Source organism: Ochotona curzoniae, unplaced genomic scaffold, assembly GCF_017591425.1.
Source record: "Ochotona curzoniae isolate NIBS_2020 unplaced genomic scaffold, NIBS_Ocur_1.0 contig_3190, whole genome shotgun sequence".
Taxonomy (NCBI): Eukaryota; Metazoa; Chordata; class Mammalia; order Lagomorpha; family Ochotonidae; genus Ochotona; species Ochotona curzoniae.
Window position 1 is genome coordinate 9,739,963 of NW_024465751.1, and position 260,038 is coordinate 10,000,000.

Genomic DNA, 260,038 nt, shown 5'->3' on the forward strand with positions numbered 1-260,038 from the left:
TATTTTTGAATGGCAGTGAGAGGGAGAGACATTTGTTGGTTCACTACCCAAATACTGATGGCAGCTGTACCTGGCCCAGGCCAAACCTGGGAGCCTGGAACTCATTCTGAATTTCCCATATGGGTGGCAGGGACCCAAGTACCTGAGAGGCCACTGGCTGCCTCCCAAGGCGCACAAGCAGGAAGTTAGATGGGAAACGGAGCTGAGACTCTCTCCCAGGTCCTCTGACACGGGATCCAGCTCTCCCAAGCCATAGCTGAAAGTCACGCCAAATGCCTGCCTGGCAGCTGGGCTTTGTGAAGCAGTTAGCATCTCATTGTGCTAGTGCAGACAGTAGCATGAGCTAGCTGGTCGTGATTTCATATGGCCAAGCTTCCAAACTGAACACAGCAGGCCACAGCCCAGTGTGGAGCCGTCTGTGGGCCGAGGGCTGTGCAGCCCGAGGTTGCTGGGAGTGTATCCCATGGAACTGCATGGTTTCCCTGACTCACGGCTCCTAAGCACACCTGTGGGATCAGAGGATAAACCATCAATCCAACTTGCAGGATGCTTGCAAACTGAGGGGGAAATGCCTCTGAATGTCGGAAGGGAGGATTAACTGATTGACTGCATGTGCACTGTCCAGCTAAGTGTTCCAGGCTGCTGTGGCACCCTTCTCCAGTGAGAGGGGCACGTTCCTGCAGACAGCTGACCTGCAAGATTTGGTGCCTGACAGTCACTTCCTTAGACCCATGTCATCACACCTCCACTGATTCTGTGGCCCTCCCGTGGCCTAACGTGGTCTCTAAGGCGCCCTCGTTCTGCCGTACAAACTGTCTTTTGCAAGTGTTTTAGTTGTGTTGATTACATCGATAGCTTTGAAAACTACTGTGAAAAACCTTCCACTTGAGACAGGAGACAGAGCAGATAGGGCATGTGTGAAATGGTTTAATCTCAGAGTCCTTTTTGCCAGCGAAGCCAAACTCCAACGCAGGGACCATCTGCTTAGCTAATCCTGCAGAGAATTCTGTAGATGCAGGTAGATGCCGACACACCGGGTGGGGTAGGGTGCCAGCACCTGTACTTGGTAACTGTTTTTCACTTTACTGCCATCTGTTCTTTGGTCTTGCTTGCTTCTTCTTCTTTTTTTTTTTTTTTGCTTGCTTCTTGATTTCAAATGATATTGAAGCTCCTGTTCAAATTTGACATTAAATCAAAACCTCTAATTCTTGAGTAGTGTGAATAGAATTTTAATTTTTTTTAAATAAAAAAGGCAGATCAGATCCATAATCAGGGAGAAGAAGAAATAGAAAGACCTTCCATCTGCTAGTTCACTCCCCAAATGGCCGCAACAGGCAGAGCTGAGTGAATCAGAAGCCAGAAGCCAGAAGCCGAGAGCCTCCTCCAGGCCTCCTGCAGGATGCCAAGGCTCTGGGCAGTCCTCCACTGCTTCTCCATGTCACAAGCAGGGAGCTGGATGGAAAGTGGAGCATCTGAAACACAAATCAATGGTCACATGGGCTCCTGGTGCCTGCAAGATGAGGAGGACTCACTGGGCCAAGGCACCAAGTCTCTGTTCTCCCTGTAAATACCCATGCACTTGTTAGGGCTTGTGCTCTGAGTAACGCTTCGAAAAATACAGGTGCAACACTTAAATGCGAGGGACCCAGATGATCTCATTTGGCAATTCCTGGGGTGTGCATACTCCTGCCATGGCCGATTTCAAGCTGCCAAAGCGATGTCACTGCACGTAGCAGGGTGAAGAGGTGAGCATTGGCACACTCTGCTGCTACACAGTCTGAACGCTGCAAATCCGTGAACAATGTCAAGTTTAGACAAGAGTGAAGTGTAGCACAGTAGTAGGTGAAGGCGTTTAAAACACAATTTATCTTAATGTAGATTCATATTATCTAATTTTAATAACATCTGCCATTTGATCATTGACTCTGGAAATGTAGCTTTTGGTTCCTGTGAGCTGGCGTGAACTGGCTCTAACGCCGCATGACTCACTCTCATCCTTACACATTTGACATTGGAGTTATTTATTGGGGCAAAATAGACCACCTAAGATTGATCTGGTAAGGATAACGATGATTTCCTACACTTGATCTTAGCCAAAAGGCCAAGAAGTGATACGATGATTTCCTATTTCTCAGGATTTCGTGTGTTAACCGAGCTCAAATGGATAGTTCTGATACACCTGATATGACCCAGAACAATGGAGATGACCTTGACCTGAAGCCTGTCAGGGGATTAAGGTGCCTTCCCTTGCAAACGAGTGCCTTTCTCCATTCTGTGGCCCCGTAGAGCTTCTTCACATGGCCCTGGCTTCTGAGAAACGTGTGTCACAACAGGGCACACCCAAGTGTCCATCAGGGTCCTCCTGTATCACCTGCTAAGGCTGGCTGCACTGCTGAAAAAGACCAGAATCAGTGTTTCCGGGAATGACACAGTGCACGCACCCTGACAGAGAGGCTTTGTTAGAGGCTCTTCCTGTAATAGTTGACTCAGGAGCATATTTGGAAGGAATATAAACAGAATAAACCACTCTTCTTGGGCTGGGGCTGTCCAAGGGGCCGTGTCGGTGTGTGAGTGACCAGGCATCATGTAGAACTCCGTGGCTCTCAGCAAGGCTGATTTTTGCCTGCTGAGGCTGTTTGCCCATGTCTGTGCACAGTTCTGGTGATCAGAGCTGGGAAGCGGGTTGCTACTGCCACATGACAGCCAAGGATGCTTGCAATCACCCAACGACATCCGAGATGGCCCCTTTGGAGCCAGGCAGAACTAGTGCAAAGTGCAACCAACTTCCAGGTTGAGGGACATTGTACACAACTTAATAGATGCCCTACCGTGGCTGTTTACAATGTACGCTTTCTCTTCCCAACATGCTTTCCCCTTTTGCTTGGATACCATGGGCTAGATATAAAATCCTGTCAGCATTTCCTAATGCGTGTTCTTGGAGAGGCTTCAAACCGACACGACAGAAGTAGCAGCTGAAGCTCAAACGCTGTGCCAGTCAAACATGTGCATATTTGCACATCACATCTGTAGTGACAGCAATAATATCCCGTGATGCGAAGGGGCTACACAGGTGAGCCGCCCTAACACATCTCCAATTATTTTTACCTGGTTTTCTGGCTTTGAATTTTTTTGTGCCTCTCTTGGCACTCTTTTCCAGGTAAACAGCATTTTTCTATTCCTTATGATACAAAAGTTAAGAAGAGGAGCTTAATTCGTTCAATATATTCTTACTGAGCTCCTACTGTGTGCAAGAGCTGTTTTGGGTGCTGGACTGCATTTGCATGGAGTTTGCTTCCCAGTTAGAGATACAGACAATAAAGTAATAATAAGCAAATCATATCGGGTTAAGGAATAAAAAAGTGAGGGAAAATTTAAGTGCAGTAACAGGAAGAGAATGAGAGCATGGAAGGTTCCTTCAGCAAGGTGTGCAAGGAAGACTCCCTTGGAGGGCTTTGTCTGAGTAGCGAAAATCACAGGTTTTCCAGGTCGCTGCTGGCTACTCTGTGTGCCGGGTTTGTATCCATTTCGGAGTATAAGGTGACAAAGTAGCACAATCATTGGTTCTCTCACATTTCTAGAGCCAAACGTTCAACCTCAAGGTGCTTGGTAATAGATGGGGCACATTAAGGGGAAGAGTTCCATTTCCTTGCTGTAGTTCCTGATGGTTGTTGGCTATCCGTAGCACTCCTTGGCTGTAAACCCATTCCTCTGATCTCTGCCTCCATGTTCCCTCAGCTGTGTCCCCAGTGGGTGTACAGAGGCCTTTTCTTTTTATTAAGGCACATATCATTGAATTAAACCCACATGATCAGCTTGGCTTGAAACATGTGCAAAGACTAGATAAGGTCACATTCACAGGTACCAAGGGTCAGGATTTCAACATATGTATTTTGCAAAGCAATCCAACCGCCTGGTTATCACAACAACTAAGGGGCACAATGGACATTTAGGGAAGGGACCCAGGTGTCCCGGTACGTAGGTAGTTTGCACTGAATGAAGTGGTCACACACCCGTGTGCAAGGTCCCGAGATATTCCTGCAAGTGAGAAGCCTGTTTGCAAGATTGGAACCTAGAATGAACTCCGTCACACACAAATAGATTATTTCTGGGAGTTTAGCATACACTCAACTTTCCTGGAATGTCCCCACGGTTTTCATTGAGAAAAGGCAATAATCACCCGTCCCTTTTAAAAGCTGTTTGTGTTTTTGCTTCCTCTTCCTTCTCGGGAAGAAGGGCACGTTTCTGCACTGTGTGTTGTGTGAGTTTTCCTGGAAATGACTCTGCATGTGTGAAAGTTCTCTTATCTTTTATTTGCAGCTGCAAATAAAAATTCCCATGCATGAACGCACCAGTTTATAAAACCAATCTGCTTTGTAGGAGCTCGTGGGTTCTTTCCAACAAGCTGCAATTTCAAATGATACAACATTAAACACCCTTGTGCCTGATTTGCGTAAGTTCTTTTACAGGATAAATGACTCAAGCAGGCATTACTGAGCCAAAGCGTAAATGTATGTGTTATTTCTGTTGTTCTAAATTTCCTCTTGTGCTGTTTTTGCCAGTTTGATAGTGAAAGTATCTAAATACAATTTTAATTTGATTTTATCCTATTATAAGCAGAGCTAAGCACTTTTTAAAAAAAAGATTCCTTTATTTTTTTTTAATGGAAAGGTGGATATACAGAGAGGAAAGACAGAGAGGAAAATCTTCCGTCCGATGATTCACTCCCCAAGTGACCACAACAGCTGATGCCATGCCGATCCGAAGCCAGGAGCCTCTTCCGGGTCTCCCACGTGGGTGCAGGGTCCCAAAGCTTTGGGCTGTCCTCGTCTGCTTTCCCGGGCCACAAGCAGGGAGCTGGATGGGAAGCAGGGCTGCTGGGATTAGAACCAGCACCCATATGGGATCCCGGGCGTGCAAGGCGAGGACCTTAAACACTGTGCCACTGCGCCACTGCACCACCGTGCTGGGCCCAAGCTAGGCACCTTTTAATATACTTTACAATAATGTAATATTTTTGTGACTTTGGGGATTTTATTCATTTCTCTTTTTAGTTTTTGATCTATTTTTTAATTTTTTTCTTACAAATTTTTTATACCATAGGGATATCTGTGATATGCCTTGAAAACATTTTCTCCCGCTTTGTCATAAATCTTCTACTTATATGATTTGGTGATTATACAAGCAATTTTTTTACATACTTGAATCTGTCTTTTACTTTGTTACGGTTGAATTTTGGTGCATTCCATTATATTCAGAACTTTTCTGCAAGTTGTGTATCATCTTAAGTAATCATGTAAGCCATGGCAGGCCCAGTGACTGGTGGTGGTTGGAGCATGAACACAGCAAACACGGGTCTGTCTGCATTTGTATCTCCTCATTCTGTGTGACTATTTATAATTGCAAGTGACAGATGACTTCAATATATCCACGGATATGGTTATGTCTGGTTATTAACATTAAAAAACATAGTATGACATAATTTAGTTTCCTTTTATTGCTCACTCATGTGACAATGAAGGCATTTCACGTATTTTCTTGCACTGGTAATCTGTCGTCTTTGCCCTTCATTTGGGAACAGCAAATATTTGTTTTAAAAAGAGGGCATTTGGTCAGAGTAGAGTTCTGCTCCTCTCGGGGGATGGGGTGATGCTTCGGGCAAGCCTGGGAGTTGCCTTGGCAGTCCTGGGCAGGTTGACGCACAGCCACAGGGAACAGGGGAGGGATGAGGTGCAGGGGTAGCCGCCGTTCCTGTCATATCAGGTCTTGGAGGTCAACGTTTCTAGCATGTTTTCCATTACACCTGGACTAAAATGAACCAACTAGGGAATGACACAATCTGGTTTAGGTTCTGGTGTGTGGTTACAGACGGAAGACAGGCACAGTGTTGGCAGAGAGCACAGGGGCAGCAAGGATAAAGTGCTCGGATAAATAAACACCAATTCAACCACACAGCAAGTGTTCCAAACACAATTTTAGGCATCGAGAATATTCCGGTGAACAGAGACAGGTCTCCTTCCTGTGGCACTCACATTCTAGAACACAGTCTGAGATCTTTTCCTGTTTTGGTGCAATCAGTGCTTGTTGCAGTATATGTGGCAAAGCTCACTAATGCTGCCAGGCTGTAGCCAGAGGGCAGTGCGTTGCTATCTCCTCAGGGAACCTGGATGGTCTTTTGTTTTCATTGGTTGGTTGGTTAGTTGGTTGATTTTTTCCAAGAGGAACAACAGGTAAAAAGAGAAGAGAACTTTGACTTGGATAGGAAAAAGGGCTGGCTTGAGACTTGAAGAGGCAGATTTAAAATCCAAAAAGGTTCTTATCCTTATTTGTAATTAGAAATCAGAAATAACCCTAAAGCTCAAAGTGCCCATGGAAGAAATTCTATAGGTTTCTATTGGGGAATTCTGAACATATTCAGAGTGGCTTTGCTGGTTTCCTAAGCCTGTTCATGGTCTGCCTGTGGATAGCGAGTCCCTTAACGGACACGTCAGCTTGTTTGGGTGCTGAAAAGGCTGGGATATGGGACCAGCATGGCAGTTCAACTGGCTAATCTCCACTTCCAAGTGCCAGCATCCCATATGGGCACTGGTTTGTGTCTCAGCTGCTCCACTTCAAATCATATATATACGTATATATATATATATATATATAAAATTTTTTTTTATTTGAGAGGGAGAGAGAATAAGAGAAAAGTTCCACTTGTTGGTTCACTCCCCCAAATGGCTGACACAGCGAGGTCTGTACCAGGCTAAAGCCAGGTGCCCAGGACTTCTCCTGGAGCTCCCACATGGACACAGGGCCTAAGCAGTTGAGCCGTCCTTTGCTGCCTTCCCAGGTACACTTCCAGGAAGCTGGATCAAAAGAGAAGCAATTGTGTCTCATATGGAATACGAGCATGGAAGATGGCAGTCCAACTGGCTATGCCACAACACTGCCTGCTCATCCATGCTCTTCGAGTGTATGGCACGCGTGCCACGCACACTCTACCTCGAGACCTTGGACATGTCCTCCTCCTGTGGCAGGTGTGTACTCTTTGCCACCTGAGGTAGTTACTCAAGGGTTTCAGGAGGCTGGCGAGGGTGTTGAGGTTTGCACATAGCTTGTCCCTCTGTGACAGTGTGGGAGCCAAGCTTCTATAAAGCTCCACACAAAGGTTAGCTGTCAGTAAAAACACAAAATTGCTAATGTACAAAATCAAATATGCATAAGGATGGTCCTTGTAGAGCTATATCTAGCTCTCAACAACAAACACCAGAAATAGGAAAACAAGGGCGGTCATTGTGGCACGCCAAGTTAAGTCCCTGCTTGGATGCCCCATCCATTTCAGAGTGCCTGGGACTGAGTCCCACTTCCCATCCAGTTTCCTGCTAAGGTGTACCTTGAATGTCAGCGGATGATGACTCCCATTGGAGTTTCCAGGATCAGACAGTCTCTGGTTTCTGGTTTCAGCTTGGCTCCGTCTCAGCGCTGCAGGTACTGATGGTGTCTGGGCTGTGAACAAGTGAGTAGATCACTGCTTTTCTCTCACTCTTTCAATTAATACCACTAATACTAAGAAGAAAACCCAAACTTTAGAAACAGCAAAATGGTTAAAAATTATGCCACGTTACTGGTAGGATATTAGTAATTAAAATGATTAAGTTTCCATAAAAGTAGAGATAACCTTTTATAAAAACATAAATGGCAGATAACAAGAAGTGTGTGGACCAACACTGGGAGGTGGTAGAATTTTTATACCTGCCTCCCTCTGTGATAAGCACCCTCCCTCCCATCACTCCTTGGTACTTTGTTCTGTCTGAAGATATGGCCCAGCCCTGGCGTTTCTAAACACAAGCTCAGGCCCATTTGCATTTTGGTTGACAGCTGTTTCCTGTCACCACAGACAGGCTTGCTATGTTTGCAAAGGCTTGGGGTTGAACACGCCTTTCTTTAGACGTGTCACCAGTGAAGTCATTTGGAGAGTTTGCCTGACCTTGATTCTGTGCAACGCCCACACTAAGGATGATGACTTGGGCCCAAGGTCAGCTGCTAGACTTGGGCATTTTATACCTTCTGCTTAAACACTGGGCTCCGACAATTTTCACTGGATTCCCAGGAAGGCCATTTCAGATACTTAAAGGCCTTTCTTAGGGCAGATCTTGAATGCGTATCATTAACTATTCTGTTTATGAGAATAAGCTGATTTGATTAATATCAATCATTGTTGCTAAAACTTGCAGAATTCTTAGCTAAGAGGAGTTGGATATTATGGGAATCATTTTCATCCAGGAACTTCCTATAGAAACTGTTTTGACTAGCCAGCCTGACTTGCTCATTTATAAAATGTTGACTGCATCCCATGCACGGGTCTGCTGTACAATTAGAACTGAAACCAGAATCTATGGGATGCTTGGGAGTCTAGGAACCTTCATATTTGCCACGGAAGTCTAGTAACTAAAGATGAGTGATAAAGTTATACAAACCAGAATTTGGGTCATAACTTTCCAGTTCTGTGATCATGGCTAAATGAGTTCATCTGTTTTGCAGTTCACCCATAAGAATGTGGATGAGGCAGACGTGAGATGACAGGAGTAGAGAGCAAACAGCGGGCTCTCAAGCAAAGCAAATGAGCAACCACCTTAAAGCAGGCGACTTCAGGTGAGTCAGTTGAGAAGCTAGTGACTTGCTCAGGGTGACACAATTAGCAGTGGATGGCAGAGGACAGAAGCCCAGACTGAAACCTGTACACTGTGTAGAAGGCTGACCTTATTCAGTGTACACGCACATGTACATATGGCATGTACTCATGCATGCACAGAAATGTGCCAGGCATCTGAGTAACAAGTGAGAATGCTTTGTATGCTGTTTGGTCATTTGCATGTCTCCTAGTACAGAATGTCAAAATTGGAAAAGTTTCCCAGACCTATGTCTAAAAACACAGGACTGCTTTGCTGGGCATGACATTGGTAAGTTATTGTTCTTGCCACAGTGTTTTCACTTGCAAGGTGGGACGAATGAACCTGCCTTCTAATTAACATGAAGATTAATTACATATCTGCCATGTTCTTTGAATTTCTTAAGTAGGCGGGAGCCTCCCCCAGGGTGGCGTTTGCGTGTGACAGTTGGGATGGCATATTTGGGTCATCAGCCCTCTTTCAACTATGCAGTGCCACGCTTCAGTGTTAAGCAATACTGTGCTCTTAAAGAGAGAGAGGGAGAGAGAGAGAAAGAGAGACAGAGAGAGAGAGAGATTGTTCTTCTTCTGGTTCACTTCCTAGATGGCTGTAACTGCCAGAGCTGAGCCGAGCTAAAGCCAGGAGACAGGAGTTCCCTGTGTGTCTCCCACATGGGTGCAGGGGCCCAAGGATTCCAGCGATCCTAAACTGCTTTCCCATGCCTTAAGCAGGAAGCTGGGTTAGAAGTGGAGCCGATGGGACTGGAACCAGTGCCCATAGGGGATGCTGATGCCACAGTCAGAGGATTAGCTTGTTGAGCCACCACGCAAGTCCCAATACTGTCCTCTTGACAGTTTCCATTTTTCCCCCTTAACTTCTGTTTTTTGGAGAAGTAACAGAAAATACATTTCCATTATGGCAAGAAAGACATATTTAAATACCAGTTTCTCACTTCTTCATTTTTCTGAAGTTTCTGATAAACCTGTTCCTTTCTAAATAAATTTTGTTTTAAAAGCTCATTTCTTGACTACATAGTGCATATACATGTACAGGGCCAACACTTAGAAGGTACAAAAGGGTATGTGTGGCAGCGTCTTCCCAACCTTACCGCCCACCCTCAGCTTCTCTTCCCGGGGGGGAACCGTTTCGAGGAAACACATGCCTCCACTTCCCGATGTGCTTGTGTCCGCTAGCGCTGAAGCAGGCTATGAGGCAGAACCTACGGGATGTTTGGGAGTCTAAAACCTTCATATTTGCTTCATATCTCTTGTTTCTCCTTGGTACTGTTTCTTGCTTTTTTTTTAAAAAAAGATTTATTTTTATTATTTTTTCATTGGAAAGGCGGATATACAGAGAAGAGAGACAGAGAGGAAGATCTTCCGTCTGATGATTCACTCCCCAAGTAAGCGCAACGGCCGATGCTATGCCGATCCGAAGCCAGGAGCCTCTTCTGGGTTTCCCATGCGGGTGCAGGGTCCCAAAGCTTTGGGCCGTCCTCTACTGCTTTCCCAGGCCACAGGCAGGGAGCTGGAAGGGAAGCAGGGCTGCCGGGATTAGAACTGGCGCCCATATGGGATCCTGGGCGTGCAAGGTGAGGACCTTAACCACTGCGCCACCGCGCCGGGCCTGGTACTGTTTCTTAAAGAGCATCCCACTTTGGGCTTATCTTTCCCTCTGAGTTGTTGCATAGTATTGGATGAACAGAGTCTCAGCGATAGTTCACACGCAGGCCCATTTGTTCCATATTGCCATACTTTGTTTCTAGGATCCAGCCTGGGACGTGCATATTTTTAAAAATGATGGTTTGCTTTGATGACCCAAACACTGGGGCTTCTTTAAAGTGCAGTGATTAAACTCTGCAGCAAGTCATCCTCTATTCAAGATAGCTAAGAAAAAGCAACCTAGATGGTTTATGTCCTGAGTTGCTTATTACCACATATGGTGATTTTACAAAGAGAAATACAAAAGTGAGAGCAAGAACCACGACAGGGAGCAGCCCAGACCTTGCCAGGGAATTGTACCCACTGGAATACCTTTTGGCACAGGTCAGGGGCAGAGCGGGAAGGGCCAGTACACATCACCTGCTTGTGAATCCGAGCACCAGAATAGAGTGAGTTGGGCCAGGCTTGGTTGCAACACGTACCAGTACACATTAGGGCCAGGACTGGGTGCTTGCCGGAGTCCAGCTCCAGCTGAGTTCGGAGCTTGGGAAGGGTGTGTGGAGTCGGTGATAAAGAAAGACACAGCCACAGACACTTGGTGCGTTCTTGCTGCCTCTCCGCTCAAGAAGAAGCTGTCCTTTTTATTTTCTTAGACACATCACAAGTCTCTGCACAAACATTTGATGGCTTGCTGTGCTTGGTACCGAATTCATCAGCCCTGTGGATGTTGTGTCCTCTCCATCAGGGGTGGAATACTTGGTGCCTTTGCATTTGGTAAAGCCTGCTTTCGTCTAGGAAGTCCAAGGGCCTGGTGCCAACAGGTGTTCTCTGGAGCAATGGGCCCTTGGGAACTTGGCTGTTTGTGCTGGTGTCAGCTGACACTAGCCTGAGGAATCCGAGCCATGCAGGCTCCCTTCAAGCAGGCTGTTCCATCCAGGTAGAAAACTGCAACAATGAATTTTCAGAACCAACACTGCACATCGACCTTAGCTTTCAAGTTTCTAAGGAGAAAGAACCTTGTGAATTGGCTTCTTGGCTCAGTCCCAACCTCATGTTAACCTGATGTTACACCTAGCTCTGCCTTGCTTTCAGTTTATCAAAGCACCATTTAATTTTCAATCCTGAACTTTCCACATCCACAATCCAACAAAGACCCATTTGCTCGGTGAGATGGCTCTAGGCTCAAGGGTGAAGTGTCCGAATAAATCTTTGTTGAATACAGGAGACCCTAAATGTGAAAACAGGAAAGTGCTAATAAAAATAACAGCAACAAAAGATTTATTTATCTCCATTGGAAAAGCAGAGCTACAGAGAGAAGGAGATATAGACAGAAAGATTTTCCATTCACTGGTTCACTCCCCAAGGGGCCGCACCAGCCGGAGCTGAGCTGATCCAAAGCCAGAAGCCAGGAGCCTCTCCTGTGTCTCCCTTTTGGGTACAGGTTCCCAAGACCTTGGGCCGTCCTCCACTGCTGTCCCAGGCCACAAGCAGGGAACTGGAAGGGAAGTGGAGCAGCTGGGACATGAACCGGCGCCCATGCGTGATTTAGGTGCATGCAAGGCGAGGATTTAGCTGCGCCGGACCCTAATAAAAAGATGTCTTCGGCCGGAATCTCCATGTAAGATGATGAACCAGATTTGCAGATCATTTTGCTCCCAGTTTGTTCAACATTGTTTTCTTGGCATAGGAAAGCTCTCCTGCTAGCACTTGGCCTGGCTGACTCAGCCTAAACATCCCCTCCTTCCAGAAGCAATTCCAGAAGCAATTCCTGGCCGGCCTTATCTAAAAGTAGCCTACTCTCTTCATCCTGTCACTCCACCCCGCTGACGTATTTTATTTTCCTCATCAGTCTCTGAAATTATCTTGGTGCTTCATCTGCTGTCTGCCCATCACCATGAAGATGTAAACTCCAGGGGCCACAACACCGAGACAGCCCTGCCTGAACACGCTTGTAGAGAACGGGCGCACAAACACAAGAAACACTTGCCACTTGCCGGTCCTCCTTCCCCTCCCTGCAAGTAGATCCACCTGCACTACAACTTTGGCCAAAGGCAGGTGCAGGGAATTCGGCCTCACCATTGGCTGGACCACTTGCTGTTGCTCTGGCAACCATCGCATCCCACCAGACGTGCGACCGCCCCATTCAGGTCCCGTCCCCTCTGGCCCCGCCCACCTGGTCCCGCCCCCAGGCCCCGCCCCAGGAAGCCGAGTCTCGCTTGCTGTGGTTGGGAGGCGGGGTGGAACCAAAAAGCGGCGCTCGCCCTGTAAGCGGCGGGACTTCTGGTCACGCTGCCCACCGCCGCCGGAAGGGGAAGTTTCGCTTGGGAACGCTGTCTCGCTCGTCCGAATTCGGTGGCGCCACGTCCGCCGGTCTCCGCCAGTCTCCGCCGGTCTCCGCCTTGAACCCCGCCGCTTGGGCGGCTTCCGCCCAGACACCCAGACACCTTCCATTCGCGAGCCGGCCGCGGCGTGAGGGGCACCCTGTACGACGGCCGAGCGCACCCCGGCGACCTGCGAGGCGAAGATGTCGGACATCGGGGACTGGTTCAGGAGTATCCCGGCCATCACGCGCTACTGGTTCGCCGCCACCGTCGCCGTGCCCTTGGTCGGCAAACTGGGCCTCATCAGCCCGGCCTACTTCTTGCTCTGGCCCGAAGCCTTCCTTTATCGCTTCCAGGTACTGGCCGGCGGCGGGCCAGTGGAGACTACAGGTCCCAGACGGCCCCGCGGCCGCACAGCGGGAGGCGGCCTGGCGCGGGCGTGTGGTGCCTTGTGGGATTTGTAGTGCGGCTGCCCCCAGCGGTTTAGGGCGGGGTCCTGGGGCTCGGGGGTCTGCTGCGAGGGCCTGGGTTCGTAGCCGCGCGTGATTCTGGCCTGGTGAAATGTGCTGAGCCACCCCGTAGTAAGATTCTGCTTCCCGCCCCGTTGCGCTCAGTGATGGAGGCGGTGGGAAGGTAAGTCCATCATTGGTCTCTGAGTCACTAGGGTTGAGCACCCTGGGTCCAGCAGGAGCAGCGCCTTGGGACCTTCCTCTGTCACCCACGTGGGTGGCTTGTGGATGTCAACCTGACCACCTGTGCCTGAGGTGTGTTCATGTTAACAGAAGGTTTCTCTCCCCCACCCCCCTTCATCCCGCCCTGACAGGAGTGATTTAGAGTCAGGTATTCAGAGGAGGGGTTTAGCTGTGTTTGCTTCCTGCATGCAGTAGTAGGGTTTATGAAGGAATGAGTAAGGAGTAAATTGCCCCAAAAGCGGAAGGCCTTGCTGTTTCGTTATTGTGAACGAAGCAGTGCAGGTTAGTGTACTGGCCACAGAATATCAAGTCTTGGAGGTTATGTTCATTCAGTAGATATTATGATTTGAAAATGTTGACTCGTGGCGGGCTGGATTCTGAAATCTGCCATGGATTCCGGGACGTGACCTGGCGTGACAACATTCTTGTGTCTTCTGTTGCTCACGGGTGTCATTTTGTAGTCCTCCTTGTTGGCTGTCGCGCTGTTAACTGCTGCGTGTGGCTGTGCCCCAGCGAACAAGTGTGGAGCCCCTTCAGTAGGTTTCCTCTAGCTCCTTCGTGATCTCTCTCAGTCTCACGCCTGGAAGTCCCTGCTACAACCTCAAGGCTGTCACGTTGACAGACAGCGGAGATGTTCTCAGTCCAGCTGTGTCCTGCTTCTGGTCCTGTGCGTCCCACAGCCCCCTGCCACGGCCATTGGCGTGGCTTCCAGGTGTCCGTCACACGGGGTGCGAATTCATGCGGCGGTGGCTCCGTTGCTAGAGGTCTCCTAGCTAACACTTGTGCAGTCATCCCTCAGCGTGCTTTTCTCTCCCCGCCACAATCTTTCAGCAAATCTCGTGGGCTCTACCTTAGGCCTGCATGCAGGATACAGGCCCTTGTCATTGCTGCTTGCAGACTGCATTCTTTCCATCGTCCTCTCCGTCTTCTCTAGAAAACTTGAGTTATCTTTTTTTTTTTTTAAATAGCTCTTTATTTTTATAAAGGCAGATTTACAGAGAGAAGGAGAAACAGAAAAAAATCTTCCATCCTCTGTTTCACTCCCCAGATGGCTGCAACGGCTGGAGCTGAGCTGATCCAAAGTCAGGAGTTTCTTCTGGGTTTCCTACACGGGTACGGGTTCCCAAGGCCTTGGGCCGTCTTCTACTGCTTTCCCTGGCTGCAAGCAGGGAGCTGGAAGGGAAGTGGAGTAGCTGGGACACAAACTGGTGCCCATTTAGGATCCTGGTGGTGCATGGAGAGGACTTTGGATACTACACTGTCACACCGGGCTCTTGAATTATCTTTTAAAAATGTAGATCATGGGGGCCTGGCACTGTGGCTTAGCAGTTGAAGTCCTTGCCTTGAACATGCCAGGATCCCATATGGGCACCGGTTCTGGTCCTGGTAGCTCCACTTCCCATCCAGCTCCCTGCTTGTGGCCTGGGAGAGCAGTCGAGGACGACCTAAGGCCTTAGGATCCTGGGAGACCTGGAGGAGCTTCCTGGCTCCTGGCTTTGGATTGGCGCAGCGCTGGCTGTTGTGGTCACTTGGGGAGTGAATCATTGGACGGAGGATGTTTTTCTCTGTCTCTCCTCCTCCCTGTGTGTCTGCCTTTCCAATAAAAATGAATTAAGTCTTTAAAAAAAAATGTAGATCATGGCCTGTTAGTATTGCTCCCGTGACCCTCGGCTGTCTTCTCAACTCCACGAATAAAATGCATGTTCCTTGAGTGTTTGTCAAGGTCCCCACCATTGCCGCTAGGGTCTTGTTTCCTCCTGTCCTCAGCTGGATTCATTGGTCTGTGCAACGGGGTCTTTGTTGCCTCAGGTCCCCAACGCCGGCCTTCCTCAGGCCCTCTTACGTGGGGAGCGAACTGAGGCGCATTGCTTAACCCATCCTTCAGGTGTGTCCAACGGCTGTGTCACGGGCCGGTGCCTGGCTGACTGCCCTGTGTGAAGTAGCATTCCTGCTTCACTCCATCATCATCCTGTACTGTTAGCCTTCTTCCCCTTAGAGAAGATTCTGTTAGAGCCGGGGCTTTGCCTAGCACATAGTGGTGCCTGTTGGTTGAATTCATGAAAGTAATTGGGCACTTTCTGGGCACTGGGTGTACAGTAAGGAAGAAGATGTGCAAGCTTGCAGAAAATAGAGGCAGTGATGGAAGCGATGTGGAATGTGGTAGTTGACAGGGTCTTTTACAAGAACATCACCCAGTATTTACAGAATGTCCTTGGGAGGATCTGATTGGAGACAAGCAGTCTTTCAGCAAATAGCAGGGGGAAGGCTTAGAGACGGGAATGGGGACCAGAGAGCCAGGAAAGCCAGTGGAGAGTCAGTCACAGAGTGGGGAGAGTTGGGAGATGAGGATGGGGAGGTTCACCAGGGGCGAGTGTAGCAAAGTAAAGATGGAAAGTTAGGTTAGGGCTCCGATACTTCGGGAAGAAGTTTGAACTTTAGGGGCAGCACTTTGGCTTAGCTGGCAAAGCCTTCTCCTGCAGCGCTGGCATTGTTATGGGCATGGGTTTGAGTCCCCAGTGTTTGACTTCTGATCCAGTTCAGTTCCCTGCTAACGTGCAGAGGATGGTCAAAGTGCTTGGGCTCCTGCACCTGCATAGGAGACCCAGAGGAAGCTCCTGGCTTCTGGCTTCAGACCAGTTCAACTCCATCCATTGTGTCCATTTGGGGAGTGAACCAGTAGTTGGAGCATCTCCTTTCCTGTCTGTGCCTCTCCTCTCTCTGTGTAACCTCGGAGTGGACAGGATTACAGGTGAGTGGATGTGAGGGTGAGTAGGCGATGGGGTCGATGCCACAACTTGCTGAGTGGCTGAGTGGCTGGTGGAGGGGCCCTTTGCTGAGGTCAGGAAGTGTCTGCTGGCGGGATTGGGGCAGGTGGATGAAGAATGATGTTTTCTCCTAGTGGATGCTGTGCTCAGCTTTGATACTTTTTAGGCAGGATGCACACAGGAATGCCATTCTAGATGCCAGCTGGGCTTGCTGGTGTTCTTGTGATTGACTTTAGGAACAGTTAGCTGACAGTGAATGCTGTGCGCTTGTGCCTGCTGGCATGTTGGGGCATGGGCGTTTTGGATGAGCAGTGTGTGTAAGTCATTTTATGAGCAGGACATGGTCAGAACTGGCTGTTGGATCCATCTTGCAGAATCTTACAGGCTGCTTGCTTGAGTCGGAGTAGAATCCACGCTGACACTGCCACCCTGCCTGCCGGTGGCTGGAGCTGCACAGAGTTCAAGGCACTCAGTGACCAGAGACTGGCCTTTCACATCTCCCAGGTGTGCCCATCTTCCTGGTGAGAGGCTGTGGGCAGGAGGCAGGTGGGTTCATTGGTACAGAGAGTTCTACATCCTTTTGATGCTTTGGAAAAGTTTTCCAAAAAACGTTTTCCATTTTGGAAAAGTTAAACTTTCAGGACCCTGGAGGAACTCACTTGCAGATGAAGCTCCTGAGAGGCTGTGTGCGGGGCAGTAGCCCGGGCTCTGCCGGAGGCTGGGCCTTTGCGGTAAGGCGTTGGGTACTGCAGTTCAGTTGTTGCATGGAATTCTTGCATCTGGTCTCAGACTGCCTGGTTCTGGCGGGCTCCTTCACTTCCAGTTCGGCTTTCTGGGAGGCAGTATGTGGTGTCTGCAGGAATGGGTCTGCCACCCATAGAGGAGAGCCAGCCTGAGTTCTGGGCCCGTGGCCTTGGCCTCCACTAGTTCCGGCTGGCATGGACGTTCTAGGAGTGAACCAGTTAGATGGCTGACCTTTCTCCGTCTGTTCCTTTGTCTCTGCCTTTTGTATACATAAAATAAAGTAACTGAAAATAAAGAAGCTAAGTTTTTAATAGCTTTAAAACCCTTGAGTGGGCCTGACACTGTAGCCTAGTGACTAAAGTCTTCAGCTTGCACGCTCTGGGATCCCATATGGTCTCTGTTTTGTGTCCCAGCAGCCCTGCTTCCCATCCAGGTCCCTGCTTGTGGTCTGGGAAAGCAGTGAAAGACAGCCCAGAACCTTGGGTCCCTGCACCTGCCTGGGAGACCAGAAGAAGCTCCAGGCTCCTGCCTTCTGATCACCTCAGTTCTGGCCATTGTGGCCACTTGGGGAGTGAATCAATGGAATGAAGATCTTTCTCTCTCTTCATCTCTGTGTGTCTGACTTTCCAATAATCAATCAATCAATCAATCTTTGTTAAAAAAATCCTTGAGGAATGACTGTTTTGGAGTTGTGCATTCATGTTGGAAATGCTGAGGTTTTTTTTTTTTTTCTGCTTACCTGTAGGGTTCGTCTGTTGACGTTGTTGGTTTGGAATTCTAAAGATTAAAATATTATTTTTGGTTTGGATAGCTTGAAGCCAATATGTTCTAAGACTGTACTGCTGTCCACGGTCTCCCTGTTCCAAACCCGTTGTGTTTAAACCCGTCAGACAACGATCGCAGGGATCGGGTCTTTTCAGCTGGAGTTTGTTGGTAAGAGAGCTAGTTCACACATAATTGGGGTTTGGATGTTGAATTGTGCTGGCTGGTGTTTCGGTGCATAGAGGTTAAAATCTTTCTTAGGGGTCCTGCTTTGCTATAGGCCTGTAGGTAAGGTTACCTTATTAGATCTTTGCTTATTTTTTTTAAAAAAAGATTTATTTATTTTTATTAGAAAGGCAGATTTACAAAGAGAAGGAGAGACAGAGAGAAAGATCTTCTGTCCGCTGGTTCACTCCCCAAGTGGTTGCAATGTCCGGAACTGAGCTTATCCAGAGCCAGGAGCCAGGTCCTTCTTTCTGATCTCCCACGCAGGTGCAGGGTCTCATGATTTGGGCCGTCCTCGGCTGCTTTCCCAGGGTACAAGCAGAGAGCTGGATGGGAAGTGGAGCAGCCAGGACACACAGTGGTACCCAGATGGGGTCTTGGCACATGAGCAGTGAGGATTTAGCCACAGAGCCACCGTGGCAGACCCCATTGCTTTGTGTTTTAGTTCGGTGTTGAGTTTTGGTATGCAAGCAGGGAAGTGTGTGTTCTAGAAAATTTATGGCTTGCTTTTAAAAACTCAGTACACCAAAATAGTCAGCATCTGAATCCAGAAAAAGCATTGGTATCCCCTAAACCTTCCTCGGCCCTCTTGGCCCTCTCCAGTGGTAACTAGTACCTTGTAATCCCACCAGTTGTTAGCTGCAGTGTTTGGCTCTTCTCTCAATGGGATGTACAGACTGTGCTTGTGGTTCTAGATGCTTCTTTAGCCGTGTGTTTGGGAGTCACTTGTGTTGTTGTATCTAGTTATAGAATTCCCATTCTGTTTGTTACCTCTTTATTCAGTCTAGTGTTACAGACCCTTTGCATAATTTCCCATCTTTGGCTATTCTGAATTGTGCTACTGTGAATAATGTTGAAATGCATAGTGTGCATTTCTGCTGCATATGTACCTGAGTAGAATCAGTAGCTTCTAATAGCTTTTTCAAAGTCCTCTGCTGAGATGAGCACAGTTTATTTGATTTTTTTCAAAAAAGATTAGTTAATCTTTGAAAGGCAGAAAGAGGGAGTTGAATGGAGGTTTATATGTGCCACCTGCTGGTTCACTTCCCAGATGGTTTGTTCCCTGGGGCTGGACGAGGCTGAAGTCAGGAACCAGGAATTCCATCAGGTCTTCGCCATGGGTGTTGGCACATCTTTGGGCTGTCACCCCCAGGTGCAATAGCAGGGAGCTGGCTCCAAATCAAAATTGGAACCTGCACTCCAATGTGGGATGCAGGTTTCTAAGCAGTAGCTTAACGTGCTGCTCCACTACGCTGGGCCGTCCGTTTGTGTGAGTGGCGGGGTGGCACTTTTCCTGCCTACCTGTTGTGTCTGATATCTGGTAGCGCAGAGGCTCGTCATCTTGTTGTACAGTGATCAGTGTAAAAGGACTTAGCCAGTCCTTGGAAAACTCCCTCTAGGTGCTGACAGTCATTTCTGATAGTTTCAGTAGCAGATTGGGAGGTAATAGGTAAGGGGTGGTTGTCATCCACACTCCCACCAAGTAGTTGGCCTGGCACCTGCAGAGCAGTGTGTTTTCTGTTTGAAGATGCTCAGTGCCATTGAATGCAAGGCCTGCTTGTCCTGGTATCATGAGGAACTCTTAAGTGGCTTACCTACACTGTTAGTAGGACTCCGATTTCCTCATGAAAACACTGAATCTCTTAGGGGTCTGGGCTCATGTTTGCAGTGGAGTAAAATGAGGTGCCCCTCCTCCCCAACAAGTTCTTTTGGCAAGTGTGTGGCATGCAGTGCTGTGTGGGCAAGACCCAGGCTCCTGGCACTGCACCCACTGCTGCTGAGGCCCTGTGGGGCAGAAGGCGGGCCTTTTTCCTCTTGATCCTGAAACTAAAGCCCGTGTCCTTATCCTAGCTCTGTAGGGGTCAGTGGGAGAAACAGCGGGGTTTAGTTGGATGCTGTCAATAGTAATTTCTGAAATTTATTGTGTTGTATCCTACTAAATAGATGGGCTATTCCCTGGTGTGTTCAAATTATTTTGAAGTCTAAATTTCTTTCTTAGGTCAATGAAAGCAAGTCTAACTAATGAACAGGGAATAGGAATGTGAGATATTTTGACAGACACTGATTTCTAAAGAACAGGTGCATGCAGTGCTAAAAATAGTGTTGTGTCATCAGTGTTAGAGAAAATGTAGGCAGAAAAAAACAGGATCTCTTTTTCAAAATCAGGCCTTGAGTAACTTAGAATAACATGAGAGTAGTTCATATGTGTGCTGGTGAAAAGCAGGTCAGTGGGTGTCTCCTTAACACTGTAGTAAAAACATACGCATACGCCTGCATCAGTTTTTACAAAGCACCTTTTACAGCTGCCTGCTTCTTCGCAACCTTTGCCAGTGTCTGTGAAATAAGGAAGGCAGGGCCATAGGGCTGGTGCCATGGGGTAGGGAGGCGAGGTGGCTCAGATATCCCACCTGTTCCAAGAGCACGCGGCAGCTGGGCAGCCAAGCCCACACCTTGCCTGTGGCCTTTGCTCCCTTTGCTTTTGATAAGCAGCATTTGTAGGTTTACCCTTAGTTCATGTCAGGATTATGTAAGTATAGTAGTACTGAAAAGATTTAAATTTAATTCTGTCTCAGGGTATGAATGTCACGTTGAGAGGCACAGAGAAAACAGAACTTGGGTATCACAAACTGGAGTCAGACTGTCTGCGACAAAATTCGAGTTCCACCAGTTACCAGCTATTATTACTTAACCTTCTCTCATCCTGTTTTCCCAGCTATAAAAATCCTTGTCTGGGCTCAGTGCTTGTAAATAAGCCAAATGGCACTATAATTATTGATTTTTTTAAAAAATAAATCTCACTAACCAAAATAGGACCACCATTAGTATATCATTCTCCTTTGAATGGTAAGGAGAAACTTTAGGTTTTCTCAGGTCATCATTGTCTATCCATTAGAATCTTCATCCTGATACTATGATAAAATTGTGAGTAAATCAAGACTAATTTTAAGCTTCTGTGTTTTACTGGATCAAGCAGCATGCTTGGGGCAGACATGGTGGTGTGGCTGCTGAGCTGTCTCCTGTGATGTGGTTTGCAGTGCTCTCTTGGGATGCTCCCATTCCCTTTGGGCTCGGTTCATGTGTCAGCACACTGCCTCTGATCCAGCTCCCTGCTGATGGCCTAGGAGAAGCATGCTGGGATGGCATGGGTGTTTGGGCCCCTGGCACCAGCATGTGAGACCAGGAAGAAGCTCATGTTACTGACTGGCTCAGCCTAGTCCTGGCCATTGTGGCCATCTGGATAGTCAGTCTCTAACTGTGACTTTCAAACAAGCAAGCAAGCAAGCAAGCAAGCAACTAACTGTGTGTGGGGTGTGTGTATTATCTATTTTAAAAGGATAGCATTCTTAGGAAGTCACTTTTTGTGACTATGTCCTGTGTGTGGAGATTAGAACTTGCCAGCTCTGGGTCTGCCCAGGCTGGGTTCCTGGGGCCCTCCATGCCAGTTGCATCTGCACTGCTGGCAGTGCTACTGTTTTGTTGTGCTGTTACTGTTCCTTGGGACTTTGTACCGAGACCATACCACCCCCCTGCGTGGTGCCAGCCCTTGCTTCTTTGGCAGCCTTCCCCAGGGTCAGGAACTCCAGAGGCATGGGGTGTGTTTTTCCTGCTCAGCATGTGGTGGTGTGCCCTAAGACTTGCAGCTCTCAGGCCAAAGTGCAGCGCCACGCTGCTGTGCCTGAAGTTGACAAAGCTGTCTGCTCCTGCCATTGTTTGTTGGCACTGATCTGGGGCACTAGCCAACGTGGTAGATAACAGTGCAAAAAGATAAAGCCTTGCTCGTGCATAGGATGTCTGCTCGGTTATTGTGAGCACCAAGACACTCAGCTCCTGTGGTTGTCTGTAGAAAGATGGAACTCTGTCAGACTATAAAAGCTATGGGAGAGTTTTTGGCTGGGAATTATTATCAATATCATGTTGATAGAATAAATTATGTTGGTTCTAATTCACTTAGAAAAACAAAATATTGAAACTAGCCAAAAAATTGTCACAATTCAGAAGAGAAAGGTGCAGGAGATTTCACTATTTAACTATCAGATCTTAAAAATTTATTATAAAACTAAAAATTAAAATTTGGTATTGATATAGACCTCAATTTCAGGCAGAATAGGGAGTAAACATCCGATGAAAGCAGCTTCTCCAGTAATTGGAGGAAACGTGGGCCGCTCTGACGATGGCAGGCTGTGACCATCGCGGCACAAAGTGGCCTTCTCCCTCTTCCTTGGGAGAACTGTGAAAAGTGTTGGAAGAAAACTGGGCATTTGATATTCTTGGAGTGAGACAATTTCATAAACATGACAAATGGCGGATAAATGTTCTTACATTTAGTTTTTATTTTATTTCAGAGGCAGAAAGGGGAATAGGCAGGCAGAGAGCTCCCATTCTCTTGGCTGGTTCAATCCACAGGTGTTCAGGATGTCCCCATGGGTGGGATCAAAGCTGGGTGCTTGGAACTGAGTCAGGGCTCCCATGTGGGTGGCAGGAGACCAGCCGTCTTCCTTGAGCCGTCACTGCTGCCTCTCAAATCTGGAGTCAGAAGTAGAACCAGGACTCAAGCTCAGACTTTCAGTATGGCATGGAGGCATCTTTTTTCTTTTGCTTTTTAAAGATTTATTTTATTTTTATTGGAAGGTCAGATATGCAGAGAGGAGGACAGACAGAGACACATATCTTTCCTCTGATGGTTTACTCCCCAAGTGACCGCAACAGCCAGAGCTGAGCTAATCTGAAGCCAGGAATTTCATTGGGTCTCCTATGTGGATGCAAAGTCCCAAGGCCTTGGGCTGTCCTCAGCTGCTTTCCCAGGCCACAAGCAGGGAGCTGGATGGGAAGCGGGGCTGCTGGGACATGAATTGGCACCCGTATGGGATCCTGGTGTATGCAAGGCAAGGACTTCAACCTCTAGTACCATGCTGTGCCTGGAATCGAGGCATCTTAACTGGTATCCTTAGCACTGGGCTCAATGCCTGTCTGCATTGCTGCACTTAAACTTTTACTTGTTATTGAAACATCAATCTAGGGCCTGCATGTAGCACAGCAGGGAAAGGCTGTGGTGCCAGCGTCCAGTATAAATGGCAGTTTGTGTCTTGGCTGCTCCATTTGAAATCCAGCTCCCTCCTGATACTCTGGGAAAAGCAGTGGAAGACGCCCAAGTACTTGGGATTCTGTCACCCAAGTGGGAGACCCAGAGGAAACTCCTGGCTCTTGGACTGAGCACCTTCTGGAAGTGAACCAGAGGATGAAAGATCTGCCTCTTTCTCGCTAAAATACCCTTTTAAATAAATAGGTGGGTAAATATAAACACAAAACAAACATGTAAGTCTAAAGCCAGACAACAAAGTATTTGTACCAACGAGAAAGAGAAATTTCCTCAAGTTATAACTAAAAGCAAATCTAGCAGAAAAGTAAATAAAGGAAATGCTGAAGTTTTCTTTCTTTTTTTAGTACAAAGAGGTGCTCAGGCTTTTTCATAAAGCAAATAAAAGTGATCAGGGTGATAAAGATAAACGCTGGGGGCTGGCATGGTAGCATGAGGCAAATTCTCTGTCTGCAGGCCCAGTTTGATTCCTGGCTGCTCCACTTCCAGACCCGTCTTCCTGCTGATGGCCTGGAAAGGCAGTGGAGGAAGGCCAGGACCTTGAGGAAGGCCAAGAAGCTCCTGGCAGTCACCTACATCTTAGGAGAAGTATAAATTGATTAAATATTTTCATAGGCTTTTGGTAGTATCTGCAGAAATAAATGCTTATGTCTGTGGATCTGGCAGATTGATTAACAGGAATTTGTCTTGTAGGTATGTGAATAAAGAACATATTTAAAAGTATAACTTGTGTCACTGTGGCAGTTTAAGTGAAGTTTGAGGGCCTGGCATTGTGGCACTTGGGTTACAGTGCTGCTTGGGCCGCTGGCATCCTGTATCAGAGTGTAAGCTTCAGTCCCAGCTGCTCTGCTTCCCGTCAGCTCTGCTGACGCAGCTGGGAAAGCGGTGGATGATGGTGCAAAGGCCTGGGCCCTGCTCCTCTCGGGGGAGGTCAGGATGGAGCTGCTGGCTCCTGGCTTCAGCCTAGCCCAGCCTCGGCTTTACAGTCATGTGGGGGGTGAACCAGCAGATGAAAAATATCTTTCTCTTTGTCTTCCCCTGTCACTCTACTTTCCAAATAAATAATAACTAAGTAACTAGATAAAATTTTAAAAACAAATGAAGTATGGATTTCGTATAAAAGGAATACTTCATAAAGAAAAGGAAGCAAAGCATAAAACACTACAGGACAAGGTAGAATGGAAAAGTGTAACTCCTGCTGTTACTTCTTTGAAGAAATACTGCTGCGAAAACCTCAACAGTTGTTAGAAGGCTTAAATTTTTTAAAAGATTTATTTATTTATTTTATTGGATAGTCAGAATTATAGAGAGAAGGAGAGACACAGAGAAAGAACTCTGCTAGTTCACTCCCCAAGTGGCTGCAATGGCTGGAGTTGAGCTGATCTGAAGCCAGGAGCCAGAAGCTTCTTCTGGGTCTCCTACATGGGTGCAGGGTCCCAAGGCTTTGGGCCGCCCTGGACTGCTTTGCCAGGCCACAAGCAGGGAGCTGGATGGAAAGAGGAGCAGCCAGGACATGAACCAGCACCAATATGGGATCCTGGCACATGCAGGGAGAGGACTTTAGCCACTAGGCTACTGAACCGGGCCCAAGGCTTAATATTTTAAAAAGTGTTATTTGTTTTTATTGGAAAGGCATATTTACAGAGAGGAGAGATAGAGGAAAGATCTTCTGTTTACTAGTTCACTCCCAAAGTGGTCACAATGGCCGGAGCTGAGTCAGTCCAAAGCCAGGAGCCAGGAGCTTCTTCAGGTGTCCCACATGAGTACAGGGTCCAAAGGCTTTGGGCTGTCCTCTTTGGCTTTCCTAGGCCACAAGCAGGGAACTGGAGCAGCTGGGACACAAAGCAGTGCCCATATGGGAGGATTAGCCAGTTGAGCCATTGTACTGTCTCCAGCAAGGCTTAATTCTTACTGTAGAACCTTCGTTATTGTTTGTTCAGGTAGTGGTTTTTAAGTTGTGTGCTCATATTGTCTTTTTAGCACACGATTTTTTAGTAAAAATTCCTATTCTAATTCTTAGAGTGTGACTTTTAAATATTTATTTATTTATTTTTATTTTGCTTGCCCCTCCCCAAATTCTCTCCTCCCCCCACTGAATTCTCCTGTATTATTATGGCATAGCTCTGCATAAACAGTCACATGCCCATCATTGTGGGCATGGACAGTGGCAGAGTCCAGCTTCCCATTGTCAAGATACAGCTGATAGTTTCATTGGGAGTCCATCTTTGTCTGGAAGTAGAGATGCACACTGCACTGCATCCTCACATCTGGACGTGATAGTCTCCATTACACATTCACCACACATCCCCCTTAAATGAAAAGCCACAATACAAAATCAACAATAGGAAGAAAAATAGAAATTTACAACACCACAAATTTCTCAAGAGGTTTTGATAATTCAACAGTGCTGAATTGCTGGCGATCCCGCCACTTCAATCACGAGAAATCTCTCCCAAATCCACTGGCTGCTATAGTCCACCTTAGTGTCTCTGCCCAGATCTTCACTGCCAATGACTGGCTGGGGTGGTTGATCAATTTGTTCTGTCCTCTATCCTTTGTTATGGTACCAGGTGTCCTCTGGAGGCTCCGATATACTGCCCTATCCACCATGTACGTTTGGATATGCTGTCCTCTGCTCCGTCTGAGCCATTGAGGAGGCCCAGCTCTGACACATCCACTCCCACAGTCAGCCCATGGAACCTGCAATTCTCTCCATGGTTAGGGTTCTGAGTGCAGCAGTTCAGTTGGTAGGGAATTGCCCACGAAACTTCTGAGGCCATTCCAGACTTGATTCTTGTGTGTGTTTGCCAATACAGGGTCTGGCGCAGACTGGCACCAAATCAGCCTACAAACACAATGATAGTTGCAATTGCTAAGTCAGTTCTGCCTCCAGCCTCGTGTTTTATGAAACCTGATGGGTGTTGGAGCCCAGTCCAATCCTGCCCACCCCATACGTGGCCTTCACGTAAACCAGTGGGAGCTGCAGTGTAGTCAGAGCGACCCACAAAAACCTACCAGGCCTGCCCCTGCCTTGATTCCTGTGTTTGCCAGTATGTACAGCGGACTGGTCTGGTCTTTCCCACATCCCATTCAGCTCTCGTACATGTCAATGGGCATTGAAGCCCAGTTCGTCCCAACCAGCCCCACTATCCAATCCACACTGGTGCCAGAGGGTGCCACCGTCTGTCTAGGCCATGCCTGCACCTAATAGAATTTGGCCCCTGTGCCAGCAACTGCCAGCTGATGCTGCAACAAAGCCCAACCCACCCACGCCAACACTGTACCAGAAGGTACAGTCAACCCAGCCTGGCTTTTCCCTGATCCAACTCACATATAGGCCATTGGATGTGGCCCTGCCTGGCCTGATCTGCCCCCATCCCAGTTCTCATGCTCACCAGTGGGAGTAGTGGTCAAGTAGGGGGGCCTTTGCATCCCCCTCACTGGGGCCATCCCCACCCCCACCCCTGTGTTTCACATGTGCTGGTTGGGTGCTGTGGCCCAGACTGGCACAGCCCCCTTACCTTGGCATTTGCCAGTGGGTACTGTAGCCTGGCCAGGCCAGGCCCTCCCCCAGTTCCAACTCACTCTGGTAGGGGCTATAGTCTGGCCCAGCACTGCCAGCCCTCAGTCCTGGCCCTCATGCGGACTGGCTGGTATTATACCCTGACCCGGCCTGACCCACACTCTATTCTGGCACTCGGATTCACCAGCTGGTGATGTGGACTGACCCAGTCTGGCCTGCTCCTGACCTGCACCAAATATATGCTGGTGGGTATCGTATTTTGGCCTGGTCTGGTCTGCTCCCCCTTTTGCTTCTTGCGTTCAACTGCAGGGAATGTGTCCCGACAGAGGAGTTCCCCAGGCTCCTCCATCCCGATTTCTCCCTGTGCACACTGGTGGGTCCATGGGCCAGCCCTACTTAGTCCACCTACTGTCCTAGCAGGAAGGTGTCCTAGCCTTCCCCACCAGCCCTCACCCATTCCAGTTCTTCTTGTTGGGTGCTACAGCCCAGCTAAGCCTGCTCCACACCCAGACACAGCTCACACATGGCTCAGCGGGGGCAAAGACCTGGCCTAGCCTGTCCTATACCTACCCTTGTTCTCACGATCTCCAGTGGGTGCTAGAGTCTAGCCCAGTCTGGCGCATTCCATATCCAGCCCACTCACTTGCTGAGGGATTCTGCAGCTATATCCAGACCAAACTGCAGCCCCCACTGTGGCCCTTGCGCTCTCCAATGGGGATCACAACCTGGCCAGTGTGTCCCCTTAGTTCCCCAGCCAGGCCTGCTCCCCTCCACAGATTTCAAGCGTGCCAGTGGTTGCTCCGACCTGGCCTGGCATAGTCCCCATTTGTCTCAGCCTTTGCCTTTGGATGCTGTAACCTGGCCTGACCTAGCCAGCCCCGAGTCCCAACTCTTGCTGTCAAGTGTTGCCACCTGGCCCTGCTCAGTCTACTCTCACCTCCGTGTCATGTGAGCCAGTAGGTGTCATACCCTAGTCCGGTATGACCTGCACTCCAGCCTGGTTTCTACACTTCGCCAGTGGGCTAAGGTTTGCTTGGCCCTTCCTGGTCCTCCCCCTTCCAAAACCAACCCACACACTTGCCAATGGGTGGGGCTTCATCGCCCAGCCTGCCTGACCCTGAGACCTGGAACACATGCTCCCCAATGGGAGCTAGGGCCCAGTAGGGGAGTCCCCCAGTTTCCCCACTCAGTCCCCTCCCAGACCCAGCTCTCATAGCCTGCCCTTGCATCTTGGCTTCTACTTGCATGGAGGGACCCAAGCATTTGGCTTGTCTTTGGCTGCCTCCTGGGGCTGGAAGTGGGAGAATTGGGACTTCTGGTAAAAAATGTGAAAATCCTATATAGGAACTTAACCTCATGTTCCACACACCTGTACCAACTGTGGAATTCTATAGCATTAAGCTTTAAGAAAGACTTCCTTGTTTTTATTGGAAAGGCAGATACACAGAGAGAAGGAGAAATGGAGAGGAAGATGGTCCATCCACTGATTCATTCCCCAAGTGGCCACAACAGCTGGAGCTGAGCCGATTTGAAGCCAGGAGCCAGGAGCTTCTTCCAGGTCTCCCATGTGGGTGCAGGGTCCCAAGGCTTTGGGCCGTCCTCGAATGCTTTCCCAGGCCACAAGTAGGAAACTGGATGGGAAGTGGGGCCACCAGGATTAGACCCAGTGTCCATATGGGATCCTGGCATGTGCAAGGCGAGGGCTTTAGCCACTAGGCTACCCAACTAGGCCTTATAGCATTAATTTTTAAAAATTTGTTAAGAAATACTTGATGCTTGTCCATTGGTTTGCAGATTAATGTGACTGTAATTTGTATGAATTTTTCTCTGTCTGTTTTCTTGAATTTTATTGGTGGTTCATTGTGGTGACTGGTTGAGGAGAATGCCACACAAAAGTTAAATTTTGTGTAATTGAAAGAAAAAAAGTTATTCAGGTTTAGAGAAACTAACAGCTATCTTTGTTTTGGTCTTGACAGATTTGGAGGCCAATCACTGCCACCTTTTATTTCCCTGTGGGTCCAGGAACTGGATTTCTTTATTTGGTCAATTTATATTTCTTGTATCAGTATTCTACACGCTTGGAAACAGGTATGTCATCTACAGATGTTGTAAGTATTTTTTTTTTTCTTTTAATTTGCTAATCCATATGTTTGCTTTCCTGGGGGAATTTTGAGGGCAGGTAGCATTTGATAAGAACTAGCATAATGATTGTGTTTGCTTAGTGACTGAACTGGAACTGTGCTAGGCTCTTACGTTACTCGGCTTTTCTCTAAAACATCAGAGACGTAAGTACTGATGTCATCGTTTTATAGGTGGAAAAAGGTATCTTGCCTGTCCTAGTGGCTCAGTTGTATTTCTCACTTAAATCATGATCTCATCTCTATTGTAGAAAAGTCCTTGTTTAATGCCAAATTGGATTGGAGTATATATATGTTGTTTGAGTGGGCTTGGAAATACTGTGTAATTAGAAGTCTAGACTTACTTTCTGTAATTAAAACATTGAATTTTAAAATAATATAGCTAAGATTTAATAATACGGCAGTATCCAATGTTTTGAATAAGCTGTAGACTTAAAAAAAGTTATTATTTTTATTTGAGAGAGGCAGACTTTACAGGGAATGAGAGAGAAGAGTGAAGGTCTTTGTGTGCTGGTTTGCTCTCCAGGTGGCCGCTGGCCAGAGCGGAGCTGATCTGGAGCTTTTTCTGGCTTTCCCATGTGGGTGCAGGGTTCCAAGCACTTGTGCCATCCTCTGCTCCTTTTTATTTGCTTTCCTTTTTAAAGATTTACTTATTTTTATTTGGTGGAGCAGGTTTACAGAGAGAAGGAGAGACAGAAAGAACTAGATCTTTCATCCACTGGTTCATTCCTTAACTGGCTGCAATGGCTGTACCTGAGCCTGTCTGGAGTCAGGAGCCAGGAGCTTCCTCTGGTCGTCCTTTGCTGCTTTTCCAGTCTGTAAACAAGGAGCTGGGTTAGAAGTGGAGCGGCTGGGACCTGAACCAGTACCCTAATGGGATGCCAGTGCTGCAGGCCGAGGATTAACCTGTTGAGCCACCATGCCAACCCCTTAAGTTAAAATTACATATTTTTAAAGATTTATTTCATTTTTATTTGAAAGGCAGAGATATGGAGAGAAGGAGAGGCAAATGTTCCATCTACTGGTTCATTCTCCAAATGACTGCAGCAGCTAGAATTGAGTTGATCTGAAGCCAGGGGCCAGAAGCTTCTCCCCAGGTCTCTCACATGGGTTCAGGGGCCCAAGCACTTGAGCCACCCTTTGCTACTTTCACAGGCTGTAAGTAGGGAGCTGGTTTGGGACTTCAACAGCTTGAACTAGCACTCAAATGGGATGTTGGTGCCACAGGTAGAATCTTGTTAGCCCACTGGGTCGTGGTGCTGGCCCCTCAAATTAATATTTTGACAAAATATTTACCATTGCAGTCTCTTGCCTAGCTAGATTGTTAAGTGTATAACAGAGCTGGCTCATTTATGAAGTTTCTAATTTGAATTGGAAGACTGTTATTTGAGAGTTAATTTATAAATTCCTAGTTGTAAGCACGTCAAAATTTAGAATGCTGAAGTTTATGTGATTACAGTATTTTGAAGTATTCCACTCAAAGAATTCTTGGAAATCACAAAGAGAACCACGTCAACAGAAGCACTTGTTAAAACCCAGCAGCTTTGTCAGCCTTCTGGGTCTGAGTGAGGCTGGTGATCTCCAGGCTCAGCATCCTTAACCTGGGCTGAAGTGAGACTTGGAGGTGAGGAGGGAGAATAAAGGAAGGACGCAGATTGACCTGGAAACCTGTTTTCTTTGACATACTTGTGTTTATTTCTGGCTGTCTGATACATGGTAAAATTAAAATGTTTTTAAATTTTCCTTTTACTTGACATACACATATGTTTCTATGTGTGTCTGTTATATGGAGAGAGAGAGGGAAGGAGACAGGTATCTTCCCTCCGCTGCTTTATGCCCTAAGAGCCTGTGGTACCTGGGGCTAGACCAGGCCCTCCTGTGAGCCCCAAACGCGCTCTAGGAACCCCGCTGCTTGCACCGTCACTTCTTGCTGCCCAGGGCCCACGTCAACAGAAGGCTAGACTGAAAATGGAGCTGGATTCGCCCAGGTCCTCCACTGGGGGAGGCATGTGTCCCAGGCAGTGTCTCAATCTCTGTGCCAAACGCCCACCCCAAAGAGTCTATATTTTATTTTTAAAGATTTATTTATTTTTATTGAAAGATTTACAGAGAAGGAGATACAGAGGCAAAGATCTTCATCCACTGGTTCACTCCTGAAGTGGCTGCAATGGCTGGAGCTGAGCTGATCCAAAGCCAGGAGCTAGGAGCCTTTTCCCCATGCTGGTGCAGGGTCCCAAGGCGTTGGGCCGTCTTCTACTGCTTTCCCAGGCCACAAGCAGGGAGCTGGATGGGAAGTGGAGCAGCTGGGACAGGAACTGGTGGCCATGTGGGATGTAGGTGCATGCAAGGTGAGGATTTAGCCACTAGGCTGCCGTGCAGGGCCTTTTTAATTTTAAAATTGACTATATCCCATAGATGCTGGGATGAGGAAAGGGAGGATGGTAATTTTCTTTTTGAGCTTTTATTTATTTATTTTTGGTATAAAATAACTTATTTACATATATAACAACTGTTTTCTTTGGATCCAGAAAATTCACAAATGACAATTACGGCTTTTTTTTGTCAAAGACTTCTTCAAGAGAGTGTGCATGGTCACTTCAGTTTCACAAAACACGGTCGTGTTTCCTCTGTGTCTCCATCATTCATCGACAGCTAGGCTTTGCAAGATTGATTTATTTTCATTGGAAAGGCAGACATACAGAGAGGAGGAGAGACAGACAGGAAGATCTTCCATCCGATGGTTCACTCTGCAAGCAGCCACAACAGTTGGAGCTGAGGCAATCCAAAGCCAGGAGCCAGGAGCTTCCTCCTGGTCTCTCCCGCGGGTGCAGGGTCCCAAAGCTTTGGGCTGCCCTCGACTACATTCCCAGGCCACAGGCAGCCAGGGGACTGGATGGGAAGCGAGGCCATTGGGCTATGAACCGGCGCCCATAAGGGATCATGGTGCGTTCAGGGCTAGGACTTTACCTGCTATGCTATCGCGCCAGGCCCGACAGCTAGGCTCTGAAACCATGGTGTCGATCGCATGCTAAGATGTAAGTCCTCAGAGGAACAAGGAGACATAGATATACTTGTCATCGCATCTCCCTCAAGATTTATGAAATAAGTTCTTTGCCACATTTTCTTCACATGAATTAGACTTAGCATAGATCTTTCCATTTTGTAAGGTAAATGCACTGATTTTTCTTTTTTTCCCTAAGATTCATTTTTAAGGGTAAGTAGGACAGTTTTGTTGGTCAACTCAGTTGTCAAATGCAAGCAATGCCCTGTGTGTTCCTTATACAATAAGAAATTCTGTCTTCCAAAAAATTAGTTTACTGTAAATGGAGAAGAGATAGAGGTGAACAAAATGTAAAAATACGTAGTACACAGGGTTAGTTCTCACTGCTAATGCACCACTTAATACTGACTAAGAGAAGAAGGGCTCAGCAGAGTTTGAGATTGTTTTTTTAGAATTGACACAAACCCAGAAATGTGTTATAAACTCCATGATTTTTGTGACATATTAATTGCACAAAGTAAATGAATGCATAGCCATAGAATTTCCACTCAGTTATACATCCTCCTCTGTGAGGAAAAAGTTAATTTTTGAGCTAGTGTCCTTACACTTTCTGTTGGCTTCTTTTTCTCTCTCTTTGTTTTTGAATTTATTTTTCTGAAGCACTATAAGCTTTACTCAGCCTTGTTACCGTAACTGAGTGTTTTTTGTCAGTCGGGAAGATGCTTCCGTAATCAGTGTTCTCCAGCTCCTTGTCACATAGTGAGATGAATTCGGAGATGCGTCTGTCCAACAAGCTACGCTGATAACGCACATGGACAGTCCTTTCTGCCTCGTGCCTGTTGCTGAGCTTGTCAATGCATCTAGTGGCCCTCCCAGGGATGTTCAGGCACACAGCTGTGGCGGCGACTCCGGGCACAGTCTTGAACCACATCTCAGCAAGGCTACCTAAGCCAGGATGTGACCCGTAGCTCCCTAAAGGTGTCCGGGCTGCGTCCTGCTGAATTCCGTTTTGGCCCAGGAATGAGCTCTGTGTCTCTTAGTCTCCCAGCTGAAGGCACCTGAGTTGCATTTGGAAGAGAGCTGGGGCTGGTGCAGAGTCCAGGGCACTAAGTGGCAGTTAGACTTGATTCTCTTGTAACAAGACATGCAACTTTGGCCGTGTAACTTTAGTTGCTCATCTGGGAGGAGGGGTCATAGGTCTTTGCATTCCCTTCCCAGAGGCGGCGTGAGGAGTAAGAGGCTGTGGGGAGGCACGGCTGCCTGTGCCCCCTTTCTCCCATCTTGCTTACGGCCTGCTAGAACGTCAGCTCCTGCAGGCAGGCGTCGAGTCTCTCCAGTGTCTGGACAGGCTCTGTGTGTGTGTGTCCAGTCTAGTAAGCAGACCCTCGCTCAGGCAGAGTGGTGCTTGAGAAGGCCAGTGGTTGGCGGAGTGGACAGGGCTTCTCCCTGGCAAGCTGGTGGAGGGGCCTGGCATCAGCCAGGGCTGGAATCTGAAGTGACGTGTGGAGCATGGGGAGGCCACTGACGTGTGCAGTATGGATGTAGTGGGGGCGAGTTTGACCACCCTCCCTGTGGGTTTGCTTTAGTCTGAAGCCCTCAGGATTTGTCACTTTCTGGGGTTAGCCATGACTGTTTCATTGCACTGTAAAGGACATGGTTTAGGTATTTGAAAGAATTAGTTGTTTTTTGAGAGGAGTGATTCTAAAAGTACTGGCATTTTGGCTCTTTAATTCTTTGAAGTGTTTCTCTACATGGATGTTACTTTGTTCTAAAATTCTGAAACATGACATTTGGCTTATTTTCGTTTCCAGCAGCTTTTGATGGAAGGCCAGCAGACTATTTGTTCATGCTGCTCTTTAACTGGATTTGCATCGTGGTATCCTTCAGTGTGATATTTTGGGTCAGAAAGAAGCCATTCCCGCCCCAGGCTAGGGAAGGTAGATAAAAATCTATAAAAATTGCAAATCACAGTGTTTATGTTTTTGTTTACTGCACTGAATAATTAAGACTAACTGAAAAGCTTTCGAAGAGCTGTAGTAAATCATGCAGTGCCTGAGTGGTACATTTCCTTGCATGGCCTTTGTGGGATTTTTCCGCAGTCGGGTGCGTTTTATTGCCATTCTCTGTTCCCGTTCCCAGTTCTCTGTGTTCTCATGTGTGGCAGCTGCCAACTGAAGCACAAAGAGACTCTGCCATGCGGCGGCTTTGGAAATCTCTGGTCCTTATCAGAAAATGAATTGATAACCAGCATCCTTTTCTGGCTTCATTGCTGGTCTTTAGGGTCCTAACTAGCCACTCAGTTTCTCTGTAAGAGCCCAGCTGTGGGAGGGGACACAGCATGTCCCTGGCTTCCTGTCCCCCATCGTTGTCAGCAGCCTTCCAGCTGCTGAGAGCGAGCGGTCCAGGGGCTCAAGTCTCAGACAGCGTCGAGAAGCTCACTGTGGGCTTTTGGGCCACCTGCCCTTGACAGTTGACCAAGGGCCAGAGAGTGTGGCACTTTGCCCCCCGCCCTTGTACGAGCGGCCAGTGGTGGTTTGGCCGCCACCTTCCATGTGAGTCACATTGCTGCTTGTTGCAGGAGGGTGCAGGCATGCCTGGCTTGGGGATGCTGACGCATAAACATGGACACAATGAGAAGAGGTGGGTGCTGGGTGGCCAAGCTGAGTCATATACCATCCCTTGTCATAGCAGAGCCCTGAGGAATATTCACATTGGTAGTGAAGGTGCTGAAGTACCTTTTGTGTTCTGGGTACTTCCCGTAATTTGAGCTGGAGAACAGCGTTTTCCCTTCAGAATGTGACCAAAATTGTTTTCAGTTGGGGACGAGGTTGAAGAGTCAGGTCGGTCTTGGTGAGGTACAAGAATGCTTCCTGTCTGATCTTTAACTTGATAAACAAAGATTACTGGCATAGCAATGGATATGCAGGTAAGTGCCCACCATCTGTTTGCCTCTTTGTTCCCATTTACTGTTACTCGCTGGTAGTACTAGTTGAAAGTGTGGTTAATTATATGACATTTTGAAATTACAGAATTGTGGCCATTTTAGACATTTAAGTCAGCTAAAGCGTTGATGATCTTCTTACATGAGTTATCTAAGTCATTGCTTTTCTTGCTAATTTATGACATCTTTTGTATGTTTAACATTGAATAATGATTATCCAGTAATTTCTAAACATATGTGTTTGTATTTTTTTTTTTTTGAGATTATATAGTAAGTAAAGGTTTGTGACCTACTTTTTCAAGTAACACAATTTGACTGGTGTTTCTTAGTCTGTTGAAAATAATGTAGTTGTGTTATACCCTGTGATAGGATGTTATAGTACGTATAGTATTGTATGATAAATAATAGAATCAACTCAGTTTTAAAAAAAAACTCTTTTATTTATTTGAGAGGCACAGAGAGAGGCAGGCAAAAGAGAAAGAGAGGCCCCATTGGTTGGTTCATTCCCCAGATGCCCGCAAGGGCTGAGGCCGGGGATAGGCTGTGAGGAGCCAGGAGGAGCTGGGCACCCACAATGCCATCCAGGTCGTCTAGGGAGGTGGCAGAAACTCAGTAACTTGAGGCATGACTTGCAGGGTCTGCGTTGGTGGGAAAGTGAATCCAGAGCTGGTGCCAGGAATCAAACTGACTCACTCCACTGTGTTGAATGCCAGCGTCCTTTAACTGCTAGGCCCAGCAGCCACTCCCCAATTTGTGATTCTGATCCCTGGAGTTACCTTTTGCTTTTGAACGCCCATGTGAGGATTTTTTTTGTCGGGGGAGGGGTTAAGAAGCCGAGCAGACTGTTTTTCTAGCGCCTTGGGCCTAACTTTACTATATTGACTTCTCTTGCAGTTGCTGATGATTCCTCTGATCATGTCAGTACTTTATGTCTGGGCCCAGCTGAATAGAGACATGATTGTGTCATTTTGGTTTGGAACACGATTTAAGGTATTTTACCTGAGTTGGAAAGCCTTTTCATTTGTCATCACAGAAACCCCTCTTCAGCCCAGAGGTGTTCTTTCTGAATAGTCCAGAAGAGGTCACTGCAGAGCAGTATACTGTGGGCAAGCCCCTGTTTGCACCTCAGTCCCAAAGAGCTTTGTTAACTGTCAGGACTTCCCTACTGCGCGTGTGCGTGCGTGTGCGTGTGCGTGTGTGTGTGTGTGTGTGTGTGTGTGTGTGTGTGTGTGTGTGTGTGTGTAAGAATCTTGCCTTTGAAAATCTGTAATACTTTCTCATTCCTTGTTACTTTTTTTTTAAGCTTTGTAGTGCTTCTCGCCATTTTCCACCTGCAACATCTTTTCAGTTGTTTTTCCTCATGTGATGCCTGCCCATTCTAACATTTGAGTTGATGCTGAGTATGTTTTGTGAGGCTCCTGCATGGAATTACTCTTGGTCTTTGGCTTTTTTTGGTACTTGAGATTCTTTTGTGATGCTTACCACATTCAGCCTTGTTATGTGTTAATCTTTTTACTCATTTGTGAAGTGCCTCACAGCCCCCTTAATTCTTAGTGTAGTGTGTTGAATTTGGTGAGGGGCTCAAATGTTGAATTTTCCTGAAAGCTTATTTGGAAGAGTGTTAGTTTGAGATATCAGAGTGAATGAAATAGTGAAATAAAAATTAAAGATACAAAAGATGCAGCAGAAGGACCTAGGAAGCTGGGGTGTTTTAGTTTATGGTGGCTTCTGTTTGGAGTCTTCAGTGTGCTTGGCATATGGGCCGTGTTTTCGGTAGCATCCTAGGTGTTTGTTACTGTTCGTGCAGCAGGGTGCGAAGTGTGTCTAAACTCTGGGTCCAGGATCCTGTACAAAAACACTGAGAGTGGGTCTAGGGAGAGGGTATTAGACCCAGTGAGGGCATTGCCTGCTTGATGAGAAAAGGTTTGCAGGGCTTTCCAGGGGATCCCAGCCAGCCCATCAGCATAGCCTTTCTCCCTGCAGTCCCCCTCCTGGCTGTGTGCATTCTCATTCACCTATTATCTTTTTTTTTTTTTTTTTTAATTAGGCCTGTTACTTACCCTGGGTTATCCTTGGATTCAACTATATCATCGGAGGCTCGTAAGTGATGATAGCTTTATTTAATTGGGATCTAATCCTTGGAAAACCTATGTGAATCTTCTTTCCTTAATCTATAAAACCTTAAGTCAAAGCATTGATATGTTAGAAGCATATATGTGAGGAATAATTTTCATTGCAGTGTAATTGATTAAAATGCAGGTTTCTAAGGGTATTTAACATTGATTGGTTGTTTAGTTCCTTGTTAGATATGGCATCCTCTCCCATTGGAGCAAGGATAAACCATTTGTGTCTGAGTTGACTCTCCTAAGACCTGGGTATACAATTACTACCTCTTCTATTAAAGCATTTCCAGTCACACAATAGGGAGGCTTGCAGATGGAAAGCAGTTTTCTAAGGGATTTCACAACGCTAAAGTTTTGGCCGTGTAGAGTCTGATTGCTAGCTGTTGGTTTGGAATTAGAACAGAGCCTTAGGAAAGTCTCTATGTGTGCAGTCAGAATTTTGAAGGGAGGATATCGAGGCGCAGCTGTTCCACAAACTCGCATTTCTTCTGCTGCAGAATCTTGTCAGCATTTTAATAGTTCTGGTTGCTCGCATGTCTGACACATTTGCTCTGTGCGATCGTAGCTGCTTCTGTATGTTGATAGGGAGGCGTGAATGAAGGAGGAGACAGGCTGTGTGAAAGCATAGTGCGTTCAGAGCAGGGGTAACGTTGGGAACTCTGTAGCTGTTGGCTTGTTCTCGATGGGAGTCATGTTGCAGGTGGAGACGGGAAGGATGTGTCACAGTCACAGTGGGTCTGTGACATTTTAAGGTGACCTCCTTGTCAGCCATGGGGAAGCTGAAGGAACTCTGTGCACACCTTAGGAGGTGGATGTGAAGGTCTGTGTTCCCTCACCATCTCTGGCTTTATGCCCTCCAAGGTGCAGGAGCTGAGGGACGGGTGTAAGCAGCTCTAGGGCTAGGAGTTGAGCTGTGTCTGGTCTCTCTCCTTAACTCCCATGTTCTGCCTTTGGTAACCATTGTGGGTTCTTTTTTTGTTCTTTTTTTTTTTTTTAAGATTTATTCATTTTTATTGGAAAGGCAGATTTACAGAGAGAAGGAGACAGAGTAAGATCTTCCATCTGTTGGCTCACTCTGCAAGTGGCTGCAAAGGCTGGAGCTGAGCCGATCTGAAGCTAGGAGCCAAGAGCTTCTGGGTCTCCTACATGGGTGAAGGGACCCAAGGCTTTGGGCCGTCCTTGACTGCTTTCCCAGGCCACATGCAGGGAGCTGGATGGGAACTAGAGCATCCGGGACATGAACCGGTGCCCCACCTGGGATCCCAGCACATGTGAGGTAAGGATTTAGCCACTGGGCCATCATGCTGGGCCCGGGTAACCGTTGTGTTTTCCCACTTGGCTATAAACAGCATTGGTGACCACTAGCAGTCAGCAGTGAGCTTTGTGTTTCCCCATTGCTAGAAGAAGGAAGTAGCACAGCAGCGTTGGGAGGATAGACTAGACCTTAAGGGAGATGTCAGGGGGACGGCTGGGCATGAAGATTGGTGGCCTTCTTGGTTCCTTTCTGCTGCAGAATGCCCGTGCCATCATGCCAACAACCAAGGGGCTCATCGGAGAGCTGTCACCTCCTCCCGGGGGCTGGGAGCCTCTCACTTTGCCGTGAGTCACACCTCAACACGTCTCGTTGTGTGATGTTTTTAACTGAACCCAACTCTCTGTTTACAGGGTGATCAATGAACTAATTGGAAATCTTGTTGGACACCTTTATTTCTTCCTAATGTTCAGATACCCGATGGACTTGGGAGGAAGGAATTTTCTCTCCACACCTCAGTTTTTGTAAGTGTTCTTTCCCCCTCCTTTAGTATGCATTCTGCTGCCTGTGTTCTGTGTTCTGCTGGGAGCTCCCTGAGAAGTGGGGTTTACTTCCTTTCTGATGGAAGAGTGTGAGCCGACAAGTGCTACATCCTCTAGTTACACAGTCCTGGGAAGCCAGAGATTGAAGCTGTCACTCAGTCTCCTTCAGGGTACAACTTTAGCTGGTCAACCCTCCCCTTTCCCGACCCGATGACGGGTCGCAGGAAGCATTTCAGCCCCGCTGGGCAGGGTGGACCACCTGAGGCCCGCCTTGTGCGCAGTGGAGGGCTAGGGCATGGTCGCTGGGCTGTGGTTGGATCTCAGTGCTTCTTGTCTTAGAGGGTTGGTTCTCCCCATGTTTTCAAATTTATTTATTTTAATTGCAAAGTCAGATATATAGAGAGTAGGAGAGACAGAGAGAAATATCTTCCGTTTGATAATTCACTCCTCAAGTGACCATCACTGCTGGTGCTGTGCCGATCTAAAGTCAGGAGCCAGGAGCTCTTCCAGGTCTCCCATGTGGATTCAGGGTCCCAAGGCTTTGGGCCATCCTTGGCTGCTTTCACAGGCCACATGCAGGGAGCTGGGTGGGAAGTGGAGCTGCTGGGATTAGAACTGGCATCCATATGGGATCCTGGCGCGATGCATACAAGATGAGAACTTTAGCTGCTAGGCCACGGTGCCAGGCCCATCTCCCTCATCTCCCCGGGATTTCATCTGAGGAAGGAGGAGCTTAGCAACTTGGTTGGTAATTGGAAACATTTTTGTGTTAAATGCTACATGGTAGAGGTGTTGTAGGCCTGCTCAGAGTTCAGGAGAAAGGGGTGTGTAGTGGATTGCTGGTTGGTTGTCAGGGATCACTGACACGAGGAGACCAGGGCCATTTGGCTCTTGGAATTTTTTTGAGGCAGATGTGAGTTTGGAACCCATTTCCCTCATGTGGCAGTTTTGATGATGGGAGAGTGGCTAAGGAAAGCCTCCAGGCTTCAGTTCGCACATCTGTGAGCTGCAGGGGCAGCCCGTGTTTGCTAGGGTGTGGAAGGTCAGGTGTGCTGCGGGGCGCAGCGGTGGGCACTCAGCCTAGTCCCCAGCGGTGGGCATGGGGCGGGAGTTCGACGGGCTCAGAAGCCACACACCGAGGTCGGGAGTAGTAGGATCGTTCTGTCAGTATGGCAAAAGGCTAATGAAGAAAGGCCGGGCACAGTCGTCGTCTGCATGTCACAGCTCTGACAGTCACGCCTAATCCTGTGTCGGAAATGTGCGGTAATAGCTTGCATTTAAAAGCTTAAAAAAAAAGGAGAGAGAAAGATAAAAGCAGACCAGACCCTTTCACCTCCAGCTCGTTCTTCTGCTTTGCAGTCCTGTCATTCTTGCAGGGACTCAGGGCGGGAGGACTTGCGGGGCCCTGCTGCGCACCACTCTGTGCGTTTCTAGCTGGGGTTGTGGTTCTGAAAGGCGTTTCTATTGTGACCTCTCCGGAAAAGCACGGTGCCGGTGGACGTGTGGTATTTTTCCCTCCTGTTTCTTCAAGAGAAGAAAAGAAACTTGTTTCTCTTCTGAGCCATGGTTGCCTTCAAGCGAAAGAAACAAATGACCAGTCTGCTTTCTAATTATCAAAGGACATAGTGACAGCGAATTTGGATTTCTGGTGTAGGTTTATCAAGTAGGGTGGCAGATGCATCAATTAAAAAAAAAAAGTGGTGCTTTGGGGAGCAGCCAACAGTTATTTTCTTTAAATGGCCATATTCTGACTTAACGGCTTGCAGCTACTTCTCAATTGCAGGCAACAAAGTGAGTGAGATTCTAGTGGCAAAATCAGCAGCTCACTGGAACCCGCCTTCCACTTGAGCTTTCTCTGTCACTAGAAAGCCCTTCTGTTAAATTTTGCATAAAGATCAGATGACAAAGTGTAGCTGCTTGCAAAAGTAATAACTGCCTTGAAATTACCATAAATTTTTGTTGATTATGTGTAATTGGGCATCTTTTTATCCTAATTACTTGCATTTAATTTCACTGTCTGCTTAAGCAGTGAAGATGGTTTTCATATTGTCTTGAGAGTGAGTACCAAGGCGAGGCTGCTCCAGTGTGGCCTCGGAAAGTGGTCTGTTTGGTGACGCACTTTGGAGGAATATTATTGTGCCAGGAGTCTTGAGCGTGGAGAACCCAGTGCTTAGAAATGCAGTTGGTTTAATGATGAGGCTCTGAGTGTGGAGAGTTGAGTTGTGGAGTTCTGATGTATTGGTGTCTGCATTCCATTTGGGGAAGTAGTTAACTCCCTCTTTTTATACATAGTAAACTTTCTGCTTCAAAGGGTTTTTTTTTTTTTTTTTTTGCAGGAAGGGTAAGAAGGTATGGAGGAGAATATCTTCTGCCCCATCCCAGTTGGAAGGCATAGGTGTAGTCAGTAGAACAGGCACGGTGTGAGGCTCCTGAGTCAGGCTGCCTGAGTTTGAATCCTGTCACTTGAAAAGATCTTTACCCAACCTCATCTCCCTTTTCCTGTAGCAGTAGTGTGTACTTCCTAGGGCTGGGAGGTTCTGATGAGTTTATTGATGTGCTGTGCCTGTTACAAGGTAAATCCTTAATGAATGACAGGTCCACATGTCTTCTGTGTAACATTGTGTGCCAAGGGCAGGTATCTGTTATGGCTTGGCACCTGTGCTGCTAAGAGAGGTTTATCCATGGTATCAGATCATGCTGTTTCTAGACAAATTTTAAACATGAAGATCTGATAAATGAAATAGGTTAAAACACATTTTCAGTTTTTACAAAAATCTTACTCTTTTTTTAATCATAGTGAGTGAATTACAGAGAATGTTTGCACACGAATTCCCATCTACTGGTTCATTTCTGCAAATGCCCACAGGGGCTGGGACAGGGTCGGGCTAAACTCAGTCCAACTCTCTTATATGGATGTCAGGGACTCATGTCCTTGTAATGTCACCCAGCAGGAAGTTGGAATCTGGGATAGACCTGGGACTCGAGCCCAAACATTCCAATCCGCGATGTGTGTGTTCCATGCAGTGCCTTAACAGCGGCTCTTCCCCTGTCAGTTTTATAATGTAGGCGGTCAAGAATGGGAGCACAGACTTGGTTTTCTGAGCTGTTGTGTGACTCGTTATTTTATAAGGTGGGAAGTCCTTGCACCTTTTTGGGCCATGGCTTTCCTATTGCCTATGAAGTGGGAAGAAGGCATTTAGAGGACAGATTATGTGTTAAAACATGCCTAATCCTGCAAGTCATAAGCCTTTTTCCCAGTCCTTCCGATGGACTCAGGAGAAAGCATTGCACACAGCCAGCCTGTGGACTTGGCTTTGGAAAAGAAATTTATTGTACATCCTTTGATCCAGTTTGATCCATATTTAGATATACCAAGATGCTGTCACTCCCTCTTTCTGGTGGTTGGGCTTGTGGGTGTAATATTTTTGTTCTGCATGAATTACTTTTATAATCAGAAAAGAAAATGTTGGAGTGTGATTTTAACTGAAAGCTTGATAGACTTAAGAAATGGGCAAAGCAAGTGCCATCTGTGGTCAGGGCTTTGAGCTAGGTGCTGAAGTAAAACATGGTCCTGGCCTGGTTCAGGAGAGGGAGACGCACTTGGGCCTCACCTAACCACGCGAATTGTTCTCCTGAATTGTTCTCCTCGTCCTGTTTTCCTCTCTGCTGCAGGTACCGCTGGCTGCCCAGCAGGAGAGGAGGGGTGTCCGGCTTTGGTGTGCCGCCTGCTAGCATGAGGCGAGCTGCTGATCAGAACGCCGGAGGTGGAAGACACAACTGGGGCCAGGGGTTCCGACTTGGAGACCAGTGAAGGCACGGTCCTGACCTGCCCAGCAGCTGCTCCACTCAGACGGCGTTCCTCCCGGGGCGGGGTGTCCCTAACCACCGCATTCTAGCTAATGCTGTTGGACCTGACCCACACTGAATGTAGTCTTTGAGTATGAGACAAGATTTTTTTAAATCCTGGAGAAAAATACAAGTGTTCTCAAGTTTCATAATTCTCATTCAAGTTCTTACTGCTATGAAGAGCAAATATCAACTGCGCAAATTTCAAAACTTGATTTTTTTTGGTGTCTTTCCTTTTCCCTTTTCGTCTGAATGATGGGCTTTTAGCATCAAGCTGGGTGTGTGGGGTTGGGTAACCAAGCCCTAATCAGAAGGACTCTCCTTGCACACTTGCCTCCCTCCTGCTTTTCCCAAGCCCTTAAGATGGTTCTGCCTTTGACAGCTCTTTATTTATTGATTTTTGCCAAGGCGTGGTCACAAGGAAGCAGTTCACGCGTTCTCCCCCTTTGCGCTTTGGCGGCAGAACTGTGACAATAGGGGAGAAGATGAAGCAGTGGATGAAGCGCTTCTTCAGTCCTGGGAATTGCTTTGAACTGGCAGCAGTGGCGACCGTTTGCCACGTCTTCAGATGTTTTTATAAAACACCTCTGGGCCAGCAAGGGCCACAGATTCGTACTGAGGAGAGCTGAGGGGGGTGTTGCGAAGCATCTGCCCCCCAAGTTACGTACTTACAGCTGTGGTGGAGTTGTAACACAGGGGCTAGATTCAAGCGGTGGTGGACACAGGCCCTTCGCGTTTCCCGTGCAGGGCAGCCTGGCCTTGTGTTGCCAGCATAGTTGAGTGGTGCTGTGTTGGAAGGCTCCACATCACACTGGCTGCAGGGAGTGCTCTCCGGGGAGGCTGCTGGCTGTGGGTTCCATTTAACTCTCCTTCGGCGTGGGTGTGTTCCCTGAAAGCTGCAGGAGAGCCCCTCAGACCCTGTTTAAATTGTATTTCTTTGGTGTGTGTGTCCCCCCAACCCCTTTTTAGTCAAGCATTGCAGTTCATTGTGAGGAGGAGGTACAGCTCTTTTTGTGTGTAGATAATGTTTTAAAGCCCATATCCGCTCATCCAATTGAATCATTGCATAACCTGGCCTGGTGATGGCTCTGGATGGTTTGAGTTTGAGGTGCTTTGTTATTTGAGTCCTGGATGTACAAGCTCTGTGAGCCTGACCGGCTCAAGTACCTGCAGCTCCTTCTCCTACATGGGCTGTTTCCATCAGAGCTTGGAGCCTGGCCCCTCACTGCTTGGCTCCTCACCAAATAAAGTTACGAAGTTTTTTTTTTAGGCCACAGTGTTTCACACAGTTATTGTATGTTGTGTTTCTCTTATGAGAGCAAACTGCTGGGAGCAGTGTTGAGTGGCTGCCATACTTTGAGCCCACAGAAAGGCTTTGAACAAACGCTGTGTTCCAGCGGTATGACTGGTCGTTCCCCACTGAAGCCAGGATGTGTGTCGTAGCAGGAAGTGGGCATTTGAAGGGAGCTTCTCATTTTTAATAGAGCTTGTTGGTGTGGACCTCTGAGGCTCCATTTATGTAATAGGATTCTGTGTGTGTGTGTGCTAGGAGTGTGTATGAGCTTTCACTGTCATGGGTTTTGCTGTGGTCGTGCAACCACAATGGAACTTCCTCGTGAAGTTTAGAAGCCATCATGGCTCTTGGCTGCATGTGCACTCAGTGTTGAGAGGAATCCCTGGTGGGGAGTGAGCTGGGGTGTCCTGGCTGCACTCCGAGAACTGTGCCTGCCTGAGAATGCTCAAGTTTTCCTACAGGTTTGCAAGTATTCAGAATGCTTCAGCTCAAGGCGCAGTGTTCAGCCAAGTCTCCCGTTCAACACACTTGGGAAGGTGGTGTTTGTATTGCCGTTGTCCGCATTACTTGCCTGCTTCTCTGGTGTAATTTTACCACAACAAACTTTTTTTTTTCCTGATTTGCAAGCAAGACAAGATATGACTGTGGATTCTTGTTATGAATTGAAAAATCCTTACTTTGTATAGAGGACTTCTCTGTTAACTCATGCTTTTGTTAGTAAAAAACAAATTGTTGATTAAAATATACAGCTTGAAATTTTGTTAAGTTTCTATGTAACATGCTGCTGTCACTTAGTTCACTAATTGTCCCTTGATGAACATTTGGGGTCTCTGGGGTTGTTTATCTATGTGAGGGACACTGCAGAACGTGTAGTATAAGGTTTTGTTCACACCTTGGAGAAAATCTGGATGAATTCCTGGGAGTGGAAGTCCTGAAGTTTCATCTTAATGAAGGAGGATGCATCTGAGCTTTGAGTTGAAGTCCTGTTTGTCTGTAGCGTGCTCGAGGCATTTCTTCCTAAAACAAGTTTCACGTAACAGATTCCAGCAGACGTAACAATGTGCGGATTTACAGGGTGCCATGTGATGTTTAGTTGTGTATCCACACTGTCTACTCTTGGGCATTTCTGTGACACTTACCCAGGATCAGCAGGAAGCTGGATCTAAAGTGAAGTGTTTGAACCCAGCACTCCCAGTATGGGGTGTGGCTGTCCCACCTGACTATTTTGGAATCTTAAAGGGATTGAAGCACTTGGTTAAGATCAAGAAGCTGGCAGGTGCCAACCCAGAATTACAGCTTTGCTCCCTTACAGTTCAGGAGCCAAAGCAGATGTACTTGGGACATACTTTTTATTCATTTATTTTTATTGGAAAGTCAGTCATACAGAGAGGAAGATCTTCTGTCCAATGATTCACTCCCCAAGTGGCTGCAATGGCCGGTGCTGTACTGATCTGAAGCCAGGAGCCAGGAGCGTCTTCTATGTCTCCCATGTGGGTGCAGGGTCCCAAGGCTTTGGGCCGTCCTCAACGCTTTCCCAGACTACAAGCAGGGAGCTGGGTGGGAAGCGGAGCTGCTGGGATTAGAACTGGCGCCCAAATGGGATCCTTGCAAGTGCAAGGCGAGGACTTAAGCTACTAGGCTACTGTGCTGGACTCTGGACATACTCTTCATGAGAACTTTCTGCTGGGGCAGTTTGTTGTAGGGACATATCTGAGTTGTTGAAGATGGGAAGTTAATTTAGTTTGATAAGCTGCCAAAATTTAAGTGAAAAATAGTCTTGGATGGGATTTACCTGGAAAGATTGGCAGGCGGTCCCAGGTTGAGATGGGGAAAGATTCTTCATTCTAAGTAGGGCAAATGCTGCAAGAAACAGCAGGGGCAAGGGGGTTTGAGAAGAGAAATGTATGGCTGTGTGTGCAGAACACAGTGAGGGAGTGGCAGGGAAAGGCTGCCAAGTGGAAGGGGGCTTAGTCTGGAAGAAGCTTGTGATATGATTTAAACTGCCATCTGAGCAATCAGGAACCATGGAAAGGTTGTCACATTTGTTCTCTAGGAAGTGGCTGGCAGCAGTATGGGGGTAGGGAGTCAGGATTAGGGAGAGCAGAAGCTGAGGGCAAGATGTTTAGTGTCGGTTTTGGGGTGCAGGTGGAAGATTAAGATTGATCTACACCATGGAATTGGGGCTGGGTTGGTGTGGTTTACCCGAGAAAGAATCCCTGGGACTTAATGAGGAAGAGGAGGGCTTGGGTGAAGGGCTTTCCTTTGGTTATCTGTTTACAGAGCACTGCTTAAACAAGGTGTCATCTCCAGCTGAGCTTCATCTCCATCTGCTGGTGAAGGTCAGTGTCTTCCCATTTGGTCCTTGGGCTCCAGATCTCTGTGACACATCTCACACCTGTGGTCCTTAATGCCTCTCCCTTGGTCTGTGAGCATCAGACCACTGCATCCCAGGCATGGCTGTACCCCACAGCAGAACATGGGCCTGCCATGTCACAAGGCTTCTGTTATTTGCTCTATATCAAGTTTGATGGTAATGATGCTGGTGGGAACTTGTCTTCCGAGAGCATTAAAAGATTTTTATTTTTCCTACCCTGAAATAAGGTAATAAAAGAGGTTAGAGATAATGCGAAGAATGGATTCAAATTTAAAATACTTTTTAAAAAGGTAGTAAGCTAAGACACTGCTTGGGATCCTGCGTCTGCTGTGGAAATGCTGTTTTTGAGTCTGGATTTTGCCCCTGAGCTTCCAGCTTCCTGTGGCATGGTTCAAATATGGAGTAGCTGCCACCTCAAATGGGTGGAATTCCTAGTTCCTGGGCTTGGCTTCACCCAGCCGTGACTGTTGCAGATACCTGGGCAGTGAACCAGCAGGTGGGGGAGCTCTGTCTGTCTTCCAAATACATTTTAAAAGAAAGGCAGCGAAGCAGCTTCCATCTACTCCTGTAATTATCTCCTGATGGGTGCTGGTGTAATTTGGACAAAGGAAACAAGATACAGACGAAAGGCGAGCAAGACTGGGAAGATTCATTGAAGAGCTCAGTTGAACTACATGTGCATTGAGAGGGAAGGAGAGGCTCCTGCCGTGTCAGTGGGGCCCAGGGATCCCCCAGGAGGTGTTTGTTAAGCTCGCTCTGTCATTGGAAGCCTGAACCTGACTCAGATGGAGCTGCTGTCTCCTCTGTTGGTGCTCGTTGGGATTGATTCACTGAGTGGCCTTGTTGGTTGAGGGCGAGCCCTGCCAGCTGAAGGGAGCCTTTGGAATTTGATTGTAGTTGTCCTGTGATAGAAGTGGCAAACCTGACTGTAAAGGATGTAAGGCCCATCTGTCCCACACTAGGCCCTTCTAGACCAGAGGCTCTTCCTTGGAGGTGTCTGGGCCCCATATCGGAAAGGAAGGATTGGGACTTTACACCATCACATGCACTGGGTAAGGAACTTTATAGGGAGCAAGGAGGGCTCTGGTAAGTTTAGCAAAAAGGAAATGGATTGGAAAACTCCAGCCTAGCTCACAGGTTCCAGGGACCTGCTGAGAACCCTTACTGGAAAGGGAGCCTGGGAGCAGGCACGGACCTCATCCCATCTCTTCCTAGGCTAAACCAGAAAGGTCTAATTGAGGATCTTGAGGTGACGTGGTCATGCTGCGTTACCCGGGTGTGTCTTGAATCTGATGACAAGCATCCAATGAAAGGGGAGATTGAGAACTGCAAGGGGAGGAAGCAGAGGCACAGTGGAGGCGGTCATGTGATGACAGAGGCTGGGACTGGAGGAGGAATGTCTGGAGCCACTAGCAACAGGAGAGGCGAGAGGCAGAATCTTCCTCGGAGCTTCCTGCCAAGTGGCCTGCCAACACCTTGCCCTCACACATTTGGCCTCTGACTGTGCAAGCATGAGTGTCTTCTTTCTTTATTTAGTTTGACAGGCAGAGAAGATCTCTCATTCACTCCTATTAATTCTCCAAATGCCTACAGTAGCTGGGGCTGGGCCAGGCCAGAACCTGGGAGCTCAGTCTGGTCTCCTACTGGGTACCTGGGACCAGTTACTTGAATTGTCACCTGTTGCCTCCCAGGGTGCGCATTAACAGGAAGCTGGACTTAAGACTCCAAGCTGGACACTGATAAAGGATAAAGTTGTGTCAATGATTACACCAAATGCTTTCCCCTTTGGCTTCAATTTCCTGAGGGTGGGGTGGGGAGAAGAGAAAGCATGAGAGTTCTGCAGTGGCTGGGGCTGGGGCTAAAGCTAGGAACCAAGACCAAAAGTCTCCCACGTGAGAGGGAGGAACCCAGTGACTTGGGCCGTCCCTACTGCTCGCCAGAGTCCACCTGAGCAGCACGCTGGAGTCAGGAGCCAGAGCCGGGAATGGAACTCTGATGTTGAATGCCAGGCTAAACCTATACCCCATGGAGACGAAATTTCCATAATCACCAAAGTGGCAGTAATTCGTAGCAGCAGCCTTGGGTCCCTGAGGTACTGCGACAGCTTCCTGTGTGTCTTTAGTTCCTTAGCACAGAAACTGGCTATCATGTGCCATCCTCTGAGATGAGCCTTGCAATCTGTATCCAGCTCTGAGAGGTTGAGCGCTCCAGTCCCTCCTGGGAGAGGTGGCCTGCAGGCACCTCTGCGTCCCTGAGAAGGCCCTGGTGGAGAAGTTGGCCAGCAGGCTTCTGTCTGCATCACAGGGCAGCATCATGAGCAAAGCAGCACAAACATGGGATATCTAAGATAAACTCAACATGAGCTTTAGGCCAGAGGGGGGACCTAAAAGATGACCCAAATTACATACTTTCAGACTGGTTTTGGATGTAGAACTTGATTTGGATGAAACCTCAAATCTTAAAGACAAGTGAAGCTGACCTGACTTAGGAAGGAAGGAAGAGAGAGGGGTCAGTATTCCTGCTTCAACAACAATCTCCCCTGTTTCACTCCCTGTTGGCATGCTCTACTGAATCCTGTGGACTTCCCTTCTATTATTGAAAAGGATTCCCTTGGAATTAACTTTGCTTTTTGCCCTGCACTGATGGTTTTTTAGGGGCTCATGGATAGCTCTCCCCTTTCCCGCCTCTCCTGGGAAGTGTTGGAGAAATAGTTACTAGCTGGAGATCAAAGATGTTCACACCATTAGTGAGAAAAGCTGGCGGGAAGATGGAATTTGAGGTGTAGCCATGTGGACTTACTGAAACTAGCTTGAAGGTCACCCCTGGCTCCGCTGGGGAAGGGTGGTGTCTCCAGGATGAGCAGGGAAGATGCTGTGGCAGGCCCTTGCCAGCTTGGCAAGGGCTCAGCTCAGTTCCTTCTGCTCCCCTTTGGGGAGGAAAAAATGAAGGGTTCAGGAGTAAGTATTTCCTGCTCAAAATGTTCCCTGCTGTTCCCCTTTACGAGACAAAGACTCCACTGGGAGTCCCTGGACCCAAGTTTGACAAATTGTGTATTAGATGGTTAGACTGACATCCTCAACAACAGTTCCCAAGTCTCCATCATGAATCACCACCCAGCTCTGTTTCCTGTTCAAAGCACAAGCCTGAGTAGGTAGCCAGGTGCAGTGGTGGGACAGCAACTGCCAGAACACGAGTGTCCTCTACTGTGTCCTTTGCAGGTGCCTTAGACTGGACGAGGACGAGTGGGGATTGTGCAGGGGCTGTTGGGGGCGGGGCTGACAGCATCCTGCATCATTTCAGCTCACGTTATATCGGCCAGCACTTACTGCCTAATGCCAACCGAACGCGTAGCAAGCTCAGAAATGCTGACTCTTTCTGTGTGCACAGAAGGCCAACAAAATGGAGTCTGGAGAACAGAAGGCAGTACAAGGTCACGGTCACAGAAATACAGCCCAGCCAACAAAAGCAATTACAGAGCAAATCAGCGCTTCAAGTCTAAAGAGCACATCATTAAAATGCTGCTGCATTGGGCCCGGTGCAGTAGCCTAGCAGCTAAATCCTCATCTTGCACGTGCTGGGATCCCATATGGGCGCCAGTTCTAATACCAGCAGCCCTGCTTCCCTTCCAGCTCCTTGCTTGTGACCTGGGAAAGCAGATGAGGACAGCCCAAAGCCTTGGGATCCTGCACCCTTGTGGGAGACCTGGAAGAAGCTCTGGCTCCTGACTTCGGATCACTCAGCTCTGGCTGTTGTGGCCACTTTGGGGAGTGGATCAGTGCACGGCAGATCTTCCTTTCTGTATGACTTTGCAATAAAAATAAATAAATATTTTAAAAAATGCTGCTGCCTTGAATGTTATTGTACTTTACATCGCACAAATCCTGAGTGTTCACAGCAGGGAGCAGAGTGTGTGTGGGACCTGCACCCTGATGAGAACCCAAGACGTGAGTGCTGCCACCCCCGCCTCTCAGGAGCCCCACTGGGGTTCCTGGTCACCAGCTGTGCCAAGTGGTTGTGATGCTCGTATTGACTTGTACACACCCAGATTAGTTGTCACTGGAATCCTATTGCATACATTCTAATATCGTGTTATATATCACGGTAGTGCTTTTATTCTTGTTGTTTAAATAAGCCATTGCTTTTAATCCTTCTGCAGTTGCGCGAAATCCGTGATAGTGCTGCTGTGGACGCTGCGGTGTCCGTCTTGCAGTGTGCGTGGGTGAGTAGCGTTTCGCTGTTTGCCTCCTGTACTCAGCTGCTGGAAGTAGGACTTGGCCAAGCCTTGGAGTCTCAACATGTTTAGGTTTGCAAAATGCCCGTGGCAATCAGTGTCCTGCGGGTCCACGGTGCACGCAGCATCCACACTCCCAGTCTGCTGATCCTTGGGCCTGCTCCTGTCCTTGCTGCTCCGCTATGTCCTGAACACTCCGCTCCACCTTCACCATCCACACCTTGCCCTCCCTTGTCTTTCGTTCAGTCCGGTCAGCCCCGTCCCTTTCTTCCTCTGACAGCCCCCCAGCTAGGGGATAGGCCTGGCCAGAAGAGAACTTATGCTCAGGAGGGGACTGATTCTGAAGATTGGATTTCCTTCAGAAATTGGGGGCAGCAGGTGGGGGAGGTGCACTCACTCACTAGTGATTTTATCCCTGACACGCGGAGAAAGAGAATTACAGAAAACCCCTTACATGTCATTAAGATGAAGGGACTGGAGGGGTGCACACTCTTATCAGTATTCAGAACCTCGGGGTTAAGGGGTCAGTCAGGGTGGGGGGCAGTCAGGGGCTGCCAGGTAGGGAGGCAAACTCCCAGGACTACATACCTAACAGAGGCAGGGGCCTGAGGACCAGAAATGGGGAAGGCGGAGCAGCCCCAAGGTAGGGGTGTGGCACAGGCAGCTTGGATCCCTGTGGTCCCTAGAGCTCTGGCCACAAGGTTCTCAGACCCCCCAATGTTACCAGGGCTAGTCCTTTGATTAAGGTGCACCCTGGGAGGTGCTGAGAAATACATAATCATTAATCAGCATCCCTGGGCCCCCCTCAGCCTAAGTGGCCTCTTGTGATCGGGAAGGAGCCCTTGAAAAATGAAAATGCAGTCTTTTAGTGTTTCAAGGATTTCAAGTGCACGCATCTGACAATGGCTTTTTTGATAGCAGCGGGGGGGGGGGTGTGGTTGGAGAGAGGGCTCACTCTGCATGCGTGTGTATGTGTGTGTGTAGGTACAGGCCTGGCTGTGGTCCTGAGAAACAAAGATGGTGGGTGGGACTATGGGCCCAGCCCTGAAGGCCGCAAACCCCAGGCCCTTGGGTCCTATGCAGGGTGTGGGCCCCAGTTGGTCCTATGTGTGCCCACCTCTGGGGGCTGGCAGCCAAGTGGGCACTGCCCCTGACCAGCTCTGTGCCTGTACAGCAAGCTGTTCACACTTGGTAAGCCTCAGCTTTAAAGGGAGAAGGATGAGCTACTCCTCTTAAGATGATTCCGACAAATCAATGAATCAATGTTCTGGAACATTTGGAACAGAGACTTCCCTACCTCCACTCTGACCCAGGTCAATTGTTGGTTTATGCATGGCTTACTTCCATTCCCATGGCTCCTGCTGATACCATGTGCTGCCTGCTCCTAGCTGCAAGGGAGGCTGACAGGAGGCCATCAGAGCTTCTGCTTGAGGTGTGTGTGTGTGTGGGGGGTGCTCACCCAATGCAAGAAAATTGCTGAACTGTGCAGGAGTCTAGCAAGAGGACAAGGGTTCACTGTGCTGATGCTTGGTCTAATAAGGGCCTTTTGGGGCCTTAAATTTCTTCTTTGATGGCCTTCATGGTGTGTATCAGATACTGTGCTAGCATCCAGCTCTATGCTGGCTACCTTCTACACTTTCCTGTAACACTAACAATGGGAAGCTATGTTCTCCAGATGGCCTTGTCAGTTGGATTCTGGTAAAGTTTTGCAAGCCAGTGACACCAAGTGAGAGGGACTCAGAGATGGGGGGAAGGTGGACATGGGCTTGTACCAGGCCTGTAGCTACACACACACAGTGTTGGGCTTTGCTCCAACACTTGTCATGAATGCTTTGCAGTCACCACGTCCCTGTTGCCTGATGGGTCTGTACTGACACCCACAGGCACTCTCAGAAGGGGGAGGGCTCAGCTGCTCACCCTGGCAGTGCCAGAGGCCTGGGGCCTAGGATCAAAGGCGAAGGAGCTGGCAGGACAGTACAGACCTGCAAGTTGGACAGACTGGGGTCTGTCTCTCTCTGTGTTGTCTCCAGGGTGTGCTGTTTGGCATCTCACCTGGCCTTGGTCCTCTGTATCCCCACCTGAAAAGTGGGCAGATTAACACCCACCTTGAGGGTGGGGGGAGGTTAAACAGAAAGGTACGTGTGGAAGCCCTGTTTCAGTAAGACTTCCCAAAGCTCGTGGATACGTGCAATGCAAAGATCCGACACAGTTCCTGTAAAAGTTTTTGAACCACTCCCTGCTACCCAGCCCTGGCACCAGATAAGGGAGAGAGATTTTGAAGGAGCACTCTGGGTCATCAGAGGAGCCTCCTGAGCTGAGGCCCCATCAGAGGCTACAGGATGGGGAGACCATTTGTCTGTTCCTTTGGCTTGGTGGATTTTGGCCTCCTGGTCCTCACTCCTCATCAGAGCCTGGGATTCTTTCCCTGGTTTTACCCAGAATCCCCACTGTGACTTCTTTTCCTTTCCTTTCCCTTCCTTCCTTCCTTCCTTCCTTCCTTCCTTCCTTCCTTCCTTCCTTCCTTCCTTCCTTCCTTCCTTCCTTCCTTCCTTCCTTCCTTCCTCTTATCCTTAAGATTTATTTGTTTTTATTGAAAAGGCAGATCAGATTTGTGGAGAGGAGGAGAGGTAGAGAGAAAGATCCCCCATCCATTGGTTCACTTCCCAAATGGCTGCATGGCCAGAGCTGATCTGAAGCGAGGAGCCAGGAGCTTCATCTGGGTCTCTCATATAGGTGCAGAGTCTCAAGGCTTTGGGTCATTATCTACTGCCTTCCAAGGCTACAAGCAGAGATCTGGATGGGAAGTGGAGCAGTCGGGACACGAAAACCAGCACTCTAATGAAATCCTGCTGTCTACAAGATGAGGATTTAGCTACTAGGCCATCATTCTGGGCCCCCACTGTGACTTTCTACATGCCCTCCCCAGACTTTCTTTTAGAAGATTTACTTATTTATTTGAAAGGCAGAGTTAAAGAGAGAGAAGGAGATGGAGGGGGGTGAGAGAGATCTTCCATCTGCTGACTCCTTAAATAACTGCAAAGAACAGGGCTGGATCATTTAGAAGCTAAGAGCCATGAGCTTCATCTGGATCTCCGTTACACATGCAGTAACTCAAGGATTTAGGTCATCTTCCAGTGCTTTCCCAGGCCATTAACAGGCAGTTGGGTTGAAAGTGGAGCAGCTGGGACTAGAACTGGTACGCCCTCATGGGAAAGGAAAAACCAATGCCCCAGACAGGTGATTTTCACAAGGAGACACAAATAGCCTGTTTTCCTAGTGGTGACAAAGCTAGCCCAGAAGTAAGCCAATACTGAATGCAGGGTGTTGGCTTGCATTGCTCAGACTCCTAAGAAATCCAAGTGAGTCCAGAACGGGCTGACTCAGTGAAGGCTTTGTCAGCTGTCCTGTGCTCAGGTGCTTTCTCCTGTGGTCTCACTGCTTTCCTACTTAGTGGCCTCAGATGCTGCCGAAGGTGACGTGGCCAGTGTGGGCAGCAGACACAGGATGGCAGCGTCTCTGGTGGAGGGTACAGAAAGCGCTGAGACCAGAGCGTAGTGGTCTAGGACACAGAGGCTTAAGGGAGAGGCATAACATGAAAAGACTTCAGGAGTTTGTGAAAACAAAATGAAATGTGAAGTTCAGTGTATTTTGGTACAAAATCCGTTGAAGTGCATGGCTGCTGCTTTTGCATAATGCACACCTTCCATGAGTTTTTGGAAAAACTCCACGTGCCTGCCTCGTGGATGCTGGCTAAAGGACAGCTGCCAAGGCTACCCCTCATTGTCACTATGGGCATAAATATCCTGGCCTGCTGTGACAAAGCACTCTCAGCTGCACTTGTCCATTAATTCATTGAGGTTCACAATGACATGCCAGTTTTTTTTTTTTTAAGATTTGTTTATTTTATTAGAAAGGTAGATTTACAGAGAGAAGGAAAGACAGATAGATATTCTATCTGCTGGTCCATTTTCCAAATGGCTGCAATAGCCGGAGCTGAGTTGATCTGAAGCCAGGAACCAGCAGCTTCTTCCAGGTCTTTCATGTTAGTACAGGGTCCCAAGGGCTTGAGCCATCCTCCATTGTTTTCCCAGGCCATAGACAGGGAGCTGGATGGGAAGAGGAGCAGTCGGGACACAAGCTGGCACCTATATGGGATGCTGGTGCTTGGAGGTAGAGGATTAGCTTGTTGAGCCAATGTGCTGGTCCCGAAAAGATTTTTATATGTATTTTGTTTATTTAAGAGACAGAGAGAAGGGGTGGCTGTGAGAAAGAGAAATTAAGAGATATAATCTGCTGGTTCGTTCCCTAAACACTCACAATGGTAGGGCTGGGTCAGGAATTTCACCCAGGTCTCCCACGTGGCGGCAGGCATCTAAGCGCTAGAACTGTTACCCACTGCCTCCCAGGAGGTGTGTTAACAGGAAGCTGAAATCAGGGGCAGAACTGGGACTTGAACACATCTGTAAAGTGGTTTCATAGACTCAGGGATTCCCCCTTCTCGCTGCCTACTCCCTCTGCCACTGTTTTCCCCTATATTATTACAATAGTATAGTCCTTCAGCAACAATCACAAGGTCATCATTCTGCTATTTAAGTGCATCATGGCACTGTAGCTATCAACAAAGGCAGAAAGTCCAGCATCCTGTTACTAAGATATACTTAGCAGTTTCATTAAGAGTCCTCCTTTTATTCACAAATAGGAATGCATATTACGAAGTACCTTCACTGGTATGCTAGTCTCCATTCTGCATTTCATCTGTGAGAATATATGTATATAAGGTTATTTTGTTTTGATGATGTTTACATAGTTGAGAAGGGTGTATATCCATGTGGACCACTGAATACAGTGGGGAGGGTTGAGGTATGGAGCAAAGTGGATGAGACAATTAATTGCTTTTGATATTTTTTTCTTCCTGTATTTAGGGGAAGAGGTGGGGGAGAAGAGGAGAGGGCCGCTCCCAGCAGCCTAACCATGTTAGTACCTGGGAATGAGGGACGGCCACTTGATGTCATCCCAGGGTCCCCAGTGTGGAGTATGTTCCAAGAGTATTGCTTAAGTGGTTTCGATGGTTCTGGGATGTTGTTGATTTCAATGTTCCAAGATTGAGGAAATCCTTACAAGGTCCATTGACTGACATAGTCCACCATAGAATCTCCAGTTGCCCAGATATTTGCTGTCAAAGCTTGGCTGGGAGCGTTGTCAATTTTTTCTGCCCCATTTGGTACTAGATGTTCTCTGTAGCTCTCAATGAACTGGTTATCATGTCCCCATGAGCATCTACATGTGCTGTCTGCTGCATAGGTCAGGTCTCAGCAACAGAGGAGGCCCCGTTCTGACACATACACTCCATGAGCAGACCACAGATCCTGCAATTTTCTTTATGGTTGGAGGTTTTTTGAGTCCGGTGGTTCAGTAGGAGAGGTCCCCAAAGAAATCTTTCCAGAGGTTACCCTAGACCTGATTCCTGAGTGTGCCCAGCTCAATCCATCACCAATACCAGTCTGTACAGTGGTGATTTGCAGTCACCCAGTCAGTTCTGTCCCCAGCCTCATCTCTCATGCAAACCAACAGATGCTGTGGCCCTGTCCAACCCTGCCCATCACATGCCTGACCCTTATGCACACCACTGAGAACTGCAGCCCAGTTGGAGCTACCTCCAATCCTCGCCGGGGTCTGCCATCAACCCCTACTCCTGTGCATGTTGGTATGTGCGGCAGACTGGGCCAGTCTGTCCTGTATCCCATTTGACTCTTATACTATAAATGGGTGCTGCAGCCTAGCTCAGCCTGACAGACTCCACTATCCAGCCCATACTTATTCCAGTGGGTGCTACTGTCTGTCCGGCTAGGCCTATCCCCAGCCCTAGTTCTCATGCTCACTGGTGGGAGCTGCATCCCATTAGAAGGGTACCCACAGTTTCCCTACTGGGCCCACAACCAACCCTGGATCTTGTACTTTCTGGGTGGTTCTGCAGTCTAGCCTGGCAGAGCTTGTCCCTTGTTGCAGCACTTGCCAGCTGATGCTGTGGCAGGGCCCAAGCAACTCACACTTACTTTGGCTAATGCATGCACCAGTGGATGTGGTCCTCTAGTCCAGCCTGGCTCTCCCTTTAACCCAGCTCACCTGCAGGTTGGCAGATTTTGCAGCCCTGTCCAGCCTGGTCTGTCCCCAGTCCCAGCTTTCATGCTCACGAATGGGAGCAATGACCCAGCAGGAGAGCCCTTTACGGCCTTCCTCCAGGGTTCTCTCCCTGGTGGGTGCTGTGGCCCAGTCTGGTATGGCTCACCTTATTTCAACCAGTGTATGCTGCAGCCTCTCCTGAACCTGCCTCCAGTTCTAGCTCATGCTGGAGGGGTGCTGCAGCCTAGCTCAACCTAGCCAGCTCCCAGTGCTGGCCCTAATGTGAACTGGCTAGTGTTGTCGCTCAAGTTGGCCTGTCCCAGACCTCATCCTGGTTCTCACATCTGCTAGTGGGTGCTATGAATTGGCCTAACCAGACCCACCCCCCCAGACTTGATCGACACATATGCTAGTGTGTACTGTAGCCTGGCATTTTCTGGGCTGCTTCCAGTCTTGGTTCTTGTGCTAGCCAGCAGGGACTATATCTTGATAGAGGAGATGACTTCTGAATATTTTTTTGAAGACAGAGAGAGGCAGAGAGAGAGAGAGAGACCTTCTATGTGTTGACTCACTCCCTGAATGGTCATGATGGCTGGAACTGAAGTGGTCCAAAGCCAGGAGCCAGGCGCTGCTTCTGGGTCTCCCACGTGGAGGCAGGGGCCCAAGGATGTGCACCATCTTTCGTTGCTTTCTTATGCCATAACAGGAAGTTGGGGACTGGAATTGGAGCACCTGGGACTCAAACTAGTGCCCAAATGGGATGTCTTCACCACAGAGGATTAGCTTGAATACCACCACCTCAGTTCCAGCAGATTAATCTTAAATCTCCAATGGAGATAAATATGTTAAAATTGTTTACCCATCCATTTATTCAGTAAATACTCACTCATCCATCTATCCATCCATTATCCACTCCACCTCCACCCAAACATCTATCCATATGTACAAAGACCCACTCAAACAACTATTTGCTCATTTACCACTTTATTGATCCATCCATTATGTTTATCATCCATTTACTCACCCAGTTAATTGGCACCTACTCTGTGTTGGACAATAGTCAATAGTAATGGGGCTGTAACATGACTGGGCATGACTCCTGCTTTCACAGAGCTGTGTGGTGGTAGAGATGGGGTGGGGTTGGGGGTGGAGTAGCAGAGGTTGGTATAGAGAGCCATGAGCAGTCTGAGAAAGGAGCCATTGCATCCTGGTCATCACAGAGTGAACCTGCAGGATGCTCACCTCTGCAGATGAAAACTGTACAGATACCTGGTGAGATGTCAACCCACAGCAGCAATCACTCCCTGGACTTCTGGCTGCCTTTGTTGTCCGTGGTAGGCTGTGTGTGTGTATGTGTGTGTGTGTGTTCACATGTTGGCAGGCAGAGAGTAAAGAAATTATTAGGAGCTGCTTAATGCACAAGAATCTTGTCTGAAATATTTTGGTACTTATGGCACATGGCACTGCACTAACCACACAGTAGGGCAATGTGTAGAAGGCAGAGCCAACTTTATGTGGCCCAACAACTTTAGGAATCGATGATGGCCCAATCAAAGACAACTTGGAAATCTTGCTGCAATATCAGAGTGTGTTGCAAAGAAAATCTGGTTCTAGAGTCAGAGTGTCTGACTCAGAAGATGACTTCAGTCAAATTAGTTACCTATAGGGTTGCTCTTTTGTCTAAGGCAGGGTGGGGAGGCTTTCCTGGAATTTGGGTTTCCTGGAATCAATGTGTGTTTCCTAGATTCCTGGCTGGAACCCACTTGTATTCATTCTAGTTTCTGCCTTGCTCAGGCTGGCTTCTTCTGGTGACCCAGGTGGACCATGATCATCATCCAGGATTACCCTTTCTGCTGTGTATGCTGGGCTGGGTGGTTGATCAAGGTCCCTGATGCCACACCACCTGGATTGGCACCACTCAGAGTCCCCTGGCAGCCGGCTCAGCCTGGACTCAATCATGGGAGGGGCTGGCAGGAGACTACTGGGCAGCAAGAGTGAATGAGCACTGCGGGGTGTTTCTCCTTCGTTCTGGTTGCCTTGCTGCTGGTCACTGACAATGTCTGCAGCCCAGGTCTCCACCATGGCTTCGGTTCTCACTGGTTTGGTCTGCCCTCCTCTTGTTCTCCTGGCTCTCTGGATGTGGCAATGTCTTCCTATTCCTGTTGTTGCTCGTGTGTCTTGTTGCCTCTAGGTTCTTTCTTTGGTTCTATGCACAGCTGTCCATTCAGTCCCTGCCATGTCTCTATTGAATCACCACGGTGAGTGGCCATCTCCTACTGGGATGAGCCACTGCCTCACACTTCCCTTTTGTCACCCAGATCTGAACTCTGATGTTGGCGTTGTCTTCCCATTTACATCCAAGGAAAGCAGCGGCTCCCAGAAGTTAGCTGGACGTCCTCCAGGATTTGAATCACTCGGCTTCCGCCCAGTCGTGCTGATTATTAGAGGCATCTCTGGCTCTCCTGTGTCTCTCCGGGCAGCATGGCTTCTAAGCTGTTCTGTGCTTCATATTTTTTCCTTTCAGCGTCTTGGGGGATGGGGTGTCGGTCTCCACAGGCCTTGGCTTTTATGTCTAGAAAATGTCAGTGTACCTACCTGGAGTCTCGCCTCACCTGTTTTGGCGTTAATTGGCGGGTCGTTAGAGCCGGCTCTGCACTTTGTGTGGCTCAGTAAGGCAGGGAAGCGGCTGCTCACAAGCCTTACTTCTGCTGTGGGGATAAAGCCTTGTCGGGGCCGAACAGCAGGCAGCTCAACACTGCTGTCTGACCTGACAGGACTCCAATCCTTCTGATTTGGCTTTGATTTTGGAAGCCAAATGCCTTGCCCTCGTGTATCCTAAGGAAACAGAGAGATGAAAGAATGAGCAGATTACACCTATGGCAGATCTATATCTATATCTATATCTATATCTATATCTATATCTATATCTATATCTATATCTATATCTATATCTATATCTATATCTATATCTATATCTATATCTATATCTATATCTATATCTATCGTATATATATTACACATATACATATGGTAGATACATATATATATCTGCCATATATATTATATATAATTGGAAACAAAGTGCATGGCCACCAGCAAGGAGCTGGTTAAATAAATTGTGGACTGCTCAGACAAAGAGAGTGACTCATGTGCAATCCCTGAAACCGATCTGCGTCTGTTGGCATGAAAAGGAACTGTTCGCAATCAGCTGTTAAATGAAAAGAGCAGGTTATGAAACAGAGTCCGTGGCAGAATGCCATTTTTATAAAACCATCTTCATCTGCTTTGCTCCCTGTCTCCACAACCAACCTGGCAGTCCTACAGTCTTCAGACTGCAGGCCTGTTGGCTGTGGAAGGCCCATGTCCCACCCTGGTGGGTATTCATCATGCAGTTAATCCACCTAGAAGGTTCCAAACGCATCTGCTATGTGAAGCCCCTGTCACCTCCCTGGGCCACCCTCTTCCCTTTCCTTCTTGCCCTAGGGCACTTTGCTCTCAGCTCTGTGACAGCTCCTACTCAGAGAAGTTACCTGCCTAACTTCATCCTTGCTAGGGAAAGAAGGAAGGAGCGTGAGAGAGAGAATGATCAGAAAAAGATCTGGGTGAGACAATGTTAGCCCGCCAAGGCAAGACGTAACTTTAAGGTCTTTCTTCTGTAATAACCAAGAGCTGTGTGTGCCCTTGGCTGGATCCTGGTCTGAGTAGACCAGCTCTAGGGCGCAATGCGAACGGAGTGATGAATGTGGGTACATTTGAGATCATATTATGGATTATTATGAATTATTAGATGTGCTAAGGTATTGGAGTTACATAAGAAAATGTGCTTTTTTTTTTTAAAAAAAAGAATGTTTAAAAATTTATTTATTTTTATTAGAAAGGCAGATTATATACAGAGAAGGAGAGATATAAAGATCTTCTGTCCACTGGTTCACTCTCGAAGTGGCCACAATGGCTGTAGCTGAGCCAATCTGAAGCCAGGAGCCAGGAGCTTCTTTTGGGTTTCCCATGTCAGTGCAGGGTCCTAAGGCTTTGAGCTGACCTCTACTGCTTCCTCAGGCCACAAGCAGGCAGCTGGAAAGGAAGTGGAGAAGCCGGCACCCATATGGGATTCCAGCGCATGCAAGGTGAGGACTTCAGCCACTAGGCTACCATGCCAGGCCCACATCTGAATTGTTTTAGTAATGAAAGGCTGAAAGGTCATGAAATATATGTGACTTACTTTTAAATATTTAAAATATTTCTGAAAAAAATGGTGGTAAGCAAACAATTCTTAAATTTAGATAATGGGCATACAAGTGTAATGTTATACTTTTCTCTCTACTTTTCTGTGAATTTGGAAGTTTTCAAAACAGAAGATTCCCATAAAGTAGTTTTTATTTCCTGACATAGGCACAGTACAATTGACAGTTTTTGGCAGTTGTCCTCCCTGCAGCATTATTGTCTTGGGTTATCTTGCCACGAGTCCAATGCTGCCCTTTATACTGCTGCTTATTTCAAGAACCCAGCTCAGCATGGCATCCTGCATTTACTTGCCATGTCTGTTGACTCTCTTTCAGCCTCCCCTCGTCTTTCACAAAGATGAAGGTTCCTATTCAGTCGACTGTCCCCGTTGTTGGCACTGATCTGAACCTTGGTTCCTGGATGCAGTAACATTCGGCAGGACACGGGCAAGTTGTTGAGACCTTCCCAGGGCTGCACATCAGGTATCCCAGATGTCATCTGTCCCATCATTGCTGGTGCTGATTTTGGTCATTTGGTGGAGACAGTTTCTGCCAACCTTCTCCTCTGGAAGACACCTCTCCCTCCCAGCATGGTAGTCTGTGGGGGACACTGAGATTTTGAATAATGTGTTTCCAACATTCACCCAACGCCTTGGGATCCCCCAGCACTTCCTGCAGAATCAGTGGATGATGTGAGGGCTGCAGAAGTGTTGTTTTCTAGGCCAATCTTTCCTTTTATGTTTATTCGTTGATAGTGCACTTAAGCGAAGAGTTTCTCTTCCCCTCACTGCCGCTTTCTTGCCTACTTGTTAGTGTAAATATGAATTCAAAACGTATTTCTTTTTCTAAAAGGTTTATTTATTTTTATTTTAAAGGCAGAGTTGTACAGAGGAGGCAGGCAGGCACACATACACACACAGATATAAATCTTCCAACCATTGTTTTACTCCCCAAATGACCACAATGGCCAGAGTTAGGCTGGTTAGAAAGCCAGAAGCTTCTTCTGGATTTCCTACATGGGCGCAAGGACCCAAGGCCTTGGACATCTTTTGCTGCCTTCCCAGGTCATAAGCAGGGAGTTGGACTGGAAGTGGAGCAGCTGGGACTCGTACTGGTGCCCTTATGGGGTGACAGTGCCAAAGCTACAGGCTTAGCCTACCATGGCACCGTCCCCTCCCTCTCCAAAATAAGTTTCTTCAATACAAGCATTTCCAATGAGGTATGCAAAAGCGTGTTCTATCCTTTGGTATTTTTTAGATCTGGATCCGAAATGCTTCTACCTCCAATATTAAGGGCAGCATCAGCAGGATAATGGTCAAAGTATAATTGTGAAAAGAAACAAGTCAGTTGTACCTCTTCTCACAGTTCACCTAGGCTCATTCACTTATTCATTCAACAAACATGCCGAGCACGTACCTGGGGCCACACTCTTTCCTCCTTCCCTTCCTGCTCTTCTCCTCCCTCCCTCCCTCCTCCCTCCCTTCCTCCTCCCTCCCTCCCTCCATCTCTTCCTTCCTCAGTGTTTATCAAGAACCTTATGTTGCATTAGGCATTGGAGCTGTAAAGATGAATAGCTATGATCCTTGCTTCAAGGATAGCCCAGCCTAATGAACCCACCTACAACTTCCTTCGAGTGATATGAAGAAACAGAAAGGACATTTGTTTTAGGAAGGCAAGGTACAATAAACATTTACTGGAGAGGGTCTTACAGTCCTGATGTGGGTTGCAGACTGCCTTAGCATCCTGCCCTGGTCCTTTGTTCTCAGGAATAAGGAGGAAATGATTTTTGAAACCATCTGATAGCCGATAGCCTGGTTCTTTACTCTGTTTTGATTCCTCTCTGCGGATCTGTGAAGGACTCCCCTCCCCCACCATGCCTCCCATTCCCAGCCATCCATGACCACAAACCCCAGAGCCAGACTCCTGAAAAGGAGACTGGCCACTCCTGGGCGTGGGAGTGTCTGCAGGAATCTGTGTACTTGTGTGGGGAGGGGTGCAGGGAGGCATAGACCGTGTGGCAGCCCATTTCAAGTGTGTGTGTGTCCATGTGGTTTTGCTGTGTCCTCGCGAGTCCTGAGCCATGACAGCTGCTTGATGAGAAGTTGGCGTGTTGTGGTTGGTCTCAGAGGGACCTGGGTTTTGAATCCTGGCTCTGACTCTCAGCCACTGAGGGGCACTGGGCAGACTCCTAACTGTAGCCTTGAAGAAATCCTTCTCAAGTCCAAACTTCACTCCTCTGATGTGGAGAGTTATGCAATTTCTTCATGCCGAGGAATTGTAATGCTGCTGCGTGGAAGTCCTTTACTGCCCGGAGCCCCCGTCATCCTTACAACACACTGCTGAGCTGCACGCCAAAGGATTGGGCGCTGCATTCCATGCAGAATTTTCTCTGGAGCACACATGGGATTTAGCAATCCCTTAGAGAGGAATCCACCCTGCCCAGGCTGGCCCAGCCTTGAGTCTGGCTCTCACGCTGGTGCCTGCAAGGTTTGTCCGCCTCTGTAGGGTGGAGAGCATGCCTGCAGCCTACAGGACTGCATTCAGGCATAGTGCAAGGGCAGCTGTTTTTGCTGAGCAGCTGATGCCGAGACCCCAAACAATGGATCTCTGTTTCTTAAACAAATGCTCCTGTGAAGGTGACAGGGCTAGGGAGGGATGTGGGGTGATATGATCCGGGTTTGGGGGAAGAGTTGTCCACAGCCTCCTCATCAGTCTTTCATCCCCTTGTCTTACTGGAGAATTACACACAGTTCATGGACACTCCTGCGTCTCCCAGTTTTCTCAGGGGAGCCTGCTCACAGCAGTCTCCTTGCTGACAAGTTTTGGAGCCACTTTCCAGATACTTGAAGAGCTGTCCTGAACACCTCTCCCTGCCCACCAGGGTTCTTGTTGAGGGTCAAGGAAGGAAGCTGGGCTCTGAGTCTTTTCAGAGGCCGTCTGCCAGGGTCTCAGAGGAGAGATGAGAGTTCATGGCCATTGGATCTAAACTCTCAGTTTTCAAGTGAAGAAACTGGGATGCAAAGAGCGGGAAGGAATGGCCTTTCCCAGGGTGGTGCAGCCCAGTCATGGTAAAGCAAGAGCTGGAAGAAATCAGGGTCCCTGAATCTTGGGGGGTCTTGCTGAGTGCAGTCCAGGGGATGCTGGCAAGTCACGTGTCCCTGGCCTTTTAACTGCATTTCTGCCTATACCAAGGCTCAGAGCAATCCATGCCAGCTGGAGGCAGTGTGAGGTCATGTGGTGACATGGGCACTGAAGCTTGTCCTATTAATAGCAGGTTATGGCGTAGTTGGTTTTCTAGCTCTTTTTCATGCTGGCTGCCGCACTTGGCTCATGTGGCCCCAGGAAGCTGGGACCCACATGTTTCCAGTCCTAGAGCTGTTTTAAAAGCATAGTCCCAGGAAGTCAAAATGTGATAAAAAGGGAATTTGATTTTCTCTGTAGTTTTCTGAAGGAATAAGCAAGCTTCTATATACAATCCATGGCCAAGTGTCTTGTGTACTGTGGCCCAGTTTTTTCACACCCCTCATTTCAAAGCCACTTACTTGCAATTTCAGTAATGATGGCCAGAGTTGAGCTGATCTGAAGCCAGGAGCTTCTTCTGGATCTCCCACGTGGTTGCAGGGTCCCAAGACTTTGGGTCATCCTCAACTGTTTTCCCAGCCACAGGCAGGGAGCGGGGTCAAAAGTGGAGTAGCTGGGACACAAACTGGTGCACATATAGGATCTCAGCATGTGCGAGGCAAGGACTTCAGCCACTAGGCCCTGTCTCTGTCTTTCAAATAAGCAGAAATCGCTAAAAGTTTTAGCTGCTTCACTTCAGAATCAGCTCCCTGATGATGCAGCTGATGGCGAGATGCCACCCACGGTAGAGCCAGAAGATGCTCCAGGCTTTGGTCTAATCTAGCTGGTTGCTGTGGCCATCTGGAGAGTGAACCAGGGGAAGACCTGTCTGTTTCTCCCTCTCTTTCTGCAACTTTGTCTTTAAAATAAGTAAGTCTTTTAAAAAGAGAGGAAAAAAATGATGCTTATGAAGCTGTAATGACAAGAAGCCAGCCTTTGGAATAGCAGGGACTAGGGCCTAAATGGTGTCATCATTATCAAAATCACCATCACCATCATGGCCACCATCATTATCGCTATTATTATTTTTTCCTTCTTTTGTTGATCCTGTTAAAAATTTATTATTTTTATTTCATCTTGCTGTCTACCCACTGGCTGGCAAGGACTCTGGCACTGGTGGGTTCTGGTTAATATTATTATGCCCACAGGCTAAATGGTCCAAGGTGGCTTCTTGTTGCTGCAACAACTGCTCTGGATGTGTCTTAGGCCTGGTGCTGCACCCTCTGGGTACAGAGTGCTGGGGTTTCCATGGCTCTCCTTGTGGGAGGGAAGTGGATCAGCACAGTGTAAAGTCCCCACAATTGGGTGAGGCGAAGGAAAGAGGAGCTGTCTGCAAGGAGGTGACAGGAATGCAAAGAGGTATGGCAGAAGACGCGACCAGTAGACGGCAGCTCTATCCTGTTCACGACAGCCCTGCTTCCTAAGAACTTTTCTCAGTTCCTGTCGCCCTCTCTTTCTCTCTTTTTATAATTTATTTACTTGAAAAGCTGATTTATGGAGAGAAGGAGGGACACAGGGAAAGATCTGCCATCCACTGGTTCACTCCCCAAGTGGCCAGCCACCACCACTGGAGCTGAGCTGATCCAAAGCCAGGGGCTTCTTCCAGGTTTCCCACATGTGTGGCAGAAACTCAGTTCCTTAGCTGTCACCGTTGCCTCCCAGGGTTCCCATTGCCAAAAACAGAAGTCAGGAGGCAGAGCTGGACCCTGAACCCAGCTATCCTGATGTGGGTGCAGGGATCTGAACTGGGAGGCCAGATGCCCTCTCCTGCTGCCACCCTTTCCTCCCTGTTGGGGAGGAAACTTGGCATTGCTGCTGACAGCTAAGAGAGCCGCAGCCATCTTGCCACAGTATAATTTCATCCTTCTACTTACCAGAACTTTCCCTTTGGTTTCTTCAGGGATTTGAGTGTGTCTCACACTGCCTTGAAGAAATAACTTAAATTGCTGCAAAGCGGCAAGCTTGGCTGCTGAGTGGTGACCAGCAGGACGGGAAGGCAATGCCTGCTGGGTGGTGGGGGGAAGTGCTGGAAATGTGCCCTAATGGACTGGAAGGGCAGGACAGCATGGGGGTGATGAGGGGCGCAAAGGTCCAGGTGCTGGTGGTGCCAGCAGGGAAGCCAGCGTGGGCAAAAACCATGAGACGTTGGCTGTGACTGCTTGCAAAAATGCTTTTAAATAACCCAAGTGCAGGCTCCTGGCTTCAGCGTGGCCTCATCCTCGCTGTGGAGGGGCATCTTGGAGAGTGAACCAGCAATGGAAGATCTCTGTCCATCTCTCTCTCACTGTTTTTCAAATAAGATGAAATAACATGGAAGAAGTACAACCTTGGAGAAATGGCAGTATCCCAGTTAGGGTTAGCAGCAGCCCAGGGCGGCGTGACTTACCTGTGGTCAGTGAGGGTGAGCAGGGCCTCCGTGGTTCGTCTGGTGCCTGTTCCCGGATGCTCTGCAGTATTTAAGGAGCAGCTTCCCAAGAACCCAGAGAAGGGGGCTAGTAACTTCCTTCCAGTGTTCAAGAGAGAAGGACTCAGATATCTACGGCAACAGCTTGTTGTTGAAGCTTAGCTTGTACTGCACCCTACCCTTCACCCCCATGTCACCAGGATGGGAAACAAGGACTTCAGTTGGCAGCAGGAGATGGCTAAGTCCCTCATGCCCAGCTCCCCTGAGAGCCAGCCAGCCATTGAAGAATCAGGAGCCGAGAAGCAGGTTAGAAAAACGTTTAGTCTTTGCTTTATTGAGTTACAACAAATGCGCAACAAGTTAGAAAAAATCGGTTTTATTCAAACTCCCTAATATTTTATTTGTGCAGTGTACTCAAATGGGGGGAGCGGCAGGGGAAAGGGCTGGAAAGGGATTGCAAACATAATTCATGTTGCAACATTTACATCTTCTTCAAAAGTTAGGGTTAAGTTGGAAAAAAAAGTGCACTCAGGTATCTAAAATTGGCCCAAAAGCAAACACACAAAGAAATCAATTCATGGTGGGGCTTCCTGTTGAAATCTTCTCCAATACCACACCGAGAAAGGCAGTTAAGGAGAGAAATGAAAACTAAATTTATTCATCTTTGTACCATCTAGATAGGAAGATGGTTTGCTTTCATCTCATAACTGTTACGGTAATGCTAACAGGTGTCAGAGCCCGTTCTGCTGGTATTTAAACAGAAGCTCTGGGGTGGGCGGGGGGAAGGCGCCCCTGACTGTGGCTGGCAATAGAAGGTCATGCAGTCGGGGAGTGAGACCCAGCTGTTGGCAGTGAGGAGAGCCTGGCATGTGTTGAAGGCAGGGTGTGCCCCCGCAGGTGTGGCCAGTGGGAAGAACTGTGGATGGCTGTGGTCCGGAGATCTGCCATTTGTAAACCCTCTCCCCACTGAGCCAGAGGCCTGCACCTCAGCCCTTCCCGCCCAGAAATCGCAGGCCCACGTTTCAAGCTACCTTTAAAAAGAAACTCTCCCTACCCACAATCCAGGAGAGACAATGGCACTAATACTAATGTTCCCTCCCCTGTATTAGTCAAATAAAAAAGCAAAAGAGAAAAAGCATGGTGGTTAGTCCTCTCTCCAGAAAAACAAAAAACAAAAAAATCCCAAACAAAAAACAAGACATACAATAGAGAACTGGAAAAAGAAGTTGCCCTTGATTAAAAAGGTAATAAAATTCCCACATTGTATAAATCGTTTCCAGTAGAGCAAGAGGGGCCGGGCTAGGCAGCTACTATGTACAGGGACCCATTGAAAACGCAGTAGTAGGGCTTTGGCACTGTGGGCAGTTCCCACCCGGCAGCTGCAAGGGGCCAGTGGGTGAGCCGAGCTCCCGCACCTCCAGGGCACCCATAATTGGCCATGTGCGCTGGGAGTCCTCTGGCGAGCCTGGCCCCTGGTCAGGGAGGTGAGCTCTCTTCTTTCTTCAGAGTCACCAGCGCAGCAGTTCTGACGCCTCCTGGAAGGATGACACACAAGCAGAGGTCAGGAAGAGGACCCAGATGGCTTAGGGTTAGTGTTACCTGACTTTCCTGGTACAGGTGGGGTCACCCCCAGAGGTGGACCACACTTGGGGTGGAGACAGACAGCCTCCTGTGTTGGGTGGGCTTAGAATGGTGTTTACTCTGTGTGGTCTGATGTTGGGGGACAGGGCTCCTGATTGGGGACAGCAGGGCTGGCTGTCTCCTTCCTTACCACCAGACCCCTTTTCTGATTGCTGGAGAGGTACCTGGGTGCAGCATCTTCTGCCAGGCCCTGGAGATGAGCAAATCTGGGTCTCACTTCGCACTTCATGATCCATGGGACTTGATTTCTCCAGGGCTTGGCTTTTGCCCCATGAAATGTGGACAACGCCAACGCACATATGGGAGCTGCAGCACCCAGTCTTAGTCCTGGGAGGCTGCATCATCCTGGGGAAGTGGGGAGAGGATGGAGCGGGGAGGAGAGCAAGGGTGTATTCACCGCCCAGCCAGCCACTAGGAACCACTGACACTGATGGATGATACTAGACTGAGAGGTCCACTCTCACTGTGCTTGGTCTCATGTACACAAAATGCCACTTGCTGGTGCTTTCTCTGCTGCTGAGATGGGGATGGAGACAGATGTTGGGATTTGCTCCAGGGGTCTGTTTTTACCCCGTGAGCTATGCAGTCATCAGCACTAACAGCAACAGGGTACCCTTAGAGGTGATCCTGCCCCACATCGCTGCCTAGGGAAGAAAACATGATGTGTTCGCCACTGCACAGTCCCCAGACACCCGGCAGATCCTGACTGTGACAACAGTGGTAGCAGCTCCTGCTTCTCACACACCTGACACACCTGGCAGTAACCCAACCTCAACTCTTCAAACTTCTCCTCGCCTCCAGGAGTGGACAGTCTCTCCTGAACGTGTTTCCAGCCCAGGCTGCCCAACATAGGTCCTAGAACCTCTCGAGCCAAGGCTTGCCTCCCACGCACAGTGTGATCTGGCACTAGCATGCTCCTCCACTAAAACCTTTTAGGTCTGTAGCTTGAGGCCCTGTGGGGTCAACTCCGGCCTGAGTTTGCTGTTTACTCCCCAAGCGCCCTCTAGCCCCTGGTGCCACTCTGCGTGCAACATCTCCCCCAGGGATGCAGCTGGAGCTGGGTCCCCTTCCAGCAGGTGCAGACTGCAGCTGCCTGCTACTTCCTCAGCAAGGCTGTTGCTCCCACTGCTCCTGGGGAGGTGTTTTCTCACGCTGGAGCTGTTGGCTTAGTTGTCATGGGGCTGACTTCAGAGGGCTCAGGAGGAGGTGGACAGTACTTGCCATGCTCACTGTTAAGCCCTGAGGGCCCTCCCTGCAGGCTCTGCTCACAGGCATTGGATAATGAATGGACATCACAACGGAGCATGGGGCATGATGCTGTGAGAATGGCGGCTGCTACAGGAGGCTGGTGACAGGGGGCACGTCTCTGTGGGTCACGGTCTTTTAGGGATCCTCACTGTGCCTGCACTGCAGTTTTTGTTAATCCCCCTGGACTGCTCTCTGGGCCTCCTGCCACGTCACAGCCATTCACCCTTTTGTGTCACCCCAGCTCAGCTCTGGAGAGCTCAAGGTTGCTTGCATGTGTTGGCTCTAACATGTCCAAAGGCAGTGAACTCAGCCTGCCCCCCAGCTCTCCCTTTCAGTACTGGGGATGACTTAATATGCTAAAAAGTACTCAGAAGTCTTTATCCTTTGGGGAAACATGGGGAAAAAAAACCAGAATTCTTTCCCCATGTGATAGGTTGCTGTTTCTTTAACATTTTCCCTGTAGGCTTTCCCCCAGGGCTCTGGGGACTTGGAAGAAAAAAGTTGTACTCCACGAGAGACAAAACCACTCTGGAGAGCCCTAATCTCCATCCTGAGAGGTCTTCAAGGAGCTCATGGAAAAAGCACTGGATGAAAAAAATGGATGTGTGGATTTCAAAATAGTTTCACACACTAAAATAAACTGGCTTTTTAATTGCATTTTTTCCTCAAGCTTTTCAAGGTATCTCTTATTTCTTTTCTTTCCTGGAGAGGTGTGGGACAGTAGCCACTGTCCACTTATTGAGTGTCTGCTGTGCATATTGTATCATGGTCATCTAGAAGTCAATTAGTTTCTGCTTTGTTGTTCTATGAAGAAATCTGCTTTTTCAGTTTAACTGTAGCTCCCCTGCAGGTAATGTTTTTCCTCTCTGTTCATTTTCCCCTGCCTCTGTCCAAGTTTCACTGAGCCGTAAGTATATGAAAAACTTCAGGCAACTAATGTATGCACTTTGGTGCATTTAGATGGATGCAAACAGTTGGCACCGCACTCCACCACCAAACACCTCCAGCACCTTCTGAGAATTCCTTACTTCTATTTTTCTCTTTCTGGGAGAAACAACACTTCATATAAGATCATCCTCTTGACAACGTTCTTTGGAGGCCTCAGTCTGATTTCAGTCAGGACTGAGACAGGGAAAATGTTGGCATTGATGGGAACTGGGCAATTTCCCAGTGAATGAAGAACACTTGACACGCCCTGGATCACCCTGATGCTAGGCTTCGGGCAGCTCTGGTTCATCCAGCCAAAGCTCTTCCCTGAGACAGTTTTGGGGGATCTGCTGCAAGTCAGAAGCCAGCAAGACTGCCCTAAACTGCTTGGGGGGAGGCCCACAGGGCAGCCCATGTGAGAATAGCCTTGGCACTCCTGCCCTTTCCCTGTCAGTGGATATCACCCCTTGTTGGGGGGCCAGGCTCCCCATCCCCACCCCTCTGAGATGCAGTCAACACCCAAGACAATGAGCTCATACAAATGGAGCCCAATAGAGACTTGAACTTGGACAGCCAGGAAGTAGCTCAAGTTCTTCCGGGAAAGCAGTGAGCAAGTTCAGCTCTGCATCATGTGAGAAGATGCTGATGTTAATCCTGGCAGTTAGCAAGTTCAAATGTTTATCACGTGAACAGGTGCTGATGCTAACCTCAGAACCTCATTCCAGGGCCTTCAATGATGTCATCCCCTTGCAATCTGGACAACACTGGGCACTCTAATAAAGTGTTTTAGAATTCACTGAATTCACACTGTAAGCCTAACCCCATTCGGAGATCGGGGTCTCTAGGGAAGTAATTTAGGGTGGGTGATTGAATCCTAATCTAATAGATCAATATCTTTACAAAAAGAAGAAATGTCAAAGGGTGAATGCAAAGAGAAAAGACGAAGGGAATAGGTGGCAGAAGGTGGCTGTTCACAAACCAAGGAGAAATGCCTCAGCAGGAACCAAGTGTGACGGCACCTTAATCTGGAATTCCCACCCTTCCAGGACCTGGAAAAGTAGATATGTACTCTGTAGGCTGTCCAGGCTATTCTGTGATGGCAGCCTGGCTGACTGACGCAGAACACTGTGAGGTTACGGAAACTTAATAATAATAAAAGAGTAAAGTAAAACGCAGAGCACCCTAGAATTTTCCAGCATCCATCCTCCATTAAAACGTAGGTAGAAAGCTCAGAATGCTCAGGCACCCACAGGTTGATGTTATTGTTGCTCCTTCCTTGAGTAGTGCAGAGGGTCTTGAGCTTTCTCTACAGGGTCATACACAGAGCCATACACAGCTTGCTCTATCGCGGAGATGAAGGCATCTTAAAGGCAAATTTGATTATGTGTGAATTCACCTAACATCTGGCTTTGAACTCCTGCACTTCTGTGGAGCATGAATTCACACGCTGGTATCAGTGTCTTCTGTCTGCCCTGAGTCTTGCAGTATTTTGTTTATTTGTCCCGGAATGCTGCTTTCTCCTTTGTGCTCAGCCAATTCCTATCTGCTGGCTCAGCCCTTCGGATTTCAGTTCATCCAAACCTTCCACCAGACTTAGCTTCCCTATATTACACTTGATGAGTAGTGTGAACCTTTGCTTCACTTCTCAGCATGGCGAGTTTTCATTTTGTTTGATGAAAATTTCATTTCTGAGGGCTGATGTGATGGCTTAACTGGCTAATCCTTTTCCAGCAAACATCCCACTTGGATGCTTGTTTGTGTCCTGGCTGCTCTACTTCCCATCCAGCTCCCTACTTATGTCCCGAGAAAGCGACAAAGGATGGCCTAAGTCTTTGGGACCCTGTACCCATATGGGAGACCCAGAAGAAATTCTGGGCTTCCGGTTTTGAATTGGCTCAGCTTGGCCATTGTAGTCATTTGGGAAATGAATCAGTGGATGGAAAATCTTTCTTTGTGTATTCTTCTGCCTTTCCAATAAAATAAATAAATCTTAAAAAAGTATGCTTCATTTCTGATTAGGTATTGAGCCACATATGCTGGGCACTGGAGCCTTTCGGAGCCTGGCACACAGCTGGCAATCCACAAATCCTTGGTGGATGAGTGGACCAAGTACTCACTCATTAGGAATGTCTCTGGGCTGGATGCTTCCCCTCCTTGGGGATTTTTATTCTGAAAATGAAGGGGCTTGGATTTCACAGTTATTAGTTTGCTGCATGCTGCCCAAGGCCATGGTGAGAATTCCTAGGGCAAAACAGTCTGGAACGAGGCACTTGGAAGTGTAACAGTGAGCTCTCCACTAGGGAAGAGGGAGGAGAGGCTAAACATTCCCTGAGAAGTACCATTCAGTATATACCCGGGAGAGATTCTCCAATACACCTTCTTCTCAAGCTGCTCACATACATGGGGGACAACGGTCCCCAGCAACTCTCCTCTGATTGTTCTCAGTCATTAGGGGTGAAAGGGCAATGGGAAGCCAGCCAACCAGCCAACCAACCAACCAACCAACCAACCAACCAGGAGAAGCAAAAGGGCTGAAATACCACATCCTAGATAACCAACAATGGTCTTGGTTAATGTCCAGGTCATTTCAACAAACCAGTATTGACCGAACATCTTCTGGGGATCCACTCTGGGGATTCAGAAATGACTGACATACGCTCCCTGCCTTGGTGGGAGAGAGACAGGGAAACAGATAATGACAACATCCTCATTCATTCCTTCATTCCTTTGCTCAACCAGTCAAACACTGGTATCTAGGTAACTAATCACAACAGAATGTGGGACGCATACATTTAACTGTAGGCAGGATGGAATATAAAAAAGCCCAAAATATTCTGAGCAAGCTGAACCATGGAAACATTTCTTTTTTGACATTTCACAAAGTTTGTGTCTTTACTGAAGACATACAGGTACGTTCCTGCTCAGGCCTCATTTTCCTTGGATTGAGCTTAGGGTAGGGACTTTGTCAAACACATTGCAACACAGTACCTGCCCAAAGAGAGAGCTCTAAAGTTATTGCTTTATAATTGGATAACATGTGTTTTAATTTCCATTCCAAAACAGAAGTGAGAGACTACCCTGTCCTGTTTGTTGGTCCCCAGGCTCTGGTGGGAGCCCTCATGGGAGAGGTTGTGGGCTGTCTGGTGGACTTGACAAAGGGAAGTGGCTACACCTCCAGTGACTGCTAGCTGAAGAACTTGGGACACATTTGGCATTGCCTCTGAGCCTCAGTTTTGCACTTTGCAAAGTAGAGAAAAATCTGTACCTCAGAGGGTTTTTGTCAAGGCCACGTCACATCATCGACATGCTTAGAAGAATGCTGATGGGGCAGGCAGCACACACCAATAAAAGCAGCTCTTGTTAGCAGCGGTAATGGGTGTCTCATTTGGCCCAGTACCAAGACATGTGCTCGACAATGTGTTGCTCAATTAGGTTGTCTCAGTTTTAGGAGAGAAGGCATTTATTTTTCAGCCTCTGGTTTGCACAGGTCTCTCTTGACGGGATGCTTGGACAAAGAGACTGAATTGAGACAAAGGCTGGTAACCATTCCCCATCTTTGTGGTTCACCTTGAGGCTGAAGTGGGCCGGGAGTGAGCACTGTCTAAAGCCTTGCACAGCAAGGAGCCCTAATCCCTGAAGCCACATATCCTCTGTTTTCTTCTTCAAGTTTTCTTCTCCTAGCTCTCTGGGTCATGATCCTCATGTACGTAACAGTGGAACTCAATGACTGCAGGTTTCTGAGTGAATCTACACTGATCTTGGCGTATTAGCAACTGCCTATGAATTTCAAGACACTATATGCTTGCTTTGCAAAACTGAAGCAATTTGGATGTCACTCCCCAACTCCACCCTCAAACCAAAAATCTCCTTTAAGAGATGTCTCCAGGGCCTGGCACAGTAGCCTGGTGGCTAAAGTCCTTGCCTTGTACCACCAAGATCCCTTATGGGTGCCAGTTTGTGTCCCAGTGGCTCTGCTTCCTATCCAGCTTCCTGCTCGTGGACTGGGAAAGCAGTCGAGGATGGCCCAAAGCCTTGGGAACCTAGACCCATGTGGGAGACACGGGAGACGTTCTTGCCTCCTGGCTTTAGATTGGCTTAGCTCCGGTTGTTGTGACCACTTGGGGAGTGAATCAGCAGATGGAAGATCTTCTTCTCTGTCTCTCCTCCTCTCTGTATATCTTCCTTTCCAATAAAAAAAATCTTAAAAAAAAAAAGATGTCTCTGTCCAGATGTTGGGAGAAAAAGTTTGGTCCAACTGCAACTCTATCCTGCATGCCATGGGCTCCCGAGATGCCAGAAGCTGTGAGGATGCCTGGGATGGCTGGGTGGTGTACGTCTCTGAACACCAATTCCAGCTTGTTCTTGGGTCATTTACACAAATACACAACAGGGTCTCTGGTCTCTGTTTTTTTGGGGGATACTGGTGGGTCCTCCATCTCTGAATTGTCTGACCTTAGTTCAAAAGGCAGCTTAAAAATCCCTGGGTGTCCCTCCTCCTGCCCCTCCTGCCCCTCCTCTGTTTCCAATCAGAAACAGAGACTTTGTGTAAAGAGGAAGAGGTAGAGTGAGTGGTAGTAGGAGTGAGGGCTCCTGGCTGGGTCCCTGAGTGCCAGTTTCTGGAGTTTTAAAAGCAGAATCTCATGGTGTTGTGGTTGTGGTGTGCTGGCTTAAGCTGCCACCTGCTATGCTGGCTTTCCATAGGGGCACTGGTTCATATCCTAGCTGTTCTACTTCCCATATAGCTCTCTGCTAACATCCAGAGCAAAGTAACAGAAGATGGCCCAAGTACTTCAGTGCCTATGCCTACGTAGCAGACCTGGATGAAACTCCTGGCTCTTGGCTTTGACTCGCCCAGTCTTGGTTGTGGAGGTCATCAGGGGAAGTGAACCAGCAGATACATGATCTTTCTCCGTTTTTCATTCTCTCTGTAACTCTGCCTTTCAAATAAATGAATACATCTTAAGAATGAAAACAAGCTCTTGGTCGTGTGCTTCCATCGCTCTGGCACTCCAACTCTTTCCCAGGACAGAAAGCTCATGGCTAACTTTGAGCAGCGTCCTAGGATGACCATAACCACATCCTATGATCATGTCTCTTTGAACACATTCACTAAATGTGATAGACATAGGAAAGCAGCAGACACAACCGTGTGGTGTTGCAGTGACTGATACCCCAGCGGCATTCAGCGAGCCACGATCTAAACTACTGGCAGCCGGAACTCCACCAGCAACAAGGTGGGAAGAGACGTTTACTGGGAGCTCAGGAGCTAAACTCAGACAAAGAACTGCCCATCCTGCTGGTCTGTTTGATTTGACCAGGAGCAGAGATAGAGCTGCAAGTCCCAGGCAGGCAGCGTGGGAACACGGTGAATTCCACAACCCAGTCCGCACCCTAGAGCTGAATTGGGTGTCATTTTGTACAGTGTGAAAAACTTTAAGACTGCAGGGACAACAGTGCTGAGCTGGGAGCGAACTCACTGGGTTCAGTGCATTGCAGTGGTTCTACAGGAAAGTAATACTGATTTTCGCATTGTACAGGTCAAAATAGGTCTGTGTGGCCCTTAGACCTAACAGCCAGTAAGTTCTGGAAAGATCAGCACCAACAACAACATAGCTGTATAGGACACCTGGTGTCTCCCTAACCCTGGGACCTGCTCCAACTGGAAGTAGGAGAAAGGTTGTCCAGACAATGGTGCAGCCTCAGCACGGTATCACAGGAGGTGGAGAGTGGCGAGTCAGGAGTTGGGGCTGTGGAGATTATGGTGGAAATCTAACATAAGAACCCACACCTGGAACTCGCTGGAGGGAGTGGCACAAGTGACTGCAAAGAAAGTACTGGGTACCAACTGCAATAAGTAAAATCGAACTGTAGACCTGTGGGTGACAGGGCTTAGAAACCTTGCACACTTCTCCTTGCCCCAAGGAGAAGAATCTGGTAACCTGAAGTACAATGACCAAGAGCAAAAGAGATAGTGGCACAATGAATATTACTGAAGACTCCCCTGCAAAGGAGAAAAACCCTTTGCCAACCTCAGAGCTAACTGAGGAAGACATCGAGAAAATGGGGGATACAGAATTTAAAATACTTGTTATAAAGCTTCTTATCAACAATGAGAAGTACATAAAGCAGGCATTCAATGAATTTAAGGAATCTGTTACACAGCAAATAACAGCAGTGAATCCAATGAAAGCTGATATATCAGAAATGAAGAATACAGTGGAGCAAACCAAAAGTGCAGTGGGGAGTCTCCAAAATAGAACGAAGCAAGCAGAAGAAAGAATCTCAGAATTAGAAGATATTTCCTGTCATCAGGGGTAAACAAACAAAAAGCTGGAAGCAGAGCTGGATCAGGCCCAAAAAAGTATTCAAGAATTGAAAGACACTATTAAAAAGCCAAATATAAGAGTTATGGGAGTCCCAGAAGGTGCAGAAAGAGAAACTGGGATTAAAGGTTTAGTCAATGAAATAATCAAGGAAAACTTCCCTAATCTGGAGAAAGATTTGGGAAACAAGATCCAGGAGGAGCACAGAACTCTCAATAGGCCTGACCAAAAGTGATCTTCAGCATGACACATGATCATCAAGCTCTCTTCAATCGAACATAAGGAAAAGATCTTTAAATGTGCTCATGAAAAAAAAAATCAATTGACATATAAAGGAATGCCAATTAAACTCACAGGAGATCTCTCACAGGAAACTCTACAGGTAAGAAGAGAATGGAGTGACATATTCCAGATTCTAAAAGCAAAAAATTGTCGGATAAAAATTCAGGATAACATATCCAGCAAAATTTTCCTTTGTCTTTGAAAATAAAATAAAATTCTTCCACAGTAAAGAAAAGTTAAAAGAATATGTCTCTTTCAAATCTGCCCTACAAATGATACTTAAAGATGTTCTCCACAGAGAAAAAGCAGATGTGAAGAACATCCCAGTAAAATAACAACAGAAGACTAAATCAACGAACAACCCATTGCTAAAATGACAGGACCAAATTACTACCCGTTCATATTAACCCTGAATGTAAATAGCTTAAACTCATCAATCAAATGTCATAGATTAGTGAACTGGATTTAAAAAAACCCAAAACCCATCTATTTGTTGCCTACAGGAACATATTTCACCAACAAAGATCAGCGGAAACTGTATCTCATGGATTTTGATTTTTTTAAAGTTTCATCTCTTCAAATAGATTATATAGTAGCATCATTTTCTTCAAGAAGGTTCTTGATTTTCTTTTTCATTTCTGCAGCGACACATCAGTGATTCAGCAGCATGTTATTTAACTTCATGGTGTTGTTAATTTCTTTTTTCTTCCTGTTGTTGATTTTGTTTTGTGGCTTTTCATTTAAGGGGATGTATAGTACCTGTGTAATGGAGACTGTCATTTCTAGTCGCATGTTATTTAACTTCATGGCATTGTAAATTTCCATTTTTCTTCCTGTTGCTGATTTTGTATTGTGATTTTTTCATTTAAAGGAATGTATAGTAACTGTGAAATGGAGACTGTCATGTCCAGATGTGAGGATACAATGTAGTATGCATCTCTACTTCCAGACCAAAGATGGACTCCAATGAAACTGTTTATTATATCTTGACAATAGGAAGCTGGACTCTGCCATTGTCCATGCCCACAATGATGGACTGTCTATGAAGAACTATAGTATAGTAATAGTATAGGGGAATTCAATGAGGGGGGAGGGAATTTGGGGAGGGGTGTGGGAAATGCCAGGAGCCTATGGAACTGTATCATAAAATGATGATGGTAATAATAATGAAGGGTATGAAGTAAAATAAAAAAGAATGAAAACAAAACAAGAACAAAAGCAGAAAGCAAAATCCCACCCCTCTGGGAGAATGAAGGCAGACGAGGCATGGCCAAGTGCATGGCTGGAGCTACCTGAAGGGTCCTCCCCCTTCTTTTCTGGCTGCTCCTGTTCCCCAGGACTTCTGTTCATGAGTTTGGTTTTCTTTCTCCCAACTGTCCTTCCTTGGGGCCTCAGAGGGGCCAGTAAAGCCACAGCACACCTGGATGGTCATTTCCAAATGGAGGGGTGATATGACCTGGGGGAGTGGGGCCCCAACAGGCTGCTGCTTTGGCGGGAGCTCCCTGGGCTCACTGGTGGTGAAGAGGTGCTTAGTATCTTTGGAGTCAGATTCAGCACACATGGCTCATCTGAGCGCCCATCAGAGTGCCCCAGCCAGGCTTTTTGGCCATGGTAAACATGGTGCCTCAATGGCACCACCTTTGCCTCTCTTGTGGACCTTGCCTCATGTTTCTCTATCTTGTTTGGACCCCCTGGCTAACTCTTCTCCAGGACTTCACTTCTGAATTGCATGTCCCTTCCTCCAGGAAGCCCACCATCTGTAGGGCCTCCCACACAGTCACCATGTATGCACCTTACAGGCATCCAAGCGCAGGGACCTCCCTTCATGGTGTAACTGAGTTCCATGCGAACGTCACTGACTTCATGTGATTGTCACTTTCCCTTCATCATCCCTACCGCCCAGCATGGTATCTGGCACACACAGTAGGGGTTGAAAAGTGTTGACTAAGGAATGGGATCTTGCTGGCTACACTGGGGTAGGAGGGAAAAAGCAAGCATGTAGATGGTGTTGTGGATCAGGGCAGATTCAGGGTCGGGGAACACGGCAAGTGAGTAGCACACAGGTGTACGAACGACTTGCTCCATCATTTCTATGAGGGATACATGGGCTAGATGGGTAGCAGCTTCTAAGAAGGCAGGAAAATGGCTAGAGAGGGAGGAAGCCAAGGTAGCTCTGCAGCCACCTGCTTGGGTCCGGGGAGCACCCTGCTGTGAGGTAGGGGGAGAATCTCTGATTGGCATTATGGGCCTGCTTGCTCATCACACAGCTTCTGGAACCTGCTGGAACCTGCTGGAATGGCTAACACAAGGCTGGCAGAGGATTGCACTAGTTGACCAGGTGCAGGGGTGGGTGAGGTGTCAGCCACAGTCGTCTCAGCTCATTAATGCACAGGCATGGATCTTGCAGGACTCCCTTTGGGGACTTAGAGCTATTCTGAACGCTCTGGCCTTTATTTCAATATTTTTCAGGATGACTTTTTAAGTGATCTCTAGTGAAGCAAGGCCATCCTGTCAATTTTTTTCTATCTCCTCCTCCCTTGCGCAGGATGCCCTGGAAGCCTCCTGCTGCAGGAAGACCTTCACTTCCTGTACCCTCCTCCTGGCCCCACTCCCTTTTCTCACCCCACCACTGGGCAGGCTGCTGTCCTCGGGCCTTGGTTTGCAGTGACCTCTGGGGAAAGCACTGGCACCGCTTCCCATGATGTGGATGACACAGCCATTAGTAACCATGGTAACCGCCCTTCCCTGGCCCTCCTGACACCATCCTCTTTCAGATTTAAACGGGTTGTTGAGGGGGACTCAACTCTTCCTTTAGCCTCAACAAGGCAAACAGCAGGCATTTTCAAAGGCTGGCAGGTGACCACCGGACTTGGAAAACACGAGAACTTGGTTTTAATAAAAGCTGGCAAGGAAAGAGGCAACAGAATGATGATAGCATGCACATAGCCTTCTGACAGTTGTGTCTTATTGCAAGGAATGCAAGGCCAGCAGAAGATGAGTTGCTCTAAGAGATGCAGGGATAGAGGGGCTTGAAGGCCGGAGTCTAAACAACGGGTAACAGGGTCATCACTCTTATCATGGGCTTGCAAACAAGGGTATGAGCTTGTCAGCCTCCATTTTTCTTTCTGATATTTAAAAGGGACTTATCCATAAAGAGAAATGGCAGCAATGCCTAGACCCCTGAACTCCCTTAAACCACTGCACTGGGTAGAGATATTTCACAGCACCACCTTGCAATGACAAACAGATGCTGAACCTCCCCTGTTGGAAAACCTTAATCCAAAATGCTGTAAAATCCAACCTATTTGGAGTGTCAAGAAGCCACATGTGGAAAACCCACAACATGATGTCATACACGAAATTGTTAAATGTGCCGTATGAATTTGCCTTCAGACTACGGAATTGATGTCTGCAAAACACAAATGGATTTCAGGCTGTATCTTATGTCCTGGCCCCAAGCTATCCCATTCCAAAGTCTGACACATGTCTACTTCTAAGAAGTTTTGCATATGAGATACGTAGTGACATACTTAATATGTCAGTGACATATTGGATACATGTTCATGACCACTGTTAATCTATCTGGATAGTTTTCAGTTAAAAATGGATTAATTATAAAATATTTTATAAATTTATAATCTTATATATAAATCAATCCACCAATTAAAAAGTTAAAAAAAATTCATCTGTGCCAACACCACTGTGTCCCCAACACATATTTTAACCCCACAATAAGAATCAAGGAAAGCAACCTTTCCCCTGGGTCTTAGGGGGCACATGTGGGATTACCTGTCTAGGCCTGGCCAGGCTCTGCTGGCGCACCATCAGAGTCCGAGTCGGCCAGCTCTGCTGCTCCTTCAGCTGCGGTGTGACTCCAGCCATCCAACCTGTCTGAGATGGCATCCTCTTCCCCCACTGTCACCTCCACATAGTCCATCACGCCTGACTCTTCGTTCTCCCTGCTGCCATGGCTATCCCGGCGGTTGCCCTCAGACCTTGCCAGGGCGGCCTCAGAGGGCTTGGCTGGTAAACAGTCTTTCGCTGGTTCACTGCCCACTTTTACCCTCGGTAGCAACTTCTCCAGGTCCTCTTCACAGAGCTTTTTGGGGTCCTTGTAATACTGCTGCCCCGTCTCGCTCCCGTTCTTTGGGCTCTCGGCTCTGGGTTTTGCTGCTTTCCTTGCCACAGTATCATAGCCATGATCGTCCACCACGTGCTGTGGCTGGTACTGCTCCAACCACTCCAAGGTTCCAGTTTTTAACAAGCATCTGTTCTCCTTGAACCAACGCACAATCTCAGTTCGGACCAGGCCAGTCTTGGCTGCTAGCTGGTCATACTCCTGGGGAGTAGGCCACTGGGTTCTTGCAAAGGTACTCCTCAGGAGATGAACCTGCTCTTGACTTTGTGTCATGGCTGGTGAAGTGCTGGGCAAAGAGCTGGCTAACTGGGCTCCGGTGAGTTGCTCCAGCCTAGACAGGGCACCATTGGGAGCTGCCACATCCGGACCTTTGGCGCCAGATCCCATGGAATCCAAGACAGCTTGTTCCATGCTGTCCCGCAGCTTCCGCCTCTCAGAGAACCAGGAGTCAATCTCTCTCCTGCTCAGCTTGGTCTCCACCCTGAGCCGATCCAGTTCTGCTTGTGGAGGAAATGAGCTTTTCAAAAAGCTGTCTTCCAGGATCTTAACCTGACCCTGCGTTTTCTCTTTGAACTTCTGGGGGGCAAAGTCTGGGTAGGCATGGTACGTGCGACCATGGCGGGAGGCTGTGAGGGCCAGCTGGTCTTTGGCAAGGGATTCGCTGGTGATGTGGACGATGCCTCTCTGGCACCGATAGCGGTGGTCACTGAACCACTTCTTGATCTCGCTTCTGGCCAGGCCGGTGACCTCGATGAGCCGGTAGACTTCAGCATCATCGGGAAACTGGCTCTGGAGAAAGCTGGCCTTCAGATGTGCGATCTGCTCCTTTGTCTTCTTGCGGTCACTGGCTGGGGTGAGCGGGCAGGTGGCAACCTTGGGTGGGGGCTCTGGCACCTGGGTGATGTGTGGACGCTTGGGCTCAGGGGCAGCCTGGGGAGTCACCAAAGGTCTCTTCTGGCCATGGTTGGTCACTCCGGCCACGGCCAATGTGATGGGCGCGCAAGATACAGTTGTGGAGCCACTGGTCACCTGAGTGAGCACCAGGCTGGTCTGGCCAAGGATCTGACACGGGAGAGCAGTCTGTAGGATGGGCTGTGACATTTTGGTTGGGGCCAGCTGGGCAGGTAGCACAGTGATTGTTGGGGGAACTGATTGGATGGTGCCATTAAACATCTTCTTCCGGGCCTCCTCCACCTCCTCTGGGGACCAGCTGATGCCATGTTTTAAGCGTTGGGTGGCAAACCAGATTCTGATATGTTCTTCTGGGTGCTTGGAGGCAGCTGTGAGCCAGGACAACTCCGCCTGGGTTGGGTAGGGGAACTTGTTGAAGGAGTTGATCATGGTTGCGTTTGTGTCCAGGGCCGAGTTGTATTTGGTAGTATTCAGTGGGACAGGGACCTTGGGAACAAGGTTAATATTTGGTGGCAGCTGTACAGAAGGCATGACGTGTCCTAACGTGTCTTGGAGGAGCTCCACGCCTCCAAGTCGCGAGAGAATCTCGGCGGTGTCTGTTACCAGGCGGGCAGTCCCTTCCACCTGGCACTCGGGGGTAGCTTCCTCGGGTTTCTTGGGCACCTTCTTGGTGTCTGTTTTTGGCTTCCCTGGCTTCATGATTGGGGTTTTACTCACTGGGATGCCAGGGTCGATGTCACCGCCTCTGGGGCCGCTGGTGGTGATGGCCACCACATGGTTGGTGGTTTCAATGGACTGCTCTAACACAGTTTGGTTATTGCGCTTGATCAACTTGAGCTTGAAGTTGGTCTCCCCAGGGTGGAACTTGGCGTTGTGGTCTGACAAGGAGTCGTACTTTTTGGTGGTGAAGTTACATTCGGCACACACGTAGAGGGGGTTGAGAATCACATTGGGATGCTGCATGTCCACATGCTCTGTGAATTCGTTCAGGTTCTGCGTGGAGTAGGGGCAGTATTTGCACTCATAACCACCTTGGAGCTTTTTGGACTGGTTTTCCCCTGCAGGTTTCACCTCGATCACTTCATTTTCTTTGGAAGAGTTGTCAGGTTCGGCTCCCCAGCTGTCCTTGACTGCGTTAGGCTGTGGCGTGCCGATGCCTTTTTCTTTGGCCCTGTCTGCTTCTTCGGGCACCTCCTGTTGCACCACTTGTGATGTCCTAACCATGCACGGAGTTGTTGATTTTCGTTTGCTCGCCATGCTGCCCACTGGTGTGCAATGGCTTTGCTTTAGAGAGGGCACTGAGACTCTTGGAACAACCTGGATAAAAGACTTTGGGCTTTATCCCCCCCCGCCAATGGCTTTGGCTTCCCTTGACTGCTGAAGCCTCCTCTGAGTTTTCAGAATGATTTCAGCACAGAAACTTTTCACTGCACCAATCACTAGACACATCAGGGAGCATCGTGATCTGTGGGACAAGAACAAAGATGGGGGTCAGTGCCTCTGCACAATGTAGAAGACCACACAGGTCTTTCTCAGTTGCCCCTATGACCCTTCTCACTGGCACCCAAATCAAACACTTGCGTACCTAAGCACAGAGGCTGTGAGAGTGGAGTGTTTACACAGGTCACATTCTTCTCTTCCTGTCTCTGAGAACCAAAGTAGAAACAGGCCTACAGCAAAACGAACACAGATGGGATCGCCACTCTACCTTTAGAGACAGAGGGACACAGAAGAATAAACGGGCACCAAGATCTTCTGCAAATGGGAAGGGTGGCTGATGAAATGCTTCTGAATGTGCAGGAGGTTTTTCTTTATGGTACCTATGAGGAAAGCTGCTCATCTAGGGTGCAGGTAGGACTTATAAGGACCTTAGAAAAAGGATATGAGGGTCTGGCATAATGGCTCAATGCCTAAATCCTCACCTTGCCAGCACTGGGATCCCTATGGCACTGTCTTTGTTCCTAGATGCTGCACTTCCCAACCAGCTCCCTGCTTGTGGCCTGGGAAAGCAGTAGAGGATGGTCCAAAGCCTTGGGACCCTGCACTTGTGTGGAGACCTGGAGGAGGCTCCTGGCTCCTGGCTTCAGGTCGGCTCATCTCTAGCCATTATGGCCATTGCAGCCATTGTGACCATTTGGGGAGTGAACCAGAGAATAGAAGATTTTTCTCTCTGTAAATCTGATCTGCTGTTCTAATACAAATATATAAAAAAGGATATGAACAAGTTGTTTCCTGCCATAAAGGCAAAATAATCCTTTTAAACAATGCAGAAAAACACTAAAAGGGGGGAGGAACTCATCACTACAAATATTTCACTTCCCTTGAATTTTTATAGATATGGAGCAGATTGGTGATTTGAAACATGGCTGTGGGGCAGGCATTGTGGCAGAATACATTACCCTGCCACGTTGAATCTTCCATCTACTGGTTCATTCTCCAAATGGCTGCAACAGTCAGGGCTGGCCAAAGCCTGGGCCGTCAAACACCACTTCCAGGATTTATTAGTAGCATGTTGGATTGGAATAAAGAAGCTGGGACTCCAATTGGTGCTCCAATATGAGAGTGGGGGGGTCCCAAGTGGAGCCTGACCTGCTGTGCCACAACCCCTACCCCTTTTGCTCTTCCCCCCCACCCAAAGGACTAATTTATATTGATCGATGGAGAATTAAACTGTAAGACACATTCCTAACCATTTTTGTTGAGGGCTGCAAATGATCTCAATAACACAAAACGGTGTCCTTTTCTCACTATTTTATGAGAAACTTCCTTTATTCTATACCAAATTAAAAACATTTAATAAGTTTAATTTGAAAGCCAAGATGAGAGAGACAGAATGAAAAAGAGGGAGGGAGGGAGAAGGAAGAGAGGTGGAGAGAGTAGAGTGGGGGACAGTGTTGAGGGAGGGAGAGAACTGCCAACTGGTTCACTTTCCATTGCCTGAACTGGAGGTTGGATTGGACCAAAACCAGGAACTCAGTCGTCTTCCAGTGGGGTGAAAGAGGTTTAATCACTTGAGCATCTCCACCTGCACCCAACTTCTGCATTAGCAGGAAGCTGGGATCTAGAGCAGGAGCTGGGGTTTGAACGCAGGCACTCTGGTAGAGGAACCAGGCATCTCAACTGCTAGGTTAAATACCTCCTCCCACACACTGAATTTCTGTTTCTACTGGGGTCATTTCTGGGCTAATGAATCTGTGAATCTGATTTTGCTATTGCACTTACATCTTGCTTTTAAAAATATTTCGTATTCTTGAGTACATTTTACTATGAGATAGAGTTGCCCCCATTATTTTTTTTTAAACTGTTCTTGGTGATTTTGATCATCTGTTCTCAGAAATCAGAATCCACAGCAGGCTAAATCCTATCAGAATTTTGATTGAGTTATCATAAACAATAGTGCTTTGGGAGTGCAGAACATTTGCTGATTAGGAGGTGGGGGTGAGTGAACAGGACTCAGTCTAGGGGGCGAGTGGGCTAGTCCATGTGGGTGTCTCAGTGGGCAGCAGGTGTGCAGGAGAGGGCAGCTAGAGGCTAGAAGAGGAGTTCAGCAAGCACCTGACACCTGGAAGGATGGCCTACCAGCTGAGGCAGCTCCTTGCGGAGGGGCCAATCTGGGTAAGGTTCAGCAGACCCTGAACCCAGCCGTGTTATGAGCCACACGGGTGTTTATCAGCTCCATCAGCTGATAAAGTGGGATAGGCTCCTCAGGGCCAGCTTTGGGGACACAGGCTACTGTGTCCTTTGTGGACATGGCCAGCTGCCATTTCCCATGGATGTTAGGCTCCTGATGGCATCTTTCACACATGGTCTGTCCTGCTTTAGGGTTCCTCCATGTCACCGGCTCCACAGGGGTATGGCCTGGTTCAGCCCATGCCGGCTGGTCCGTGGGCTCAGTCGTCAGAACACATCTTGGGCTGGGCACCCCGTCATCACTACCCTGGTCATCTCCAGCCCGGATTTTTCCTGGGGGAGGTTTTACAATACAAAGCAGCTGCTGTCATCCAGGCAGTGTGTGGAGCAGTTCTCTTACTGCCCATATCATCTGAGTGCGCTCCATCCCTTTAGGACTGCCTGCAGGCCCTGGCAGATTCTGGTCTGGGCTTCCCTCTGTCCTCACTCGCCACACGCCAGCTGCTCAGAGAAGGATCGCTCCCTTCCCAGAGCCCTGCCAGAACATTCCATCCCAGAGCTCCCTGGTAGCCGCCCACGGGGAGGCCCCTCCCCAGTTCCTCACCCTGCTTTGCTTTCTTCAGCACATTTTTCAACAGTCAACAGTGTGTTTCTATAGCCTGTGGGTAGAGGAGAACAAGGGGCCACCTTGCTGTCTCTCTCTCTTAGATTTGTGTGGCCTGATTCCATGGCCACCAGTCACACATGGTTCTTTGGGTTTAAATGAATGACAGTGAAAGAAACAAATACAGTTCCATAGTGGCCTTTCTACAGCTCTGGAGGGGTGTCTTAGGCGAGGTGTGTGAATCTAGCATGGGCACTCCCAGGTACAGTCTTCCTAACAGAGTCTAGGGCAGTACCCCACCCACAGCATGTGCAGTCTGCTTCCCACAATTATTGTTTCAACATTAGATTAACTGCAGGGAGGTGAGGGGAGCTGCAGCTCAGACAAACAAGGAGGTCTGGCGAGATCTCTTGTAAACAAATGCTTGGGAGTGCGTGTGCATCTGCATGAGCGTGTGCACTGGGGGTTTGGGAGAGGACTCAAAATATTCATGAGTGGTATGGGAGCTGTGCCATAGTGGGTTAAGCTGCCATCCTAAGGTGGCATCCCATCTGGGTGCTGGTTCAAAGCCTGGATACTCCACTTTTGATCTAGCTCTCTACTAATGCACCTGGGAAAGCAGCAGCAGATGGCCCAAGTGCTTGGAACTCTGCACCCATTTGGGAGACCTGGAAGTGGCTCCTGGTTCCTGGCATTAGTTTGGTGCAGCACTGGCCATTGCGGCCATTTCAGGATTGAACAGTGGATGGAAGATCTCTCTCTCTCTCCCTGGGTGGAGTTCTGTACGTCTGGGTTTGGCATGGTGCAGCTGTGGTTGTTGCAGGCATGTTGGGACTAAATCCATGGATAGGTGATCTCTATATGTCTGCAACATTTTTAAAAGTTGTTTTTTGGCATATAGATTAAAAACATTTTTTTTGTGTGTATACATGGGTACTTAGAAAGTCAGTGGGATACATACATTATAAATAAAAATCCCTGTATCTATTTCAATAATTAAAAAAACACCTCATCCTTTTATTTTGTTTTCCAGGAGTGTTTAGAAGTAGCCTTGTGTGAGTGAGTAGGGAACTTCTCCATAAGAGGAAGACACCACGGCTACTACTCAGCGGGGCCAAGGAGCTCAGAGGATTTGAGTCACAATTTTCAAGCAGAGCCAAGTGAGATTTTCCTCCTGCAGAACAAAGGCACCAGGCGGGAGTGGGTGTGGGAGAGGAGAAAGATCTTTCTTGAAAAAACTGCCTGTAGCCAGAGTGATTCCAATCTGTTGACAAGTGAGCCCAAGAAATGAGGCAAATGAAATCGCCTGGACGCTTCTGAGTTCCCAAGCCTGTGCTTCAAAATAAACAGTGTCTTCTCAAACTCCTCCAGTAACCAGGAATCCACAGCAGAGTGCTGTGTGTCAGAGAGGAAGGAAAATGTGGCAAGGAAGAAAATGCTGGAGTGTTCAGGATAGACAGGGGCTTTGAAAAGCTCAGGGTGCCTTTGGTGAAGGGACACTGCCTTAGGAAGGCTCACACTGGGCCGGGGGTCTCCGTGTGTCTGCAGAGCTGTGGCAGGCTGGCCCCTGGATTTTGGAGGGTGTATGAGCCTTCATCAAGGTCAGGACTAGCACCATCAGGCCTGGCTCTCCCTGGCATGGAGGTTAATATTTTGTGCACAGTCTCTGTTAAAGCTGGCAAAAAAGAATAGACCTTGAATGAATGAATGAATGAATAAAAGGCATGTGAAGAATTGCTTTGGACACGGTCCCTTCCACTGAGAGTGGCAAGTATGCTAGTAGGACCAGGGGTCTCCTGGGCCAGCTTCCACAGTGAATCTGAACTAGGCACAGAAACATTGATGCCAACCTGGAAATAATCCATTTAAAGGGGGTAGTGCCTTGTCCCTGCCTTTAGTGGGTAGGAGTGTCCACGCAAGTCAGAGCTAAAGATTGTGGTACTCAGAAGGAGAGGAGAGACAAGAAGCATGCCTCATTGGTGTCTCCTCTCCTCATAGCCCCTTGCCATCTGTGAGGCCTGCCCCTCGCAGGAAACCCAGAGCACCACACACAGAGTCCTTGGCGAAGGAGCCACACCATCAGGACCATTCTTGCTTCCTCTGTGTGTTTCATATTAGATCAATTTTCCTTTCATGTACTACAGCATTTGTCATGCACCTCAAAGCACCCCTAAGCATGCAATAAGAAATGACAGAACCTCGGAGTAAACAATATGTAAGGGCCCACCCCGAAGACCTCATCCAATCTGAGTGATCTCATTGGAGATCTTGGGAGCAGCGTGTGTGAGAGTGTGTGTGTGAGTGACTGTGTGTATGTGTGTGTGTGTGAGTGAAGGCTTTAACAGATGAATTTTTAGGGTCACAATTCAGTCTATAACAGCTGGGAAGGGCACCCCGCACCATCCGCATGCTCTTTTGTGACATGAGAAATCACTTCTTCACATAGCCAACACAGGCGAGATGTGGTTCTAGGTATTGAGGACATAGCAGGCAGACAGAAATGGCTGCTTTTGGGCATGTCACCATGGAGAAGAATCAGGCAGCAAGAGGAGAGGGGTGACCTGTGGGCGTGAGTGGGGTGCTTAGGGACTCCCTTCATGAGCAGGTGACGGGGGACATGCAAATGTTGCAAAAACAAGGAGGCAGAATTTGCGGAACTGAATTCTGTGGGACAGGCTGGGAGAAGATCAAGACTAAGCGGCAGAGGTCGCTTTTCCCTTCTTGGGGATAAAACAGTAACAGCCACTGTTCATGGAAACTGTATGTTTCTGAGGAGTCTTCACGTCACAAAGCGTTGTGTCATCGGCCTCCAACGGCAGCTGAAATGGTCTAGGCCAGGAGGTGACAAGTGCCTGGCCTGAGGTCATGTGCCTAGTTCATGGTCCAGCCAGGACCTGAGCAGTCTTTCCAGACCCTGTGTCCTTGGCCCGGCCACACACAGCCCACCCTGGCTGAGTAGGACTTCAAAGGTAGAGAGGGTCCTGCCTGGAGAGAAACGGGCAGCGCCAGTCAGGGCAGACCAACAGCAAGAACAAGCGGGGCAGGGAGAAAATGCCCAAGAAAGGACAAGGACCAAGGGGTGAGGGCAGGACTGGAGGAGGAGGAGGTGGAAGAAGCCAGGCCAGGACTAGGTTGGCAAGAGTGTTGAATGCCCTGCTAAGGAGCCGGGATTTCCTTTCTGGGCACTGGAGAGACATGGTTTTCTAGATGGAGTTGCTGAAGCAGATGGGCTGTCTGTGGCTGGAAGGGAAGAACCCTCCGCCCAAGCAGCTGAGCAGTCATCTTCAACAAATTCCCAGTTAAGCAGCCAAGGCCCAATCATCCTTCCCTGTAGCTATGAGCTTCTCCTTTCAGCTGTCGGGAGCCCATCATGCTCCATCTGGAACTTTCTACCGCTCAGTCTGGCCTCCCTTCCCCGTGGATGAGTGGCCTGGATGGATGATGGATAGGGAGTTGAAATGCAGCAACTGATTCTTCCACAAACATTTCTGCAGGGATGATGGCAGCTGACATCGTAGGCTTCCGGGGGCGTGCCAAGTGCCACATTTCATGTCTCTGAAACCTTCCCTGCGGACCTGGGTCTCAGACTCTCAGAGCCTCAGAGGTGGGACACAAACTGCAGGTGCAGATGAACCACCTGGTAAAATACAGTCTCCAGTTTTGTCATCTGAGTAGGGTCTGAGTGCAAGCTCCAGCAAGCTCCTGGTTGGAGACCTGCTACAAGGTGGGCTGTGCACACAGCAGTGGGAGGCAGTACACTCCACTGTTACCCGAGTCAGGGTGATGGTCTTCCCTGACCTTTCCTGGCAAGCAGCTTGCAGCCCCTTCTCTCCCCTGCTCCCTCGGGGAGGAGGGAAACTGGGTCAAATGGCCACATCGAACCCTAGTGATCCTTTCCAGGGGGCTGTGGGCCCCAGCACAGAGCCCATGCTCCTCCGAGCCCAGGGAGTGCCCCTGTGCTGCCCGCTTGCCCACCTGCTTGCCTGCCAGAAATCACACCTTAGATTTTGAGGTGGACCGCTCTTTCTGAGCCTTTTGCTGGGGCTGTCAGGGCAATGACAGGGCCGTCTGGGAGTTTTCAAAGGCAGCATCCTGTCAAGACATCAAAGCCCAAACGCAGGCCTTTAGCTTGGCAAGGTCTTCCATAGAGCTGTTAACACACTCCACGGCAGCTCATCAAGGGGGGGATTTTCTTTGGGAGTGCGGGGTGGGGATGGCAAGGCTTGTTCTTTTGTGTTTTAAAGTTGCAACAAGACACTGCAGCAGACTCCTCACCTCAGCGGAATTGTGTTGGGGGTATGTTGTGGGGGTATGGAGAGGGACTGAAGGCTGGGAAGGCGGGGGTCTGTGTTTGTACCCAGTTTGCTTCTCACTTTCCTCGGCCATTGCTTCCCCTTTCCTTGCTAGCTAAATGGGGACTGCTCCTAAAAACTTGCTGATAACCTCAAGTTTTCTCTCCATCTCACCTTCAGTCTAAACTGGATTTTAGGGGGTGGCTTCCAAGCCATTGCAATTCACTGGGGTGTTTTGTGGAAATACCAGTTCTTGGACCCCAGCTCAGATTTATTAAAACCCAAACATCCAGGCCTAGGGCCCAGGAATCTGGGCTTCTTTTTGATAAATGATTTGTGTTTTTGCAAAGGAGTGAAAGTGAGAGAGCTAGTGCCTTCTGGTCTGCACCCCAAATGCTTGCAATGTGACTGGGGCTGAGGCTGGGAGCTGGGAATGTTCTCGTTGCCCACCCAAGTGCTTGGGCCCTACTGCTGCCTCCCAGCACCCACATTAGCATGAAGCAGGAGTCAGGAGCGGAGCTCACCCCAGGGACTCTGATAGGGCACATGAATATGGCAACCTGCGGAGCTCTATGTCTGCCTGGCCATCTGTATGCGCTGCAGGACTCTGAGAAGCTGCAGGTTCTGGTGGCCTCAGTGACAGTATGTCAGCCACCTCAGCCTCTTCTAGTTCAGAAGTGGCTGGGCTGAGGCTAACTCTGTCCCACGAAGATGGGGGAGTTTCCTGGTTGCATTGTGGGCTGCAGTGGAAACCAGACATGGTTCAGGCTCCCCACACTGTTGTTGGAGTGGAGTATTGTACTCCCTAGAGCACAGACAAACTCTGTGGAGGCTGAGGTGGAGACAGGATGAATCACACAAGCAATGACCCTGGGAGAGAGTAGACCCAGCTTGCAGGGGTGGGGGGGTGTGCTCCACCACAGGGTCTGCAATGACTTCATTACAGCAGCAGCTGGGTTCACAATTCAGTGAAGTGAGCTTTCAGAAGCTATGTCTTGCTGTTTGTGTCTGGTTTCTGCATTGCTTAGTTGTCCACAGAACACTTTAAGAATGGCTTATTTGGTCTATTTCTCCCACAGCAATCCTGAGGCCCATCCTGTCCATCCAGTTGGGATGTTGTGAGCTGGCATACCCACTGCTCCCTTGGCCTTTGAGGCCTTAGCCTTTTCACGTCTGATGGTGAGGGTGGGCCCACATGAGGGGGCTCCTGGGAATGTCCAGTCTTTGGCTCTGGGCCTGTTTTGGGATGAGTTCTTGGGCTCCTGTTAACATGATTTTACCACTGAACTTTGCAGAGGACATTAGCATGGGCCACTGTTCACTGCACAGGTCATGTCGTACCTCTGCAGATTCTGTCCTGGTGGCTCCATTGACTCTTTTCCACAGTATTGACTCCATGGAACAAACAACCGTCTCCTATGCCCTTCCTTGGTTTCCCTGTGCTGGGTTTGCAGTTCTCCTGGCCACTCCTTCTTGGCTTCCATTTCTAGTTTCATACACCATGGGTGCATCTTCTGGCCTGCTATGGGAGGATTACTCTTTCAACTCTCACCATCATTGTCATGGTATCAGGAGGTGGGAATTTTAAGAGCAGGATAGAGCACAAGGACTTCACGTCTCTGAACGGATGAACACCATTCTCTCGTGAGGTCTTCTTTTTCCCAGGTGTTCTTGTTCCCACACTGTCTTGTGCAGGTGGCTTCCTCCCCATGCGATGCTCTTCATCCCATTAAGATTCAGCAAGGCCCTTGACAGAGGTCCCTGCCACACTCTCACACTTCCCATCCCCTAGACCTGTTAGAAATCTCTCATCTGTTTAATGACTCAGTCTTGACTGCTCTGTCACAGCTGCAGACACTGGACCAAGACAATAACCTTGGCCTTATCTCATCTCTCTTCTCCATCCTCCCTATTCCATTCCAAAGTGTCCAGTTCCTCCTTGAAGATAACACTTCCAAACCAACCTTCCCAGCCCTGCCTTCTCTCCCCAGCTGAGGACTGTAAGTAAGGAGACAGGATGGACCGCAGACATTTGTCGCTGGGACCAAGATGATTCATAAAATCCGAGAAACACATGAAAAAAAAAAAACCATGAGCACTCTCTTCCCACTCCTTTGCACAACAACTCCTCACTTGTTTCCACTTAGGAGGTGTTTCTGACGGGATGACTTGGCAGGGGCTAGCCTGGGTGGCCTTCAGAGCCTGGCAGGGGCTAGCCTGGGTGGCCTTCAGAGCCTCCTTTAACATGCCTGTCCAGCAACTCATGACCAGCAGTGTGTGTGTGTGTGTGTGTGTGTGTGTGTGTAGTCAGGAGCAGTCTCTTGTGTACCTCCAGTTGAACTCATCTAAAACCAAGCTTGCCACCTGTCTGTCAAATCGTATCTCTCTTAAGTGGTCCTGATTCCCATCTTTCCACTCTAATGGTTCTTCCCCCGCCCCCAAAGATATTATTTATTTTTATCGGAAAGTTAGATATGCAGAGAGGGGGAGAGACAGAGAGGAAGATCTTCCATCTGATGTGTCACTCCCCAAGTGACCGCAATGGTTGGAGCTGAGCTGATCCAAAGCCAGGAGCCAGGAGCTTCTTCCTGGTCTTCTATGCAAGCGCAGGGTCCCAAGGCCTTGAGCCATCCTCAACTGCCCTCCCAGGCCAAAAGCAGGGAGCTGGATGGGAAGTGGGGCTGCCAGGATTGGAACTGGTGCTCATATGGGATTCTGGCATGTACAAGGCGAGGACTTTAGCTGCCAGGCTACTGCACTGGGTTGAATGGTTCTTATTCCAAAGAAATCATCACAATCTACTGAGTCCCTCAGGTTGGAGATTGCAGATTCCTTCTCCTGTCTCTCCTCCTTCACCTCACAGTTGGTTAGGCAACAGGTGCCCCGACTTTGCTTCCGCAGATCTGATTCGGCACTGCTTTGCTCTAGGCTTCTTCAGTACCTCTTGCCCTCTTCCCTCAACTAGCACTGCTCATCTAGCATCCCTGCCTGATCCTCTGGCAACAAAACTTCCACTTTTTCTAAAGAAAGCCTTTTTTTTTTTGTCTCTGTTGGCCCTTGTGGAACCCTGAGCAGTGGGTGTGGGACTCCCTCCTGACCTGTCGGAATCTTGTGTCCTACAGAGGTGGAGTGACTGAGGAACGACCTCCGGCAGTGTAAGAACACAAAGACTAACGAGAATGCACACTGTGATTTGTGTCGGAGCCACTGGAGCTGCCAACAGGATGAGCTGTCAGCCCAGAAGGGCTGGTGGCTGCCTTGCTCCTGCAAGGGGCCATTCTTGGGAGTTGGCTGAAGACATGCAGAGGCCATTCTGGGAACATCCCGACGGAGCTGTGGGGTCCAGTCCACCTGCCTTAGGGACTTTTCCGTACTGTTGTGGGTTTATCTGTTTTATGTTACTTGTCATGGAAAGCATTCTTTGTAAAACACCAAATTTCTGCTTTTGCTGTTACAACAGGTGCTGGGTGGCATGCCATCTGCAACACCCTCTCCGGCTCACTTGCCAGCTTGTCATGTTGCCTGTAGTTCTACACCACTCCTTTACCTTCAGGAAGGCATCAGTGACATTTCTACAGGGATAACCCCGTGTCTCACCCATCAGGAACAGCGTAAGCCACTCGCAAACTCTGAGGCTTTATTTTTAGCAAGAGGTTTCTTGCTGCCATGTACCTCATGGCAGATGCCAGTGCTGAATGTCATGTTTCCAAACCTGAGTCTGGTCACAATGCCTTTGGAGCAGTGGGAACGAGTGGTGAGGGGTGCTCAACTCTGCTAACCTTGACCTTACTAACAACCTAATACCTTTTCTTCTTTTCATTTTAAGGTTTATTTATTTGTGTGAAAGTCAGAGTTAGCAAGCGAGAGAGAGGGAGAGAGAGAGAGAAATCTTCCATCTGCTGTTCACTCCCTAGATAGCCACAATAGCCAGTGCAATGTCAGGCAGAAGGTAGACTGAAACTGGGAGCCAGGGGCTTCATCCAGGTCTCCCACAGGGCTTGATTTATCTTCTGCTACTTTTCTCAGGATAATAGCAAGGGAACTGGATCGGAAGTGGAGCAGCCTGGACATGAACTAGTGCCCATATGGAATGCTGGTGTTGCAGGAGGCTTGGCCCTGTAAACCACAATGCCAGGTATCTTAAAGGCGATGGAAGTCAGGGCAGTTCGGGTCTTAGAACCAGAAAGATAACTGGAGAAAAGAGCACTGTTCATTCACCTTTCATTTTAGAGTGCCTGCCACTGTTCTGCATATCCAGGAAGGAACATGTAAGATTCCTGGTCTGCAGACAGTCCAGGGGAGGTGGCCGTGAAGTGAGAACAAAGCACTCACAGGTGGTGGGAAGTGCTGTGTGAAGGTTGTTAAACTCTGATCCAGGGGTGGGTGCAGAGGAGATGCTGCTTGGAAGGCCTCAGCCTCCATTGGTGTTCCTGGGTTCAAGACTCCGCTTGGATTCTGACAAGACTTTATGTGAAACGGCACCCTGGGAAGCAGCAGGTGGTAGTCTGAAAAGTTGGGTCTCTGCCACCTTCATGGGAGACTCCGATGGAGCTCCAGGTTCCTGGATTTATTTAATCCCAGACCTGCTGGTTACTGACATGTCAGGAAGTGAACCAACAGATGGAAGATCTTTGTCTCTCATATGAATGAAAAAAAAAAAATTCAACTGGCATGACAGTGAAGAGTTCGCTCCATGAGAGAACTGGGGTAAGCCCCTGGAGGAGGGGATGGCTAAGGTGAGAGCCACGTCAGCTTTGGTGTGCTCATGGGTCACAGTGAGAGGAGAGGAGGAGCTGCATTGGCTACGTGCCACCTGCCACATCCATGGTTAAATCATTTTTAAATTCTTCAGTCTGCTCCCCAAAGGACTTATTGAAAGGTCTTAAAAAAAAAAGCTTCACTGAGAAGTACTATTTTTCAGTTACCAATATTAACGAAAAAAAAAAAAAACAAGCCCTCTTTGATGGATTTATAGTGGAAACAAGTTTCTTTTCCCTAGTATAATAATCTAGGAAGTGATGAACTTGGGAGGAGTTTAAAGCTCCAAACAGTATCCCCCTTCTAAAAAAAGGCGGGGGCTGGGAGAGTCATTTGTGAGTCCAGATCAAAGACTAGAAGAAAGATTTTAAAATAATTTTTATGAATGGGGTTAAAAACCCTTCAGCATGCCACATGTCAAAGTGACCAAAGGGAAGCTGGTCTTGATAGGATGTGCAGTAGGCTTGGCACCCTAGTGCTGAGCTCTTGTGTGGAGGAGGCCCCCCTGGAGGGGGCTCTCAGAGGTGGCCCACACTGTCTGTTGGTCAAGGTCACCACCACAAAATATGGGAAAGGACAGATGTGTCAGTATAATGAGTGGACCCAGATTCTGCAAGGCAGGAAAAGTGCCCCCAGAGGCAGCTCTCCTGGTGTCAAGGGACCTGCCGGGCTGTACAAGTCTCCAGATCAGGGTGGCTCAGGGAGATTTGTACTGGCCTGATCCTGGAGAAGCCAGTTAAGTAGAGTGGGTTAGTCCATGGGATCTGGATTCAGAGCAGATCTGGGCTGGATTTCTAGGGTTTGAGATCTGGGTGAACTACTTTCCTTCTCCTTGGTCAGGCTTCTTTATCTATAAACCCAGGGCCAATGACTCCCTGGGGATTTTGCAGGATCACACTTGTAAAGACTCCGTCACTACACCAGAAAGCTCCACATGTTAGCAGTGTTGACAATGAAATGAGGGCCCCTCCACTAGGATGGATGGCAGTAGAAACAAAAACAAGCTGAATTTGAGCTTGAAGTTGCTTATGATTCTATATGCAAATTCAAGAAAATCAGGTAATTGTGTATGCCTGAGTGTTAGATCACAAATCTATCATGCTGTGATATTATTGCTCCCCCCTTTTTACTGAGGAATAGTCTCATAAAAAGCAATAAAATTAAAGATGAAGAGGCATTTTGAAGCCAAGTGGCTTCATTATTTTTGCAGTTAATTCCCAATGCTACTTCTTCTCCAACACAAAATATTCTTTCTTTGTGCAGAACAAATCCTAACAGCCATCACTACATTTTCTCTTCCCCACCTCTCTCTCTCTCTCTCTCTCTCTCTCTCTCTCTCTCACACACACACACACACACACACACACACACAGAACTAGGGCGGGAAGAAGAGTGATATGTTTCTGAAAGTAGGAGAAAATCAGATGTAGTTGAGACGGAGAAAGAGATTCTGGTTGTATGTGTCACATACGTAAATAAATAAGGCACTATCAAGTGTTTAAGATGGGTCTAGTCTGATTTACAACCCATCACACTCTGCTATCAAAACATTTAGAGGCTGTGGGACCACAGGGATTTATTATATTGACAATTTCTAGTGTAACCTTTTCATTTTCCTCCGACTGGGTGATTCGTTCACGCTGTTTTTCTGAGGCCGAGTGAGCAGTGAGATTTCTCTGCTCCCCAGGCACAGATCTGGGTGAGACGGTTTTTTTTTTTTCAGTAGTTGCTCAAATTCTTTCTGTCGGATCTCTTTCTCCCTTCCCCCCCGCCCCGACCCCTCCTCCAGCCTGTCAGCCCATCCTCTGCATTGCCAAACTCAGAGCTTTCTCTTGAACCCCTTTCATCTCCGCCTCGAAGAGACTTCCCTTCATCTCAAAGCCTTGGATAAAGGCTGAAGGCTTACTCTAATTCTCTGGCAGAATGTCCTCTACAAAGACATTCATCTAAGCCAGTCAAATCCCGGACAAAACACACACAGATCTAAACCGCATCCCCAGGCCAGGTTTCTACATCTCTTTGCGTGGGGACTCAGGGACGGTAGGCTGAAAAGTGGCTCCCAAAGAGAGCCTGAGACCAGGAAAGTCTCCTGTGCTCACACAGATCCAGCCTGGTCTGAGAGCTCGGCAATTCTAGTTGGACTTGCTGGCACCATGAGGCCTCGGCAGATGGACCAAGCCCTGGGACTTGCAGGTGTCCCAGCCATCCCTGTCTCCTTCCCAGTATCAGAAAGTGGAAGAGAAGGTCTCTTTAAGGACTACTTTCAAAATTTTCACCGTGTGTTTCCAGTGTGGAAGGCTCTAGAAAGATTTGATCATTTATTTGGTGAAATGCAACAAGGAGTCTATAGGAACTTGAATTCTTCCACAGTTCCTTTCATGGAATCTAGTTATTTGTTTGGTAGAGCGACAGAGAGAGATAGGGAGAAAGAACTTCCTTCTTGTTCACTCCCTAAATGGTCACAACTGCTAGGGCTGAGCCAGGCTGAAGCCAGGAGCTAGGGACTCCATCTGGGTCTGCCACCTGGGTGGCAGGGAATCAACTCTTTCGGCCATCCTCTGCTGCTTTCCCACCTACCTTAGCATGAAGCTGGATTGAAACTGGAGTAACTGGGACTCAATTCACCAGTTACATATGGGATGTGGGTGTCCTAAACTGTGGATCAATGCTGTGCCCCAATGCTAGCCACCCTCTGCTCTTGTGCTTTTCAAAGCAAGTTCATAAGCTGGCAGGTTGTGGCAGAAAACCAGTGGCTATGTGTTCCTTTTGGCTTCCCCAAGGCTTCCGCATGCCACAGTGCTGAGAGTAGCAAGTGACTACAGGTGCTGACTGTGCACCTGTAGTGTGCACAGTGTGTAGTGTGCCCTCCTGCAGCTGCCTCGAGGGTGTGGGGGAAATACTAGCGCTTGATTCCCCTGTTTGTCTCAGCGCCAATATGATGCATACACCCTGATGTCATCCTCTGGTTTGTATAGGTTGCAGGGAAGACTGCTGCCTCCCTGGGGATAACTGCAGCCCTGAGGCCGGGACTGGGACCAGAGCTTTCTGGGCCCTGGCGTTTTCCCTCCGAGTGGCACAGGATATGAGTGTTAGTCCATTGCAAACAACAGTGTAGCTTCCTGCACTGCTAGGTTTATATTGATCTTTCTTTACTCTAGAGAAAGCTGGTGAGTCGGGGGCATGTAAGGATAAGAAACTAAATAATACTGAGTGTACTTTCCTAGACACAAGAGAGACCCAAAGGAAAGAGCTGGCATCTGGGGTTGACCTCTTGCTGGCCTCACGCTAAGGTAGTGGAGGGCGTCATGTCTCAAGAGCCAGGAAGTATGTAGGAGTGATTATGTAGGCTCTCTTACACAGCCACCAGGAATCACTGCCCCCAAGCCCCATCTCTACACACCTTAGCCTGATTCAGTTTATGTCCTTAGTGTTAATGCACAAAAGAAAGTAAAACCATATTTAAGCCACAGCATATTAATAAATATGGTCATATAGATAAAAATATTAACAACAATCAGGTAAACAGAACAGAATGTCTCATCTTTGTCCTAAGTCAAAATGGTCACCGGCTTTCCTCATTTGTAATCCCTCACCTAGGGGACACCAAGCTCTCTGCCACTCTGGGTGGCAAGCACACCTGTCATGGCCGCCCCTTCCTGTTCTGCCTTGCATGTTTGCCTGCGGGTGCCACCTGCACTCATGCGCTTGTCCTGCTCTCTCAGTCTGAATCCGAGCACTTCCATCTGCTTCTACATGAGACCTGATGGGTCTCATACAATTAGGCACTGTCATCGCACCTTGCCTGGGTTGCTGGAATGGAACCACTTACCCATTCTTCACGTTTCTCCCCAATCTGTGCCTCCTGCCAGGTAGATCTCCCTTAGTCTTGGGGTTTCTTCTCTTTCTTTGTTCAGTGATGATCTGGGATACCTCTTCATTCTCCACTAAATTGCATTCCAGTTCTTCTAATGAGCTCTCAGGGTCTCCTAGATACATCCTCAAGGCTCTTAATCAAACCCCACTCACTCTATCCTCTGAACCCTCATCATTAGACAGCTCTTTGCTTCCCCCAATCCTCACCAGCAGGACTTTGGTCAAGGCAGTGAGCACACAGCAGTGAACAAGACCCACCAGGTTTCCTCTGATAAGCCAATATCCTCAGCAAAAAGACTGCATGGCTTTTAGCCACCTATTATCGATCTGAATCAGTTCTCTATTCAACTAGCTGATACTTGAGCCCCCACTAAGCGCTAGCTTCTATCCTGGGAGACACACTAAGGATGGGGAGATACAGCCAGGTTTAGACCTATCCTGGACTTTAAATCTAGTGAAAGAAAAAGAGCATCATAGGAGCACAGACCATGCAAGAATGCAGAGCGCAAATTTAGGGGCAGAACAAGATATGATAAGAGGTCATGAGAGGAGAGCTAGGAAGGGCAGGAATTTTGATGGGTCTTTATGCTGACAGAAATGGAAAGCCCAGGAGTGGAGAGAGACCTAGGCACAGGTTTGTGGTGGCATGAACTGATATGTATTCTAGAAGCTACACAGCAGAGTCCCTCTGTACCTAGCTCTCCATGTCCTGCCTACAGCTCTCTTTCTGGATCCCTACAAGTCTGGTTCCTAAGACAATAAGATTTAGATTCTCAATGCTTCCATTTTACACTCCCTATTCATTCATTCCTGATGTCACTGGTTCACGAGCTTCTAAGGGTGACAATGTGCAGAGAGAAAATCAGGACTTTTGGGGCAACTGAATAACGGTCCTTGAGACATTGTCCAGGGTCCAAGCCCCCAAAATTGTGGGTGTTATCCCAGAATGTAAAAAGGCCTTGGCAGATGTGATCAAGCTTAGGATTTGGAGACAGAGCAGTCATCCTGACCCATCTTGGCCCATCCTTTCATACCAAATGCAACCCAAGCACCTGCTTGGAGGGTAATTCGAGATAAGGGGGAAGGCGGTCATGCCATAGAGGCAGAGGCGAGTCAGAGATGAGGGGCTACACTCCTGGTCTTGACGATGGAGCAAAGGGCCCTGAGCCAAACATTCCAAAGCTGTAGATGTTTTGGTTGCAGATGCTGGAAGGGACAAAGGAAACAAATTCCCCACTAGGTCCTCCACAGGGAGGTAGCTTTGCTGACTTCCACGCCTCATGTGCGCTCCCTACCTCACTGGGACTGGCTGAACGGTGGAGGAGAGAACGTGGTGGGGGTTCTGGGTCAAGGTAGTTCTGAACAGCATGCATGCAGCACCCTGCACTTGGCCACCATCCTGGGGATTTAGCAGCTTCTCTGAGTTCTGTGGGAGCAATGGTTTTGAGCTTGTTTTCCTGCAGCCTGGAGAGATTGACTCTATGCAAATCCCAGTGTTCGTTAATTTCCTAAGTTGATACATTTAGTGGTGAAATAACTTTTTCTTCCCGTTTTGTATAACGCTTAAAAAAAATCCTGCCTGTCTTATTTTCTTGCTTTTTTCCTTTTTTTTTTTTTTTCGTGAACTCAGAAATGATGCTGCCATTCTTTCCATAGCAACACACTAGGATACTAATTGTGCTTTGCTGGGGGAAATCAAAGAAGGGCTGGCACCACGGCTCAACAAGTTAATCCCTTATCCTGTGGTGCCTGCGTCCTATGTGGGACACAGCAGTTTATTCCTATCTTTTCTACTTCATCCAGCTCCCTGCTCATGGCCTGGGAAGGCAGAGGAGAACGGCCAGAGTCCTTGGGACTGTGCACCTACGTGGGAGATACAGAAGAGGATCCTGGCTCCTGGCTTCATGTTAGTTCATCTCTGGCCATTTGGGGAGTGAACCAGTAGATGAAAGATCTTCCTCTCTGTCTCTCCTTCTCTCTGTAAATCCGCCTCTCAGATAAAAATAAATAAATCTTCTTAAAGAAACAAGAAAATCGAAGAAGGACCCTGGAGGGGAGGCAAGAGCATGCTGGGTAGGAGCTGGTAAAAAAATTCCTCAAATAATAGCATCCAAAAGTGCAGAAGAGGCCTGAGAAGGAGGCCTGCCTTGTCAGTGGGGGAAAGTTCTAGAAGCCCTGTGTATGTTTCCAACTGTTATAATGCCAGCAGTTGTACTCAGTTTTTTTTTTCTTAAAGTGCTTTTTTTCTTCAATTCTATTTTGATCCTTCTAAGGAAAAAGGGAGGCAGGCAACTCAGTGACAATCTGTCCCCAACACCTTTCAGCAATATCAACTCACGTGTCTGTTGTCGGGTCTTATTTAGGCAAACACAAACTGTGTAGACAGTTGTTCCTTGGTATCCGAGGGGGCCTGATTTCAGAACGCCTGGGGATGCTCAAGTCTCCCACATAAATAGTGTGGTATTTGCACACACCCTACTCCTGCCCATATCTTCTGAATATCTCTAGATTACTTAGAATATATACCAGAGTGAAAATGCCATGGAAATAATTGTTACACGGCTTGGGGAACAATGAGAAGGAAAAGAAAGTCTATATATGTTCAGTACAGATATTTTCTGTAAATATTTCCTATGTGTGGTTGGCTAAATCCATGGAAGCAGAACACCCAGGCACGGAAGGGGAGTTAAGGTGTGTAGCCCGATGCCTTGATAGACGTGTATACTATGAACCCATCAGCACACTCATACCGTCCATGTACTCCTCACTTCCCACAGCGAGCATTTGTTTTTTTCTTCTTTGTTTTGGTAATTGAGCAAGGGAGGCAGGAGATGGGAAAGAAAGAAAGCCAGCTCAAGTGGTCAGCACTTGGGCACAAGCATTCTTTTATCCTTATAGTAGATTTATGGTTTCCTGAAGTGCCCTCTTTTGGGGACCTCTTTCTGAATCTCTACTTCCTAGAGAAATTTTCTGAATCTGAACCCAAGAACTCAGAAGCTATCCCATGTCCGCACATGCCTAATGGAAACCTGACTGTCACACTTGGTGTATCTTCGAGCTTGCTCCAAGGAGCTGTCATCTTAGCCTGAATACATCAAGCCCGCCCCTTCCCTCCAGGGCATCAGGGTTCATCAGACCCACATGCTGAGAAGAGCATGCCCTTCAATCTCTCGCTTCTATCCTCTGAAATGCTGCTTACATGGAACTGGAGAGTATGAGGCACTAGCAGAGGTAGGCAGTCACGAAAAGATACAATACTTTTGAGGAATACATAATGACACAGGGACATTCTCATGTTCTATCAAGGCAAAGATAAAGCCATCACATGCTGCATGATTCAATATCCTTGACTTCTGGGTGAAGTAGTATCATATAGACAAAAACGAGTGACTCTCGGGTGGGGTGGCTAGTGGCTGAGTACAGGGACACAGGAATTTTGGGGGTGATAATGATTTGGCTTGATTTTGGTAGTCATTATTCAGCTACATGAGTTTGTCAAAACCCACAAATTGTATACACATACACACACACATACACACAGGGTAAATTTTACTCTATGTTTTAACCTAATTGTAAAGAGCCAAAACAATGCAACTACACATTAGGATGTACCATGTAATTTCAACTTGATGAAACTCAAACATTTGTAAAAAAAAAAAAAACACACAGATGATGTTGACATCAGCTATCCGCAGGCAGGGGCAGAGGATTCAGGATTGCTTTTCTGACTGTTATATTTTGAGAAATGTCTGTAACAACCTGGATTCCTCCCTTTAGAAGCAGAAAAGTGGATTCACTCTGGCACAATTTTGGGGTCAAACTCCATTTCCTGGAAGTAGGCCACATACTTATGAGCCCAGTCTCTTCATCTGCAAACTGGGACAGAACATCTGACCCATGAGGGTGTTCCTACAATGAATCGAGATCACAGAAGCACTTCATGCATTTACACGGGCTGCTTGACTTCAGTAATTATGACCAAGCTCTCATCTCTGGGAATCTTTAACATTTCCAGGCTTGGGTCCTTCTCACATTTTCACCAGCACAAGTTTTATTTATTTTAGAAGGTAAAAAGAAAACGAATACCTAGTAGGTAGAGAGTACTATGTGGAAAGAATAATTGTCCTGTTTCCACCCCTACGCTTGCAGCCACAGAATCAGAGTGACAACCCCTACCTTCCTCAGACACCACCACCAGGTGAACCTTCAAAATTGTTGGTCATGCTTGGTGTACTGATCCTGAGCTCAGGGCACTGTTTGTAGCTAACGGTACTGCAGAAGACATCTGAGATATGCGCTGTATGAAGCTCACCATCACCAGAGAGCTATGCTGCAGGTGCAAAGTGGCAGGTGCAGGAGAACAGGAGGAAGGGAGAGATCCCAGGAGGCATTGGTGAAGGGAGGGAGCACAGGGGAGCAACAGGAACCAGGAAATAGCATACCTGAGAAAATGAAGCTGAGGATGCTCATGGCGGGAGAACACTTTGGGCCAGGGGTTGGCCAACTGTGGTTTGACTCCTGTTTTTATAGATGAAGTTTGGAATGGTTACCACCACAAATGCTTTCTGACTTCTCCGGGAGAGTTGAGTTGTCATGATGGAGCCTTGAAATATTTACTGTCTGGCTTGTAGCAGAGAAGCTGGCCCCCTTGCCTGGAGGAACACACAGATGCCCAAACAAACCATGGTTTCTGCCTAGGGACCGGGTCAGAGCAGTCTGGAGGTGTGAGGAGAAGTGGAAAAGAGAAGAATGGTAGGTGGGGGGAAAGGGTGGGGGGATGGGGAGGAGGCGGATGCTCTCGTGCTTTGGACTGCACTTCTTGCTTGCAGGGCAGTTAAAGAACATTATTGCAATTCACTGCAAGGCAGAAAATTCTGGGTGTTTGGTTCAGGCCACCGTCAATTCTGATGCAGCCTGGTGGTGACGGCCCTCCTGCAGTGGCTGCCAGGCAAAGCTGTGTAATGCAGCCTCTGTGGGACTAGTGAGGCACAAAGTGGAGAAAAAAGCAAGGGCCCTTCCTTTAAACAGAACATAAGTCCCTGTGCCTCAGGCAGACCTGGCTCTGTGAACAAGTTTTGAGGCCACCAGCTGAGTGTGGCAAGGTTAGGGGTGGATGGGGAGGAGCGAGGGCCCAGTAGAGTGGCCAAGGCTGCCAGGGAATGAAAGATGTGAGTCAGCCTCCAGCTCTCTTGTTTCCCTCTTCCGTTCATCCTACATTCCTCAGTGAGCTGACTCCTCAGTCTCCAATTCACCTCTCATTCTGGAAGTGAACTGTCATCTTCCCAACTCTCCATGACAACCATCATCAAAACTGATGATTTCTTGGAGCCATATCCAAGCACCAGGTCGGGACTCCAAGATGTGTCTCCTGTGCCCTGCCCGCTCCCCACAGTGCCTGGTGCGCTTGGGGGTGGAGCCGCAGAAGTGACACTGCGGGGAGGACCCAGGCTCTGGCTTGGGGATTGCCTGTGTCTCAGTGTCCTCATCTGTCAAATAGGAGATGGCACCAGCTGACTTCACATGATTGTGGGGATCAAGAGGGTATGTGAAGAGGCACCGAGTACAGTGCCGGAACCCCAGTCAGAGCTCAGTATATGTGAGCCATTAGTCTTATTTCACAGTGTGGATGAGGCCACAAAGTGGTAGCCATGTGCCAGGTGCTGTGCGAGGTCAGAGAATGGTGAGGGTGTGTCCAGTGAGGGGCTCCAGGGATCCTTCTGAGTAGAGGTGAGGTCTACTGAGTGATGAGAAGGATCTTAAAAGCTTCCCTATGCAGGACCTGCGCTGTGATTGATTGCTGATGTCTGTTCTAGGTATGAAAAGGGCAATGGTGCTATGTGAATCTCTTGGGTCTGTGAGATGCTTGTCTTAGCATTCAGACATGACGGGACACTTTTGGAATTCTGGCAAGGCAGGTTGGATAGCAGTGTGTGTGTGTGTGTATTTTAGTGCCTCAGGGGTTGTTGGGGGGTGGATAGTATATCCTTAGGGAAATGACATAGCCTGACTCCAGAGCACTGCATTAGTCACCAGGCAGCAATGTCGGATTCCAAGATGAGAGAAGTGTAACCTGACACAGCCACCTTGCCAGGAGCCCATCTGGGTGGTAGCTGCGGCACATGCTATATGGGGTTGGCACTGAGGGTGGAGGGGCCTCCTCTCTGTAGCAGAATTGGCTGTGGATTTGGGGATGGGGCTGCACAGCTCTGATACGATACGTGGACTCTACTACAGTAAGGCTGTTACAGTGGTGTCCATTTCTGCTTGGTTGCTGCCACATGGCAATATTGGCCAGAATTTGGCCCACCCTTCTTTGCTGAAGCCAGAGGGGCTGAGGGGTGGAGGAGAAACGTGGGCATGCATTTGGTTTTGTCTACTGTCACATCCCCGGTTTCTGGTGCAGCACCTTTCCTCCAAGGAATGTTCCAGGAACAGTGGTTGGATGACAGGACGGACAGATGGAGGGGATAACTAGGACCCGGGAAAAGACAGGAGCTCCCCCTTTCTCTCATGGAGAGCCACGTGGGAAGGAAACTCTGCTCGGGCTTTTAAAGGAAAGAAAACTTGAAAAGCAGGATTGTGAGCAAACACAGCAGAGAACTAAGGCCATGCGTGTACACACACATCAAGCAAGAGCACAGGCAGGCGCCGTGTTCTTGGTCTTGAAACTCAAACAAGTACCTCCAGGTTAAAAAAAATCATAATCAAGAAAAATAAAGCAGAAAAGAAAGGAGAAAGAAAGGCCCCTAGTCCGTCTCCCCTGGTTTGAAGCAGGAGACACAAAGCAGAGGGGATGATCAGAGCATTCCCAGGATGCAATGCAACTTCCTGCCGGCGCCCAGGGGAAGGACCCCTCTTAACCCGGCCTCGAGGCTCAAAGGCGCTTGCTTGAAGATGTGCAGGCCAGGTCGCCCTGCCCAGCGGGGACGCAGGCGCGAATGGGCCTCCTCTCCTTGTTCTTGCCTCAGCGCATGTCTTTGGAGCCTTGCTGGGAAGGAGGGAAACGGGGCCAAAGCGGAGATGAAAGCGCTTGTAATCTCATAGAAGAGCCAGGCAGATGCTCTGAAAAGCGGCACCTGCCGTTTGCACTTCAAGGCAGGCAGCTTGAAACACACAGGCGAGCCTCCCCTCTTCCCTTCCCCCAGGTGCCTGGACTTGGGTGAGTCACGGCAGGAGTCACGGCTGTGAGTCCCACGGGCTGCAGGGGACAAAGGAAACCAACCACTGAGGCCCTGGGACTGCCCTCAGTAACAGCTGGAGTCTTACAGTCCATGTCCCATGCCTGCCTGCCTACCATGCAGTCTATTGCAGATCACTGTCTTTGGCGTCAAGACCACTGGGCACAGGTACTGTGTGGCAGAGGTGCTGTGTGGCAGGAGCAGCCCTGAGCCATTGCTGTCACCAGCCCCGAGTCAAGAGTGAAGTTTGCTTTGGATAAGACACTAACAGCTTTTCCTGCCTTCACCTGCTCTCCATGGGGATTCTGTATCACCACCTGCACCCACAGCTGGGACAGGGTCCCACAGAACACCCCAGATGGAGAAGGACGGGGTTTTCTTGCATTATGAAGCTGTCAAATGCAGCCAGAGATGGATGGACTTCTCCATGAAATCCCACAGATTGGAACTGAGCCTCTGGTCAATTTTCTGTGATGTATTTACTATTCCCCACTGTTTGGGGAAATCTCCAGAACTGAAGAGAACAGGCTGCCCTTGTGGTTGGGAGATGCCAAGCTGGTAGCAGAGTCCCTGGGGAAAGGGGAAAGAAGCGGGAGGCAGCAGAAGGCTTAGTTAAAGAGCTTGCACTCTCACAGTCTGACTCAGCCCATCATTGTAGGAACTCTGACTCCCAGAAAGGGAGAAAGAGAATGGGAACTCCTCAGATGCGAGTCAGTGCCATTCACCTGCCACTCCCAGGCCTGTTCGCTGGCTCTGACTCTTGCTCTGTGGAGCAAGGTGAGAGTCAGCAGGCAGTATGGAGGATGCCTGTGATGGCTGTGGGGACGTGCAGGTGGTATTTTCAGCCTAGACTGAGTTGGGGTTGGGGAAGGCAAAGAAGGCAGGCAGGCAGGCATGCAGGAAAGAGGCTCCTCTCTGGGGATGCCATTAAAATATTTAATGCAGTGGGAACTTGCTGAGAAAGAAAGGGAGAGAGAGAGAGGTGGAACCCCAAAGCAGCTTCTCTAGGGAGAAATAAATTATCGACTCTGACCATCAGAAGAATCTCAGAGTGAGATGAAATAGCTCAGCTAACAAAGCAACAGAGCGGCAGCCACTGCCCAGGGAGTTGACGGAGGCGTCTGAATTAACCTGCACGATTTGCCCGTGAGTAGCTGTCGACTGCTTCAAGAAAGACAGTCAGGTGGAGGTTTTAATTAGTTGGGCTTTGGATAAGTGGTGAATCTTGCAAGTGCCCAAGTGCCAAGTGTTGGGCCTCACAGGGTGGGTCTTGGGAAGCAGGAATGGGGAAGCATTCGCTTCAGCAGCAGCAGCAGCATCAGCAGCAGCAGCAAGTAATGAGGTTGAAACTCAGCCAGGGCCAGACCAGGGCCTGCAGGTGCAGCTGAGAACCAAGTGACCGGGCCCTGTGCATCCTCAGTCAAAGGCAAATGCCATCTGCTCTGGCTGCTGCCCATGCTGTCCTCTTCTATCATCATGTCACCATCTGTAGCACAGTGACCTTTGCTAATGGGGCTCGGGTGCTTTGAGAGCTTTTCTGGCTTCCCTGGCTTAGTACATACTTGGCTTGGGCAGCCTGGCAGAGAACTGCTTAGTTGGAGGACAGTAACAGTCCCCCAGCTCTGCCTTCTTGCCCAGCCTTCTCTGAGCATCTCCATGGAGTCAAGGTACTTGCCATCTGGACAATAAGTGACCATCTTTTCTCCTGAGTGCAGGAAGGAGGCAGATAAGTGTACAGGCAGAGATGTGACAATGACTTGAGTTCTAAAAAGGAATCTAAGAAGGAAAGGAACAGAAAGTACTACAGGTGACCAGAGGGTAGAGTGTAGTGGGTATGGGCATCGGGCAAGGTTTGCTCCAGGAGCTAACTAAGCTGAGGAGACCATAGGCATAGGACAGACTCACCCCTGCCCTTGCTAGTTCACTGGGTTCTGTCCAAGCCTCCTCGCCTCTATCAACAACAAAGGGCACCATCACCCAACATTTGTCATAAGAGAGAAACCAGCTAAGGAGGTGATAGGCTCAGCAGAGAGCAAAGAGGGAATTGACGCATGTGCCGTGTGGTCACCAAGCAGATCCAAGCCAGACACGCACTGCCCTGAGTGTTAGCCGATGCTGCCCAAACTGCTCCATTGGCCTTCAAGTCCCCAGTCCGTAGGGTTGTCTCTGTCCTCTCTGCCTGTTGTTGTCCATAAGGATCTGCCCAGATGCTGGAGAATGGCATGGCTGCCTCACACCAAATGACCAGTGCCCCAGTTTGGCTGAGGCTCTGATGGCATGACGGTTCCAAGGCAGGTAGGCCCCTGAGGACTGGAGCTTTTGGGAAATGGAAGTTGCTGAGGAGTAGAGGAGTACAGAGGTCAGCCTTAAGATAAAATTGGGTTCAACTCTGAGTCACTTACAGTACAAAACTGTCAGGAATGCACCTGGCAGCTCTGTTCATCAGAGTCCCAAGATGGAGACATGAAGGCATGGGTGTGCGAATGGGCTAAGCATAGTCTGGCCACACCGTGAAACCTTACCTGGTGAAAGAGAGAACAAAGCCCCTAGCCACGCTGTACCATGGAGGAACCTTGAAAGCATCATGCCAGGTGACAAAAGCACCATGAAAGACTTGTATACTTCCACTCCTGAAAACATCCAGAAAAAGCAGGTTGACAGGTTAACAGGGATCAGATCAGTGGCTGTCCCCAGTTGGCTGGAGGTAAGGAAACTGTACAGTGACTCCTAATGGACTCTGGATTCTTTTTGGGGATGATGGAAATGGTCTAAAAGGGAGGGGGGCGTGGTGGTGGTGGGTGGCTGTTGCCACATGGTGAGGTTTGCCATAGTTTTGCCCACCCTTGTCTGTTAAGGACCTGGCATATAGTCAGTACTCATGTATGTGCTAAGACATGGGAACGTCATGCCCAACAAACCCTAAGGCTCTTCAAGTCTCGGTTTCCACATCTGGAAATTGGAGATGGTAATGCAAGTTGAGGAGGCAAGGAAAGGCACCATCTCAGCTCACAGCAGTGCCTGTTGAGGGCAGTTCCCCAAATGCGCAGTTTGAGGCCAATGCCAAGGCTCCTGGCAGTGGGTCTGTGCCATGGGAGCTGCTTCTAAGTCATCCCCACCACCTCCCATCACATGCTCATCTTGGAGTGAATGGCCAGTCACAACACACCAGGACTTGCATGATGCTGTTGGCTGTGTTGTCAGGAGCTCCTCTGAAAGACCACTCTCTTCTGTGCTCTGAGCCCAGATCAGCTGGGAACTAGTGAATGTGACATTGTATTTTCTTTCTCTGCCTGAAGATGCCTCTCAAAACCTCTCCCAGGCCCTATCTGTTAGTGCTGGTTAGAGTTGATGCCAGATCTGGAGCCATGTTGTGTGAGTGGCACTCATTGCAAGAGCAGGTTATTTTCAAGATTTCCAGCTGTGTGGGTCAAGGTTATGACCACCAGAAGTGCTGCCACTATCCTTAAGGATTTGTTTTAGAAAAAAGAGGAGGAAAGGACTTTTAGGCCATGAGAAAATCACAACTCTTGAGCTGTGTCCTTCTTCCATTCTTACCTGGGTCTCTGGAACCCTGGTCAGGGGTCCTAGTGGGCATGTGGTCTTTCCCATGGCAAGCACTTCAGCGGTGCCATTCCTCCCTAGGAAGACAACTCATGTCCATCCTCCAGCCCACCTCATAGCTTCACCTGTATGTAGCTGCTCCCACTTTTCAACAATCAGCTGACCACACACCTTCTTTGTGGACACCCACCCTGGTCCGTTGCAGATCAGGTTAAGTCACCGCCAGGTAGACTCACAACTTAGTGCTTGATTCAGTTTCCAATGGAGTCTGTCTTCCCCTCCCTAACCTGTGAGATCCCCGAGGATACAAACTGGGTCCTTCCAGCTGACAGCTATATCCCAAGGCCTAGCACACAGCCAGCACATGGGAGGACCAATAGTAAACATTAATTTGTCACGTAGCTCCACTTAGATTCCTCCTTTTCTTCCTGTCTCCCCTGTGTCTTGGCCTGTCTGGGTGGGACCTGTTTCCTTTCTTGTCCCTGCATCCCAAGAAATGAAGGGATGTCGGCCAGAACTCATGGATCTCCTCATGGAGCTTCCTCATATGGAGGAAAGTGGATGGAAAGGGCAGGGACACCTTAGAGAGCAGGAGGTGGTGATGGTGCTGCTGGTGGTAGTGATGGTGTTAGCAGTGATGATGATGGTGGTGGTTGTGGTGATGGTGGTAGTGGTAGTAATGGTGGTGATGGTGTTGGTGGTGGTAATGATAATGGCAGTGGTGGTGGTGATGGTGGTAATGGTAGTGATTGTGTTGGTGATGGTGGTGCTAGTGCTGGTGGTGGTGGTTTGCAGGTGGTGGTGCTGGTGATGGTGCTGGTGATGGCGGTGGTGGTGATGGTGTTGGGGTGTGTGTGTGAAGGACTGTATGGCAGAGGGAGAGGCTTGCCTGCTGGTCATAGCCAACTCTATGCACCAGGATCTCCATGGTCTATCTCAATGCTATCCTGATGAAGCCCTTACCTCCTCTGGGAGCCCCAGGGATGGAGGGTATGTTTTAAAACAGAAAACATCTATGAAGGCTTTGGATGGCCAACTGCAAAGCTGACCCCACTAGGTTAGAGATGTTTTTGAACGAGAACCCACAGGAACAAGTACATCTCACATAGCACTCCTGTGTGCTATCTGTGCAGGCAGTGTCCTCTCCATGTATAAATGCAAACATGGACAAGACCATGCCCACTCCTGTGACCATTACCATATGTAGTAGCCTATGCCTCCACCTGCAGCACCGATATCCCATATGGGCACCAGTTTGTGTCCCAGCCGCTCCAGTTCTGATCCAGGTCCCTGCTTATCGTTTGTAAAAGCAGTGAGGGATGGCTCAAGTCCTTGGGTCCCTGTACCCACATGGGAGACCTGGAAGAAGCTCTCAGCTCCTGATTGGCTTAGCTTTAGCTGTTGTGGCCATTTGGGTGAGTGAATCAGTGGATGGAAAATCTCTCTTTTTCCTCCTCTCTGCCAAATCTGCCTTACAAAAAAATTGATGAATCACTGAAAAAGAGAATATTAACTCTTATTGTGTAGGGTATATTAATAGTGGAATAGTGTTTTTCATTTCATTTTTTAAAAGTCTACATCCTTTCTAATAGGAGTACACAAGCAATGCACAAAGGCTTATGCCTCTGAAATGGGTCTTGAGCTGGGATGACTGTTCTGTGGTTGCTGCTTTCAAGTACTCAAGCTACTTGGTAGATGATGGGGGGGAAGTTGGCATAGGGCAAAATGGAGGTATCTCAAAGAGGCCAGGTATGAGGTGTGTGGCCCTGCATGACACAGTGACAGTGGGGGTGGAACCAGAGTGGGAGATCATACAGGTACATCAAGGACCACACCCCGTACCTCTCAGATTCCTGCCTTGAGTGACAGAGAATCAGGAGGAGAAGGTTGGTGTGGGATAGGAGCTGGAGGTGGCGTCTTGGCTGCATCCCAGGGCAGTGAGCAGGAATGATGAGTGTCGAGTCTATTCTTAGACTCCTGCAGCCATGCCAAGTCCATACATCAGCTTAAAGGGTGATGATGATGGTCCACAAGGTTGCCCTCTTCCCTTGTCAACCTTTACCACATCTAGCTCTTTTTGGCTACAAAACCCGCCTAAATTTATTCAGACTTTGTCTAGGCTACCATGCAGTTGCATCTTAGACCCCTTTGCTGGACAATGTGGGTTTTTGGAAGCAAGGGAGGAGAGAGAAGTTTCAAATTACAGAACAAGTTAGAACTTAGTGGCGCCTTATAGAAGGGAGGAAACCACCAAGCAACAAGAAAAGGCGATGAATCGACCACTCCCTGGGACAGGGCAAGTTTCCAGCTGCCCACGAGTTCAGGGAGACCTGGGAGTGGGAGTTGCACATACGCTTTTGTAAACAGTATGAAGAGAGCTGCCACCTTCTTTGGAACATGCATGTTAAGACTGCTCTTCTGCTGTCTCCCTTTAGTCATCACCTTAGCTGCTGTTGGCTTCCTGGCAAGCAGGTTGAAGGAGACGTGAATGGATAAGGAAGGTTTCTGAGTGCTGGGTGGGTGAGAGAAATGTACCACTTAACAGTCCCAGGTCAAACTGGAGGGAAGATAGTGACAGCCAGCCATCCATGAGGCCATGATAATCCCTAAAATGTCAGTTGGTGACATGCTTGGGAAACGCAGTACCCACCCTGCATTTGGCTCCGATGGGTCCATATGTAAACCCTGTCTCTGTGGGGCTTGTCACAGGGCTGGGGTGGCATGCAGAGGCTAATACCACAATGGCTGTGATCATAGCTCTGTGGACATGACCCAGCACCTCAGACATCTTCATAACTCATCCTTCCCATACTCTCCCAAGGGGGTGTCCTGAGCCGTTCTGCAGATGGGCAAACATCCTCTGATCTGAGTCCACGCCACAAGGTGGGGCTGCATTGGCTTCATGTTGGCCGCGTGACTTTGATGCAGCTTTGGCTGTTGAGCTGGCCCAGATCCCCTGAGAGGGTTCCTATTTGGGCCTTATGCTCTTTGACCCTTTCCAATGGAAACTTCGCAAAAGTTGCACAAGCAATGTATGATTTTTATGAAGATATAAATTAGGCAGGGGTGCATAAAAGTATGTCCTCACATCTACCTTTCTTTTTCTATTCTCAGAAGTAATGGCTTTGGACAGTTTGGTGGCTATGCCTTCCCCATGCACACACCTGCACACGGAGTGTATTTTACCCACCATGGGTGGGATTGGATGCATTATTCAGCGACTTGCTTTCTTCATTCACCCATGGATCACAGCTCTCATCCCCCGACAATAGGTACCGAGTCCTTATCCTCTCGAATACGTTCTGTTGTCCAAGCAGTGCTTCAGCCTCTCCCCCATGGATGGATGGACTCTAAGGTTATCCACCTGCTCACTGATTCTGTACCATGTAACATTGTAAATCAAAGCAGTCATAGAAATATAAGCTTCCAATAAAGACCAGCTATCTTCCAAGCCTTCCTATGTAGCTTTATGTAACATATGGCGCCAGTTCAATGCTGATAACAAGTGTTCATTTCAAAAAGCAGTGGTTGGCGTTAATTGCATTTCTGTTTTGAGTGTGATGAAAATGGGTTATTTTCATGACATCAGGTATTAATCTCTAGCCTAATCCAACACTGAACCTGGGATTAGATATTGAAGTCTTGCAGCAATAGTATTTTCCCAAATTTTCCAACTCATTTCCTAGCCAAGTCTCAGCTAGTGCAGGAAATCACATTTTCTGAGGTAGCTGAAGATAGGTCTTAGGCTTCTAAGAGAAGTCATGGGATTCTAGCCTAACATTGAGAGCAATCCTGCTCAGGCCCAAATCATTTGATTCTACTAACTCAAATGACACAGAGTTAAGGACATCAACTGCAGGCGTGTCCCTGCATCGGGTCCCCAGGCCTCCAGCCTGGCCAGAGCCAAGTCACTCCTCTCTTGCTTCTAGTGGATCCCTTGAGATTCAAATGGTTTTCCTTTCTCAAAATCTTCATCCTCTGTTTTTTATTTTCTGGGTCTTTTCTTTTCAGCTGGGCAACAGAAGAGGAAAAACGTTTCTTGTCTTTTCTGCCCCATGTTCCCAAATTTCTGCTTTCTTTATTTCCTATCTGTTTAGGGAAGATATTTTAGTCATTATTTTACAGTGGGTCTGTTGACCAAGGATTATCTTAGCTTTCCTACATCTGAAATGTCGTAATTTCTCTTCCAGTCTGAAAGATTTTTTTTTTTGTTGTTAAATCTATTTTTTTTAATTTGAAAGGCAGAGTTACAGAGACAGGGAAGGAAAGGCAGGGGGATCTTTCATCCACTGGTTCACTCTCCATATGATCCCAGTGGTCAGCCCTGGGCTGGGCTGAAACCAGGAATCTGGAAGTCCATTGCTGTTTCCCATGTGGGTGGCAGGGGACCAATCCCCTGAGCCATCTTCCACTGTTTTCTCAGGTGCATTAACAGGAACTGGACCTGAAGTGCAGCAGCCAGGACTGGAACCGGTGTTCAGATGGGATGCCGGAGTCACAGTGCCAACAACCTGCTGCACCACAGTGCAGGCTGCTGAAGGAGATTTTCTGACATAGATAGGGTTTGTGTTTGACATTCTTTTGAAAATGTCCTGCTATTGCTTTCTGGTTTTCATGGCTCCCGATGAAACACCTGCTGCCCCCTGGGATACATTCCAAGACCACGCCCTCCCATCCTGCTGTCCCAGTGGATGCCCAACAGCCCACAGGCTACAGTAGACTCTGATAATGATTGGAGGGCAGCTGGACATTAAACAAAAGGGCCAGGTCAGGTTTGGTACTTCTTTCCCTTGCAGCACACATTGAGCAACTGTACACATTTCCTGCAGGAGTCCTAAGGGCCCCTGCCTGTTAGTGAGGCTCTGTCAGCAGGCCGCTGAGACTTCCAGAGAAACATAATGCTGAGTAGGAAAGGTCAGCTCTGGAAGCCCTCCGTTTAGCAGTCGAGGAGTCTCATGAGTGAGACAGAGGCATGAACCGATGTGCAGGAGGAATAGCAGCAACTGCTCTAACATACTCAGTGCTTAGCGCGTGCCAGATCATGTTGGGCCTTGTCTGGACAATTATTGCATCTTTACATCACTCCCAGTGGGAAGGACATGTTTAAACCCACCCCATGGATGAAGGACTTGGGGCCCAAAGATATTGCACTGATTGCCCAGGTCAGAAGAATCAGAGCTGGGACTTGAACCCAGGTCTCCTGACTCTAAGCCTGCTGCTCAGCACTGTGTTCTAAGTGCTGGGTTCAAGTTCTAAGCACCTGGTCTTTCCAAGGTGGCCATTTTTTTTCTTGTTGACAGCCCCTGCTCTAAGCTTCATAAGGGGAACTCAGATGGCCTTCCAAAGAATCCCATGCTGTGGGCACTGCTTCTATTCCAAGTTACAGCTGAAGAAACAGGGGCAGAGAGAGGCCGAATAGTTTGCCCAGAGTCACACAGCTGGTATCTGTGGAGAAGAACTTTTAATCTGGGTTCATGCAGCTAGTGCCTAGTATGCCTCTTGTAGCGTACTTTCTCCTTCTTAGAGACCCAACTCCTCTGAAGGGGTGACTCTTCCTTGGTTCAGCACACACTTTTGGTTGGTGGAATTCCCTTGGGAGGGGCAGCCAGTAGTTGCTGTCCCAGTCACTCTGCGATTCCATGAAGACACTTGAATTTGCAGCTAATAGTACACTAGGCATGTGCCAGGCTGCAAGCTTCTCATTTGGCCTTGCTTATTCTGTAAAACACATTCTTTTTTTCTACATAGCATGGGGCTCTGGGAAAGAAAAAAAAAGGCAGAATGCAAATCCCAGACCCTGTGTAGCTATGCATAATGTCTCCCAAGGCACACTTTTCTCATCAGGGACCCGAGTTTTCAAATAATTCAGTGCCAGCAGTGGGAGACTGACAAGTCCCTGATCTGCATTTGCTGGGTCCCATGGTTGCCTGGGAAGTTTGTCAGAGTGGGATAAAGTCCCCAGCTCATCTCTGTGTGTCCGTGTAAGGGATATGTGGAGAGGTCCAGATGTGTCACTGTCGCAAGAGTGTGTGTGGCTGGTACCTAGTGGCAGAAGGCTGTGGTGTCATGTCCTGCCATGCAAGGGTAACACATCATGACACAGCTCAGCCTACTCCAAGTGCCCCAGTGCTGGGGCTGAGTAGTCCCCTGTGAGCCAAGCTGTGCCCAGATGTGCTCACACTCACATTGTGGTCAGGAGACTGGATTCTGAGAGCCTGGGCAGAGATCATGAAGGGTCAAAGGAGAGTGGGCATTCTGTGCCCCAGGGAGCCTCAGTGGACTGGGAACACTTCCTGAGAAATCCTCCCCTGGGCACAGTGGGAAGCTTAATGCATATTCCCAGGCCATACTCCAAACCCAGTGGGTCAGACTCTTTTGGGGCAAGGAGTGGGAGCTGGGTTTTCAGGGTATTCCCCAGAGAGCTGGGTACACACGGACATTTTCTCATTCTTCCAGGAGCAGAGGAGGAGAGGTAGGGTTTTAAAAAGTGAATGAGAGGGGTTGGCACTATAGTATAGCAGGCTAATTCTCTGCCTGCAGCATCGGCATCCCATGTGAGTGCCAGTTATGTCTCAGCTGCTCCACTTCTGACCCTGCTCCCTGCCTGTGGCCTGGGAAAGCAGCAGAGAATGGCTTAAGTTCTCGGTCTCCTAGACCCATGTGGGTGACCCAGAAGAAGCTCCTGGCTCCTTTAGATTGGCTCAGCTCTGGCTGTTGTAGCCATTTGGGGAGTGAACTAGCTGACTGGGGATCTTGCTCTATCTCTCCTTTGCTCTGTAAATTCTGCCTTTCCAAGATAAATAAATCTTAAAAAAAAAAGGGAGCTAGAAATTCTTGCATCCTAGTGTGACTTCTTCAACTCCCATCACTGCTGTCACTTCATCATGAGCTGGGTCCTAGATAAATGCCACCTGTAGAACTCTCTGCTTAATAATTTTGGAAAATCAAATCACATTGTAAATTCTAGCATGTTTCTAAGACAACAATACCCAGGAAATCACAGGTGTGATCAGCTACTGTGTGTTTTCCTTCTACTTCTGAGAACATATAATAAGGAAAATAAATAGTATTTGCCCACGCCACTTGAAATTGACAGGCCATGCGTGTGGGGAGCAACGCATTGCCGCTTCTCACAGTAACTGCGTGTCCTGGGAGGCAGACCTGCCTGATTCTTCATGTGGAGTTCAGAGCCCTTTGCCAGGGCTGCTGGCTGGAAGGCAGGCAATCCTGCTGCTTCTTGGAGGAGGAGCCCTCGGGGTTCTGTTCATGCTGAGCAGTGCCTTGTGGCACACCGATGGACATCAACTCCCACTTATAAATCTTTTGCACACTCAGCTTGTCCTCAGCTCCAGGACTGACACATTTGGCTGTCACTAAGCCTAAGTAAGTGGGCTCTGCATGTCAGGGGCAGAAGCTGCTCCAATCAGAAACAGGCTTGTGTGGTCATTCCGCCTCTGGGACTGGAAGAGGTCTACTGGGGGCTAGCTGACCAGAGGGTATGAGACACTGAGGGCCACAGAAAACTCAAGGTCACTGCCAAATGTGTTCATTCTGCCATGGGCATCCTTTCCCCAAGCGTGTTAATCCCAAACCCTGCTAGTTGTAAGTGGGCCCTGCATACGGCCCACCTTGCTGCAAACCCAGTGAACAAAGCAGCCAGCCACTCCTTCTAGCAGCCCCCACGTTATTTTTGTCTTTCCCCTCCTGTGCGCACGAAGCAGCTTGCATAATTTCCACCTCAGGTGCAACCTCTTGGTGTTAGTTGTCCCTGCTGCAGATACATTGATTCCCCGCGTAAGTCAGGAAGTCAGGAGGGGTAGGAGGTGTGACTGTGGAATTGGGTTAAGACGAGGCTACAGTGACAGTCATCCCAGGTTCTGAGCTGCGACAAAATCCCGTGCCAACATTTCTCTTGGCAGGAAGATTCGGGGCAGGGAAGGAAGGAACTGAGGGGGTTGTTGCTAAGGTTGTATACATGCAGCACACCTTGCTCTACAGGCTCGAGGGAATTCCAGTCTTGAAGTCAGTCTGTGCAATTATTAGACACCCCAGTTTGACTCTCTCTGTAAAGGTAATGAGAGTCTGAGTTTTAACCATTAATATACATTTTATTGACCTCCTGCCCTGTGCTTGGAGGGTAGAGTCATGGCTTTCCCTATCAGAGAGAGCTAACATACCAGCCTGGCAGAGGAAATGCTGTCAGTAGTGGGGGAAGAATGCAGTGGAGGGGGAGGGGAGCTGGAGAAGGCAGTTTGAGGGACTGTGTGGGAGTCCCAGGGGGCTGAGGCTCTGGGGGTGAAGATCGGAAAAGCTAGAAGATACCTGGGGCTAGCCTTCAGCAAATTTGGCACTCCCTGAGTACATGAACGGGACCTGGGTTCACAGTGCCCGGCCTGGGGCTTTGGGTCAGGAGGGACCCAAAAACCTTGAATAGGGGTTCTGTAGCTGCCGCCTGAAGTCCTAGCCCTGCACAGTGTGACTCTTGTGTAAAATTGCGAGATGTTCCCATAGGCAAGTGTTGGACAACTGTGTGTGCACAACCACCCCTGCAGCTGGAAGCATGGGGCTGCTGTTGGATGGGGCTCACATGTGGCCCAGCAGGTTGTTGGTGGGAAGAACAGCTGACCTGGGGGTTATCTGTGCAGCTGCTGCTCCTCAGCAGGGGACTCAGCCCTGGGTTTCCTTGCCTGTAGAATGAGGACAACAGTGGTGTTATCTCCCTCATGGGATCACCAGCTTTGGGGAGCTGACACAGGGCAGAGCTCAGAGTAAAGAAGGGTACATGGGATTCGGTAATTATTAGCAGTGTTATCTTCTATGCACAGTACATGGAAGATGGCGTAACTGCTATTTGAACTTGAACCCCAAAGAATGTGAGCTTGTGATGGATGAGGATGGTGGGTGGGGGTGGAGAGATATCTAATATGAATACAAACATCACTTGTCTATTCATTGAAACAGAGTTGGGGATGCATCTGAGTGGGGGCTGGGCCCTGACAGGTGTCACTCGCTAGGAGGTGGTGGAATGGCTGACTACCACAGCTCTCTCCTCATAGCTTTGGGTCTCCTGGCTGAGCAATATTGTCTGATAGCTCCGAGCCACACATATGACCTTCTGGTGACCAGGCCACCACATCCAGAAGAACAAAGTTGACTGAACACCCTGGATCTTGGGCCTTGTTCCCCTTCTCCCCCACACCCAGGAGTGGGTTACACAGAGAGTTCATGGCTCTGCTGGAAGGCACAGGCCAGCTCAGGACACACCCTGCTGGGGGCTAGCTGACCCACACACAGTTCTCGGACAGGACAATCAAATCAACACCATCACAGGCGAGGCAGCTTCCTGGGCTGTGGACCCTGTTTTTATAGTTCCTGTTTTACGACCAACTTTTTAAGTCAACAGAAATAGTCACTCTAAAACTTCTAGATGTCACATTCAAGAAACAAAGCAAACAGATGGAACAAAACACTCCCTCTCCAAAGGAAATAAACCTCAAACCAAAACAGTGGGATGGAATGTTTTCTAGAAACCATTAGACTGGGGTTTTCAGACCCAGAAATACCATCATTAGGGAGGTCTTAATGTCAGAGGCTCGTGGGCTGTTGAAGGAAAGAATGAATTTCTGGTCCTTGAAAGCTGGCTGTTATTTGCTCCAGAATAAGACCATTTAATTGCCTAACAATTCTGTAAGGTAGGTTCGACTATTCCTCCCATTTAGTGGATGACAACATTGAGGTGCCATGTGGCTAGTAACATCATTAGGGAGTGAGGAGTGGAATTTCAACCACCACTCATGATCATGGGGCTGTCCTCTCTCTCCTGAGCTAGAAGTGACTTCAGTCTTCAGGGTCAGGAGAAAACCCAGGTTCCTAAGACACCCAGGGTGTCAAGGAACATGTCCTCCTGGCTTGGGACCCTAAAGCTCCTAAGGCATGCTCTGGGGATCTGAAAAGCCACCAGAACCTTCAGTGTTATATCCAGAGTTCTCACAAAGGCCACAGAATATGCATCGTAGGAAAAAGAAACTCTGCACAGATTTAAAATTCCTGTGTACCAAAGTAAGCAATTTCATTTCCCACAAACTCTTTAGAAATATTTAGATGCTTTTCCTCCCACCCCAACCCCATCTCACAGCCTTCAAAACAGAAGCTCCAAGGGGTTAAACACCCAGGATCACACATAGCCTGGGAGGTGACACAGATTGACCCTCTTGTGAATACTTTCCTAATTCCCAGGCACCATGTTCTCCCTGATGATGCTGTAAGCACAGCTAAGCATAAGGGAGTGAAGGCTGGGCAGCTCCTGATGTCCACAAAGCTGTCTGCTGCACCCCAAAACTGTGCTCAGGCCTAGGGAGGAATGGAGAGCAGCCAGAACAGGGTCTGACCTCTCAGCAGCCTGACACCTGTCTGGGTCATCCTGGCCAAGTGGCTTCGTGCACTGAGCCTCTGAGTCTCAGGCTATGACACCAGCGGCTACAGCAGCTCCTTTCACCCAGGATCTATTTTGCTCATGGCTGAAGCTACCTCTTGTATGATGCTTGGCACGTGGTAGGCCCTCAAATCACATCGCTTTTTGGATAACATACAAGTGAAATAGCATTCCTGTTGTCATGCACACTGTTGAAGTGGCGCTCTGAAACTGCTCATTCCAGCTGCCTTTCTATATTCACTGGCTCTACATTCTCAGACTCAGGCAATGGAAACTGACAATATTCAAAAGAATATTGTGTCAGTACTGACTATGCCTGAGACTTGCTTCCTTGCCATAATTCCCTAGATAAGTAAACAAGTATTTACATAGCAGTTACATGATATTTAGGTATTACACGTGCCATAAGCTTACGCAAAGTCTATGGGAGGATGTAGGGTGTATGTAAATACTTCATCATTTTACACAAGAGAACCAAGCATCTGTGGCTCTGGGTGCCTGCTGGATCCTAGAATTAATGCAGGGGGCCATGAGTCCACCATGGCCCCACAGACCTTTCCATTGTCACTGTGTTGCCATCGTCATCATCGGACCAGGACCTGCTGTGCCAGTTTTCTGCAGGAGGAAAATTTCTGCAGGGAGTGAAATAATTATTGGAGGAGAGTTCATATGTTTCTAATAATTAAAAAATAATCAAGAAACAGCCACAGCAGACATGGTAAGGAATTATAGGAAGGTTCTGGGACCTGTCCACTGGGAAGAGAAGGGCTGTGGAATGTGGGCCTTAGGATCTAGACAGGAGGATGTTTCTGTCTCCTCCAAGAGCCATCGCAGGGCCAGCAGGGTGGGTGCCCCGCCTCTGCACTTGCTCCTGCCTGAGACAGAGTGTCCCAGCTACATCATTAATCACAACAACGGTTACCCTAATGAATCACAGGCTGACAGATTACTGATTGCAGGGGAGAAAAAATTGCGCTGATTGAAACTCTTAATGAAGTATATTCTTAATCTTAGAGACTGGCATGTCAATGGTCTTGGTGGCTTTGCAGGAAAAGACACCTCCTCCATGCTGGTCTCTGCCACAGCATTCCCCATATGATCTCGACCACCTGCTTCTTAGTGTGCGGGCACCAAGAGGGTGAGGATGACAAACACCTCACCCGGTTGCCCTGAATCCAGCCCTAGGAATACAGCAAGTGTGAACACATCTCGTCTACATCATGGCCTCAAGAGTCTAGATACCAGCGACAGGAACACAGAGACAATAAAAAGCATAGAAAACAGCACCAAGGGGATGAGGGCGTATAGGCTGGCTTGTAGATTCCACTCGCCAAAGGATTTAGAGAGAGACAGATGGCCAGAATAGGAATCCTATGAAGCTCACCAGCCTACCCAAAGTTCTTGTGGCCATTCTCTGTCCCAGAGGCCCACAGCAACATCTCTGAGAGCAACTCCGAAAGGAAGCTAGCTGCCCATGCTCCCCCCTCCGAGCTCTCCTCACCCACCTCACTCCCGGCCCAGGGCAACCATCACCTCCTTAGTGGCCCTTCCTCAAAAAACAGCCGCAGTATCACCTAATTAAATCACAAATGCCCTTGCCATCGCTATTGCCTCTCCAATTTGCTGCCACCAATACGCCCTCTTTAAAGAAAAGGGAGGAAAGCAAATGTCGACATTAATTGCAATTTAATACAGTTGGGTGGAGATGACCCTGGGGGCCGGGGTAAGGGAAATCGATGTTGGTGATTGAAAAACAGTGCAGAGACTCAAGGAAGTTCCAGCCCCCAACCTGTGCCACAGTCAAGGCCAATCTACTGAAATAGCCCTTGTCCATGTGTCATTGTCAGGCGCTGTAGCAGACATGGAGGGACAGGGGTGACTGAGACGTGTCCTCGCAGGTTTCTGCATGGCTGGATGGACAGTGGGGTCTGGACACTAAAATGGATGAGAGAAGATGAGGCACAACCAGTAAAGTGGCTAAGGAAGAAGGGAGTGGCCACCTTCCCTTCCATGCCTGTCAGCACCTTGCAAAAGACAGAGGCCCAGAGGCAACTTTGACATACTGGGTAGTTTCTTTCTACATGGGGATGGAAGAACATGGCTCAATCCTTAGGGTCCCTTGTTAAAAGAGAGCATTTCTGGAGATGGGGAGGGGCATGGGGCGGGGTGTGTGGTTGTGTGGTCTAGAGCCACAGCCTAGGCTGGGGAGAGAAGTTACTCAGGACCACCCAGGCAGGGAGGCTGGCTTCAAACACAGCAAGGGGGGCTGGCAGGGGTCCAAGGGAAACACTGGTCAATGGGGGTCACCAACAGGCAGCACTAGGGCCCAGCAGGAGTCCCAGCAGGCAGGGAAGGCAGAGCATGAGGACGCCCACAGGAAGTGCCCCAGACGCTGGGTGGGTGTGACGCACAGACAGACAAAGCCTGAGAAAACCTCAGCTGCTCCAGGCCCCGGGCCTGCAGTTCCTCATGTCCTCCTAGCCTCCCTTGCCACCCCTTGCTTCCTGCATCCTTCCCTTTCTAGGAACAGCTATGCAGCAGGTATAGTTCAGCACATAGTTTTATGTGCATTTATGTATCATTCTCCCCCCCACTTTTTCATTTTTTGACATGTTCCTTCTCTTCTTTCACCAATTCACACTCACCAATCATTGTCCCATTCCTCCTTTCTCTGCCACACTCACAAATACACTCACTCACACAGGTGCACACACGTGCAGTGGCAGGAGGAAGGGGGCCCAGTAGCAGCCAATGGATCTGGTTCAAGCCCCACCTCTGCCATGGAACACTGGCTGCGGGAAGGAGCCTCTCAGAGTCTCCACTTCCTTGTCTTAAAGAACAAAGCCCATGGCAGAGCCTTGCTCCCGGCTCGGGGCTGGGTGATCCAGGCAGTTTTACTGATTCTGTGACACCATGCTAAAAGCATGGCCTCAATTTTAACTTTCCCAGAAGCTTTAGGGTTACAGAAAGAACTGACTTGCAGCACACAGAGGTCGGGGAACCCCTCAGCTTCCTTCTCCCAGTGGCTGCTATGTGACACCTTGCATGGGTGCAGTGGGGAGTGTATTTATGGAGAATCGAGAACGAGCATGTATTACGGTTAGCGCTGGTCCTGTTTCTGTGGCAACTATCCATCCTTAGAGTATCATGCGGGGAAGCTTCATTGTTCTAAGACTTTATTTTTCTTTTTATTTATGTTCAATTGAAAGGCAGAGTTACAGAGAGAAGGAGAGAGACACACACAGAGATATCTTCCATCTCCCATTTCACTCCTCAAATGGCCACAACAGTTGGAGCTGGGCTGGTCCAAAGGCAGTAAGTAGCAGCTTCCTCAGGATCTCCCACATAGATGCAGGAGCCCAAGCACTTGGGTCATCTGCTGCTGCTTTCCCAGGTGCAGGGAGCTGGATGAGAGGTGGAGCTGCTGGGGCTCATACTGGTTGCCATTAGGGATGCTCAGCATTGCAAGTGGAAACTTGTCCTAATGAGTCACAGTGTCAGCTCCAAATCTGTTTACCTATTCACCTCTCCTCTTCCCTCCTGCAAACCCTGATCCTGTGAGTATCCTCACAGATGGTTGTGGAATTAGACTACTTTCTTACTCTTAGGAAGATGCATATACGTTTTCTTCATGCTCTTCGTTGGAGTAGAAGCTCCCATTTATTTTTATGGATAAACAACTCCTGGTTGTATAGCTGTGCCAGTTTACCCACTCATCATGGAAGGGCATGTGCACAGCTCCCTCCTGTCTTGTACAGAAAGCCAACAACAACAACAAAAAGCTGGTTTCTGGCTGCATGGTAGCCTGGTTGCTAAAGTCCTCGCCTTACGTTTGTTGGGTTTCTACATGGGCACCGGTTTGTGTCCCAGAAGCCTCACTTCCCATTCAATTCCTTGCTTGTAGCCTGGGAAAGCAGTTAAGGATGGCCCAAAGCCTTGGGACCCTGCACCCATGTAGGAGACCCAGAAGAAGTTCCTGACTCCTGGCTTTGGATTGGCTCAGCTCTGGCCGTTGTGGCTGCTTGGGGAGTGAGTGAATTAGTGGATGGAAAATCTTCCTCTCTGTGTCTCCTCCTCTCTGTATATCAGACTTTCTAATGAAAATTTAAAAAAATCTTTTAAAAAAAAATGTTGGTTGCTCTCAATTTTTGGCATGCATTGCTTGCTTTTATAGCATAGTTGTGCACTTTTTCTCTTATTCTCTTGAGTTGGCAGCCTTTCTGAAACCATGATCCAACTACATCATGTGTGTTCAACCCTTCATCAATATCTCCCCAAAACAAGAAGTGAGGAACTCCGAGGTCAGGTGTAGATGCCAGCGCAGCCCAGCAGGCCCCATAGCCAGGGCTCCAGAGCACTGGTTTTGCAATGGGTCCTGAGAGGGTTAATAAGTAGCATTCGAGGTCTATGATGTAGCAAATCAAGCTTTCTTAACTTTTGGCAGAAACATTTTGGGCCAAATAGCTCTTGTGTTGAGGTGAGCTGATGCATGCAGTCTATGATGTTTTAGCAGCATTCTAATATCCTTTAGCCAGGTGGGCATTTAGTGTAACGGTTAAGACACCTGAGTCTCACGCCGGAGTGCCTTGGATGGAGCTGCAGCTCTGGCTCTTGGTTCCCACCTCCTGCTAATGCAGACATGGGAGCTGGGATTCTGCTATCCATAGACCCTAATACTACCCATGAGCAGAGGCCATGGTGGACATCTGGGGAAGTAAATCAGCAGACAGGTGCCCTTTCTCTCTCATCTCTCTCGAAGAAACAAGTAGAAATTTAAATAAAAAATTCCTTCACCCTACTAGATGCCAGCAGCAATACCACCTGATACTAGACAATCCAATGTCTGGAAACATCTCTTGGAAGGCAAAACCACTCCTCACTCTGACCCCACCCATTGCTAAGAACACCCCTATAAAGGCCTTGTTGTAGTCAGTGCTGAAATTCCAATGCCTTAGCCACAAACCTTCCAACCACACCTCTAGCCCCTAAGTGAGAGCTTTCTCTACATGAGGCAGGAAGGAGGTGCCCACAGATGTCCAGAGTCCCCTGCATTTCTATGTTGCTGGATGAATTTGCTTTGATCACAGCCAAATGCTGCCAGCAGGCAGCTCCATTGCTGGCAATTTTTCTGGAAGATGACAAATTCAACATTGCAATGAGTCTTAGCTTTCACTGACTCACCCAGATCCTTCTGAAGTGGGGTCAAGCAACTTTCCTATGAGCCAGAAGTGTGTCAGAGGGGGATTCATGGGCCATGTCTGCTCTTGCACTCACATCAGTCTCCTACTGCCAGCCCAGCCAACCTTGCCTCCAACATGTATCGCAGATCTGACCACTTCTCATCTGCCCTGCACCTCTCATCCTGGTGTCAGCTGCTACCACCTCACATCTGGCTTCCTGCTTAGATGTCAGTTTTGCAGCCATATGTTTTGTTACATTGCATCAAGGAGATGTTTGGTTCATGTAAATCCCATCAGGTCTCTCACTGGAAGCATTAGGTCCCATGTTTCCCATCTTGGTTTGAAATTCCAGTACTTATGAGTGAGTTTTGCCTGGCATCAGTTACTTTACCTGGGGCCGCTGCCTCTTCCTTTAAGTGGAGACAGAAGTGGGGGCAGGCTCAGGACAGGGCATGTTGGGATCCCACCTCACTCATTCACCTGGCACATCTGTACCCTGGGCGCCACCACTGGCTTCTGATCCCGTAGGTTTTCTCAGTTTCCTTCCCTTCCTGGAGGGCCAAGCTTCCATGGTCAGAGTGACACCTGCCATACCTCTTACCTGAGCAGCCAGTGCTACCGAGAGGGGCTGACACACCCTGAGCACAAAGTGGGGATGCTGGTGGAGAAGCTGGGACCAACACAAGGCATTGATAAATAGAGTCCTCCTTCTCTGTACCTCCAACGGACCATCCTGAGTCCAGTGTTCTAGGCTCTCCTGTAACACTTGAGAATGTAAATGTCTCCTAATGCCATGCTGGATGCACTGGGGACACATTGACTCTATAAATGACACATAGCAGGTGAACATCAAACACCATCCAACTGAATGGGGTCACATAGGAACGCACACGCGCACACACACCATCCACCTCTGCCAGCTACCTCAGGTCCCCCCTTGTGTCATCAGCCATGCTCATCCATATTAGCTGTTAATGACTTTCATCTGATTTCACTCTTTCTACCATTTCACTGTAACTCAAAACTTCCAGCCCTCCTGACACCCAGTCCCTCAAGCAATCAGGTTTTAACACGAGGCAAAGTGCTACATTTATCACAGTCTTTGTGTATTTCTTAACCATGTGTAATGTGGGTATCTATGCTCTACTTCTATTCAGTCATCTTTCCTTTTGAGCCTTGTGTCCCTAACCACATTTTGACCATAATCTCTATGATTGTATGAAATTTCTTTTTGTGTATTTTATTCAAAAAGGAGAGAAAGAGAGAGAGGAAGAGAGGGAGAGAGGAAGAGAAGGAGAGAGAGAGAGAGATCTTTCATCCACTGATTCACATCCCCAATGCCCATGGCATCCAGAGCTGGGCCAGGATGATCTGGGGGGTCAGGATGATCCGGAAGCCAGGAATTCAATCCAGGTTTCCCACAGGGTGGCAGGGACCCAACCATCACCTGCTGCCTCCTAGGATGACATCAGCAGGAAGCCAGGACTTAGGCATTCTACAATGGATTGCTGGCGAGCCAAGCAGCATCTTCACTGCGGCACCTGATGCTGGCCGCAGCACTGTGATGTTTATCACACATATCTACACGGTCTGGTGGTTCTGAGGAATGCATACGGTGCATTAAAGCCTAAAGGACTGCAGCCCAGACTGCTGCGGTGTGTTTCCTGGGTGGGAACAGAGGGCTGGAGTGTCTCGTGAATTGAGCAGTTGGAGAAGTATGCACCTGCAGCATTTGCCGTCTCTCTCATCCCCTTTCTGCCATTCTTGTTCCTGCCTGCAGTTGCACATTACCATCCTTCTCTGGCCTCCATCCCTACCCCAGCCCCTCATACACTGTCCCATGCTTCACCTCAGCCTGTTCTATGCGAAGCCAAGCTAAGCTCATCCATGCCATGGAAACATCAAAAGCAAAACCTGGAGATGGAGGAAGGCTTGGGGCACCTGGAACAAAAAGGGCCCAGTGCAGCTGGAGTCTAGAGGTGGAGGTAGCACAGAGACAAAGCAGGCTGCAGAGGAGGGACAGGGTGAGGTCTTTGGGGGTTTGAGGCCAGTGGAAGGAGGTTCGAACCTAGTTCAAGGGCAGTGACAAGCTGCTAGAAGGCTGTTGGGAGAAGTGTGGTCTGGCTTATCTTTTGCCCTTTTCGTGGTGTGAAGGAAGGACTGAGAGCATAAAGCTGTGGGTAGTGGTGCTCTGGCTTGGGGGAGACTTGGTGGCAGTTGTCCCAGGGAGGCAGGCACAGGCTTCGGCTAGGGACAGGCACCCCTCTCAGCCCCAGGCTGGGGGAAGGAAGGGGCATTCTGGGGGCCCTAGGTCCAGTTTCCTGCAGGTCATTCTGGTCTGTTTTTCAGCAGATCATTCTTCTTTAGATAAAAGAAGAACATATGTTCAAAATGTTGATGTAGTCTCAAAGGGGCAGACAAGGGAACCAGGTGCCAGCGACCACCAAGGAGCAAAGCTCAGACACTGGCTGTGGAAATAGTACCAAGAGGAGCATATGTTTGTTTAGGTGCAGGTAGGTGCCTGTGTGTGCTTTGCAGGTACAGGCTATTGTTTCTGCCCGCTCCTTTCAGGAACAATAACCACAATGTGATAAAAAAGTGCGCTGCTCATCTCTGCGTGAAATGTGGCCACAGAGAGGAGAGATTCATCGCACAAGGAAGGCTGGTGTCCCAGGGGGCAGATTAAGACAACAAGCTAGCAATGTGGAGCCTGATTTGAAACTGCTAAAATCAGAACTTCTGGTTAGGGGCTCCGTTTAAAATGGCCCTCTTTTGCCAAGAGGGCAGGGGAGCAGGGAGGGAGCCTGATGAAAAGTAATTAAACCTACTGCTTAATTAAGTGTGCTTAGATACACACCGCATCCTGTTTGCTTGGTTAATGCAACCAGCATCCCGAACTTCACGACATTGCCAGTAGTTTTGTGGTGTCTGCTGTGGAGGCGGGGCTCTGGTTTCTGCTGGACAGGGGGATGTGGGTCCTTGTTTAGGGGTGAGCACCCCTGGAGTGCAGAGTGGGTACCTTAGGGATGGCCCAGAAACCTTTCCCAGGAGGGTCCAATAGCTTTGAGAAGGCAGGAGAGTCCTCGATCCTGGGAGTCAGGATCCCATCCCTCAGGTAACCTCCCCACCACAGTGACCTTGGATGAGTCACCCATCCTGATGGGTTCCTGAGTGTATCTGTCACATTGCTGTGGTTCTGCAACCCCATGCCGCTCATCCAAGAGACCAAGCCCTATGTCATTGCCATGTAGGAGCCATTAAAAGACACACAGTAATAAAACATGGGCAATATCTACCAAGTGCTTCCTCCCTGTTTATTCCATACACTGTTCTATGCACATGACACAGATGTGTGAGAGAGCTTATATATATCTCCTAACAGCTCTAAGAAGCTGACGCTATCTTTGTCCCCACCAGACTGAGGGGAGAACAGACTCAGAGATGTCAATGACCCGCCCAAGGTCACACAGCCAGAGGATGGCAAAGCACAAACAGACCCGAGATTCTGACCACAGGCAAACAGAGTTTCAGTGCTGGCCTTCTCCTCCTGGGTGTCCTCTAGAGTAGGGTGGGGAGGGTGGGCAGCAGCTGGAACTGACCTGCCATATAACAGACAGAAGCACATCCTGCTCTGAGCTCCTTCTGGGATTTATGAAGGCGCTGATGTCAGGGGCCTGGCAGGCTGTGCTTGTGCACAGGCTGGGGGTGGAGGGCCCAGGTGGACCCCACAAGTGATCTGTCACTGACGGCACATCAATCTCAGAGGAATCCAGCCGCGTGGGTCCGTGGGTATAGTGTCAGGGCTCAGGGATGCCACTGGTGCTTTCCGACTCACTTGACTCCCTCTGGGAGCCTTTTGGTCCTCCTTTTGGCTGCCTCTTGGGGCCTGAGCTCAGGGGTTCCCTGACTTGATCCCCTGTATGTGAGGGATCAGATGTGATCCTGTCAGATTCACTTCAGGGTGGTGGCAGGGCTTCTGCTACCCGAGGCCCAAAGGGATCACCGTACTTGGCTGGATGCAGGAGCTAAGGGGAAGGTGCTGAACTAGACAGCCTGCACATCACTTAGTGCACTGGCCTCAAGTTCCTGCTGTGAATATAGCATAGCATCAGTGCCTGTGCTTTGCTCAGAGTTAAGGATTATACCTCTGTCTGTTGAGATCAGACAGTGGCACGGCCACCCCTAAGCATGGGGCAACACCCAAGAATGTGTGTAGCCTGAAACTCATTGACTTCTCCCAACAACCCGATCAGGGTAGTGTGACTGCTTCCTTTTAGAGGCTCAGGGAGGGCCACCATTGTGCAAGAGGCAGATTCAAGAGCTGAGCAGTGTCATTGGAGTGTGTGGGAGCGCAGTCCAAGAGCAGAGCTGGAGATGGGTGGTGGACACGGAGGAAGGGCTGGGGTCCTCTCCTGGTTGGCCAGTTATAGAAGTGAGGAAGGTGGTTAAGTTTCCTGGGCCTTGGTCTTATCATCTGTGAACTGGGCATCATGCTCGTCCTGACTTACAGAAAAATCAAATATGAAACAGACCCTAGATCTTGGCTACTACGAAACAAAAAAGATATAGAATTTAAAATAACATTCTTTGGAAGGGCTTATCTCTTAGTTGACTGCCATTGCTAGGTAGATAACCTTTGGGGCAAATCTTGGGTCTCAGGAGCTGCGGGGAGAGATTTGACCGTCTTTAAGCTATGCTCTTCTGCTCTACATGGGAGTCTGGCAGGACAAGCAACGCATTTAAACCTCTGCCACGGAGATCACACTGCTACGGACCCATTTCTCTAGCTGTGGCATCTACCTGCCAATGCAGACACCTGGGGCCAGGGGTCAGAGGTGAGGTGGGAAGATGCAGATGCCGACTAAATGCCCCAGGCTGGAGTCTCATTTGGAGGTCAAGTTCACCTTTGTGGCTCTTAAAGCAGGAGAAATCACGTGAATGCTCCAAGTTCATTTCTGAGGACTCCTGCTGCCTGGCTCTGTGGTTCCATCGTGTGGGCCTGGCAAACACACTTTTGGTTGCAGTCGGAGTCTCCAGTTTCCCCCTCTGCTTCCATACTCTTTGACGTCTATTCCGTTGGAGAGCCCACCCATGGCGACTGCAGCCACACCATGTGCTCCAGCCTACTGGACGTCAGCCATGTGATACAAGCCATGGATTTTCTGACTGTATCCTGGTGTCCTTGTTACTCCCAGGTGACACTGCTGCGGGTGGAGTGTGTGGTGCCTGATCTCCTGTCTCCTGGCTGAGGTCTCCTCCATCCGTGGCTTCCAGTCCTGCCTGGACTTCTCAGGTGTGCCAGCCATGGCAACCCAGGGTAGCGGAGCACTGGGCCTCTGTGGGTGAGAGGAAGGCCTTCTGACAGCCACTGTGAGGTTGGTGGGTGCTGTCACAAGGCATGGCTGGCATGATAACAGCTGCCGTGGGCCTAAAGGGTCTTTAGACACATTGTGCACCATAATGGTGAATACATATTGTTAAATGACCCAGACCTCCCTGTGTTTGCTTTTATAGGTACTGCCAAGGCATATTTTGGCTACACACACACACGAGAGAGAGAGAGAGAGAGAGAGAGAGAGAGAGAGAGAGAGAGAGAGAGACATTCTCATCTTTCTGAATACAACTAAATCCTGATTCCAGGAAAATTCTATGAGCTTTGCTCTTCCCCTTATGTCTCACTCCTCCTCTCCTGCCTATTTATGTTAAATACAATTCCAATGTTGCATTTGCAAATAAACAAGTCATGTTTGTTGAAGAGCAGTTTCCACCCAGTGCCAAGAAGCCTCTCGGGAATCCCCAGACCAGATCATGCCTCCTAATCAGAACGTAGTCAGGTCTCCCCTGCCCCAAGACTTCATGCCCCTGGATGCCCCACTGAGAAGTGCCTTGCCACCTGCAAGTCCCCTCCCTGTCTGTGGGGACACATAGGTTCAATGCCCCTGGACAGCCCTCCTCAGAGCCCACCAGAATGGTCCTGCATGCTCCCACAGCACCATCTCTGTAAGCAAAAAACCCATGATACTATCCACCACCCAGGGATGCCAGCCAATTTTAAATGAGATAGTGTATTTCCATCACTTAGCTCAGCATTAGGGACACAGCTAGCATTTATTATATGTGAGCTGTTGGATGGCTCAGATGCATGGCACCATGGGAACAGCCAGTCCCAGCTTGTGTCTACTTAATGCTGAGCACGTACCCTTTGCTTTTAGGATTTTAAGCACTGTTCTAGTGCTAAAAATGTTTAATTAATTAATTTCATTTATTTGAAAGGCAGAGAGCAAGAGAGAATGTGAGCTTGCTCGCATCCACTAATTCAAAATCCAAGGTCAGGAGCTGGGAACTCCATTGAGGTCTTCCCCATGGGTGGCAAGGACCCAGCTACCTGAGCCTTTACCCCTGCCTCCCAGTGTGTGCATCAGCAGGAAGCTAGAGTCGGGGCAAAGAGAAGACTCCAATGCAAACATTTTTATATGGGATATGGTTGTTCCAAGTAGTGACTTTAGCACACTATTCAAAACACCCGCCTGTCTTCCGGATAGAGCTTGTGTTTTTGTTTCATTTTAAACCTGATAGCAACTCCTGATGCAGAGATTGCTTATGACTCCGCATTTGTGAATGAGACTAGCATGGAGAGGTTCAGGAACTTACCCAAGGGCACACAGCAAGATCACCATTAGTGTCCTCTGTCTTGTTAGTTACTCGTATTTTTTACAGGGGCCCTGGGATAATTTTGACCTTACAGAGCTCTTCATAGTGCCTGGCACATGGACCCACCTAGTAATGGAGGCTATGATTTGTGGTCTCTGCGCTCCTAAGTTGTACCCCACGGAGGACAGAGAATGCACCTGCTTGCTCAGGGTATGACTGGGTGGGGCAGATGGTGCCTGATGAAGAAACCTGGCTCTGTCTCCCACTCTAGGGGCAGGCAGGCTTAGTGCTCTCAGCTCAAGACCCTGTAAGCAAACAGGCTCCTCCATAGGCTCAGATGAGCAGGGGTGAGAGGAGCGGCTCGCTGTGCAAAGGGCCAGTTAGTGCTGGCCTGCTACCCGTTCTTGCAGAGTCGTTGAGACATTCCATGTTCAAAAGGTGACACTCCTTCACTGTCACGTTTGCCCCAGGTCTGGCATCACATGGGCACCCACCCTCCAGGACATTTCTATGTTTTCTGGTGACAAGTTACATATAGGGATCCAGGTCTGGCGTAAGGATTGATGGCTTTGTGCAAAAACATCTTTGTGGACTCCTCTGAGCCCTTGGCAGGGCGGTGCTCTCTGCTTGCCTGTCAGGAGTATCATTTCCATTAAATATTAAGGAGCTGTTTGTTAAAATAATGTCGTCATGGCAACGAGGAGCAGGGAGGGAGGTTGACATAGGCTGGGGCTGCCTGGCTTGCAGCATATTAATCAAGTGCTTGGGACTGTTTAATGAGCTTCCCTTGGAACCCCGTAGAAATAATGACTTTAGAGGGTCTGGGGGCTTGGGGTTGGCCCAGTCCTCTCAGAGACACAGCTTTCACAAGTTGCAGGTGCAGGGTTGTGCTTGGTGACTGGATTGATGGATGGACAGATGGACAGCAAAACTAAAACGCTGGATGTTTGTGTCCCACTTGTTTGTGACAGCTTCTCTATTTCTTTGTTGTCCTCTTTTACAGTGGGAAGGATTTTGGATGGTGGATTGGGGAAGGAGCCAAGGGAAGTGTGCAAATGTGACAAGGCAAAGAAGGGAGAACAGATGGCAACAGGAGCACTGTAGAAAGGTGCAGAGGCACCCTGCCCAGGGTTCAACTCTGGGCTCTGTCCCGTCTCACTGTGAGCCCTGGATAAGTGACCTGTCCACCCTACGCAGCTCCAGTCTTCACACAGGTGTCAGGGACATATTTGCTAGCAACCCTCTTGGGAATTAAAGAGGCTGATCGGCAAGTTCCGGCCACTGCTTCCCCTGCTGCCGCTGGCACCACAGGGTGAGCACAAAAGCCGTTAAAGTCACTGTTGTGGACCCAAGCCCCCCATCCCCAGGGGCTTACAAGGTCTGAAGTTTGCTCTGGACCCTGACATCTCAGTGCACTCTCCATACCCATGTGTGTGCGGGAAGGGGGGATACAGCACCCCTTTTTTCTCTGAGGTCATCACTTTTTCAGGGAAGGACCAGGTGGTAAATGCCCTGGGTTTTGTGGGCCACATGCCATCTCTGTTGTATATTGTTCTGCTTCGACACAGCATCAGTTCTGAGCTCACAGGGTGCACAGACAACACTACCTCGTGAGGCCAAAAGGAATGCCATGTGGAGCAGGTGGTTCTAGGAGGCTTGAAACACCAACAGGAGGAACTTGAGGCAGAGGTTGGGCTTTAGAAACAAAATCGAAGCAGCCCCAGTGAGGGCCTGGAGCATCCCATGTCTATTTCAGGGACCATGGTCACTGTTCTCCCCACTCAAGGTCACACTGCTGGGGACAGGCTGAGCTGGGAGATAAGGCTGTCAGCCTCCCACTGCCCTGTCTGTCCCCATCTCTTTTTGCCATGACCTTGAGGTTCCTGTCCATCTCTGTTCACTGACCTCCCAGCTGGGAGCTCAGACCTGAGGGTCTGGTAGCTCTGTGACCTGACATCGGCTCTACAGCTTACTGAACCTATCCAAAATGTGGATGTTTGCTGCATGTCTCACACCTGGAGTGTGGCTATGAGGAGTCGCTGCTGTAAGGCACAGTGAGGCCTTAGCAATGGCCCTGCATGTGGCAAGGGCTGGGAGAGTGTGAGAATGGATGATTGCAACAGTGGCTGTGGATGGCAGGATGACATACTCCGGAAGATGAATCTTTGACCATGTGACTCAGTGACAATGGTTGCTGATCATGACCTGAAACATTCAGAGATTATCCCGGATGGCTAACCCAGGTGGGTTCAACATAACGATGCGATGAAAGATGAATACAGCATGAGGAAGACTTGGGTGGCCATCACTGGCTTTGAAGACTAAGGGCCATGGGTTAAGGGATGGGGGACAGCTTCTAGAAGGAGGGCAGAAAAGAGCATGGCTTCTCCCAAAAGGAGTATCAGCCCATTGAGATCCATTTCATGTCGTGGCTCTAAACTGGGAGATGACAAGTGTGGAACTTTGTCTCAACACTGACATACACAAACAGAGACCTCACCACAGGGCAAAGATGACATCCTGCAGGCTCACTGTGCTGCTACTGACCATCCAGTAATATCTCACTGAGACCAGCACAGGTGCCAGACATGGGCAGGCACCTTCTGTAGGTGTAGGGGAATGGGGGAGGGACAAAGGACACAAACAACATGTCCATGTATCACATCAACATGTGGTCAGGATGCTCCAGAGGGGTCCCTGGGTCACCTGGGGTTCAGACTGCAAAGGCCTGTGTGAGGCTCAGCGCTTCCTGTAGGGTCTGCTTGCAGATCCACAGCTCTGACCCACACTCCTTTATCTGAATGCTCTGTAGGACTTATTAGCAGAGGCTGGCTTGGGGGGAATCTTCCCTTCCCCAACGTGCTAACACTTCTGTACCATCCATGTGGCTCCACAATGCCTGGTGGTGACCTGATCTTGGCCTGGCAAATCTTATGTTCCTTTCTTGCTCACAGCAATTGGCTGAGGGAGGGACTTGTGACTTAGGTCTCTCAATGCCAGGGCACTGCTAAGACCACTATGGGAGAAAAATCCTCTGGGGTGGAGGTTGTAGTGTTCCCCCATTTTATAGAGAAGGAAACCCAAGGGAAAGTTAGTTCTGGACTATTTTGTTTTGACGTTTACATAGAATTCTTGAAAAGCAGCTTATTCTTGGGAAGTGCACCAGGTGTAGTCTCTCTGACTCAGCTTTTCCAGTGATTTGAAACCCATGGACAAGGCTGCCCACTGAATGCTTCTATTTTAAAGAATGCCTTGCTCTTGCTAGCTTCCTTGGCATGTAGCCGTAGGGACACGGGGAACAGATGACCCACAGGATAGGTGGGGTAAGTTCAGCCCTGTGCAGATACCTGAGCATGATGCCGTGGTCCCTGCTTTAGCATCAGTTTGCTAGTCCCAGCTGAGCTGAGTCCCAGCACTGTAGGCTCACAAAACTCACCTGCATGCTGCAAGCCCCTGAGATAAAACTTTTTTCTCTTGACTCTAGTCTGGGTCAACCCTGGCTATTATGGACATTTGGGTTATGGGTGGGGGTAGTAGTGAAGCACAGGTTGGAAGCTCTCTCTCTCTATTCTCCCAAGTAAATCAAGGAATTTGAGAGGGTGGGAGGGAGGGGAGGAGAGAGAGAGAGACAGAGACAGACCACTGGTAATAAATGTCTGGGGCTAGTATGGTGGCTCAATAGACTAATTCTCTGCTTGAAGCTCTGGCACCTACATGGGCACTGGTTCTAGTCCCGGATGATCCACTTCCAACACAGCTCCACTGCTTATGAGGATATCTCAAGTCCTTAGGCTCCCGCACCCATGAGGGAGACCCAGAAGAAGCTCCTGGTTTTGGATTGGCTCAGCTCTGGCTGTTGTAGCCATTTGGGGAGCGAACCAGCAGATGGAGGATCTTTCTCCCTCTGTAAATCTGTTTTCAAGTAAAAATAAGTATAAAAAAGGCAGAGCTTCTCTGGCTTCGGACCAGGAGCGAGAAAGATATCAGAGAGAATGAGCAGGAAAAACGCGACCCCGACTGCCTCCTCGCAGCATCTCTGTCTTAGAGAACAGGCTCCCGTGGTGACTGCTGCAGCTGTGCCAGGCCTCCGGCTGTAGCTATCTCCTGTCCCAAGTAGGAGCTTCACCTGGCGTCTCCTCCCCCATCGAGGACATGCTGTGTGCTGGTATGAGACCAGGCAGCTTTATGTGAGTAATTTCCTAAGTCCACCCAAGCATTCCTGAGGGGTAAGTAGCAGCATATAGGTAACCCCATTTTACTCATGACTTTGGGGCACAAAGGAGGCTGGTGATTTGCATGAGGCCATATAGCTAACGGAAGGGCCAGTATTCCACAGCGCCAGTTTGATTCCACGACCCTACTTTGAGTCACACACACTAGGGAACTGCCTTCTTATCACGGTCATTTAACTGAGCACCTGCTCTCTGTGGGATTCTGTGACTGCAGAGCCACAGTTCCCATCCCAGGAGCTCAACTCCTGCTTGAGCCAAGTTATGGCTAATACTCGCCATTTACCTCCTCCTCCTCCTTCCCACCCTGCTCACAAAGCCATCAGGACTTAGCTGAACTGGCAGACCCAAGCCCAGCCACTGTCAAACTTGATTCACATCCAGGCTGTCAGTTTCTCAAAGACAAACCTGGGTCTCTGGCTTCCTGCAGAGTCCTGCCCTGGGGATGGGGGTGGGGAATGGGATAAACACTGCTGACCCAGATGTTGGAAGGAGACCCAGATACAAAGGACAGCGGATGACCACTCAGTCCTTGCCCACACCCTCCCACTGGGGTTGTCTCCCCTGTAGTTTCCCCCTTTGGGTCTGGAGGGTGATTTTTCTCACGCTCAGCCAACCAGGTGTTGCTCACTCGAGTATGAGGGACTGCCCTGCCCCTGTTAAGGGGCCTGCCCAGAGGGCCCTGTGAAGCAAAGCTCCCTGTTCCCTTACTTCTGCTTTCTCCATGTAGGGCTCTGAGAAGTGTGTGTGTGTTTGTGGGTGTGGGTCTAGCCACAGTAACCATTGCTCTTGCTCTGGGCCTGGAACCCTGACGATGGCACCTACTCACAACTTGTGGAGGCTTTGGGACAAGAAGTAAGTCCCTAGAGCCTTGGAGTACAACGTTCGTACTTGTTGAGTGCTCACCCATCACACACATTAGTGGTTGGGGGCATGCCTATGAGCTTGGGTACAACTGGTCAACAGGCAGTGGGCCATGGTACTTCATGCCTCCAGGGGCTTCTGAGTGGTTTGATAGCGGAATCCACTGGAAGCCGAGAAGTTCGAGCAGGTGTGTGCATGCATTTGATAACTTCCTCCACTTAGATTTAACCTGAGTCTGCATTCTCCTTGTCCTAGCTGCCCCTTGGGGAGATTCCAGACCACCAGGGAAGAGAATTAGCAAAACTGCCCAAGTCATTGCTGCATCCTGTCTGCCATCCCCTTCTCTGGAGGTTTTCCAACCTCTGCTCAAATTCTGCTAGGGACAGGGAACTCACTATCTCATCAAGATATCCATGATATTGTCGCATGGCTCTGAAATCATATTATCAGTTTCCCACCTCCCTCTTGCCCAGATCAGTCTCTCAAATGCACAAGATTATCTCTAGTGGACCCTGTCTCCTGGAGGCTATGCTTTACCAACTCATGTGAACCACCGAGCTCCCTCTGTTCTAGGAATATGTCCCCAGCTCTAGCAGGTGCCCTGGGGAGCCAGCATTTGAGTAGCTGCTACAGGAGCAGAGAGGACAGCCCAGCATACACAGACTCAGTTTGCTTCTGGAAGGGACTGGTGGGATCCCAGGGAACCGACGGCATTCACATCTGGATCCTGGGTACCATGCTGGGTCAGGTGCATGCAGACAGAGACTCAGCTGGCCCCTCATAGGCCCAGCATCACCTGCTCTGTGCTACCCATTCATCTCAGCCATTCCCTGAAGCCCTGGTCACGTGCAAACCCTGCCCAACACATCACTCACCAGTATGTGGTTGCTTACATCCTGGGAGTCTTTCTCTGCACCGCTTCCAGGAGCAGCCAGGGCATTAGGTCCTACAGAGAAGAAAAAAATTCCAGATGAAAAGCAGGGCAGCTGCAAGGGGGTAGGGAGAAGGTGTCCAGCTCTCCATTCTAGCAGGGCTAGGCCTCTGACAAGCTGTGGGCACGGGGTGGATTAAAAAACAAAACCAAACAAACACAAACCAGCAATGATATGGACTCACTGCTCATTAAACCAACCTCAAAAATCTGGGCTTTGTGGTGATTCCGAGAAAGAAATGGGGGAAGAGAGAGAGAGAGAGAAAGACCCTAACCCGGATGAGTCAGCAGCTTGTGAGGAAGCAGGCTTCTTAGAGGAGCAAAGCCAGCAGCGAGTGAGGTGGGGTGGGCCTCCCCTCTGGAAGCCTGCTGCGCGTCTCCTTGAGTCCACGGTCATGGCCATTGCTGGCAGCTGGCCAGACTCACTTCCATTTTGATGAGGATGAAGGGGGCAGAGTGCTGTGCTCAGGCCTTAGGTGGAGACTATATCACAGTCCCTCCGATGGGTCCTGGAGCATCTTGCTGTCCTACAGCCACTGCCAGGCGTGGCTGACCCTGTGTGCTTTGAAGATTTCCTCAGCCAAGCTTGGAGGATGCACTCACAGCATGACAAGTCCAGGCCTGGAGCCCTGCAGGTGTCCGCAACCAGGCAAGCAGGGCCACCTGCAGGTACCTATGTGGGAGCAGCCGGCTGCTGCCAGGCCTCTGCTTCTCACTTGCTGCGCCCAGCGTGTATGAAAGCCAAACTTGTTTTTTTTTGTTGTTGTTGTTGTTGCTTCTCTAAGAGATCTGCACAAGCAGAGGATTGCTCTACTCATCCCCTCCCTCCTCTTAGAGGAAAAACTCGGTGCAAAAGTGAGAGGGCTTCTGATGAGCAGTGCTGGCCAGGTGCCAGGTGCTCCATGCATCTAGGCACACCAGTCAGATGACTCCACTGGGTGGGGGTCTTGGCTCTGGGGAGTCAGAAAACTTGCATCTTCATCAGGCCCTCAAGGGGCCCGGGGCACGTGCCAGCCTACAAGTGTTGGCTTCCATGATTGTGGAAGAAAAGGTGTGGCCGCCCATTCTCCAGGTGGGGAAACAGGCTCTTGTGGTGCTCAACTGGGCGGTAAGTAGCAGAGCAAATTCAAAGTCCTGTTCATGTGCTGCTTTCCAACATGCTGTTTTGGGGACACTGCGTGCAAGAGGACAGACAAGGAGCAGGCCCAGCTTCACGGGAGTGACCAAAGGACAGCAATGGGCCATGGGTGGTGGTGAGGAGGTGACCTCAAGAGCTGGAGGCTGGGTGTTTGGAGACAGGCAGCTACACCTGCTCCTCAGGAAACTTCCCAGCGAGGAGTTTGAGCCTTCCTTCCGACGGGATTCACCCTCTGCATCGAGTCTTGCAGACTGCTTTGATTCTAGGGAGTTGAGTTCTCGCCAGTCCTTAGAACTGACCTGTGTAGCTGGTGGTTTCCCAGGTGGGACAAGCTGGCCTGCGGATTCCAGACACTAACACATGGGAAGGACAATGCTCCCTCCCATGCCCCGTGTCGATGGGATGCATCGCTAGCTCTAGCTGGTAGAAAGCCCAACTGACTTGGCTAAGGCCAGACAGCTCGAAGGTAGGCTGGGGTTGCTGTCCTCTGACTCCAAGTCTAAAGGTATGACCAGGGGGTGGGCTGCTCCTGACCACGCAGGTGTCAGATGCTCTCAATTAGGATCACCCGACCTCATAGGCTAGTGCTTATTCTGATGCATGTGAGGAGGGTTAAACTCAATAGACTCATGGGTTGATAGGAAGTTGCCCTCACACCCGCAGAATTGGCATTCTTGGTGTATCCCTTGATCACATGCTATAGACCTTGCTTGTTCTACTGTCCCTGCTTGGGTAAGGTAGATTAGTTCAAACAAGCTAAACAGGTGAATAAGGCCAAGCAAATGTGTGTGCTGCAAATATTCCCAGAACATGAACCCAAGTTCCAGCAAGAGCCTGGCACAGCTAAGGGTTGGCAGGCGCTCAGAGGGCTTCTTGCTGCCCATGACGCGCTCTCACTCCATGCTCTTCCTCTTGACTCTGTGTGGCTGCGGGCTTGGATCTCCCTGGCCCTCATGTGGGGGTGCTGTCAGACTGTCCATCTCAGCCATGTGTGTGCAAAGCCTACCATTATTCTTCCCCACGCCACTGCTGACACATAGAACCGTCTGCTTCTGCCTCTGCAACATTTCTGCAGCCTCAATCCTTCCCAACCACCTTCTGGCAAACACTCGATTTATTTCTTAAAAAAAAAAAGATTTGTTCATTTTTATTGAAAGGCAGGTTTACAGAGAGAATGAGAGACACAGGAGAAAGATCTTCCATCTACTGATTCATTCCACAAATGGCTGCAATAGCTTTAGCTAAACTGATTCAAAGCCAGGAGCCAGGAGCTTCTTCCTGGTCTCCCACATACATACAAGGCTTTGGGCCATCCTCTGTTACTTTCCTAGGCCACAGAAATGTTGCAGCTGGATGGGAAGTGGAGCATCTGGGAAACGAACTGGTGGCCTATGGGATCCCGGTGCTTGGAGGTAGAGGATTCAACAATGAGTCATCACACTGAACCAGCCCCCTTGGTTTTTGAAAGCAATCATCTCTCAATGCCTATGAGGGATGGTTTCCGGCTCTAACACACTCCAGCCCTGTGTAAAATGATGTAGTGTTTGGACTCAGCCTATGAACCCTGCCTCTTCCATGCACATTAAATCACCTCTAGGTTACTGCTACTGACAGGACGTAAATATATGTAAATAGTTGCTAAATTGTATTGCTTAGGGAATAATGGTTAGAAAAACAGTTTCCTCCCCTTGCACGTTTTTTCCCAAATATTTTTTAAGTCTTTTCATTTGCTTGAACCCTGGAATGAGCAACATGCAGACAAGGGGCCCCAACCATGTAAACCTATGATTACTCAAGGCCCAAAACTGCAGTGGTATTTCTTTTTAAACATGTATTTGAGAACCAAAGTGAAAATGAGCATTCCCATCTCTGGCTCACTCCCTGGAGACCTGTGGTAGCTATGGCTTGGATGAGCCAAAGCTGGGAAATCCATCCAGGTCTCCCACGTGGGGGCAGGTAGCCAATGACGTGGGCCATCCACCACTGCCTCCCCGGGTCTGCATGAGCAGGAGCTGCAGCCAGGAGGATTCCAGTGTGGAAGGAAATGCCTGGTCTTCATGCCTCCCTCCCTCCCTTTCTTTCTTTTTTTAAAGATTTATTATTATTATTATTTTATTGGAAAGGCAGATATACAGAGAGGAGAGACAGAGAGGAAGATCTTCCGTCCGATGATTCACTCCCTAAGTGAGCGCAACGGGTCGATGCTATGCCTGTCCGAAGCCAGGAGCCTCTTCCAGATCTCCCACGCGGGTGCAGGGTCCCAAAGCGCTGGTGCAGGGTCCCAAAGCTTTGGGCTGTCCTTGACTGCTCTCCCGGGCCACAGGCAGGGAGCTGGAAGGGAAGCGGGGCTGCCGGGATAGAACCGGCGCCCATATGGGATCCCAGGCATGCAAGGCGAGGACCTTAACCACTGCACCACTGCTCCAGGCCCCCTCCATTTCTTTTCTTCCTTTTTCTTTTTTGGTTAAAGTTCAGCACCCAGCATTACTGGCATTAGGATCTGATAAGCAGTTCAAATTTTGAATGTTTCAGAGTGCACAGGTTTATACATAGGCAGATGTGACTTTATAGCAGAAACACCTGTGGAATCGAAGCTATATTACAGATTCTAATAGCCATATATAACATAATAACTATTAAATATCAAATATGAATGCTGAATATTTTCAATGTTCAGTTAAGAATCATTTATTGAGTGCTTGTACATACCAGGTTCTACAGTAAGTATGAAGCAGGCACAAGTAACAGACAGTACAACAGGGTTGGCAGGTTAAGCTGCTGCTGGCAACTCAGATAGGCACTGGTTTGAGTCCTGGCTGCTCCATTACTGATCCAGCTCCCATTCTGATTAGTGGGAAAAACAGTAGAAGACGGCTCAGGTTCTTGGGCACCTGCCATCCATGTAGGAGATCCAGAAGAAGCTCCTGGCTCCTGGTTTTGGCCTGGCATAACCCTGGCTGTTACAAGCATTTGGCGAGCGAGCCAGTGGATGGAAGATTTTTCTCTGTGCCTCTTTCTCTTTTTCTAACCCTGCTTTCCAAATAAAATAAAATTTAAATTAAAAAAAAAAACTTTAAAAAATGGTTCAACAAGGCAGAAAGATTGAGTGTGAAAAAGTATGAGGATGCTTCAAAAACTTCATGGAAAGGGGAATTAAAAGTTTATATCGCCACACAAAAAATTAAAATTCCATGCCTCTGAGAGTTCTTCAAAAAGTTCATGAAAATGTATAGAATGAAGAAACTATCCCTGAATCTTATTTTTTTTCCACCCAAATAAGTATATCACTAAAATTTATGTTTCCAGGAACCATGGAAGCCCTTACTCACGTACAGCCCATGAAGGAGGATCGAATGGGAGTGCCTCAGCCTCAGCGCGCATCTGAGGTGTGTGCGGCGTGCCCCTCCCCTTTCCCTCCTGAGCCCACCTCACTCTCTCCCCACCTCACCGCCACTCTGCCTGCAGCCCCGTGCGGCTGGGCTGTGTTCCTCTCTGGAATACTGTCTTCCCTCTCCCGTTCATTCACACCAGGAGTGACAGAGGCAATTCACATGCAGTGGCTGGATGTGTGACAGCAGGTGCGCTCGCTGCGCTCTGCTGGCAGTCTCTGTTATCCTCCTCAACTGACAATGAGGCACACGGAGCACCCACGAGCAGGGCGGCCCTGCTGCTGGCCTGCCTGGAAGCAGGCACAAGGAAGGGAGGAACGCTTCCTGGCTGAAGCCTGACAGAACTGGACCCGAGGGAGGTCAGTCCAGCTCAGAAAGAGTGGGAAGCTAGAGGACTGTGTTGCAGGCAGAATTCCCCCTTAGTCACTCACAGCAGCCTTTAGTTCCAAAGGGCAGAGGAGGCCCTGCCCAGTTGGCTGCCAGTGCCATCGCTGTCCTTTCTAAGCATGCGCCATGCCAGGCACCGGAGCTGGTGGAGAAAGAGGCTCCACCTCTATTTCCATAGCAACTCTGCAGGGCAGGTGTTCATAGACCCAGTCTACAGAGGGAAAGGCTGAACCTGTGAGAGATGACTAAGTTGCTAAGAGTCACAAGGGTAGGAAGCTCATTACTGGACTTGGACATAGTTCTGAGTCATCGTTCCTTAACACCCCCACCTACACACACACACACACACACACACACACACACACACACACACACACACACACACACACACACACACCTATTCAACAGGGAATGCATGACTGGAGAGGCCGCCTGTTTGGCCTATCTGCCCCACCAGCCCCATCCTACTCTTCTTAAAAATATTCATTTATCTGAAAGGCAGAGTAACAGAGAAAGAGTGAGAGATTCTCCATCAGCTAGTTTGTTTCCCAAATGGTCACAAGGGCTGGGGTAGGCCAGGCCAAAGCGAGGAGCCAGGAACTCCACCTGGGTATCCCATGTGGATGGCAGACGGTCCAAGCACTGACGCCATCTTGTGTTGCTCACTCAGTATATTAGCTGGGAGCTGGATTGGAAGCGGAGCAGCTGGGACTTGAATTAGCACTTCACCCTACCCCCAATTTTCAGGTAAGATTCTGCTGACTCCAAAAAAGGCTGAGGTCACAACCACCCTATAGAGGATGGGTACAAGTCAACGACATGAATATTTATAAGAAATTCTATACCTGATCTACCTTTGTTTCATAGCAGTTTCCCAAGAAGATGTGCCTGGCATGGGGAAGGGCAGTGCGTCCTTTGCTCTTTCAACAACCCGTCATGGGTCACTGACCATGGGTCAGACTGTGGGGAGACAAGGTGAGCCTCAGTCTTCCAACCACCAGGGTGGAGGTTAAAATCTCAGTGGCCTCACTCTGCCAACCAAGGCACCATACAAGGGTGGCGGACAGGCAGAGAAGGCCATCTGAGGACATAGCAAATGGAGGCGAGGTCCAAACAGTAAGCAGCAGCATAACAGGCAAAGACAGAGAAGAGTTGAGCAACAGAGAGGAGTGAGGGGGCCTTGGTGGACACCAGGGCCAGGAGGTGGCCAGAGTGGCCGAACCAGAGAGGCCAGAGGAAAGGGCTGGGTCCCATCTTCCAGGGATCTGAGTCATTGCTAGAAGTTGGATCTTCATCTGCGAGTAATGGAGGCTGATTGTCTACATGTGCTGGTACCAGGTGGCCCTCAGAATTCTTTTTTGAAAGAAAGAGCATATCCTGTTTAAGTGCCCCTTCTTCCCTCACCCCCACCAAAGTCCTTCAGGCCATGGCACAGGCAGTACAGAAGATTCTTTGGAAAGGCACAGGGTGATGGGATCTGGGCTGGGAAGAATTCTCCCAGGAACCCTGAGTCCCAGGGAACCCTGGCTCTGACTGGCTGCTGGGAGGTGCCAGGGTGATGCATCCATCTTTGATTGTGGCTCATGTTTCCAGGGGAAAGACACGGCTCCCTGGAGACTGGGTCCGGGTGAAAACCGGCTGTTGCGACAGAGACATAAGTGAGCTGGAAACACAAGCTCTCTGCCCTGAAAATAAGCAACAGCAGCCAAGAGAGGATCAAGCTGCCGGACTCTGCTTTTTCATGATGCCCGGTCGCAGGTACCAGGACCAGGGCAGGATGATGGCTGGTGAGAAATCAGTTATCCGGTTAGGATCTGCACCGAGCATCCCCCAGAGTGGGTGGGGACTCCTTACTGTACAGGTACAGGGGCAGAGGACGCTCTTGGCTGCCACCTGAGAAAGCCAGTTTAGGATGTGGTGTCTGCCACTGAAGGAATTTTACATCTAGAGACAAAATATTTCGTTTGCTCAGAGTCTTAGCTGTGTCACACATAAGGTGGGATATGATGGGGATTAGAGAAGGGAATGAAAGTCAAATGCTGAGTTTTGAACCCAAGGTTGCCTGAATATGATCATTCTTTCCCCTCCCCCACTGTCTTTTCAATTTGGGGCTTGTCCCCCTGCTTCACTATGAGCTGGTAGAGAAGAAGTGGGTGAGCTGTGCTGGTTTCACTTCCCATCTTAGACGGAGCTTGTAGTTTCTGTCCATGCTTGGAACGCATCTGGGTGTTCAGGGGGTGTTATAACCCTGTGTAAATTGTGTCCTAAATACAAGGCAGAGGCTGAGGGTACATGAGGAAACGGCAACTAGCTGTGTTTTCTCCCAACTGTATCTTGTTTCAGATCCTTTATTAAATGTCTTACGCACTGCTTGCCTTCAGGGTCAAAATAAAATTTCCAGAGGTTTTTCACTTTGCACTCATAAATGGTCCTCACTAAATTCTCTTGTTTAATGTGTGTGAGAGCATAAATGTACTGACTCATACTTGGAAAAACTCTCTCTCCCTAACGCATTCCAAATTTGTCGAGTCACATGAATTGAGTAAGAACACTGAACGTGGCTGCTAGCCCCAGGCCGACGCACCATGAAGCCAGCAGTGTGGGGCTCTGTCTCACCCGTCCCTGTCCCTTGCCTCACGGGAGCAGAGCTGGCGGTACCCTACAATGAGTGCTGCACACAGCATGCAGAGGCAGAGCTGGCAAGGCCTGGGATGGATGTGGCAAAGCCAAACTCTGAATCCAAGGCGAAACCCAATCCCAAATCTGCATCTAGGATCACCCCCACTGAACAGCTTCCCTGACTAGGTCAAGCCCTCATTGGCGCTATCCCCAAGCTCTCTTCATGCTGGCTTCCTTAACCCTCACTGTCACCCCACTGGGGAGATACACAACTAATCCTGTTTTCCAAGTGAGGACACCGAGGCATCAGTCATAACTCCAGGTGGCTTGGGGCACACCCACAGCTCTTGCACTTCAGATTGTCCCAAGCACAAGGAGGTCATCACATGCCCCGGCAGCACAAGTAGGTATTCACATGCTCCGACTGGCAGAATCTGGGAGAACTCCTGGGAGACCTTACCATGTTAGGGAGAAGGGCAGACCCAGGAAGGGAAGTCCTAGGACATGAGTCTCATTCGGGTTCCACGCAGCCTTCCTCCCCAGGGCCTCTCTGCACATGACCAGGAGGCTCCAGACATGCAGGGAGGAAGTGGGGAGACAGTGCCACTGCAGGTACCTCTGTCACTCCAGCAGTAGGCCCCACTCTCCTAGGGCCTGGGAAGGCTCAGCCACAGACCTGGGAAGCACAGCACACTCCCCCCTGAACCCTCTTCAGTTTTCTGACTCCTTGGGGAGAATGAGAACAAGGGGTCTGCTGCACCTTGGTCATTACTGGGCTTCCACCCCTCCCCTCACCCCCCAAGCCAGGACATGGCAGGGAGGATGTGCCCCTTAGCAAGCACAGGTGGGTTGTGAGGCACTGTGGGTGTATTCATCTCTCTTACTCTTCCCACGATCCTGTGTGCTTGGCATGACGGAGGCAAGTAAGAACATAAGGAGGTTGGCTAAGGTCACTTGGTGAGTGGCAGAGTTAGACATCAAGCTTCAGTGTGCCTGACAGGAAGGTCTGCACCAAAGCCATTGGACTTCGCTGCTTCCCTCCTTCTGTGTTCCCAGAATTCACACAGTAAGGGGGTAGGAAATACCAGTGGATTGCAAGATCTGGAATGCCATGTTTTCCAGAAGTTGAACAGCCAGAAAAATCTCTCCCTCCCACTATCTAGGTAGCCAGCCCTCCACTAAGCAATGACACAGAAGGACATAGTCTCAGACTGATGGCTGTGGATCAAACACCAGCCACAGAGCTGTCTAGTTGGAGCAGCACAAGGTGTTAAAAACCAGTAGCAGGGAGCTGGAGTGCCCACAGGCCATGCTAGATGCCCAGGATACATACAGCCATACAGGCAGAGGAGGAGCGGCCAAGGAGAAGGGTGGATGAGAGGAGGCTGTGTGGAAAGTGGGGCACCAGTTGTGGGGTGCACTGCAAGGAGGGGAGCAGAGGGCAGGGTGCAGAGAAAGGGTGTGGCTGAGCCAGGAGAGAGCAGTGGGTGGGCAGTTATGTGTGGCTGAGATGATGCACAGGCTGAAGAGGCAGGTGCAGTGGACATAGGGGTGCGTGCTCACCCTGTCCCATGTGGACACTGTCTTGCATGGTCAGGAGTCCCAGAACCTTCACCAGCAAGGGCACGTGGGGTCTTCTATGCTGTGAACACATCCGGATGTGGGACTTCCCACTTCCGAGCTGTGTCATGGACCCCCTCATCTGTAAATTGTGCATCCCAACATCATGTCTGTGAGGGCTGCTGTGGGGCTCAGAAGTAAGTGAGGTGAGAAGCCCCCAGTCTCTGCACATGGACAACACTCAGTGGTGAAAACCTATCACGATGATGACATTTGAGGCGGACCTAGTGGTGGCACTGGTGACGGAGCTGGCTGGTGGGGTGGGGGCAGTGAGCGGCTGGGTTTGCTAAACTTACTGTAGCCGAGTAAGAGAAGTCCTGATGCTGTGCCCTGGGACTCAGGGGGCAGGAAGAGGAACTTGGAACCTTCTCATCACCCCTTGTGTGTCCAATGGGAATCTTGCTTGTTGTGAGTGCCGGGTTTCTAGGGGAATTCAACAAGAAGAGAGCTATGGGGCTGCTGCGGATGGAGGAATCACCACCAGCATTTCCTTTCTCCCAACAGAGCGGGCATCGCAGGGGAGCCGGGCACCTGGAGCTCTCATCTCTGTAAACCACTGAGACAAGAAGAACAAAAAAGACGCAAGCAAGCACTTGATTAAAAATAATTAGCAAGCTCCTGCTTTGGCCCTTTCTGTGATTTTTTTCAGCGTTCTTATCTGTCCTCTCCCTTTCCTTTTGCATTCACATCAGTGAGTCAAAACTCCTCCCAGATTCTCATTCTCAGAGATTTATTTTTTTTAAGCTGGAAATTGTGACCAAGTGCCTCCCCCACAGGTGATAGAGGAAGCTGAAAGTCACAACAGAAATCATATTAAAGGTCATCTCTGCTGTGTGACTCTGGCGACAGTGTTGAACCTCTCTGTGCCTCTGGGATGAAGATGGATGAGGACTCTTGGAAATAACTACTGCTGAGAGTGGTTTGGGGAACGGAACGAGGTGGAGCATCCAGTGCAAGGCCTGGTAGGATGCAGGGGAAGGGGACACATTTATCCTTTGAAGTCACAGGGTCTTTTAGGACAAATCTTGACTCAGTTTAATGCTCTTCGTGATAGGCACCTTGCAACAAAACACTGGATTCTCATCAAGTTCCCATGTTCACAAAAGGCAGGAAAATGGCCAGGCCTGTTTTGGGGAATAAAGGACACATTATGGCAGCCACGTGCCACATTTCTGAAACATTCTACATCAACAGAGTCTAACAGGAGCTGAATAGTGCTTCGTAGCTTAGAAACCCCCTACCCCTTTGCTTTCTCCTCTTGCATCATCCAGGGAGCATCATGAATGGCTCTCAAAATTTTCAACATCAATCAGGAAGGATCTTTTTAAATATGTACTTATTTGAAAGGTGGAGTGAGAGAGATAGAGAGAGGAAGAGATTGAGAGAAATCTTCCATCTGTGCATTTACTCTCTGAATGGCTAAAATAGCTAGGGCTGGGCCACACCAAGCCCAGGAGCCTGGCACTCCATCTTGGTCCCCCATATGGGTGGCAGGGGCCCAGGTATTTGTTCCATTATCCACAGCTTCCCAGGGCACACCGGCAGGAAGCTGGATCAGAGGTAGAGTATCTAGGATGTGAAACAGTACTCACAGGATCCTGGCATTGCAAGTGATGGGTTAACCCACTGCATCCCAGTGTGTCACCAAGAGGGTTGTTGTGTAAGCACTGACCCTTGTGGGCAGGGCAGTGCCTCTGTGCAGGTGTCTCCTAAGCAGAACTTGCAAGCTGTGAGGGAAAAAACCATGAAGATAGCTTGGAAAAGCGCCCAGGGGCAGGCACTTGGTGCAGTGGTTAAGCTGCTGTCTGGTTCCAGCTTCCTGCTAATGTGCACCCTGTGAGGCAACAACTGATGGCTTCAGCAGTTGGGTCCCTGCTGCTTATATCAGAGACCTGGATTGAGTTTCAGACTCCTGGCTTTGGCCTAGCCCAACCCTGCCTGCTGTAGGCATTCGGGGAGTGTACCAGTAGGTGGAAGATCTCTGTCTCTCCGGCTCTTATTCTCTGCCTTAAAAAAAATGGCCTTCCAGAGGGAGAAAAGAGCCAGTGCCAATGGAAGCACCTGCATGTGTTGTGTTCAAGGAAGAGGAGCAGGGCCAGGTGGCTGCAGTGGAGTGACACAGGTAGCAGGAGATGGTGGACTCCTTGGACCCATGTGAGATAAGAGAATGAGAGGAGGATTTGGGGCAGGAAAGGGACAAAATCTGACTGGTAGTTTTCATGAGTTCAGTAGCTAGGGTGTGTGTGCAAGAGGTAAAGGTGAGTAGGTAGCCAAAAGCTACTGCAATGATCCAGGTGCACATTGGTGTTGGGGGTGCTAATGGCGTCTGGTGCACCTGGGCACAGTGAGGGTGGTGACAGGATGCAGCATCACCCTCAATTGGGCACAGCAGGATTCTGGAAGTCCCACCCATAGCCAGCAACATGCCAGGGGCACTCCTGAGAGTACAGCATAACAGTCCCAGGAGATGTTTGGGGACGTGCAGTAAAGACAAAACAGCCAACTTTATAGATGGAATGGAATGGGCAAGAATCAGGGAATTGGTGAATGATATGAAAGGCTGCTGACCCACACACTGCAGTTAACCCTGGCCCTCTTTCCTGAGATGTTGGAGGGTCCAAGGTGAAGGGTAGACATGTTCTGTCTGGGGAATCTCTCATGAAATGTTAGGATGAGGTTCATAATAATCACACAATGGTGTCTCAGTGAGGATTATGAAAAGAACAAATGTGGAGTGTTTGCCATGCACCAAACACATGATCTCACTGGAATCTCCATGGCAGGGCAGGCAGTACTACCTCCCTCATTCCATGGAAGACAGCAGTGGGCTGAGAGGCTCACATCCTGTGACTTCCAGAGCCTGTTTGGAAGGGTCTTTGCTGGTATAGTCAAAGATCTCCAGGTCCTTCTGGGTTCTCCAGGGCAGCCCCAAGTGTGATGGCAAGTGTTTGCCTAAAAGCCAGGGAGAAGAGGCAGTAGTGTGGAGCGGAGGCCGAGGACTGCCGCTGCCTGTGATGCCAGCACTGACACCAGAGGCAGCGGGAGGCAGGAAGGTGCTTTCCCCTTGAACTCCCTGCAGGAACAGGGCCCTGCGGACATTGCACCTCCAACTCCTGGCCTGCTGTCCAGCATTTTAAATCACCCAGTTTGTGAACATTAGTTATGGCAGCTGTCAGAGATGAATGGAATGAGGAGATCTGGGCACAGAAGGGGGAGGTCACACAGCAAGTGAGTGACAGAGCTGACCATTTGAGAGGTGGGTATTGTCTGTCCGGTGTCCCCAGTGAGGGAATGGAGATGAGAAGCCATTGGGCTGCACCTGGAACAGAGCTGGTATGGCAGTGCCAGGCTCCTCTGGGCATGTAGTGAGGACACTGTTGGGTGGCTGCCCCATTCTCCATCCCTACCTCCTCTCCACCTGGAAAAGCCCCAAGAGCCCCCGCCTGGCTTTGCCAATGCCTCTTGGCAGGCACCAGCCGGCTGGGCTGGGGATTCCATCCAATCTGGCGCTTTCTCTTTGCAGCTGCTGGGTCCACGTGCAAGCTGCCATGGTCAGAGGCAGGTGGGGCCGCAGGCTTGGTAAACAGATTTCAGGGGGCACCTCAGGACAGCTCCAGCTCCCTTGGGAATGCAGGGTGCTCTTCCTGGGGTGCTCACATGGGCCACAAAGACCGAGGCTGCACAGCTTCTGGGTTAGGGCCCGCAGGCTGTCCTGGAGCCACTGTCACAGTCTCAGTGAAACCTTGTTTCTCTCCTCTCCCACAGAGGCCCAACAGAGTTTGACTGGATCCAACCCAATCCCAGCATGGCAGGGACAATGCCCTCCCTGGTCTCTGGCCTTGCCAAAGCATCACGATTTCAGCTCAGATGCAAGTGAGACTTGGCATACCACCAGGCTATGTCTGGGACTCTAGCACCTTCCCACACAAAGCCCTAATGAGGGCTAGTTAGTGTGGGGATGAGACTGGGGACCACAGAAGAATGAGGCAATGAAGTTCAGGGCAGTGGAGGGAGACAAACATGGGCACTATGGTGCCCAGCAGCAGGTGTCTCCTGTGAGGCCTCAGTGGGTAGGATCTGGTTCAGCAACACACACACTGACACACACACACACACACACACACACACACACACACACACACACACACACTGACACCAGCACTGCAGCTCCTAAGTCTATACTGTGGCAATGAAGTAATGAGGTTTCATTCATATACACATTCATTTGTTCCTTTCTTTCTCTCCTTCAATTTCTTTTGAAAGGCAAGGTGAAAGAGAGAAGGATTTTGCACTTGCTGGTTCACTCCCCAAATGCTCACAATAGCTGGGGCTCAGCAAGATGAAGCCAGGAGCCAGGACCTCCCATTTGGGTTCTCCCATGAGGGTGGTGGGGACCCAAGTACTTTGGCCATCACCTGTTGCCTCCCAAGGTGTGCTTTAGCAGGCTGCTAGACCTGAAGCAGAGATGGGACTTGAACCCAGGCCCAGCCACGAGAGACCCAATGTTTAAGCAGCACCCTGGGGACATTATGTCAGTGATACGGCCCTTGCTCAGATTCTGTTTGGAAGCCCTTGGCTTGTGCTGCCCTGAGAGTCTGCTAGGAAGCTAAGAGGAAATGGCGTGCATCTGCCTACCATCGTCCCAGGCCCTCACCATCTAAGCTCCCCTCTACTGCACTTCTTATAGGGCTGTCACACTCCTGGGCCCTTCAGGGTGGCTGGTACCCTTTTCCAAAGGGCAGAGATACTCATCAAGACAAGAGTCAGGTGTGAGGCAGGGGTGAGCATGCTTATTCTGCTGTGCTGGGTGCCCAGTGAGTTCTGAATCTTGGCACCCCATGTGGGACAAAGGAGAAACTCCCCAAAGGCATATCAACAAGGAGATGCCACCATTTGCCAAAGAGGCTTATGGTAGACACCATTTCCTATTAGAGTTGGTTGTCCAAAAGATGTTCAAAAAGTTTACGGAAACACATGCTATTAAAAGACAAAACCATGCATGAATTTCAAAAAATTTGTGCACCCAAAGAAATCTATCCTTTCATTTCATGTTGCATCAACCTCAGGAAGCTCCTTGTATGATGTGGTTGGGACCCATGCATGGCCAAGCAGGCGAGAAATAGAGAAGAGAAAAACCCTTGTCTCCGACTCGCCAGCAGGGTGAGCTGAGAGCCGTGACAGCATTTGCTTGATGGTCTTGGATTGGGGGTGGAGGTGGTGGTGACTCCAGAAAACCCTAGAACTGCACACCATATGGATGGAGCATGAGGAAGACAAGTGGGGGTGACAGCACATGTCAGGGCAGAGGGGGAGGCTCCCAGGCAGGAGGCAGGTGCACGGGGTCCCTGGATGTATGCTCAAACCCGTCAGAGGGCAGGGAGATCTCCTAGGGAAAAGTTGGGTGATTCCTGGTTTGGTTGGGGATGGGGAGAGCTCAAGGGTAGGCACCTAAGCCTCATTGTGCCTCAGTTTCTCAATGTGGAACTGAATCGTAATCACACTAGCTGATATTCACATGCGTGCCCCTGTTCTGGCACCTCAGCCAGCTCAACTTCTGTAATTTAACAACTCTACCAACTAACCTGTCATGTTCTTGCTACCACCTTCTTCAGCCTCTCAAATGGGTGAACACACCACGTAGCCCACCCCAGAGATTTTTTTTTTTCTTTTGCTGCAGCAAAAATCAAGTAATGTGTATACAAACGGTCTTTTAACAGAATGGCACTCTTATGCTATGATTCTGGATATAACGGAGATTTTACGAAACTTCATCTATTCAGAAGCTACTATGTGGCAAAGGTTGTTTAAGGCCTCATTCCATTTACCGAGAAAAAAAAAGAAAAGAAAAGAAAGAAAAAAGAAACAAACAAAAAGAATCAGTTTCAACCACAAGCACAGGGAAGATCCTGTGGCGATTGGCAAAAGAAAGAGGCATGCAGAGCCTGAAACCCTAGAAGGTAGGACACCAGGACCTTTTGTTTTGTTTCTTGTACCAGGCCCAACATGCTAAGGAGTGTCATTCATCACTCCCCCAGTCCCTGGTGGCAGCAAGCAGCCAAAGTCTACAGCCAGGCTGAGTCGGGAAGCCAGAGCTCACCTGGTTGTCTGGCAGCGCTAGTTCAAGACCCAGAAGCAAGTTACCAGCCTGCTGCCTGCTGTGGGAGCTGAGTGCTTGGGGAATGTGCTCCTCCTTGCAAAAATAAGGTGGCCTTGACTCATGGGGCTGACTGGCAGCCTGCTGCTACAAGAGGAGTTCCTGCCACCCAGCCCCGCAGTATCTCTCACACCTAATCCACAGCCAGGCTGACTGGGTCCTTCTCCTACATCTGTGTTCCACCCATTTCTCTTGTCTCCTTTGGTGCTGTCAGCATCTCTTGCCAGAGTTACCTCACTGGGATGGTGCTGCTGTCCCCACTATAGCCAGCCAGCTGCTCTAGCTGTAGTCACGGGGAACACTCTTCTCGGAAGCTCTGTAAGTTTTCCCATGGAACTTATAACAAAATACAACTGTCCACCTGCCTTCTCCTGATCTGGTTCCTGCCTGACTTTCCAAACTCAGCACTTAAAACCATTCTCCTCCTGGATCCAAGCTGGCTGTGCCATCCAGCGGAGACTCTCTTTCTTTATCTGTGGAATGGGTGCAGTTATTTTAATTGTGCATATCTATGTGGTTGCAGTATGATAACTCAAAACACAGTCAAGGTATGATGATTATATCAGATTACTTACTCATTTTCATCTCCTATTTTGTTGGTAAAGGTTTATGTCTTTGGAGAGTGAGAGATTTTTTTTAATCAGCTGGTTCACTCCCCATATGCCTGCAACAGCTGGGGCTGGGCCAGGTTAAGTCAGCCGCCAGGAATTCCATACACGTCTCCCATGGCAGTGACAAGAACCCAAGTCCATAGGCACATTAACAGGAAGCTGGATCAGATGTAGTGGTGGAATCTGATCTCAGGCACTTGGACAAGTGATGTGGGGATCCCAAACAGCAACTACAGTTGGTGGGTCACCCTGCCCATTCCTGCTTAAATATTACAACATTTTTTCTGGAATATTACTTAATAATTTTGGGTCCCTTATATTTTTTTTACACTGTAGTAGTGATTTCCTGTTCTATTGCATTTCTCTCTTGTGTGCAGTATTAGAAGCTTTTGTGATAGGACACATGGACTCACAGGGTATTACTCAAGACCACCAGGATGGCACCTGCACTACCAATGATGGCAGCCCAGCTGGGGCATGCTGCAAGCAGGGCAGACAAGTAAGCCAGTTAGACAAGGTAGACATGTCAAAGTTTGAGCTATACTAGTCAAATGACTGGGAGTCTAATGCATTCTCCTATAAGTTGTAAACCAGTGAATTCCCTGATAAGAATAATAGCAACCATAATGTGACCTGCAGTGTCACTGCCAATACCTCCCCTTGGGGTGGGAAGATGAAGTAAGGCAAGCCTGTATTTTGTGTCAGTTCGCATCTTTAGCTTTTATACTTTGCCTTTGTTGACCTTCAGGAGAACATCAAGAAGTCAAACTGGGGTGTGGACTGGGGAGGGGAAGCTTAGGGAGGGTAAGGACCTCCCTAAGACCTGGCCTTGGGGTAATTCTGCTGAGGAGAAGCAGGGCTCTGTGCTTCCTCTGGCCCTCTGGAAAGCCCACCCCTGGGCTCCACCCCATACATGTTTGCAGGCAGGGAGACCAGAGATGTGCAAATGGGAAATGTATATTATGAAAAACTATGAATGGGTTTCACAATTTTGTTTCTTCTTATTACACCTAGAGGGGTGCACATGTGTATGTGTGTGTGTGTGTGTGTGTGTGTGTGTGTGTGTGTGTGTGTATGAGAGAGACAGAGAGAGAGAAGAGAAACAAACACACACAAATACAGACAGGGACATAACATTTGCTTGGTCCTGGAGAGAGGAAGAGAAACACACATACACACCCACACCCACACATGCGCGCGCACACACCCACACATGCGCGCGCACACACACACACACACACACACACACAGAAAGTATTTAATTCTGAGTGTTCCATCTCAGGAGCTGATGAGGGCGCTCTGGCCAGGCAGTTCTCCCACCACCATGCTCATCTCCCACCTAGTTGCTTCACTTGTCATCTGCCAGTCACGTGGGAAGAAATGGCTATAGGGATGAGGTTAATGGGACCCTAGTTTTCTGTCCCCATTCAGTTCTTCTGTCCCCTACTGTGTGACCCCATGCATGAGATCTCCTGTCTCTAGTCTTCCCATGGGTGACACAAGACAGATTCACACCTACGGTCTCTTCCAGTCCCAAATTAGAAGGATACATTTATGACTACGAACACTGGTGCCTTTTCAATCTCTATGAGCAGATGGGCAGCTCAGAGAAGCTGGGTGGCTTACAGACAGATGCTGGACCGGAGTCTTCAACTTCAACACCACTTCAGTAATGGTAGACTCCACGAGGTGCCTTTGTGGGTATGCACAGAGCCTGTGCAGATCCTACCTTAGCCTCTCTGTTTAAAGCAGAAAGATAAGAAGCACTCTGAGCTGTTGTACCGAGGCCCCCTGCCACTCAACACCAGAGAGAGGGTGGGTTCCTTCCTCTCCTTCCTTCTTTTCTTTACAAGGAGAAGAGAACACACACAAGACAGTTTAGGAAAGTCCTAGATGACTTGGATGATTTCCTGAATCTGCCAGAATTAAAATTTACTGAGGAAAAAACCATAAGCAAGATGAGCACACATGTGTGTATATGTGTGTGTTGGTGAATGATGAGAATAAAAATGGCAGTTCAGAAAAAGCCCTTGGAGCCACCTGCATTTCCTCTCTAATGACCCTATGATTTATACTTCTTTATTAATGAGCTTCTGGTTAAACAATTTGCATAAGCTGAAGTTCCCACTAAGATGCACCTGTTAGAAGCAAGGTAAATGTCATGAAGCAGAATCTTTTGCATCTATCTGCTGAATGTTCTCTGGGTGCTTGAGGGAACCCCAATGCCTATACATCAGCCAGGAATCCCACCAGGCTGAGGGTTGTTTGCGGATCCTGAGCAATTTCTGTTTCTACCTATGGAACTCATAGTGCTGGGTACATTTCCCATAGACAACAAGCCTTGTGTATGTGAGGGGTCCCTGGAGAGTGAGCTAACTGAGCAGATCTGTCCAGTATATGGTCCAAAGGCCATGACCAGAAGGGTGCAATTTGTGGGGACCTAATGAAAGACTTCCCACCCTAACCTGCACAGTGACCCTTCTCTGAACCTGGCTTGAAATTTCCATAATAGTTACTCATTGCTGGAACAGTAAAGGCAGGTATTGTAGGATAAGAAGAGAGCCATACACTTGTTCTAGAAAATTCGGGTTGCACATAATAAGTGTAATCTTAGCTGATTACTTAATCTCATTGAACTCAGATCCATAAATCTCAAATCCTGTGTAATAAGGAGAAACACTACTTGTAAGACATCCAGCACAGGGCCTGGCATCCAGTGTGTGTCAGAACAAGCCATCTCAGTCATCCTGAAGGAATCTGTCAACAAGGTCGTGGGCTGTTAGAGCTGCTCCACCCACAGCCACTGCAGAGGGGTCAGGAGTCAAGAGTCCCTGCTGGTTTGACAGCTGAGCTCACAGGGAACAATCTGGGACAATGGTTCCCTAGATCAACCTGAAAAACCTGATAGAAGTGCAAACTAGGGCGCTGACCCCCTGACCTGGACATCTTGAGGAGCAGGGACCTAGTCATTTTACTAGACCTTTCAAGTGATCAGATGCCTATGACAGTTGGAGAACCCAAGAATTTGGGCAGCAACCGACAGCTCTGGTACATCATGAGAATGTCCTGGGAGAATCTGGGGGTGGAAAGGCACATTTGGCAGTCCATCTTCCAGGGATTCTACATCTCTTGGTTCAGAGATGGAGGCCACGATTCAGCTTTAGAGCAAGGTTGAGGGATGAGTCTCTGGAATTCCAGGAAGAAAGTGCCATCGTGCATTGCTTAACAATGGAGAACATTCTGGGAGATGTGTCTTTCGGCAGCTTTGTTGTGGTGTAAAACCAAGGCTGTTGTGATATCACCAGGTGATATCATTGTTACTGGACCCTGGTGGTATAGATGGTGGGTGTTCATTGCATGAAATGTCTCTTGGGATGCATGCCTGTGTAGTTGAGAGAGGTGGTGGGAGGGGGTGCTGGAGAACACAGACCTGGTAGGGCTGAGTTCTGGGAGAGAACAGGAGCAGATGACCAATGTTCTCAATCCCAGTTCTATAGGTAAGTGAGATGCAATCTTCTGCAACTGGCTCACTTGCCAACCTGAGAAAACGAGTTCCAAGAGAAGTGACTAAGTTAATGAATCTCTCATCTGCTAGAGCTGGAACTCAAACTCAGTCCAGGTCTTGCTTGCAAAGCTAGCACCCTACCCTCAGTGCCAGCAGCCCCTGCCTGCACGTTTGCTCCCCACAGTATCTCTAAAAGCCAGGTCCCGCAGTCAGGCACTGAGTCCATGCACCTTCTCTCAGGCTGACTGCAGAGTGGATGTGGAGCCATAGGCATCAGACCATCCTCTAAGGGCTTTGCGTTGCTCATCTGTATCTGTATCCTGGGAGTAAGGTCTGACTTCTCAAGGCTGCTGAGCAGGTCAAATACAACCACATGGGAGAGTACTTTACAAATTCATGGGAAATTGCATCAAAGTCAAGTTAATGTTGGTGCAAAAAGTTTCTGGAATATATGTGCAGTTCTTTCATAATGCACATTTCCTACAGCCTCTCTGAAGACCCTTCATGCTTCCAGGCACGTTCTAAGCTGTCAGTCTGACTCACCAATGCTGGGGCCATGGCAGAAAGAGGAAGCTTGATTATGGTGGTTAGAGGCTAGAACCACTTACAGGCTAGCTGGAAGGAGGAGTCACAATTCAATCTCAGAAAAAGGAAGGCTCAGCCAGCTGCTAAATGTGAGTCAACATCTCTGTCTCAGCTCAGGTCACCTTTGTGTCTGGAATACTCTATCATCTAATACTCTGCACAGGCAAGAAGTCATCCTGTATTTCTGTTCAGTCTGTGCCTGACTCTCCTTGCCTGGGTGCCCCTTGCAAGCAGGCAGGAACTGAGTTGCAGCTAGCCCAGTTTGGTGGCCCCAGAATGTCTGAGCGAGTGAAGTAGGCAGGCTTTCAGTAGGAGAGCCATAGTGACCTGGGAAGCGGCTAGGTACTTCAGGTAATTTCCTTTGTTACCCCAGTGGGGTGAGACCGGGGAAAACAAAGCCTCAAGCGAGGCGGAAACCACCAGTGGACTCCTTTACTCCCCATTCTACAGGTCCCTAGGGCCTTGCCATCCACCTGCAGAAAGCACAAGGGAAAGGCAGGAAGCAGGGAGGGGAACAGGAACCACTGGCCCCTGGCAGGTAGCTGTCCCGGAGGCTGCTCCATGAGACGGTGACCATGTGCCAGGTGCACAATGAATGCTGCGACCAACACCAAGGTTTCCTGTCGCTGGCTGGTTGCTCCTGTTGCTTCCTGCTATGAGTGATCAGAGGGGATATCCAGAGGGAACAGAGCACTGGAGTGTGATAAGTTCTAGCCAGAAAGACAGGAGACCCACTCTGCTGATGAGCTATGTGATTTTGAGCAAGTCACCTGGGTGCTCAACTCCTTGTGTTGCCCTTTGAAGTGGGGGAGCTGCTGATTGTCCTCCCCTAAACAGAAAGCAAAGACAAGGAGATAACTGCCACCCAGCCTGCAAAGTCAAATGGGCTTGTAGCTGCCTCTCCATCCTGGCTGCTGTCTTCCCACAAAAGCCCAATAGTAATTGTGGTGCCAATCACCTGCATTTACTGGGCGCCGGCCTCCAGATGAGTGCTGCTCATTCATTATTTTGGGTAGAGTAATGGCCCTTCAAGGCAAATCCTGCCACCATCCCATTTTGCAGTTGGGAAAACTCAAACTGAGTGGAGCTCATTGAGCCAGGGCTTGAACCTAGTCAGTCAAATCCAGGACCCACTTTCTTCCCTACTGTTCTCTACCCAACATGGAAGCTAGTGTCTCTCCAGCTAGGAGGGATTTACACAGTCAAAGTAATTAATACTTTTCTAATAAGTAGTACTTTCCTGGGCAGAGAGATTACAGCTTGAGTAAGCACAACTGCAGCCTACTCAGCTCTTCTGAAGTCAAGAAGCACATCTCAGGAATTGGACTTAAACAGGAAGGCTTATTAAGCACTCTAGAGACAGCCCAGCACTTACACAACCTAGATTGAATCCCACCAGCCCCACACAGCAACCCCAGCTGGAGTCAGGAGCCAGAACAACGGGGTCCATTTCCTTACCCAGCAGGCAATTGCCAGAACATTGCTGCCCACTATGCCTCCCAGGCCCTGGCCAGATTAGCAGGGGCCCATCATCGTCTGCCTTCTCCACAAGGCATATGCTAAAGGATCCTGTTTCTCATACATTCATTAACTTCTCCATCAACAAAATCACCAAGCCTGGGCTTTGGAACAAAACAAGGCATCCATTGTTATCCAATTCCAGCTCAGAGCGAAAACAAAAACAAAAACTCCCCTGACCCCCACGGTATTTTTAGGCAGACAGCGCCACTGAATCCAGGATACTGTACAATTTCCACTGGTTTCTGGAAAAACTGATGTTCACAATGTGAACTTTTAGGAAAACACTGGCCTCAACAAAGGTCTTTTCCAACATCAAGTTCAACGAGTCTACAAGATCAATTCGGTCTGGACGGGTACTTTGTTAGTGGCCAGTGTGTCACTGCCGTTCTTGCTTTGTTCCCTCCCATGCCAAAAATGCACAAAGCAGGGAGGACCCTGGGAGCCCAAACGAGGTCAACCAAGGACACGAGCTGGGCAGGCTCCTGCCACTTCACACCATGGGTGGAAAACACATGGAACTCGTTGGGCCAGAGAGGCCACCCCAGCTAAAAATATAAATAAGTTCAAGAAGGGTTTAGACGAGCTCACGGATGAGTGAACGACGGATGGAGGGGAGGGAATCTGAAATGCTGGAGTTTTATCTTGGGCTTCTGTAGCCCTCTTTGGTCCCTGCTTGTGAAAGAACGGCTGTGTGGGACCACACTCAAGATCACGTGCATGCCTATGAGACAAAAGGAAGGAAGGAGAACCGAAAGGAAAACAGAATTGAGGATAAATGTGATGTTCTGCTTCCTACCCTCAAAAATGCATCATTTTAATCAATTTTAACAGAAACAGAATAATCCTTTCTGGTGTCGTGGCTCTGGATTTCAGCTGGGTTAGCATTTGGCTGTGGCTTCTCCATGGCTGCAAGTGTGTCTTCAAATACAGACAGCATTTATGACATCTGTCTGGATTTGGGATGGATCGCGGATTTTTTTTTTCTTTATGGTGTTACGAAACAGACTTACCATGTAACTGAAGGGTTTCTAGCCCCAGTTAACCATGGGTTGGGTTTGTTTAAACCATCACGTAAGTTTGCCTTTCACCTGTGGCATTGTTTTTCTTCTCCCAACTTTCTGCTGTATACATACTCCTGGGAAAGACACGCCTGGTTACATCTTTTTGGAGAGACAACCACGAATCTTCGAACCTCAGAGTGGAACGGATTAGTAAGTACCTCTCACACAAAGGAATCTGTGACTGAGGAGGGTCCCCAGGGTGTCCGCATGTGGTGACCACACCATTTGAGGCATGCAGCAGGAAGTGTCCGCTCTCCACCCCCACCCCCTACCTGGGGCAGTCCCCAGCCTTCCCACAGTGATTTGTTGAAGAGAAGATGCTTTCCAGGGCTGCAAGCACACTGAGCTAAGGAGGTGGGCAGCCCTTATTAGAAATGCAAATTGCCTCTGCTGACAAATTTCCTCACACAAAGCGAGCACCAGTCAAAGCCGCACCTCCCCTGCGCCCAGTCCAGGGGCCTCACTGTTTGATTTCACCTGAATGAGCCAAAGTGGAGTTGGCTAGGCTGCCCATCGGTCATCAAAGAAGGAAAGGGTGTGAAAAGGAACTAGCTCTCCTATACTCCAATTTTGCCCAGGAGGATCGAGTTAGTTCCTCTCTTCATAGCCTTATTAGGCTTAGCAAAAGCCACTCAGTTGCAACAGAGATGGGACATTCATCTGCTGGCAAGTGTGAATGCTGGGTTCTGAACCTCCTGCAGGGATAAAAATTAAGCTGTTTACTTGGTGGCCACCCCAAGGGACTGACGCGGAGCTCTATGTGACAGTAATTCTGAACTGCAGTTTCTAAAGAACCCTCTGGATTCTCCTCTACTCATCACCTGTAAATGGCCATCAGGACTTTGCAAAGTGATGAGTTGAGCTGAATTATTTTCCGATCAGCACTGACTGCTATGACAATAGCACAAATAGGGTGACCCGGGGCTGATGACACAAGGAAAGGATGGTGGGTGATTGGAAGCTTCTAGGGGCTGCTGCAGGTCTGGCTTGCCTGGTAACTCTCTAGGTCATCAGTAACTCACTTGCAGGATGGGGCTAAGGAGCCAGCAGGCACCAGTTGTTCAGCTGGGTTTTCCTCTGGATACTCAGCCCTATGAAAGACTGAGTTGGCCCATATTCCTCAGGATGGCAGAAGACTCTTCCTGTCCAGCGATGAACTTATTTCATCATTGTCATGAGGCTCTTCACAATGTGTCCGTGCCATGCCTTCTCCTGCGCTGGGGCCAGGCCACTTCAAAGTGCTGCTCCCATCTGCTCTTGGATATGCAGAAAGCCTGGCAGGAAAGCAGGCCTGGACTCCCTTCCTTCTTAACCATGTACTTAGGGATTCTCTCCTTTTGATTTCCCAAAGATTTTAGTTTTGGGGACAGACAGAGGTGGGCACCCTTGGGCCCATTTCTTGACATGACTAGCCTCAGTTTTCTAACCTGTACATTAGGAATAGACTAGAACAGGTCTAGGATTTCCTCAGTTGAAATAATTTGGGGCAGAGTGTTTCAGGTGGCAGAATGCTCTGGCTTTTGGGACATTCATGGTACACATTGATCTATCCAGGGATGAGAACCCAAAAGTTACATGCAAAATTCCCTGATGTTGTAGCTACACCTCTGACATGCAGCCTGGACATATTTTCACCTAATGGTTTTCCTAACTTGATGCATGAAACAAAAACATGCAGTTTCCCTCTTGCGGTATCATGTCTGCGCTCAAAATGTTCCGGATTTTGGAACACCTCGGATTTCAGCTGTGCAGGTGAGGGATGCCCGGCCTTGCTCACCTGCTTCAGAGAGCTGCAGTGAGGATGAAGGGGGGTGAGGGACACACTGCACTTGATGCACTTGACACTATGCTAGTATGGAAAAAGCACGCAAATGTTTGCAGTCCCTGCCATTGATCTTGTCATGAATTACAGTCACTGCAAACAGCTCCCTGTTATTCTACAAAGCCCACAGTTCTCTGGCAGCTTATCATTTTCCAAATTGCAACATCTCCTTAGCCCCCAGACCTTCACTCTGGGTTAATTTTTCTTCTTGTTGTAGTTGTACAATGAACAAATCTACAGTTAGGTTTTACAGGAATCTGCATTCTATTCTCAAAGAGTAAAACTGCCGAGTCAAAGCCAGTCTGAACCCTGACTCCTTCAAATCCTTAGGAAATAAGAGAAGCTCATGGGTTTTGACAAAATGAGTCAAATTGATAAAGGAGTGGATCTACCTGAAACCTGTGAGAAAGACAGTGTGTCTGTACAGAATTCCCCCAGCACATTCTGGAAGCTTCCACCTACCCAAAGACACCTGTCCTCTCCACATAGTCCTGGAGACCAAAACAGTGCTGTTTACTATGAGCAAGGCTCCCACCTCCATGCTCTTCCCCTGTTGGCTTGGTGTCTATGCTGCCTGTTGTCTTAGTGGACTGTGAATAGGCTGACCCAGGGGCCTCTTGGAGAAACAGGTTTGAAGTGGTGGAAACCTCCGCTCTGGAAGGAATATGAACCGCAAGGCTTTGCTGAGAAACTAGGACAAGCGTCTCTGCAGCGAATCTCTAGGCGCACTTGAGCCGTCAGGGAGTTTCCTCTGCCTGCAAATGTGCCCCTGTTTGGTACTTCATTTGGTGGAGCCGGCTGCCGGGCCCTGGGCATTTCAGGCAGCAGTGGTGGATTTTCAAATTACACAATCAGCAGTAGTTTGTAATAACCTTTTGAAACACCCTGTCAATCATTTAATTCATTTTCCCAGCCCCTTTTAAATGCAAAATATGCTAATATGTTGTCAGAGTGTCCAGCAGTGAAACCTGTTCCACAGAGGGCTGGGAATGGAGCATGGGAGAAGAATGGCCCATTTTCCCTCCAGTGAAGAAAGCAGGGCTGGCTGAAACCACAGGCTCAAGTGTCTCTTTGTCCTCCCGTCAGCTGCAGAAGGTGTGCTCGGTCTCCTTGGAGTCACAGATTTGGGGATAATGGGCTGTCTTCCGCCCCAATTTCACCCCTAGAAAAGTAAAGATATGTCCTGGAGGTCTGTGAACTCCTCCTGGGCGTGGAGGACAAGGAAGGGGCAACTGCGAGCTGGCCAGAGAAGAACGGATGGCTCCAAGGACTACGTTATTTTAAGTCAGTAACAGTGGCTGGTGGATGTAGGTTCCTGACAGATGGCAAATCTTGGTCTTTGCAGGACTTCTACATCCCTTGGGTAAAGAAGCAGGTAAATTATAGACTAGTGTCCTTCTCACAGGTTTCAGGTAGATCCACTTCTTTATCAAATGTGACACACATTTTGTCAAAGCCCATGAGCTTCTCTTACGTCCTAAGGGATTCCACAGTAACATTCAAAGTTGACGCTTCCAGGATTGCTATTGTGGTGCGGTGGGGTAAGCCCCTGCTTGGGAAACTTGCATCTCAGGTCAGAGAGCCTAGGATGGAGTCCCACCTCTGCTTCTGATCCAGCTTCCTGTATGGCAGCAGGTGATGCTTCAAGTCTTGTGTTCCTCCCACCCAGGAGGGAGACCCGGATAGAGTTCCTGGCTCCTGGCTTCAGCCTGGCCCGTGCTGGCTCTTTTCTTTCTCTCTTTTTTTTTTTCCTAAGATTTATTCATTTTTATTGGAAAGGCACAGATTTACAAAGAAAAGGAGAGATAGAAAGCTTTCACTTGCTGGTTCACTCTTTAAATGGCCACAATGGCTGGAGCTGATCTGATTCCAAAGCCAGGAGCCAGGAGCCTCCCGGTATCTCACATTGGTGCAGGGTCCTAAGGCTTTAGGTAACTCTCTGCTGCTTTCCCAGGCCACAAACAGGGGGTTGAATGGGAAGTGGAGCAGCTGGGACACAAACCAGCAACCATATGGCATGCCAGCATGTGCAGATAGAGAATTAACCCATTGAACTATTGTGCCAGCTCCCATTCTTACAGATATTCCAGGAGTGAACTAAGAGAATGAAGCTCTCTCTCTCACACATACACAATCTTCAAATATTTTAATAAATGTGTATCACTGAGTACTATTTTGTACATAAAGCACTGCAACAGTGATGGTAGGATAGAATATCATGAAGAGCTAGTCCTTTATATCTTATTAATTGATCAACTACTACCTTCTTGGGGCTATTAAATACCTAAGCATACACCTTGACCACAGTGGAAGAAACCCACATTCAAGTATAGAGAACGCAAGGCAGGCCTAGAGGCGAACCACCTATATAACTGGAAAAGTCAAAAGCAAGCTACCCCACCCCTGGCCCCCAGTACTTGCAAACCTCAGCTGACACTTGCCAGTCACTTCGCCTGCCTCAGCATGGTGGCCATCCAGAAACTGAGCCATCTATATAGTTATGAGGCAAACTCTGCAGCAGTAGGGTACACAGAGTGCTGGGGATCTGTGTGAAGAGGTACCCCAAGACAGCTGGCGAGATGGCAAGCGTGGCAGGCAGCACAGGGTTCCCTCTCCTGATCCCCACACCTGTACCTGTGCTCCTTGGCATAGCAGAAGGGACTATGCAGATGCGATTAAGCGAAAGATATTCAGCTGAAGAGATTATCCAGGCTTATCCAGGATGGTGCAGCGTGATCACAGGGGTCCTTCAAGCAAAGGAGACAAGCAAGAGGGGCAGCATCTGGACAGTCAGTTTGAGGAAGCCTCAGGAGCCATCGCCAGCTCTGAAGGTGGAAGGATATATACATCAAGAGACCTGGTGGCCTTCAGAAGCTGCAAGGGAAGACACTCTGCCCAGGACTCCTTCGGCCCTGTAAAACCCTGATCTGAGCTCAGGGGGCACACTGGGCTTTGAGAATTCCAGTACTAGTTTCCAGTGTTAGTTTAAATCACTGAGCGTTTGGTCACGCCATGGCAGCCACAGAAAGCCCATGTGGGAGGCAAATCACACTGAAGATGGGAGGAAAACTCAAGCCCTGGGCTGGAGGGTTCTCCAGGGTCCCTTCCGCTTCTGACATTTTGCAACTGAGAGGAAGAAGGCAGTGTCTATGGTGGCCACTGTGCTCTAGTGATGGGCAACCTGTTGCCAGGGCAGACAGATAACAGCATGCTGTGCAGCATGCTGGCCTGTTTGGAATTTCAGTTCCCTGTGAGGATGATGAGGGTGATCAGAAAGGGAGCAAGCCACACAGCAGGTCCCTGTTGAGCCTTCACCAGGCACTCTTTGCCCAAGGCACTGGGGAATCAGTCGTTGACCTCACAGTGATCGGGGGAACAGCCAAAGCATGAAGTGATGAGTGCTGAGGGCTAACGTGTTTTGGAAACCTGGGCCCTAAATTCGTACTGGAATGGTATCTGGAAGCAGGGCAGTTAGGCGGTAAGTGGGGATGGATGATGTCAGGAGGGTTGGACCCCTATGGTGGCATTCCTGGTTTTTTTAAAAAAAATAAAAACAGATTTATTTATTTGTATTGCAAAGTCAGATATACAGAGAGGAGGAGAAACAGAGGGGGAAGATCTTCCATCTGATGATTCATTCCCCAAGTGACCACATAACCAGAGCTGAGCTGTGCCGATCCCAAGCCAGGAGCGAGGAACCTCTTCCAGGTCCCCCAAATGGGTACAGGATCCCAAGACTTTGGGCCATCCTTAACTGCCTACCCAGGCCACAAGCAGGGAGCTGGATGGGAAGCAGGGCCACCGGGATTAGAACTGGTGCCCATATGGGATCCTGATGTGTTCAAGGCGAGGGCTTTAGCTGCTAGGCTACCACACCTGGCCTGGCATTCCTGACCTTTTGAGAAGAGGAAGGGTGGTCCACATGGGCACATTTGCTCTGTCTCATGTGATATCCTCTGCCATGTTATGATGCAGCAAGGAAGCCCTTGTCAGATGCCAAGTGGACTCTGGCACTAAGCCCTTGGGTTTCCCAGATCCAAGACCTACGGCCTGAGCAAACCTCTATCCTTTACAAAGCACCCAGTCTGTAGAAGTGAGCTGTAGCAATGGAAAATGGACTGAGGCCATTGGGAAATGAGCAAGTGCATTTCTCTTAGTCATTAGCACTATAAAGAGAAGGAACTCTGGTGAGAAGAACATGTGAGTTTCTTTGGGGATGGCCCTGGCTGGCTTCCCAGGGTCAGAGTTGTCCTAGGACTAAGTGATGAGCCAAAGAGAAGGCAAAATAAGCTCAAAAAAATACGGAGCTAAGCAAAGTTAAGAGAATTACATTTGGAGGTGTCCTGAGGGATTAAATGGACGGATGGTTCGATGGGCACACCTGGCACTTCTGTTGACCCAGACAATGTGCTTGGTACCAGGAGAGAGTAGTGAACAAGACAAGTTCCTATAACATGAAGCACTGTTATAAGAGGGAGGAGCAGGACAAGAGTAAACAGCTAGGTGTAATCTCACGGTCCGAGCCTTCCTCCAGACTTAAGGAGTAAACACTGCAGCCAAAGACAGGAGACAAGACCTGGAGCCTGAGCCTGGGTCCGCGGTGTAGTCACAGGAGGTATATGTTCCGGAGAGGCTAATGTTCTCCCCAAGGGCTCACAGAGTGTCTCAGTGAAGATACACCACCTGTTTCTGCCACGTCCTCTCTTCTCTTCAGGAGGCGGTCTGCACTTTGTCAAAGCTCAAATTAGATGAGGCACATTATGTATGCAGGTCCTGCTGCTGCCAGCCTTGCAGTCCTGGCTGCTGCAGGAAAGCCTCCCGGGGGAAAAGACCCAGTGGGCACACAAGGCTATCGGCTTTGCACCAGCCCCAGAATGGCTGTCTCTCACCTGGCAGGAGGCTTCACGCTGAGCCCCTGTAATTCCTGGGTGGGAAGTTAGTGCAGGGACAAATGGAACAAGGTACCTGGGTGCTGTGTCTTTCCTGAGGGCCCTGCTTCCCAGAGGCGGACAGATGTGGACCCAATGCAGGGCGGCTTCCTGGCTCAGGTGCACCCTGCCCCACTCAGCCTATGCGAGCTAGCTGCTTAGCTCAGCTCATCTTAGCACCATAGCCTCTGGGAAGCTGGCTCTATCCATGGAGGTCCTGTCTTGCTGGTTCTTAGCACACAGCATGCCTCTATACACGTGTACCCCAGATGGTGGCATCCAGTTCCAGGTCTGCCCGTGATTGGCTCTTGGCCTTGGGCACCTGTTGATGAGATCCCTTCTTGGCCTCACTCTGTGGGATTTCCCTTGCTAGAACAAGAGCCAAGATGGCGGCAGCAACCCAAGCAGAGGTCTTAACCTTGGGGATATGCTGTCCTTCTCTGAGTTTTCATTTACCCAGCAGGAAGAGGACTGGCTAGCACAAGCTGTCACACTGCTTCCCAAGCCTCTTAAAGGCATGCCCACTTTTCAAAAACTGCGACGAACTGATAACTAAACCAGCTCAGGGTAAGACGACTTGGTAAGGGCCCAGAAGGCCCTTTCTATCGTGGCCGCTAAGCACCCTCCCCCAAAAGGGCTCCCTGTCGGAAATCCTTGCTGAGCCCAAGCGTGACGTTCCATGGTGTGTGGGGCATCAGCTGCTCACGTCTCACTCACTCACAGACCCTGGAGTTGGGGTTTGGGAGTGGGGGTGGGGAGGAGCCCAGGTTTTTCCTTTGAGAAGTGTCCGAGGGACATAAAGATTTGCTTACTCTACTTATTTTGAAAATTATTGATTTCAAACATTGCCCCAAAGAACAGAAGCAATGGGGATTATCAAGGCAGAAGAAGAGAAATCAATGAATTAATTCCTCTCCCAAATCGCTGTGAGGGAAGACAAAGCCCCAAGTGTTGAAACAAAGGCTGTGATCAACGCCCAGCAGCTCTGCCTGCTCTGTGAGTTCCTGGTCCCTGCTTTGCTCTGGGTCACCTTGGTCCTGTCACAGTGGTGCCCAGCAGAGCTCTCTCTCCTACCCCTGCAGGGCTGGGCAGCAAATCAAGAAAGCTGGCAGCTGGCTCCTGGGAGTCCCCAGCACAGCCAAGGACTTCTGCTGCCTGTTGAGCCAGCTCATCCCTCCTCCTCCAGAATTCAGAATTTACTGGAGGCTTTTTCTGCCGCGCCAGTGGTAGAATGGCTTGGGGACTTTTCCACAGCCACGGCTGCACACCCTTTTATTTCTTTACTTTGTAAAACCTTCTGAATTCATGGCTCTCTGCTCGATGAACAAGATGTTTCAGGAGAGGGTTTAGGAGGAGGGGAAAAAACACCCTGGCTTCCTCCATGTCAGGGAGACACAAAAATACAGAAAGAAGACTTCCAGGAGGAGCCTTGGGAGGCATGGGCCATTGCAGGCACCTGACCACGTGTCAAATTGGGCAGCCTGAGTAGCTGACCTTCTGCAGCCTGAAAGGTTTTGTTCCAACACAGCTGATTTTTATTATGATTTTTTTTCCTGAAAGCTTCGGAAACTGTCTCATGGGGTTGGAACCTCCCTTTGCTCTTCCTTCCATGATTATTCAGCTGATAAAAATGCATTAAATCCCTAGTCCTTCCGCTAACCCAAGTGCACCCCGCTCAGCCCCGCTGTCCTCGGCTGATGGTTCTCCTTATCAACCCCAAGACAGCAGCAGTACACACTGCCCAAGCAGGCGCCTCCCTGTCCCCGCCCCACTCCCTGCCCTGTTGTGCTGTTGAGTCTTCTCTCCAATTTTAACTGTCAGCTCTCCGGTGACCAGCGCAGCAAGTCGAAGCGGGGGAAGGGTTTGGGAGAGGCAGGTGCTATTTATAATGCGGCGGCGTTCACCCTCAGAACACAGCCATTTGTTTCCAGGCTGTGTGCCAGAGGCCCACATTCCCCAGCCTCTATATATGGGCCATGGGTCCATGTGGCTACAGCCCTGCCTCCAAGGGGCATGCGGCAGCCTGGTAGTAGTGGAAGGTAAGCCCGGCCCCACTCCTCCAGGGCCTGTGTGGAGGCAGGAATGTGTCCCCAGCCTGGCCTACCTCTGCAGGGTACTCTGAGATAGGGGAGAAGAGTAAAGGACCCCCGGGGGTCCTGGCCCAACAAACTGGACAGCAGCTGGCTCATCCCCCAGGGTTTGGATAAGGATGGGAAGGAAAAATGTTTTCTTGTTATAAAACATTAGATCACCCCTTGTTGTTTGCCAAGTGGCTTTCAGTTGTTTCCATCGTGATGTGACTGAGGGCCACGGCAGCCTCGCCAACCCCCGAGGGCTTGGAAAGCTGGATTTATGGACGCCCTTCTGCAGGCAGATGGGAGGGCAAGCCCTGGGAAGATGGGCAGGCTCGCCGAGGCAATGGCATGGGCCTTTGGCCAAGCAGGGTGGTTTTTTCCTTTCCTTTTCCCTGCAGGCTCACAAGCAGACAGCAGAGAGAGAGGTGTCTGATCTCTCATGGGTATTTAGATAAAGTATGTCCCTGCCTTCTGGAAGCCAGGAAGGCGCCCGGCTCTACTTGCTTCTCATCTCTGTCCTTCCTATGATGATGCCCTTTGGGGGTTAGGGGTGGGGTTTGGGTGGGGGTGTCCCTACACAGCAGGGGACCCAGAAGCTCTCCTCCAATCCCATGTGGGCAATTTTACCTTGGTTGCTTGAACAGTGTCTCTAAACCTGCTTAAGAATATTGATGGTAGATGTATATGGGTACTGGTCCAGGTGCTCAAACACTAACGGGTTCTCTCTTCCCTGGGTCTCTGGTTACCTTCTCTACTTTTCAAACCAGCTTCCAGTTCTTCCTCTAAACAGCCTCAGCTCCATCTGGATGGCTCATTCTTTGGATGGAGAGAATCTAGCATGAATGTGTACACTAAGATTGAGGCTGTTGGGGGTGTTTGCTGCATGTTCACCCTCTACATGACACACAGCAGCTCATGGGGTCTTTCCTGTGTGTGACGTTATAGGCGAGGTGCAGGGAGGTTAGACAGCATGTCAGGGTCACCCGACAGTCGTAGCAGCACATTCCAAGTGTATCCAGCTCCTTGTCCCTGACCTCTGGGTGGCAGGTGCAGGTCCTCCACCTTACACCCGTGATCTTCCTTGTTCCTCTGTATCTGATGACTGTATTTTCTCCCACACTGGCCTCCTCCCTGTCCAGATGAAGGTCCTGACAGGTGGCATGTCTTAAACATCTTGCCTCTTCCTCCCCTTGTTCCTTGAGAATCTAGAAAAAAATAGAGCCCCAGGGAAAATCTTCAGGTGTGCTGCGATCTTGGACTATGGACATCTTCTAATAGGGAGCTTCCTGAAGCCTCTGATTATAGGCTATCATCAGCCACCGTCTTCTATCTGCACAGGTCCCAGTCACCCTACAGGGAAAGTCCTATGACAAATATGGGATGGCACTTCAGACAGAGAGCAGCAGCAGGAGTTGATCAAGTCCTAAGCAACAAAGATCTTGTTTTCATGCAAACGTCCTTGGCATTATAACACAAACAGATTCCTCATGGGGCGAGTCCTAGATGCTGAGTCTCCTTGCAAGACACATTGTCAAAGCAAGGTTTTGCACCTGTGGGAGAGATTTAGCCGGCTTGGGAGGAGAGCTGCATGCTAAGAGCTGAGCTCTACAGCCAACCCCAGTAGCCTCATGACCTGACAGAGAAGCCAACAGGCAGAGGGAGGTGGGGGAAGCCTGTGCAGCATCCACCAGCTGGCAAAAGGGCAGCGAGAGGATGTGCCTGGGCCTGATTGCAGCTGACATGTTTCTGACACCCTCCCAGGTATCCTGTGGGGTCAGCTGTGCTCACCTTACAGACAAGGCCATCTCAGACAGTGGCAGAATAAACCTGGCTCCATCCTTGGGCTCTTCCTTGACTCCCAGCAGAATGATGTCATGGGGTACCAATTCTTGCAAGATAAAATCCACTGAGGATGTGCATCTGGATGGAACTACATGATGGGCTCAGTGTTGCTTAGCACATGATGTCAGCCAAGTACTCGGAATTCTCTCTAAATGTGATCCCAGTCGCCTAGCTTCTGGGGCCAACAGAAAATGAAAAGAAGGTGATATTACAAGGTGGGATGGCAACAAGGGCCCCTGGGCTCTGGAGAGGGGCTGGCTGCTGGGGCCTGAATGGTCCAGGAAGGTTTCCTGCAGAAGGTAGGCATTTTAATTCCATCCAAGTGGCTCCTAACTGACAGCTCTGGCCTGATCCTAGAGTAGCTGGGGTGCTTACCAATATCAGCACTGTCAGCTTATTCTCAGGGTCTCTGGGCCTGCCTGGTGGTCCCAGGAAGGTGTCTGCAGGGCATCTGGCCTCCAATTGGCTCCCACAGCCTTGTTCTTTGGGCTCATGGGTCCCCAAAGGCAGCACATATTATAGTTTAGGGGGTAACATGTAGTTACCACCTACCTCACTTATAGACCATATAGTTCATTTGAGGCAAATGGCCAGGAATCCCAGGATTGTGACAATTCAGTGCTGCACTGGTACTGCCCACTCACCACAGATGCCTTGCCTAAGACTTCTGGTTCTACCAAGACTTCCGTTCAGTTCTTTTTTCTCCTGGCTCTCTAAAACTCTCTGGGTAGCCCCCAGCCCTAAGCATGGGGAGGTATCTCCTGGTGATGCCCTATGGGAGACTTAGAGATCAGAACTCCTGGTCCCTGCCTTATCAAAGCAGCATGGGAAGCTGCCCAGTGTAGCCTTCTTCCTAATGCCTCCCCTGGCAACTGGTACCCAACAGGCAAGTCTGGTGCTAGAAACAGACAATGTGTGAGCAAGTCTGGCAGGAGAAAAGAGCCTAAAAAGGCAACTTGTGGAAGCTCAGGGTGGTACTTTGTGTACAAAAGATGGAGGTTCAGGCAACACTATCGCTACATCAGGGAGTGTATATATCCCCCAGTACCCATTTCTCTTCCTCTTGGACATGCACCTTAACTACATCTCCCAGTCTTCCTTGCAGTTCAGTGTGGTCATGTGACTGCACTCTGGATAATGGAAAGTGATCAGAAGTGCCATGGGCTACTTTAAGACCGGGTAATGGTTTTCTCACTGTCCCCATTCACCAGTTTGGTGGGCTAACCGATGACAGAGCCACAAGGGGGAAGGAGCCTGGGTCCCTGAATCCCTGTGCAGACATCTGCTTGTTAAATATATCTTCTCGCTGGTGTAAACAAGAAGTCAACTCCAAATGCATTAAGCCTCTTAAATTTTAGCACTGTTACAGCTGTTAGTCCAATCTGATGAATAAAGCCTCTTACTGGGCACGTAAGTGCTGGCTTCAAATGAGTTTCTTCGGCTTGCTCATCTCTAAAAGGAGAATTAAAAACACCTTCCTGGGAGTGCTTGAGCTGATCAACCTGTCACCAGCGACCAACACTGTGTCATGGCATCGGGGTGCTCTGAGCACCTATGTAAAGATGAATATAAATCCAGGCTGGACTCATTATTATACTTATTATCACCTATCAGTATCTTTCTATTTGATTTCATATTTTTATACTCATGCTTTCCTTTTAAGAGAACTATGGATCACTTTCTGGGTTGCTAAAAGTAGCCTGGACCCTAAGCACCATATCCAGCATCTAATGGAAAAGCCAGTCTTGGCTACTATAGCACCTGGCTCATGGGAACCACGAGAGCTCTTATAGAGATTGATAAAAATAATAACAGGAAGACTGAGACTTGAAACAGCAACAGATGGTCATGAGGCCCTTCTATACACCTCATTGCTTCTAACCTTCACATCCACTGTGTGAGAGAGGGCTGTCAGGTGTGCTTTCTGATGGGGAAGGTGAGGCTTGGAGAGGCTGAACAGTAACAGCTGAGAAGGGTCGGGACATCGAGCGCCTTGGAGGTGTTGAAGGTCAGCACCATGCTAGACTCTTCCTTGATCACTTTTAATTTTCTCTGGCCAATGAGACAGGGATTCTTTTTTGATCCTCATTTTATGATGGGAAAAAATGGATGCCAGGGACAAGCGGCTGCTAAGCTTCTGCTGCCACAATCTACCACTCGTGTCGCCACCTGGCCTTTCCCTCTCTTAAGAGCTGCATCATGATAACTGATAAATGGCCGCGTCTGGAGACGGTGGCAGGAACCCCAGCACCTCCTCTCACAGAACAGAGAGAAGAACCTGCTTAGGGCTGAAAGCCAAACACATCATGCCAGATTAAACTTGCACTTTCTCATTCTCCACCCAAATGTACTCCTCAGAAGGCCTAATTATAGTGACTTCTATTTTCTTGTAAATAATCACATCTGTCATAAGTGATTTAACTGATCCAAAGCGCCAAGCTGGCAGTCTCAGAGGCCTGAGCCAATGTGTCAATTATGCCAAGTAGGCTGTGAGCAAAAGTTGCATGAAATGGAAGTGGGAGAGAGAGAGAGAAAAAAAAAAAAACTAGTCACCGTCATATAGACAGTGGGGACCAATATGTGCTTTTTCACTGCAGGAATATCAACACAAACTCCTCAACGTGGCCAATGGGCATTGATCCCTCAGCAATCAACTTAGTCAAACAGACGCCACCAGTCAGTTCCCAGAGCATAACAACCCAGCTTTGTAGTGGCAAAGCAATCTTGGGGTCTGGCTTCTTTACTATAACGTTTGAGTCTAAGTACATACCCCAGGAATTTGCCATGCCTCTTTATGCTCAGTTTCAGAAAGAAAGCTGGTTTGGAGAATGTCCATGCTTTTTATTTTTATTTATTTATTTACCTTTTTTTTTTTTTTGCTGCAGGAGTCTCTATTTTGTCACTCCATGAGCCTGGGAAGAGCATTTGGCATGAAACAGGTGATCATCAAATATTTGACGATTCACTGAATGAAAGCATGAGAAGTACTTTGTACACAAAGAAGGTACTTATTAAATTTTTGGCAGCCTTCTGAAACGTGAAAGGGAGAGCCTTCCTCCTCCCATGTCTTCTTTCTCCAACAAATGAGACCTTTTCCCAAAACTGTTGGGACCTTTTCCTGGTTTTCCTTTTGCCTCTTCCCCCACTAGAGAAGTAAAGCGCCATCCCTCTGCTGGATTCAGGAAGCTGAGCTGCTGTGTCATCACACCTGGAGCCTCTCTCTGTCCTGCCTTTGACCACAGAGTGGCTCCTGGGCAGTGGTCAGCTTTGTAGACGGGCAGTCCCCTCTCCCACAGCCTGCATGAAGGGCAGGGCTACGAGGAAGGTCATGTAGCCAACGGTCTTATGTCACGCTTTCTAGCCTTCTTCTCACCACACCAGCGCGGATACATTTGGAGCCTTCCATGCGACTCCAGTGTCAGTCCCAAGCCAAGTGGCTCTGCGCCTGGAAGGTGACAGGATTGTGTGGTAGGTTGACCCTTTGACCTCCAGCCCCATACATGCCCAGTTTTCAGAAGTGAAATCTTGGATGCGCCGGTGCTGAATGTCCATCATCCTGCCCGTTCTCCATTGACACAGGAGTCTGTGGCTGTTGTGTTCGGCACACCACACTTGACATGGACCATAGCTCTGCTATTGACTTTTGTGACCCAGGGGGAAGGAGACTGAAACTGCTTCGTGTACTCAGGGTACCATCTGCTTTCCATGCTGTTAAAACATTTATAGGGGCCATTGTAATGGCATAGCATGCTAATATTCTGCCTGAGTGCCAGCATTCCATATGAGTGCCAGTTCTTTTGTCCTGGCTGATCCACTTCTGATCCAGCATGCTGCTATGGCCTGGGAAAGAAGAGGAGGATGGCCCTAGTTGTCAGGCCCGTGCACCCATGTAGGAGACCCAGAAAGAAACATCTGGTTTCTAGCTTTGGATCAATGAAGTTCTGGCTGTGATTCCTATTTGGGGAGTGAACCAGATCTCTTGCTGTCTCTCACTCTCACTTGCTCAATGTATTTCTCTCAAGTAAAATAAGTGTTTAAAAAAAAAACTTTAAAAAAAGATTTATACCTGTTCCTCCCCTATCATATCCACAGAGCCTCTCCCATCCAGTACTGGTGACATGGCAGGGTTACATGTCCTGGTAGTTTAGGGCTTGATGCTATTTTCTTATTCTTCTTATCAACAGAGGTCTTCAATCAGCTGTCTCCACTGCCTAACACGTTCTGATCATAAGGAGGTGACAGTGACCACTTACTGAATGCTTGCAAGGCCTCAGGCATGGGGCCATGCATTCTTCCTGCACTGCATTTATGTGCTACTGTCCCATTCTAAGGTGAAGAAATTGAAGATTTTAAAGATCAAAGGTCTGCATGGGTCATATTAGTTCACAAGTGGAAAGTTCCAAAACTTGCACATTAGAGGGCCTCCAGGCCTAGCATTTAGGTCTTCATTTAACAGAAATGTGACCCGAAAGAGGGTGAGCCCAGAGATCCTGGACACCCAGCCCAGGCCCTCTGTAGATAATCTTTCCTGCAGCCGCTGGTAGCCTCTGGTGTGACCATTTAACCTGCACGCTCATCCAGCAGTGCTATCCAACATGCTTCCCACGGATCCCCAAACACCTTGAAGAAAACCACAGATACTCAGTCTGTGATTCCTTTTTTCTTCTATCAGCTCAAAGCCCATTTTAAGAAGACAAAACTAATCTGGCACTATCAGATCTTGGTGAGCCAGGGTTGAATTTTCGTGGCCACCACACTGCTCTCATGGAGTCTTAGCAGAACAGCCTTAGAAACAGAGAACTGAGAGATCTGGGGCAGCCTGCGTGACACTTGCTGGGTCCAGGTCCGAGGCCAGACCTGGTATATACCTATGTTCTTGTGCAGCCGGTCACTGGTGGGCAGGTGAGAGTGGCCTGGGTAAGGATTGGATGTACTTTTCAGTAGGGCTCATCTTCTTTCCTATTCTGTGATTCTGAAGCTTCAGGTTGAAGGAGTCGGCCCTACTTCCCTCCTGGGAGCACTGAGGACACAGTGCCAGCACTCACCTGGGAGCACTGAGGACACAGTGATAGTACTCACCAGCGGCATTTCCCCCCAGCAGCCTCCATGTACTCAGCTCTCCCACTTCTACCCGCACTCCCCAGCCTGCATTACACACTGTGATGGAGCTACAGGATCGTTGAAAATGCTGTTAAGATGTTTTTAAGCAAAGAAATACATGCTCTTAGCCAAGAAATCAAATACTGCCACAGCTTATAATGAAAACCATGAGCTTGTAATGAAAACTAGCCCCCACTCCCTGCACAACATAGTCCCCAGGGCCACCTTTTCTAACCCTCTGTTTTCTGAGTCTGAGATGAAGTGTAGGGTTTCTCTTAACCAGATATACACACTGATCATGTCCATACAATCATGCTGCCTTCACGAAGGTGATGGCAGAGTGGGCTTCCACTCAAACTACACGGGAGGGGGCACAGGTGCCACCAGGCAAATGGGTCCATGGGGCTTGTCCAGAAGCAGTGGGGATTTTAACTACACAACAACAAGGGACTACACATAAGCTGGTTTGTTCTGCCATGGGAGGTCCGTGTTCAACTCCTGTTCCTGGTGTCTCAAGCTGTGTCCTCCTGCAGCCCCTGTAGCTATTTCCCACCTTTCTATGAAGGTGCAATGCCAGTGTGACTTCAGGAGCCATTTCAGGAGCCTTCCAAGCTGCTTCTCCTCCTGGAAGATGGAGGTGAAAGCATGTGTGGCCATCTCTTTTAGCAAAAGGAGATCTGTCGCTTGGGAAACACATGTGCATCATAAAATGTAACATTGATAGTACAGGTCTGTACCAGGGATGCGGAATCTTTCCTACTTAGGGCCATGTGGACATTTAGAATGTCATTCTAAGGCCATACAAACTGACAACTTAAAAATGAGCCTGCTGTAGATCTGTTGACTTCTGAGTCCTGCCTGTGGGTGCCTTAGCAGGGCTAAACTCAGTGATCTCCGCCCTGGGTGGCGGCTAGGTGCTACAAGTGAGGCTAATCAGGTACAAACCCCAGCAAACATATTCACTTACTGGCTTGAAAAACCCAGTAAGTTGCTCCCTGCTTTAGCTGGCGTGTCAGCTGTGGACCTGGGAGGGGCGTGGTGGCGGCTATGGATCACTATTGACCTGGCCACATACAGTGCTTTCTAGGCCATCATGATTCCCTGTAATTGTTGTCCAGCCCCCTTGCATAGACCTGAGGCACCTGCCTAGAGTCAATGTGTCTCCTACTCAAAAGGAGGGGAAAAAGGATCCTTAATTCCTGGAAGTATTTAAAGGTAAAATGATTAGTCCCATTTAACAGATCAGTAAATATACTGAAAATAAAATTGAGTGATCTGCTCAAGGTGACAGGATGGTTCAGGGTAAGAAGCACTAAGAAGATGCACTTGAACTCTTACATTCCTGATGCTGAGTGACCTTGGGCAAGTCACAGACCTTCCTGGAGCCTCATCTGTGAAATCCAAGGGCCTCAGTCCTACCACTCGCTACTGGAGGGGCTGCAGCAGTTCATGGGCAGTAAAGAGAGTCAGGCTGGCAACTTGAAACAGGGCTTTTCTGATTACTGTCAGGATCTCGGGCAAATTACTTCAGCCTCAGTTGTCGCCTTCTAGGTCTCACCCTAGAAGTCCTCATACGTGAAGATGTGGCACCCAAAAGCACACTGGAGGCATCAGCTGTCATTTCTAAGTTTCTGGTGGCCCTCAGTTGATCCTAAGTCCTGTGAAGCCGGTGGGGCGGGGGGTTCAATGTCACGTTGCTACTCTAGGTCATTAGGAGCCTCTGGGTCAGGGCCTTACATGTCATCTCTTGGAACCCCCTCCCCATTAGGTAGTCTTTAGGTAGGAGTGTGAAGTCCACTCTGTGAAGTACAAGGCCATTTCTAAGTAACACTTCAGTCTGAGTGGAGAATCTGTTTTCCTCTTGCTACCTACAATGCTGATTATAGTGTTTTTGCTTTTCTTCCCATGCAGTCTGGAAATCCTGAATAAATGTCAAAAAGAATTCCGTGAGTCAACAAATATGTAATATTATTAAAACTCTGAGGAGTGAACTATTTCCTACATTACTAGAAGCTTGAAGGGATAATATTCTCAATTACATTATTCAATAAATATGCTACTTAGGGCCCAAGTAATGTTGTTGTAATATGTAGTTAATAGGTCAGCAGTTCATTCACCCAATTGGAAACCAACTGAGCCTGCCGCAGGAGCCAGGCATCATCGACACCACGGGAAACATGGCAGCGGCAGGCTCAGCCGTGTTAGTGGTAGGTTGGGGGAGGGAACTGACACCAGAGAAGAAGGTCAAAAGCAGAAAGATGTGGCTATTGATTGCTAACATGAAACCCAGAGACAATGACTCAGGCTGCCCATCTGCCAAACATTAGTAAGTATCCCCATGAACGTGACTTACATAAGTTAAAAGATTGAGCACAATTCTTGATCAGCACGGACACTCAGTAATGCCAGCTCCTGGGCTTTAGGGTCACATGGACAGTGGTTCAAGTGACCACAACTATCTTGAGTTCCAGGGCCATCCCTCTTCTTGCTCTTTCAGGCCCGGGGGAGTCAGGGCCCCAGCATCTGCTAGCCCAGTGTTTCTCCTTCTCTTATGGGCACACCTCTGGAAATGGTCTTCACCTCACTTGTATGTCTGCTCTCCCTTCCTGTGGGGAAATCAGACACCTGTGCACATGGTGCTCAAGGCAGTTCCCTGATGCATGCATTGCACTTGTGAAGGAAGTCTTACTGTGCCCATTTTCACGGGTGGAAAACTGAGGCAAAAGTCCAAATCATACCCCACAAATTGGAGACCAGGTTTCACTTTCATATTGAGCTTTGTTACTCAGGCCTTGCATTAATGATCAATGAAAGTGCCACAACCACTGCTGGCTTCCCCAAAGCAGGCAGATGAGTAAAGGGATAATGACAATCGTGTGCCATGAGCACTTGGGTGGTAATAAGGAACAGGGAGTTTCACAAAGGCCACAGGCATCTGGCAAATCAAGATGAGCAGCATTGATCAGAGGCAAGCATGGCAGAACAGTGATAAGAGACAAGGCTGGGGCCAGTGATGGACAGCGTGTGAAGGCAGTGTCTGCTGAGTGACAACACTCCACAGGCGATCCATCCACCATCATCAGCTCCTAAGGATGGGACACCTGGTTTGTTATTTCAAACCAAGCGAGGAACTGTGGATGCAACTACACAGGAAGCATTGTTTCTTTAACTCTGTAGCAGGTGCCCAGCCCATGGATCCCTGCACTCTGGCCTCCCTTCTCACTGTCAGTACCTGGAGCTCCTCGCCCAGAGTGGGGGGCGGGGCTCCCTCTAGTTTTCAGTGCCCATTTGGCTTTGTGCATGGCATGGAAATGCTTGGAGCCCACAGTTCCCATTGCTGATGATGAGAAGGGGTGCACTAGTGCCAGCTGTCTGGGATAAAGCAGAGAGACAAGGGCCCTAGTGGACCCTAAGCAAGGGTCTAACTCTTCCTGACATGCCCTGGCCACCCCTTCTCTTCCTTGTCTACTACCCATGTCCCCAAATAGAGCTTTCTTCTCTTCTCAAATTAAGTATTTGTACCTCGATCTTGGCCTTAATGTCTGCTTCTGTGGCACCCAAGCAGGGCCAGCCTATTTCTTGGTTTCACAGAATGAAAGCACATATAGCAGAGGGACTTCAGCAGTAACCCAGTGGTAGCAAACACATGGAGCCTGCCTGTGGAAGGGTACACTCTGAAGCGTGCTTTATGCTAAGTGCAGAGTGGGAGCACTAAGCAGCCGCCGTGTGCTTGAGGAACAGACGGCTCCAGGTGCAGCACTGCATGCCGGCAGGATGGTGGGCTTCCAAGTGACAGGCGGCTTACAGATAGGTGGATGACCCTGACAAAGTTGGGGGACCACCCAGTTCCTTGTTTTCCCTAGTTTGGAAGTGGTGGCCATGCTGTGCAGATGTGGGGCAATAGAAGTGAGACATCTCACTAAAGTACATCAGGCCCCTGTCAAGGTTCTCACTGCTCTCTGCTCACCTGTGAGCTATTAAGGGTCTTGTGAAAGGGGCCACCCTTTGCCTTTGCAGATTGGCCTCCCAGAAGCCTGGGGGCCACAATGGAAGACACTCATAAACTCATCCCAGAACTGGCTGCCCTACTGGGCACACAGCAAACATTTAACAGATGAATGAATAATGAAGGAATCCTTGCAAAGGCACCTGCTAGTAATGATGGGTCTTCTGCAGCATGCATTTGCTTCCTGGGTCTCCATCAGGTGCCTGGCTCAATTCCACATGCTAGTTAGATAGCTTTATAACTCTTTTGTGAGGAGCAGACAGAAGTGAGCTGCAACCAGATCTGCCCAGCAGGCCAACTGGGGACATTTGCAACAAGAGTACTGGATGTTCTGGGGTGGAGCTGGATGCTGGAATTTTTTTGCAGGTGTCTCAGGTGAGTCTAATGAGCTGTCATTGTAGGGATCCGGAGTGTGATGGGGACTGTGAAACACAGAAAGTCTCCATGTGGCTTTACCTAGAGGTTCCCAATGGAACGTGGGGGTGGAAGCATTGTGACAACTTCCACCCGACCCCCTCCCACCCAAAGGGGACATTTGACAAAATCTAGAGACATTCTCAGTTGTCCCAGTGGGAAGGATTGTGTGGGTACCCAGAGAATGGAGGCTAGGGTGCTGCCAAGACCGTCTCGCTACACAGGACTGCCCAGTTCTGCCCAGCCAGAGACGTCCTGATGCAGAAAAATAGGGAGCTAAAGCAAGACAGGCAAGACAAAAGGAACTCTAGCAACCGTTTGAGAGACAGTGAGGGCGAACCTGGACCCTAAGGTGGTCCGCCACTGCTGTGTTGAACAAGAAGCCACCAGCTGCTTCCTCCCCGCCGCTCCCCTCCCCTCCCCAAGCAGATCAGCCCAGGCCACACCTCCTCCAATGAGCAGCCCAGAGCTGAGCTTGCACCTCAGTTACTGCCCTACTTCCGGCCTTGCACGTGGGGGTGGGAAATCTGGTTGCATTTGCTCGGCTGCTTTCACTTTTACATTGTCCCTGAGCCTGCCCTTACCCCCTGGCCAGGGAAAGGAGGTGAGCAGAGCAGGGGTTGAAACCCAGGCCTATCACAGCGGTACCTTCAGGCTCACTTGCTCTGCCTTTTCAGGCCATCATCCCAGTGCCCCAGGTGCTCTGACCCAATGGTGACAGCCTGCTGGCCTCCTCTGGCCACGGCCATGCCAGAAGTGACTTTCTTGGAGATGTGGACAGCCACAGAATTGTAGATAAAGGGGGGAGAGTGCTGTAAGGGCTGGGGAGGGGCAGCACAGCCAGCCTAGAAACCCTCCCCAGCATGAAGCTGACACAGTCATTTGCCAGGCAGAGGCTGGAATGTGAAATCGCCTGCCCTCGGACCTGTCTCTATGGTTTTCACAGTCCCTGTCATTCAGCTTCAGACCCTCTCCCTGGGGACCCCCAGGCTAGCCTAATGGAAGCCAGCCTCACGCCCCTCCCCCGCTGTGTTCTTGCTCAACACCATGTGAGCTTTGCAAGCATAGCAGTTCTGGGCAGGCAAATCTGGATGGAAAGTCAAGTCCTATCATCCAAAGCTTCCAGAAAAATCTGGGGCAACAGGCTGTGGAGGGAGCCAGGGTGAGAGCTCCACTTTGCAGAAACCCCACCCTCTTGGGAGGGACAGAGCGAAACTGACTAGTGACTGAGATCTGACGTGTAACCTGGGCACAGTGAGACCACCTGCATTTTACAGGTGGGGAAGTGGAGGAGGCCAGGGCAGGGATGACAGTGAGCTCATGGCAGGCAGCAGGAAGTGGCTGAGCTGGATGAGACCAAGTTCCCAGATCCCGCCAGCATACAACATTTCTGTCTGGTCACATACTTATTCCAGAAAGGCTACTCATTCAAACAGAAGCTGGCAGCTCTCTTTCCTCCAAATGTTCATTTGGGGCACAGCGGGAGTGGTGGGTTCCCCCAAGACCTCTGCTTCCTTAGAAATCATTTCTCCTGGAGCCAGCATTGTAGCACAGTGGGGCATGCCACAGCCTGGGATGTCGGCATCCCATGTGGGTGCTGATTCGAATCCAGGCTGCTCCACTTCACATCCAGCTCCCTCATGATGGGTTTTGGAAGGCAACGCGTGATGGCCTCTAACTGGTAACCTGCCACTCATGTAAGAGACTCGGATGGAGTTCCAGGCTCCAGGTTTCTTTGACTTGAACCAGTCCTGGCTGTTGAGGGCATTTGAGGAATAAACCAGTGGATGGGAAGTTTTTGTCTTGCCTTCTCTGAACTTTGCTTTTTCAACAAATAAGTCTTTAAAAGCAGAGGCGTGTAAGTTCTTCAAAGATAATCCCGACTCAACGCCTGTTCCTGGGGAGGACTCTCAAGTCCCATCCCATGGAGCTGCGTCCTAAGCAAAGGGTCATTATGGGAAATTTGCAGGGATAGTCACTATTTTATTAAAAATAGTAATTCGCCCAATACACCCTGCAAACTTTATTACAGATGCCCATAACGATGGAGTTAATTAGCAATAAACAGTTGCTTTCTGCAAACTGAGAACAAGGAGTTTTTTTCACGGGCTGTTATTTTTAAATTAACCAACCACCAAGCACAGCATAATCTTAAGCTGGCAAGCTGGACACTGCGGCACTGCCTCTCTGTAGTAGGGACTCAGCAAACAGACCGTAGGCTGCCGGGGGACACAAACACCTGTGCACTATCCAACAAGAGACGCCCAAACTCTCAACTTGCTGGCGATGCTGTGCTTCGGTCGAGCGTGTTCTGTCTACACAGCTCCACCCTCCCAGCCGTAGGCTTGGTTTTGTTCTCACAGTTCCTTCAGGCAATCCCCCTTCACCGTTCTGAAAGGAGAGACTACGTCTTTGTTCTTCTGCTTCTGCTTTCTCATCCTTCTCTCTCTCTCTCCTCCCTCCCTTGGGAAAAGACCCAGGGCTCTTAGGTGATTAACTCGAGTGCTCCCTGTTAGCCTGCGTGGAGGGTTACCGCCAGCCCTTGGTGTGAAGGTGTTTAATCAGCTGCCAGGACAAATCACCACAGTGCCAAGTCTCCAACCGCTCATGTTCCGGGTGAGAGTCCGTGTAGCTCCACGAGCTCTGCCTGCTTCAGGAATTCCACAAATATTTGTTGAGCACCTACTCTGCACATTGGGCCATTGCTACAGCTGACACCAGTGTCACCATGCTGTCTGGGGACACAGGAGCTCTCCCCCTACCCCAGAAGCCAAGAGGTACAGGATGGCACCAGCTTCCTTTGGGGTGCCTGACAAAACAGGCAGGAGCTGGGAGCCCCCATGACTCTGGCTACTGCTACTATGTGAGCCCGGGAACAGGACAGGGCAGGAGGAGCCAGGGCCTGGGATGAAAGGAATAGTGTCATTCAGGGCCCTCAGGACAGGCTGACTCCAGCTGTGCCAGATGAGCTTAAGAGGAACCAAAATAGCATTTGCTAGTCTTCAAAGGATGTTCGGATGCAAAAGCTAATGCTTGGGGATAGACAGACTTTTCCCGAATCCCAGAAAGAGGAAGGCTTCCTACAGGGCAACTCAGCAAGTGGCCTGGTGCAGTGCCCTCTCAGAGCAGGGGCCTGGCAGCCTTCTTGGCTGGATGACCAGTGGTTAGGACCACAGCCAAACCCACTGGTCCCTGAGATAAGCAAGTCATAGCATTACTTTCTGGGACCCAAACTCCAATATTTAAACCAGGTGCTAACAAAGAAGAAATTCATCTGAGGGATACTGGAATTGTATCCTTTCCAACTCTACCCCTCCCCTAAATGTTCAATGATTGGCTTTGTCCTGGAAAAGGCATGAGATTCTGACACTAAAGCAAAACAAACAAATAAATAAACAAGAAACAAACAAGATATCAGGCTACTCCAAAAAGGCTTTTGGAAAGTGCAGTTGGAAAAAAGTTGGTTCTGTTGCAAAGGGAAAAGTAAAATCCATACCTTTGCAGAGTTTTCCAAAAGTTCAGGAAAAACAATGTGTATTATGCAAAAAAAAAAAAGCATGGCCTTAAGAAAATTTATTTTTGACCAAATAAATTCAATTCTGTGATGTGTTTAAGCAACCTCACAGAGAGGCACTAGATGAAGGGTCAAGGTTCTGCCCAGGTTCTGTTGCCAGTCACACACTCAGGGTTGTCTGGGTCCTCTCCCTTGTCTGCCGCAAGGAGGGTCTACCCAGCCTTGTCCACCTCTCCCAGACCCCAGGGCAACGTGAGATGTGGCTGCTGGCATTCCCCGCCCTGGGCTTGAAGGTGATATATATATATTATATATATATATTTTTAAATCAGCATCCAGAGTTGAAAGTGGTTTTATATTCTCAACGTTCTCTAACGGGAGCCCACAGCCGGAGTAGCACTGTTTGTGGGAATCTCTGCTATTTTAAAAAGAGCTTTAACATAGAAACATGAAAAAAAATAGGGTGCACATTTATGAGAGAAGCAAAGAGAGAATAAAAGACAAAGAGCTCCCATGCACTGGTCCACTTGCCAGATGCTTGCCAAAGCTGGGGCAGGGACAGGCCAAAACTGGGGACTAGAAACTCAGTCTGAGTCTCCCACGTGGGTGGCAAGGACCCAGCACGTGAGCCATCACCTGCTGCCTCCCAGGGTGCACACCAGCAGGAAGTGGAATTAGGAACAGAACTGGGAACACTCCAAGATGGGATGCAGGCTTCCCAAGCAGTAACTTACCTGCTAAGCTGAATACCCACAAACAAGATTCTGTTATTGTTTTTAAGATTGATTTGAAAGGCAGAGTTATAGAGAAAAGAATACACACACATATACAGAGGGAGAGAGAGAGAGAGAGAAAGAGAGAGAGAGAGGGAGAGAGAAAGAGAGAGAGGGAGAGAGACAGAGAGGGAGAGAGACAGAGAAAGAGAGCGAGCACTTCCACCCCCTGGTTCACTCTTCAAATGGTTATATTGCCCGAGGCTGGGCCAGCTCAAGCTAGAAGCCAGGAACTCCCTCTGGGTGTCCAGGTAAGAGCAGGGACCCCAGCACTAGGGCCATCTTCGGTTGCTGACCAAGGCCATTAGCAGGGAGCAGGATTAGAAGTGGAAGAGTTGGAACTTTAACCAGGGCCCATATGGGAAGCAGGCACTGCAGGCAGTGACTTCACCCCTGAGCAACATCATTGTACCAGCTCCACACACTTGTTGAAAGCAGCAAGAGGGCAGTCTGCACCAGCGGCCTATAAAACCTGAAGGATTGGTCTAGCAGATTTCAGATGTTGACTTTAATAATTGATGGATTGCTTCTTCACCACAGGAACTTCTACCAAAGCGGTAATCACAGGCTTGGTTAATCACAGGAGCAGGAGGTTAACCTGTCCAGTGCAATGGTTCCTGAGACAAGAACTCAAAAACACACACCCATTCCTGGGGAGGAGGTTGGGGGTCAAGGTTCTCAAGTTTCAAGGCTGTTTAAAAGAAATCAAGGCATCTCCACCAAGAAGTGACTGTGTCTAGACTGAAAGCAGTGCCCCTCCCACCTCTGCAGCATTCCCAGGGTTCGGTGATGCCTGACACACAACAAGTATTTCCTGGGTGGACAGAGGATCCAGTATCCTTCACACACCTGGAACACACCTGGGATGTTTAGGCCCAGCGCGGCACTCCGGAAGCTCTAGAGCACAAGTCCCTGGCCTTTTCTGCAGTGCCCATATACTTTCCAAACCACATTAGTCAGACTTTCTGGGGAGCCCGGCTCTACTCCTTGCTCGGCTCAGATTCTTCATCTCTCCCAGCCTCAGTTTCCTCATCTACTATTCCTTGAAGATGAGCAGATCCCCTTTAGGAGGAAAGTGACAGGAAGGACTTCATGGCGTAGAGGAAATAAGTTAATCTGCACAGCATTAGGAAGGGAGGGTACAGGGAACTTATTAGCATTACTATTGTTAAGCTCAGCATCATTACTGCTTGGCAGTAATTAGGGGCTCATTAAATGTTAATTTTCTTTATGCCAGACTGGATGCTCAGTGTAAAAGCAGACTGCAAGAGTATTCTTCAAAATACAAGAAAATCAAATAGGCGGTATAATTTAAAAAAGAAAATGTCAGGAGGCCTTTCAGATCAGCAGGACAGTTCCTGCTCATCCCTTCGGGAGAGGCCGAAAGGGCATGAGGCCGAGGCGTGGCCTCTTCCCCTGTGACCCTCTGGTTCCCACTTCAAGGCGAATCCTGGGATCCTAGAGTCAGGAAGAGCCACTTCTTGGGCTTCCCGCTGCCCAGGGGCAGGGGATGAGGCTGAGGGGAGTGGTTCTGGCCAATGCCTCCCAGCAAACCAGAACTTGGCGAGGCTGTGCCTGGGCTGCCCCGCATGTGCAGGCTCCTGGCAATCAGGTGGGGTTATGTGCGTGATGGTGAGATTGTCACCACTCCTTGTGCCTTCTGTTCCGGCAGCATGAGAGTTCACTGTTTGCACTGAGGTGGCCTCAGCACACTGGCAGCCTCGCTTCCCTAAGTCAGAGAGCCCAAGACAGGTCCCCGGGAGAGTTTTGTCCTTCCATGGATCCAGGAGGCTTTGCTTGATAATGCCAGCAGTAAGTCAGAGGCTAAGCAGCAGATCTTGGCTCAACCTGTCTGTCCTGCAGGTGTCATGCACCTCTGTCAGAGTGGCCTGTCTCTCTCTCTCTCTCTGTGTCTCTCTCTCTCTCTCTGTCTCACACACACACACACACATGCACTTACACCCCATGCATGTTAAGACTGAAATCCCAGGGATACCTTTCCTATTGCCTACTGGACAAATGAAAGAACAAAGATTTAACAAACCTGGCCCCTTCTCTCTTTTGATAGGTCTTTTTGTTGTTGTTTGTTGTAGTTCTCAGTCCTCTAGAGGGAAAGCAATTGGGGATAAAATCATAAGAGAACAAGTGTTTTGACAAAAAGGAGCTGCATTAATGCCAACAGTTACCTTCAACAGGGAAAGAAATAGATATGCTCGTGTGAATCCCAGTCCTGTGGTTTTGGGGAAGCCAATGCAAGGGTTTCTGCGTCCCCGCTCAGGATCTAATATAGGATATGATAGTTGGTTGTATAGTCCAGCCCTATGATGGGGCAGGCCCATGGGCTTGGATGTCACTTAGACATGGTTTTCATATTTACTCAGTTTTTATTATTTGAAAGGAAAAAAAAAAGAGGTAGATGGGTAGGAATCTCTTTCTCCAATTCAGTTTCCAAATGCTTGATCAGCCAGAACTGGACCAAGCTGAAACTGCGATTCTGGAATTCAAGCCAGGTCTCCCATGGGGGTTAGCAGGAGATTCAACTACTGGAGCTTGCTGCCTCCCAGGGTACCCATTAGCACGTGGTGGGAATTGGGAGTGGAGCCAGGACTCAACTCCAGGCACTCTGCTCTGGACTACAACTATCATGAGGAGCATCCCAATGGCTGTGCCATTCATTTTGTTTATTTTGAATCCTGGCTTTAGATCCCAGCTCCGTCATTAGCAGTGTCTCCTGGGCAAATCCATTTCCTGAAGCCTCAGCCTGGGTAGGAATCATGTAAACACTTCTATCACATGGGGTAGGAATTTCTAAACAAGTTGGGCAGGTGGGAGAATTGAATAGCATAAAACATGGCCCGGTACTCAGCTTACTTGCATCAATGCCTGGCATGCAGCAAGCATTCAAAATGTTTCATTCCTTATTACCATTTTGGAGTGGAGTCTGATCTCAAGTTTAGGCTCTACCAAAAGAAAAAGAAAAAAGTTTATTATTGAAAGTAGAGAAGGGCGTATAAGGACACAGGAAGTGCTCCCTACAGGAAGACTAAACCAAAGGGAACAGGAACCCAGGTGGTACCCGAAGGCCAGCTGTCATGATGAGGCAGCACAGCTGGGCCAGGGAAGTGGGCCAGTTGGCAGATTTGGCCAAGAGTCTCTAAATCTGGTGCCAACCCTGTTTCGGACGGAAGTTGCAAAGGCGGCTTCCTGTTGTGAAATGGTCCTGGGATGGTGCTTCCAGGCATTGAGGAGGACTGGCCAGCAGGGGCGGCTGTGAGCAGGCACTCATTGTGCACCTGAGAAAGTCACTCCCATTTCTGGTCACTCCACAGACATTCACTTTTGAGCCTACATGGGAGGCCAGTCTGTACTGGTTCTGGGGACACGGAGACAGTGTTTCCTAATGGTGGAGGGGCACTTGGTCAGTTTTTGAGGGAGATAGATGCAGATCAAAATCCGTTAAGATTGCTAAAGGTTTATTTCCACAGCACACTGGCTTCTCAGAGAAACATTTCTGGAGGGGAATATGCACATTTTGCTGAGCCTGGGGTGTATATCTTTCTTGGAAGAAGTACGGGTAGAGGGGATGATTTGGGGGTTCAGGGTCAACCTAGTGGTGCTGACAGTCTGGTGGGAATGTGGCAGAAGGCATAGTACATAGAGCAAAATGTGCTTGGTGAGCAAAAGGTCAGATCTCAAAGAGCTACCATGCCCAGGGTCATGAGTTTGCACTTGACCTTGGAGGTCAGAAGTTACCAACTGGCTTTTTGCAGAAAGGACTGGAGAGTCCATTTAAGAACTCTTCAGAATGGGCAGATGCTTCCTGCGTTGACCAACCCTCTACCAATTCCTCCCTCTCTGCCCTCAATTCCTCACTCTGATGGCTTCTGCAAAGCCCATAAAAACATTGGGGTTTTTGCCCTCAAGGCAACCAGTAACCAGGGCAGATTTCTAGGAGGTGAGAAAAATCCAAAAGAATCTGGAGCACACGCGAGATGAGCTGAGGAAGAGTGAAATTGATGACAGATGACACAACATGCATTCCTTCCAAAAACACTTCCTCCTTTCCCTTTAAAAAAAAAAAAGACGCAAAAATTGAACCCTGGAAGTTTCTATTCACTTCTATGCAGTCAGGCCCAGCATGACGTCATCCTCTCTTTCAACACATGCAGCACACATGCAGACTCTCTGGTCTTTAGTTCTATTTAGCAGTTCAATCACTGCACATTGAACATCCACTCAGGTGCTCTAGGGGCTGGGGGAAGAGGAGATGTGGGAGATGTAACACAAAGCTCCAGATTTGAGCAAGCTTGGGGGCTTATGCAGGCACTAGCACACATGTGCAGCTGCTGGCAGACAGCACAAAACAGACAGCAGGCTTCTGAGAGCCTCAGACACCTGAAAGCAGAGAGAGAGCCACTGTTCAAGGGGTGGAGGCCAAGGTACACAAGAGTGGAAGGGAGGCAGCAGGTGGTCTGGCCCTGCCTACCAGGCAGCCTTTCCCTGATGCAGAACCCCCGAGCTTCTGCTATCCATTAAAGAGGCTCCATTAAAGCCAAACGTAGACTCAAAGCAACCTTGGACCAATCTGAACAAGCAGGTGCCCATTCCTTCTTCCATTCAGTTTTGTAACACAAACTTTTCTTCATCTAGAAACCTCACTTCCATTCTCATCTCCTATTATGTATCAAACAGTGGCCCCTCTCTATGCTTCAAACCCTAAAGATCAGCAGGCTGAGCTGGCTGCATAGGAGGCCCCACATGGCTCTTACTCCAACAACCTGCTGGAAGGCCAGCAGATTGTTCATGCCCTAGAAGTGACTCAAGCCTATCCCATCCTTGGCTTACTCCGGTCACCACAAGGAGGACACAGCATGTATCTTTTTGTACTGGTGAAGCATAAGAGTTACATTGTAGCTTTCGAGAAGAAAGCCAGACACAGTCTGCAGCCCAGCAGAGGCCACCTGACAGCTTGATGGGAGCTGGTGCTGGGCTCTGCATCTGTGACTCCTGCTCCAGGGCAAGCCCCCACGTTGCAGCAGAGCCTGGTGGGCCATGCTCCTTCAGCATGGGCCATTTCCTCACCAGAAGGGATGGTCCCTCCTCTCCTGCAGTGGGGGTGGGGCTTCCAGGCATGGGTGTGTAGTATTAAGATCTCTCTCAAGTCCCAGTGACCCAGAGGCAGGCTTAGAACATCTAGGATCATGACAGATCAACAACAACCCCAGACACTATCTCCAAGGAACTGCCTAGGTGCCAGGCACTGCGATGAGTAGGGGCTGTGGCATGGTCATCTTTGTACCTGCTCAGCCCCAGCACCAACCGACAATGCCTTACCTTGGGACACGAATGAGGTAAATGGCATACAAGGATCCAAGAAGCATTATCTAAAGAGGTGATGCCTCTCGGATGCCAATTTTGTATTTGCACACGTTCCTTAAGTTTTGCCTCTCCTCAGCTTTACCCTAGTCCTGCCCCCACAGTAACTGGCCAGACTAGTGTGTGACCCTGTTTCTCTACTCCCTAGCCATGGGGCCCTCCTTCTCCTGCACCTCAGTTTCCTCTTCCTTTAAATGGGCTTAATGATAGTACCAAAGATTGGGCAAGATGCACAGAAACCAGAGCTCACACATGGTTGATGGGAGTGTGAGGTGGTAGAGCCTCTTTGGAGATGGGCCTCTTTCAGACAACTGAACACAGAACCACTGACACTGTCATTCTGCTTGGTGGGTTCCCAGGGAAGAGGGAAACACTTGCCTACACAAAGGCTCACACAGACATGTTCACAGCAGCACTGCTGCACCATGAAGGAGCAGCAACGGCCCAACTGCCCCTGAGCTGGCCAGCACATAGCACACTGTGACAGGCCCTCATGGTGGGATGCTACATGATGATGGAAAGGCGCGAGACCCTGGTGCACACGAGCATGCACTCAAAGTGCGATTCTGATTGATCGACAGTAGAATCCAAAGACCGCAGGTGATTGGATTCCATAGACATGCAATGTCCCAAAAAGGCAATGCTGTAGAGACAGAGTAGGCAAGCTCAGGGCTGCGGTGAGGAGGGACCAGGGAGGAGGAAGAGAAGAATGGAGATTAACTGCTAATGGGTACCCGGGGAGGGTGAAATGTTCTAGAATCACACAGCTGTTTTAGAAATGGGGACAGCACCTTTGGCATAGAGAGATGCACTGCTGGACACACTGTGAGTGCCCTCTGTACCATCTTTACTGCTTGACACTATGCATACATGGCTATCTGCCGCTGAGCTCAAGGTCACCTACGTTGCATACAAGTGCCTTCACTTGCATGAGGCGGGTGGGGGGATTAATCAGGGAAGCCACCAGGGATTCTGTGTCCTTAAGAACTCTGTCCATACCCTCACAGGTCTGCCATCCAGCAGCTGTCTGCATGGCTAAAACTTCATGCTTTGGATTCCTCCGAGCTATGTTAGGGTTCTGGCTCTTCCCTTGAGACTGTTTACTCATTCTGTGAAGTTGACATGGGCTAGGGTGTGAGGGCATTTGGAGTATTCAGTCAACTGGAGAAACAAACAACCAAACATGGTTAGGGAATCCCTGTGCCAAGTGCTGAATGCATAACCACCCTTGCTGGCATCCTTAGTGCTGGGCTTGGTCTCAGGCTCTACTATGTGGAGCAGCAGTTTCCTGCTGGAGGCCAAGGGCAAGGGAAGAGGGAGGGACTGCAAGTGGCCAGGCCTCAGGTGCACCAGGTGTGGCATCAGGCTGTCCGCTGCCTCTGACTTGCCACCCTTGCACTTCCTCATCTGTTAAAGTGGAGGTGACAGGATCCCAGAATGTCTCGGGACCATCACTAGAACGGCCACAGAAGGCTCTCAGGATGGGACTGAGGGTGTCATTCAAGGGCTCTGATGTTCACACAATCCTTAAGAACCTGTGGCTGCACCTCTTGAGGGCAGGGGCAATGTCTGCCTGCCTTGGCAGGTGCTTAGTGAGTGCTGGCTGGAAAGAGGAACAGAAAGGGAAGGGGAGGTGTGATGACAAGATGGCTGGCCACTGAAGGAGGAACAGTGGAAAAACAGAAGAGACGTCAGCTTCACCGTATCTTTATAAGAAAATGGAGATGTTGCTGTATAACCATGCCTCTGTGGGCCAACTCCTTGGCTTTTTGGAGCCTCAGTTTCCTTCAGCTGGGCTAGAAGATCCCTAAAGTTTCTTCTGGATTGAAGGATTCCATGATATAATGCACCATGTTGCCATTAGACTCTTCTCTCCCAACACCCTCTTCCGGTCATCCTAGGAGACATCATACTATGCCCCAGAATCTCATTTCTCAGAGCACGAGTTAAGCCTGCCCAGTTCCACCCCATCCAGAACAGCCCTCTCCCCTCCCCACAGTTTACACATCAACTCCAAACTAGCCAGCACTGCCTCCACTCTGCCTGTGCTTCCTGAACCCTGTATCTGGGCAACAATGTGAAATCTTTTGAGTTCTCTCAGACTATTTGTCTCCTGTAGAAGTTCACAGAATCAATTTGGTAACACAAAGTCCTCCAGAAGAAAGTCACAGGCAGTTCCACACAATAATGAGACGGCTGAGCTCTCTATTAGAACTCACAGCCTGCCTGGAAACCATCCCTTCCCCGCCATTTCTTGGCGAGGGGACAGCTTCTCTCTCCAGCTTCACAGCCCTCAATTAAACAGCACCCCCCGCCCCAACACCAAGCCACTCCCCATTCAGTGTTCCAATCCTGTCGTCTCCCTTCAGGCCACCGCCCACTATAAACAACTTGGCCGTGCCATCCGCTCTCTGCAAACTGTTTTGAGAATGTTTTCCAAAAAGACAGGGGTGCCATGCAAGGGGACAGAATGTCTCTCACACCACCTCTACCGGCTGCGGAGATCCTGTAGGGACTCTGGGTACACCCCGGGGCTGAAGGAGAGCCTCAGATGGCTTTATCACTGCAGCAATTCAGTTCAGACTCATATTTTAAGAACAGCAGGAACGTAATATCAGCTGAAAGGAGTTTTCTGTGCACTATTTAACTAAATGGCTCTGCAGCTGGAGAGAACCATAGGCAGACGTGTTAGGATTCAAAGGCCCCCAATTACAATGATGCTCTTTTATTGTATAAAAACAGCAACACAGCCATTCTCCACTTCCCGACTCCTGCTCCCTCCGCCCCCTGCCCCCATTGGCTGGCAAGGTTGCTCAGCATCCTGCAAGTGGCACCGCGCCCCCAGTGTCCCCAAGGCTTCCACTCTGCAGCCTTCAGCCCACTGGGAAGTCTTCCTCCCCAAAAGAGGGGAAGGTGGGGAAGGTTAGCTGCCTCCTGCCCGGTCTCAAAAATCTTCTGTGACCCACAGTGACAGGGGCTGAAGCACTGTATGGGTCTGGAGGGTGGTGTTGGGACTCTGCTGTTTTGATGAAATGCTGTTTCTCTCTCACACACACTCATGCATACCCTTACACCCCTAAGCAGACAAGCAATCAGATTGTCCTAAAGGTTGTGGAGTAATCTTCGAGAGTTCTACAATCAGATGAGGCTGAGATTGACTCCTGACTTGGCTGATCTGGAGCAAGGATAAGGCCTCTCTGAGCTTTAGTTTCTGTTTTGAACATGAGACTCCCGGCTCTTCCTCAGGTAAAACAATGAAGGGTTGATAAAGTGGTTATAGAGTGCCTGGCAGAAACTTGTGCCCACCTTTCTGGAATTGTTGCTGTTCTTAGGATACAAGCACCACGTGCCTGTGTGATGTGTCTGGGCATGGAGGGAGGTTTTGGATGTGTTCAGCCTCACCAGCCAGAATGGACAAGGCTGTCAGTGGAGCAATGGCTGTGGAGATGGAAATGTCAGGCCCCCTGACGAGTGTGTTCCTGGAGTCTTTCTGCAACACCGGTTCACGCTGTCACTTCTGACAGCCCATGCGTGCTTGCCTGCACGCATACTGCCTTCCTTTCCACTGTTCTTGTTTCAAGTTCCTGTGCAAGGCTGGAACCCCAAGGCTCAGGAACTCTCATTCAAAAGCTTCTCAATAGCAGGTTCCTTGTCTCATGCAGACCTGGGCCCTGGGCCACCAACAGGGAGGATGACCCTTCAGGGAAAGAGCTAGCTCAGTGTAGCCACTGCCTGAGGCTCCCAGGAATGCAGGCATCTAGTCTCCATGCTGAACTTGATCCTGACTGGTTCTCAGGATTTTCATGGTTTTCCTAAGCCAAGATGATGCACCCCTAAAATATACTGCACATGCTTTTAGTCAAAGTCAATGCCTGGCTCACATATGGTACTACCCATCCACCACCAATCAATAGCACAAGAGTTTCATTCACTAGATTCTGTTACGTATTAAATACTATTGCACTGAAACACAGTGTAACAAGATTTAATCTCTGGTGTTTCTAGTGCTGGGGAAGGGAAAGGAGAGAAGCAGGAGGGGTGAAATTGTGGCTCTTAAAGGGTAAATTGTCCACTAAAGAGTTAGAAGAGGCAAGGGTTTTCTGTATTTCATGCTAAAGTCGGAGCAGACATTGAGTGCTGCTGCCGAGACTGTCTTTCTCCCTCGGGTCTGTCCCAAAAGCCGCACACCGACCAGCCCTTCCTAAAGAGAAGACTACAAGGCTGGGAACAGGAAGCAGATTGTGGGTGGTTGTTCTTAAAAATCACAACCTGTTCAGTGGAGGTTGGGGGACTCAGAGAAGCGGGAGGGAAGGGGAAGCAAGAGAGATTATTTTTCCCAGTTAGAAATGAAACTACCTTGTCAATATTGAACACAGCATTCACCCTATTGTCTACCAAAGAGGCACGTGCACAGCCAAGCATCGGGGTCTGGATTTGACCCTGACACAGCACACTGCACGATCTGCTTGCTACACCAGGGCCTCACTGTGATATTCTCAAGATAGCTTACCATTTCCCTGGCTGCTTGGATTTGTCAGAGAACGCCTGCATGTGTGTTGGGGGATGCAGGCGGTGGGGGGGGGGGGGCGTGTGTGGGAGGAGAATGGCAATGAGATGGGGACAGACAGGGTCCTGGGATTGCTAATAAAATCCATGCATATTAATTACTTGGCACTTGAGTGGTATGACAAAGTCACATCCTAGAGGTGGTGGCAGTGATGATGATGATGGTGGGAAGTGCAATCTGCACCCCTTCTTCTGAAGCCTCACAACGGCCTCATGATAGCTACTAGAACAACGCCCAAATTCACGGCAAGGAAACAGATTTCAAGGAGGAAAGCAACAGTCCAAAGTCATACAGCTAACATGAGTGGAGAAAATGATGGGATGGCAGATCACCAGAGAGACCCACTGTGCCAAAGGAAGGCCCCAGGGGCCCTGTGACATCATCTCCACGATTTAAAGCAAGGGTGAGGCTTGTGGCCAAGAATATTCAGCTGGTGAGAGGTGGAGCTGCAGCTGGGGCACAGTGTAGTGTCCAGGCCATAAGTGGCCGACTCTTCCAGCACTTTGGGTTCCACTGAGACCTCATGGAAGGGGAGTACCTTACCTCCTGGAAACAACTGACTAACCTCAGATGAATTCTGCATCATTATGGACAGGGCCTAACACAAACAGAAATGTGCACAGCACCCCTCACTTCTTTATTCTATGCCATCTTCTCTTCCTAAGGCAAGTTTGGTGCCCTGGTCTGCAGTTTTTCAGAACCTGTTATAGCTCAAGTATGAAGCAAGCTGGTTCATCTGTCTGCACATGGTATAGCTGCTATTGGCCTATGCCATACCATTCCTAAAACACATGCCACGCCCTCCTCAGCAATGGCTCTTCAGTACCTTCAGGTTGAAAATCAGCCTGTTCCACATCCACCCCTAAGTCTGGCCTCAGCTTGTGACAAAACCTCCCTCTCGCCCCTTATCCACCTTGCGGGAATGTGATGATGCTGTCATCAGGATGATCCATTCCTCGTCTCATGCAGCCCATGCTTGTCCTGCCAAGTCAGCCACTGCTTCTCCACTTCCCCCTCTGCCTTACAGCTTAAGTCTGGAATTGGCCTGTGGACAGTAATGGGTGCAGCTGAAAATACTGGCTGTGCCTTCCTGGCAGGTTTGGGTCTCCAAAAGGCATAGTTCTGGGCCCATGAGCTAAGGACAGAGGCCCCCAGGGAGTGTCCCTTCCCCACTGTTACAGGAAAACCACAGTGGGCCCAGGCTTTTGGGGCCTCATCCATCCTTATTGCCAACCCCTCCCCCTTCCTGGAATGCAGACATGAGACCTGGACATGCTGCAGCCATCTTTCTCCCATGAGCTGATAGATCTAAATCCTACCCACAAGGATGACAGAAGGCAAAGACAGAGCTTGTGTTCCCGGCAGCACAGCTGAGGCCTCCTCCTATCAAGCCAGTGAGTGTGTGACACAAAGCAGCTTCTATCTGGTTAAGTTGGGTAGTACTGTGGCCAGAGGCTGAATGCCATGATGTCTGCAGCAGCTCTGGCCATGGCTCCTGCTCGTCCAGGGCTTGGTTCAGTTGCCACTGGCCCTGGGAGTCCCTCCCCAACTCCCTGGAGCAACACAGTCCTGCCCTTCCTTGTGTTTCCGTGGTGGGGTGGTTACCATTCACAGTCACAGCATTTGTTTAATCCTGCTTGATGTGCCCTAATGAGCGCTCCCTGCTGGTCTGGTTCAAACGCCTTGAGTCAGGGCGCCCTCCGTCCCACCAGCATCTGCAAGGTGCCTAGAGCAGGGCTTGGTGCTGAGGGCAGAGAGCTCTGCTTGCCTAGCAGTGGGCTGTATGTATCCCAGGGGCTGATTCTCTATTTACAAGCTGCTGACCTCTCTCTCTGACTGCATTTTCTCCTCTACAAAAGAGGGAGAAGTAGAGGATTTACCTGACAGTGTTGCCAGGAAGGCAAAAGCGCTGAGGCACAGCAAAGCACTTAAAGACCACTGGTTCTTATTTATATGAATATGATGGCGGATGAATGAATCAGCCAATGCATGCACGACTGCTCAATGAACAGCAAGAGAATGACAGGTAAACCCTGGGATTCAGACTCCATGGCGGCAGCTACTGCTTCTGTTTCCTACCTGTCCTCAGCACTCTCTCCTCCTTTTGCCACTGCTTCCCATGGCCGGGGAGCGGCTACCAAGCCAGGCAGTCAAGATAATGCAGTCAGGTCTGGTTGCAAGTCCCCAGCTTTGCTTTTCTGCTGTGTGGCTTGGTCAGGTTGCTCCACCTCTCTGAGCCTCATGTTCCTCACTGCTCTGAGCCCACAGAACAGGTCAAACACCCAGCACCAGGGCGGGCACCTTGGTGACAGGAAGCGATAGTGCACATTGTTATTATTCTTTGTGAAATGAACAGGGTGGGCCCAAAGCGGAGCATGGCTGGGGTGCAGGTCACAGTTGGCACACTGAAGTCCAAGTGTCTGCATCACGGTGCACCTGCCGACAGACAGCAGCATCCTCTCACATGTCCCCTTTTCAGGGAGGACGAGTTAGTATGAGGGGGATCTTCAAAGCCTTGCTAGGAAGCGCACACTCTGCGGAAAATAAAACACTTTGCATGGATTTGCAAGTGCTGTGCACCAAAACAGACTTATCTTTTTTTAAAAAAACACTCATCTTTGAATCCCTACTTTTCACAAACACTGTGGAGTCCACCCACAAGGCTTACCCGCCCGCAAACCGCGGCCTTCTGAAGTTTTCCCTAGCATTATTATCTTCAGGTGAACCCTCAGCTAGTGTCAGACCCAGCTGGCAAGAAAAGTACAAGCACATGCCTGAAAACCATGCAGGGACCCAGCCTCTCTCCGGACAGCAAGGACGCCCCCACACCTCACAAGTGCAGTCTGAAAAATAAAGGACACCAGCAGTGTTTCATGTTGCTTTGCCATTCAGCTTAAATCAGACCTTTACCTTAGCCCCATTCAAACACCTGACGGCTGCATCCATCCGGTTTTAATATTAAACACCGTTACAAGATACTCCACTTGGTCCTCATCCTAGCAGGTTCTGATACTGCTACCCAGGGAGAAAGCTCTTTACACACCTGCTGCCCTCATAAAGAGAGAGAGAGCCACCTTTTGAATCAAGCCCTGAAAAGTCCTCAGAATCCAAGGTGTACCTGTGCAGCTGCCCTCCGCTCCCATCCCAAATGCTGCCCACACAGGGCCTGCAGGGGAAAGTGCAATTCCAGGGCCTGGAAAAGATAGGTATCTCCTGGGCCCCAGCCGGCCAGGAGGCAACTCTCTAAAAGGGTACAGGTCCAAGAGACATAGGTATTCATTCGGTCCCTTCCTCCCCTGCTCGCCTAGACAAACAAAAGGCCCCTCTGGTCCGTCCATCACTCAGGTGAAAGCCTGAGCAAATCACAACTTGGCTTCCCCGTCCAGTCCGGTTTGCTTCCCAGCCTGACCAGCCCTCCTCCTCCCCCGGGGAACTGCCCAGCGAGGAGGCCAAAGAGACCGTCCTGTGATGCTTGCCGGCTTCCAACTTTCCGCTCAGCTCCTTCTCAGTTCCGCAGCCTCCAGCAAAGCGGCTGGGAAAAGGGCAAGTTTGCAAAGCCCAGGATACCAGTCCCGGGGAAGCCACAAAGAAGCTGCAACACCAACAAAGATTAACCTCTTGTGGGACGGATCGGGGCAAGCCGCCAACCGCAGCGCAGGGGGCCAACCGTGGGCTCGCGCCGGCAGGCGGAGGAGCGCGGGCGTGGGCCAGCCGTGCGCACCGCGCGCCTCCGCCGTCACCCCCTTCCCCACGCCCACCGCGCGCCGGGTCCTCCCCCGGGCTCGTGGGCACCTGAGCGCGGCGGCGGCAACGCGCCCCGGCCCTGCCCGGGTCAGGTAGCGCGCGGCGCGCCCCTGCTTGCAGCCGCCGGGAGCGGCGCGCGGCGAGGCAGCCTCAGCCCACGGCGCCAGGCTTCCTGCCACCACCGCACGGCGCGTCGTCACCGCCGAGGGGCGCGGGCCGCACGCGCAGCCCCAGCCGCCCCGCGCAGCCCCCTTTGCCGAGCCCGGGCCGCGGCCTCGGGGGGCGTCCCCGCGGGACCTGCCCCGCTTGCACAAAAGCGCCGCAGCTCGGCCGGGGAAGGGAGGGCGCGCGGGCCACGGAAGAAATAAATAAATAAAAACCAGAGAGTCGGCTCTACGTAACGCCCTGTCGAAAGCGGACGCCATATTTTTTTGTGGCTTATGTCGACATAGGGAAACGTAGACATGTTGTTCCTCCTCCCTTCGTCCTGCTCACTCTACCTCCCGTTTATCCAAACTTGCGATCAAAACTCTTTAAAAAAAAAAAATCACCCTTCCCATCCGTATCCGCTCCTCTCCTCCCACCCGCAAAAAAATGGATAATAATAATAGCCCTGCGTCCTCCTGCCCCTCCTGCCCCCGTACCCCACCCCCTACCCCCAATCACACACCCGGCCAAGTCCCACCAACAGCGCGTTCCCGGGAGCGGCGGCGGCGGCGGCGGTGGGAAAGTTGGGCTGGAGCGGCCGGCGCCCCGCGAGCGGGCCCGGGGCGGCGGCGCGGCCGGGGGTGCTCGGCGCGGGCGAAGTTTCTTACCTGCGCCGGGGCTGTGAAGGCGGGCGCCGGCCGGGCCGAGAACGCGGCTCGGGTTCCAAAATGGAACTGCTGCTCCCACCCACGGCCCGCTGCCCGGCGGCGCCGGGTCGCGGCGTGGGAAAGGGGGACCCCGCCAGCCCGCCCGGACCGACGGACGGAGGAAGCCCCCGGACGGAGGACAGTGGCCAAAAATTTTTAAAGAAAAAAAAAAAAAAGGAAAAAAAAAGGGGAAAAAAATGCCTCGATCAGTGGGGAATCTACGCCAAAACCCACATGATCTGTAACGTCAGCATGCGTATTTGCATACGGTACCACCGCCGGGCGCCGCCGGGCTCGGGCTCCGCGCAAAGTTGCAAAGTGGCCTTCGGGCCCCGCGGAGACGCCGGCGCGATGTCATTTTTAGCCGGGAGCTGCGGGGATTCGGGAGAGGCTACCCCGAAAGGCGCTGGTCCCTGGCCAAGGTGTGAGCGCGGGAGGTGTTGGGGTGGGGGGAGCATAAATTCACTTAAAAGTCCGAGCCCAGTAACGGACTCGCTGGAATTTCTGCGAGAAGAGGAGGGGGCGGCGCGAGCGAGCTCATTGAATATTAAGCACAACCCGGCGGCTCTGGGCGGCCTCGGCCCAGCCCGCTCCGTGAGATCCCCATTTTCTTTAGGAAAAGTTCAAGGTGTCACTGATGAGCTCAACAAACTGTTGATCCTGACCACGTGGAGGGGCGGGCCCGAGGCCGCGGGGCGCGCTCGCTGAGCCTGCCACCCGCTGCACCGGGACCCCTCGGCCCTCGGCGACTCGGGGGACTGCGGTGTGCCGGTGGGGGGTCGCTGCGCTCCCCCAGGCGCTGCCTGCGTCCTCGTGTTCAGGAATGTGCTAGCTGTAACACTAAGTATATAAATATAATGAGAGATCCATTTGACTCCTAGAATAGTAGCAACAGGGCTCGGGACAGGGAGGAGAAGGAGCCCCTCCACCTCCTTATGTAACGGCTCGAAGTTGGATCGCTTTCGCTGCAGAGTCGGGATTTCCGTTTGCAAAGGTCTGAGGCTGGAGAAACATTCACAAACTTTCCCCCCCACCCCCAACAGCCAACAAACAAACTCACGCCCAGAGAGCCGATTTCAACTCGTGTTGGGCCCGCGAGAGCCGCGATCCTCAGCCCCGGGGACACGCACAGGGCTGCAGCGCTCGCGGGAAAGTGCCTCAGGCGGGGGAGGCGGTGGTTTTAGGGACCCAGAAGCCGAAGATCCCGACGCCCGGGGCGCCCCGACTGCCTGCGCTTGCAGCTCCCCTGCGGCGCTTAGAGCTCGGGCGGGCGGGGTCTCGGAACCGCACGTGAACTTGAGTTCTCGGCTTCCCGCTCCTGCCGCAGTACCGGGCCAGCGACTCGCGCTGCGGGGGACCCTTGGGGACCCTGCCACTTAGCAACCTGCAGGCGCCGCGCATTCCCGAGCCCGGGTGGACCCGCGCTTCGCCCCGGCTGGCCCCTAGGGCGTTGGGCAGCTCGCTGGGGCGCGCTGGTGGGCAAGCGCCCGAGGCGGGTCGGCGTTAGGGACTGGCGATCCGGGTTTGGTTTTGACACTGGGGCCTGCAGGGAGAAAACAAAAGGCCGGGAGGCTCTGCAGAGTCGCCGCCCGGGCTGCGGATCAGCAGGCGCGGCGCGTCAGGCTTCTTGGCCGGTCTCTGCTCTGGGGAATCAGAACGAACTCTAGCGGCGGCTCCGGGCGCGAGGGCAGCAACAGGTGGCCGGGCGCAGCTGAGTGGCCAGCGGCGAGGCCCGGGGCTGGGGCAGGCTGGGCTGGCTTTGGGCAGGGTGTGACCGTGTGGTCGATACGCTGGGACCGCTTGGCGTTTTCGTTTCCTAGGCCGAGGAAAAGGAAGTAGGTAAAAGACACAGGTTTCCCATTTTCCGCGTTGCTACACGTTCTCTGACACAAATAACCCATTGACTCTCTCTCTAAAAGAAAAAAAAAAGGTAATAAAAATGGCTTTTATGCAAAACCTTCTCGTTGGCCTGCACTTGTTGATCTGGTCTTTGTTGATGTAGAATCTGTCTGTTGTTTTTTTTTTTTTTTTTAATAACCTATGAAGCAAGGTCCTGGCTTGGGACTGACGCCCACCGACCTCGGGCAAAGCAGAGTCTTGCAGGATTCTGCTAAGAACGTCTTGATGAGAACCCCAGCACTTGCCCATTCGTCCAAGGTCCCAATCTACTTGCCTTCAGCTTTGGACGATGGGGCTGCTGAGTTTTCACTCCTGAGGGGATGGCCGGGTAGTAAAGGTGTGCGTGAGGAATCCGTTTCATTCCAGCAGTGTCCCCCCATTGCTCCTTTGCTGTGCCCTTTCCGGTTGTTCCGCTCCCCACTCCCTTTGAAAACTCATTAGATGGATATTTAAAAAAAATTCATGGATAGTGGAATTAGCTTTATTTTGATGGAAGAATTTTAAAAATCCAAATATCTATACTGTTTCCCCCATGGGCATTTCCATGACGTTTTTGAAAACCTTGCTTGTGCATAGATTTAATTTTTTTTTTGCAGCAAAACAAATCTTTCATTAAAATTTCCCATGAACTTCAGCGAAGATCCTTTTAAGTGTTTCCATAGAAATGACCCAAACCTTAAGGCAACGATTTCTGCTCTCAGGCCGCGACTCTGAGGAAGGTGTTCCCTTCCATGATGGTCCTTCAGAAAGGTTTTCCAGAAGCATTTTCCCTAGCCTCCAGCTCACTGCCACCTGCCTCTGGCCCGGTGAGATCGTGTGCACGGGGGGCGAGGAGGGGAACGGTGGCCCAGATGTGAAAGACTCATAGAGATACGGAGTTTCTTATCTTCAGCTGGGGGGGGGGGTGGTTCCCGTACAGTGCATGTCTTTACAGACGGTGAACTTCCGTCATACAAAAGACCAGCAAGGAATCAAAGCAAGAGAGACTTTTGCCTTAGCTGCTACCATCCATTTTGTGTGGAAAGAGTAAGCAGACCCTTAGTGGATTGGAGCTGAGACGAGATGTTTTCAAGTTTATACCAGAACTTGACTTAGCAGTAATTTGAACTTGTTTGGGGTATACATCTGAAAGTTGACAAATTGGCGGGGGTTGGGGGGACAAGGCTTATTATTTATTTGATTTCACTGTGTGGTTTGATCTTTGCAGCATCCCTGTGAGGAAGACACAGCCATTACCATTATCTCTGTTTGTCAGAGGAGGTTGCTCAAGCTTATAAAGGTTACAGTAATTAGTTCAAGTTCGCAGGCTGAATTCAGAACTATGATTAAAATCCAAGTCTTGTAATAGCAAGGTCGATGTTGTTTCAGTGCCCTTTCTTTATCTTTTGCTGTTGCACTGACAAGGGACTAGGATAGCCTCTACCACTCATATCCCATTTGCTTTTTTGCAGAACCCTGAAGCACATTTGCCTTTGGGTCTGGCCTTTCTATGATAAATGATTTTTGTCTATGCTGACTCATTTATATAATGGTCTCCCTTCTAGAATGAGAGTTCATGCAGGCAAGAACTTGGTTTAGTTTTCTGCAGTATCATCATGCTTGCACCTGCCCAACTTATCAGAGATGCACAAGTAATTGCTAAATGGATGGGGTACACTTCTTGCTAGTGCTCATCCAGTGACAGCCAGGCAGCCCTCTGTGAGAGTCTACACATCTGTGTAGCAAGGGCCATCTTACACTTCTCATGAGGGGCAAGCATTTGGAGCAGTGGTGATGACACTGCAGGTGCTCACATCTCGTATTGAAGTGTCTAGATTTGAGTCCAGGCTTTGCTACTGGTTCCAACTTCCTACTGACGTGCTGCAGGTGATGGTTCAAGCAGTTGGTTTGCTGCCATTCAAGGAGATGCTCAGCTAGAGTGCTGGACTCCTGGCTTTGGTCTGGCCTGGCCCTGACTACTGCAGTCATTTGGAGAGTGAACTAGCTGATGGAAGATCTCTCTATCTCTCTTCCTCCATATCTTTCAAATAAAAAGATTAAAAGCATTTTTTGAAAAAGATTTTTGTGAGTCTTCAATGAGATAATCTGTATTCATGTGAATCTTTGTTCTTAAAAACTTCATGAAGCTGTGTGTGTGTGTGTGTGTGTGTGTGTGTGTGTGTGTGTGTGTGTGTGTGTGAAAGAGTCATTGACTTCTTCCCCACTTGCCTGCACTGGCCAGGACTGGACTGGAGGTTGAGACTGCACCTGGGGCGTGAAACTTGATTGGAGTCTCAGGAACTGAAGTTCTGGAGTTGTCACCCGCTCCCTCGGCTGAGTCTGCATTAGCAGACAGCTGGACTCAGGAGGGGGTGGATATCAAGCCCGGGCACTCCAACATGGGACTTGGGCATATTAACTATTAGGCCAAGTGCCTGCTCCTCTCTCTCCAGTCTTTTAATGATCTCGTGTGTTTCTCAACGTCTGTGTTGATCTAGTTAGTATTTGGTAGCTACAGCATAGAGGTGCTGGGGCTTCAATTCCAGCTCAAGTGCTGACTTAACCATCTCTGAACTTCAGGGTCCTTAGCTATGAATACTAAATGGGGATAATGATAATCCCCAACTCCCAGGGACACTGAGTAATTCATGTAAAGTATTGAGCTTTCCTGCTTGACCCACTGTGAGGGCTCAGTAAATGTTACCTATTATTATCACTTCTCATGGAAAAAATACATATTCATTGTGGAAAATTTAGAAAGTGCATGCAGATAAAACATTGGTTGAAGGAATAAATACATAATTTGTAATCCATACATGAGAAAAATATATAAACTAAGTAAATACACAAAATATGAGGGGTTTCACAAAATTCATGATCTAGCAATTAAGATGCCCACATCCAGGGCCAGGTACATAGTATAGCATAGTAAGCTTCTTTGCAGTTCCAGCATCCCCTTTGGGTGCTAGTTCAGGTCCTGGCTATTCTGCTTGTGATCCAGTACCCTGCTAATGGACTGCAAAGGCAGCAGAGGATGGTTCAAGTTCTTGGGTCCCCACACCCATGTATGAGCGAGATCTGGAAGAAACTTCTGGGTCCTGGTTTTGGACCAGCCCATCTTCAGCCATTGTGGCCATTTACAGAGTGAGCTTGTGGGTGAAAGAGCTGTCTGTCTTTCTTTCACTGTGAGTCTGTAACTGCCTTTCAAAGCAAAGCAAATAAAATGTATATATTTTTTGCAAGATAAATCTGGGTTGAATTTCAGGCTCTGACTGCTGACTCTAATCCTGCCAGTGCACGACCTGGGTGATGGTAATCACGTCTGCCGTCCATCCAGGATTGCCGGGTTGCATGCCCAGGTCTTAGCTTCGAACTTATCCAGCACTGGATATTGTGGGCATTTGTGGAATGAACAAATCTATGAAATTCCCTCTGCTTCTGAAAAAAGAAAAAAGGCATTAAAAATTCTGTGAGCTTTTCATGCATTATACTACCTTGATTATTGATATTATTATGTCATATAAAATAGGTAAAGCAAAAATGATTACATTAAAGATATCACTCAATTTTACTTCCACATAAAAGTACTGTGAACAATTTTTCTATAAATGCATGCCTACATTGAGTTTTGTTTCCAAGTGTCTATTTTGTTTTACATGCTGTTCTGGGGACAGCATCCAGAAACTGTTAGCAATAAATTTAGGCTGTTCAAGTCACCCAGTCCATGGTAATTTGTCCTAGCAGCCCGAACTGACTAAAACTGAGAAACATGAAATGCTATAAACACCGACTAACTCATTTCCCCGACACTGGATTCCACCTCCACTACCCCAGCTGTCATTGAAACAGATTTTGCTTGGTCACTTTCCTGACTGCCATCCTTTTTTACTCCCCATTTGTTTAGGATGGCATGTGTCATTCTATGTAAATTTTTCCAGGTAGCCTTTGCAGCTCAGGCTGTTTGTACTTCTGGCCTTGACCTGTAAGAGTTGCTGAGTTATGTGCCATTCCCGTAAGTGTCCAGGGTCTTTCTGTCTTTGTGGGTGGTGTGCCCTCTACCTGAAGCCTTCCTTCCTCACCTGTCCTCCCACTCACCTGTCCTCCTTCCTCACCTGTCCTCGTCACTCTGGGCATCCTCTCTGCCTGCTTACCAGGAGCATTAATCTGACTTCCTCTGATGCCCTGCAGAATACAGCACTTTCCTTGAATCACTGGTTGTTGCCCCGTGTTCTAGACACTCTGTACTTGCCCTGTGCACTTGGCTGTAGGTCTCTGGTAGATGAGTATTTCATTATGTTCCTCTCACCATCCCCATTCCTTGGTTTCCAGGAAGAATGTGGTGGGCAAAATCCTAAGCACTCCCAGCCCCTGCTTAGTCAATCAGCCACAAATCTAGATAACTGCAGTCAAAGGATTTGGCAGATGTTTTTAAAGTCCCAAGTCAGTTGCCCTTAAAATACGGAGATTATGAAGATTATGTGGATGGGCCTGATTTACTCACATGAGTCCTTGAAGAGCATTGGGTTTTCTCTGGCAGAAGGGAAAGGCAGAAGCATTCAGACCACGAAATGGAGGTTTTCTGTTGCCAAGAGGGAGGGTCCTAGTGGCAAGAACAGGAAACAGGCCAACACTGAACAGGAATACAGATATCTCAGTCTCACAGCCACATGAGCATGGATTCTGCCACTAACCACAGAGCTTGGAGGAAAACCTGTAGATCAGGAGGAGTGTCACAGCTCTAGAACACACTTAGATTCCAGCCCAGAGCCTTGGGCAGAGGGCCTGGTTGTGCCATGAACAGATTTATGACCTGCAGAAGTTGTGAGAAAAGAGATTTGTGTTAATTTACGCTGTTAGAGTTTTGCTCTTTTCTTTCCCCATGCCAATAGAATACTGATAAAAGCTAGATGCTGAATGTGCAAATAAGAGAATGGAATAAGGGCACTCTGGTGTCCCTTTTTCAAAGGGCATTCATCCTACCATGAAAGATACAACCTTAAGACTTTATGTCAAGTACTGGCACACTGTGGGTGCAAGGCTGGGCAGGACCCCAACAGATGGCACAGCTTTTGTGATACTAGCACCTGCAGTAAGATCACCTTTGTGAAAGAGCTTGTTGATAGTGTCGTCTCTATCCACTTCCTTATACCCCTTGACCTTCTGTTCTTTCCATCCAAGGAAAGATGAGAACTTCCAGTATTTTTGCCTCAGGGAAGGAGCAAGGCAAACATCACATTCTTGAGAAAATGCCTGACCTTAAGGCTGCAACATTCACCAGCTTATACAATGCCGAAATGGAAGGGCAGGCTATGCCAGGCACTGGCCTAACACCCACTGGCATGTATGAGATCTGGGTCTGGGAGAGGGTCAAATAGGGGAACTTGGGGAACTCTACTAGTGGGTCACAACTCTCACTGATGATCACACGGTCCAGGCCTGGGGGTTCGGCAAGTTGGGCAAAGTAGTTCCAATGGCTGGCTAATGTGTGGGTTGGTTATGGAAGGTGGTGTACCAGACAGGGTCAAGCAAACCTTAGCTTACACACAAGAACAGAAATCAGGCTGGAGCACAGGTCATGCCAAGCTAAGCTCTTATACTGACTGGTTTGCATGAGCCAGGGATGCCAGGCCATAGCACTGAAGGCAAAGACCAAGACAGGTGAGGGGCTATGCCAAGCTGGGTCAGAGCAACCATTGGCATGCATGCAATCTGTGCCTGGAAACAAGCCTGGTTGGGGAGCTAAGAGGACACCCTGGCTGTGTTGGGGTTCCCCCTGGTGAATGTGAGGGCCAGAGTGGGGGCTGCGTTTTGGTCTAGATATGGCTGCATGTCCCTTGGCACAAGTGTGGACTGGGGCTGGACGCACTGAACTGGGCTAGACTCCAGTATCATCTGGTGCTCTGGAGGACCAGGGTAGATGTAGAATGGACTATGCTAGGTCTCTGCCCCTACTGAGCCATGTGTGAGCTGCGTCTGGGTATGGATGAGCTGTGGCTGGGCTGAAACATCCAACAGTAAGAACGGGAATGGGTTGAAGGCCAGTCAGGAAAGGCCACTGTTACTGTCAGGACAGGAGGTGGACTAAGTAGGTCTGGCCCATGGACCCTCTGGTATACACAAGATCTGGCATTGGAAGAGGTTTTGATGGAGGAGCTTGGAAAACTCGTTTGGCAAGACACAGCCCCTGCAGGTGAGCAGAAGAACCACAATAGGGAGCAGCCCAGGCAAGGCCAGGGAAAGATACCCACTGGCATACATTTGACATAGGTCCAGGGCAGACCAGGCTGAACCAGTTCACATCACCTGTTGGTGAATCTGAGCACCAGAACTGAATGTGGGTCAGGCCAGGTTCAGTTGCAGCACATACCAGTACACATTATGGCTGGGATGGGGTGGGGGGCGGCTGGGCTAGGCTAAGCTGTTACCCCTACCAGTGGTAGCTGGAATTGGGGTTGGGCCAGGCCAAGCTACAGTATCCACTGGCAAATGCTGAGACAAGGTGGGCCATGTCAGACTGGGCTGCATCACCCAACTGCACTCTTGAGAACCAGTGAGGGAGGGGGCAAAGCTGGTAGGAGGAATGTGAAGGGCTCCGCTGCCTGACTGGAAAGTGAGTTGGGATGTGGCAGACCAGACCAGGCAGGGCTACAACACCCGTGGGTCTCATGTGAGCTAGATCAGTGAAAAGCCAGGCTGGGCTGACTGTTCCTACCAGTACAAGCATAAATCAGGGTGGGTGAAGGTTGGTTGGGCTTTGCTGCAGTATCAGCTGGCAGATGCTGGCACTGGGGACTAATTCTGTCATGTTAAACTGCTGAACCACCTGGAGAGTGCATGATCCAGGAGTGGGAGTGGCCCAGTGGGGAAATAGTGGGTATCTCTCTCTTGGATTACCACTCCCACTGGAGAGCATGAAAACCAGGACTGGGGCAGGCATGGCTAGACAGAATGACAACTGCCAGCATGTGTGTGGGCTGGAAAGTAGGGCTGATTGGGTTGAACTAGGCTTCAATTCCCAGTGTCATATATAAGTGCCGAATGGGTTGTGGGACAGACTGGACAAGTCTGCTGTACATACAGGCAAGCACAAGAACCAGGGTAGGGGGCAGGCCTGGTGAAGGTTATTGGGAGTCACCCTGATTAGGCTGCAGCTCCCACTGGCTTGCGTGAGGGCTGAGTGTGTGCTGGGCAGAATCAGGCTTGACTGCAACACCCATTGGTTTGTGTGGAAACCAGTTCTGTAGACAGAACTGACCCAGCAATTGTAACCACCAGCATATGCATAAGCCGACTGGGGCAACAGACTGTGCCAGATCCTGTACTGGCATTCATGCACAAGAATCAGGTCAAACGAAGTTTATTTGGGGTTCCCTCCAACTGAATTGCTGATCCCTGAAGTCCAACCATGAAGGAAAATTGCAGGTTCCATGGTCTGACCATGGAATGCATGTGTCAAAGCTGAGCCTCCTCAGGGGCTTAGATGGAACAGTAGACAGTATATCCAGAACTGTTGAACTATTGAAACCACGTGAGCAGTGCCCTTGGAGCATGCCCCATGTCAGGGATCCTGGGATGGGATGGAAGGGTGGGTGAGGTTTCTCCTTCTATCTCCCTTCTTACCCCAGATACATAGACACACACAGACACACACAGACACACACAGACACAGATACAGACACACACACACACACACACACACACACTATGGAAGCAATGGTCTTATCCACTTTCCTGTAACCCTTGACTCTTTGTGCCTTAATCAACTATGTAAAGATTATAAAAATAAAATTAAAAAGTGCCTGGTTTTTAGCTTTTAAAACTTGGATCATTATGGGAAATGTAAGACCTCAGGACATAGACCGTAAGTTTTGGGCAGAGCATGGTAAACCAGAGATACCTCTCCCAATTCCTTTCCTTAGCAACTGACACCTATGGCTGTACGTGTTAGACGGGAGAGCAATGCGAGCTTCTCAGATTTCTGCTCTCTGGATGAGCTCGGAGAGTGGCCAAATCCATCCTCAGTGGAATCTGGACCAGAAGGCCTGGGCCATGTCGGTGGAGAGTCATGGGGATAAGTAAGGAGACCATAGGGAAGCAGTCTTCCAGGAGTTTCTGAGTTTTCTGCGTAGGTTCAGAGGTCCAAGCACTTGGGCTACCTATGTCTGCTCTTCCCAGACCGTTATCAGGGAGCTGGATTGGAAGTGAAACATTTGGACCTCAAACCATTGCCCACCTGTCATTTTATGACCTGTGTAATACAGCATTCTCAGCCCCCTCCACCAAGACATAGGGTCTACTGCTCTCTCCTTGCAGTTGGACGAGTCTGTGGTTGGTCTGATGTCTACTTGAGGCAGACATGCTTCTGTGTGATTTCAGAAGCTCAGTTATAAAAGCCAAATGAGGCTTCTAATCTGTTTTCTGGGAAACTCATGTTTCAGGGATTTGAGTGTGAGATGTTTGATTTCCTGGAGCTGTAGTGCACTGTGCACATAAGGAGAAGCCATGAGGGACTGGTCCCTGTTAGCACCCCAGCTGAGGTCTTAACTGACAGTTGGCATGACCTCCAAGTCTGTAGGTCACAAGACTTCCAGAGGACTCCAGTATCCAGCTGTGAAGTCACCCCAGGGCTTGGGTCTTTACAGATGAAGTCCCAGACATCATGGGGCAGAGATAAGCCCACCTCCCCAAAGGATCTGGTCTAATTCCTGAGCCACAGAAACAAGAGGTGTAAAATTAAAAAAACTGTAGCTTCATGACCCTATGTTTGAGGTGGGGGCATGGTTTCTTACAAACCCACAGGGGAAGGTGAGAGTGGGATGATGCCAAGTGTCACAGGTGTTGTAGGAGATCGAATGATCTCTGTCCAGCCTTACACCACCTCCTGCCTCTAGTGTGTCCTTGTGCTGATCCTAGATCCTGTGCATGTGCTACCTTGCATGCAGAGGTCCTTTACTGATGGGATTAAGTGAAGATCCTGAGGTGTAGGGATGGTCTTGGAGTATCAGAGTGAGCCAGAGGACAATGGGAGCCAGGGGTCACAGTGATGCAGCCTTCACCAAGGAATGCAGGCAGTCCTCCCAGTGGGGCAAAGGAAAGAACACGAACTCGCCCTGGAGCTTCTGTGAAGTAAGCATCCCTTCTGACACCTGATTTTAGCCCAGTGGACCCACATCAGTCTTTCACTGTGAGATAAAGCATTTGCATTATTTTAAGACACATGCACTCGTGGGGATTTGTTATAGCAGGTGCAGGAAACTAGCACAAGTGGTGTGGATGGGGGTCCAGAGATGACTCAGCAGTGACCTGCATGGACCAGTGACTGAGAGACAATGAGGTGTTGGGTCTTCAAGCATAGTGCTGTGGGCAATGACACCAGGGATGAGGATTTGTTGGTACCTGCTCTCCACTACCCTCTCCAACTCTCTTTGGCATTATCACTATATATTAGCTTTCCAGAACTTGGATGATCTCCATAGAGAAAGGAATAAGTGGTGGGAGTTGGGCTGTCTGGGATGGTTTTTCCCACATTGACAGAACGGGAACTCAAAGTGCTGAGGGAGTTGCACTGCAGAAACTGAAGAAAGTTGTTCCTTAAAGACTGATTTGTAGCTGACATGCACTTGGCAGAGTGTGCTTTCCTGGGTGGTGGGTGTATCTGCACAGTGCTAACATGCAAACCCAGCAGCATGGGACCAGAATTTTTCTGTGGTCTTTTAAGAATTGACTGAAAGTAACAAGATAGTGTGTAATACGTTTTTTAAGCTCTTTAAAATTTATTTAGTTGAAACTCAGACTTACTCTGTGTGTGTGTGTATGAGAGAGAGAGAGAGAGAGAGAGAGAGAGAGAGAGAGAGAGAAATTGATTTACTCCCCTAAGTACTGCAATGGTAAGAGCTAGACCAAGCTGAAGCCATGTCCCAGGAACGTCTGGGTCTCCTATGTAGGTTCAGAGATTTAGCCACTTGGACTATCTTCCTCGTTTTTCCAGATCTTCAGCAAGGAACTGGATTGGAAGTGAAGCATCTGGGCCTCAAATCATTGCCCATATGGGATGCCATGTAGCAGTCAGTGGTTTTACTTGCTGTGCCACAACAGTGGCTCCAGAATATTGAATGATTTGAGACACATGGATCAAAGAGAGTGGAAGCCTCACAAATAAATCTGCACATCTATATTCAAGGCTCCAAAAAGCCTTTTTAATTCAATAACTTGTGCTGGGAGAACTGGATTTTCAGTGGCAGAAGATGAAATTTCGACCTTCCACATCACCTTTCCATTGAATATGGGTTAAATATGTAAATGTAAGACCTGAAACTATAAAATTGCTAGAAGAAAAGATAGGGGAAATACTTTAAGACACTGATATAAGCAATGCTTTTTTTAAAATATAAGATTTCAAAAGAATAGGCAACAAAACTAAAAATAAATTAGATTATATCATACTGAGCAGCTTCTGTACTGCAAAAGAAACAACACAGTGAAGAAAAAATAAGTGTGAGAAAATCTTTGTAAACTATGTGTCTGGCGAAGTATTAACATAGAGAATATACCAGGAAGTCAGAAGATTCAACACCAAAGGAAAAAGCACTCACTATCCTTCGGGGAAATGAAAATCCAAACCACAAGGAGCTATCATCTCACTCCAGCTGGAATGGCTATTATAAAAAAGACATGAAATAATAACTGCTGGTGAGGATGTGAAGTGGGAATACTAACACACACTGTTGGTGGGAATGCAAATGAGTACAGCCATGATGGAGCACAGTCTGGCAGGACATCTAAAGACTACAGATTCGTCATATGACCCAGCTCTCCACTGCTGGGTGGACGCCCAGAAGGAAATGAAATAGTATATAAAGGATATCCCTGCACTCCTAGATTCACTACAGTACTATTTACATTAGCTAAAATATAAATGCAGAATGACAACGTTATAGTTAGAAAATTCAGGCTAGGGCCCGGCGCGGTGGCGCAAGTGGTTAAGGTCCTCGCCTTGCATGCCCGGGATCCCATATGGGCGCCGGTTCTATCCCAGCAGCCCCGCTTCCCTTCCAGCTCCCTGCCTGTGGCCTGGGAAAGCAGTCAAGGACGGCCCAAAGCTTTGGGACCCTGCACCAACGTGGGCGACCCGGAAGAGGCTCCTGGCTTCGGATCGGCATAGTATCGGCCCGTTGCGCTCACTTGGGGAGTGAATCATCGGACGGAAGATCTTCCTCTCTGTCTCTCCTCTCTGTATATCCGCCTCCCCAATAAAAAAAATAATAAAAACAAATCTTTAAAAAAGAGAGAAAATTCAGGCTAATTACTAAGCACATTTGGGGCGAAGACTGCTTGACTAATCTCATGGCATGACTCCCAACATGTGACATGTGACAACATGTGTTCCATGGCCACAAAATGGCAGGTCTGGATTGATGCTCACTTTGATGTCAAGACTACTGGTGGCTATTTGTTTTATCCATTCTGTGTTTGTTTTACTAAAAAGCACCACATCCAGATATGGAAGATTTCCTGTTCTCATCCTCTGGTCCTGCAAATCTAAAGGAAGATGATGGAAATCATAATGCAGGAAGTGTGTGCGGAAGACTTGAACCAAGTGGGCAATGAGTTTTCCAGTCTGCACTGGAAAAGCCATAGAAGAGGTTCGATGATCTATGAACTCTCTCCATGATGTCATCAATAGAAAAGTAAAAATGCTGAAGAAGGCCAGGTTTGCTTTGGGAAAAGTCATGGAGCTTCCAAGGGATGGTGGTATTTCTGGAAAAGCCATGGAGAATGACCACGGGCTAAAGATGATTGAACGGGTGGACATGAACCACCAGTCCAGGAATCTGATTAAAATTCAAAATGTAATAATGACACCCAAAAATTCCTATTTGTGGAAAAATATTGCACCATCAAAGTGTAAGTACTATGTATTAGTAAAATATCAAATACTTAAAATTATCTTTTTTTGAAATAGTTCGACTCACAAGAAAATATAAAAAAATAAATACATGGAGATCCTATGTAGGTTTCACTCAGTTTCTCAGTGCACTTTTCAAAATGAAGACATTGGTGTTGATTTCATATTACAACAGGCAAAACAGGTCTTATCTGAATTCACATGCACTTTTTGAAATTTCTATGAAACTTGAAGAATGTTTTGTGCTATTTTAATCAGATTTTAATTTTCATATAATTGTAGATACACAAGCAGAGAATCCCCCATTTTGATCTTTCATTGCCACACCCACTTCTCTTCCACCCGCTCCCCTTCACAACTCCTGACAACTATTTCTCTGTTTACCATTCTTAATATGTTGTCATTTCTGAAGTCTTACGTGAATTGAATTACTCAGCATGTGACCTCTTGGGACTTCTTGTTTTTAGAATTATTCTCTGATGTTCACTCAGGTTGTCACAGGCGAGTTTTAGCACCTTATGTATGACTGCTGTTTATGGTTTGTCTTGAACATACTGCATGTACACTCCAAAGTGTGTATTTTGCTGTTATTGGAAGGAGTGTTCTACAAGTGTCTGTCATTTCCTGTTGATTGATGCTGTTCCTGACAGCTCTGGGTGCTTTCTCTCTGGTTTTTAATTCATTGTTGAAAGAAAGTTGTTGAGCACTTCAACTCTATACAATAGGGGATTTGACTGATTCTCCTTCCCAGTCTCTGAATTTTTGCCATACAGATTTTATAATTCTGTTGTCTGGTATACAGGCAATTATCCTGTTTGGGATTCACTTAGCATGTTCTAAAATTGACAGATAAAATTGTATGTATTTATTGTATCCAAATGACGTGTTGAAACACATAGTTAAGCACTCAAATATGTGTAATCTAGCCAATTAGCAAATGTATAGCTATCATTTTTGTACACTCCTTCTGTGTTTTTCAAGAATGTAATAAATCTTCATTAGATGTAGTCCCCATGTTGTACAACAGATGTTTTAAACTCATTGCTCCTATCTAATTGTAATTGCATATCTTTAGAACAATATCTCCCTACTTATTTGCCAGCCTCTCCCTCCATCTCTACCCCAGGCTCTGGTAATTACCATTCTACTCTCTACTTGTATAAAATTAACTTCTGTAGATTCTGCATGTGAATGACGCAATATTATATTTGTCTTTCTGTGCTTGGATTATTTCTCTTATCATACTTTTTTTTTATAGGCTCATTGGATATTGTTGTAAATGCCATGCTTTGTTCATTTTGATGACTGAATTGTGTGTATACATCATATTTTTAATACATTCATTTGTTCAAGGATACTTAGGTTTATTCTTTATCTTGGCTAATGTGAATAATGCTGAAATGAAGTTCAGAGTTCAGACATTGCTTGACACAATGATTCTACTTCCTCTAGGTGTATATCCGATAGTGGGACTTCTGGATCATATGATAATTCCATTTTTCTTAAAAGATTTATTTATTTGAAAGGTACGGTTACAGGAGGAGAGAAGGAGTGACAGAGAAAGCATCCATCTGCTGGTTCCCTCCCTAAATGGCCACAATGGCTAGCGCTGGGCTAAAGAGAAGTGACCAGTCTGGAATTTCTTTTAGGTCGCCCTCCATCCCCTTCTGCTCCTTTTCCAGGAGCATTAGTAGGAATCCAGATCAGAAGTAGAGCAAGTGGGGCTCAACCAGCACACATCTAGGATACTGGCACACACTTGCTAGCTGTGCACCAAGGCATCCAGTAGTTCTATTTTTTGTGTTTTGAAAAACCTGGCTTTTTGTATGGCTATACTAATTTACACTTCACCCAACAGTGTGTGTTCTTCTCAACACTTGCGATATTCTTCTTCAATAATAACCATTGTAACAGGCATGATCAGTGAACATTTTTTCATACATCTGTTGATCATTTATTTTTCTGAGACATGCCTTTTTAATTGTATGTATGTATGTATGTATGTATTTTGCCCATTAAAAATTAGGTTGTTTATTCTCCTGCTTTTGAGTTATTTGGATTCCTTCTATATTTTGGAAACAAGTTGATATGTAATTTACAAATATTTTCTCCCATTCTATTAGTTGCCTCCTCACTCTATTAAGTCTGCAGAAACTTTTTAGTTTGATGTAATCCCAATTGTTTAGTTGCTTGTGCTTTTGAAGCTACATCCAAAACAGTTATTTTCCAAGCCAATCCCTACAAATCTTTTTTCTTAATGTTATTTTTTTATGCATTTCATAGTTTCAGATGTTACATTAAATCTTTAATCCATCTAACTGTACTTCTGTAAATGATGAGAGGCATCTTAATTGCTAAGCTAAATGTCTGTTCCTTCTTCATCACTTTGAATACATCATCCCACTCTCTCCTGTCCTTTAAGATTTCTGCTGAGAAATCTGCTTCCAGGAATGCTGAAACTCCCTTTGATCTAATTTACCATTTGTCTCCTGGTTTTAGAATTTTCTCTTTGTCTTTGCTATTGTCACGAGACAGGCTTATTTCACTCACTTGAACCTGTTGGAGATATTTGACCTTCCTGCACCTAAATACTTTTATTTGGGAAGTGTACTACTATCATTCTTTTAAATAACTTTGCTATTTTTTCTGATACATGTAACAGACATTTTATTTGATGTTTTAGAAACATTTTCCCCCCTATTTTCAATGTATTTAATACTTAACAAGTTGATCAGGTCAGTACATTTTCTCTTTTCCGTTCTGCAACATCACACACCCAAAAATAAATCAATGATAATCTTTGATAGTCTCTTGATATTCAGCTAAACTCTAATTTACTTTAAAGCATTAAAAAGGTACAACTGCTAACGTTCCTGGGAAAGAGAAGTACAAGAGCCCTGCACCTGTGTGGGAGACCTGGAGGTCGCTCAAAGTTCCTAGTTTTAGCCTGGCCCAGCCTTGGTTGTTATGGCCATGTGGAGTCACTCGGAGCATGTAAGATCTCTCTCTCCCTCTCGCTATTACCTTCTTTCAAATAATCTTTATTTCACCATATATAAGCTAAGCAAAAACTAAAAACAAATCAAAAGTGGCAATTTAGTGAAATTGAGTGTAGGAATACAGTCATTTGTCTTAGAAATCAAATTTACTTAAATGCATACTTTAAAATGTCTCAAGTACAGGAAATCCTCAGGTGTTCAATCCAGGGCATTTTTAAAAAGATTTATTTATTTTCATTGCAAAGTCAGTTATACAGAGAGGAGGAGAGACAGAGAGGAAGATCCTCTGTCTGATGATTCACTTCTCAAGTGACCACAATTGCTGGAACTGTACTGATCTGAAGCCAGGAGCCTGGAACCTGCTCCGGGTCTCCCACGTGGGTGCAGAATCCCAACGCTTTGTATTGTTTTGGACTGCTTTCCCAGGGTACAACCAGGGAGCTGGATGGGAAGTGGAGCTGTTGGGATTAGAACCAGTGTCCATATAGGATCCTGGCGTGTTCAAGGAAAGGACTTTAGCCGCTAGGCCATCAAGCCTGGCCCTCAATCCAGGACATTTTAAATTTGATTCTCCACCAAAAAAAGAGGTACAACAGTTTTTAATTGGAGATAAAATCAATCAATTGAATACTGAAAATCTTCCAAATATTTAAAAATCTGGGTAAGAATACATTATATACAAAGGAACTACTTAATTGCGAGACTTTCACAATTAATAACTATGAAGTATTTCTGATTACTCAAATCCTCACGGACCTTGAAGCAGACAATGATTCTATGTCGACAATGACTTTAGCAATATAATCCTAAAATAACTTTTCATTTCTTCTGAAAGTGTCTGCTATATTGACTTCACACAACACATACACACAGAAAACTGGAAATAAGGCAAATATCTAACAGCTGTAAATAGTACATCAGAACTAACATACTACACTGTGTTTTTGTAAACAACTAAATGTATATTAAAAAATGAGCAATAAGCTCAAATTGAATACATTAAGAATAAGATACCAACTGTATAAAGTTTAAAAATATGAAAGACTACACATTATCTATAGATACATATATACACAGAAAGGGGATAAAAGAATGTTTAGAAAGAATCACATCAACTTGAACAGCAGTTAATTGTATGGAGAATGGACAAGATGGAATCATACAAAAGGGGCTTAAAGTGTATTCACCATGTTCAACGTTACAAAAAAGATTGAAACAAATGTTATAATGTTAACATTGTTAAAGGTGCTTACAAACACCCAGTATATTACTCTCTGTACTTTTAAATCGATGTATTTCATCATAAAAGTAAAAACATTCACAGAAGGAAAGGTTTGATCACTGCTATCATTTTTAGATCAAATAATTAGAGGCACTCTTAAAATGCAACAAAGATTTTCTTTACCAAGTAAGACAACATTAACAGAAAATGTTACATAGTTGGCAATGTACACAATCATGAAATAATGATTGCTGTAAAATATACAATTAAAGAATAGAATTTAAATACTTCTATTTCAAAAACTGGATTGTTCTTGTTGTTTGCTTTAATGTGATGCATAATAAAAGGTTTAGTGCACAGCACATAAAAGAGATATGGCCAATCTGTATCTAAATAAAACTGAAGAATACATCATATTCTAATATAAAACAGCAGTGGCTAACTCAAAGATGTCAATATATGACTGAGAATACAAAACGTTTCGCTTTTCACTGAACCCTTTAATCTGCAATGCACAAAGTCTGCAACTGCGTTTACCAAATTTTCTTGTCAGGAGTGGTTCCCCATCTTAGATGAAAACTTCCTTGCTCACAGATGAAGTCTTTCAAAATAAAGAGAAACAATGAATTGCCTGTTGTTTCTGACATGCAGTGCTTGGATTTATCTTTAATTCCAAAAGTAGCGGGCTCCACTCCGTTGGACTCTACTCCAATCAGCAGCGACATCCCTTTGACTTGGTTCAGAGTATACAGCTACACTCATAGTTACCGTCCCCCTCTGCTCCAGCCTCACACTTCATCAGCTTCCCTCATTCCGGAGGCGCCTGAGGGCAGCATGACTCTAAAGTATGGACAACCAGGAGGGTGACAGGAGCCACCCAGACTCCGCTCATAGCCCCCATTACCTTTCAATTCACCCCGCATACCTCCCTTCCCTCCCCACCTCCCAGCTTGCTCCCTCTCCTGGCTCCATGGTAACTACCACAAATTTGCCATCTTGTAAACTGACTCTCAACTTTGCTACTTTAAAAAAAAAAAAAAAACTTCTTCAATTTCAATGGTTCATGAATTTTCTCTTTTGATGCTGTCCCATAAACATATTTTAAAAATATTTATTTATTTATTTATTTAGGAAAGGTAGATTTACAGAGAGAAGGAGAGATAGAGAAAGATCTTTGTCTGCTGGTTCACTCCCCAAGTGCAATAGCCAAAGCTGAGCCTATATATGCTTTCAAATCCCCTGTCTCTATGTTCACAAAATTCTCTGCTATATCAAATATGCTGTTTATAGCTTCATATTGCATTTTTATCTCATTCATTGTATTTTTCAGCTCCATGATTTTTCCAAGTATTTCTGACCTCTTAAATTTCTTTGACATGTTTCCGAATTATTTCTCTATGTTTTCTTAGAGTTCACTGAGTTTCCTTAAAATATCTATTTTGAACTCATTGTTAGGCAGTTCCTATCTCCATTTCTTTAGAGTCAGTTCCTGGCACCTTCTTTTGTCCAGTTTATGAGGTTATGCATCCAGTTGTTTCTCATTGCTGTGACTGTGTATTGGTACCTGTGCTCTGAAGAAGCAGGTTTTTATTGCAATCTTTACAATCTGGCCCCCACTCCCTCCTCCAGAACATTCTCCAATAGTCAGCCTATCCAGATATTCCGAGCAGATCATCTGTGGATCTGTGGATCCTAAGCTATGAGTGCTCTAATTGCAATGCCAGCTGGTAACTTAAACTTAAGATCTGTGCAGGCACAGCCTGTGGCCAGAGATCTATTACTGTTGTGGCTGGCACAGTGTGGAGGCTCCTGAACTGGCTGCCACAATTTCTCTTTTCTCTGAGTTTTCTTTCAGCCCTGTCTTTATTCTCTCTGAGATTCTAGTAGCACAAATATTAAATCTTTTAGTGACATTCTGCAGGCCCTTGGTTATGCCCATAATGATCATTTTTAAACTAAAATTTTTACTTATTTGAAAAGGATGCAGGAAGAGGGCAAGTGAGGACAGCGAGAACAAGCGTGGACGTCTGCTGGCTCACCCCTCAAGTTGCTGCAGCGGCTGGGGCTGAGCTAGGGCATGGAGTCAGGTCTGGAAACCTGTTTCAGATCTCCCATGTGGGTGACTGCGCCATTACTGCAGTCTCCACAGGTCTGCATTGGCAGAATGCTGCTGCTGAGAGCCACAGTCAAAAACTCATTCCAGGCTTCCCAGGTAGGATGTGGGTGTCTTAATCATGAGGCCAAATGCCCACTGCTTGTATTGGTTTTTTCAATCTAGTTTCTCTCTTGTTCAGATGGCAAAATCCCCCAATTTTCTGATTCTTTCCTCTGTGTCATCATTATATTGTTGAGTCCACCCACTGGAATTTTATTTTGATGACTGTGTTTTTTAGTTTTAAAGATTTTATTTTTATTTTCTTTACATTTTATGTAGACATTTGTTGAGATCTTCTATTTCTTTACCGAGGCATTAAAATGTTATTGAGAACATGCTAAGAATTGTTCCTTGAAGTCTTTTTTTAAAAAAACCACAGGTACTTGAAACATTTTGTCAGATAATTCTAACATAATTCTGTTATGTTGGTATTGGCATGTATCAGCAATGTTTTTCATTCAGATATGATATTCCTCCTTCTTAGAAAGAAAAGTAATTTTTTGGTTGAAACATTTTTACTCAACGTTATCAGATTCTGGATCTTATTTAAACCATCTGTTTTAGCTGGCTTTCCATGACACCGTTTTGGCAAGGTAAATGAGAAGAACCATGGCTTGTTTCTGCCAGATGCGAATACACGTCCAGCTTCTCCATATGGACTGAGCTGATTCCTGAAGGGAAGATCATGAGTGCGGGTGAGGGTAGGCTTTCACAGTCCCCGTGTGACCTCCACTGACATCGTGATGAGGATGACCTTGTTAATGATGGGCTTTGATGGGACTCAGCTCTGCTGGGTCTCATGCCACTCCAGTGGGAGGAGGGTGACCTCTTAGTACTTCTGAGTGAAGGTCCCAGATGCCGAGTGAAGGGGGAAATCCAGGCTCTCCAGATGTCTCGGCTGAACTGATTATAGTGAAATCTTAGCTTCTTCTCTGCCTTTTCTGATACCACCATTATTGTAGCTGATCAGGGGTGGAATTCTCAGCTCCTTTCTCAGACCTGGCTGGACCACCTTCCCCCTGCCCCCATCCCTGTTGTGTTTTGTTGGAATGTAGATGTTACAGTGTAAGTTTCCTTTCTTGAAAGGATTGCTCCTTTTCTGGTTCTTTGGCTGGAGAGAGCATGCTTTCATTGAGTTTTGCTGGGGATTTTTTCCTGTTCTTAGTAGTGTTTTCAAGTTATTGGCTCCTAAAGCTCCAAGTCTGAGGTGTATGAGGCAAAAGAAAAGGAAGAAAAGGAAGTCATTGTTGTCGGGTTATTCCTTTGGTTCCAAGGTTCCTAACCTTGCATTTTCCCTGTCTCCACCAGCCAGAATCTTTTGAATTCTCTCTCTCTCTCTTGCATATAATGCTACTATAGTTTGGAAGGTTTTTTTAGTGCAGAGTGAATTCTTAGTATCCCAGTTTTTATTCCCAGGGTGGAGGAACCATTAGGATACGGTCCCTAGTGGGAAGTCCTTAAATCATTGGGGGCCTGGCCTCAGAAGGTATATATTTTTTAAAGATTTACTAATTTTTTATTGGAAAGGCAGGTATACAGAGAGAAGGAGCTACAGAGAGGAAGATTATCTACGTGCTGCTTCACTCCCCAGTTGGTCACAATGGCCAGAGCTGAGCTGAGCTGAAGGCAGGAGCCAGGTCTGGGTCTCTCACACAGGTGCAAAGTCCCAACACTTTGGGTGATCTTCTACTGCTTTCCTAGGCAACAAGCAGGGAGCTGATAGGGAAGTGGAGCAGCCGGAACACCAACTGGCACCCATTCAGGATCTTGGTGCATGCAAGGTGAGGGTTGTAGTTAGCAGACTATCACTCCGGGTCCTCAAAAAGTATTTGTTAAATAACCTCTTGGATTTTGTGGGAGGGTTGTATAAAAGCCCAAGTATGGGCTAAATTTTTCTCTCTCATCATGTGAGAATGACAGAATGCATGCCTGCTCACCGTATGAGCTGCTCTCTTTATGCATCTGTGATTATTCCCACTGGAGGCCAAGGCTGAAGGGGGTTTCCCCAGTCTTGTACTTAAACCTCCAAAAATGTGAGCACTGTGAACTTCTCCTTATAAACTTAGTTGCCTCAGTATTTTGTTGTAGTAAAAAAAACTGACCTAAACAAATGGCCAAGGCATTTTAGTTGTATCTGCAGGCAGAAATCCTAACTGTTGGTATTTTAGAGCTCTTTCTCTTGGATTGTCATAAGCATATTGAGCTTCTAAGATGGTTTTCTACTATTGTTGCTTATAAAGGATATGCAGTGATATTTACAAAGGGAGCTACCCTATGAAAGCATATCTTTACGGAAATATTTGCTTTTAGTATACCAAAGGTCTCCATATACTTGTAATTCACTTGCCTTTTGAGAAACAAAGGGAACATTTCAATTAGCACTGACACGGGGGTTCCACACTTAATTCTATACCTTTTTCATAAAAGTGTTTCATGAAAGTTTGCACGAGTGAAAAGGCACTGAAGAGGGAGTCAGTGTGTGCTATGTGCTCTTGGGCCATCCATTTCAACTTTGTGGCCTCAGATTCCCTGCCTTAAGCTCAGGGAAGACAGAGACGGACCAGATCAGGGCTTTCACGCTTTGCCCTGGTAGGTAGCCCCAGTTTGGGCTTGCCACAGCAGGAACATTGGCCTTATTAGTTACTAGCTACTGTTCTGGTAAGTGACTTACCTCAGAGAGGAAACTCCGTGTTGCTGTGGGATGTGTGCCCCACAGCAGGAAGGGAGTCATGCAGGCTCAGCACAGTCCTGGGGGTTCTCTGAGGCCCCAGGCCCTGCCTGAGTGAAATGATCACCAGGACTTAGAAATACCAGCTGCATTTTGTTGTAGATTCTGAGTAAAACACGTTCTCCTGGCCGAAGGCTCTGTGTGCGGGCTCTCTGAGCACAGATGGCATTTGTTTCATATGGCCAGTGGAGGCTCCCCGAACCACTATTGTGGACAGGAAACCTGTTGTTGGTTCAGCTGAAACTTTCCAACCACACTCCTCTCCCCTCCCTCCAGTTGTGAGACACTTAATTTAAAAACAAAACAAAACAGCAACAAAAAAACTTCTTTGTTCCCAAGAGTTTTGGAGCATTTAGCATGTTCACATTCCCTGTAACACCACGTCTCCTCTTCTCTGTCACAAGATGCAGTTTGTCAACACAAGTTCACTAGACAGGAATTGGAATTAAGCTCCATTGTTGGGAGCACTTGAGAAGGAGGATTTGATGTTTTCTCCATCCACCCAGTGGACTGTGGACTCTCCTTATTCTGCTTTAGGGACTTTACTGTGGCCTCAATTGAGAGCAGAGGTTTAGGGTCATGCAATCTGAGTATGAGCCATGACCCTGACATTTCCTGGGGACCCTGTGGTGAGTACTTTCCACACTTAAACTCTGTTTTCTTGAGAGCTTGTTTGGAGGTTCTAGCAGGGGAGCGCAGCTACTCGTATACCCTTGACCGAAGACCGGTCCTCCTCTAGCGGAGATGGTCGTCCTCTTCGACCGAGCGCGCAGCTTCGGGAGGGACGCACATGGAGCGGTGAGGGAGGAAGGGGACACCCGCCTAGCCAGCCAGATCAGCCGAATCAACCCTGGCGATCAATGGGGTGACAGATGCCGCAGCCAGATCGCCCTCACATCCCAAACTCTGTTTTCTATGAGAAAGATAGGAATGATAGTATCAACCAACGCCAACTCACAGGGTTGTTGAGAAGGTTATGTGGAGGGCCATGTCACTCAATAAGTGATAGCACTGGTTCTCACTGTTGTTGACATTATGTCTAATTTCTGTTTTTGAACCAGTTGATCAAGCCCATATTGCTTGGTTCAGTTTTATATGGAAAAACGATTTGATATAATGTCTGAAAGCTGGATAAAACCTAAGCTTTGCATCTAAGCTGGTGACTGCCAGTCTAGAACCCAGAGGGTGTCCTGAGTACTGAGCTACTTGAGAGTTACCTGAAGGTTACAGAAGAACCCTTTTGGGAATCTTAATGTGCCCTTGATAAGACTGCACTCTGTGTGTGTGTGTGTGTGTGTGTGTGTGTGTGTGTGTGTGTGAGAGAGAGAGAGAGAGAGAAAGAGAGAAAGAGAGAGAGAATGGTGGGATGTTGGCACAGCATGTTGAGGAACAAAGATGGAAGTCACACATAACTTGAGAAAACAACGGATGGATCATTACGTAATCATGCTGTTTTGTAGAAAAAGTATTGTCTATAATACTGAGACTGGGGATCTGCATGTTGTTACCAAATGACCCCCAGCTTTTGTTTTTCCCCAAGGGCTAGAAAAGATAGATGGTAAAGTGCGGTGGTTAGGTCCAGGAGCTCTCGGTCAAATCTGGAGGCAACCATGAGTTACACTGCTTCAGGCAAGTTGTTCAACCCTCTATGCCTCTTTATCTCCAACTGTAAAACAGGAGGCAGCTAAACAAAAGTTTGTAGGTTGATATCAAGGGTTAAACAAATCAATTTCCATGAAGAACTTAAAGTAATGCCTAGCACTTAGCAGGTGCCTATTTTGTGTTACTTACCATTTTTGGATAACATTGGTGTTTTACCTTTTCCATAGGTGTTACTCTCACGTGAATTTTCTTGCTTCTGCCTACCATGCTCTACCGACATGGGCTGGCTGTGTAGGTACAGTGGTGGATGTTATGCTTGCCTGGGGCCTGCCGTGATGAGGTTAGGGGAGGACGGCAGTAGCCTAAGAGTGCTTCTTGATGCTCTAGGACTTCTATTTACACACAATATCACGGGCTTTCCTGGCATCACAGAACTGTGATGCCCTCAGCCCATCAGTCACCTGGAGGCCGAGAGCATCTGCTCTTATAATAGATCCAGAAAGTAGAATGTTGGAGCTGATGTCAAAACCAAATCTAGTGCATAGCAGTTGTCACCATCGTGTTCCATGTAGAAAATAGTCCAATGGGCCAAAATTTGTCATCTTCCTTCCTTCCTTCCTTCCTTCCTTCCTTCCTTCCTTCCTTCCTTCCTTCCTTCCTTCTTTCCTTCTTTCCTTCTTTCCTTCCATCCTTCTTTCTTTTCTTTCTTTCTTTCTTTCTTTCTTTCTTTCTTTCTTTCTTTCTTTCTTTCTTTCTTTCTTTCTTTCTTTCTTTCTTTCTTTCTTTCTTTCTTTCATTGACTGCTTTCCCAGGCCACAGGCAAGGAGCTCGCTGAAAAACAGAGCTGCCAGAACATGAGCCAGTGCCCATTTGGGATCCCAGCATGTGCAAGGTAAGAACTTTACTCACTACTGTGCCAAGTCCCATCTCTAAGTTTTCAAAAAACATTTTCACAGAATCTTCTTCCAAGCCTTTTCTCTCTAATTTCCACTGTAATTTTTTACATCTTCTAACTGCCTGTCCCTTTGTGTACCTTTGGATATTCCTAATCATTTTTCCAGGAGAGGGACTGGCAAACTTGGACAGTGAAGGGTCAGGCTGTCCCTATTCCAGGCTTTGCAGGCCATCTGCTCTCCGTTTCAGAGTCAGAATTCTGTTGCTATAGCCACACAACAGCCATAGGTGATATGGAAATGAATGGTGATGTCTTCATATGGAAATGAATGGTGATGTGTTTGGATGCAGGAATGCAAATTTTCTAAAAATTTCAAATGTCATGAAATACCATTTTTCATTTGATGATAAAATTCAGTTTAAAAAGGTTAAAGCTGTCCTTAGCCTGTGGGCAGCATGAATATAGGAGATGGGCTGCATTTGGACCAGTGGTCATAACTTGCTCATTCCCGCACTTGAGTGATTTTTCAGAAACTCTGCAGTTTTACTTCTGGTTGCTGCCTCTGCTAGGTGATCTGAGAGGTGCCAGACTGTGGCTGAAACTCCTGGGCTGCATGTTAACCCCATAGACACCTTCGCAGAGACATTGTTCAAGTCCTAATTCAGAGCTAACGAAGCAAAGGCTCTCAGCTGGGACCTGGGATGACTGGGAATTGAACCCAAGTGGTCTCGGGCTGTTCTCTATCTTCCAGGCCAAAGCTACCCTGGATAACAGAACACCAGTGTTTTCCTGCCACACTTTGAAGGTTCAACAAGGTCTTTAAACCATGGGCTATGAAGGCTTCTAGCGCTCTCTTAACCTACCGCCCTCACTGCCCTTATCTTTCCTGCTGCCTGCTGCTCCCCAGAAATTTTGGTTTGTCTTGGTGTTTCTGGCTCAGGACTTCTATACCATTTACCCACAGTGCTCCTCCTCTCTCTCTTGCCCGAGGGGTGCCTGTTTGGTCCTTTGGGTATGAAATGCCAGTCTCAAACATGCCTTCTATGGCCGCCTTTTAAAAATTAGCACATACTTGATCCAGAGTGGTAGCTTCTCAGGTTAAGCCTTCAACTGCATTGCAGATAGGATTGAAGTCCTAGGGGTTTCACTTCTCATCCAGTTCCATGCCAGTGAACCTGTGAAAGCAGTGGAACATGGCTCAAGTCCTTGGGCTCCTGCACCCCTGTTGGAGACCCGGATGGAACTCTTGGTTTCAGCTAGTCCAGCTCTGGTAGTTGTGGCTGTTTGGGAAGAACCAACATATGGAAGATCTCTCTCTTCCTCCATTTCTATAACTCTGCCTTTCAAGTAAAATCAAACAAAACAAATCCTAGAAACAAAAACAAGACAAAACAAAACAACAACAACAAAAAAACTAGCACCCTCACTCCACCTCCCAGTGCAGGGCACTTCTGTCTCCCAGAGGAGCTGAGCCATGTCTGAGCTGGTGGTGCTAGTTTCCTGCATATCATCCTAAAGGTCTTGTGTGCGTGTACAAGAGAGTACATATATCCACGCTACTCCTCTTCCTGCATGACACAAGTGGCAGCATAACATGCATGTCATTCTTACTTTGCTACTTGGCTGTGTGCTGCAGACAGATCGTAAGTATTCTTTCTATGTCCCTGCAACCTGGGCTTCATCTTTTGTCTCCAGAGTATTTGATCATTTACACATTCCACAGCTTATTAAATCATCCGCTTGAGATAGACAGTTGAATTGTTTCCAGATTTTTTTTTTGCTGTTACAAACCATGAGTAGCTTTGTACATACGTCACTTCACACATGTGCAAATACATCTGAAGGATGACAGTCTAGACAGGGAACTGCTGGGATGAATGTTTGCTGCAACATTCTTTGGAGCCTGCCTTTTCAGAAAGCATGTTTTAGAGCTTGGAACTGACACACCAATGTGAAGATTCACACTGACTGTGAAAACTGAACCGTGGTAAACCCGGGCAATGTTGAGAGAGAGGCTGGGAGTGGAGAACGAGAGCTCTGAGAATCAGCTTAATGAAATATTTCCCTAACAGCATCCCTTCACCCCGCCTTCTTAATATTCCCCTCTGGTGGGGTAAATCTTTGCAAAGCAGACATATTGTATGAACTCCATGGCAGACACATTTCCAAACAAATTTAGTTCTGTAGCCTTTCAGTTAATGTGATCAAGGACATGTTACTTGCCCTTTCTGAACCTGTTCTCGTCAACTGTAAAACAGAATTGATAACTCCAAATGGAGGGCAGTTGGGATGATCAAATAATCAGAACATGGATTGTAGTAAATATGTAATGTTTGCTATTATTATTATTACTAGCTTTGAGGTCATAGAATCCCCAATAGCCAATGTTGCCCAGACACAGGGGGATTAAACCAGTGCTCTGGGAGGAAGCAGATTTGACAGGGCAATTAGAGCACCAGCTAGTTTCAGATCACAGAATGCCTGGGCTGGGGGTGAGAAGGTGATGCAATAGTTCTAGAGATAACCTTTGCCTGTTTCCCAGCTTAGCTAGGGCCAGCTTGGTTAATGGTTAAGTGTGTGGCACCTGTAATAGCTTGGAAGGCCTTCCTGTGCACTTAATACTCAATATAGCCAAGGGAAAGCAGCTTCTCAAGGAGAGATCTCCTTAGATTGTGTCTGCTGGATGGCTGGTGTAGGATATGATCAGCAACCTGCACCCCTCCTGCTGCAGAGAGATCTTTGACGTCTATTGGAAACCATCTTGGCATCATCACCACAGCTGTTGTCACCACAATCCTTCTCTAGGCAGGGTCATTACAATGCTAAGAAGCTGACATGCATTTTCTATTCCCAAACAACTCAATAAGAGAGATACTATTGTTTTTCAGACATGGAAATTTGGATTTATATCATTTGCTAAAATTCACATAATAAGTAAGTAGTAGAACTGAGACTTAGACTATGTAAAGCCAAGTCTGTATCTTTACCCACTACACTATCCTGAGTATCATCATCACCAGAATCGTCACCACCATATCCACCATCATCGACTTTGTCATCACCATCACCACCATCCCTAGCATAATTTTCATAGAAGCTAAACACATCTTTATTGTTTTCACAACTTGAGTGGTGTGATCACATCATCCAGTTGTTGGATGAACTACCTACTACACACACATGTCTAGAGCAATGATAGGCATATACTAAGCTTTCATTTCTTCTTTTTTATGAACAACTCATTACCATCTACTTAGACCCACCTGATAAGTCACTGGGACCCTAGCCTGGCTCAAAGTTTCTCGCTGAGCTTGTGAGGCAAAGAAAGAGTGTGGCCCCCAAGTGTCTTCTAATCGTCCTCTTCTAAGACGAGCCATGTGACCTCAAGAGTTGTCTCCAATGATGTCCCCTCCTGGGATTGACATTTGGGCTGCAAAGCCTCCTGCCTGCATTTGCACAGGACCTTGCCATTAGACTATGAAGGAGGGACCCATAGCATCTTGCTCTTGGTTGCAATCTTTGACAGAGTTCATGCTTGCGGCTGGTTCTCTTTGGAGTTGTGCTGTTGAACCTGGGCTTCCCCAGCTCTGTTCCTGGAGCATATGACTTTATCCACTTGGGGTTTTCCTCTCTTCTCAGTTTCTTTCTCTGAGACCATTTCTTTCTCCTTCGGGTCATCGAAGCTTCACTTATCCCAGCCAGGTTCTCCAGGGAGCTTTATTTTTTTGAACAAAATCTGGGGCTCCTAATATTTTTGACTCATTAATTGAAGTACGGATCTTTCAGAGCTCACTATGCATATGACTGATAAAGCAGGCAAACTTTCTTCTTGAATGTTATGTCTGTAACCCTCCTAATGTTACACAGTTGCAAATGGTGTGTGTGTGTGTGTGTGTGTGTGTGTGTGTGTGTGTGCATGCGATCAAGGCAGGGGCCAAGATTTAGCTGGACTTAGATTCTTCCATTGAACTTTGTATCTGATTCTGAAGCTGATCCCAAGCCTTGGAATTCATGGGTTGGTGCCTGGTGGGTCAGACAGGCTGTGACTTCACTAGCCAGAGCCAACGGCTCTTCTGACACAAGATCACAGGGAGAAAGTCTTGAATCCTCAACTGTGAACTTGCAGTCTCCAAGGAACGTATTACAAAGATACTCCCATGATTTTGGTAGACAATAAAAGCAAGACGTGTGTGTGTGTGTGATCCCAAGCGACATATGAATGAAGTGTTTCTGCACAGGCAAGAGCTTTGAGTCTGACCAGGTTTGGAGTCTAGTTCTGCTTGGAGAAGTGTCGATTCCAGAGTTAGTTTACCTGGGCTCAAACCCTGTTCCTGTTGCTTATTATCTATGAAATCTTAGTGAATTGTTTTGTAACTTTGTGCTTCAGTTTCCTCACTGATGTCCATATCTGTTGCGAGAATCCAGTGAAGTGATGCATATCAAATACTCATCTCTTAGCCTGTGGTGTAGGCACGGATAAATCATAGGCATCAGTTTCTAACACAATTAGCTTGCTAACTGTTCTTGGTCCCTCTTTTTCTCTGTAACTATATTAGAGGAGGAAAGCTGAGAGGCCTGTGACCTTGCCACCCCACTAGTTTGACCCCAAGCTATCTCCATTTGTGCATCCCGGTCTTAGGAGCAGAGGACTGAATCTTTGGCACTCTTCACTGAGCTTCATAGTTGAGATGTAAGCCACGTCTCTTCCTCACTCCTGCCGTTAGGATTTTTAATCTCACAACTTGGCTTGGTGACCTCAGATTTTGCTGTGAGAGTAGATTTTGCAGGCTATTCCCAGATGAGTTCTTGCTGGGGACATGCTCAGGCCAGGAAAGTGATTTTTTTTTTTTTCTCTCCTCTAATGCAAGGCAGATGCCGTTTCACCTGAAAGGATTTGGAGAAAGAGATGTCATAGTTGGATTTCCCCTGTGCTGCCAGAGGACATTGATCATCTTACAAGGATCCAGTGCCTGATGTTTGCCACTCTTAATTTAAGGTGGGCCCACAAATGGGTGGGTGGGCAGGTGCTGTGGAAGCTGTATAAGCTCTCTGAGAAAGGGGTTTAGCACTTGGCTCTGATGTGCTTGGCAGGATTCACTCCCTCCTTACTGAGGCTATCATGAAGAAAGGGAATGATGGGAGAAGTAGCCAGATTCCTTGCTCCTCCAACCCTGGGAATATCTGGAATATAGAGGAGAGTCAGATGCCTTTTTGGCTGAGAGGGTGCATTTCTTGGGTTTCTCCACCATTGGAATGGATGTGTGATTGTAGGCATCAGCTGGCTCATCTTGTCTCAGGTGACACTGACTCACCACCCTTGCCTCTCTCATGCAGTGTAGTCTGGTAGCAAGGACTAGTTTTGCTGCCTGAATCATCTGAACTTGAATCTTGGTCCTATCTCTCATTATTCCCATGACATTGGGCAGGTTCCTTGACCTCTCTGAGTTTCAGATGTCTCACAAGCAAAGCGAGGATAGGAATATCTGCTTTGCAAGTGTGTGTGAAAGTTGAAGTGAGATAACTTGTGAATGGTGTAGATGCATAGTATTCAGTAAATGGAAGTGCTTATTAATGATTGCTGGTGAGATGCTTGTAACATGTGATGATAAAAAGGAAACAAACCGAATGGTTGAAAATGACAAAAGTCACAATATTAGGTAAATTAAAAGCAGTGTACCAAGCCATCTATGCATAGCTACACTACAACATGAATCTGGAATTTATTATTAAATTTTTCTTTTCTTGAATGTTGGTGGAGCTCGGAGCCAGGGCTGTCTCCATCCCCTGTGCTATCTAGTCACTGATACATTTCCACACGCTCTGTCTACTGTCCACTTTTGTGGCATTATGAGAGAGAGAGAGAGAGAGAGCGAGAGTGAGAGAGAGAGAGAAATTGTGTCAGGGCTAATAAAGGAGCTATACAGAATACTTGGCCTCTGTTTCGTATTTCAGACTTCAAAGAAGAGGGTCTTCCTCAACTCCTATCTAATAATAGCAGTCAGTGTTCCCATTAGCAACTGTGTACTGACTGAGCAAATTCCATTTCTCTAGAGGTCTCTCTCCAAGGCCCAGTTGATGTTGTTTCAGCTTTTTGTTATTGTTGCTGTTTTCAAAACTTTTTTATATTGAAATAGTTACAGGAAGTTGGAAGTACAGTGTAGACCGTGATGGGTACCCTCACCCAGTTTTCCACCTTGCAAGTCTGTGGTATAACATCAACACCAGGAAAATGCTGTTGTTCCCATGTGTGTTCTCATGTGCAGATCTGTGTAATCACCACCACAATCATGATATAGAATGATCTTATCATCAGAATGATCTCTTCTTGCTGTTTTTTTTTATGGGCAGTCTTCCACTGTTGCTCTTTCAAACCATTGATAATCACTGTCCCAGGATATTTTTGGGAGTGAAAAGTAATACCAATGCTTATCTATTATAATGCAAGGACAATGGGTATAAACTGAGATGCTTATGTTCATCAAAAGTCTGATTTCTGAGTGGTGTTGATACTGATGGTGGTGGTGGTAGTGTGCATGTGTGTGTGTGTGCCTGGGAATGGAGATGATGTGTCCCAGTGGCCCCGCTTTCCATTCAGCTCCCTGACTGTGGTCAAGGGATACTGCAACCGTGGAAGACCGGGAAGAAGCTCCAGGATCCTGGCTCTGGGTCAGCTCAACTCTGGCTGTTGCAACCATTTGGGGAGTGAATCAGCGGACGGAAGATCTTCCTCTCTGTCTCTCTTCAAGAACCATTAGTCTAACCTAACTCCAGAGAGAGTTGTAAGGACTTTAATACCATGGAAGTGCATTACTTTGTAAAAAAAAAAAAAGTCAAATACCTTCCCAGAACACCCCAGACAACCTTGCCAATCAACCAAGACTGGAACACACACACACACACACACACACACACACACACACACACACACACATTACTCACATGCATATACACACTGCATTGCATATGCATGAACACATATCCCTCGTTTGTTGGCAGGTTGATTTATATGGGAAAAGATCATGATTAGAAAGTAGGAAGTGAATCAACCACTTCAGCAAAACCAATCACCTGCATTAGATTTCAACTGTTTCTAAATTATGGTTTTAATCACATGTTGTTGCTGTATCTTGCTTCCTGTTCTTAGCTATTCTTTCCCCTTGATGACTATAATTTAAATGTAACTACATTGTTTAAGTGCAAGATATTTTTTTTATTACAGTTTGTATGGAAGAGCCTTAGCAAAATAAAGTCATTTGCATCTCATATCCTAAAAATGGAAAAAAAGAGATATACCATCCCTCCAACAACATCCCACAGTCTTTTAAAACTGAAGATTTCTTCTTAATTACTCCTGAATGGATTTCTCAATCTGTTTTATATGAGTGCAACATGTTGATACTAATTAGGTATAAAGAGAAACACGAGTAATTAGGGAGCACATTATAAGTCTTGCTTGTTCTAGTGTAGAGTTTCACAGTTAAAGAGGATACTTGTCATTCTGCATATAGAGATTAAAACATCCTACTGGAGGCAGTGGATGAAGTATTAGAATCTCATTTATCAATGAGACGACTGAGGCTCAAAGAGAGTGAGTGCCTTGCCCAAAGTTACATGCTTAGAAAATGGTTGACGTGGTTACAGTCCAGGTTTTTTAGCTCCAATGTTCCATTTTGTAAGGTTCCTAATATTAGATGACATCAGCAGTAACTTTTGTGTCCCATGTGGAGGTTTATCCAACTTTCATTTTTCTGGCTTGAATTCCCCTAGTGACCAGCTTTCGTCATTATCTTCTCACATGTTAATTTTGATTTCAGATGGGTGGTTTCTAAAACTCAGTTTATGTAAATATTATGTCCTTCTCCCTCGTGAGGAGCTGTGTTCCTGATTTTGGTGACACCAGCAATGCTGTGCTTTGCTCCAGGTTTGATTAGGCTGGTCCACAGAGTAACAACTGGCCCAGATGTGATAGCGAGGATGGCATGATGGTGACCGGTCATGAAGCAAAGGGGACAGAAAGAGAGCAGGGATCATTACAGCTCTGGAGAGAATTGCTTAGGGCATTCCAGAGCAGGTGGCATAGGACCTGGGATCTTGGCTACCAGGAATTATTGCCTGGGTGGTAGGGGGCAGGGAGTGGACACTTCAGGAAGAGATTATATGAAAAACTGTAGGAGGAACACATAGCTCCACTTAACTCCTGTTCCAGGGAATGCAATCTGGTGTAGCTGAGAGAATAAGTCCTTTCAAGTGAGATTGATGTTGGGCAAAAATGAAGGTTGGACCAGCCATGAGGAATCCTTGGGGCCCACCAGTCTGAGAATCAGCCGAGCTCCTAAATTCTACATAACAGGAAATAGATTCATGCAGGGCTTCTAGACCTGTGATTCTGAATTCTGGTTCCACATATAGCCACCACCAAGGTTCTGATTCTGTTGGTGTGGAGCCTGGGCCTTCACATAATAAAACAAGCAAACAAACTCAGGTGATATTAATTAACCACTAAAAAAATTGTTTTGACACTCGTTAAAATGGTAAGGAAGACTTTATTCAAGACTATGGCAAAAGTGAAGAGAGATGGGGTTCACTGTTGAATATTGCCAGCACAAGTGGGGTTCGCAGTCTAGAGTAAGGGGCCTGTGAGTGAAAAATTCCTGAAAAAAGACATCAGAGACAGAGCCAATGAGAGGCCACAAACTTAGACATCGTAAGTTGTGCATGAGGACCTTGGTCAGATACCAAGGGTGAGGGAATGGCTTGGATGGTTCTTTGCCAAGACAGGAATGGGAAGAACAAAGTCAAGACTAAGGCTGCACTGGGATGATGCTGAATCAGCAAGAGGACTCAGTGGAATTTGAGTAAAGTTCTGTCAAGGAGGACATCTTTGTCAGTATGACTGGGGTTGAGGCCTTTGGTTTGTGGTTGTGGCAGGGGCACAGAATGAACCACATCCACAAATATCAGTGTTCACCATTCTGCCTCATTCTTTATTGCAGCTCCAGAGCCTGTGGTGGCTAATAGTGCATGAAGCTATTGCTCAATAAGTATAACATTTATAGAATGAATGACCTTGAGAATGACACCTCATTCATCCTGTTGAGAGGGGTGAAGAGACTGTAGGAAATTGTAGGGGCTGGGAATAGAAATGTTATGGTTTAAACAGGATTTGGCTCCCAAACTCATAAGGCTGTTAAATAAGAAAGCCATAGGTTCATGTTAAGGAACCGGGTCTACAGGGAAGGTCTTTGAACACTGGGGCATGCCCTGGCAAGGCAGCTCTTCGGGAAGGTCAGTCATAAATGCTGAGTTGGACCCAACTGTCCTGTGCTTCTTGGATTATTGTGCAGTACTTCCTGTATACCTGCTCTTCCGTTGCCTTCCTAGGGCCTACCAAGAAGTTGAACCGGCAGGATCTACTTGCTCTTGGGCTGTGAACCTCCCAGACTATGAGGCAGAGTAAGCTTCTTAGCTTCAGCAGGAACTTTGCTTGGGTGTTGGTGATAGCCACCAAAGTTGACAATGTAAGAAGCAAGGGGAAGACAAGGAAGAGTCGACTTTGAGCTCAGTGACACTCACCAGTTCTGCCTGTTGACAAGCTACCAGAGACTCACTTTCTTCACAAACTTAACAGTGACAAATAGATTCAATATGATGATGGAATCAGACAAAATCTGTCAAGTCTCTTCCCATGCCCAGAGCCTAATGGTGACATTTAAGAAGCAGCTGACATGAAAAGGATGCGCAGAAGGCCCAGCATGATGACTCACTGGCTATTTAACCCCTTGCAAGTGCTGACATCCCATATGGGTGCCAGTTTGCATCCTGGTTGCTCCACTTCCCATTCACCTCCCTGCTTGTGGCCTGGAAAAGCAGTAGAGGATGGCCCAAAGCCTTGGGATCCTGCATCCGTGTGGGAGACCTGAAAGAGACTCCTGGCTCCTGGCTTCAGATAGGCACAGCTCCAGTCATTGTGGTCACTTGGTGAATGAACCAGAGAATGGAAGATCTTTCTGTCTCTCCTTCTTTCTGTAAATCTGACTTCCCCCCCCAAAATATATATATTTTTATTTTATTTTATATATATTTTTTATTTTATTTAAGCTATATATATATATATTTAAAAAGTAAAGGATGCTCAGAAGTCCCTCTACTCATGCTGTGGTCCAATAACATATGATGATGAAAAAAAATAGCATATATATTTGTTAACATAATGACATGCTGTTTCTAATTCAAACACACACAACACTCAGGAGACATATGAAATGGAACCTGCTAAAGAACACTGATGACTTCTATCATTCCTGCCTTGCTACTCCTGAGAACGCTAAGAGAAGTGGTGCGCCCAAATCATCAGTCACTCTGCTTCTGAGCTAGGCTGTCTTGGTTCAAATTTGGCTCCATCCTTCACTGGCCTTCAGGAAGTTGTTAAGTCTCTCTTTGCCGTGATTCTCACATTTATAAAGCTGAGATAAATAGGATATCTTAAAAATTAATGGAAAATGGAATTAAAATATAAGTTTTCTTACAGAAAAAATGAGAATCCATGCTTATTTAGAAATAATACTCTCTTATATAAACTTTTTGCAAATGAAATGGTGAACATAGTTAAAACATGAAGGAATATTTAGGAAAGTACCCAGTAAGTGCTCAAAATTATTAGCTACAACTTAAGTTTATGGACACATATTGTTTTCCATCATTGCCGTAGTAGAGTTAACAAACTTAGACTTTAAACCTAACACACATTTGTTACAGCTCTGTGGAGAACTGACATACACACGGCTGGACCAAGGTACTGAATGGAGGCTCTAGGAGAGAGTATTCAGTTATCCTGGTGCCTTTTCCGACTTCCAGGAGCTTTGCTTACAGACTTTTTTCTATGTTCATTGCATCGCTTTGTCCTTTCTTCCATGGTTACAGTGTTACGGACTACTGATCAGACAGGCTGTGTGATTTGATTTGTTACACCTTCATGACCCAGGATAACATTCCCATCATGATATCCTCAACCTAAGTGAGTGCACAGTGCCTTTTGCCATAGAAGTTGATACAGTCACAAGTTCCAGGGAATAAGGTGTGAACATTTAGGGGTTTTTTTTATTCCCATTGTAGGTTACATCTATAACAAAAAATTAATTGATTAATCCTTATTTTTTTCCTTGGATCACTGGGGTGGTATATTTTTATCCATCAAATTGACTGGGCCACAGGGCGCCCAGATATTTGGTCAGGCATTATTTTGAATACATGTTGAAAGGTGTTTTTGGATGAACTAATCATTTAAGGTGGTAGATTGAGTCTGGCCCTCTGTATTGTGAGGGACCCTAGGCAAGCAGTCGAAGGTCTGTTTACAACAAAAGGCTGATCTTCATTTATATAAAAGCATTCCCCTTATATGGCTAGGATTGCGACTTCAGTTTTCTTTTGCTTTGGCGTGGAGCTTCTATCTTTTGCTATTCCGGGTTTCTGGCTTGCCACCTACAGATCTGGGGACATTGCAACCTACTTAGTCCTGTAAGTCAATTCACTCATGCATGTATATGTACATTCATATCTGGTTCCTATGGAAAATAATGCATGCACAGACATCATTCAGTTATATCATCAATGTACTTAAAAGAAAATCTGCTACATACAGGCAAGCACAGGAACCAGGACCGGGGGCAGGCTTGGTGGGAGTTATTGGGGGTTTCTTCAACTAGACTGTTGGTGTACATGAAGGCCAAGTGTGTGGTGATCTGGGTTGGGCTGGGCCACAGCATTCACTAATTTGTGTAAGAGATGGGATTGAAGACAGGACTGACCCAGCATTTGCAACTACCAGTGTGTGCATAGGCTGATGTGGGTGACAGACTGATCCAGACTCTGTACTGGTAAACACACACCAGTCAGGTCTGAGATCAACTCAGATGAGGTTATTTTGGGGGATCCCTACAACTGAACTGCTGGACTCAGAACTCCAACCATGGGGGGAATTGCAGGACCTTTAGACTGATTGTGGAGTGCATGTGTCAGAACTGGACTTCCTCAGGGGCTTACGGACCAGTGGATGGCATACCCAGATGAACAAAGAGGATATGAGAGTCCATTGGAACCTGCAGAGGATAGCTGGTACCATTGCAGAGGAAGGAGGGAAGAACGAATTGGTCAACTATCCCAGCCAAGTATTAACAGCAAATATCTGGGCCAATGGACCTTGGGAGGATTTCCTCATCCTTGGGTTGGTGAGATCTACAGCATTTCAGAACTATTAAAATCATTTAAGCAGAACCATTGGAGCATATTCCAAACTGGAGACCTGGGGATGATGTCAGGTGGTTGCTCCCCATGCCCAGATACTGAGGTGGTAGGGAGGCTGGGTGTGGCTTCTCTCCTTATCTCTTCTGTTCCCCAGACACAGGAGAAAGAGAAAGAAAATTTGGAAACAATTATCACACCCACTTTTCTCTAACCCTCGATCTTTCCCACCCTGATCAACTATGTAAACATCAATAAAAATCAAAAATAATTTAAATAAGAAAAGAAATTTGGTAATGAAGAGTTTAAAAGGGTCTATTCAGCACCAGAGTCTGAATATAAGAAAGCAAGGAATACGGGCCTTGTCTCCGCTCCCATAGCGACCACAGTATAATGGGCAGGTAGACATTGAGCAAATGAACACAAGCCTACCTGGGCATGCTGACTATGATTGGCAGAGTGAGGAAGTCAGGACTGTTTCCAACAAGAGTAGGAGGACTGAGCCGTGTTGTGGTGGAGCTGCCACCTGCAATGCCAGCATCCACATGGGTGACAGTTCATGTTCCAACTACTTACTTCCAAACTTGTTCTCTGCTAATGGCCTGAAATGGCTGGCCTGAGTACCTGAACTCTTGATACCCAAACAGGAGATCCAGAAGAAGCTTCTGGATCCTGCATTCTGCCTGGCCCACCCATTGTGGCCATCAGGGGAGTGAACCAGTGGATGGAAGTCCTCTTTCTGTCTTGTCTTTTTTGTAACTCTACCTTTCAAATAAATAAATAAAAAAAAAAAAAACCTTAACAACAACAACAAGGGACGTGACTTAGAGTGGGATATCTGAGGTCAGAACACATATCAGCAGGTGTGTTTCCTTGGGTTTGTCTGCAGATGCAAAGCGTGTGAACATTTTGTACAGCTTGCCTGGAAGTTTGTGAAAAATCTTACATCTCAGTAAAATATTTTTTGCTATTCTATGTTGCCTCTGTACAGTTTATTTTAATTTATTTCCTCTTCCCAATGTGACAATAGTATTTAAGGAAAAAATCAAAGCTCAGATGAAACATTCAAATCCAAAGTAGAGAAATAAAGCAGAACATGTCAGAGTGTCGAGGATGTATTGAAGGAAGAGTTTGCGCTTCTGAAACCTTGTTCTGATGACACATCTGTGTGTGGATGGCAAGTCTCTGCTTTCCGGGCTCAGAGAGCTTCCACTGGCCCGGGCTTCCACCATCTGGAGTGTGCAGACACTCTGCAGACGTGCTGTGGGAAGATTCTGGGATCCTGTAGGGGCACTAGCTGCTGGCACAGTGGGATGCCACACAGCTTCTCACTTGCTGATCAGAAGTGGTTTTTATTCAAGGGCAGGGGATGGGGAACTTTGCTTAGTGATGAACCTTGGTGTCTACACATCTAGATCCCAGGGCAAAGTGTTATGTCTTTGCAACTCTTGAAACACCCCTGAACTTAGAGATCGGATAAGACTCCAAGGGCCTGATCTCACTTTCTGTATTTCTTTTCCCTGTCGTGTGTGTATCCAGTGTGGAGACAAAAGAATCTGACTTTCTGTTTTATTCATGGAACTAACTATGAGTCCATGGGGAAAAGACATTGGGAGAGCCCAGCTGGAATGGGATAATAAGGACCTGTCTTAAAATTTGATGCCAGCCAGCTGGGTGACTCAGAGAAGAAGACAGTGATATAACTGATCTTGACGGTCAGTGATTATCAAAGCATACATTTTAAGGTGCATGGACAGTCACAATTAAAATGACTGACTGGGGCCCAGTGTGTGGGCGCCAGTTCTAATCCCAGCCAACCCAGTTCCCATACTGCTCCCTGCTTGTGGCCTGGGAAAGCAGTAGAGGTTGGCCCAAAGTCTTGGGACCCTGCACCCTTGTGAGAGACCCAGAAGAGGCTCCTAGTGCCTGGCTTTGGATCAGCGCAGCTCTGGCCATTGTGGCTGCTTGGAGAGTGAATCATCAAATGGAAGAGCTTTCTCTCTCTCTCTCCTCTTCTCTGTATATCTACCTTTCCAATAAAAATAAAATAAATCTTTAAAAATACGACTGACTGTGGGGACACAGACTACAAAGAGTCTTAAGATGTGTTTGATGGATGAGGGTCATTTACTTAGTTGTCAGGTCATTGGCTCTTCCCAATGGGTAATACCACCCCCAACTAGGATATGAGGAAATTGATGCTCAGAGAAGTTTCTTGATTTCCTCTAGCTCACAGCATCTAGATGGCAGTAGGGCCAGGAGCTAAGTTCATTTAGGTTTAGATGGACAGCAGTGTTCTTTTCACACAGGGGAAAGAACCAAGGCATAAATAAAGACTGACAAAAGCCAAAGAGAACGTTGACGTGTGGAGGTAACCAGCCTTGGTGGAGCCCAACTGCTCCTTGCTCTGCGCGTCTAGAGAATGGTCTTTAGAGGTGGAAGAATGTCTTTTTGCCTATGGTCTGTGAGTCAGCACCGCAGGTAAATGTCACGCAGCAGCAAAGGTTTTCCCATCTGTTGATATGCAAATTCCTCAGCCAACTACTCCAAAATTGAAATGCATGTTTAATAAGCGGATTCTCTGCAACAAAGCAATTTAATTCACTGATAATTATGCAGATCCACCTCTCTCGCTCTCAGGATGCCAGCCTCACTCACAGTGGCCTTGATTTGGTATATTGAAAACCCCTACATCTGTCTTGGGCATTTACATTCCCAGAGATGTGATCATTATTTTGGAAATGTCAAGAATTCTGAGCCCTGTGACAGTATCACCTGTCCACTAGGTTTGGTAGATAAAATATAAGATGCCCTGTTAAATCTCAATTTCATGTAAGTAGTGATTTTAGTGCAAGTCTGTCCCAAATACTGCATAGAACATACGTTTATTTGTTTTGGCTTTGGTTAAATACTCAGATCTATTCGGGTAGCTTATACTTTTGTTTTTTTGAACCTGGCTATGCTACTTCTTCACTTTAAGGTTCCCATCTGATCACAGATTTCAGCTCATTTTTTTCGCTCTGAGACAGAAGGATATGAAAATGTATCCCTTCTCTTCCCGAACTATGAATTTAGAGTGTGTTGTCCAGCTTGCACTGACCTTTTGGTAATGGTTGCCAGGGCAGCCATGTTTATTCTATGAGATCCAGCAAGAGTTGATTGGTTGGGACTGAACATGGGAATCTGGATTGGACCAATCAGAGAATTGGATTCGGAGAGAGAGAGAGAGAGAAAGAGAGAGAGAGAGAGAGAGAGAGAGAGAGAGAGAGAGAGAGAGAGAGCGAGCCTGTTAATCTCTGTGAGTGGCTGGAAAGAAGAGGATGGTTTGTGAGACTCGCCCATACGTCATTCTCTTTTTACTGAGCTTGGTTGATTTCTGTTGCTTGGAACCAAGGAGGATTTGCCTGGGAAAGGGTAGTAAGGTGCTTAATAGAAGCGTAAAGGAATTCTTTCCTGGGCTTGTTGGCCCTATCTTCCTCAGCCATTTAGATTCTAGTCATTTTTCAAGATCAGAATAAGTTTCCTCTTTGCCATAAAACCTTTGTTAATACATCAGGATGTTTTTAAAAAATGAACTGGTTTTCTGGTTACCAAAGGGCTTTCTCCACAGAAATCTGAGTGCTTGGGATTTCATCTCAAGAGGAGGGGTTTTAGTGGAGGCTGGGGAAGGAAATGGCTCTTTTCCAAATTATTTACATCTTTCCTCTTAAAGATGCCCGAGGTAGCTGATCCCTTCATTACCAGAGGTCTTTCCCAGGCAGCTTTCTCCACAAGGTAGGACCAAGAATATTGCCTGTGTACACAAAAGATTAACTCTCTGCTTAACTTCCACTTTTATCCCATGCGTGGGACAAATTGCTTGGGATGCTCTCTTGGGATGCTACACTGATTTGAATCTGCATGGCTTCTAAGTAGGAAAATAGTTTTACTAAGCCCAGTGAGGTAGCCTAGTGACAAAATCCTTGCATACACTGAGATCCCATTTGGGTGGTGGTTCATGTCCTGGCTACTCTGGTTCCCATCCAGCTCCCTGCTTGTGGCCTGGGGAAGCAGAGTAGAATGGTTCAAAGCCTAGGAACCCTGTGCCTGTGTCAAAGACACAGAAGAAGCTCCTGGCTCCTGGCTTCAGGTCAGCTCAATTCTGCCTCAGCTCTGGCTCAGCTCCAGCTCAGCTCCGGCCATTGCAGTCACTTGGGGAGTGAACCAGTGGATGGGAAATCTTTCTGTTTCTCTATCTCTCTGTAAATCTGACTTTTCAATAAAAATAAATAAATCTTAAAAAATAATGCTTTATCGTCAGCCTTTCCTCCCTGAATTAATTAATAACACCTCCCCTAATTAATAACACCAACAAAGTAACAAAGTAATGATAGCCTTAATTACGAAGATGTATGTAAATTATTAAAAAAAAAACCATGATCCTCGTTATTTACATCTTACACCACTTGCAAAGATCCCTGTGAACTTATGCCTCTTACTCTTTGCACTTACTCTTCCCTCTGTTTTGAATGCAGCCCAAATATTACTTCCTCTGTGAAACCCTCCTGGCCTCTTTTCTAATTCCTTTTGTTGCATTAGAACACATTTAAATATTTATTTATTTATTTTATTTTATTGGAAAGTCACATATACAGAGAGGAGAAGAGACAGAGAAAAAGATCTTCCACCCATTGATTCAATCCCCAAGTGGCCTCAATGGTGGAAACTGAGCTGATCTGAAGCTGGGAACCTGGAGCTTCTGGGTCTCCCAGGCAAGTGCAGGATCCCAAAGCTTTGGGCCATCCCCAATTGCTTTTCCAGGCCACAAGCAGGGAGTTAGTTGGGAGGCAGGGCTGGTGAGATTAGAACGGTCGCTCATATGGGATCCTAGCACATGCAAGACAAGGACTTTAGATACTGGGCTATTGCACTGGGCCTAAAATGCATTTCTTCATTCTCTGTGTTCCCCTTGTACTTTGTCCATTCTTATTCTGCAGTATCCTTCCCATTAAAGTGTTTTTATTGTGATACATATATGCTTATATTTCTGCCTGCTTTGGGGACTTTCAGCTCCACAAGGATGAAGATGGTGTTTTTCTTGGGTCTTCAGCACCTTGCACATCACCTGGCACAGAGCAGATGTTTAGATTTAAGGGCTGATGTTCCTCAGTGCCGATGTGGGTTTTCTGCCTCAGTCTTCTTTCCTCACCTCCTCCAAGGATAGTTGGAGAACACAGAATGAGATCTTGAAAAGGATTTACTTATCACAGATGAAGCATTCCATTTCCCCCTTTTAAAATCTACCAGTAACCTCATAGGATCAGCTCATTTTTATTCAGGTTTTGAGCAACATAAACCAGCCAGCAGCTCTATTTCACTGATTAAAATTTGGAGATGGAGACATCTGCTGAGAAAAACCTGTAAAACCCTTTTCTGGCTGTGGGCTGCCTACTCTCTTTGGAGAAGCCTGTGTGTTTTTGGAGACACACATGTCCCAGACGGATTCCTCTGGGACTGGAGGCAAGCCAGGCTTTCGGAGTTGCTTCATCTCAGAATCTTTCTTGTTAGAAGGATTGGCAAGTTGAGAGATGTTCAGCCTTCTTGAAGTTGGCAGTTTGAGTGCTGTCAGAGCATCCCTACAGTTCTTGAACACTCTAGAATGATTTGCAATTACAGACAATAACAGCAACAACCAAAGAAAATTAAAATGCAATCTCAGTCAATTATTTCCATTGTCACTAATTTTTAGTCATTACCTTTCCAAGTCTTTGTGAGTGTGTGTGCTATGCTAAACTCTTATGTAAATTCATAAATGATTATATTAGTTCTATTGGGTTAAATGTTGTATGAGTGTTTTCTTTCAGAAACAATTTCATGTGGGCTGGCACTGTGGCATAGTAGGATAAGCTGCCCCCTGTGGCTCTGGCATCCTGTCTGAGTGCTGGTTTGAGTATCAGCTGCTCCACTTCTGATCCAGCTCTCTAGTTACAGCTTGGGAAAACAGCAGGGGATGGCTCAAGGATGTTGGAGACCAGGAAGAAGCTCCTGGCTCCCAGTTTAGGATTGGCTCAGCTCTGGCCTTTGTAGCCATTAAGGAGTCAACCAGTGGATGGAAAATTTCTCTCTCTCCTTTTCTCTGTAACACTATGTTTCAAATAAAAAAAATAATAAAACCTTGTTATTTTAAAAGAACAACTTCATGCATATCATGTGTGTCCATGCCCAGGTTTCTTTTATGTGAACTATTCTTGCACAAAATCAGCTTCACTGCCTGCTGGGTATCCCAGTAAGGAGGTGGAACACGGTTCACTTACTTCCTTGTTGTTGGACATTAAGGTCAAGCCCAATTTTTTGCCGTTACAATTCTGGAAAGGAAAATTCTTTCAGTTGTTCTGTGCACAGCTACGATCCTTCACCTCAGATACATTCATTGAGGTGGAATTGCCAAAGTCTTGAGACTTCCTTCTTTCTTTTTCTTCTTCCCTGTCCCCCCTCACTCGGCCTCTGTCTCCTCCTCCCCTGTTCTTTTTCTCTCCTCTTCTTCTTCTTTGACATCAGATTGCGCTCATCATTGTGTCCACATCTCTAGGCCGTGACTGGACAGATTGGATTTTCAGCTTACGGTTGTTTAATTGATAAAGGAAGCATGAGAACTCTTACCACGAATCCACTCTTTTCTTGACTTTTCTCTCCCCTGGTCTCCCGTGTCCCACCTCCTCGTTTGTCTTCCTGAGACAACCTTCCAGGCAAGCCACTTGCCTTCAGGTGCTTGTCACAGGGAATGCTCTAATTCTGAGGGACCCAATTCCCAAGTCTGAGGAACCGAAATTAAGACAGTGGAGGACACAGTGGGAAAAGATCTCTTCAGCCTGGTGAAACAGGTGGCAGTAGCAGGAACTGCTAAAATAATGATGATATGTGGAAGCATAGCAACTATATTGGCACTGACTGGACACTTGCTGTGTGCCAGGTGATGTCACAAGATCTTCCTGAGCATGAATCCCCTCTATCCACCACACTCCACAGGGTCCGTACCATTTAATATTATACCACTGGATGGATGATAAAACCAAAGCTTAGGATGGGTGGCGAAATGTGCTAGAGCTAGGTTTGCTTCTGACTTGGGGAAAGGTAGGTGTCTGCTAGGAGGGGGAGCAGAGGAAAGGAGGGGTGAGAACAAAGGCTTTCGGGGCACGATGAGCCTCCCAGAGGCAAAGCGGGATGTGTCAGGAAGGACCAGATTGGCTACCCTAGAGTCACCCTGCGGAGACCCTTGAGCTGGGAAGCTCTGGATATCACAAGGCCAAGCACAGAAAGGCACACTCAGGCCCACGTGGCAGGGAGGGGCAGGGGACACATTTATGGGCCTGGCGGCGGAATCCAGCGCTGTCCCTGACCACCTCAGCGGAGGTGGTTGCAGCGCCTGGTGAGTGAGCAGAGCAATTCTCTAGGGCATCGTTTCAGCAGCTGTTTGTTGCTCGCGTAGCGGAGCCAGGTTTGTGGAGCAGCCCACAGGCTGTCCTGCTCTATAAATAAGCTCTGGCTCTGGCTGCACTCCCTCCCCGACTACTTCAGCTTCTTTGCGTCTGAAAACCTGGCAAATGGCAGAAGCCACGGCGGGGATGGAGCGGATGAGCACTGACCGGTGTGAGAGACGTTGGTGGTGCGATTATGAGCGCTGCAGGTGCACAGAGCTGATGGGGAGAGAAGACCCAGGTGCTATGGGAGAAACCGAGGCTTAGCGACAAAAGCCCTATGCAGTAGTCGTGCTGTGGCTGACAAATCTTCTTCCTTCAGGAAATCACTGTGGCAGTCCTCGCTTCCTCTAAACCTCGGCTGTAAACCGAATCTTCCCATTGAGACCTACGGCGAGCACACACTTGATAGTACCAGTGGCGCCCCTTGGACCCCCTCTTTGTTGTAGCATGTACCCCTTTCTAACATGCATTACACTTGCTGTTCTTACTTCTGTCTCCTCAGCACTCTCACTCTCCCAAGAAGGTGTCATTGTTTTCCCTCAATGATCATCTTGCTTCTCCAAGGGGCTTGGAAACACAGGATGTTGATCCACAGCGGGCTCTTCTCCCATTCTGATGCAGCATGTTGAGGGGTGGTGCAAATGTGAGGGGGTACAGCGTTTGGTCTGTGGGGGAAGATGCCTGCACTCCATGTTTCAGTGCCTGCCTTTGATCCCTGGCACCTGCCAGCTTCCTGCCAGCATCCATACTGGGAGGCAGGGATGATGATGGGTCATGTCGTTGGAGCCCTGCCACTCACTGGGGAGGCCTGAGCTGTACTCCCAGCCTCAGTCCAGCCCTGTCTTGGTTTCACAAGCATTTAGTGATGGAACTTTCTCTGTCTTTCTGCGCCTTGAACAAAGAAAGATTTAAATATGATAAGGAGATGATGATGGTGACAATTTTAAGCTGAGGGCTATAGATTGTCCAGGGAGAATTTAAGAGTTTGTGCCTTGATTGGATTACTTCTCTGCAAGTATTGATCATAGCATCAGGACTTGAGGCAGATCTGTCCAACTGAAATATACTACGAGGACACATAACCTTCTGTACGGTGTTCCAGTTGCTACATTAAAGAAGTAAACAGAAAGAGAAGGAATTAGATTTAGTAATTATTTTACCTAATTCACCCTCACAAAATATTAGCATTTTGACATGTAATAAAAGTAAACATGATTAATGAGATATTTCCTGTTCTTTAATTTTTCTTTCTCAGTCTTCAAAATCCAATGCCGATTTCACACTTTCAGCACATGTCAGTCTGGACTAGCTCCATTTGAAGGGCTCTGCAATCATGGAAACTGGTGGCTGTAGAAGGGAGGACAGAGCTCTTTCTCTCTGGGGCCCTCTGGGTGAGCCAGCGACGGTGACGGTGCTTAAGTCTGGAAGTAGAAGGGAGGAAGTAGGTCCCAAGAGAAGACCCAGGCAGACTGGTTAGTTCTGTTTGAAGGAAGAGAAATTGGCCAAGATATAAAAAATCAGGTCACATTAGTAATGAATAAATACAAGAACATGCTTAGCTCTATTACCAAAGAAATAAATTGAACTGGAGTCTGAGTTTTGTTTTATACAACCAAGTGGTGAAAATCAGAATGATTGAGGTCGGTATATTTATGAGAGGACCCTGGCAATGTCAGTGAATTTTTGGAAGGACTTTTGGAACTACACTTTAAGCATCCAGAGAAACCTGTGAACCCTTTACCCCACAATCCCATTTCCTTACAATTCAGAATGAAGGGAGAAAAAAAGAGAATGTGTGACGTTGTTCATTTCAATGTTACTTGAAAAGCAGGGAACTGGAAACTACTGAAGCACCTGATAAAAAGGTTGTATTTACTTAGAATATTTCAGTGAAAATACACCAACTTGGTAAATGCAGTTGTTACAATGAGGGGGAAAAGCTGATTGTAATAGTGCATCTGTTTGTGTCTGTAATTCCCTAAACATTACCCGGTGATTCTCAGAAAGACGGAGAGGAAACCTGGAATAATTTTTAGTGCGATAAGATGGCGGTGGTCCAAATTCCTCCATGTTTTGCTTTTACAAACATTTCAGAAAAATTGAAAGGAGTGGTGCAGGCCTAGATTGTTCATCTCTGGCTGCATACACAAACCACAAACAAGAGGCAGGTGGCCTGGAGGAAAATATCCACCTTATGGGGAGCTCTTTAAACACAACTACAAGTCAGAATTTTTTCTAGATCTCACACTCTGACTAGGAGGGTTGACGGAGCTCCTGCAGTCTGCTGTGTTTGCTGTGAGGAACGGTGTTGAGTGGATGCCTCTAGGAGAGATGCAACTGGGACCTTCAGATGGGGTTGATTGGACAAGAAATTGCTTTCAAAAGTCTGTTTGGGGTGACTGTTTGCTCCAATGCTTAAGATTGTCTGGAGCAATGCCTAAAGTGCGGGGATCCAATGTAGGCTCCAGTTTGTGTCCTGGCTGTTGTACTTCCCATTCAGCTGCCTGCTTGTGGCCTGGGAAAGCAGTCGAGGACAGCCCAAAGTCTTGGGACCCTGCACCCATGTGGGAGATCCAGAAGAAGCTCCTGGCTCCTGGCTTTTGATTAGCGCAGCTCTGGCCCACTTGGGGAGTGAACCAGTGGATGAAAGATCTTTGTCTCTCCTTCTCTGTTTTAACCTGCCTTGCCAATACAAAGAAATAAATCTTTTTTTTTTTTTAATAGATGGGCCCCCAGCATAATGGCTCAATTGGCTAATCCTCCCCTTACTGTAAGCACCAGGATTTTGTTTGGGTGCCGGCTTGTGTCCCGGTTGCTGCACTTCCCATGCAACTCTCTGTTTGTCGCCTGGAAAACAATCAAGGACGGCCCGAAACCTTGGGACCCTGCACCAACATGGGAGACCTAGAAGAAACTTCAGATCGACTTAGCTCTGGCCGTTGGGGCCATTTGGGGAGTGAACCAGCAGACAGAAGATCAGAAGATCTTTCTTTCTCTCTGTCTCCTTCTCTCTGTCAATCTGCCCCTTTCCAATAAAAATAAATCTTTTTTTTTTTTTTAGATGCTGTTTGGGAGGCCTGAATTCTAAACCAGAGTGCCTGTGTTCAAATCCTGGGTCCACTCTCAATTTTAATTCCTTGAAAATGGACACTCTGGGTGGTAGCAGGTGATGGTTCAAGGGGCTGGTTCCTTGTCTCCCACAAAGGAGACTCAGGCTGAGTGCCTGGTTCCTAGCTTGCCTGAACTACCTCTGGCTGTTGGAGGCATTTGAGATGCGATAGAAGTACTCATTCGACTCTTACAAACTATCTTCTATATCACTTTTATTTTAAAAAAATATATAATTTATTATTTATATAAAAGGCAGAATTACAGAGAGAAGGCTATCTTCCATCTGCTGATTTACTCCCCAAATGGTGACAAAGACAAGTTGGTCCAGACTGAAGCCAGAACCCTGGAACTGTATATGGGTCTACTACGTGGGAGGCAGGATCTGAGCACTGGACCATCTTCTGCTGCTTTCCCAAGCTTAGTAACAGGGGGCTGGATTGAACCAGCACCCATGGGGTCTCAGGCAGAGGCTTAGCGTGCTTGCTGCTCCCGTGGCTCCCTCACACTCATCTTTATCACTTCTGTGTCTGACTTTCTGTGCCTCCCAGGAAAAAACTGATAATTAAATTTAAAAAATGTGTTTAACTTGAGATACTTGAAGTGAAGCCCTTACACTCCATTTCAACTTTGATCTTTGTTACAGATTGAATAATGTTCCTTGTCCCAGGTTCATAATTGAAGTCCTAACTTTAGTACCTCAAAATGTGACTTATTTGGAGATAGGATTTCATTGTTATTACGTTAAAATGTGGTTACTAGGGAGGGCCCTGATTCAATCTGGCTGATGTCCTTGTAAGACCAGGATGCTTGGACACGAATACCTCGAGAGAGCTGACCATGTTCTCATGGCACTCAAAGGGATTAAATGATCTATCAGGTTTAAGAGTTTAGCAGAAAAGCCTGATTGACTGGAGTAGTTAATGTACATGAAATTGTCACGTGCTGTCTAACCTGTTTACATGTGCTTTTAACATTCCCCCAAATTTGGAGACAAATTGTATGACTCACAGACATAGAAAATATGATTGTCCAATGTTATTTGGCATGAAAGGAAGCTTAAATAAAGAAAGGGGAGAGCCTGGCCAGAGTCACCCAGAGTCAAATGGGTCTTGCTAATAAGAAAGAGCCATAGCACTCTGAAAACAAAATTCCCAAATGACTGTCCCAGAAAGGGTGTGCCCTCACAGTTCTCCATGTGACAATGGCCCAGGGCCCAGGAGACCTCGCTTGGCTCTGTGTTGCCCCTACCTCCCTGTGTGGTGGGTCTGGGGCATTGCTGGTGCTGGAGGCCCCTCCCCCTTTTAAAATTATTTATTTTTTTTGTTGGAAAGGCAGATATACAGAGAGGAGAAGAGACAGGAAGGAAGATCTTCCATCCATTGATTCATTCCTTCATTCCCCAGGTGGCCGCAATGGCCTGGGCTGAGCCAATTTGAAGCTAGGAGCTGGGAGCCTCTTCTGGGTCTCCTACACGAGTACAGGATCCCAAAGCTTTGGGCCATTCTCAGCTGCTTTCCCAGGCCCACAAGCAGAGAGCTGGATGGGAAGTAGGGTCTCTGGGATTAGAACCAGCATTCATATGGGAGCCCGGCACATTCAAGGTGAGGACTTCAGCCACTAGTCTACCGTGCTGGGCCCATGCCCCCTTTTTTGTAGAACACATTAGTACACATAGTCTGGGTGTGTGCAATGTGTTTCTGCTTTTTTAAAATGACTCTGTAGGAGGTATTTTGTTGGAAGAGTTTGAGTTGCTGGAGACATCTAGAGATAAAATCCTGCAGATATAATAAAGCTGAGAATTGGGGTGAGATCACACTGGCCCCAAATTTAGCATGAGAGTCCTTAGAAGAACAATGGGCACACAGATAGGAAGGTCATGTGAGGATGGAGGCAGAAATGGAGTGATGCTCCCACAAGTCAAGGAGTGCTACAGAAGCCCCAGAGGCTGGGAGAAGCAAAGAGTCCCCAAGGAGTGCTACAGGAGCCCCGGAGGCTGGGAGAAGCAGAGTCCCCAACGAGTGCTACAGGAGCCCCGGAGGCTGGGAGAAGCAGAGTCCCCAACGAGTGCTACAGGAGCCCCGGAGGCTGGGAGAAGCAGAGTCCCCAACGAGTGCTACAGGAGCCCCGGAGGCTGGGAGAAGCAAAGAGTCCCCCTCATCTAGCTCCTTTCGAGGGTACACAGCTTTGTTGACACCTTAATTTCAGGCTTCTACTCTTAGTTGTTAAGTTTGTGTTGGCCTCAGTGGTATTGACCATGCAAATGCCATCCATGCATCACTCAGACCAAGCCAGAAATTCCACCAAGTCCTTCATGAGCGTGACTTTAGGGGTCACTGTGGACACCATCTCCAGCTTGCAGAAGAAGAGATGGAGATGAAGCGAGTTGCAGCCACTGATCTGAGGCCACATGGCTGATCGGTGTTGGACCAGGATGTGTCTCCAGGAATTTCGACTCTTACATCCTCACGTGAACCTCTGGATTTCCCACTTCCCACAGAAAGAGGACTGATCATAGGCATAGCTATAGATCCAGGAAGTAGGTTGGTGCTTGCTTGGCTGGGATTTCAAGAGGAGAGCATTTCCTTAAAGATATGTTGGGCTCAGTGTTCATGGTCTTGTGAGCTTGTAGGGCTGGAGGAGGTGGCCTCAGTCCAGCAAGACACATCTTGTTCTTTCATCCTTTAGCACTGTACGACAGCAAACAGGTGGCATTACAGGTGGTACACCTGTGGCTCTGCCACAGGGGTAAGAGGAGCTTCATCCAGTGGATCTCCCTGGATTCCTGCTGGGCACACCCCTGGCTGGAGTTTGCCTTGTCCTTTCTTGGGAGAGACATGAGTGGCATAGCCCACCGCAGCCCATGATTGGTCATTGTGCTGGATCTGTTTTCTAGTCCCGTGAGTCATTGATCCATCAGCGGTAACCAGAGTCTTTCAAACAGAGTCTCTTGTATTTCGCCACAAAGTTTCTAATGAATCAGAAGAAATTTCTCAGAGAGGCTGTGTGAAACCTCTTGAGCCTTTGGTGTGGCAGTATTATTGTTCCTTTGCATGCACGAGGAAATTGAATCGCAGCAGGAAATAAGGTTCCCCTCCACATGGGCAGATTCTCCAGGGCTTGAATCCTGGTCTGTCTGGCCCAGATCGTGCGTGTCCTGTACACCACGGCCTTCCTTGCCTTCTTCCTGATTACTCTGCAGAGACTAGACTGCTCTCTGCTGCTCATTACGAACCTTATGCTAAGTTACTGCACATGCTCTCTATGTCACCTGGCCATTGTTCTTTATTTTCCCTATGGCCGTCTTGTGTCTTCCATTAGCTTATCCACCCTGAGTGCCAACGATCTCTCTTTCCGACTTCTTCCCTCTTTTGGAACTTGCCTCAGGGACTCATGGTATCTCTCTTGGATGAGGGAATGAAATTTGCCAAGAGAAACCCTTTACTCTATTTAGAATCCATGGGGCATTCAACTGCAACCTCATTTCGAAGCTGGTCATTACTGGATATCTGCCAATGTGTGTGCGTCTGGCTGGGCAGACGTTTCAAAAGCTCAACATCAAAGGTGGGAAATGCGTGGCAGTCTTTCATGTGTAGGAGGGGAAGTCAGACATTTGGTCAAGGGGTGTATGACACACACACGTGCACATACACACACCTTATTTTTACCAAAAACACGACTCCCCTCTACTTCCTTGTTCACATTCGAGGCAGGTTTTACTTCCCGACTGCCTCTGTTGTTGGCCTACATAGGCAGAGCATGTGTCTGTAGGTGTTCAGTTCTACTTGGCTCAGTGAAACACTTCAAATAGGATTCATGGTTTCCTCTCTTGCAAGAAGTGCTGCTGAAGGGGCCTGGGGGAATTTTAGCATCAACAAAACACAGTGGCTTTGATATCAGAAACCTAGAAGTTCTCCATTACACACACACATAACATGTGGCTCCAAGGATGAAAGTTTCACAAATGGGCGCTCAAAATCTACTTAATCAACCCATGGCCATGTGCAACTGCTTGTGCAACCAACTAACTGTATGCGAGTCTGAGAGAGGCGAGGGCGTCAGAAGGGCGAGTGTCTGGGATATTTTAATATTCAGTATTTCCAGACTCAGCAGGCAGCAGGCTAAATCTGTCTGCTGATGGGCAGGCATGAATTATGAAACCACTCACGTAGGTTGAGAGGTTGCCCAGAGCTAGCTGGTGCTCCAGGTGGCTGGGGGTGGGGTCACTCCACATCAGGAGGGAGGGTAAGATGTGAGGAGGGACGGGGTCACAGTGGAGATGTGGCCCACAGACAGTGGCACCAGCATGCACTTTTCAAGTCCTGCTTCCAGAGAAGGTGGGCAGAAGGGTTAGAAATGGAAAATGAACCCCACAGCGTGGGCCCGGCTTGCAGCGTGTTGGAGGCTGAGGCTGCCCCCTAGTGGCCAAGTTTCACAAGGGGGCTGAAGTTCAAGAAGTCCCACCACCAGCTTCTTCCTGCCCGGAGTTTTGAAGTCTCCTCTTATAACGTGTATGGGTGATGCTGCGCTGAGAGCCTGAATGCTGGGGGCCAACGGAAGAAAAACCAGAAGGTTGGAGATAAGGCAGCTGGAGGTGGTAGTTGACTGTGTGTGTGTCGGAGAAGACAATGGGGCAGCCAGTACTCGGCAGTACTGTTTAACCACACCGCACCGCACCGCACCGCACCGCACCACACCACACCATACCACATCACACCACACCACAACACAACACTTACAACCATTTATTGAGTTTGATTTGTGTCTGACTTGGTGATAAGTGCACTATACAGATTCTCCCAGTTCTTCCCAACCACGCTAATTGTTCGGTCTCAGAATTCCCAATTCTATAGATCAGAGAGATTCCAAAGTAAGGCATTATCGTTACAGTAACTACCATTAATTACATGATAGTTAGTAGCTTTGCAATATTTAAAGCCATATAGGCACTTTTCCAGTATTATCTCATCTTTACACTTACTTTATGAGGTGGGCTTAAGCCATGGGCTGAAGTAATGCTGCAGACCCTGGTCCATGTCTCTCTTCTCCTGCATTAGGCCAGGCCACGCTGGTGACTGGGAAGGAGCTGAGAGACAGTGGAAACAGCAAAATCTCTTGAGATCAAGGCTTGAAACTAGCATGGTGTCACATTTACTAAATTCTATTGGCCAACGAATGCTACATGACCAGCCTGGAGTCACAGGGTGGAGAATACAGATTTCACTTCCAGTAGTGACAGTTTGACAATCAGAAAGCAGAGTGTTTATATGAAAAAGTGGAGGACTGGGGTCGTCTTTGCAGTGTATCTCAGGGCCAATGCAGGAAATGGGAGCTCCAGAGAAGCTCCTGGACAGAGAAAATGCAATATGCAAAGGTTCCCCTGAGACTCCTGGGCAGGAGAAAGGATTTAGGCTTGTGTGGCTGAAATAAGAGACAGTAGGAGAAATTCGGATATAATGCTGAACACTTTAAGTGGATTAGCTCACTTGAGTCTCAGCCCTTTGATTGTCCCACCAATATAAATGCAGAAGCCAAGATCCAGGGAAATTAGACAATCTCCTGAATTACACAGTTAGACGCAGCGCGATTCCCAGCCAGGGGGTCAGTGTCGGGGTTCAGTGTCAAAGTCCATATCTAGAACCACTGCCAACTGCTTTCACCACATGAGGCAGAAGAAAGACCTAAGAAAGCAAAGAAGGTTCTTTGTGTGGAACATGAAACGACTTTCTTTAGAGGGCTAACGACAACAAAGAGGAGAGTCCTTAGCATCCCTCGTTTTCCCACTAATTTCTGCATGAAGCTGGTGTCAGTGGTGGCAGGTCCACTAAACACGAGGTGGCTTTAAGCAGTAGGAACAGATCTGAGTCTGAGAAGAGGCGTTTCTTAAGGAAGCCCAAGGGGAACTCGCAGAGTCAGAAGGTCTTAGAAAAGGCAAGAACTGAAGAACTGGAGAAGCCCCTGAGTCCCCAAGGACTGTAGCTTGTAAGTTTACTTTCTAATGCACTGCTTACCACCCAACCCAATCCTACAAGTTTGCCAATGTTGTCTCTCTGTTCAAATCCTAACGTCCCATGACTGGAGAACGTGCTGCTTTGTGTATCACATGTGCTTACATGTGGGGCCTGGCCGGGGACACAGGGACGTGAGTACAACCAAGGTCACTGGGCAGTCACTGAAAACGTTCAACCTCAGTTCTGTTGTTCGGTGGCAAGATGAGTTTTAATCACCAGCACCTACATCCACCTGGGAAATTCCAAGGATGTACCTCTTGGCAAACCAAAGAACTACTGCTTCCTCTCCTAGGGACCCTAAGGTTTCCAAGACTCTAAACACTCCAATGGCTTTCTGGTAGAAATATTCTGAGCAAGAGAATTTGGATATGGTTTTATTAATTGCTTTTATTTAACAATTGCATTTCTGAGCCTTCCAAGAAACCTTCATTTAGTTCTAACATCCAAAGCAGATGATACGTTTAAGCCCAAGCAATTTTTGCCACAGACAGATTATATTTAGAAGGTAGTGCTTTTCAATCCTGACTCTTCTAGTAAGCCACTCACAGTATTTATTAGCGGTTCAAAGGCATCTCTCTCTTTGCATCCAGCATCTTCTCCAGGACAGACGTCAGGGCAGCCAGCTCTGGTTGTTACAGCATGATGTTCTTTGTGCGGTTCAGAGGTGGTTCCTTACATTTGCAGAGGGATAAAGCTGGATTTTGTAGGTGAACAACTCCTCTACAGAGATGTGTGAAAAAGCTACTTTGTAGAGATTAAGTGAAAACTATGGTTTTCAAAAAGCAAATTTGCTACTTTAATTTCCGGAAGGCAGCACCACTGGTTTCCACACACGTCTTTCATGACACCATTCATTCTTATTCTTGAAAAAAAAGACAAATTTTATGGAAATGTAGTTTAGTTGGGCAGTGTTTGGGTTAGAAATTTAAGACACAGATTTGCAATATTCTTTACTTTGCCACTAATCAATGCCTGATATGACTTTGAACAAGCACTCAGTATTTCTTTATTTTTATTAAATTCAATACTTTGGTCTGAGATTGGTAAATATCAGAGTTGTGTTCAGTTCCTTAATAGCAGAGTAATGATGGGAGTATATTTGCTATACTGCCAGGGCTCTAGATTTGGTGTAGTGATCTAAGGAGGTTTCTTAGGTTCTAGACTTCCTCTTTGTTTTTGTGATCAGCATGCTGTTTTAAGGGTTTTTTTTAAAACAATTTTATTTGAGGTGGTGGGAGGGAGAGAGAAAGTATCCATTTACTGGTTTATTCCCCAAATGTCCACAAAGGCCAGGAGGAAGCCAGGAGCTTAGAAGTCAATCCAAGTATATCCCAGAAGGTTGGTGGGAACCAAACTACCCCGACTTTACTATAATAACAGGAAGCCGGAGTTAGGAACCAGAGTTGGTTACTGAACAGGAGAACCCTGGTATGGGATCATGGACGTCTTAGTTGCTAGGCCGAATGCCCTCTCTTGGTTTTGTTTGTGGCAAGATGATTGCTTCACCTGCCTGTGGGAAGAACAAGGAGCATGGGCAAAGGGCAAGAGTGATAAACATGCCAATTGAGTCCCCATTTCTAGGGAAGCAAGAAATCCTTGGGAAGCTCTGGCCACAGCTGGTCTTCTGATATCTCATTTGCCAGACTGAATTACAGATGCTCAGTGTTCAGGAGAGCCTGGGAAAGTGACTTCTCATTTCAGTTTCCTCCTGTGTGGACTGGATGATGCTTGAACCTAAGCCTGGAGTTGTGAGGATTAACACCATAAAGCCTGTGGACCTGCCTGCTGCAGAGCTGACATCCATTAGTGCCCAAGCCTGTGCTTTCCAGGAATGCCCTCATTTGTTTCAAACAATTTTGCGACAGCCGTTTTTGCAGACTTACCTGGATCTTACAAGCCATGCCTGTCACGTGCCCTTAAGTCATTATCTGTTTTCAGTGGGTATTGTAGCTATCAAATCATGCAGATGAAGAAAAAGAATAGCTAGTGTTTGTTGAGGTACTGAGCTTTAACCTTTCTCATATTCAGATGGATAGTGCCAAGTGAGCTGAGTTGCCTGGGCTTGTGCAACGTGGCAGTCCTGTGTTAGTTGACTTGGGAGAGCTACATTGGTAAATTACAAAGAAAAAAAATGGTAAATTTCTTTCTTCTCCAGAGCGGCTAAGTCTGCAAGTTTTAAATCCTCTACTTCCTTGGAGCCAATTCCAGTTTGGCAGGCCCAGAAGGCTCACTTTTAAGCTTTCATTTTTTCACTCTTCTGTCTTTTCATGTCTGGTAGCCCCTGCCCTGTAAAACATAATCGAGGGATGTGAGGTCAAAGTGTCTGTTGCCAGCTTGTGCTGGCATACTGGGCAAGTCACTCTCCCCATGTGGGGCTTTGTTTTCCACTTCCAGCTTGACAGTCTCCCAATCACCACTGAAAGATACTCTTGAACTTGGGAAACACAGCACGGTTGGGAGATTTTGGTATTAAGCTTTTCTTTTGACAACGGCTTTAATTTATTGGGCATCTTTTTGTGGCTGAGAAAACGTAATCAAGAAAGCAGAGACTAAAATTCCTTTTTTCATTCCAAATGCAGTACTTAAATAAGATTCAGTTTCACAGAGCAAAGGCAGAGGAGTTAAAATGAACGGGGCTGCTCCTGACTTTGGGCAGTCCCAGGGGAGGCTGAGCCAGATGGGCTGCCGGATCAGAGAGTCAAGCAGCCACACAGGAGAGAGAAATCCGCTGCAGTAATGAGGAGAGGCGGGTGGCTGGGCTGGGTGTGTTCTCATAGCTGAAGCTAGTTTGCCTGGAGGCCAGAGACAACTTGGAGAAGATTAACCATGCCAAGGGGCTCTCAACTGCCAGGTGTGAAGTTCCAAGTCACAGTTCAGGGTCTGATGGGATATGGCCCACACACTCACTTTGGATGCAAAGCCTTTCTGAGGGCAAGGTTAGCCTTGGGGAATGTTGGGACAGGATTAGCCATTCCTGATTCCCTGTGGTGGTTTTGCTTTTCTTGGTGCTGTGAGTAGTTTGAGCCATCTTGCCTTACCTAGGCCAGCCTTGCCTTTCCCAGTGGCACATCATTCTAGTTTTTTGTTTGTTTTCTTTCCTTACCTCATATCAACTGTCTTATTACATTTTTGACTTGGGAATGTAGGTGGGGAAGAAAAGATGATGGTTTTTGGACTCAGTTTGGGATGATGATCTTGGCTGCTTTATTTTTTTTTATTTTTTTTTTTTTAAAGATTTATTTTTATTATTTTTTCATTGGAAAGGCGGATATACAGAGAGGAGAGACAGAGAGGAAGATCTTCCATCCGATGATTCACTCCCCAAGTGAGCGCAACGGGCCGATACTATGCCGATCCGAAGCCAGGAGCCTCTTCTGGGTCTCCCACGCGGGTGCAGGTTCCCAAAGCTTTGGGCCGTCCTCGACTGCTTTCCCAGGCCACAGGCAGGGAGCTGGAAGGGAAGCGGGGCTGCCGGGATTAGAACCGGCGCCCATATGGGATCCCGGGCGTGCTAGGCGAGGACCTTTAACCACTTGCGCCACCGCGCCGGGCCCGGCTGCTTTATTTTTGATGCCGGGAAGTTGGGTAGGTTACTTGATTATGCTGAGCCTCAGTTTTTCTACCTTTGAGATGGGTAGATGAAATGGGATTACGAGGTTTGTTTTAGACAGGGAGAAAGGTGGTAATGGCTGAAAGTGGTTTCCTGGGCTATTCTCCCTTCTTGGTTACATCTTGCATCACACTGTATACTTTTGGGTCTCTCCTGAGGCCCTCTGTATACAGTTCTTTTACTGCCCCAAACATCCCTTGTCTCTTGACTTCGGGGTGCTCGCTGACTGTGTGAAGCAAGGTCCTAAACTGTAGCAGGCTGGAAGAATCAGAAAGTTAAAGGGTTGAATTTGATCACCAACACAGATGGATGGCAGTTGGCGTGTGAACACCCGGGCCTCCGTGTCTCGAGGCGGAGGAATTCTGAGCTTGTTCAGAAACCCAGTTCTTGGAGGGCCTGCTGCGTGGTCACACTGCAGGGGCTGTCGGTGATGACGCCTGCATCACCCACCAGCGCTGGCTCTCCGCCTTTCTTTTCACACTTTGTTTTCTCTTTTAGGATTTCCTGAGATCACCTTGGAAACAAGCTACTTAGATCCAAATCCTCATCTCCTGGATGTCCACAGAGTGTGAAATGGGTCACCCATATCTTTTGAGAACAAATTGGGGAGTTTTTCCCCTTTGCATTTTCATTGTTGGACACACATCTTCCTTTCTGGAGTCTCCATGGATAGGGAGAGGAAGCATGTCACAGTTAAGAGCTGTGCTTTTCAACTACAGGCCATAAATCAAAAGAGAATGACAAAGTCCTCTTTCGAAACACAGGAAGAAATGAATGACATGTCAGAACATTCCACAAATTCTAAACGTGTACACTAGTATATGTGCATCCCGTTTTATTTGTTTGCGTGTTTGTTCATAGGTTGGTGAACTGTATTTTACAACATGGATCATGGTCTGTAGCTTTGGAAGCCACTGCCATAGGTAGACTGATTTTTTTCAACCTCAGAATCTATTCTTCCCTTTTACTCTGGACACAAAATGTCGATAACCCTTACAACAAAAACTGGAGCTTGTATTCTTCATGGTGCATAGTCTTGGTAGGACAGTTAAGCATAATATCCCTTCCTTCTGTGGTCAAAAGATGGTCATATGACCCACACTAGCTCTGTTGGGTAATTGCTTCTGGGGATCCGCATTCTAAGAGGACAATACAAGAGTTGAACATTGTTTATGATGCTTCCTTCAGAAGGAACATCCTAAAGGTAAGGCTTCTTTTTACCCTGCTGCCTGGATACTGGACCTGGGGTTTTCCCTTGCAAGTTCTTTTCTTATTCAGCCGCTCAGCTGGTTCTGTGAAACGCTTGTAGACTATTTTGTTCTTTGTTTCCCCCTCTTAGCTAGGTGGAGCTGTTTTGTGTTGCTAGAAACTGAAAAACTGCTATTTCTGAGGGCTTTGGAGTTAGCTGGTGCTGGCAACTTTCTTTCTTGGTTGTGCAACTGTGGAAAATTACTTAACTTCTATAAACTTCAGGCTCTGCGGTGGTACAATGCTAGATTTAAAGGTTATAGATGGTGTTTAATTGGCTTGGCTACAGATACTTAGTGAATTGGAGGCTGCTTTTAAGGGCCAAATATTATCCATCTTTGTTTTATTTAGCTCTTCAACATGTGCCTTTCTAGTCCAAAAATTAAATAGAAGAAAATCCTTATGATTTAGGGCTAGGCAATAGTAAAAACACATTTCTTGAAAAAAAAAACTCGATAAATTGGATGCTGTTAAATTTTAAAAGTCATGCTCAGTGAAAAGAAAATATTAAGAGAATAAAAAGCAAGCAAATAATAATGGGAAAAAGACCCATTCAACAAAGGTCTTTGCATCTGGAGTATGTACAATGTATTTTTTCAAAATTAGAAAATATGACCTAATTTATAAATGAGCAAAAGACTTAGACACATCACAAAAGGTAACTTATGAAGGGCAAATAAACCCATTAAAATTCTCAACATAATTAATCACTAGGGAAATGAAAATTAAAGCTGTAATGAGACAGCAGCACACCTATCAGAGTGGCTTAACTATACAATACTGATAATGCCAGATTCAAGCAAGCAGAGCAACTGGAACCCTCACATGATGTCAGTGGGGGATAAACAAGTGTCATAGCTCTCCTGGATGACAATTTGATACCTTCTCATGAAGTTAGTGATTAATTGTATAAATGCCCAAGGAATCCCATTCCTGGTGTTTTCCATAGAAAAATGAAAACTTATGTTCATACAAAACCTTTACATACATGCACTACATCTCTCTCTCTTTTAATAGATATCTATTTTTATTAATTACATTGCATTATGTGACACAGTTTCATAGACTCTGGGGATCCCTCAGCCCCTCCCCTGTACCCTCCCCCCATGGTGGATTCCTCCACCTTGTTGCTGTATTACATTTCAAATTCGAGATTCTTTCATTGCAAGAGTATACCAAGCATAGAGTCCAGCATCTTGTTGTCCAGATAAATTCAACAGTTTCTTGGGGAGACCATCTCTGGTCTGAAGGCAGAGCTGGCAGAATATCATCCCGATCAATTTAAAGCCACAACATAGCATTAACGATAATTTGCAACATTATGGAATCAATTGACATGGTACTGAGTAACCAATACGTTAAAAAAATGCAAGTTCTTAACCACATCCTGTGACTACTTCATTGACATTTCAATTTTAGTTTATACACAGAACCGGCTGCTATACACCTTAAAATGGCTATAGGGTACTATTCAGCTGTCTCATGTCTATTTTCATTTTAGCTTTTAGCAGTTTATAGTGTTGAAGCATAATTTTGCTGAACTTGGCAGATTTTAGGATAGTCTAAACTGGCTTATAACTCTAACAAGGCATTTGTCAACAGTGGAGGCAGGCACCACATCTCTTCTCATCGTTACCCCATAATGGAAACTACTTTATTATGCTTTGCCAGGTGAAGGG

General features: G+C 48.1%; 2 protein-coding genes across 5 annotated transcripts; one reads left to right on the top strand and one right to left on the bottom strand.

The window, feature by feature from the left end:
• Positions 1-12,622: 12,622 nt before the first annotated feature.
• Positions 12,623-44,332, top strand: DERL1 (derlin 1). 3 transcript variants are annotated; one of them, XM_040979358.1, is made up of 8 exons: positions 12,623-12,989; positions 28,416-28,527; positions 33,390-33,454; positions 34,478-34,504; positions 35,414-35,509; positions 36,567-36,619; positions 38,308-38,418; positions 42,109-44,332. In XM_040979358.1, exons 1-8 carry the CDS (start codon positions 12,837-12,839, stop codon positions 42,245-42,247), a joined length of 756 nt encoding a protein of 251 aa, XP_040835292.1. In that variant the 5' UTR covers positions 12,623-12,836; the 3' UTR covers positions 42,248-44,332. The 3 variants fall into 3 exon arrangements, with proteins under 3 accessions (XP_040835292.1, XP_040835294.1, XP_040835293.1); XM_040979360.1 differs by having other exon boundaries at positions 38,368-38,418; XM_040979359.1 differs by having other exon boundaries at positions 33,393-33,454.
• A 23,067-nt stretch (positions 44,333-67,399) lies between these two features.
• ZHX2 (zinc fingers and homeoboxes 2) lies at positions 67,400-199,579 on the bottom strand. 2 transcript variants are annotated; one of them, XM_040979361.1, is made up of 4 exons: positions 199,266-199,579; positions 137,644-137,714; positions 80,256-82,981; positions 67,400-67,580 (listed from the first exon to the last, which is right to left on the bottom strand). In XM_040979361.1, exon 3 carries the CDS (start codon positions 82,771-82,773, stop codon positions 80,260-80,262), a length of 2,514 nt encoding a protein of 837 aa, XP_040835295.1. In that variant the 5' UTR covers positions 82,774-82,981; positions 137,644-137,714; positions 199,266-199,579; the 3' UTR covers positions 67,400-67,580; positions 80,256-80,259. The 2 variants fall into 2 exon arrangements, with proteins under 2 accessions (XP_040835295.1, XP_040835296.1); XM_040979362.1 differs by lacking the exon at positions 199,266-199,579 and adding an exon at positions 147,149-147,804.
• Between the last annotated feature and the right edge of the window lie 60,459 nt (positions 199,580-260,038).

What these genes read in the sequence shown, in the direction of transcription:
- DERL1 (XM_040979358.1), top strand. Translation starts at nt 12,837, where the DNA reads ATGTCGGACATCGGGGACTGGTTCAGGAGTATCCCGGCCATCACGCGC. An exon ending in GCATAGCAATGGATATGCAG is followed by an intron (nt 34,505 to 35,413) that starts GTAAGTGCCCAC and finishes CTTCTCTTGCAG; the next exon opens with TTGCTGATGATTCCTCTGAT. An exon ending in CTCTCCACACCTCAGTTTTT is followed by an intron (nt 38,419 to 42,108) that starts GTAAGTGTTCTT and finishes TCTCTGCTGCAG; the next exon opens with GTACCGCTGGCTGCCCAGCA.
- ZHX2 (XM_040979361.1), bottom strand. Translation starts at nt 82,773, where the DNA reads ATGGCGAGCAAACGAAAATCAACAACTCCGTGCATGGTTAGGACATCA.